The sequence below is a fragment of the Maniola hyperantus genome, chromosome 22 (assembly GCF_902806685.2).
Source record: "Maniola hyperantus chromosome 22, iAphHyp1.2, whole genome shotgun sequence".
Classification (NCBI taxonomy): Eukaryota; Metazoa; Arthropoda; class Insecta; order Lepidoptera; family Nymphalidae; genus Maniola; species Maniola hyperantus.
Window position 1 is genome coordinate 4,645,764 of NC_048557.2, and position 288,358 is coordinate 4,934,121.

Consider the following 288,358-nt stretch of genomic DNA (forward strand, 5'->3'; position numbering starts at 1 on the left):
TAATGCTTTCACTTTTTAGTGACAGCGTTATGCTAAAAATTGACAGCATTAACTAATTAATCAGCTTATAAATCTGTCCTTGTGGGCCGATTCTCTTGTACACAATCTCTAAACTAAACTAAATTAACAGGTCTAAATCTAGTGCTATCCTTTACCGCAAGCAACATTAATAAAGGGATAGCAATAGATTTAGACGTGTCATTTTAGTTTAGTTTAGAGATTGTGTACAATGAAATTAGCCACTTCCAAATCACATAGGTACCTAAGATTTTTAATTTTAGCTCATGTTTATCTCAATTTTGTGTAGTTACTACCTATTTAGACTAGGGACAAAGTAGCGAATATCAGCGCGCACGACGCCGTGCACAAAATTCCGACGCTGAAACATTGAAATATTTCTGCGCCAAACACGTCAAAGAATAACTTCGAGCGCGTTTTCGGTCGCGACATTCCGTTATATCTGTCCGTAGCCTAAGACGGTTGCGGTTCACTAGGCAAACCTCATCATTTTGCGATATAGCTTAATCTGAAGGCAGTGTCACATGATCCTAAAATACTTATTCAGTGTTTGTCGCGAGCTTGCAGCGATCTTGTCTAACAAACGTATAAGCAGTTTAAATTACTGCGCTGTGAGCATTGATTTACCTGTGAGTGATCTATGTGGACTAAGTACCTACCTAACAAATGGATTGATCAATCACTCACAGCTTCGCACCACACTTCGTACCTACCAACAAAGTGGAGTGCGACGGCAGGGTGGCTGTTCCGCCGCACGATTAGTCCGTCGTCCAGAGATCTAAAACTCTTTTTATATGACCATTAAATAACAATGCTACCAATAGGTACCTACATAGATACTTATCACTATTGTTTTCAGTTTAGGTATTTTATTTGTGCAGTTTTATTTTAATGTTCAAAATATAAATTAAACAAAGTAATCTAATACTTACTAGTGTCTATTACTTATAATAGTTATGTCGACAAATGATGCGAGACGAATAATTTGACTGAGTTCGCTTAGCTAGCGAATTATGACTTGAGTCTTTATAGCTGTAGCTACAGGGCTTTCAGGTAAAATGCACTGTTTTACGTGTATGGCTATGTATATGTTTCTGAAGAATTGCAAAAATTTGTGCTGAAGAAAAACTAACATATACTTACCTAATGCGTTAAAAATAAGAGTAAGTAGGTAGGTACTTAAGTAAGTTGACTTTCTTGTACAAAATTAGGGACGACTTTTCGCCATATTGTTTCCGACTTCGCTGTTTGTTTACCTATTTAATGGTATTTTGTTTAACAGCCATACCTACTCAGAGTCGCTTAATCGTTACTTTAGTTAAAACGAGACAGAGCTATAATATCTCTCACATTAATCTGTCTCATTTTAACTCAATCTTAAGTAACGACTAGCGACTCTGAGTGCGGCTGTAAGACTTTTAATTGTGTAATGTGAATAACTGAATTACTGAAAGCTGACTTAGAAAATTAACTTATTACTGAAAGTTAATAATGGTCCTAATTAATAATTATTATTTTGCAGTTTATAATTATTATAATTAAAGGCGGGCTGGGAATGCCCCGCGCTAACCCGGCGCGGGATAGCACAGGCGCTGTGCGGATTTGCGGGCCGTCCCTCTCCACGACTCAGCTCATACCCCGATTGCCATGTCGACCTGTCGCGAACTATACGTATAGTTTCTTGTCTTATGTAAGTATCATACATTGCTCAGAGATAATGAGAGCAAAAATTCCCCGAGTACTTAGTTGAATTTTTATTTTAATTGAAGTTTCGGGCTTACCTACCAAAAGTAAAAAATTCAATCTTAAAATTTAACATTAACGTAACTATAATTGCTTTTCTAAGAGGTAATATTTTGATAATAATCAATTACCTAAACTGACCATAATATTATACTTCATAAAATATTCATTAATTTAAGCCGTATGTTATTTTAGGCGTTGCAACTAAAACGGGAAAATAAAAGGAAAAGAAAAAAAAGAAAATGTTACTATACATAAAAATTATTGTATTCTATCATCAATAACATAGGGTATAGTTACACAAAAAAATAAAATTAGAGGAAAACAAAATTTATACATATCTCTTAACTTAAATATTAAAAAAAAATTAAATATAAAAAAAGAAAACAAATTATACACGCTATCAACACAAGATGTTACTAAAGAGGAAGAAAACAAAAAAAAAAACAGTATTTTACAATTTCCTAGAACAATCGCCTAAAGGTATAAAGACATTACAGTGTTCTTGGATGTCGTGATGTGACAGAATGCGATCGCAGTAAAACATTTTATATGAAGACGTGCACACTTGGCGCAAGATGGACCTTATGCCCAAGAGGCGGGTGGTTCCAAAAAGTCGATCGATCGCGCTGCAGATACAGTTACAAATTACAACACATCACAACACTATAATGTATTCACACCTTAACGCTTCCCGAACCAGCGTTCAAACATAATCTTAAGATTAAAATTTGTTGTTAAGAATTTGGCGTCAATTTTAGGATTCATTTTTGAGATTAGCGTAATAGGTATTTTCGTGGTCCGAAGTTTTTCGAAAAACGACGCGTGCGAAATACATATGTAGTGAGGTAACTTTACAATACAAAGGAACGCATAGGTCCGCGACTTAGGCTGCATTTTTAATCTATGTATCTATTTTAAATTTAAATCATTTATTATTATGTGTATAATAGATATTTTTTCTAAGACATCTTCTCGTATTGCAGATTACAAAGGACACTTGATCGTATTAAAATCTAATACCAAAGCCATAAAATCAGCTTAAATAATAATTAATTAAGCAACAAATCGTTATATTATGTACCGTGACATTAAAACTAAGAACGTTAACAAAAAAAAGAATAATATTCAAAGTACATTTTTGCGAGTTTCCGAACGAGATGCAACTAAAATTTTGACTAATTAAAAATAAATAATAATTCAAATTATACACAACATGTCAAAGTAAAACAAAACGGGCGTACATTCACGGGGACTTGCCATCTATACACGTGGCATAGCTTTTATAGGAGTAAAATGGTAGAAATATCAAATCTTAGTATTTCGTAAAACCACTTCCAATATTTTACGTACACTACGACACGCGACAACACGACTGACGCCACCCAATACAAACGATTCAGATCATCTTGATGCCGTGGTGTCGGGTGTTATCAAGTGTGTTTCTGGTCAACACCCTACAACACTTCTTAACGATACTCATAACATGTGGTGAAGTGTTCCGTAACGTGTTTTAGGAAAAGTTGCAGGTACCCCGCGAATGTAGCTCCAATTTTAAAGTTTAAGTAAACTTCGCTTCGTGCGCAGTACAATAAATTAAACGAATTCATAATAAATAACGAATTAAAAATTAAAATATTAAATAATTTGTGCGAATCGTAAGTACCGATGTTGAATGGAACAGAAAATAAATAAGTGCCGCATAGCATAAACGCATTTAGTTGCATTCAAAAGCAGCCATTAATATAAGTGCGTCTCTTTTACCGACAAAGACATAGCTAAGTTAGAAAAGGACATCATTTAACCTTTACTCTCGCAACCTGACGCGATGCGATCTTCGCTTCGCGTACGGTGTTTATATTCTGGTCTACAATTTGATTAAAAAAGTTACGTTTTGAAACGTAACTTTTTTAATCAAACTGGCCAAAATGACAGATTATTTCACTTTGACGAAAATCACTAGAAACCTTTGCTATGTCCCTATCGGTCTTACAGACGATCCCAGCAAAAGCGGGACAACTCGCAATAAATAAATTTGAGTAGGGAAAAGTCTACGCCGACTTGCGTGCTCACGACAGGTAACTAGCTTACGGTAATTATTTACGGAATTGTTCAAAATCACGCTCTCTCTCTCTTTTTACTCTAAAATATACTAAATCAATCGCTGCAAGCTCTCATAACTCGAATGTTTAAAACATTCACATCAGTAAGGGTGAAGACATACTTTTTAACATACCAAACGAATCAGAGTTCTAATATCAGATTTACACCAAATCACTCAACACGTCCTGTGCTTTTGGTTACAAACGGATTGCGTGTATGTAAGTATGTTTCCACCTTAAATCTTCCAAAAAACACATTTATTGTAATAAAAAAATTCAGGCGTCATCGCTGGACGCCCGACAGAAGCGAAGCTTCTATACATTTTTCGGTTAAAGTAATTCTAACCGGTCCGACCCAAACGTCCATAAAAAAGCTTTGCTCCAATAATTAATTATAATTCCCGTGAAATACTCGCACTATCACGTCAGGCCTCACCTACACAATAATTTCTTATTTTATTTATTTATTATTATTTTCTTGTCCGCTTATCTATAAATATAGTTTACATTATAAATTAAAATATATTGAATGAAACTACACATTTCTTATAACATACTATGTACAAGGCATCTCGCTTCTTATATAACATTACAGGTTTGTGTTTTGTCCATATTGTTTTGTGTTCGCAACCGAGCGCAAACTATGCTGCCAGATGTCGTGACAACACTACACAATTATTTTTTTAGAATAAGACAAAAGTTATAGTAGGTATAAATGAGTGGTAAAAATACTAATAAAAAATAGGGTGACATTTTATTTTAAAAACCATGATTCTTAGCCTGAAAAAATCAAGCACATACATAGTTAAAATAATGCCAACAGTTTACTTTTGCAGCTTCTGTGGTCTCTAAGATCTGTCTAATTTTATAGTCTAAAAATAAAAAAAATTGCTGATAACTTTAAAGTTTATAACTTCAATTCATATTAACTGATATTTTGCTATGAATGTATTTATTGCTTTTTATCATGTACTTTTATTATTACAGCACTGCTGCGCGATTGCGGTAGAATGACAGCTACAATGTCACGATCGCAATCACCTCTGATTGGTAGACGCTCGCTCACTATTGGCTGCAATGCATTGTTGCAACAAGAATAGCACAAATTAAGCCAATCACAACAATTGAGATTGTAATAATGATTCATGGATGTTTTACGAAATCGCCCTTCCGATTTCTTGATAGTGTTGTCACAACATAATATGGCAAAACAAATTACAATCTTACTAAAAACGTCCATACAAAAACCTATCTGGCACTAACATGTATATCATTACAAAATGTATAATATAATATAATAATAATTGTATTTACAATCACAACATAAATTTGATAAACAACCTAGAAGAGAAAAAATATATTTTGGTGTTTTGAATTTTCAAGTTGATGTTCATTTATTTTATATTTTGTAGCACTTTATAGGTCAACAATTTTTACCGAATCCGTTTGAAGTATTGTGGCAGCTCAAAAAACAAAAGTATTGCTGATATTTTTTGTTATTTTCACTCCCTCACTAAAAATGCTGAATTGCTACTGAAATATTATAAAAATTTAGACGTTTGCTGGACGAAAAAACGTCTAAACATGTAAAATTAATATAGGTATTTTATTTTTAAAAAATGGGTATTTTACTTTAATAAAATGGGGTACTTTAATTTTAAGAAATGTTCCAAAATTACAGTTATTAGTTTAAGTTATTTAGGATTATAGATACAGTGTACATCTCGTTTCACCGATAATTTTGGTGACCTATATTTCGTACTAGTAATTTTACTATTGAACATTTATTGCACAATAAAAAAAGTATATGTGTTCGTTTTTACTGAACAAACTTCTGCGTCGTAATGCCCAGTTCTATTTCATACGACTTCGGCTAGTAATAGTTCATGATATTCTTAGGGTGGAAACACATTGGACTGACGCGTCGTTTTTGCGACACTGTCATCCATTGTCATGTCATGCGACATTTGGTGATCGGAATCAGATATTTAATATAAAGACGTGGACCTAGCATCCACATCTATGTTCTGTCGTGGCGCTCTCCGATTTGTCGTTAGTTACGACACGGCACGACATTATAATTCGTTTAGAAATTTACTTAGCGCACGTAAATTGAATCGATTTATTGTCTTCCGGAACTTTAAACTTCACGGAGATCAGTTACTCCATGTTTACAAAACTAAATCCGATCATCACCTCCCAAAAAGTCGATTGATATGTATACAAGAAAAAATGTTTCGGCAAACCTGCCGCTAAGGCATTTTTGCTCGTAATTCATTTATTGATCCAACGAAAAGTGTTCAATTGATTAATACTTGTTCATGATTTATTTTTACAATAACATCAAATTACCCCTAAATCGATCAGAAGAAATATAAACTAATCTATCTATCCCAAACTACGCGTTTCGTTAAAGCGATAGTTAACTGTACCTCTAGAACGAGTTTGTATTATCGAAATCGAAATTCGACATCGTGATTCTCCATTTATCTACAACCAGAGCGTCGTTAGCAAAAACCTAGTGAAATAAAAATCAGATGTGTCCGACTTACGAACAAGGAGGTTGTTAATTTTACTCGGAAGTTATAATAACGAGACTAGGCAAACCATCAAAGTTTTCGAGGTGCAAACTCTTAGTAGAAGTACAGTTTATTGTGAAGAACAACTACATGATCCCTTTAGTGTTGAGATATTACTCGATTGGCCCGCGCGAGTGTGTCGTTACGCATGTACAAACACAATGCTCCCGGTTTATCCATTTAGAAATATTAAAAACAAACAAAACACTTAAGATATGATTATTCTATAACTTATTATATTGGAGAGAAACCCTAGACTCTTGATTCTCTATGACACTAAAATTGTAACTATAGTCCGTAAAAAATTACTACTCCGCGCCATTTTAACTCTATGGGTCAGCTGTCTTTTGACATGAAATTTGACAGAAAGTTGAAATGGCGCGTGAGGAGGCATTTTTTACGCATTACGCGTTATATATAAGTATGCCCGAAATAAGACGTTAAATTTGACACTTTTTCATATCAGAACTGTCAAGTTGGACATCTCTAGTTTGATGTCATAGCGAATCAGAATCCCGTTGGACTCTTTGTGTTCGTCGCTTTGCGACTGAGTATTTACAATTTATACACGTTTTTTGGTCAACATCTTGGGAAGTGAACGTAATGCGAGGGCAATTTCGCCATCATTTTTGGCAGTCGATACTGGGTTTATCCAAAGGTATATATCCGAAATATTGTATCGCTTTTAAAGATTTTTTTTCAAATAACAGATGAATTATATATACATAGGTACAATAACCAACTATTTAACTAAAAAACAAACGATTCCATCTTACAATGGCAACAATCGGAAAAATTAGCATTAAATATTTATTTAAATAATTCGTTAATTAAACGGTAAAATCGATAATTTACGATTTTGAATACCTATTTGTTATTGAAACTAGAATTGAAATTAAATAATTGATAATAATTTAATATCTTATGGGTAGGTAAAAAAGAAATCAAACCAGTAATATGATAAGGTACTTAATTAAATAAAAGTCATCAATCAGCTTTAAAGAAATTAAATCAATCCATTAAGTATAAGAATTTAACAAGGAGCAATATTTATTGTATGTGACCATTTCCTTCACGGATGTACTAGATAAACAGGTATTTTAGTTCGATTCGATAGTATTCGAATAGACTAATATTGGACTAAATATGATATTATTTGAACTGTACACTATTGTCTATTATTATTTGGGGATAAGTTTTGAAAGTCAATAATTTCGTAATCATTTTATATGTAGGTAGTATATTTTAATATCGCGTATAAAAATCTAGCATAAAATTATTACGTGTATTATAAGTCACAGTGATTATATTATTTAGCATGCGCACGCGGTTTTTTCATATTAATATTACAATTACTATTTTTCATGGTATTATTTCATTTAATTAAGTATATAATTCTAGGCTCCAAACCCTTTTGTATGTCTTTTTATATGGACAGCACCTATTGGCTGTTTTTACACTATCACAAACGTTTGTATACCGTTCTCATTTATTGCTTGGGCCTAAGTAATGCGTCACAGTGTAAAAAGAGCCCAAATACTTGTTTTTTTCACTACTATTTTTCGTATATTATACACACATGATATAAATATTACGAACGTAATAACTGCAATAATCAACTTCAAAAATATAATTATATTTCCAAGCATTAATTGTATTAGGTATAGTAAAATGTGTTATATATTAAATCACATCCAACTTGAAACATATAAAAACTAAATACACTTAGAAAACTGTTTTCTTGAAACGTTGCGAGTGCCATCATACCGTTAGTTTATTTCTATATATATATTATAATAATATTATTTAATATATACTGTAAAGCGATATTGTTTGTCCTGTCCGGTCGTCCGACATCCTTCATCCTCATCCCTCTAAAGTCTCATCATATTTAATTGATTGTTACGCATACTCGTATGATATTGTCGCATGTTTTAGTTCTACTACCCTAGTAACAAAACTTCAAAATGGAGTCGTTATGTAGTTTACCATATCGAAAAGCTTATAAGCAACCGCAGCCACAGGCATAATCGATATAATTGTAACTGATTATATATTCAATTTCTTGACACCAAAATATCACTAAAAATGCTAAAAATCATATTTTGATAAGCACATTAAAATCCGCAAAATGTTTTATAAAATATATTTCTAATAATGTAAATTTAATAAAAAACTGTAAAATTTCAAGATCAACTATGACAGATATTTATTTATTATTGCTTTTAATTAAAGTAAAAATATTGTTTGGTTATGCGTAACTGCGATTTGTTTAAATTCAAAGCTATAAGAGCTTCAGTGCAGCGCCATATTATCTCAGGAATTGCCTGACAGAAAAGAATCTGCGCGCCAGAATGTTCTCTGCTAATACATTTTGTACTAGACATCGCAGACTGTCAGAATTTTGCCGGATCGTATGTCCTTTTCTGAAGTTTGTAGAGTGAGTGGGACAGAAAGTTTTCTGACAAACAATTTCTGATAAAATTGAAAAGGTATCTGTATTAGATGTCCGATTTCGTATAACATTTAGCGGTAAGGCATATTTAGTTTTATAAGGTTTTAAGGCATATTGTTTTCATTTTGTGAAAAATTGTTCATGACTATTTTTATAAGACCCAATTTTTATTGAATATGGAAGTAGCGTAACCACTGCGAGAAAAATATTATGTTTAATTATAGTAAAATATTATGCCGAGTAAACAACGTTTTCTAATGAATTCTCTTATCGACTTTTATCTATTGCATCATGTGTTGTTATACTAGCAAGTTTATCCTTTAACGCAAATGAACAATAGGTTTATTATACCTATTCAAGACGAAACTGTTCGTAAAAAAAAATAGAATTAAAATTTTCTGTATACTAAAATAGACCGTTAAAATATTCAATAAAATATTTTTTAAATTACTAAAAGATAAAAAATTAGTTACTATTTAAACATTCACCAATCAAATAGAATATTATATTAATTAATTACATGTTTTCAAAACTAATTTTTATCAACGAAACGATAATTAAAATGAATGTGTGTTTGAATTGAGGGGTTAGTTCAAATGAAATGTGCTTTTTAACGTTATAATTCTTAGGCTAAATTAGTCCGATTTTAAAAACGATAAAATAGTAAAATCCTATAGTATATTTCCGAGTATATTCCGTGGTATAGTATGTATTTGCGAGTCAGTTTCATAAAAGTTTTATGAGAATTACCTACGATACGATTTTAAAGTAATATAATATACCTAAGTATGTTGGTCGCTGAATAATATTTGGACTTGGTATTATTTTGCATAAGAGATCCTGCATTTCATATTATTATTATGATTAACTTCAGCAACTGATGGTGTTTGATGACAAAACATATTAATAGCACTTGCGTATCAATCTATACGACGACGGTTAGGTATACCGTCTAAACTAAGGACTACAATTTTTTCTATCAGAAAGACATAAAACTGCGTATCATCCATCAGACTTGCGTATCGACCATCGTAATTGATCTAATAGTAGACATGCGCATCGATACGATTCAAGTTTATTTTCTATAGTGTACCTATACCTATTTGATTCCAGTTTCTTACCGATACGTCGTATGCACGCATTGATTCGATCAGAATTTCTTATCGATACGTGCGCACCGATTTGATTCGATTCTTGGTCAATACGTGCACATCAACTTGATATAGATTTCATGTCGATAGGTATTGCACAGTCTCTATTGGAACTTTCGTCTCTAGGTATATGTTAACATTTAGTGCGCAAACTTAGATACGCAGCTTTAGGCTGAGATCTATACTTACTTTGACTTTGCTCAGACTTAAGATAGTGAGAGATATATGAAAAATAAATCCGTCTCGTTTTATCTGTCTTAAAACCTGAACAAAGTCAAAGAACGTTTTATAGATCTCAGATTTATTAATTGTCTTATACTGCAGAGTTAATAAATACGCAGAAACAATCTCATATCAATTCATACCACGCTGATCTACGCGTGTGCCAGTCGTCATTTCCGTAACCTAAAGGCCGATCCACACCTGCGCACGCGCATAAACCGTGCATATAACGCGCATAATAAGAACAATAATATGGACATGTTCACGAGTTTTGCGAGCGGTTCGCGTGCATGTTGTACAAGTCACAGCGTGCACATATTCGTGAGGGGTGAGTACAAACATGATATGCGCGTTCGCGACATACACTTGCGCACAGTCGCGTCCATAGATGTTCGATGGGCGTTGTGTGCACGGTTCGTGCGCGTGCGCAGGTGTAGCTCCACCTTTTGTAAATTAACATCAATGTAGGTGTTAACACCTCTTCCGAGCAGGTGCGAAATTACGATCGGAATAATATAATCCTTTTGGAATAATTACTTGCTGATATGCCGATATTAATTAAATTTTATTCTACAATTTCTCAGAATGTCTCAGAATTCTGTGGATAAAATCGCGCGGTGAAAATTCGCAGCGCGGGCTTAGGTACCATGAAACTGTCAAGATTTGCACGAAATTAAAGGGCACTACTTTTGCACGAAAATCGCAAAAAGACAAAAAAGTTATACAATAAGACACTGCGTAAAACGCAGATTTTTTACATATAAAAAAATAGTGTCGTTGCAAAAACTAGTACGAAATTTCGCATCAATTTGGAAGAGGTCTAAAACACAGACTAGTTAAAATCACATTGTCACCTGCCAGTAAATGAGTAAAATCCCTTTGGTCACCAGACCCTGTCACAATCAGTCACTTCCCGTGTCACTGTCCACACAAATACACAAAGTACGTATTATCTCACGCGTGCGGTAACGTGGCTATTACGCGCGCGGTCACTCGCGCGGCGCGTTCTTGAGCAGCGAGATGGCGTGCCGCACGTACTGCACGAGGTGGCGGAACGTTGAGAACAGCGTGAGGGGTCCGCACTTGCGATCCACTGCGATGAAAAGGTCTGGAAGAGAAATGGGTTCATGTTATTGGGATTGTAAAAGTTTTCAGTTTATTAGAATGTTTTATAACAGTGATTCGCTCGTTCCTATCGCTTCTATGAATTGGTGCTGCCACCTGTTTTGTACCTTGTGAACTATGAACTGTCAAGATGCCATACCATAACACAAATTGCCATCCCATCGCGAAAGGTCACGAAGAGATAAGTGGTTCTGTGTCCACTTCTGGATGAGAAAGGCACACCCTCAGAAGGCCCTGCAGTAGACTCAAATAGAATGATGATGATGATGTGGCGGTAGTGGTGGTGGTGGTGGTGCACTCACCCTGGTTGGCGCGCAGGCGGCACAGGCAGTCGGCCTGCTCCCACAGGTCGTGCGCCACGTACAGGAAGGTGTAGTACTTGGTGAGCTGCAGCAGCGCGTTGTGCGCGTGCGCGGGCACGGCGTGCGCCAGGCCGCAGTAGGGCGGCGCGGGCGCGGCGCCGGGCGCGTGCGGCAGCGAGCAGTAGCCCGACGAGCCGGAGCCGGAGCCCGAGCCCACCGAGCCGGCCGGCGACGGCGACGGCGACATCGGCGACGCCGAGCGCGCCGACACGGCCGCCGCGCCACCCGCAACCGCCTCCGCGCATGCCGGCTGCAATACCAATACCGGAACGTTAATTATCATAACACGATTTCTCTAAATATATAAAAGGCAAAGGTGACTGACTGACTGACTGATCTATCAACGCACAGCCCAAACTACTGGACGGATCGGGCTGTAATTTGGCATGCAGATAGCTATTATGACGTAGGCATCCGCTAAGAAAGGATTTTTGAAAATTCAACTCCTAACTGGGTGAAATAGACGTTTGAAATTTGTGTAGTCCACGCGGACGAAGTCGCGAGCATAAGCTAGTGATTTAATAAATCTCAACTTCAGATGATGATGAAACGTTGTGCCAAAATCTTACCACTATTCGTTCCAAGATTTAATTTTCAGAAATCTAAATGAATAGAGCAAACCTTTTGCTGGTATTCCTGAACAATCTTGTTGTACTCTTTCACTTCCCGATTGTACATTTTGAACATCCGCAGATATAAGAGAGCTTGTACACGAAGGCTGTAACAAAAATATTCTGTTACAATTTATTGTAGATCGTTTACGATTTAAATATTACTGATGAGGTATATGATAACTCCTACATCACGTTTTGTGCCGAACTCCATTTTTAACACTCGTCAGTTATAATAAAACAGAGCACCGACATGAAGATATAGTATGACGCGTCTCAAATCCTGAGGATGATTATATACTGACCTGAGGATATCCAGCTTGCTGAATGTGGAATGAGGGGACGCTCGGAACCGCTGCGGCATCGAGTGAATCGATTTGATGTACTCGATAGTCTCGCGGTAGATGGTGAAGGCGCGCTTGGTATCGAGCTCCAGCTCTAGCACTCGGCCCGTTAGAACGAAACAGAGCACCGACTCAAGGTATAGCATGACGCGAGCGAGGGGTTCCTGTTCTCTTTCCGCTGCCGTCCGGAGGCGTTTAGCTTCTGTGAGGTAGTATCTGTGGATTGCAGAAAAAATGAAGATTATTCGAAAAACAGATACGAAAACAGTGAGCTGCAAAGTTAAGTAGTTAGATTACAATATGGTTCTGGTACAAACAAAAAATAAAATAAATAATAATTCAGTATTAAATATTTATGATGATAATGGTGATAAACTTTTATTTTAAGTTTATATCGTGTTCACGTTGCTACGTATTTTGATTTTGTAATTAATTTGCCCTCTAAGTAAGGCCGCTGCGGCGTTAAATTGAACAAGTACTGAATCGAACTAAGTGTAAAACGCATAATCCATACTAATATTATAAATGTGAAAGTGAGTCTGTCTGTCTGTCAGTCTGTCTGCTAGTTTTTCACGGCTCAACCGTTCAAGCGATTTTGACGAAATTTGGTACAGAGGTAGCTTGCAACCCGGGGAAGGACATATATGCTACTTTTATCCCGGAAAATTTAAGAGTTCCCACAGGATTTTTAAAAACCTAAATCCACGCGTACGAAGTCGCGGGCATCAGCTAATTTAAGAATAATGTAGAAAAAGTATTCATAAAATTATGTTAAAAAGCTTGCCTACCGAAAATTAAGATAATGATGTCGATATTTATAATAACGAAAGTATGTAAACTTACTTGTGGTCCCGCTCCTCGTCGGATAGAGCGTCGGCCGGCAGTCGCTCGAAGTACGAGTAGTAGATGGGCGTGCGCTCCCCGCGCCGCTCCAGCACCGAGCCGCCGCCTTCCAGCGACTGTTGGGGCAACCATAGGGTCAATACTCAATACTCCATCAGACATAATGATTATGAATGCGAAAGTGTGTTTGTTTGTTGGTTTATTGGTTTGTCCTTCAATTACGTCGCAATGGAGCAACTCATTGACGTGATTTTTTACATGTGTATAGTCAAAGACCTGGGGAGTAACTTACTACAACTACTTATCTTTACTACTACTAAGGGGGCTACTTTTTATCCCGGAAAACCAAAGAGTTCCCGAGGGATTGTTGATAACCTAAATCCACACGGTCTATAGGTTTTGATTCCCTTGATGGATCTTGACAGACAACGAAGTGATCCTATTATAAGGGTTCTTTTTCCTTTTGAGGTACGGAACCCTAAAAATGAAACTTACATGGTCTGTGGGCGGCGTGGGTGGTGTGGGCGGCGGCGGCTTGGCCCTTCTGGCGGGGCGCTGCAGCAAACGCAGCGTGTCCGGCCGCAGGCGCGACAGCGGGATGCGCACCGTGCACGACGCGCGTCCACGCGACACCCTCTCACCGCCTGGACACATGAACACTTATATTTAAACCTCTCTCTCTCTCTCTCTCTCTCTCTCTCTCCCTCCCTCTCTCCCTCCCTCTCTCTCTCTCTCCCTCTCTCTCTCTCTCTCTCTCTCTCTCTCCCTCCCTCTCTCCCTCCCTCTCTCTCTCTCTCTCTCCCTCCCTCTCTCACTCTCTCTCTTTCTCTCTCTCGCTCGTATTTCTCATTGCTGAGAATCCTGACCCTTTTTCATTAATCTCATGTAATGGGTAGGCGTTTTCTTGGGATAAATAAATCTAAACTCCAAGAAAACCTTTACCTGAAGGTCCTCCGCATACGACTCCACTGAATTACTGTTAATTATAATTTGTTGATTAAACGAACTTATCATAATTATTATATGAGCCGCTTGATTCGGAGATAACAACCATAATCGAGAGATTACCGTGCTCTCCGAAGCAAGGGTGAAACGAAAACGCTAAATAGGACTCCCAAATTCAATCAATATTGTAAATATGTGTCTGCCTGTTTGTCTGTCACGGTCCAGCTGTTTAACTGACTTTGAACGTTTGGTACAGAGATAATCAAGGAGTTTACACAGAATTTTTAAAAAGTAAATCCACGTGGACGAAGTTGCAAGCATCATCTACTTGGTACAGAGACAGCTTGCATACCGAAGAGGGAGCTATTTATTAGCCCAAAATTCAAACACTTCCGCACGAGTACATCGATCATCATCTAGTGACCAAATAAACAAGAAAATATCTCACCATTCGATAAGGTCGCTACGAATCCGACATCGGCCTCGGCCCGGATATATCGTTCTGACGCGATCCTGTCCACCCTTTCCAACGGTAACTTGTCCCCCGGCAACCGCTCTATTGATAACTTGTCATTCGCCAACCGCTCGTGTCCGATTTTTTCACTTGTTAAACGCTCGTGCCCAAGTTTATCAGCCAATATCCGGTCGTGACCGACCTTGTCAATGGATAACCGATCGTGACCAATCTTGTCACTCGATAACCGATCGTGACCGATTTTGTCGTTCGATAACCGATCGTGACCGATCTTGTCACTCAATAATCGATCGTGACCGATCTTGTCAGTCGATAACCGATCGTGACCGATTTTCTCGCTCGGTAACCGCTCGTGCGACAGTTTCTCTATCGAAAGCCGATCGTGCGAGAGTTTGTCACTCGACAACCGTTCGTGAGAAATTTTATCGCTCAATAAGCGATCGTGTGGTAGTTTATCGCTCGACAAGCGGTCGTGTGACAATTTATCGCTCGTGAGCCGATCAAGCTTCTCACTCGGTATCCGCTCGACCGAAAGTTTGTCGTTTTGTATCCGTTCCAGTAGCAATTTATCGCCAGATAGCCGGTCGATGGATTTTCTTTCCGAAGACGAGAGCGACGACCGATCCGACGACCTATCGGACGATAACCGGTCGTTGGACAATCGGTCTTGTAACCGATCGGTGGACAGCCGGTCCGGCGGTAGTCTGTCACTGGACTGTCGGTCTGGAAATCGATCCGTCCGGTCCGGTATCCGGTCGTTTGAGGTTCTTTCTGTTGGTCGTTCGGGTATTCTGTCTGCGGAGCGGCGACGGTCGGGCCTTTCGATGGATACTCTTTCCTGTATCCTCTCGTTAGCTATCCGCTCTGCTTCTCGCTTCCTCGTGAGCGTTTCCGGCTCCTGCGGAGGCGAGACCCGGGCGATGGCCTCCTCATTCCGTCTTTCAGCAGAACGGTCTCTGACCCGACGATCATCATCATCGACACCTGATTCAGGAGCTGTCGCTTCGATGATCGTCACCTGGCCTTTGCCCTTTCCGCCTTTCCCCTTGCCTCCTTTGCCGCCTTTTCCACCGCATTCGTCCTTATTCCTTTGTGTGAACACCTGGAAATAAAATAATTAAATGCATGATTTTGCGGAAAATCATTAATTATTGATCTGTAACATTTGAGGAGTTTACATGTTACTTTGTTTTTGAGCTGCTAACCGCAGAGTAGAATCACGACACTACTTTCAGCCATAAGAACAATGATTAAGTTGTAAATCAGATCTAAAGGAAAACTAGAATAAAATTATCTACCTTGCGGAAGATGTGTGTCTTGGTGCCTTGAAGAGAGTTGTGCTGTGGGGGTTCGGGCTCAGGATCGCTGTCCGGCGCGGGGGAGGGGGGCCTCGGTTTTGGGGGCCTCCCGCGCTTCTTCTTGGGCGGCCTTTCCTCTGGAGTGCGAACTTTAGGAGGTCTGCCGCGCTTTACGCCCGTGCTTTGGGAGCTATTCGGGACAGCTGCCGCCACGGAGGGCGAAGGTTGCGTCCGGACCTGTTTGACGAGAACATCTTTTATTTAATTCAGGTTATTAGAGACATTTCGTTGATATTAGTTGAAAAACACGTAACGGAATCGATTTCTGATTTAAAACTCTTAAATACAAAAGTATTGAAACTATTTAACGGCGATGGAAGAGGTTTTATTTACAACAATAATTGTATAGAATGATATCATGCCTGAGCATCATTGCAAAGACAATCATGAAACTGCAAACGCAACAAATTCCTTCTCATCTGTAGGTGTATAGTAACTAATATGACACGGCATATCAAATGTTTTTTGTCATAGTTGCTATTTCGCTATGAGATGATATTATAGCTAGAGTAAATATTATAAATATATTCGTTTAATTATTGGCACAAGTAATATTTTTATTTATTTACAAAAAAAAGTTTTGATTTGTTTATTTTGGTGTACTTAATCAGTAAATAAACTCGTGTGAGAACTTCCGTGCACCAGTGCCTCTATGCATACACCTAATAATTATATTATATGATATGCTGCAAATTGTATAATTAAATACATGGGTGTCAACCACAGGTGAAAAGGAAAACCCGTGTACTTAATTGTACATATTTGATCCGCCCCTTGAATAACCCCATGGATAGTCAACTGGCGGATCAACAAATTCCTGAAAGGCCGACAACGCATTGGCGGTTCCTCTGGTGCTGCAAATGTACACGGGCTCTTACATGGGCAAATAATCACTTCATCAGGTGACCTGCCTATTCGTTTGCTCCGTTTTAAGGGCCTCCTTGTCGCGGACATGGCCGATCGCCTCCTCGCGCCCGGCGACGGCGACGATGCTTCGGAGTCCGACAACTCGGATATTGTATATAGTGTATTACGAATGGTACAATGAAGTAAAGCCGTCCACTCACCGGGGCCGGTCTAGGGGCCTCTTCGTCGCTAGAGGCCGCCGACATGACGCGGTTGGTCTGCGACCGCCGCCTCCTCGCGCCTGGCGACGGCGACGACGCTTCGGAGTCCGACAACTCGGATATTGTATATAGTGTATTACGAATGGTACAATGAAGTAAAGTCGTCCACTCACCGGGGCCGGTCTAGGGGCCTCTTCGTCGCTAGAGGCCGCCGACATGACGCGGTTGGTCTGCGACCGCCGCCTCCTCGCGCCTGGCGACGGCGACGACGCTTCGGAGTCCGACAACTCGGATATTGTATATAGTGTATTACGAATGGTACAATGAAGTAAAGCCGTTCACTCACCGGGGCCGGTCTAGGGGCCTCTTCGTCGCTAGAGGCCGCCGACATGACGCGGTTGGTCTGCGACCGCCGCCTCCTCGCGCCCGGCGACGGCGACGACGCTTCGGAGTCCGACAACTCGGATATTGTATATAGTGTATTACGAATGGTACAATGAAGTAAAGCCGTTCACTCACCGGGGCCGGTCTAGGGGCCTCTTCGTCGCTAGAGGCCGCCGACATGACGCGGTTGGTCTGCGACCGCCGCCTCCTCGCGCCCGGCGACGGCGACGACGCTTCGGAGTCCGACAACTCGGATATTGTATATAGTGTATTACGAATGGTACAATGAAGTAAAGCCGTTCACTCACCGGGACCGGTCTAGGGGCCTCTTCGTCGCTAGAGGCCGCCGACATGACGCGGTTGGTCTGCGACCGCCGCCTCCTCGCGCCCGGCGACGGCGACGACGCTTCGGAGTCCGACAACTCGGATATTGGACTCTGTAAGAAATACTTGACAGTTTAGACTTTATACAAAGGTACCTCCCACGAAACCCTGCATGTCGCAAAGAACCGATGGAAATGGCGCGACATCCTTCACAAAAGGATCCTCGGTGAAATGGGTCACGACTCTCAGTAATGGGGATCTAGAGTCACAGAGAGACTTCAACCGCATCCTCCTGACCACCTGAGACGATTGTATCATTGATCTTTTGCAACGCTGCACTGGAAGGTGTGGCATACACATCACGCATTGCAAATATATATCAAAGGAATATAATATTATATGGGAGAGGAGTTACCATCACAAGTTTAACCTTGAATCTCAAACCATGGTGCTAGAGGTAAGAAACCTAGCCTAGATCAGATATAGTAAAGGAAACGAATCGCACAACTCGATGTAACGGTTCTCTACACTTATACGTTCTATTTATACCCCTGGGCCCTGCTTTCAATGTACGTAGGTACAAATGCACCAGCAATTCTGTGAAGTGAACTATTTCATAGTAGGTACATACCTACAAGATAAGGCAAGTAAAATAAATATTAGACTAACGTATACATTCTGAATCAAATAATTAGGAAACCCTTAGAATCTAATACCCTAGTTCCTTGAAACATGCTAGTGCTTTTGAAAATATGATAAAAGCATGACGTCTTCATTAATTTTAAGAATAAAGAAATTAAAGTACCTAGGGTATTTGCCAATGTGACAGCCATGGGTGATCATCACACATCACACACTCAGACACTCATATGCATACAATATTTTGTTGAAACAACAATTTCATTCTTATGACAATTCTGGGAAACAACGGAACTATAGAAGTATTAAAAGCAACAAGCATCTTCATCTACCTAATTGCGTTATATGTATTTAGTTGCATCAATGACTAGCATTTCCCTGTGACTTCATCCGCGTGGATTTGTGCTTTAAAGGCATTAGTAGGCATTTCTCAAAATTATTTTTTAATTCATTTGAATTTAGACAAATATCATCGCTACTATTCAATCCATACTAATAATATAAATTCTAAAATGTATCTGAACGTCTATCCACTAGCTTTTCACGGCCCATTCGTTTAACCGATTTCGACGAAATTTGGTATAGCTTGCAACCCGGGAAAGGGCACAGGGTAGGTACTTTTAATACTGGAAAACCAAAGAGTTCCCATGGGATTTTTGATAACCGTAAATGCAGATAGACGAAATTGTAGGCACCGTCTACTTGTTACAGAGGTAGCATCCTGAAAAATTAAAGAATTCCCACGGGATTTATAAAAACCTACATCCACGCGGACGAAGTCGCGAGCATCATTTAGTAAACAAATAAGTTGGTATAAATGTAAAATATCGTACCACACTCGACATAGCCGATATATTCCCATGTATGGCGCCAACGACTCTCCACATGGTATCCTTGAGACTGTAATACTTGTACATTATCTTCATTTTATCCCTTGACGGTAGATCTCTTATACTGTTCTCAAAGTTCATCAAACAATCCCTCAGATTGGACTTAAGTATAGCCAAGTCTATCCATTTCTGATGAATGGACTGGTCTCGATTGACTATGTCATGCATTCGTTTTATGACGAATTGGAAGAGATCGTCATCCATTTTGCTCTAGATTGAGGTCCGATATTTTTCTACAACTTTATGTCACTTACAATAAAATCGTTTCTGATTTCAAAAAGTAGGTACTTGAAATAATTTTAATCCATCATTAATACTAATAGATAGTTCTGTACGGAAGAGATAATACTTCACCCTGGCTTTATTATGGAAACTCAACTAGTTTAGATACAACCAAAATTACAAAAGATTTAATTAAACTCTATTAATATTTTTCTTACAACTTTACTTTGAATGTCACTTCACATACAATAAAATCGTTTCTGATTTACAAAAAAACTTGAACAAAAATTTCAACCCATTAATTAATACGAATAGATAGTGTCTCTTCGTCAACAAATTTATGACCAAAATTACAAAAGATTTAATTTAATTCTATTAAACATATTTTTACACCTTTACTTTGAATATCACTTCACTTCTAATAAGGTTTCTGATTTCAAAAAGTACTTGAACTAATTTTAATCCATTATTAATAACTAATAGATACTAACAGATAGTGTCGTTTCGGAAGAGGTAACTACCTCACCCGGGCTATACCAGGGAAAGTCAACTAGTTTATAACCAAAATTACAAAAGATTGAAAGCACATGACGGATTATTTAAACTCATAATCAAATTGTTATCCAGCCAAACGTCGAAGAACAAATGAATGTCAGGGCACGGACAGGGAGTTACATGGCGACATGAGAATGCTGAATCAGGATCCCATGTAAGGAGAAGTGTTTATCTCGAGAAATCCAACACCTGAGAACTAGCCTCGCTATCAAAGTAACACTGTGCAAAACGATACAAACTATTGTAATAGTTATAACTGTAATTATTATTATCTGTTGAATATTTATTTAAAAAGTCGCGGCGTTGGAGAATTTGCATATCCTATGTTTAGAGATTACAGAATTTCAAAGAAGACTTCTGACTGCCCACGTGTATTGCTTCATTTCTCTTTTGGCTAAATGGCGATACAAGAATTTTTATGGCTCGAGAATCAAGTTCTCAGGGTTTATATTTCTTCTAAATATTATCAGTACCCTTATTATAAATGCGAAAGTGTGTTTGTTTGTCCTTCAATCACGTCGCAACGGTGCAACGGATTGACGTGATTTTTTGCATGTGTATAGATGAAGACCTGGAGTGTGACATAGGCTACCCAGAAAAACAAAGAGTTCCCACGGGATTTTTTTAAAATCTAATTGAACGGGAACGAAGTCGCGGGCATCAGCTAGTACACAAATAAAAGGTGACAGACTGACTGACTGATCTATCGACGCAAAGCTCAAACTACTGGATGGATCGGGCTGGGCATGCAGATAGCTATTATGACGTAGTTATCTGCTAAAAAAGGATTTTTGAAAATTCGACCCCTAAGGGGATAAAACAGTGGTCTGTGTGTAGTTCATACTCCACACGAACGAAGTTTCCGGTGTAAGCTATTTGACATTATAGAGCGTTTGATGACTTTATATCATTATTTTATTATTTACTCGATCTTGTAAGGCCAGCGTAATAACGCTGGCCATACAAGATCGAGTTTACCGTCAAGTTTGCCGACAATATGACAAGTCAACTTATTATGCACACTCATACACACCGTCAAGTTTACTGAACGCCGCGCCACTTCAAGTCCGATGCAAACTTGACGGTAAACTTGATCTTGTATGGCCAGCGTTAGATAAATGAAATTTTCAGCTTACCGGCTTTCCCTTGGCATCAGCAAGGACGTTGCTAAGGTCCGCATGGTCCGGCGGATGCGCTGGCGGGGGGGCGAAGTTCCTCAGGCCCCACGAGCTCAGGCAGGGAGGGACTGTGGGCTGGGGGTTGGGCGGCGTTGGGGCCGAGGGAGGTGCCGGCCCCGAAGTGGACTCCGCTGATGATGATTCCGACTCCGAGTCTGATGGGGATGACTCGCTGCCCGAGCTTGGACTGCCGCCGGAGCCGATTGGTGAAAGGATGCTGTGAAAGAAAACGTTCTTATTAGAGATGAAAATTCATATAAAAACCGGGCAAGTGCGAGTCAGGCTCGCGCAATGAGGGTTCCGTACTACAGTCGTATTTTTTCGACATTTTGCACGATAATTCAAAAACTATGATGCATAAAAATAAATAAAAATCTGTTTTAGAATGTACAGGAAGACCTTTCATATGATACCCCACTTGATATAGTCACCCACTTCAAAAGTTTAAAATACTAATTATTAGTTCATGACCACAATTTAATTTTTTTGTGTGATCTAACCCTAAATTTACGGTTTTCAGATTTTTCCCCAAATGTCAGCTATAAGATCTACCTACCTGCCAAATTTCATGATTCTAGGTCAACGGGAAGTACCCTGTAGGTTTCCAGACAGACAGACAGACAGACAGACAACAAAGTGATCCTATAAGGGTTCCGTTTTTCCTTTTGAAGTACGGAACCCTAAAAATAAGAGAAAATAGAAAAATTTCATATTTGAAAATCGCGCCATACATGCACACCATACTGATTTTTTTAATTCATAGATGTAGGAATTCTAATGATACCCCATACATCTAAATCTGTTGATGCATTCAGAAGTTATCGTGGAATAAAGAAACTCACAAACTTGCATACATGAACCCTGAAAACATTTCTGGGCAGTCGTGTTGTAAAACTGATCAATTAACATGTGGAGCTGGAGATGTCAAGAGCATAATAATATAATTCTTACTTCTTAGTAAAGACAGTATAAGTACAGGGTATAATTAGAACGCTAGCAAAAACTTAGCGCTACTATTATACTACCTAAACATATCCAATACCAATAACCATTTGCCTTATACCTTGTAGTTTTATTGATTTAGTATTTATGTGCACGCAATGTATAGCGTGCAAAACTCGGGGTCAATGCCCCGCCTACGATGCGGAATTGACCCCGCGGCACCTATCTACGCAACGTTCGTTGACATCTAGTGTCAGTCAGAGGTTTTATTTGCAACTAGCTGCCCTGGCGAACTTCGTTCCGCCTAACAGTCGATTCAAATTTCTTAAATTTTTCTCTCCGTAAGAACCATCCTCGTACTTCAAGGAATATTATAAAAAAGGAATTAGCAAAATCGGTTCAGCTGTTCTCGAGATTTGCGATGAGCAACACATTTAGTGATTCATTTTTATATTATTTGCAATACATTGCGAACTTTTAACTAGATTTTTTACAGCACGAAAAGACCTTTCAAAGATAGATCTTAGTATTTTCTACTTGATACCTCTACGCGTCCCTGAGAAAAAGTTAGTAATTGTTTCTTGACAGATAGACAGACTGACAACAAATAAGGGTTCCCTTTTTCCATTATGATGTACGGAACCCTAAAAACAACAGATAACTTGTTTTTATTGATTTTATGTGCTGAAACTTTGTGCGCGAACCCAATCACGCTTGGAATTGCACGGTTATATGGTAGTTTATAGGTAAAAGTTATGGTACAACTTGTTACCTCATATATAGAGAAAGAGCCAGCGAGTGCCAGACCTTCATTATTAAATAAAAGCTGAAAGTTCATCTACGTATTGTGCACATCACAGGGAGGAACGATCAGCGACTATGAAGTTTGGATCATGATGGCTTTGGGAAATAACAAGTGATAAATGTGAAAAAAAAAATACGTCAAAGTATAAAGTCGAATTTTTTATATTTTCTTCAGAATAGTATTAGAAATCACACATGCATTGCCAGACACTTAGTAAGTATCATGGCAACCCGCTTGCCAGACACCCTTAAAGTTTTATAAATTGTAAAAGTCTTTGTCTGTGTCTGGCAATGCTTGACGTGATTTTTAATACTATTCTGAAGAAAATATTATAAAAATTGACTTTATACTTTGACGTGAGATTTTTTACACTTTATTAAAAATGTTATCTCCCAAAGCCACCATGATCCAAACAAACATCCAGACAAACGTTCCTCCCAGTGTTGGGGACAACACGCAGAGAAACCTTTAGCTTTTATAAAATAACGATGGTCTGGAACGCGCTGGCTCTTAGTCCAATAGTTTTTTTAGCTTGCCACAACTTGCCACAACTTTGGCGTTTTTATGGTGCAGTATCGGACTCCTAGATTAAAAAAGTTTCCTACCTTATTGACTCGACTTTCGCTCCCATTTAGTTAACCTACATTTGTGTTCATGTAGTATGTTGTGGTTAAAGGTATGATTCCAAACCACGCTGCACGCAGCAGCGCTGCCGCAGCAGTGCTGTCACCAGCTGTCACAGTCCTGTCGCGGCACTACTAGTCCCCATACAATCTCTATAAGCTTAAATGACATTACATTCCGAGCTAGGCAGCAATGTCGCGGCAGCAATGTAGCGGAACATTGCTGCCTAGCTCGGAATGTAATGTCATAATATAAGCTTATAGATATTGTATGGAGACCAGTAGTGCCGCGACAGGACTGTGACAGCTGGTGATAGCACTGCTGCGGCAGCGCTGCTGCGTGCAGGGTGGTTCGGAATCATACCTTTATGTATAACTACGAGTATGTAAGTTAAGCTAAGGCTTCGTATATAAGGAGTCGTATTAAGAGGTAAGCATAAATAGCATTACGAGTCCCTAAATTCAGACTTTGCAAGAAGTTACAGGGTCTATTGTCAATTAGTACAATTTGAGGAACGATCTTTTCTAAATTGATTTAGTTTTGGGTGACTCGTGTACTAGAATTAATATATCCAGAACTAGCTTATGAGTTATGTCCGCGACTTTGTCCGCTTGGACTACACGAATTCTCTAACCTCTATTTTACCCCTTAGCGGTAAAATTTTTAAAAATCTATTTTAGCGGATGTCTGCGTTATAATAGCTACCTGCAAATTGCATGCCAAATTTCAGCCCCATCCGTCCGGTAGTTTGAGCTGTCCGTGTCCATTGATTGATCACTAAACTTTGTCAGTCAGTCAGTCAGTCACCTTTTCCATATATTTAGAAGATTCCAGAACCACGCACTTTTATCACCGTCAATACACCTGTAGGCCACGGTGCGAGGCGGTACAACGTACGTATTTCTCTACCGCACAATAATTCGGAGTAATGAATGACGTAACAACGAAAGGTCAATGTCGATTGCATTACAGTAGGTTGTACGTGGTACGTAGGTACCTACTAGGTAGGTAGTGATTCGGTACGAGTAGGTGGTACGTATAACCCGCGACAGGTTGAGATGGCAGTTGGGGTATGAGGCGGGGGGACGCCCCGCACCGGGTTAGCGCGGGGGCTGTGCGCCCCCCCCCCCCCCCGATTGACGTCTCGAACTGTCGCGTACTATACGTGGTATGTAGGTAGATAGTGACTCGGTACGCGTGTAGAGTGTAGCTACTGTTATCGTAATGTGCAATGTACGCGTACAATAACAATGCAATACGACCGATTTATTCGTAGGTACTCTTTGAACAGTGCGTGTTGCCAGTGGTGTGATGACATATGGATCCGAGACATGGTCGCTAACTATGGGCCTCATAAGAAAACTCAGAGTCACTCAGCGGGCGATGGAGAGAGCTATGCTTGGAGTTTCTCTACGTGATCGAATCAGAAATGAGGAGATCCGTAGGATGACTAGAGTAACCGACATAGCTCAACGAGTTGCGAAGCTGAAGTGGCAATGAGCAGGGCACATACTTCCGAAAACCGATAGACGTTGGGGTCCCATCCCAAAATCGCTTAACGAGTCTAGAGAAGTTTTCACTTGTAATGCTCTTTGGCATTAAGCTGTAAGCATAGCAAGGATCTGTAATAAAATAAAATAATAGAAATGGAAACTCACGGTTCTAGCCTGGTGGTGGTGGCAGCGACCTCGTCGTCACTCTCCGACAGCCTAAGGTTGTTCACCACGTCCCTGCAATTACAACAAATACACGTATAAAGCCTTTAAATCCTTTAGGGCCAGTTGCGTAATATAAATCAGGCGATTAAAGTTACGTTACAAATAGGCACCGTCAAACTTGGAACGTCAATACAAGCAAAATATTAATGAAGATGATTTCCACTATAAAGATTCAAACAAGTATTGTGACTTTTCGTGACTTCTAGTGGGTTAAATAGATATTTTCGTAAAATTCGTTAGTGCTTGATTATGTTTAAAACTAGAATTATATATCTATATATATAAAAGGAAAAGGTGACTGACTGACTGACTGAATGACTGACTGACTGACTGACTGATCTATCAACGCACAGCTCAAACTACTGGACGGATCGGGCTGAAATTTGGAATGCAGATAGCTATTATGACGTAGGCATCCGCTAAGAAAGGATTTTTGAAAATTGAACTCCTAAGGGGGTGAAATAGGGTTTTGAAATTTTGTAGTCCACGCGGACGAAGTCGCGAGCATAAACTAGTTTTTTAATAAATTAACTTGACAGCAATTTAAAATATAATGTCAAAAACTTGGGTAACTACTTATAAACCTTTTTTTTCATTATTTAAATTCACAAAGCAGTTTTGCCCTTTAACCAAGCAATAAACTTGACCTTATGAAAATTAATTAACCAATTTGAATTAAGTTATGATTAAGTACTTAAAAATTAGTAGGTATTCAAACGTAAAAAATCAACTTACGGCGAGACTGAACTCCTTGAGTTTGATATCCGGTTGTCTAAACCTGAAACAGAAGAAAAAACTAATTTAATATTATGTACACATGTGTTGTGTATGTTGTGTTGTATTTATTACTAGCTTGTGCCCGCGACTTCGTCCGCGTGGACTACACAAATTTTAAACCCTTATTTTACACCCTTAGGTTTTATTTTTAACTATGAGATTTTAACATAAGCTTAATAAAATATGTTATACTGCTAATTGCAAAAATATTAACTTCAAAACTGACAGACTTTCATACAAACTTCAAACCCCTATTTTACCCCTTTAGGGGTTGAATTTTGAAAAATCCTTTCTTAGCGGACGCCTACGTTATAATAGCTATTTGCATGCCGAATTTCAGCGTGATCCGTCCAGTAGTTTGAGCTGTGCGTTGATAGATCAGTCAGTCAGTCAGTCAGTCAGTCAGTCACCGTTTCCTTTTATATATTATATAGATTATGCACAGAATTGTAAGTAATGTACTAGAAATGGCAACTGCTTTATTACAAAGACAGAATTTTCAGCAACTCACTCCTTTATACATGTACTGTACATAATTCGATAGCACGTAAGTAATATAGGTAATTAGGTATACCTCTAGCATCCAAAGCAACGTAAGTAAAACTATAACGCGGCGCAAATACGTTTGTTTTTTTTACTTTAACATGCACTGATGTTTTACGAGACATCTGCCCGGCGACAGGCTCGGCCCGGAGTCACGATCTTTTAACACTTCTATACCTATCCAAAATTCTGTGTACAATACTGTAATACATTATTGGACGGCCATGAACATTTAAAGAAGCTCTGTTTAAAGAGCGGGCTGAAATCGAAAGGTTTTACTGTAGTAGTAGCTCTCCTAGCAAAGGATTTACTCTTAGTTGGAGTTTGGGGAGCAAAGGGGAATAGGTACATCACCGCTTCAGTTACTTTATGCGTTTTAAGTGAAGTTTTCTTATATATAACAATTTTACCAAGTATATAATACTAGATGATGCCCGCGACTTCGTCCGCGTGGATGTAGGTATTTAAAAATCCCGTGGGAGCTCTTTGATTTTCCGGGATAAAAAGTAGCCTAAATCCTTCTCCGTGATGCAAGCTATCGCAGTACCACATTTCGTCAAAATCGGTTGAACAGATGAGCCGTGAAAGGCGAGTAGACAGAGAGACAGACAGACAGACAGCCGGACAGACAGACAGACAGACACACTTTCGCATTTATAATATTAGTATGGAAGTATGGATTACGTACTTAAATACAAAACCCACAAATTGTTATAATAAACTCTAAAGGCCCTAGTCAGCTCTGAACATAGTGACCATGGGTGAACAAACATACATTCTAACCACTAGACCAACACGGCACATATTATCATACATTAGCTTTAAAATCTCTTAAGCGGTAAAATACCTTGGTCACACTCGAAGACTGTTTTCAAATAACATCATGTACCTTACGTACATAGTAAGATTACAAGCGATCTTAGCTGTTATTGTGATCGCCTTAAGGGGTGAATTCGCTTGTGACGCCGCTTATAGTGTGGTATGAGAAAGGGCCGAGTGTTTGTTTAGGCGCTGAGCGGTAATGTAAACAGTCATTGTGCAGTTTCGACTCCCGGCCGATACCCTTTCGACTTTCAAACACGGTCCAAGAACGGTAGCGTGTGTTAAGAACGTAAAAGATATAAAACTCCAACTATGTAATGCCCTGACCGAATTTTGGCCACAGCGGATATTTCAAATAACTTTCGAGTAACTTAGTAGGGTCCTGCGATAGTAGAGAGGTGCGGGAGGGGTGTGTTGACGCGCACCGTTCCACTGACGCAGCAGCCCACTTAGTTATGCCCTATACCTATATAGATACCTAGCCATCAACGCAGAGAAGTATCATATTGCGCAAGTGCGTGCGCAAACAAAGTTTCACTCTATTTTTTCACTTTAACAGTCCTTCGGGACGATATTCCGGACTTTCCCCAATTATGAAAACATAAAATAAACTTCATAGTAAGTATGTACCTATCAGATCGCGATGACTCAAAAATCATGAGAAAAATATTCAATTGGGACAATTTGAGATCTTCTCATGATTTTTCTTTAGAGCCGTTTACCTACTTAATTTTTCCTTTAATAATTTTCTCTGGAAATTCGAGATTCAATCAGCAATCTCTTAGGTCATCTTTTGATTGAAGACGTGTTTTTGACTTGGTTTGTAAAAAAAGTACTTAAGTGCGGAGTTTCTTGCCGGTCTTTCTTAACTGGATCTGCTTTCAGAAGCGCAGTGTAGTCTTTACGTGTCGTAAGACCCAGAAATTGGCTACATTAAACAATTTTGAGGAGGTAAATATGATACGTGGTTTAAGATACCACGTATCGTATTTACCTCCTAGCACAACCTAACGGAATTTAAGAAACATTTTGCACATAAAGAAGAAAACCTATAAAAATATTCATGCCGAAACTGTTCAGGTGAAATATTTTAGGTCAAATTTTGATTATTTTTTTCGTATGAAAAGGTATCGTTCGTATATAGGTAATAAATACTTCAAACAAATTCCCAATAAACCAATTTTCTTAAGGTTCATACCCCCATATAAATATTAAAAGCCTTAGATTATAAGCAAACACCTTTTATTTAGAACGAAACCATTATCTAGTCTTATGCTTTTTACTTAAGAGCAAGAATACACTGTAAGATTAATTCTAACCTATTTGTGCGTGTCGCAACGTTAGGTATAATAGAGATTAGAGACATGATATCATTAATAACATTATTAAACATGAAATAAAGGCCATGACCATGACTCTCAGAGAGGCCTATGTTCAGTAATGGACGCAATTAGAGTGATGATGGTGATGACGATTAACCATGACCAGACGATAATAATATAGGCTAAATTCCAGTCTACAGTTGTCAGCCTACAAACTACATATTATTTCGTCATTTTCTTTAACACTGCAACAGAATCTAACAACTTATCGTCGAAATAATTTACCATTGGTTCGGAATGCTGTTCCTACCGAGAACAACCAGCAAGAAACTCGGCGGTTGCTCTTTTCAATGTTTAATTTACAATAATGTTACGCCATATTGTATTCGAGTCGAGCTGGAGCGAGTCAAATCCACGCTTTTTTACCGTTTACATAATCTTCGATTGTACTAAGTGTAATAACTAATGAGCCTTTTTAGGAGGATAAGTTCTTTTCGGAGTTATGAGCGTTTTAATTAATTAAATCTCACTTGCTTTAACGGTGAAAGAAAACATCGTGAGGAAACCTGCATGCAGTGGCGTGCACAGGGTTTGAAGCCAGGGTAGGCATTAGTTAGGTAGGAACCTGTGGCCCTACCGCGGTTGTTTGACAGCTACAATGTAACGATCGCAATCACCTCTGATTGGTTAATGCTCGCTCACTATTGGCTACAATGCATTGTTGCAACAAGAATGGCACAAATTCAGCCAATCAGAACAATTGAGATTGTAATAATGATTGATGCAGGTTTTAGACAATCGCCCTGCTGTTTAATGGCAGGTCATAATGTAGCATTGAGCTATTACAACTGGGGTAAGCAGTGCATTTATGCCTCTATGACCTGCACGCCACTGCCTGCATGCCTGAGAGTTCTCCATAATGTTCTCAAAGGTGTGTGAAGTCTACCAATCCGCACATGGCCAGCGTGGTAGACTATGGCCAAAACCCTTCTCACTCTGAGAGGAGACCCGTGCTCTGTAGTGAGCCCGCGATGGGTTGATCATGATGAAGTTCTTTTAATAGATTCTTAGATAGACACAGTAATGCACAGTGACATGTAGAGGCGTGCAAGACGACGCAGCGTACCTATCTTAAGAGTAGTTTTATTTCAAGCGACTCGTCGTCAGTGTGGTTCTACGTTGCAGACGCCTCGTGAAACGTAAAGGGGGCACGTAGATAGCAATGACCTAGCTCTCCCGCGGGTCGCCGACCTACGGGATAATGCGTCGCGCCCATTGTACCAACACTTGCCCAAATATTATTAAGCACACTCATTTTCCCGAGGCTTTTAGTGATCAAATCGATATGAGATTGCTTTTAAAAAGTCTTGGTGAAATCACGATTAGATAGGTAAGTAGCTATAGGTAGTTCTATACTTATACCTATACGGCTAGTTCTAATGCTATGCACGACTTGACACCTGCCGCTAACTCCACTCATAAAATATAGTAAACTAGATGGTGCCCGCGACTTCGTGGGCGTGGATTTAGATTTTTTAAAAATCCCGTGGGAACTCTTTGATTTTCCGAGACAAAAAGTAGCCTATGTTCTTCCCCGGGATGCAAGCTATCGCTGTACCTAATTTCGTCAAAATCGGTTGAACGGATGGGCCGTGAAAGGCTAGCAGACAGACAGACAGACAGACAGACAGACAGACACACTATCGCATTTATAATATTAAGTATGGATATTTACCTATTCGTGAACAAGTACGCGACAGGTTGAAATCGCAATCGGGGATGGAACACCACGCACACCCCCACGGCTCCCGGGCTAAACCGGTGCCGGCGAGCGCGGGTGACGTGCGGGTGTGCGGGGCGTCCCCCCACCTCATTGCCCGATGGCCATCTCGAACTATTCGCGGGCTATAGGTAGCTTCTCGCTGAAATGAGTAAAAGGCGCACTATACACGGCCCATACGACCTTGTTACCGCGAAGTGACAATGAAGTTATAGTACGAGTAAAAAACTTCAGGAGGTCAAGCGCCAACTAAGGCCGTCAAACTAAGAAAAACGGGCTATAGTTCGACGGCTGAATCGTACGAAAAGTTCTCATGTTTAAACGAAATAGGTATAAACCTAGTAAAAATACTACATGACAAAATACAATACAAATATTTTTAAGTTATGCGCGTAATAAAATGTATAGAAATAAATACGAGATAGTATGCGACAGGTCGAGATGGCGATCGGGGTATGAGGCGGAGGGACGTCCCGAACACCCGCATGTCACTTGCGCTCCCCCGCACTGGGTAAGCGCTGGGACTGTGCGGGTGTGCGTGGTTTCCCTCCCCGATTGCCATTTCAACCTGTCGCGTACCATACATCTAAAAACCGACCACCGCATTGTTCAAAGCGTTATTTCATTCTAAGAAACATGCAAAGATTAGGATGATAAAATGTCTAGCTGTGGACTGTACCGTTGCGAGAATGCAAATGTGTTGCTCTTTATATTTATACGTATAACTGTTGTAACAGAACAAATAATAAAATGTTCCTACCTACCCATGTGACAATATTGGATTGATTTCTAAAAAATCTATACAACAAAAGTATTTTAATGAAAATTAAACCTTTTAACTCTTAAGGCAGTTCACATCGTCTATAATATTCTTGTCATCCATACTAATATTATAAATGCGAAAGTGTATCTGTCTGTCTGCTAGCCTTTCACGGCTCATCCCTTCAACCGATTTCGACGAAATTTGGTACAGAGATAACTTGTGGAACCGGGGAAGGACATAGGCTACTTTTTATCCCGGAAAACCAAAGAGTTCCTATGGGATTTAAAAAAAACTCAATTCCACGCGTACGAAGTAGCGGGTATCCTCTAAAGGGTAAAGTACTGACAACAGTACTTTACTACCATTACAATCTAGCCTATGAGAGAGGCTAATAATTAATATTTGATACATAACAAATTACAATCAATACTTTCTTCACATTATTCCAATAGCAATACAATAGAGTAGGAATGCTACTAAAACAATTTGAACTAGCGTTAACGGTACCAATGCTACGAATAATGACGCAAAAGAAAACTATGAGAACGTATCAGAATGGCATACATACACATAAGTGGCATAATCACGTCACCCGTAACGCTTGACGGACTGAGATCGTATCATTACGTTACTGAATGACCCCACACCACACACTCTACAATCTATATGCCATAAACAAAAGACTGCACTTAAAGCTTCCAGTTCACATTAGCCAATGCTAACATGGTGAATGCTATAGCGAATTGCGTAAAAATCCTTTGATAAGTGAACTCAAACCAGTTGGCAAGCTGACTATCGCTGGACATCATCATCATCATCATCATCAACCAATAGACGTCCACAGCTGGAGACGCATTGTCTAGGTTAGGGCCTAACCCCTAAAACCTAGACAATGCGTATAATATGCGTATACAAATTAACAGAGACTATCTGGCGACTAAAATATATCCTAAAGGCGACTCGTCAACAATCACTACCCCTATTATAAATGCGAAAGTGTGTTTGTTTGTTGGTTTGTCCTTCAATCACGTCGCAACGGAGCAACGGATCGACGTGATTTTTTGCATGGATATAGTCTAAGACCTGAAAAGGGACATAGGCTAGGTACTTTTATCCCGGAAAATCAAAAAGCTCCGACGGGATTTTTGAAAACGTAAATCCACGCGTACGAAGTTGCGGGCATCAGCTAGTACGAAATAACTTTTACTGTGGCTAGATGCACAAACCACGGAGTAAATGAAAAAATTTACTGAAGTGATGACTTTTTTCATTGCCATTTATTGTTTCAACTAAGCGTACAACAAGATGCAGTTTTACAGTTCATTTGGAGGCAGGGCCTACTGAACAATAAGCAAATTTTACACTGGAAATATTTTTAGTTTTGGAAACAATATTAAAATTTATGACTTTAATAACAACACAAATGTAATGTACAACTTTATGAAAAAATGACAATAAACAAAAAACCTTATTCTTTAAAATGGCAATGGCCCCGATTCTCTAGTCTCTCTCTAAACTAAATTTAGAGTATCTGCATCCTTTTCTTTTTACTAATGCTAAAAAAGGAACGGAACATGACTTTCACATTTAAAGACTCTAAATTTTAGTGCACAATACAAATTTAAACAGTAGGTTCGCGAGTGCGTGCTAAAATCACGGGTTTTACCATCTAAAAATTAAATTTAGAAATGTCAAACTGCTTCTGTCCTTTTCATATTTCAATAGTAAGAAGAGGGTGCGAATACTCTAAAATTAGTTTGTGCTTAGAATCGGTGCCAATATCTATTTAAAAGCGACAAGAACAAAACGTGAGAAAAACAACAAGAACTGAAAACAATCCAAAAAGCATGACCATTTCACGCAAAGGGTAGTGGAAATTTTTAAAAGGGTCGCTATTTTGTCCCTGAGAAAACAACAGAAGCCAAAAAAATACGCTGTTTTTAGATTTCGTAACTTGCAAACTTTCCTTATTATTTGAATGCCAAGACTATGTCAAGAGGCACGTGCAAAAAGAACTTAATTCCTTAAATGAAAACCATATAGAGGTATTGGTTCTAATCAAAAAGGTGTTGTGGAAAGAAACTGTGATTAATTTAAAGACTGAAAGCTATAATATTAAAAGCAGAAAGGTGTCAAGTTGCGCAGGAGAAACGTGAATGGCAACTTCTAGGGTCTGAAACCATGACTCTTTTTGGATCTCTGTTTCAGCGAAGAAGGAAGAACAGCGAGGAAGAAGGGAGAGAAGAAGAAGAATTTAATTGAAATTGGTTTTATATCAATCGAATAAAACTGGTTTTTCTCCTAATGGTCGAGTACAAAATGCGTATTTTGGGGAAACTTCGCGATTTTTTTGTATCGAGCCAAATTGTGCCAATCGTGGTATTTGAAAAAAAACACATGATTTTAAAAATCTACTGATGCAATTGAAAAACACCGCGAAAGAAGAAACATCTGGGGAAATGAGGGAGATATGGCACTTTTCCATTTGCAAGCGAGCATTGAAATTGTGACGTGTTACACGTCGATGACATCACGAACAAAATTTTAAACTCCAGTGAGAGAACTGTTTTAATGCCTCCATTTATGTCTATCCGCGTGAAATGAAAATCATACGTTTTTACCCAAACACGTATGAGCTCCTCCAACTTTAAAACAATGTTAATTGAAAATGAATGAGAGATGGCTCGTCCCTAATTTATACACGACTTGAGGTAATGATAATTCCCAACTCGAACAATTGGGTATTTGACTCCAATTACTTTATTATAAACTAGGATAAAAATAATGACGTTAACTGAAAAAACTAATTAAATCGATCAAATAACAAAAAAGTTATAAGCATTTAAATATTTCTGATTAGACAGAGATAGCGATATAGCATTTTGACGTCACACCTTACTAATGCCATAGTAGCTTCATGCGGTTTCATACAAATTTTCGTGTTGCGAGAAAGGGATAGAAGACCCTCCCACTCCAAAGTTAAAATGCCTGTAACTTTGTAAATCTTTGTTGGATTTTAATATTTTTTTGCAGCGTACGTCATTATTTTTATCCTAGTTTATAATAAAGTAATAATATTTATCAAATTCAAAAGTAGGAAAATACCCAATTACGACAGTTTTGGAAGACTATTACCACTGTCATCAGAGTAGGCACTAAATCTATTTGTATGATGATCGAATATCATTACGTGTCAATTTAATTCTCAAAACAATATTGACATATTTTCTCACAAACTAAAGTAGTTTTCACTCAAAAGATTTTCTCGATTTAATCAGTTTAAGAGCTAGCGCGCACCACGGCAAATTTCCGTACGTTTTTTCCTCACAAAACCTGTGAACTATACAACTACATAGAAGTGCGCGCACTGCGGAATTATTTCCGCACAGGATTTTGATAGATTAAAATTCAAATTTGCGGATTTTAAAACGCACCGCAACTCAGCGCACCGTGGTGCGCGCTAGCTCTTAATCTGACATGTAATAGACGTAAACAATAAAGATTAAATTCAATCGAGGGGCCCCTATCATTTATTATGCTCTAAGTTTAATTGGTGCTAAAGTAAGACAATGCAAAGGGAAATAATAGGAAGTTACATGAAGGATTGTCTACTATTAACCACTGCCCGCCCATCTTGCGCTGACATGATCAAAAGGGCAATTAATAAAACCAGTAGGCCTACGGCTACTGTCTCTTTTTAATTCATTCTATTCAACCAAATCGGAAAAATACAATGGATTGTGATTTGATAGTTTTAGCCTTGGTTTTGATGGTAACAATTGCCCATAGAAAACCATTTAATAATTTAATCTACTTGACTACTACTACTTTACTAATGCTATAAGACATTTGCTTCTTGCCTTTCATGATTCTAGATCAACAGGAAGTACCCTATAGGTTTCGATTCTCTTGGCGGGTCTTGACAGACACGACATACAGACAGTCAGACAGACAGACAGCCTAGTGATCCAATAACGGTTTCTTTTTCCTTTTGAGGTACGGAAACCTAAAAATGCATTTTTACCCCACTACGGCAAATCCAAAAGGAAGGGTTATGATTTTGGCAGTTTATGTATGTATGTATGTTTCATGAAATCATGAATGATGAATTTTATAAAGGGCCTCGATTCGTATGAACATCACTAGGACGTATCAATGGTATTTATCAAATGCTTCCGGAAAGAGGGTGGTAGGTCGCCAAGCGTGTCGGAGTTGGGCTCACAACTCCATGCAAAATAATTACTTTAAGTTGGAAAATTACTGACTAATGTACAGGACTATACACTTGAACGCGGAAGTATCTGGGAACCCATTGCATTATTATACCAAGAATACTCCTAGGGATCCGATCAAATGGAAGGAGTTGGTACTGGGGTGCTCCGGCCTATAGGTGAGAGCAGTACTCCATATGTGGGTGGACTTGCGATTTATTGTTATATTATTCTCTTATAATTACGCATTTTTGTCAGATTACTATGAAAACTATATTTGAAACGCATTATTATGCAATTTATGCAATTTTTTTTTTTATAAAAGTGGCGAGCATACGAGCTGGCGGGTCACCTGATGTTAAGTGATTACCGCCGCCCATGAACATTTGCAGTACCAGAGGAACCACCTATGCGTTGCCGGCCTTTCAGGAATTTGTTGGTCCGCCCCTTGAATAACCCCATGTTGTGATCTAATGGGAACACCGCCGAAAGGAGTTGATTCCACAGTTTGCATGTGCGTGGGAAAAAGGATCTGGCACAACGGGCGGTAGAAGTGCACCAGACACCCAGGTGGTGAGGGTTACACTGTTTGCCGTGGCGTGCGCTGCGGTTGTAGAAAAAGGAGGATGGAATGAGATCAAACAACTCTTCAGAGCACTCCTCATTACAGAGGCGATAGGATAGGTACCGCTTTGCTCTGATGAGCACCCCAAGCTTTTTGGAGGCTAATTTGGCCTTACTTTTCAAATTATCCCAAAATTGGACCTCGCTCGAAATGCGGAAACCAAGAATCCCAATGAATAATATTATTATGCAAAATATTAAAACTAATTATTACGCGTATTATCGACCAAACTGGACGTCTATGTCATTTCCGATGTTAATTAGCGGAATTGATACGTCGAACAAGACAATGCGGCAGTAAATAAAAGTGATAGCGATCTGAGATTCGACGGCGCGTACTCCGGGGACGGTCGACTTCGAGCTTTGTTGCGAGATTTGGATGCTGTTTTGTTTCCTTTTAGATTTTATGTATTCATAAACCTTGCTAATGCTTATTGGTATACATATATACCTACAACTAGCTTATGCTCGCGACTTCGTCCTCGTGGACTACACAAATTTCAAACCCCTATTTCACCCCCTTAGGGGTTAAATTTTCGAAAATCCTTTCTTAGCGGATGCCTACGTCATAATAGCTATCTGCATGTCAAATTTCAGCCCAAACCGTCCAATAGTTTGAGCTGTGCGTTGATAGATCAGTCAGTCAGTTAGTCAGTGAGTCACCTTTTCCTTTTATATATTTAGATTAATTGTTATTATCAAAGTTAACGTACCGCAAATGAATTCCCGCCCGAGCAGCACATCACCACACTCAATGAGCTGCTGAAGCAAAGTTATCGGATTCTGATACCCCGCGTACTCCGAGGCGAGCAATCCCAACATTTTCACATACACTTCACTTAGTTTCACTTTACAAGTGTGTTATTCTTGAACAAAACACTGAAAGTTTTCACTCTTTCATTCATAGTTTAGAATAACATCGAATCAAAATTCGAAATGTTCATGTAAAACGTTAGATTTGGCGCGAAGGTATGGGCAGATGCGCGTGCGACGGTCCGGACGTGACTGCGTCTTCCGAAAGCTATTAAAACAGACAGGTGGTGACAACGAGCCCCTACTTCCCCTTATTCCTCGCACAAGTCCCGCAACCAGTCGGCCGATCCATCGCCCGATTGTGTTCCCAGCCCGCTTTCTTGAACAATCCAATTCAAAGTTTACTTATATTTACGACGACCCTTTTCAAAGAAATGTGGAGTAGTAATACCGTTATATCTCTCTATTCTAATGTTACACGTGTGTTCAAGACATTCGCCTGCAATAATAGTGCGAGCAATAGCGCAAGAACTTTATTGGCTATTTTTCTACAACAGGACATTTCTCTTCATTTATTGTTGGTTTGGTGTGACGTGTCCCGGAATTATCTCCAGTTTTTAATTAATTAAATAAGTGTTTAAGTTCAGTTCCTGTATTTTACTGATCTCTAACAACCATTAAATACATTGGTCAGCTTCGCCCCGGATTGTACCAGAAATTCCAGGTCATGTGTGGTGGTCAATTGGTCATAGGTTATGGATTTGACAATGTGTAAATTTTAGTCAAAGTTAATCTTAAAAAACTGTTAAATTGTGATAGTATGTGCCTAGATTAAATATATTTTAACATTTAACGTTTAGTAGCATGTTAATAATCAAATAGATATAGATTTCACATTGTAACATTGTCTAATTTTACAAACCTAACTGAGATTTTTACAAACTTTGACATTAAACTATTGTATCAATAATTGTTGTTTTAGGTATCTAACTGTGTAAAAATATAAATTGTTTATATAGTTATTACATTATTATTGTATCAAATTCCAGGTTTTGCACTCGTCTCCCAAGAATGGCCGAAATTAATGAGTTAACGAAAAAACGGAGCAGTTATAAAGGTCGGATTACAATTTTTTCTGGTTATTTGAAGTCATTGGAGAATAGCACCGTGTCACCATCTGCAAAGGATATCAGTGAGTTGGAATTACGCATAAACAAGTTAGATTTATTGTACTCTCAATACGATGAAACTCAAACTCGGTTAGAGTGTATCTCGGATAATGTTGACCTGCAGTTGGCAGAACGTGAAGAGTTTGAATGTAGATATTACAAGGCCTTAAGCCACGGACAGGAGATGCTAGCAAATTATAAAAAGTCACAAGTGCCACTTCCTAGCGATGATGGTTCACGCTGTAGTAGACTGAACCCTGTCAAGTTGCCTACCATCCAACTTCCTAAGTTTAGTGGTGCATATAACAATTGGCTGGAGTTTAGAGATACTTTTACCAGTCTAATTCATAATAATGACGACATAGATGACGTCAATAAATTCCATTATTTAAGAACATCATTGGAGGGGTCTGCCGCTGTGGTAATATCATCCATCGAGTTTTCGTCTAGCAACTATAATGTAGCATGGAAACTCATGTGTGATCGGTTTGATAATAAACGTTTGTTAATACAGAACCATGTTGCTGCCTTATTTAATATCGAACCGGTCACACGGGAATCTGCTTCTAATTTGAAGCACATTCTCGACCAATTTAATAAAAATCTCCGTGCTTTGGAGATCTTAGGTGAACCGATTAAGGAATGGAGCACCCTTCTCATTTACATTATCACTCATAAGTTGGACAGTACAACTTATCGTGAATGGGAGGAGTATAAAGGCCGCTTAGACAGCAAAAAACGCATAGAGCTACAGGACTTCCTCGATTTCGTTAGGATGCGTACTAATATACTTGATACAATAGAATGTTCGCGTCAGACACCCCACAACAACTCAAATAATAAACAGTCAAAACTAAAGGCTATGGTGACCACACAAACTAATAATAATTTAAGTTCAAAGGACTTTTGTCCCAAATGCAGCGCCGTGCATAAATTAAGTACCTGCCCTCAATTTTTAGCGTTGAGTAATGAAGAGCGCCTGCAGTTATTACCTACCTTTAAGGTATGTTTTAATTGTTTTTCTAAATCCCATTTTTCAAATAATTGTAAAAAAAATGGGTGTAAAATTTGTAAAAGAAAACACTCAGTTTTAGTCCATGTTACAGATAAGCAGAAGCCAGTTGTGCATAGCGAGAGCCCTGAAAGTGTCAGCGCGACTCCCTCCACCACAAATCCAAATAACTTAGCGTTATCAGCGAGCGTGTCGTCCGCGAGTCTTGAAGTAAACAGTCGCCGCGGGGACGTTATATTATCGACTGCGCTAGTTAAGTTATATGATTCAAACAATCGCGAACATATCGGACGCGCTGTTTTGGATTCTGGTAGCACTTCCAGCCTACTGTCAGAAAAAATGTTTCGTCAGTTAAATCTGCCTTATAATCATATCGATCAATCTGTACTGGGTATTAATAATGCGTCTACGCATATTAATAAAATGTGTCGCTTGCGTTTGAAGTCATTAAATGATACATTTATGACTAATTTAAATTGTTTTGTTTTGCCGTCGTTAACAGACAACGTGCCATGTCGCTCACTCGACATTTCAAACCTCAATATACCTACTGACGTTTGTTTAGCGGATCCTCATTTTCACACACCGGCGTCAGTGGATTTAATATTAGGTGCTGATATTTTTTGGGACATTGTAGGATCGCAAAGAATTAATTTAGGTAATAATAAGCCTACCCTTTGCGAGACTAGGTTAGGGTGGATAATTTCTGGCCCGATGAATAACAGATTTTCCACATCACATCTGCCTAACCATATACAATGTAATTACGTTAACACTTACCCTACCACTGATATACTAAATCAAGATATTCAGGGTCAACTCGCACGTTTTTGGAATTTAGAAGAAGTAAATATTTCCAGTTCATCTAGTTATTCACCGGAACAGAAATTATGTGAGGAGCATTTTATTGAAAATACTACTCGCTTAGAGGACGGTCGTTTTTGCGTGAGAATCCCATTAAAGGAAAATCCTAGTGTTTTAGGCGATTCTTTACATCGAGCCAAACAGTGTTTCTTGTCTTTAGAACGCAGGCTTCTTAAACAACCAAAACTCTATGAAATGTACCGCGAGTTTATGTCCGAATATCAGTCTTTAGGTCACATGTCAGAATGTGAACTTAATTCGGATAGTAATGCACATTTTATCCCACATCACGGCGTGTTGCGTGAGAACAGTGTGACTACTAAATTAAGGGCCGTGTTCAATGCAAGTTCCTCTACCACTAGCACTAATATTAGTCTAAACAGTATTCAGATGGTAGGTCCGACAGTGCAGGACGATTTGTTGTCCATTCTTCTGAGGTTTAGGCAACACAAGTACGTTATTTTAGCCGACGTGGAGAAAATGTATCGGCAGATACTTGTGCATCCTGATGATAGGTATTTACAGCGTATAATATGGCGTGACAACCCTAATCAACCACTTAAGGCATTTGAATTAAATACCGTAACGTATGGTACAGCAAGTGCACCTTTCCTTGCTACCAGATGCCTTAAGCAGCTAGGACTTGAATGTAAGGACAATCAGATCGCTGAAATCATCCTTCACGATTTTTACGTTGACGATCTGTTGAGTGGCGGGGATGATTTAAACGTAGTGCGTAACATTCGTAGTGAAGTAACGGCTACCCTCGCCTCTGCTCGCTTGCCACTGAGAAAGTGGAAGTCTAATGAGCCTCAGTTAGTTTCAGAGTCCACTGAGTCCACGCATGATTTAAATGTAGGGGGTAACGAGTCAAGCAAAACTTTAGGTTTAGGATGGCACCCTGAATCTGATGAGTTGCATTTTCCGATCGGTACTTCGATCACAGTAAAGGGAAGCTCAAAACGTGATGTGCTTTCTGTAATTTCACAGATATTCGATCCATTAGGTCTGGTCTCTCCGGTCGTTATTAAATTAAAAATTATATTGCAAAGCTTATGGTTACAAAACTTGTCGTGGGATGACCCATTGACGCCGGAGATTCAAGAAGCTTGGTGGGAAGTAATTAAAAATCTGCATGTTTTGGCAAATCTACAAGTACCACGTCGCGTATTAATAGATTTGTTCGTGCGAGTAGAGATTCATGCATTTTCCGATGCGTCGGAAAGGGCTTACGGGGCGTGTCTCTACGTCCGTAGCATTGATAGTAGTGGCAGAATCTTAGTGCGGTTATTACTTGCTAAGAGTAGGGTGGCACCCATTAAAGCCACAACTATCCCTAGGCTTGAGCTTTGTGGTGCTCAGGTTGCAGCGAAGCTGTATGAAAAAGTTACTAGCTCACTTAGAGTTAATGCAGCGTGTACTGTTTTTTGGACCGACTCCACTATTGTATTAGGTTGGCTTAAGATGTTGCCGAGTAAGCTACATACATTTGTTCGCAATCGCGTTGGCGATATTTTAGAAAAGACCGGTGATTGCGCATGGCGACACGTTCCTACTAAGCAAAACCCAGCGGATTATGTGTCACGTGGAGTCAGTGTTGACACTATTCAGTCTCTCGATATGTGGTGGTCAGGACCAAGTTTTTTGAAGGAACCTAGCAGTAATTGGCCTTCTACGTCAGTACATTCCGATTCGCTACCTGAAACGCGTACTGAGTTGTCGTGTTTAGTTAAAACGGAAAATTCAACTGAATTTATTAATTTTGACCGTTTTTCAAATTTTAACAGGCTTAGACGTGCAATTGCGTATGTGCTACGTTTTGTTGAAGCATGTAAAGGACGACGTGCTACAACCAATTTTCTCACTGAAACTGAATTAAATAATTCATTAAACGTCATTATTCGCACGTCTCAGAAAGAATCCTTTGCCGAGTATGATATTTTATTGCATAAGAAAAACTTGCCTGCGAAGAGTGCTTTATTAAAATTTAACGTGTTTCTAGATGAGAATAATTTAATGCGGGTTGGCGGTCGTATCAGCAACTCAGAATTTTCGTATGATAAAAAACATCCTTTAATTTTACAGTCCACTCATCGATTCACTCAACTATTATTTAAATACGAACATACGAAACTCATGCACGCTGGGCCACAATTATTGTTGGCTTCGATCAGAGAAGTTTACTGGCCAATCGGTGGCCGTAATTTGGCAAAGGCTACTTATCGTCGTTGCATTCGATGCACACGAATGAAAGGAAGTGTTGTCGCTCCTATTATGGGTGATTTGCCGCGGCGGCGACTTACTCCAGGTGGTTCCCCCTTTGAAACCGTTGGCGTTGACTATGCAGGTCCTATATCTTCCGCAAGTCGTCAAGGACGTGGTTGTCGTATTGTGAAAGTGTACATCGCCATTTTTATATGTTTCACTACCAAGGCTATTCATTTGGAATTGGTAGGTGACTTGACAAGTAATAGCTACATTCTAGCTCTACGTAGACTTGTGGCTCGTCGCGGAAAACCACGCCATCTATATTCTGACAACGGAACTTCATTTATTGGGGCGTACAATGATCTAACCAAGTTTTTGCAACAAAATTCTGACTCACTGTCCAGTGAGCTTTCAAATGAAGGAATTAATTTTCACTTTATTCCGGCGTATTCTCCTCATTTCGGCGGTGTTTGGGAGGCGGGGGTAAAATCCACCAAATTTCATTTATTGCGAGTGCTAGGCAACAGTCATTTAACTTACGAAGAATTGTATACGACTTTAACACAAATTGAGGCAATTTTAAATTCGCGACCACTTACTCCTTTATCTTCGCATCCAGACGACTTGACCCCACTGACCCCTGGCCATTTTTTAATTGGGCGTCCGCTCACAGCTATTCCGACTGAAGATTACCAAGGACGCAAAGCGGACACACATGTGACCAGATACAAAAGAGTTGAGCAACTCCGGCAGCATTTCTGGGCGCGATGGAGCAAGGAGTATGTTTCTGAACTCCAGAAACGTACTAAATGGCAGACACCATACCATACATTGGAACTCAACTCGTTGGTCCTTCTAAAGGAGGATAATCTACCTCCCTTAAAGTGGAAACTGGGAAGAATTGTGGCTCTTTTTCCTGGCCCCGATCAAGTTGCACGAGTGGCTGACGTAAAAACTGCAAGCGGAACTGTGAGAAGATCGTTTTCCCGCATTTGCCCGTTACCAATTTGTGAAGTCAATCAAGGTGGTTGAAGGTGCAGCCTTCAACGCCCGGGGGCATGTTCAAGACATTCGCCTGCAATAATAGTGCGAGCAATAGCGCAAGAACTTTATTGGCTATTTTTCTACAACAGGACATTTCTCTTCATTTATTGTTGGTTTGGTGTGACGTGTCCCGGAATTATCTCCAGTTTTTAATTAATTAAATAAGTGTTTAAGTTCAGTTCCTGTATTTTACTGATCTCTAACAACCATTAAATACAACGTGCTTCTCATCTTACAACGAAGCGATCTACTGAGAAATTGCTTGTTTGATAAAAAAATGCGTCTCTTGTTATATGGGTTATTATATTTCTTATTGTACCCATATTTTGGCAGTTATCTATTTCCATTTTTTCGCCGCGCAGATTTGTACGAATTTGTAAATAATTAAGCATGTACCTACCTACCTACTTATTTAACTATGTTTTTTTTGTTTTATTACAAACTAGCTGAGTCACCCCGGTTTCGCACGGGTGAACTAAATGTAAATACTAGTAGTAAAAGCCGCAATTTAAAGCAAATAGGTACACAGATAAACGCGACGTGCAACTTAGTTATTTATTTTCCTATTAATGTATTTCAGTTTTGCCACTAAAATGATCTTTTCTTAGAAGAAAAAAAAATTACAAATAGGTACTTAGGTATATCAAAGCCATATTAGGTATCAAGCCAACTACAAATTACAATGTCTATGAAAAACGTGATCAATATTGTTAGAGCCCTCTTTACAACCGTAGTAGACAGAGTTATTAAAATCGATGAGTATAAACCATTCACAAATGCAAGTACGACGCTACTCGTAACCTTCAGGCGTTGCACAATGAACTTTATAACATGTTAATTAGGGTTTATACTCGCGTGGACGCACGGTCCGACGCGACTGAGCTTAGGGCGTTGCATAATGAACTTTGTAGCCCGCTAATTAGGAATTATAATCGCTTGTGTACACGGCCCTCTGTGAGGAACGGTCCCTCCCGACGCTATTATTACTCCGCATCCAAACCGTAGGGTTGAATCGCGTTGATTGTTATTCGCACATCAACATGTTTGCGTTGCATCGATTTTCGAGACGCCCGCCGCGTCACGTACGCATAGAATATGTCCTTAAAATACTCAAAACTACATTCAGACTCCAAATCTTCTATCCTAATATTAAAATGAATCACTAAATGTGTTGGTCATCGCAAATCACGAGAACAGCTGAATCGATTTCGCTAATTCTTTTTTCATAATATTCCTTTAAGTACGGGGTTGGTTCTTACGGAGAGAAGAATTTAAAAAAATCCTGAAAAAGAATCGAGTGTTAGGCGGTACGAATTTCGCCGGGGCAGCTAGTTAACAATAATAATAATAATCCGTTCTTTTCTATCCCAAACAAATTTCAACAAAAAGATAAAATCCAAGTAGGTAGGGTAGGTAGGTACCTACATTACTCTGTTCAAAATCCTACTACCTTTTCACCGCAGTAAAATATTTTCAATACCCTCAATACCAACAACAAAGCATTTGTATTATAGTCCAAGAGTTAGTTGTAAAAGTGATAAGTGAAATGAAGAAATGAATTTGATTTGCTAGGTAGGTAAACGACAAAAAGCATTTTGTTAATAAAACGATCATAAGTTCAGACCGAAATTAAAAACTCTTAAGTCACTAACTTAGTGAAAGAACATAGTGGTTAGTGACTAGTCCAGTGTACATAATTCAGTCCATTGTCCGTCTATTTTGTTATTTTAACTCTTTGATTATAAACGAACGCATTGCATTATTAATATAATTGATTTATTTATATTATTATATTATGGTCTGGTATCATTTGTCTAACCATGTGGTAAAAGTACGATTAATTGACGGTTGTGACGATTCACTTATAACGTGCATCATTCCACTTGATTATTTTACGGTCAACTCCGTGACTATAAATAGACGAATGTATATTTTACAAGTAGGTACTATATTATAAGTATTGATTTTTATATTTTAAAACTTATAAGCAGCTGCATATCTACACGCGTGATAAAAAATGCGCCTACATTATTAAGACCGTGAGATAAAATATGTACCGTCGCGCTTACACGTGACAAAAGTGCTACGTTATTGAAGCCGTTGTATGAGGTACAGTCGCGTAAAACGTGGCGACACAGGGCCGTGACGAAGGTACACTCGCGTTGAAAAGTGCAACACTAGCGACGCCATGGGACGTCACGGCGAGACGACGCGCGCGAATGTACTGACCGCACGCTTTCGGCTTTTCGGACGCAACGCACCTCCTGGCTCCGATGCATATGCACTATTCCTATGCATTGGAATAGTGGGGATATGGGGATAAGTTACGACGAAATTTAATAAACAAGGGTTGGTTTGACGATGAATGGGCACTATGCAAATTTATTTGTAGTATCGTAGGGTGTTAGATGAGTAGGTAGAATTCTTAAGACTTTATTAAGGGTCACAACTCACAAAATATATGCGTATTGTTTTAAAAGAATACAAAATCGAATGGAACAAAATATCTATTATTGAATGAGACGGCAGAACAGATTTTCATCAAACATCGATTATACAGGCTTTAAAGAAAAGAAACCGCATTCAAATCGGTCCATTCGTTTGAGCGCTATGGTGACACAGGCAGACAAACAGATACCTACCTACACAAATTCACACATTAAACTTATAATAGGCATTTATTTAAATACTAGCCGATGCCCGCGACTTCGTATGCGTGGATTTAGGTTTTTAAAAATCCTGTGGGAACTCCAAAATTTTCCGGAATAAAAAGTAGCCTATGTTCTTCCCCGGGTTGCAAGCTACCTCTGTACCAAATTTCGTCTAAATCGGTTAAACGGTTGAGCCGTGAAAAGCTACCAGACAGACAGACAGACACACTTTCGCATTTATAATATTATTATATAAAAGGAAAAGGTGACTCACAGACTGACTGACTGATATATCAACGTACAGCTACTGGAAGGATCGGGCTGTTTGGCATGCACATAGCTATTATGACGCAGACATCGACTAAGAAAGTGTTTTTGAAAATCCAAATTTTGATAATGCAGATTTCATGCGTGGCCGTTATTTCGAAAAAGAAAAGAAAATGGCGGACACTGAGGTAGGTCAGGCTCCATACTAAAATAATCAAACCCCTTTGTGTAGTCCATGCGGACGAAGTCGCGGGCATAAGCTAGTGACTATAGTAGAAGACGGAAGCGTCGTCGAGGTGATAAATTCCATACGCATCACATTAATTACAAAGCAAAGAAACCGTTGATACAGCGAACTCGAGCGCGTTGCAATCCAGAGATGGTTTATAAATCCTAATTTTATCTACGCCGCGATTAATGAGCAATTAAAAGCATGTGCATCGGAATATTTCAAGGGAGCGTGCGGTGGCGGCGCGTGCCCGACGTCGGCGTCACACCGACGCGCCGTCTCTACAAGCTATTTTCGTTTCTCCGCCACCAACAAATGCTTAAGTTAAACGATCTACTTTAAAATACAACGATACAACGTACAGTACCTATGATCTAAAGAATAAACTGACTGACTGACATTTCGACGTACAGCCGGGTCTAGAAACTAGAGATTTTTCATGTTGATTTTTCCAAATATATTAGGTACCAAACTTCAGATAGGCACAGCTCACACATTCGCATTTTAAAAAGTGGAATCACAGATTTCACATATACCTACATACCTACGGCCGCGGTGTTGGGTAAACCGACGCCTACGAACAGGCTCAAAACATGGGCACCCGCATGGCGCCCGTTATCAATCTACAGTGCGACAAGGCTCTTTTGACGCGTGGCGAAAATCGGAACTAACGTTGCCGTCAAGTGTCCCCTTTGTTCTTGGTTGAATAGTCTAAGTGTATCATATCTGGTTTATTTAATTATTTAGTTTTTCTAATGGTAAAAGGAATGCATAGGTACCTATATTAAAATTAACTAAATAGGGTTTCAAAATACTTTTCATATCAGCTTTGCAATCAGATTCTTTTGTAAATCAGCGCTATAGAGGGTTCTCTTGAATCTTCATCATTATCATTAAAATCAAATTATTTATTTATTTGCTACTGAAAAAAGGTTCCTTGTAAAAGCTACTTTGGAACTTTTACGCAATTTTGGGTGTGTCATGCAGACCAAAACAAAAAACTATTCCGATTGAAATAGTCTGAGCACATTTCATAGCACGTGTTAGTAGCATATGGAGTGCGGGAGGCCGCGAACGACTTAAGACAGGTGCTCAACAGGTGTGTTTGTAGCAGAGGGTCCGATTGTACGATTTAAAAGACAGACGTACGACGTGACGTCGAGTATACGGCGCGAGACAAAGAGATCTTGAAGAAAACTGATGTTTTATGCGGTCAACTAAATGACACACCATACGAAATAGAGCCTTGTTGTATAGCTTTATGCCCTCAGCTCGCTCTCGTGAAATGTAGAATTGAAAGAATGAATAAACTTTCACAATCGGTTGAAGATGATGATGATACTTCCATACTGGAGATCTACATTTCAATCAGTTTCTAAACCCAGTTGAAGCTGCACACTTGGTATGTCATTCAGTGATTTTCCCTTTTTAAAATTAAATATAGGTGTGCAGATGACGCTGTTACGAGATAGGCAAAAGTTATAACTCAATGTAGCATATTATTACCGCTGCGCTACAAGTTTTTCAATCAACAACGTACTGTGATTTGTGACATAAGGTGCTTGTACTGTTTCTATTTTAGTCCTTGTTCTGTCGTTTTCTATTCCCTCGTGGAGAAGAGGCGATGCATACATCCACTAATACAGTAGTCGGTATTCAGTACCCAATATAGAAACGCATTAACGATCGAAACCAGATAATCGGTTTCACATCGCTCTATTTTCATTTGTTTTCGACTATTTTGGATTTACGGGTAATGTTAGTGGTCAGGCCCATGGTTCATGCAAGCGTAAGTTTAATTGTGTAGGAACGCGATTTGATATCGATTGCATTAACGTAATGTTTTGATATCAATATCTTTGGATTCAATTCCCGAATAGCGATATCCAAAAAAATTAAATAAGGGCTGAACCATTGATATCTGTGGGCTAAACAACCACCAAATCAACATACTCGTAATTGTAAAAGACATTATATCACAAACGCTCAGACAGAGAACTTGAAATTTTATACAAATTCTCTCTATAACTTAGACCCCTAAATATTTTGAGATATTCTAACAGAACCAAGCGGAACCAGACGAAGTTACGGGAACGAGTTAGTCAACCTTTATTGGAGAGTAAATCAGCCTGTCGGCTGCATTGGATATCGCTGGTCGTGACTCAAGTATAGAGCATACTTGAGACGGTTAATAGGAAATTACCCATTTGGATGCCCTACCTAGGCATCGCTGGTTGGATGACGCGTATAAAGACCAGTAGGTAAGCTCTCGGAAAATTTGATTGGTATGAAGTAGCGCAAAAGAAGTTTTGATGCTTCTAGTATCGGGAGTTAAGGTCAACGAAATAAGATACGATGACTGCCAAATTTTTCGTTAGTAGAAGTAACTTTTCAATGGCAAACCTGTCGGTAACAGAAGACGTGGTACTCCAACCAATACCTGCGGGGTGATTCGCTAACTCAGTTTCTAACACTGAATGATAGCCACTGAGATCATTTTTTAATCCGTTGAAGGTTTTCTACGAAAAAATATTTTAATATCACTCAGTGAAGCAGCAATGTAGAACCAACCAACCTCGGTAGCTATCATTTAGTGTTAGACATTGAGTTAGCGAATCACCTAGCTGCACCAGAGTGAACTGGAGTGAGGGAACTCTCGGTTTAACCCTGAATCGACAATATGTCAAATATTTGGCTATGGTGACGTAAAATCAAAGATAAACAGGGCTACTTTAGGGCTACCTGCAAATTTGCCCCTGCCAGTGACGTCGAAGCCTCAACGTTTTGTTAGAAGTTCCTAACTGTCGCAAACTGTGCCTGGAGTCCATTTAGGAAGAACTTAAAAGAGTTGGACTCTCTCGAAACCAAATTAAGGCAGATGTCAAGGCCATGGAAAACTATCGCTACCTAATGTACCACGGAGGACCAAAATAATTTAATGATCACCATCAACTGGTGTATTAAATTTAGATAGGACCATCGATATAAATAAATGACAAGATATGGTCAAGCGAACAAAGTTTTCCACGGTTTTGGAACCAAATAAATCAGCGCCACCTCTTAGATACTAATGAACGACCCGTTTGAAATCCAGACGTCACTGAGTTTGCATTGGTGCTAAAGCACCAATGCAAAACACGCATCAGTCGGTGCCATTTTGGTTGTTCAATAGCCCTGTGCGAAGTAGTGGTGTGCTGATGTACGAAGTATCATATATAAGTCAATGGATAGGACTTTGTTCTGTTAAGTAAAAATAATAATCACCATGATACGTTTTTTTCACGCATCAATAAGCGACGATTGTTGTAAAAAGGCTTCGTTTTCAACATTTTAAACGAAAAGAGATTTTAATCGTTCTTTGTTCGAGCAATTTTTGTTGGCCAAACAATTTATACACAATAAGCGATTCCACATTATCATCGCCGCGTCTGCGGAGGGTCGCTTTACACATGAATGCGCTGAAATCACTACCCCAAAATTAATATCACCCGACGAAATTAAATGACCCGTCCATCCAATACCGCGCGTATGTATTTCACGGAGACACATTGGTTAGTCATGTAAAGTTAAGCTTACAGCGTTTATTAATTTGCTAAATGGCTGCAGGCAATTTTGGTATTACCTACGAATGAAATAGAGGTTATTTGTGCTTGTGGGGTTGAAGCTAACTACTTGCCTGGTAAAGGATACCAACGTGGTGGCTTTTGAAATTGGTTGGTTAGCGTTCCCCCTATAATTGGATAAGTAACACAAACAAGTGAAGATGCTAAACACTTTACATAAATATATCAGTAGGTATCTATACCAACCTAAGTATGGGAAAAATTTAAAACAGAATGACTTACGTACTGCTATGAATTTGTATTGTCATGTAGTAGAAGTGAGTAAAAAAACCGGTCAAGTGCGAGATGCTCACAAACGAAAAGTTCCGTACCATCATTTTTTTGAGATGTAAACATACATACCCTCAAACACCAACATACTTAAAAGAACGGTTTTCCTATCTTGGTGAGAACCATCAGTTCTCCCTCCGCTCCAGCACCGACAATAAGCTTATGACTCCACACAGCTGCACGGTATACTATGGTAACTCTTTCACCACTAACAGTGTCAAGCTCTGGAATACTCTCCCAGCTGAAATACGTCAGGCGAAATCCTTAAACACCTTCAAAAATCGTTTGAAGAACTATTATTTATCTATGTAAACAGAATTATGTAGTATATTATAGAGATATGTATATGGGTATATATATTTATATATATTTGTGTATTATTAGAATGTACTGTGTATGTAGTCTAATTTATAATAATAACTAGGGCCATTTTCGGCTGCTGCACCAACCCGTGCTTTCGTGATTCCTTTCGTCAAAGGTTGCCTGGAAGAGATCGCTTTAGCGATAAGGCCGCCTTTGCATGCTACATCTATTAGAATAAGATCCTGTATTGTGTTTTTTCAATGTTTGCTTTGTGTTGTGTGCAATAAAGTGTCAATAAATAAATAAATAAAAATACATAATTTACTGTGTTCGGATTTTCCCCTTTACTTGTGCTACCTGCCCATTATTCTAGGTCAAAGGGACCATATAGGTACCATTTAGATATAGGTTTTGAATCCGTTGGTAATGATAGACACGACAGACAGACAAAGAAGTGATCCTATAAGGGTTCCTTTTTTCTCTGGAGATATGGAACCCTAAAAACTCTAAAAAAGTCTTCTGCAAGTGAAAACGCGCGTCAGTAGCATCAGATGCGCGGTAAAAATGTATCTACTACGACTTCCACTGACGTAATCAGCATTTCTTCGATGCGACTTATTCAGCCGAATTTTGCGACTGATGTCACAGGCATAGCCTACATTACATACTATATTATAAATGGGAAAGTGTGTCTGTCTATCTGCTAGCTTTTCACGGCCCAACCGTTAAACCGATTTTAATGAAATTTGGCACAGAGGTAGCTTACATACCGGAGAGGGACATAGGCTACTTTTTATTCCAGAAAATTAAAGAGTTTCCACGGGATTTTAAAACATAAATCCACGCGGCCATCTACCTATCTATCAAAAAATGATTAAATCAGTACCCTTGTTATCAGTACCCTTATTTTAAATGCGAAAGTGTGTTTGTTTGTTGGTTAATTGGTTTGTCGGTTTATTGGTTTGTCCTTCAATCACGCCGCAACGGAGCGTCGGATTGACGTGATTTTTTGCAGAGATATAGATAAAGACCTGGAGAGTGACATAGGCTACTTTTATCCCGGAAAATCAAAGAGTTCCTACGGGATTTTTAAAAAACCTAATTCCATGCGGACGAAGTCGCGGGCATCAGCTAGTGAAAAATGAAAATGATCTGGTTTTCAATATTAGGGAATTCGTGGTGTGCAATGTGCATATGATGCAGCTTCGACGGCTCTTGCGGGTGGTCTCGTGGTACATCACCTTAAGGGAATAAAGAAAATAAAACGCGAAAGGTTTATTCAACCAGCCGTGCGTGAGTGTAGGTAATCAAAGAAATTCGAGTAAGACGATGCCTTACAAGTTGGTAAACAAGGCACATTTCGCTTTTTATAAGGTTTCTCGTGATTTAGACAAAGAAGTGGGTAGATACTCTTTACTGGAAAGTACTCAGTGCATACACCTTTACTTCAAACTAGCTTATGCCCGCGACTTCGTTCGTGTGGACTACACAAATTTCGGACGCCTATTTTACCTCCTTAGGGGTTGAATTTTTAAAAATACTTTCTAAGCGGATGTCTACGTCATAATAGCTATCTGCATGCCAAATTTCAGCCCGATCCGTCCAGTAGTTTGAGCTGCGCGTTGATAGATCAGTCAATCCTTTTATATTTTAGAAGAAAAGAAGAAATAGAGAAAGACTTCAAGATCGATTTAGTACCTCAAAAGTTATAAAAAAGCAGTCTAGTAATTGTGCAGATAAAAGTTCCTGAAATTGAAACATCATCATCATCACGATCAACTCATAGCCGGCTCACTATTGAGCACGGGTCTCCTCTCAGAACGAGAAGGGTTTGGCCCACAGACGTCTACCGCGCTGGCCAAGGATTGGCAGATTTCAAATACCTTTGCGAACATTAACAACTACGAGGCATGCAGCTTTTCTCACCATGTTTTCCTACACCGTTAAAACAATTGAGTTACTGTACTGAGTATTCTGAGTTTCACTAATAAAGATTTTCTAAAAAAAAAACAGCAGGGATGTTTGTCGATAAATCCGAGAATCATCGCACAACACTAAGCACATTGGTAAACACATAGTAAGAACATCAGCTACCGCACGCTACAACAAGCGAGAGTTAGCGAAAGTAAGAACATCGATAATTCAGTTTAATCGATTTTAAAACATATCGATATCTTGTTTTGCACTTGTAAACGATCACGACGCCAGCATTGAGGCATAGCTCCACGAAACGGTTAGCCTTAATTAATTTAATTAACGATACGACATATACCGCGGCACGCGATACGAAAAAGAGCCTCCCGATCGAATCACCTGATGACACTGATCTCTAGTCTCTACTCTCTACTACTACAAATACGCTGGACATGCGATTGCCGACCTTATTTTGAAGCAACTTGATTTTCACCATATTGCCGCTCACACAGAAGTGAGCGTCATGTGATCGTACTCGGAACTAAATGTTAGTGATGGTGATGTCCACAAAATGTCAACACGAAGACCATTTGTGATTTGACACAAAGTGTTAAGGTATGGTTCCGAACCACGCTGCACGCAGCAGCGCTGCCGCAACAGTGCTGTCACCAGCTGTCACAGTCCTGTCGCGGCACTACTGGTCCCCATACAATCTCTATAAGCTTATATGACACTAGCTGATCCCGGTGGCTTCGCCCGCGTGTACATAATATAGCCTATGTCACTCAGGAATAATGTAACTTTCTACTGGTGAAAGAATTTTCAAAATCGGTTCAGTAGTTCCAGAGATTACCCCCTACAAACAAACTTAACGACATTACTTCTTTATAATATTAATAGTATAATAGTATAGATTACATTCCGAGCTAGGCAGCAATGTCCGCTACATTGCTGCCGCGACATTTCTGCCTAGCTCGGAATGTAATGTCATATAAGCTTATAGAGATTGTATGGGGACCAGTAGTGCCGTGACAGGACTTGTGACAGCTGGTGACAGCACTGTTGCGGCAGCGCTGCTGCGTGCAGCGTGGTTCAGAATTCTCGGTACGCTCTGTGAGGCGCTTCGAATTGGCACAGAAACTAACAGTAAATTTGTAGGGCCCAACTCTTCCAGCGCACTTCAATAAGTTCATTTTAGTGCCTGATGACAATGGACACGAATAAAATCACTGCGTAGTCGAGATGGTTCCACGCAGTCCCTAATAGGGTTGTTAAAATTCCGTCCGAGGTCAAAAGAAATATACCGCGGGGCTTTAAACTTTAACTTAAATGTAACAACCATTGCTTCAGAGTCCAGCTGGTAAATTCCGGAAATGCTGCATCAATCATTATTATAATGCGTACAGAATGACTACTCACACGCCATTTTAACTTTATGTGCAAATCATGTCATGTCAAACGTACGATTTTAGTCCTTATTTTATAGGTGACCCGTACTTTTGACATGACAGTTGACTCACAGAGTTAAAATGGCGCGTGAGAAGTCATTTTGTACGGACTATACATTATTTGAATTATTGTTTGACGCAAACAACGCATTGTAACCAATTGTGAGCGAGTATCAGCCAATCAGAGGTGATTGCGATCGTCACATTGTATAGATGTCAAACAATGGCGGTAGGCCCTTAGCCCTTAGGATCCCTATCGAGGACTCTATCTATGTGCCCCGCCAATTACCACATCAGCTATGCGACCTGTTGAGCTGTCGGTTACTCTGATTCTTCCCATTTCTGATTTGATCAGCGATAGAGAAACAATCGACTGCTGAGTTTTTTTTTAATAAAAATAAATAAATAAATAAACTTTTATTTCAGGCAAAAGTACACCCATAATTGTGTGTTAGTACAGAAACAATTACTCAACCTATGTTAGTACCTACTTATTAGGTACTAGCTTAAACTTAACAACTAATTCTACTAAGACTAAAACTAATCCTATCTACAATGCCAGTTTTTAAATTTAGACTGGCTCTTTGCTGCAATCAAACCTGCTGGTAAGTGTTGGTATTGGTACAGACTAAATCGGAGCGCGCTTGCATAGACGATGCCCATGCACCCTTGTTTTGAATGATAATTCAATCTAAAGTATCGATATGTCGTACGACATTCAAAGTTAGTTGTGACTTTGTGAGTATATTTTGCCGGACGGTTCGTGGAGTTCCAGCGAAAAGATAGAGAAAAAGCGTACAGTCGTTGTACAGTTTGAACTTTATCTCTCGCAGCAATCCTATCGTGACCACGATTCATGCAACTGGGTCGAAATATCGATCATTCAAAATCATCGTATCACTCGTGGTACGTACCTACACTATTAATGTCGTTAAACCTCGAAATAAGCCTAAAATCATTAGATACCTAAGTGAATCCTTTTGAATCTAAAATCTGAATCCATTAATAACCACCAGAGACAATAGGGTATCTTACGAGACTTTAGAAGCAATTTGGAATCTAATAACAGAAGGAATTGGAATGAGTACACAATATGGATGTAAAGAATTTATCACCTGTCCATAAAGAAGATGAACAACACCATTGCGCAACCGAGATTACTTCACGCATTCTCTAGTTAATGGAATCGTTAAAATTCCGTCCGAGGTCGCACGAAATCTACCGTGGCACTCAAAATTCAAACTTTGAGCTCAAATAGGACGTGGTCGAAAATAGTCCGACTGTGAACCGATGTAGTGGCAAAAATGGACGAAATAATCAGCCCCCAAACCGGAAACTTAAAGTAGGCCGCCTTTCTGGCGCTCGAGCCGGATATTGGTAGGTGAAAATGAACTTTCAATTTGAAACGACATTTTTATTAACAGTTCTTAAACATACTTTGTTCTTGCTCAATATGAACATACTTGTAAAAGTAATTGCTATCTACTGGTGAAACTACCAATGGCTGGCTATGTGCGGATTGGTGGTCAACCAATCCGCACATAGCCAGGGTGGTAGACTAAGGCCAAACCCTTCTTACTCTGAGAGGAGACCCGTGCTCTGCAGTGAGCCGGCGATGGGTTGATTATGATGATGATGATGGTGAAACTATATTATACCCGGCTGAGTTTGTTGTGGGCTCTTCTCAGACCTGGGCGCGTTTGGACCCTAGTAGCTTTAGTTTTAAGTACGCGTAAAAATTATCACCACTAAATTATCATCATCTTCCAAATGCAACAACCGACCATAAAAAGTGTTACCTAGCTATTTTGAACAAAACATTTGACTTTTGACTAAAATGAGGGCAGATTTAGAAGACCCCAAATTAGGTGGACAGACGACATTACTTCAAATGAGTTGCAGGGAGCCCTTGGATGTGGTGTGACTAAACAGGTATTTAAATTGAATTAAATTGGATAAAGAATTAATAGTCATACTCGTAGCTGATATAAGAAAGAAAACGGGTAAGTGACGGGCGCCCTACCACCGATAAACTTCAATTTCGGCCCGTGTAAATAACGCCTTCATTATCCCATCTATTAGTATCCAAAGTTCGAATTCTAGCAAAATGGATCTTAAGGAAACAAATTAAGATCGAATTTTCTCAGTAGATACTCGATGTGATAAGCCATTTTTCCGTGTCAAGGGTGAGTTCGGGGGCGACAGCGTTCGTTGCGGCGAAACGTCTTTAATATTGAAGCTTGGAGAGGTTAAACAAAGGAGAGGCTTTGGTTATGGAATTGCTACGGGAATTTACATTCGACCAGATTCTACAGAGTACCATGCAAGCCTGTAAGGAGTAAGCCACTTGAATTAATTCCCTGAACAAGTTGCCTTCTCCTGGCTAGTTATCACTCTAGTAGGGAAGCTTTATTTCTAAAGGACGCAGCTTTGAGGTAAGCTTTTAGCCAAGAGTTTGGATCTATATAGCTGTAACATTTCTAAACCCTTTTTATAACTGTTGTACATTTTATAGTACTCTACAATACTTTAATGTGTTACATGGTATCAACCTTGTCTATTTAGTTTTGTTTAAGTTTAATTAGTTTCGCTATATCTGCTTAATATTTTATATTGTAAGTGTATTTAATATGTATTTATAGAAGAATGTGCAAGAACTTGTGTACAGTACGCGACAGGTTGAGATGGCAATCGGGGTATGAGGCGGGAGGACGCCCCGCATTATCCCGCACCGGGTTAGCGCAGGGTCTATGCGGGTATGAGGGGCATCCCACCCCGATTACCATCTTGACCAGCTGTCGCGTAATATAATGTTATAACTATTTTTTAAATGTACTAATGAAATAAATGTGATCTCCACAAGTTGCAACTGTCCTTATTGGCTTAATGTTACTGTGAGGATGCATTTCAACTGACACGGAGACGAGCGGACCGGAGCGCAGACGTGTGCTCTTCGACCAATCACATTCTTAAGAAATGACGTGATAAAATTATCATATAATCTAACAATAACCTGATTGGTCAACTAAACACGTCTCAACCCCACTCCGCCGCTATCCAGAATAGTGACTGCCATTGTGATGACCTGCGACGACCGCTGATAAAAAATCTATGACGTAAAATAAAACAAATTGGTCTTAGGTAGGTATAATGTATCAGTAATGGTTCTTGAAATGGTCTAGAACTACATACAATCGTGTCATCAGGAACTTGAAAACAAGGCATACAATCATAGGGCGGCAAGATGAAACAACAGAATGTAGGCGAGCCCGGTATTGAAGATACGCATGTGGGTACTTCCCGTAAGCATTTCTCTTGGCAACGGTAGGCAAGTGATAGTTTACCGTTGAATGCAAGCGCCATTACACACTACCGCAGGCCACGGGTTAGGCTCCAACGAAGATCAAACTAGCGACTTGTCGCACGACAAATCACATCTTTATTTTGTAATTTTTTTTTTAAAGAAAACGACAAGTTTATTATAACTAAGCTTGTGCTAGGAGTATGTACGACAATAGTGCAAGGGGTGGGGTTTGAACCGGCGACCTTCCGGATTTCAGTCCGCTCGCGCTCCTTTGACCGTTGAGCTATCGAGGCTATTGTGGGTAACATTGTATAGAAATATAAGATCTTAGAACCGATGGATGATGGAGTATCAGGCTGAGATCTGTAGAGTGTGCTTGGACTTTGCTCGGACTTAAGCTTCAGTTACAACGAGACAGATTTACGTCAGCGATTTAACGCTGTTTTGTTTTAACATTGATTTAAGTATGTACAAAGTCAAAGTGCGCTATATAGGTCTCAGGCTAAAGGTACAAACTTTTAGCGATGTGCCGCGCGACGCGACGATACGCGTCAGCGCTCCATAATATGCTTCACATAGCAGCGCCGCGTCGCTCAAGTGCGCAGCGAAGTGTAAGTGCGTAGGGCCCCTAGACGACATCAAACGATTCACAGGAAGCTGCTGGATTCAGGCGGCACAAGTGCTACCGTCCAATTACACCCATCAAAATAATCGTTGCAGCAAATGTGTGCAGGAAGACGGGCGGGCGGACAAAAGTCATAAAATAAAAAGTCTCTAGTATGATTTCGACCTTACGCTCTGCCGCAGGCCACATCTCAGGGTCTTAGCGCGCCGACTGCGGAGTGCTTGTGATATGGGATATGGGATATGGGTCTACAACGTATTTCTCACAACCAATTGAATGTTTGTGCCATTTGCAAACGGAATGTTTAAATGATTTCTAATTTCCAATTCACGATTTGCAAAAACTAAGATTGATTTTTATTTTATTTTATTTAGATACAAGTTAGCCCTTGACTGTAATCTCACCTGGTGGTAAGTGATGATGCAGTCTAAAATGGAAGCGGGCTAACCTACATAGAAGGGGTATGGCAGTTTTTATTAAACCCACACGCCATTGGTTTCTACACGGCATCGTACCGGAACGCCAAATCGCTTGGCGTCTCTGCTTTGCCGGTAGGGTGGTAAACTGGTAACTAGCCACGGCCGAAGCCTCCCACCAGACCAAACCAGAAATTTAGAAATTATAAAATTCAGACAACAGCGCTTACCACTGCGTCAGGGAGGTCGTCAAAAGAAAATAGGTCAGGAACTTCTACATACATATATGCTTCGGTACACCGCGCCTAAATCCAACGCATTCCTGCGACTCTTTTGCAAATACCTTCTGTCCCCCGTGCCCAAATAGAGAGTTCTGGCAATGCTTCGCTTTTCAGTGCGAGGTTGCCATTCAAGCGCCTTGGAAACACATTTATATCGGTTCTTTGAATTATACGAGCTGCCCTAAGCAAATCTTTCAACGCAGCGTTCCCAATTAACAGGTACTTCGATTTATTAGCACCATCAAAGCTAATAGTGGCTATTCAGAATGTACACTTTAGCGAATCGTTCCGCGGTGCGAAGCTAAACCATCGATACACTTGAATCATGAATGCAGCGGGGATATAGGTCAGCATTAGGATGCAGCGGGGCTCTGCCAATGGACCGCTCCTAACGCGTTACTCTATACATAGTGTGCACAGTGTATGATGTGCATGTATATTGTATGTACTCTCGATGTATTATTCCCATTCCATCCAGGCCAAACTGGCCGCATAATGTACGTATAATATTTTCTATAGTTTTTCTTAATAACGTATGGAATAGGGACCAAAATAGCAAGAAGAGAATCGAACTAATAAACAAGGCACAATTGGCTGGGCAGCGTGTATCACTCCCAATATCATAAATGTACCTCACTACCGCTATTATAAATGTGAAAGTATGTTTGTTTGTTGGTTTGTCCTTCAATCACGTCGCAACAGAGCAACGGACAGACGGAGCAACGCGTGGATTTAGGTTTTTAACAATCGCGCGGGAATTCTTCGATTAAAAAGTGTCGGGATAAAAAGTAGCCTATGTCACTTTCCCGGTCTTTATCTATACCCATGCAAAAAATCACGTCAATCCGTTGGGCTGTTTGAAGGACAAACCAAAAACCAATAAACCAATAAACCAACAAACAAACACACTTTCACATTTATAATAAGGGTACTGATGACAGATTCGCGCTTTGCCACCTACTCTTACCCGTGGATAGCATCTTCAAGTCATAAGAAACGAAAGTGAAAATCTTAATTCCATAAAATTAACGAGCAAGTAACAAAAATCATTCAGAAGATTTATAATTCCACTTTTCCACAGACCATAAAAACCCTTTACAAACCCTATCCTTTGTTATAACTCCAAAGATTTGCGCAGAAAGTGCGCAGTTGAGCGGCCGTTGGTACCTCTAACCCTTTATAATTTAATTGACGTTGATTTAACTCCCGGTAAACGCTGGCTCTAATTCGAGGGGACTAAAAAACCTTGCCGGTAAAATTCCACTGTGAATAATGGAACATGATTGCTACAATACTATAAATAATATAGCTATGGAGAGAACAGCAGGTGAAATAGATGAATCCGGTAAGCGGCGAATGTTTGCATCTCTCAATAAAAGTTACATAACGTGTCTAAATTGTGTTTTTTTTTAAATTATAGACTAGCGCTTGGCTGCAATCAGATCTGGTGGCAAGTCATGATGCAGTCTAAGATGGAGCGCGCTTGTCTAGAAAATGCCTATTCACTCTTGACTTGAAGGTACCCATATTATAATTGGAGGGGAAAACTGTAGTACCCAATCTGTAAACGAAACTAAAATGACAGGTAAATGAGGTGTAAATATATTGCTATCCCTTTCATAATGCTCTCTGCAGAAAAGGACTAGATTTAGACTTGCTCATTTAAATTCTAGAGATTGTCTAGGACATAATTCCACATTATAATATTATGTTCCATTTTGCCGTAGAGATCTTAGTGCAAAAAAAATCTTAAGAGGTAGGTAAATACTAAATAGGTATTTTGAAATTAAACCATCTTTACTGTAGGTATACCGTAAGATGTTCATTCATTCATTCATTAATGAAATGTTTAAAAAGTGTAGGTACCTACACATAACACGAGTTGCAACAGTTTTAAACTCAAGCTCCAATGTTATGAATTTCATGCTACAAGACTCGCGATTAGACTCTTCAGCGTGTTAGGTGTTAAAATTGGATGCACCAAAACCGTTCTAGGCAAACGACGAATAATTTAAATCTCATTGCCTCTACTCACAAAGGGGACTAGGGATAGAGCAACTATCTCTTGAAAATAGATCTAGGATAAAGGGAGACCACGTTTAAGGCCGCGGCCTCGACGACAGCGAGAGGCGGGGCGGGAGCGACTGCGGGAGCGGGGCGATAACAAATACGCATCATTTTTAGCGCTTGAACTACTGTGAGTGACATCCATTCATTAGTAAATAAATCAGCAACCTTATTATTATAAATGCGAAAGTTTGTTGGTTTGTCCTTCAATCACGTCGCAACGGTGCAACGGATTGACGTGATTTTGCATGGGTATAGATAAAGACTTGGAGAGTGACATAGGCTACTTTTTATCCCGGAAAATCAAAGAGCTCCCAAGGGATTTTTAAAAAAACCTAATCCACGCGGATGAAGCGGCAGGCATCAGCTAGTCAGTCATTGCGCCGCTGCCGCCGCCGCTCCCGCCGCGCCCACCGCTGTCATCGAAGCCGCGGTCTTATCTATTAATCGTTACGGATTACTTAGGGATGCTCAAATCTTTCTATAATAGGTAATTTAAATCTAAGCGCGTTAACTTACAATGCCCAGAGTAATTAATATCTTCACATAATAAATCTAGAATCAGAGTACCGCCTCAGAAATACTAGGGATGCCAAGGTCTAAGTTTTTAGATGATTGAAGTTTGAGGTATGAATTAACGTGGTAAGGTACGCTAGAGTTGTACAACAGTAGTAAACTCCTCACTCATAGACGTACGAGCATACGAGTCTACGCTCACGTACACCAGTGCTAGGGCTGTCAATACTTGATAATCAATTAACTAGATAATACACGCGGCTTTATCCGCGTGGATATTGGTTTTTAAACCCCGCGGAAACTCTTTGATTTTCCGGGATAAAAAGTAGCCTATGTCCTTCTCCACGATGCAAACAATCTCTGTACCGAATTTCATCGCAATCGGTTAAACGGATGGGCCGTGAAAAGTTAGCAGACAGACAGACAAACTTTTGCATTTTATAATATTAGTATGGATTTCATTATCTATACATTAAAAAACTTGGCTATTGGTCCTACTAACTAATCTATCAACGCACAGCCTAAACCGGGGGTAAGAGATTTGAAATTTTGGCAGCAGATTCCTTTTGCGACATCACTAACAAATGATTTTAGTAAATTCTACCTTTAAGGGAAGGTAAGGAACCCTTATGATATAATGGTGATGAAAGTTTCCTTATATATGAACACTCATCATTTTCAAGTTACATCCATGAAAATTGGAATTTGAGGTATTTTGAGATTTTTGATAATATCACCCCAATCTATTGTAAAAATAGCGATTGCATTACATTTTTCAAGATGTAAGATGTTGATAAGGAAGGGTCTGGATGGAAACCTTTCGCATTATTATCTCTTCGTGATCAACGTGATTTTTCCATGCGTATAGTCAAAGACGTGGAGAGTGACATAGGCTACTTTTTATCCCGGGAAATCAATGAGTTCCCACGGGATTTTTAAAACCTAAATCCACGCATACGAAGTCGCGGGCATCAGCTAGTTAAAAATAAATAAATGTCAGTTACAATTTACAAGTAACAACCCTACGTGTAAGCGTGGGAAGGCAGGGGAGGTGGCGTCTACCCCCTCCCATACTCCGTGACGGCGAGCGCGGGTCAATAGATGGCGCCTCACGATTAATATTGGCTTATTGAGAAACGACGAGTATTTACATCGGCGGCTATTGAAACTTGCTACATTGCCGAGCCTTACCTAAATTTATTTACATTTTATGTCACTATAACGTAAAAGTTCCATGTAGCTGGCTAAAATGGATTGGTTTTCTTTTGTGTCCTTCGCACGTAAAGATAAATAAATACATAAATTGTTCCTTATAAATACCTTAATACAAAAAAAAAAATCTAATACATTCGGGAAACTTATAAAAGCTACTTTTTATCCGGGAAAATCAAAAATATTCAACGGGATTTTTAATCAGGGATGGGCTTACTTTTTGTCCCTGAAAGGCGAAGAGTTCCCTAGGGATATTTAAAAACCTAAATCCACGCGGACGACGTGGATATCATCTATCCATACTAATATAATACATGCGAAAGTGTGTCTGTCTGTCTGTCTATCTGCTAGCTTTTCACGGCCCAGCCGTTAAACCGATTTTAATGAAATTTGGTACACAGATAACTTGCATCCAGGGGAAGGACATAGGCTACTTTTTATCGCGGAAAATCAAAGAGTTTCCAGGGGATTTTTAAAAACCTAAATCCACGCGAACGATGTGGACATCATCTAGCCTATTATATCATAAAGTATATGATATAATAGGCTAGATGAAGCCTAGATGAAGGAAAGATGCAAAAATTGAATTACTTACTGTGCAACTTTCTATAAAACATCCGAGAGACAAAGAGGAACAGAGATTGTCAAGTAATGAAATAGGTACTCTAAACTCTAAAGTTTTGTAGTAATGGATTTGTCTTTTGGGATCGCAATTCGATGCATTTTCCGCCGCGCAAAAGGAGCAAATCTCGGTCTAGGAATCCCACTTTCTCTAACTTCTCTATTCTAAACCGGCGCATGCCTTCTCGAATGCGAACTATTTGCAATTGCTCCGATATATCGCAGATCCGAGCTAAAGCGACCTAACTCGAAAACTTAGATATACGGAATAGATATTAAACTTGTATCTGAATAAGAAAACGATAGGTACTTATGTCTGATAATATAAACGATTCCAATTTTAATAGCTAAGTATATTAGTATTACCCTATATATTCAATCATATATATACATAATATTTTTATGGATCTTAAAAAAGCTAGGGATAGTAGGTAGGTATACGCTTATTTAACTACATATATCTAAAGTACGCGACAGGTTGAGGTGGCTATCGGGGTGGAGACGCCCCACAAACCCGCACAGCCCCCGCGCTAATCCGGTGCGGGCGAGTGAGAGTGACATGCAGGTGCAGGTATTTGTTAGTAAAATATCTAAACCAACTTAAATTAGGACAGGCTCGATTTGCCAGCACGTGAATCACACAACAGTGACTCAAGTACCTACTGGCAGTCTAACCTGTCAGCAAATGCCCTCAGGACGCTATTGGAGCTGGACCGGACTCTACGCAATAAGGAAAATGAAAATGAAAATGAAATAAATGGAAAATAAAAATGAACAAAAAAAGAAAATGGAAAAAAATGAAATGAAATATGAAGATTTTGAGTTACGTTACTCTTGTTCTGAAGCGATCATATTATTTACCGGATAAAGGCTTTGTGTGAACGCAGCCTGTATGAACAATGAGGCGACGTGTGAACTGCTGCAATTTGAATATGAAACGTTCGCCCAAGCTATTTATATAAAAGCAAATATTAATAACGCCGACACAGCCCCAGTTATGTGAACAACGTATTACATTAAATTAAGTCGCTGTTTCATTTCACCATTCGCACTGCATTAATTAATAAGTAAATGCAACCAATATCCAAAATAGTACGTTATAAACGCGTATAATTAACTAATGAATGTCGATACTACGAGCTAGTCATACAGCCGTACTCAGAGTCGCTAATCGTTACTTAAGATTGAATTGAAAGAGAGATATAGCTCTGTCTCGTTTTAACTAAGCTGAAGTAACGATTAAGCGACTCTGAGTACGGCTGTTAGATTTATAATATTAGTATGGATTACATCTGTATCTTCGTCTGAACCGATAGTCGTCCATTGCTGAACGTATACCATGAACTTGTAGAAATATTCATAAATTAACTTCATATTCCCTGCGACTCGTTGGATGTCGTCTGCCCACTAAAAGTAAGCTGTCTCTCCAGCAACAAAACAAAAATAAACATAATTTCTTAATTCACAGCGATAAAAGATTAACGAAGTACAAAAATATTAAGACCGTGAATTTAATTAATAAGAATGAGAAAGAACAAATAAATAAACATCAACTAAAGAAAGACTACGAGAAAAAGATTTCAAAAAGGGTCCAATAATTATTCCTTTAAAAGAAACGTAATTAATAAGGTGTTAATTGAAAGAAATGAAGGCTTACACAATAACTATTATATTATTAAATGTCTCAGTAAACAGTGGCGCCAATTCTGTTGTCTAAACTAAATTTAGAGTATCTGCATCCTCATCTTTTTAATATTACTAAAAAAGGACGGACATGAATTTTACATTTAAAGACTCTAAATTTTAGTGCACGCTACAAATTTAAACAATACGTTTGCGACTGGCAGTCACAAGTTTTCACAGCTTTAAATTAAATTTAAAACTCTCAAACTGTATCTGTCCTTTTCGTATTATATTAGTAAGAAGAGGATGCGAATGCTCTAAAATTTAGTTGTGCTCAGAATCAGTACCAGTATGAAGTATCTGTGTAAATCATACGCAGTAAACCTTCAGCGCCGCAGAAACGTAATTATGTTTCCGCCATTGAGGAGGATTAATCATTTGAGTAATTTCACAAAACTGAAAATGCCGTCACAGAAACACTGCCGAAAGTTTGGAGTAGGTAGGTACGTTCAATTGCGAAACATAAACAACAAAGTTAGCCCAATAATAAAAGGGAGAGATAGCTAGTAGATACTTAAAATTCTTTTTAAATTTTCGTATACATAATGCTAGCAAAGTTTTATGCTTCTACAGTTATACGATCTTATTAGCAATCAAACTAGTGTTCCGCCCCGAACTAAGACCTCGCGGTATCCCATAGTTCCCAAAAGATAGATTTCACTATAATGTTAACAGCGCCATCTATTAACATTATTGTGAAGTAATGTTAAAAATACTAATTTAGTATTTGTTGTTCAAGTTCAAGTACCTGTGTACTCGTAACTGAAATTATACACAAGTTTCAGTTTCTAATAAGTAGTAGTTTTTGAAATTATAGCGTCGAATTCAATCTCCATTTTAAGGGCCCCTCTGAAATAAAGCTTTTTATATTTTTTATGCAATATTCGGCTGAAGGCAATCAGTTTACATATCATGTTTAATTTTAAAGTAATTACGATCAGTAATTCAGAAGTTATAAGGCTCTGACGGACGGACGGACGGACAAGTGCAATTTCACTAAAGTAGACTCAGAGACCGAGCGAAAAAAAAATCAATAATGGTTAAGTTCAAAAATCAAAGAATTGGATACAGGTATCGGTCCAGATCGGGATTAGATTAAATTTTATTTTGAACTAGCTGATGCCCGCGACTTCATCCGCGTGGAATTAGATTTTTAAAAATCCCGTGGGGACTCTTTGATTTACCAGGACAAAAAGTAGCCTATGTCACTCTCCAGGTCTTTATCTATAGCCATGGAATCATGGAAAATCACGTTGATCCGTTGCTGCGTTACGACGTGATTGAAGGACAAACCAACATACCAATGAACCAACGAACAAAGACACTTTCGCATTTATAATAAGGGTACTGATATTATAATAGGTTACCAAACCTACCACCGCTATGTTCAGCCATGAAGGAACAACTAGAGAGAGAGAGAGAGAGAGATAATGTGGCCGATTTTCTTGTACACAATCTCAAAATTAAACTAAATTAACAGGTCTAAATCTAGTGCCATCCTTTTCCGCAAGCAACATTATGAAAGGGATAGCAATAGATTTAGGCGTGACATTTTAGTTTAGTTTAGAGATTGTGTACAATAGAATTAGCCACATTAACAATGTAAAATAAATCGGACCAGAAAGAGACTGCAGGTTCCAACCACGCGTGATAATTAAACTAAATGAAGACGAAGCTTGGCCAGCGAGAAGTGAAGAGCTCGCAATAAAATATAACTTTCATTAAAAACTTCTCAATTCAGTGTAATGAAAACGAGAAAATGAGCTCCATTCGCTGCAAGAGTGAATAGTTTGTTTAAACGCAACTCACAGGTTTATTTAATGCGTTTGATTAAAATAAGAACACAGCTTGCCGTTTTTGTTTTACTAGCTTATCCCCGCCACTTCGTCCGCGTGGACTACACAAATTTCAAATTATATTTGACCCCCTTAGGGGTTGAATTTTCAAAAATTCTTTCATAGCGGATGTCTACGTCATAATAGCTACCTGCAAGCCAAATTTAAGTCCGATCCGCCCAGTAGTTTGAACTGTGCGTTGATAGATCAGTCAGTCTGTCAATCAATCAGTCAGCTTTCCCTTTTGTATAATTAAGATTATTGCAATGAACTTTTAAGAAACTTTTACAATTCTACGATGAGATGAAAACTAGTACAATCTGATCTCTAGTAGGTATACTAGGAATGGATCGAATCAAAGGTAATATTGTATAATTACTGAGATACAACAGACGATAATATTACGTTACACGTAAAGATTTAGTTCACAAACCCTTTAACAAACCTTTCACTAAATAATCAAAGGATTACTTACTTAATAAAGACCTAAACCTAAGTAATGCCTCGCTCATGGTAGAGTAAATCACAAGATGGGAACGCCTGCGGTTGCTAACTACGCGTATTAATTAAAACGAAGATGAGGCCTGGCCGAGAACTTCGCAATAAACACAAGTTTCGTTTAAAGCCTTTGAGGAAATTAACAGAGAGAACTGAGCGGGACCATCTTTGGCAGAGAGATCCGGGAGCCGCTTCATTTGTAACTTATAAACAGGATGCCCGATAGAATCAACAAAGTTGGAGTTGAAAATGTTTCATAATAAATGTTTTAATCTTCATTTCTGATGCTTCTGGTAATTATTGAACTTCTTGAAACTTATTAATTTGTCCAACCACTACTCTTGTAGGCAACTATACTCTGTATCGAAATGTAACACCGCGTTTATAGCGGGGTACACAATTAGTAGATACGCATTGTTGCAATTTTTTGTTTACAAGTTTACACCAAAAAAAAACCAGGTTGTGGCAGTAGTTGTGTACAAAAACTTGTAAAAATCATTACTTGACTTTACTCATTTACTATTGGCTATATATTAAAAGGAAAAGCTGTCTGACTGAATAACTGACTGGCTGATCTATCAACGCACAGTTCAAACTACTGCACGGATCGGGCTGTTTGGCTTGCAGATAGCTATTATTACGTAGACATCCGCTAAGAAAAGATTTTTGAAAATTCAACCTCAAAATAGGGGTTTGAAATTTGTGTAGTCCACGCGGACGAATTCGCGAGACCAAGCTAGTTTCTAGATAAAATATATCTGAGTTTAAGTTTATCACTTGAGATATTTTCTTATAACCTATTCGTCGTAAACTAGCATAACAACTTCTTTGTTGCTGTAAATAAGGGTAAAGGATAAATTAATAGGTCTGGCAACTGGCTGTTCTCAGTTCCTTTCCAGTCGTTTGGGCACTTTGTTGATAGATTGATCAATTAGTCGAAGAAGCCTTCTAAGATACTCCCCATCTATTAACTCGCCCTGGCTTCGTTCTAAGTCTAGTGGAATTTTCAAATATCAGTGAAGGGCTTTAATTTCCAAAAATCCTGAAACACGTTCATTTTTAACCGAAAGCCCAAATTCATTTCATGGACATGACTTGAAAAATTACGAGTTTTCATACACACTTTCAAACCCTATTTAATCTCTTTATGGATGATATTTCCAAAAATCGTGCAACAGGTATTTGTTCATTTGTAACCAAAATATTTAATCCTCTTAGGGGTGGAATTTTCAAAAAAGCCTTTCTGAGCGAGTGTTACTTGCTGTCAAATTAAGCTTCTAATCTCAGCGCTTTGGTCTGTGCCACATGTTTGACACAAGAAGTAAAAATGGCGCGTGAGGATTTAAATCCTACGCGTTGTATGTTTAGATTGATACAGTACGGGGCCGAAAGTAATATACACTACATCGGCCTTTAGAATGACATTTCGGCTTTGTAGAGCTTTGTCTCTGTCACTCATACCTATATGACGTTTTGTCAGTTTCAACGACAGGGATAACGCTCTACAAATCTGCTATCTCCCTCTAAAGGTCGATGTTATTTAGTAGATTTATATTAGTAGGTAGGTATAACAGTTAACGTAAAATAACCCAGCGTAATGGCTAAATAAGTTTTTGGTCCACCTGCGCTCCGCGGGATTTCCGCAACGGGTCCGGTTCGCGAACATTAATCGCTCCAATAACTTTGTATCCTTGTCAGGGTCTTCAGGTGAATAGCTTCTGTCGGGATTTTCTATTCAAATGATATAGCCTAATCCGTAAGCTTACCTATAGATTGATATTTATACTAGTAGGTATGTATAGCAGTTAACGTAATAACCCAGCGTAATGGCAAAATAAGTTTTTGGTCCACCTGCGCTCCGCGGGATTTCCGCAACGGGTACTAAAAAGCTCTAGTTAGACACAAAATGTAGTAGCATCGTGTGGCAAGTGGCAACATGATCGCTAAACTGTAGTAGCAGTCAGTAGAGTAGCTCTGAGCGAAATGTCAATTGTTTACGAGGGCCCGGCCTCACTCGCGGCCCTCCATAAATCTCCGCAGCTGACTTATTCATTACGTCGAACGGTTTCGAGGCTCCGATACCATCTATAAAGCGCTTTACTTTGCCGAGTTTCGCTGAGGACAAACTCCATAATTGCCTACATTTTATCATTTCAGCAGGTATTTTTAGGGCAGTCTTGGTAAATAAATTACAATGATTTAAGGTGCGATTTAAATTGTACAGGCGTGGCGTGGACATGGCACAGACACATATCTCCTCCTAATAGACTAACTAGATGATGCCCGCGACATTATACACATGGATACAAATGGTGACAGTCAGGCAGTCAGTCGACTGAACTGACTGACTTACTGACTGACTGACTGATCTATCAACGCACAGCTCAAACTACTGAACGGATCGGGCTGAAAGTTGGCATGCAGATAGCTATTATCCTGAGAAATAGAAGGCATCCTAAGAAAGGGTTTTTGAAATTTTCCGATATAAAAAGTGGCCTATGGTACAAATATAGCTTGTATCTCGGAGTCGACTCCGAGATACAAGCTATATTTGTACCGGATTTTGTCTAAATCGATGAAATGGATGGGCTGTGAAAGTGAAAAACAGACAGGCACAGAGATACCGCCCGCCACGACAAAATGAGTAGTAGGTACTATTGCATTCAGGCTTATGCCTTCGAAGGCAGACTGTGTAATTTGTAAATCTCTGTTTAGAGATAAGCATTTCCAATGTAACTTAATTTATTATTACTTTGTAACTACAATTTTGGTACATGAAAAATAAAAATAAATAAATAAAATAAATAATAATATATTAATTTAGTAGCCTAATTAATCAAAAGAGTGCTTGCTCGGGGTCGGGGTTCGATCCCTATAACAGCGAATAAAATTGTGAATTGCAGTCCTTTGACAGAGTTCAACAGACAGACGTATGATCAGCTAACATAGTTACAAGTTAACGAACAAACGACTCCAATCAATCCAGTGCTAACACATCCCTGTTACAACCGTTTCGACCAAAGGATCCTGGCAGCGAAAAAAGGACAATAGTGATTTTACGCTAAAAACGAACCCGAGGGTGCCTCCACACATATTCGGACCGCTCGTGTACATTCAACATTCGATCTAACATGGCAGTATTTCTGTTGACACAAGATATTTGATTCTTGTTTGGTACAGATCACAATTTCCCTAATACTCTAACTGCCGTACTCAGAGTCGCTTAATCGTTACTTAAGTTTAATTAAAACGAGACAAGCTATATCTCTGACATAAATCTGTCTCGTTTTAACTCAATCTTAAGTAACGATTAGCGACTCTGAGTACGGCAGTAAGTTCATTTATATTATTACTAGATGGTGCCGACGACTTCGTCCGCGTGGAGTTAGGTTTATTAAATGCCATGGGAACTCTTTGATTCTCCGGGATCAAAAGTGGTTTATGTCCTTCCTCGGGATGCCTCTCTCTATGATACCTCTGTACCAAATTTCATCGAAATCGGCTAAACGGATTAGCCGTGAAAAGCTAGCAGACAGGCAGACAGACAGACAGATAGAAAGACGGACAGACAGACAGACATACACACTTTCTCATTATTAATATTAGTATGGATGTACAACGATCGGGTGTAATCTAGTGGACAAGGATGAAGCTGTATGCTTATGCCCGCGACTTCATCCACGTGGACGTGGATTTCGAAAAACCTAAATCACGGGTACGAAGTCGCGGGCATCAGCTAGTTGCCCATAATCTGACTGATACCGACCGTTTTTGCAGTCCTCGATAAACGTTCGATAAATTGATTAACACCATGGTTCGAATACGAGAAGTCAATCTAATTAGCCGGTGTTATTAATTTATCAACACCGGCGTTCAATATGTCATGATAGGGAGGCTGAATTACCTTTTATCCTCACATTTTCGACTAGCTTCTTTACACAACTTTATCCGCGTGAATTCAGGTTTTTAAAGATCCTGTTGGAATTTCTCAAAATCCTTTCTTAGTAGGATCTTACTTCAGAGAAATCCTTCGTCTAAAATATCATGATTCTAGACCAAAAAACTGGAGCAATCTTCGTACGCCTGGATATACGTTTAATCAAAATGCACGGTATTTACAGATACCGTAGGAAGTCTTTAATTTTCCAGAGTTAAGATTAATTAATGCATCTCCGGACTGCAAGGTATCAAGGATAGGCTGTAGAAAGTAATCAGACAGACACACTTTCACATCAGTACCCTTATTATAAATGCGAAAGTGTGTTTGTTTGTTGGTTTATCCTTCAATCACGTCGCAACGGTGCAATGGATTCACGTGATAGTTCCCACGGGATTTTTAAAGAAGCTAATTCCATGCGGACGAAGTCGCGGCCATCAGTTAGTTTACAATAAGTATTAATAGGACATGGATTAAAATGAATATAGATGTAAATATAAAAGTTCGGTTCCTAATAAGTGTAGGTGGACCCTAATTCGTAAATCGGCCCCCGGCGGCGTCGCGTCACATGCAGGTACCAAAGTTATTCCAACCTATTCCAAGTGGCCCTATCTATTCACAGCCATAAAATAAAACCGGTGCAATATTAGAATCGGCAATTTTCAGCGATTCTTTCCGAATTCCACCCGTGAAATGAAGCTTTTTGCCGGCACATACTGCATACCTATTCGATTTGTCATCGGTTGTGTCATATTTTTGCACAAAAGCTTTTGCTAGAACATTAATTGTGAAAGTTAAAAAATATACGTATCTATATACATACTAAACATCAATTGTGACAGTTACCTAGTACGTGACAGGTCGAGATGGCCATCGGGGTATGAGGCGGTGGGACACCCCGCACACCCGCTCGTCACCCGCGCTATTTTAAGTTTCTTTAGTGTTTTTCCTGTTTTTGTGCAATAAAGATTTTCAATCTCAAACCTAATGATTTCGCAAATTTCGTATTTCTGTTGGTCAAAATGCTTCCTCGTTCCTCATTCATACACTTTATCGAGATTTATTCGAGATCCGATTAGATACAAAAAAAAATCAGGGAATCACATTTCCACTGTTGGTGATGTAATCAAAACCTTCACGAAGCCTCGAAAAGGAAAGCCAACCACGCAAATACGACTTTCAAACATCAACTCTAAAAAAAGATAAAACCAAAAATCTAGAACAATCCCGGAGCTAGTTAAGTTTAGTTAGTTAGTTAGTCTCAAAATTCCATTAGCGCTTAACCGCTTAGATATATAATATGTCACATCTGAAACGAGTCTTTTATCCCATCCGAGTACAGGCGAATTTAGTGTTTATTACAAGTAATCACGGCATTCAATCGCTTGCTAAATTGGTTGACGTACTGATAAGCCCGTTGCACAATGTCTCTAGGGTTGTGTTGTGTAAAACCTCTTTAAAATACGTTTAAGTTTTTAACGCTTTAAAAAAATATAAATAGCGAGCAAACGAGCAGGCGGGTCACCTGATGTTAAGTGATTACCGACGCCCATGAATATTTGCAGCACCAGAGCAACTGCCGATGCGTTGCCGGCCTTTCAGGAATTTCTAATTTTTGATTTGACACGTAATTTTAGATCGAAACTGACTAAAGTAAGCTATCAGTATAAACTATAAATTAACTTACCTAATGTACGAAAAATCGAGTTTTGAGCAAAGGAAAAACCTTTAATCAGATCATCCTTACAATAAAATTTAGTAACAATTTTAGCCATAAAATATTTTTAATTTATTCAGAGTCAATGGACTCTTCAATGTAAAACAGTTTCAGCGTCAGCGATTTATTTGACTACATCAAAAATAAAATATTTCTCAGTGATTATTAAATAGAAGGTCTTCCGAAATACGTAAAACCCACGTCCTTATGTAATTAATAACCATTTTAAATCATTGATTAACTAAAAATTACGTCATTATGATGTGACGTCACATTCCAGTATTTCATAGAATATCGCATACTAAGTGCGCGTTTTGGTAAAAAGTTTACATTTAGGGTTTTTACATTTGGTAAAAAGTTACTGATTTGACTAGTTGTTAAATACCGTATTATAACGGCCAAATGAAGTGAGAATGGCCAACCCTGTTCGGCACCCGGTCAAGTCGGGGTGCGTTGTATTCATTATTATTCAGTTAGCGCAGCAAATATTTCTGCGGGCACGTTTGTTTTATGAGTTTATCGCGCGCGACGCGACGTCAGGGCGCGCGGGCCTTATTCTTTTTTTTAATTTATTTAGGGTTCCGTACCTCAATAATAAAAAACACCTTTTCTTTTTTAATCTATTCAGGGTTCCGTACCTCAAAAAAAACAGCTAAGTGCGAGTCTGACTCGCGCATCGAGCGTTCCGTACTCGAGTATTTTTTTGGACAATTTGCACGATAAATCAGAAATGTATAAAATAAATAAAAATCTGTTTTAGAATGTTCATGTAAAGCCCTTTCATAGATACTCTAGGTACTTGGTGGAGTTATTTTACTTTGAAAATTGAAAATACTAACTAGTTTTTTAAGAACACGTTTTAATATTTATATAACCACAAATTCACAGTTTTCGGATTTTTTCCTTTATTGTGCTACCTCCGGACGGACGGACTGACAGACAGACAACGAAGTGATCCTATAACAAATCATTAATTTAGATCCCGAGTCACAACTTACAATAATAATACTAGCTGATCCGCCCCGACTTCGCTTAAATGATTTTTTTGAAAAATCTTTCTTGGCAGGATGATCTCAAGTTTCTACACCCAGTAGTTTAAGCTGTACGCTGCGCTGATGTGTCAGTCAGCGAGTTTCTCTTTTTTGAAGATGTACTTAAAAATGTAACGGTACGGAACCCTCTCAGGGCATGAGTCGTGCTCGTACATGACTCTTTTGTTTTTTTTATTTGTTGCGATTTATGTATTCGCGTCGCCGACAGGTGGCGCTGGCGATCTGTGCTCGCGATACGTGTAAACTGCCTTTCATAATTCATTCTAACTTTTATTTTCTCGCGCACTCGACCGTAACGCAATGTGTTGTTTTTATTATCGGTGTTTTTTGCTGTATTTGTTAAATATTATCGATATGGCTAAAAATTCTGATATTCAGTACGCGTACATTTACCAAGGCGCAACACACACCTGCTGAGTGAGTTGGAGTGTTATTTTTAAAAATCAAACTCTGCTTAATTTACTTTATCATGTGTTTGAAATTGGTAAACATCTCCATCATCCATCATTGAAAGTCGGAGGAGACCTAAGGAAATCTTCTATGAGTCGCCGCCACAGTACCGTTAAAAAGAATAACCTTAAAAATAATAGGCTGACTTAAGAATAGACAAAGAATAGGCTGTCTAGCCGCGCTCCACCTTAGGCTGTTTCATCACCTACTGTCTGATGTGATTGCAATCAAGCGTCAAATCAAAACCCAGGGTTTAGTTAAATTACATATATATAATGTAATACATTATAGCAATCATAATCATTTAGGCATCGAGCGTAAAAATGTAACACAGGCATCAACAAAAGTTTCAAATTCAGTTCAGAAAAGTTTTGCATTAAAAAAGATTTAAAAGTTGCACTTTCGTAGTTTAAGGAAGCCTTCAGCGGTTTCTAAAGTTGGGGAGCTTTAAAGTGGAGATTGGAGAAAGAAAACAATACTAAACTCCGCTCTTTCGCCTACGTTTCTAAAGAATTTTCTGCTTCGAAAGATGCTAAATGGGTTTTGTATCATACAAAATATTAATTGCGATGAAAGATTAATTATTATTTTGTAAATAAAGCTTAGTTAATAAAAAAACCAATTTTAGAACATTTCGGTCGAGTGGTATGTAGGTATGTGAAATTCGAACTAAGTCTTTTTTTAAACAACTTGAAGTATGGTTAAAGTTTATAATATAATAAACACAAAATGAATTAAGCTTAGTTTAAGTTGTTATCAAACAGACCTCGCCTGCGCCTCGGTTCTACTTCTCTGCAGTGTGCGTTGCACTTTAGTCTTAGGGACAAACTGGAATACTCTGCAAAATCAAATGAAATTAGTGAATTCCCACAAGGTGAAGGCCTACCTATGTCCAGTTGACTACACGAAACTAATACCTACTGTAAAACTATTCAAACTTAAAACTATTGAAAAAATACGGTAGCCATGCAATTTATTCCATAATAGAATGCAGGTGAAAAGGTCAATAACAAAACAAAGTAAACTTTTTGAAGAGTTAATAAAAATCAAACGAAATCGCACGAGTGTATTTCTTCGGCCGGCAAACGTTCATTCAAAGTGGAGTCGAAGTTTTTCACGGCGCGGCCGAGGTGGCCAATTAGCCGCGGCTAAATGGACCTTTTGAGTTTTTATCGCCGTATCTTAGGGTTAGGGTTGTCAACCTTACTATGTTATACTTATTCTATTACTTCAATTCAGCAGCATGATAATAAAGCAAGGTATGGATAAGCGTAGTGTGTATAAACCTAAAACAGTATTTCTTAGCACGGCAAACGTCAGTCGAGTCTAAATTTTTCACGGTACGCGGCCACTACGGCCAATTAGGCCGCGGCTGAATGGGCCTTTTAAGTTTTATCTCCGTATCGTAGGTTTAGGGTTGTCAGCCTTGCTACAAGTTATTCTTTCTCACTATGATAATAATAATTAGAGCAAATTACCGATATGTGTATTAGTTTGTATTTCTTAGGACGGCGAACGTTCATTCAAAGTCAAGTCGAGATGGCCAATTAGGCCGTGGCTAAATGGCTTGAGTTAGGGCTGTCGACTGTATTGTATGACCAGGTTGTAAATAATAACATTATAACGAAATTACTTAGGTTGCTTTGGCGCAATATATTGTACTGTACATTTGAATGTAACTAGAAAATCACTTACCGGGTTTGGTTAGGGGTTGTTTGAGATCGTTGCTCGCTAGCTGAGGATTTTCTTGTACCTGTAGAATTTAATATGATTAACCAATAGCTGGTAGTTTTTACGACCTCTTACAAGTGGGAGGTTCCGGCTTCAATTCCTGGCAGGGGCAATTTGGAATTTTATATTTTCTAAATTGTCTCTGGTCTCGTGGGAGCCTTCGGCCGTGGCTATTTACCACCCTACCAGCAAAGCCGTGTCGCCAAGCGATTTAGCGTTCCGGTAAGATACCGTGTAGAAACCGATCAGGGGTAAGTATGGGTTTATTGAAACTGCCATACCCGAGTTAGCCCGCTTCCACCTTAGACTGCATCATTACTTACCATCCGGTGCGATCGCGGTCAAGGGCTAACTTGTATCAGAATTTTAAAAAAAATCTTAGCTTTCTAAGTCCAAGGGTTTGGCGTGGGCGTTTATGAGTCAGTCGATGAGTGAATCAGGACTTTTTTACTACATGAGGTATTTGTACCTTCGAAAACTTTTTGAAATACATATAATATAACCAACATTTAACCAATCATTTTTACGTAAAATAAACTAAATATTTACCCTATTGGTGAAGTGGTTGAAGATGAACTTGTTCTCCAGTTCTTTCCTCGGCGTGGCTGCTATCACCGACAGCGGTGTGGGGAGTGACTTCATTTCCTGGGTGACACAAATGTAATGTTAAACGTTACCTACCAAAGGTTCCAAGTGTCTACCTGATATTATGTAAAGGTCTGATTAGAACTTCATTACTTCAACGTTCTTGGATCGGACTGAAATCCAAAAAGTCGACGATTCAAATCCCACCGGTTTCGTGTAATTTACACGCATTAAGTTGCTAAGTGGTTAACTAAATTTTAACTTAATTTTAAGTGACATAATGCATGTAAACAGTGAACTTAGTAATAAGTTGCAAGTTAAAATTTAGTGTGCAAGTAAACAAGTAGAATAGAATTTTGTCTATTTTTCGAGTTTGACTTTGACTACAGCACGTTTGGACAGGATAAAATAGATAAATATAGTTAAAATAGATAAGATACAAGGAACAATTTCATTGTTAATTTCTTCTGTGACTTCGCTGAGCACATAAAGAATTACAGAGTTTATTATTTCACGCACTTCGCTGTTCATCTCGGAATGAACTTGAGAGCTTTACTAAGTTACTTGTATGGATGCGTGAACACGCTTACTTAAAATGAAGTTAATTACTTGACAACTTAATACGTGTAAATAAGGCTTTATTGTTGTACCTTTAGTGTTGTTGTTGTCTACTCCTAGCACCAGCTTAGGCTTAGTTATAGGGGTAATGAATTGATATGAATTTCATGTACCTAGTAAATAAAATTTTAAGGAGTCTTACCTTTAATATACTTTCTATTGGTGGCTGACTACTGTCGATGGCATTCTGTAAGAAAAAATGCTATTAGTAAAATATTACCAACTCGATTGCATCTTTGCATGACAGATAGGTACCTCAAGAGTTTTATCTGGACAGTAATTAAAACTGCGAGGGTAAAATGGAACGGGTAAAAAGGTTAAGGTTCAAGTCCGAGATGCGCTGCAGACCGCAAACTGCAAGCGGCACCCCTAGTTTCTATGAATCTATATGCAGTTTACGGCCGTGACTGCAGGCCGCAGTGTCGCTGCGCTCGGAATCAATTTCATACAGATTCATATTAACCAGTGGTGTCACTTGCAGTTTGCGGTCTGCAGCCCGTCTTGGACTTGTACCTATAGGTAACTGCAACAAACAACTCCATGCTCAGGTACTACCAGCACGGTTTAACTGTACAGATAAACCTGTGAGGTAAAGCCGGGTATGAGATTATACTTTAAGAAGGTACAGTACGCGGCCGAGAATAATGTATGTACATCAGCCTTTAGAAGGAGATAGCAGATTTGTAGAGCGTTGTCCCTGTCGTTGAGACCGACAAAACGTTATATGGGTATGAGTGACAGAGACAACGCTCTACAAAGCCGAAATGTCATTGTAAAGGCCGATGTTTATTACTTTCGGCGGCGTACTGTATATCTAAATATATAAAAGGAAAAGGTGGGTGACTGACTGACTGACTGACTGACTGATCTATCAACGCACAGCTCAAACTACTGGACCGATTGGGCTGAAATTTGGCATGCAGATAGCTATTATGACGTAGGCATCCGCTAAGAAAGGATTTTTGAAAATTCAACCCCTAAGGGGTGATAAATAGGTATAGGGGTTTAAAGTTTGTGTAGTCCACGCGTACGAAGTCGCGAGCATAAGCTAGTTATGTACATAAATTGAATAAAAACACAAACATAAATAGAGTTGTAACCGCTAAACGGAAATATAAAACCGCGATAAGACGTCGTCACTTGATCATAAAAATTGAACTATTTTGCAGAAAACCGGGGAATAAAACTATTTTTACGGCAACACATTATTACTACTTAGCAAGTCAACCGATTAAGCTTTTATCCGATAGTTCATATGCTGTTGGATTAACTACTCTATCGTTATAGTCCTTCGGTTGTAATTGCCTATACAGTTATACGTTTTTACAGTACATTGATTGTTATAGGGCAAAAAGCTATTTGTTAAGCGATTTTAATAAAACTTAACATACATAAACAAGAACTTAAATTCCAAGTACCTACTGTTCTTAAAATTACGAATAGGTAAACGTTTTGCATGTGTCAATTACACATAATATCGTTTGGGTCCGTTATGACCACTTCTCGGTATGACCACTTCCCGAAACGAAAAAGTAAAAGACTGACTAACTGACTGATTTATCAACGCACAGCTCAAACTACTGGACGGATCGGGCTAAAATTTGGCATGCAGATAGCTATTATAACGATTTTTGAAAATTCAACCCCTAAGGTGGTAAAATGGGGGTTTGAAATTTGTGTAGTCCACACGGACGAAGTCGCGGGCTAGTTGGATTATAAATGCGAAAGATACAGTCTCTCTGTCTATCAGCTAGCTTTTCACTGCGCATCCGATTAACCAATTTTGACGAAAGGTACAGAGATAGCTTGCATCAAGGAGATGGACTTTTGGTCCCGGAAAATCAAAAATTTCCGATGGGAATTTAAAAAAACATTAATCCATTTGGACAAAGGGTTTTGCACAAATAGATACATACTAGCAATATCTTAGTTACAATAAGTATTTTTATAGTATTTATCACGTTGATGGCCACCTTGGCCAAAAATCGGCTTTTGCCATTAAGCAAGTACACATTGTAGAATTTGCTTTTGACTAAATGGCTTGATGTTCAAATTTTGTAGAACACGTTTTTTATTCGGAATAAGCATTATAAATAGCCAGGAGAAAACCTGGCCGAAGAAGAACATCGTGGCTCATGAATGTATACCAATGTTACGAGAAAAGTACCCAATCTCTTTTCCGCGTAGCAGCTTCCAAGGTGCAGATAGCCTATAGCAGATAGGTTGGCAACCTCCGATAGGAGACGGCACTTCAAGAAGTAGAAGAAGACATTTAACTCAATAGTACGTTGTATTACAACTTCTAGAAGCAGCATTGGTCACGCTGCCGTCCCGCGTCATGTCTGACCAGGCCTTTACAGAGTAGGAGCGTGTTACGTGATCAGTAGCTTAGTACACAGTAATATTGTTTGGAAAACATTGTACAAGCAAGTTTCTAGGTCACGGAGGTTGCGCCCGTCTTGAAAACTAATTTTAGGTGACTATAAGTTCGGAAGTTAGCTACGAAATACTGAACCATGCCGTGCGACGCTACTAACGTACTAAATACCTACCATTACAAGTGAGGCTAATGATTTTCTATACTAATACTATAAAGAGGTAGTTAGTTTGTACCTATGTTGCATGGAGTAGGTATTCTCCGGAACTGGGTACTTGACTACATAAAAAATAAATTATTTCTCAGTGGTTATTAAATAAAGGGTCTTCCAAAATACGCAAAATCTACGTCCTTTGTTAGTTTTAAGTGAAACAGCCATTTTAAATTATCGATTAAACTAAAAAAGTACGTCATTATGATGTGACGTCACATTCCAGTATTTATTAGAATATCGCATACTAAGGGCGCGTTTTGATAAAAAGTTACTGATTTGACTAGTTGTCAAATATCGTATTAATGATCCGATTCTGAAAATTCTTGCACCAATAGACCCTCGAGTACTATCACTACCTCCGAATGTGTGTTTATTTGTTCTTAAATCATGCAGCAACGGAGCAAGCATCAGCGTCATTTTTTGCACGAAAATAGTTAAAAATCTGGAGAGTGATACAGGCTACTTTTTATCCGGGAAAAGCAGAGTTCCTATGGGATTTTTCAAACCCTAAATCCATGCGGACGAAGTTACGGACATCATACAATATTTAATAATAATAATAATAATAAATAATTTATTTATTTAGGAAGAATATGTACATTTTACAATAAGTTTAGGTGTAATCATAAACTTTAAAATTTTATCAAGGCCATTGAAAAAAGGCGCCGTATTGAGAACCTCTTTTTGCAAGTCGGTTAGAAAAAAAGATGCTTCTCTCATTTTCCTTACTAATATATTTGGCATTGTCAACGCCCGGCGGAGGCTTTCCCCGGTTTCCCATTAAGATAGGGGGAAAATTCATAGGTGTCTCATGTTTTATTTATCTTTTAAGGCGTCTCGCAGTTATCTAATAAGAAAATAATGTTTCGCCTTTTTTTCTTAAAGTCACCTTGAGTTCGTAATAAATAAGACATTTATTTTATCCGTGACTTTGAGAAACCGTGATTTATGAGTTTTATAACTCCTCTTAGAATTATAATTTACTAGCTGATGCCCGCGACTTCGTACGCGTGGAATTAGATTTTTTTAAAATCCCGTGGGAACTCTTTGATTTTCCGGGATAAAAAGCTTATGTCACTCTCCAGGTCTTTATTTATACCCATGCAAAAAATCACGTCAATCCGTTCCACCGTTGCGATGTGATTGAAGGACAAACCAACAAACGAACAAACCAGCAAACCAACAAACAAACACACTTTCGCATTTATATAAGGGTACGGATAATATAATGATACCTAAACATAACCAATGTTTTGGGTTCGCAAAAACCTTATGGTAATTTACCGGATTAAACAAATTAGGTATATTACTTAACATAATATTTTTATTATACCTACTTTGTTTTGCTTGTTTTACAAAGCATTATTATTAGACATTCACAAAATTGTACAAGTACGAAATTAATATGGTCAACCTGTTTTCCACCGGTAAAAAAATAGCACGCGGGAAGGAAAATCGCTACCCGAAATGCACTTAATAATATCTGTTTTTAATCCATCTCACATCATTGTACTAATCTTATTTCGAGCCACGTTTATCAAAGAGAATTAGTCAACTTTAAAAAGAGCAACCGCCGAGTTTCTTGCTGGTTCTTCTCGGTAAGAAAGGCATTCAGAACCAGTGGTAGATGCATTTGACGATTCAAAAGTACTTGTCAAAGTTTATTTGAATAAAAATATTTCTATTCTATTCTATCAAGAAAAGCAATTTCACAAAGAAAAAACCACATTTATATGATCGCACATGACCTTCATTCAGTGGCTACTCCAAATTCAAGGGACGTCTGATTATAATATAAAAGGTCTTATTTTGAGAACGGTCAGTAGAAGGCGAAAACTGAAATAATACAAGAGATAGAGAAAGAGAATCTCCGAAATGAAAAAGAAATAATGACTAACATAAACTGAAATCAATGGAGACTATGTTTAAGTTAAATATTTACAGAATTTTAGAAATACTTTTTAATGATATTTTTTTATTTTCTAAAAATAAAAACCGACTTCGTTACACAAACACTAAAAATTGAAAAATAATTTAATTTATTACCGAATATATTATGTATACAAGAGTTAATATAGTTCCATTATAATACTTTTTGGTGCCGGTGCCAATTAGCTTTAGCTGCGCGAATCGTCTAGACTTCATATTTTTATGGGACTCCACACTGGCACCTCATTGGCACCGACCCCAAAAAATATTATTATGGAACTATATTAACTCTTGTATACATAATATATTCGGTAATAAATTAAATTATTTTTCAATTTTTAGTGTTTGTGTAACGAAGTCGGTTTTTATTTTTTTTGTAAAAATTTTTATTTCACAATTTTTAGTGGCTCCATGGAATTATGCTATGACTGGTTAAAATCTACTGTTTACTAAGCTATTACACTGATCGCGAGCAATTTACTCTTATCCGTTGAGGAGTTCCAGTATCTATCTTCGAAGATGTTCATCAGATCTTCACCAAATTGAAATGGGACCAACTTTGAAGTATACCCTTTCAAACAAAAAAAGAATTTTCAAAATCGGTCCAGGCGTTTTTGCGTAATCGGGGAACATACATAAAAAAAAAAAAAAAAAAAAAAAAAAAAAAAAAAAAAAAAAAAAAAAAAAAAAAAAAAAGATTCCGACGAATTGAGAACCTCCTCCTTTTTTTGAAGTCGGTTAAAAATCGTCGCTAAGGAGAATTAGAATTTCTCTATTCCTAATCCTGATAGATACTTAGTTTCAGTGTTCGCTGTGACCGCTTACAAAATGACCGTTATCTACCGAACGAATGCAACAACGAAAGGCAGCGAATTGCGAAAGGCGGTGGGTTCGTCATATTATCTGCTAAATATCAATCAATCAATCAATGCGTTCACTGCTGGACATAGGCCTTCCCGAGAGCGCGCCACCACATAGTCCTCCGCCTTCCTCATCCACCCACTTCCCGTTACCTTCTTGCTACAAGATGTGCGACTAAGCCCGTTCCACATTCGCGCAAAAATCGCGGCAGTTTTGCCCACGATTCGTGATATATGCGTGATTCATACGTGACGTGATATTTGCGCGACAAAATCTGTTCTTTTAAATCTAAAGTTGCAAGTTAAAGCGGTCTACTTTACAGATCAAAGCCAACATCGGACGGGGAACACCGCGATGCTCGTACATCAAACCGCAGAGCCATCCACACTATGCACGGCGCAGATCGTCACGGCACAGTTCACGACAGTTACCAACAGTGCGACAAGGCTATCTTGGTGCGTGGCGCAAATCGGAACTAACGTTGCCGTCAAGTGTCCCCTTTGTTCTTGTTTGAATATTCTAAGCCTTTGTTCTCCAACAGCGCCCTCCTGTCAATGTCATTCAAGTGCCAAGAGAGCCTTGTCTTACTGTAGGAAACTTGCAACAAAACGTCGAGGCTTCGACGGCACTGGCAGGCGTCAAATGTTTCTACATTTTACGCTAGGGAGCCTATGAATAGCCTATTTTTCTTTGATTTCACGTCACCCATAGCTTAGGCTATGGGTGACGTGAATTGACATTTCGTCGATTCAGGGTCAAACCGAGATTTTGGGTGATACAATATTAGAGATGTAATAAATTTTATTAAATTTCTGATTCTGTGACAAACAATCTATAGGAGGAGTACTTACTTGAGATTGGACCCCGTTTGGTAACCGTAAGGGAGGCGGTCGGTGTGCGGTTGTGCCCGTAGAGCTGAGCCCCTCACTCTGCGCCAAAAAAACAAGAACATTAAACACCCAGTAGCTTGGAAAGAGTAACTTACTTATAAGCTGAGATCTATAGAGTATGCTTTAACTTTAAACAGACTTTACTACGAGTTAAGCCGCAAACTTATGTTCCTAAAATAAAAATGTCTCATTTTAACTCTAAGTAAAGTCTGCGCAAAGTCAAAGTACGCTTTATAGTCCTTATTCTATTTACATAAATGTATTGTCCATATAGCTGTGATAGTCTAGTGGTTAGGACGTCCGCCTTCTTATCGGAGGTCGGGGGTTCGATCCCGGGCACGCACCTCTAACTTTTCGGAGTTATGTGCGTTTTAAGTAATTAAATATCACTTGCTTTAACGGTGAAGGAAAACATCGTGAGGAAACCCGCATGTCTGAGAGTTTTTCATATCATAATGTTATCAAAGGTGTGTGAAGTCTACTAATCCGCACATGGCCAGCGTGGTAGACTATGGCCAAAACTTTTCTCACTCTGAGAGGAGACCCGTGCTCTGTATTGAGCCGGCGATGAGTTGATCTTGATGATGATTGTTCATAAAAGCCTAGTCCGCCTAATAAGTGATATTTTTATCGTTCACTTTATAAAACGGAAAAATAAATAATTACTTGACAATAATTTGATAAACGGTAAACTAGTTGCAGAATAATATCGGCGAAATTTTTTTCAGTATAGTTCGCGCAAAATAAGTAGATAGTCAACCATCTATTTAACGATTTAGGTCAAGCTGCTTAACTTACATAATCTAGATAATCTTAATATATAAAAGGAAAAGGTGACTGACTGACTGACTGATCTATCAACGCACAGCTCAAACATAGTCATACTGGACGGATCAGGCTGAAATTTTAGACTACGACTAACATTTAGATACTCAAATAAATGCTGTCAAAATCAGAATCAGGAAAGTTGGAACTTTTCATAATAAACGAACATTTTAATTAAAACATGGCAAAGATACCAATATAAGCGTTAAAGCTCCCTCTCTTGTTTACAATGCGAACAAAGTGGCCCGCGGCACGGACTCCACGGCACTGGCTCTCCGTCGAGTTGAGAAACTAACGACTACTGTTGAAAACTTTTGCAATACCTATCTACTTTAAGAATGATATAAAATATGCTCGACAAACAACAAAGGTTTTATATTATTATCGTTGACAGGTTTGTGCTCGATTAAGATTTCTCCAGTGCTCGATTTCGTAAAACCTGCATCAACCATGAATACAGTCTCAATTGTTGTGATTGGCTGAATTCATGCGATTCTTGTTGCAACAATGCATTGTAGCCAATAGTGAGCGAGCGTCAACCAATCAGAGGTGATTGCGATCGTGACATTGTAGCTGTCATTTGTTTCTTACCTATACTATCTATATCCATACTAATATCACAAATATGAGTGTGTTTGTCCTTTCTTCCCGGCCGGCCTGACTAAGCAACCAATCGTTTTGATATTTAGCAGAGGTAGTTGAAAGGACGGAGAGTAACATAGGCTACGTTTAATCCCGGAAAATCTGAGTTCCCATGGGATTTTTCTAAATCCACGAGGACAATGTAGCGGGCATCAGCTAGTAATGTTATAAACAGGAAAAATTTGGTTGTTTGTACTGAACTGGTTTTAATAATTCGTTCACCAGAAAGCTAAAGTATCCAGATAATAATCTTAGGTTTTTACAGAAATAGAAAGTATAGATACCCAACAATTATTGCTACATTCTCTTGCAACAAAAATCATATTACATTTGAATTTTAATTAAATGAGAGCCGAGCAATTCGGCATCCATTGTTATGCAAAGCTCTGATCGGTCTCGATATTCTGTAATAGAATTACCTGACGCCATTAAAACGATTTATTCTCCGACATTAACAAAAGATTTTTTTTCCCAAATCAATTTAGGATTATCTCTTCCGGCCAATTTTCTTGGAACTCTTTATAATAATTTACTTATCTGTAGTACAGAGTAAAGATAATATGATGTTACATACAGAGGTTCCTCGAAGCCGTCTAGTCAGAGCAATCGTGCGGTAAATGCGGGACAAAGGAGCGACCCGAAATGGCCTAACTAACGTAGTTAGGGCCCTATGTTGAAGGGTTATCATGGTTGTCTTTTAACACGAGATGCATGTATGTGGGTGCAATCCACACACAGAGTGATCTTTTTGATATTAGAATGGCCAATTCATTCCTTTCATCATGGAAATGTTGGAAAGTCAATCTATTTGTCATCTATTACTATCGATAGTTTCTAAGCAAGGTTTTGATTAGGATATTTATAATAATAATATTTATTTATTTAAACAACTCAGTACAGTAATCAACTCTCTGGAATCCTGACCCCTAAACTTGGAAATCCCGTGTCTTAGGGGCCAGTGCCTTCCCAAACATAAGATATGGATAGTTAATCATTTACAGCTAGGTAGGATGAACGGATATAATTAAATTAAAGATAGATTGATTAATATTAATTTCGATTTAAATAGTTCGTCTTTAAACAAATTGAATGGTCTACTAAATTAAACTCAATATATCATATCACGACCTCATTACAAGAACACGAAAGCAGGAAGTAAGTTCTGATATCGTGAAAAAATTAAGATTGACACTGAATAATGGGACTTTACCGAAGTTTACAGAATGTAATTCGGCACTTTTATCGCGATAATCGAAAACTGCCTCGATGGACGATAGGTATTAAATGGATAGCGAGGAACCCGACTGACGACGGAAGTTAATTTCAATGCTTCATATTTTCTTAGCTTCCTTGGAGATGACATCTCATTTCAATATGACTAATGTATTTTTGCGGAAAGATCTGAGAGCCCACCATATTATTAAAATTAGCCTATGCCCGCGACTTCGTCCGTGTGGAATTAGATTTTTATAAATTCTGTGGGAACTCTTTGATTCTCCGGGATAACTGGCCAGGTCTTTATCTATACCCACCCATACAAAAAATCACGGCAGTCCGTTGCACCGTTGCGACGTGATTGAAGGACAAACCAACAATCCAACAAACAAACACACTTTCGCATTTATAATAAGGGTACTGATTGTCCGAAGAAAGCCTTATGTGATGAACGACACGGGATCACGATTCACAGCACGCAGCAAAGAAGGAATACGAATTTTAACGTTCAGTACAAAAATAGCTTGTATTTCGGAGACGGACATAGCATAAGCTACGTTTTATCCCGAAAACTCAAAGAGTTCCTACGGGATTTTGAAAAAGCTAAATAAAGTCACGGGGGCAGTATCATCGAGTACTTTATGTTATGAGAACGAAAAAGTTACACTTAATAAAATACCATCCAAAAATCACCATTATCCTCATAATGTTTACAGAAAAGTAATTTAGCATTATCATCTCGTGTTGACAATCCGTGATAGGCGAGTGTGACGAGGGACAAAATGAAACACGGGACGGAGCCCAGGGCCGGATGGCAGGGGTGGGCACTTTCCGGTTTCCTTATTTACTTTGTCCCTACGGGGCTATAGCTAAACATTTCGATTTAAATGTTTGGCTTATTTCACAAATTTCGGTATACTTTCCGACATTAACTAAACCGGAAATCTGATTTATATCCAGTTACAACAATGCTGTAAGGAAACCCAACAGAAGCAAAGCTTTAGCTCATTCGTTTGTGTCACTTCTTTATTTGGCGTACAATACCCGCTGAGCCAAAGTGAACATTAGCTGGCCAGCGCGTATTGTTTGATCGTTCGTTTTACTTTTCCATTTAGATCTAGGTCAGTCAACCCTTAGGTACGTCCGTTAATAAGCTTTGCTTCATAATTGTTATTTGTATTTTTATGTTATTTGTATTTATATGTTAAAAATTAATAGTTTTACCTTATTATAGGCATACGGTCGATGGTGTACTCGACCGTTAGGCGCGTGCGCAGGTTTTTTGAACTCGTTCTCTCGCCTGGATGGGTGACCTGAAACAAGCAAAATAAATATTTCATTTTATTACGCACTACATCATACTAAGATGGTTTAATCACAGAATACTTAATCGTATCTTACAAGTATAGAAAGTTTATTCCGCAAAGACATTCAAATAAATAGCGACTATTGTGGCGACGCAAAAAAGTGCAATTTAGCTTGCACAGCCTTGCGACCTAAAATTTTCATCTGTTTCTCTTATAATACATGCGTAAGTGCTATACAGGGTCGCGCCGCCGTAGGTAAATTTCTACGATCAGGCCTGCTGCTGGTAATTATGGTAGAGTGCCAGCTACAATGTCACGATCGCAATCATCTCTGATTGGTTGATGCTCGCTTACTATTGGCTACAAGGTATTGATACCATAAATTCAGCCAGTCACAATGATTGCGATTGTAATAATGATTGATGCAGGTTTCCCGCAATCGAGCAGCTGGTTGAGCTAAATTTGAATGAATGACTCTCGAATCTTTTTTTGTCTGTCTGCTACCTTTTTGCCCATCGGCCCGTTTACCGTTGTTGATGAAATTTTATACAAATATAGCTTACATTCCATGTACGGCCATGGGCTACTTTTGTAGTTGCCGGTATCATCTAGTATATATAAATGTGATGGACACATAAATGTTGTGAGAGTCAAAACAATTTACAAGTAAGAAAATAATCATACATACATACCCCCATAGTTACATTAAAAAAATCCCTGGCTACGGCCCTGAACGAAACGGTCAATTAACTTTTCAATCCGAACTCCATCTATCACTCTATCCAAATGAAACCCCTGTGTGATAACAAAGCTAATCCGTTCAAACTGTACGTGAAACGTCCCACCAATGGGTACCATAAAACAAAATACGATCGCACGGATCCCGATAGAAAACCATTATGTCAGCAGCGAAAAGCCAACCCTTCCGCCGTGTTCTCGAAATTGAAACTATTTTAACATGCACGTGAGTTTTTGTTGAAAAAAAAAATATGCCACCGCAGTTCGTTTCGCTCGGCCGCCACTTTTCGGGGGGTAAATTAAAACGGGGGGTTTCTCTTTTAAGCGTCTGAAAGTTTTCCCGTGAAATAAGTAAAAAGTGTGACGCTAGTTTGTCTTAATTGCATTCGCTTCTAGATTTTAATAGTGTAAAGTAAAATATCTAAAAATATACAAATTCCTTAGAAAATATAACTTAAAAGCTTTTGGAAGTTTCGATGGCCACTGATAAAATTTTTGGGAAAGACGGACTGCTTCGCCGTAACTAAGACAAGATACACATGCAAAATGTAAGTTTATTTTTCTGGTCTAATAACATATAAACTCTATGGTCCTATCTCTACAAGGCGAATGGCGATACTATCGCGGCGATATTTTGTATCGAATAGTTTGTATCGAATTTTGTCACACGGAGAGACTATCGCTGCGGTTCTTTCGTCCGTGGAGATGACGCCTAAATCAACAGGCGTGACTTCCTGACACATGAATTCACGAAAAACTTTAATGCAACTAAACATTAACAATTAAAGTTGAAAAATCTAAGATAAAGGCTAAAATTTTTCCAACTCCAAGGTAAAAAGAAGATATTTTCCCCAGTGACGCCTAGAAGGCTACGGAAGGCGAGGATTCGACTTGAGGCTGGATTTTATGCATTAATAAAAGCTTAGGTTAGACGGTAGGCTACAAACGGACTTCTTTATTAAACTGAAAGGATGAAACCCTTTAACATTTTATTATACTTTCCTCATTTGATTGTAGTCTTATAGTACGCGACAGGGCGAGATGGCAATCGGGATGGGAACGTCACGCACACCCGCACTGCCCCCGCGCTAATCCAGTGTGGGCGGGCGCGGGCGACGTGCGGGTATGCGGAGCGTCCCCCCGCCTCATACTCCGATTGCCATCTGAACCCGTCACGGTATTTGCCTATACACTCCACTGTCACCCAGGGGGCCTATCGCCATTTGACAACTACAGGTGAAGTGCGTGAGAGGCAAGAAGGCACGGTCACACAAACTAACTTAAGCACCTATAAAAATTGCAAAACAGATTCTATTCTAGGTACCTATTAATCAGAAAAATCTCAGAATTTATATATCTAGTAGTGGACATACTGCTTTGTGAGCAATTTATTCTAGCATTTCACCACGAGTTGCACCGCACAAACGCTGAATTTTTAAAAATTCTATCTTGGTACCTAGATACATCTCTACTCTAGGGCATATAAGATAAACCTATTTTCAGCTAGTTGTAGATTTCGTGTTGGTCTAAATTCATAAGGTGTTAAAGTAGCACCGTCTTATTCCACAGGAAATATTATTGAAAAAATAAAAAAAAACCGGCCAAGTGCGAGTCAGACTCGCGCACCGAGGGTTCCGTAGTGCAGTCGTATTTTTTCGACATTTTGCACAATAAATCAAAAACGGGACGTACCCTATAGGTTTCTGGATAAACAGATAGCCAACAAAGTGATTCTATAAGGGATCCGTATTTCCTTTTGAGGTACGGAATCCTAAAAAGTTAGTTTTAGGATTTTCAATAATTTAGTGAATCTTCTAAGTAAGGCGCTACAACCTAGATCTCATCATTGCTTTTTATTAGGTATGATGATTGTCCTGAAGCGCATGCCTCATCGTCATTATCATTATCAACCGACAGACGTCCACGGCTGGACATAGATCATCTCTTATAGGGACTTCCACACGCCACGCTTCCTGCGCCTCGTTTGATGTCGAGTGTGAGGGGATCTTCCAACGCTGCGCTTTCCGGTGCGAGGTCAACATTCTACCACCTTGAGACAAGTCTATCACACAATATGATAAAGTTAAGTTGAATACATCGATTAAGCACCTTACGACTACGAACGAATACTATAATTTTTTTTTTTCAAATAGCATAAATATAAAGAACGGTTCCATTAATAGACAGAATTATGGCAACACTTAAACAGAAAAGAGGCACGCAGATATGTATGTAATAGCGGCACTGAAAAAGAACCACGATGTTCACTTTTAACACACCGCGTTCGCATTAAGCCTGAAATCGCCTTTATGCGGCTATGTAAAAGCGCCCTAAAGAACTTTATAAAGCTGCGTCCACAACTACACTGGGCAAGCGAGCCTAAAAATAAAGAAATAGATGCAATAAAAAGGTCTATCCCTACTCAAATGCAGTTATTCAATACCAACTCCGTTAATTTTTTTTAGATAGTCGATAGTAACTTTTAATCAATCTTAATTGCAAACATAAATTACTATGCTTTTATTAATTTCATATTAATATCCTCGATAATTTCATATTAAATTAGAACATCGGTGATTGCCTAAAAAGGATTTTAATGCCAAGAATTTTCAGACATGGTGATTAATCAATAATTAATATTTTCATTATAACTAAGCTGCTATTTACTAGTCTGATTATATTTTTCCTTTTATTGGGTTTCCCATTCACTGAACCAGTCTAAATGATTAATTCTACAAATTTTCCAATCAAAAATAGATTTTACGAATTAGAGAGAGCTACGTAAATAATAATTTTCCAATCATCATAATGAATTTGCAAAATCAGAATGGACTCTTACTTTGAATAAAACTCCGTTCAAGAAAAAATTAATGTTTCCATTTTTTGCGTTGATGTAGTCACAGCATAAGAATAGGGGGTGACCACCCTCCCCTAATGGGGGCGGAATCTCGGCTAGGTGTTTCGCTGGTTTATGGAGATTGCAAGCAGGACAAAGTAGTCAGACTTTTATGCCTAGACTTTACCTATAATATCTAGGTACTATACTCGCTACTTTAATCTTGTAATTTGTTTCATATCTGAGCGAATATGAATCTTGAATTTTGCTAAGTTTTTTACGATAGAGTTTATCTGTGTAACTATCCATATTACAAATACGAAAGTGTGTTTGTTTATTGGTTTGAACTTTAAAGAATTATCCTTTAACTAGCTTAATTCAGCGACTTCGTCCGCGTGGACTACACAAATTTCAAACCCCTATTTTACTTCCTAGGTTAAATTTTCAAAAATCCTTTGTTAGCGGACACCTACGTCATAATAGCTATCTGCACGCCAAATTTCAGCCCGATCCGTCCAGTAGTTTGAGCTGTGCGTCGATAGATCAGTCAGTCAATCAGCCTTTCCTTTTATATAAATAGATAACGCTGCAGCGGAGCAATATCACTGATAAGATTAAAGACCTCGAGAGTGACATAATTATCCTGGAAAATCAAAGAGTATCCACGGGATTTTCTAAAACCCAATTCGACGCAACGAAGTCGCGAGCATCAGCGAGTTATATACATATTATAATAATCAATTTGTACAGCACTCGGTGCGGTCGCCTGGGACAATGTGATTTGTTATACAAATTTATTTTGTGCCGAAACTAGCTTAAGCTCGCGACTTCGTTCGCGTGGACTACACAAATTTCAAACCCCTATTACACCCCCTTAGGAGTTGAATTTTCAAAAATCCTTTCTTAGCGGACGCCTACGTCATAATAGCTATCTGCATGCCAAATTTCAGCCCGATCCGTCCAGTAGTTTGAGCTGTGCGTTGATAGATCAGTCAGTCAGTCAGTCAGTCAGTCAGTCAGTCAGTCAGTCAGTCAGTCAATCACCTTTTCCTTTTATATATTTAGATTAATAAACTTGCTTGCGTTTACGATCAGGTAATAAGTTAGCAAAACTCATAGTAATCCCTTGTGTACATCCGCTCCAATTTTGATAAGATAGATTCGTAAAACTTTTTTGGTTTAAAAATTATAAAATACACATGTAACATGAGAAAAATTATAGCATAGGACTTACTTTGGCTGGTAAAAGTAGCCAAGTTACATACGATTCTTAAACGGTCGACCGAACGAATGTTACATTAAAAGGGCAGTCTACGATTAAATCGGGTCCTTCTAAACGATTCTACTAGGTACCTACATTAAAAGGACAAATCTACGGTTAAATCTGTCCTTTCTATACTCAAATAAGACAAAACATGGATTTATACATGAAACTTAGATGAAACGGATACACTGAGCTTATATGTAGATAGTATTTTCTTGTAAATATTAAGAGCCTAGTACACATTGGCACAACGTGTTCGGCCAAAGCATTCGGCGAAGGTCGGCTTACCAACTTTTATTGGTTTTTCACTCTTCATTAACATCAAAGGATCTTGAAGCAATTTGCAAATTGTTTTTAGACTTTGAGCAGCCATACATGGACACTGTAGTTGATCGTTGAATGACGTAAACGGACCACTCGAGTAATGAAAGGAAAATTGTAGTCACTATATACAGTCGCAGCATTCATGAGACATGACTGACCTCTACAAGGCCTCTGTGGTCGCTCTTATACGTTGGCCGGTACATGCGGAACGCATTGGGCCAATGTGAACTGGAGCCATTTTATGCAAAATCTAGATACCCACTTATCGTGCTTTTGATTGCAGATAAATATGGAAGCATTGAAAACATTTATGGTAATGACTAGACGCACGATGGTACGGTACGACGTATCTATCGATTGTTGTGATAGGAAACAATTTATTATGGCATTGTATACAGATTAACAGATGTCATTGTTTATCCGTGTTATAAGTTGTAACATAACCGTACATCTCATATATATTAATTATTATTTATTGACAAAGTAGATTCCTTCGTTACTATTATTACAAAATTTTGTTTGTCTGTTAAATTGAATCCTCCTCCACAAAGCCTCAACTTTATTTTTGGATAGTTGAGTTTGTTGAGTTGACTGAGTTTGTTGTGGGCTCTTTTCAGACCTGGGCGCATTTGGAACTCTCGTAGCTTTAGCTTTAAGTTTGCGTAATAATTATCAACATTATATCTTACAAATCCATTTTTTGTTTGATATAGGAAACTATACCGCCTGTTTTGAAACCATCCAACAGATGTGCCCCAAATCGGTTTCATTATAAAGGCAATAAATAATACGAACATGGTTGTAGACCACTAAAACAATGCATTAGGCACATTGTTTTTTTAACGTAGTAGCACATGCAGGGTATCCGCTAGTTAGGAATATTTCTCGAACCTCCCTGACGACCTCCCTGGCGCAGTGGTGAGCGCTGTGGTCTTAATAGTGGGAGGTCCCGGGTTCGATTCCTGGCAGGGGTTTGGAATTTTATAATTTCTAAATTTCTGTTCTGGTCTGGTGGAAGGCTTCGGCCGTGGCTAGTTACCACCCTACCGGCAAAGCCGTGCCGCCAAGCGATTTAGTGTTCCGGTACGATGAAGTGTAGAATCCAAAGGGGTATGGGTTTAATAAAAACTGCCATACCCCTTCCAGGTTAGCCCGCTATCATCTTAGACTGCATCATCACTTACCACCAGGTGAGATTGCAGTCAAGGGCTAACTTGTATTTGAATTTAAAAAAAAAAAAAAACCTACAACATTAAAATCGCGTAATCATTTATTTTATACGAGTAAGCTTATTAGCTTTAATCCAACTTGTAATATTAGAATAGTTAAGGGTTATTAGGTGCGAAATTACGCGGTCCGTCGGGTTAATTTACTTGCAATTGCACGCGTCTGTGGGTAAACACAGCCGCGCTATTTATCTAATAATGTGCAGTAACAGTGCAGTACATACCGGCATCTGATTACTGGGAAATGTGACCGCTACCCTCGCGTTCCCCTACGGATCTCCTCATTTAAAAGTAAGAAAGAAAAAAAACTTTTTTGTATAATATTGTCACCTACTCGTGTCATATTGTGCTGCACATCACTATACATCACATGTTATACCTTCATTTCTAATTTGATTACCTACGCAAAGAAACTCCAAGCGTATCATGTACTCTCTATATTCATCTATACCTACTAATATTATAAATGCGAAAGTATGTCTGTCTTTCATCTAGCTTTTCACAGCCCATTTGTGTAACCGATTTTGACGGTACAGAGACAATTATCATCCCTCATAAGTATATTATATTATATCAACTTTCCGGTGGATGTCTCGTTTAAAATACTTCAATGCAATATGAAACAATCTTACAAGACTGTAACTGAGACCATGTATGATGTATCAGATAAAAAATTATTATCAGCAAGAGAATTGCACTCCCCGACCAATTACTCATATACGTCGCACATGATTGGTCAATTTCCTTCCTCTATTACCAGCTACTTGCTTACTTGTGCTGCTTAAAGGGACTAACCACACTTGACCGTTAGCAAAAAATAATGTTTTCTCGCCAGGAAAAAGTCCTAGTTGAACTAGTGGTAATTTCAAAACAAACTTATAAACATCATACAATATGAATTGCGATATTAAAACTAAATCTCAAACAATTAAAACATAACTAACAAAAGAAAGGACTTACAGCTCAGTTTTGGTAAATTAACGAGTATTTAGGTACTCGTTATATTTGCGTTTTGTAATGATTTAGGTACGTCGAGTTATTGTTTGTGAGAATTTTATACAAATGTTTCATTTATGAGCCAAAATTTAATTTTTTTATGTGGGTCTAGGTGGTCCTCAGCCGCTTATGAGGAATCTCGTCTGTCTGTTAGCACGTAGTAGTCACTGATCGTCATCGATACGGATAACAGATTTCAATGAAAATACCTGACAGTAAATTCTCTTCTTCCTACACATTCTTTTTTATGACAGTACACTACAATAATGTTCCGTGGAAAAGTATGTGCGAATAAGTGCAGTCATCCCCTAACAAGACAGGATCATAATAGGTATAGGAATGGGCGGCTCATAACTGAATCCCATTCTGCGATCTTACGCCTTACAGCATGATCCCACGGGAAAAAGTCATTATATACCTATGTGATATCTACTAAATAATATGATATTTCATACTAGGAGAAAATGTCATCTTAATCTCAATACTTTTAAAATTGCATACCTACCAAAAAAAATTTTCAAACGCTCATTAAATCTGTCTGAGGAATAAATTCAACGTTTCAACAGTTTTCATTTCGGAAAACCGCCAAAATTTCACAGTTACGTTATCTGACGATAGAAAAAATCATCAGAAAGTAGGAAATTAGCAGTCAGCGATGATTGCTGACAGAAGTGAAAACTTAAAACTATGAAATAACAGTGTTTTTTTGGGATTTTAAAATTATGTAGCATCAAAAATTAAAAAAAATCATAGTTTGTAAACTAAAACCTTAGTTTTTACATATATCGGCACTCCGAGTACTATTGACATTAGCATGTCGCCGACGTGACCTTTTTGAACATCCCAAAATCGCCCAAAGCTCCTAAGTGTTTTCACTGGAAAATTTCAAAATTTCAAAAAAAAATGTAGGGGAAAATCGCAGAGGATTTTCATGTATCGCGCGTCCTAATAATAACGCTTTCAAGCCTCAAGATCATGATATTGTATATTGTATATCACCATCTTTACGAGTTGACGACGATAAAAACCGTGCATGACTTTGTAACTCCTATATCGTTGAATGTGGATCATAAGGTCACGGACTCTGAGCTTCTCATATGTAGCCAATCTGTATGCTCGGTTATGTTCCGTATATGTGGGTGATTTGTATGCATTCCTAGATACCAAGTTAGATAATATTATGTGGCAGACAACACTAAAATACTGTGGTGCAAGGAGTTGAATTTCAAATAGAGTGATAGCGAGTACGAGGACTAAGTCTGAGATGTATAGCTCTATAGAGCTTACCTACTTTGAGTTTTAGTTCAATAACATTGGTATAGTACGCGGCAGAAAATAAAGTACATCGACCTTTACAAGAGGTCTTTTAGGAGGAGTCATTGTCTCTGTGTGTCTCTTCTGTGGTTGAGACCGACAAAAAGTCATATAGGTATGAGTGACAGAGACAACGCTCTACAAAGCCGAAATGTTATTTTAAAGGCCGATGTACATTACTTTCTGCCGCGTAATGTATATCAGCTAGTTTTTATTTTATGCATATTTTTGTCACTCTTGTAAAACTTAACTTTTTTTGTCTGTGCGCCCGTTTGTTATACAACCCTCGATATGTAGCTACCTACTCCAGGTTTCATGATCTAAATTCTATAAATATTTTCAAGTAAGGTACAAAAAGCCTACCAACAGAATTATTGCGTCTATTTTTATGGCTGATTCGGCTCAATGATAAAGCACCTTCAGATAAGAAATTTTATTACACACTAAGTTATGTTCAAAGAGGTTATCTCTTGAGATGTCGCCTACACACATTTTATATCCATAGGTATTTCCCTATTGAGACTTCTTTACTTCGAAATTCATACCTTCTACGTATACTTTATTAATCTTGCTAATATTATAAAAATGTGAAAGTTTGGATGTTTGTTATTCGTTTAACTTATCTACGCCAAAATAATTGAACTGATTTGGCTAAGCAATGGAAATAGCTTATTCTCTGAATTAACTCATAGATAGGTACCTTTAAGTCAAGAGTGAATATCTATCTTCTAGGCAAACGCGTTATATCTTAGGCTGCATCATCACTTGTCAGCGGGTCTGATGACTGATTGCAGCCAAGCGCTAGTCTAATTATTTTTAAAAAGGTTACATCTTATCCCGGGAAATCAAAGAGCTACCACGGGATTTAAAAAACTTAAATTCACTCGGATGAATTATTTAAACCTATAAGTATATTCAAATTCTTATTTATAAAAAAATAAAAATCCCATTAGTCAAAACTTGAACAGAAGTCTCACACACACACTACAATGCGTGCTGGGCGTCTGTGATTTATTATGATAGACACACGCTGCAAAAGGACAAAATGCACATTGCAAATTGCTATATTTCAACAAAATATGGGCCCCACCACGTATTGTGGCGAGACTAGTGCTAAAAAGAAAGTTCATGACACATACCTACTTACTTGCAAAGCGAATTATGAAAGTATTGTTTAACTAATTACGTGTAAAATTTTATGACTACATTACCAACCAGTAAATTAATTAGTTATCAAACAGGCAAAATAATTTTATTTATTTATTAATTACTTCTTTCAAATGCTTGCGAAATACTGCAACGAATTGTAGTATTTACCATGTTTACAAGTTTTCTGAAACCCATTCAAAAGTTATTAGGTAGGTAATTATCGCTATTTTCCTGTTCACTGTGTCATTTATAAATAACATCGGGGGAATGCCCATAGTTTTTATGGTTTAAAGGTTAGTATTTGTTTAAAGTGTATATTTGTTGAAGGTGACTGACTGACTGACTGATCTATCAACGCACAGACAGCTCAAACTGGTGAACGGATTGGGATGTGACATGCAGATATTATGACATGACGTGGTCATCAGATAAGAAAGGATTTTTGAAAATTTTACCTCTAATGAGGTAAAATAGGGATTTGATTTTAACTAAGAAAAACTAGCCTATATTCGTCCCCGGGAAAGCTATCTCTGTACCTGTGTAAAGTAAAAATCGGTTAAACAGGTAAACCGTGAAAAATATTAGTACATAGGTATGGAAGTATAATTGAGTTAGATTTTCCGAGAAAATATTTTCCACTGCTGCATCATAGAAAAGTCAACAGTCATCGTAACACAAAGGCATAATATGAATAGAGTCAAAGTATATTGAAATAAAATTGCACAGGACTAGACTATTCCAACATTTCCCGGCACTCTGCGGGATTGCCTCCCTGCTCGAACAAAGGGCGATTCGCTCTGGAAGTATTGAGTGTATTGGAAATGCATCGGCAGCCGAGAGACCGGCTAGGTAGGTGTATAAATCTCGTGCGAAGTAGCCTGTTGCATGCCGACTGCGAGATTAGATGCAGTGGGAAAGAGATTTTACTGCGGTAGGTAACTAGGTACCTACTCAAATTTTTACACAGTTATTGATTGCTGGTCAGAATTCAAGATGAGGACTGTGCCGTAAAGTGTATAGGTTTCTTTATTCACAACATACATACCTAAGTAAAGATTAGCCCTTGGCTCGGATATCACCTGGTGGTGAGTGATGCAGTTTAAAATGGAATCAGGCTAATCTAGAAGCGATCATTTCTGATCGGTTTCTACGTTGCATTCTCTGGTGACCTTTAAAGACCAGTTTAGAATCCTTTATATGATATCTCAATTACACCTGTCAAGAATAAAATTATATCTCTATCACAAGACGTAGATAAGAAAGATAGATCCGGAAACTCTTAAACATCTCTGATTTTCAAGTATTTTTGGTCAAATATCAACATTACGTGGTAACGATTTTCTTAAATAAAATTACAAAATGACTTATTGTACAATTGTACTTGCAAACATCTTTGTTATAACACATCGTTGTTTTTGCTATCATCATCATCATCATCATGATCAACCCATCGACGGCTTCCTACAGAGCACGGGTCTCTTCTCAGAGAGAGAAGGATTTTGCTCATAGTCTACCACGCTGGCCATTTGTGGATTGGTTGGTTTTTACTATGCTGTACAGTAAATAATATATTACTTCACTTTACTTTTACTTATTATAGAAGGTAACATTTGAGATCAAAAGTGGATGTCTTTCCTAGATTTTAACGATCTGTGTTAATTATTATTTTTATCTTGGGTGCAATTATATTCTATCTCCTCTAAATGACGTTACGTCACGTTAAATCTTAGGTGTAATTTATATATAGCAGTGGCGACTTGGACAACACTCATTGGACAGTTGGACACCTAACCGCCTTGCCAGGTGTTCAAGATTATAATGCAACAAACATCTTACAATCATAAAGCCATCATCTCTTTTGTTCAATAAACAAAAAGCAATCTTTTTCAAGTAGGTACTCAACAGACATAAAAATTCTAAAACGAACGCAAAACCGCAATATAATTTGCAATGCATTAAAAAGCAATCAAGTTGGCACTGAACAGGGTGGCATACGCAGACAATACTGTCCCCTGGCCAATGACTCCAGCACCTGCGGACGTTGACATGCGCACGCGCAATTGCGGTTAAGGTGCGTGCGCACACTAACATACCGCATCAGATTGAAATAAAAGGTAAACTTATTGAAAAATCCTATTACAATGTAATTATTTAAATGATAAGCAAGCTTGGGAATGAGTTGCTTAGCGGCTTTGTGATAGTTCTAATAAATTTAAGTGATTTTGTGAAGTGGTGATAATAAAAAGAATATCCGACTGAGTTTGTTGTGGGCTCTTCTCAGACCTGGGCGCGTTTGGAACCCTCGTAGCTTTAGTTTTAAGTTCGCGTTATAATAATTATCACCACTATATCTTACAAATCCAACAACTGACAATCAAAAAGAGTAATTTATTACCTATTTTGAATAAATTATTTGAATTTTGAATTTGTTTTTTTTTTATTTTGAACTTTTTAATCTATTCGATGTTTACATTGAAATAATGACGTTGGCAATACGCAGTGCCATACGGCGCAGACAATACTGTATCCAGGCCAATGACTGTTTTTAATTTCTCGCGTTGGTTTCTGCGCAAGTGTGTGCAAAACGTTACTAAACACTTTACGATCGATGTTCTGTTTGTCACATTGTTTTTTCCGTGACTTTACGACGTTTTGTTTTATTAATGATCTTGTTCAAAATTGCTATCAACCGCGATGTTTTGACGTGTTTATTGCATGTTTTGTAAAAGAAAAGTTTATGCTACATGTTACAACTGACTTCCATTAGTCTTTACCCCGCTCAATTCTAACATACAATGCCATCTAAATTCTAATTCTGAAGCAGAAAAACTGCTTTGACCTTAAAAGGCACTTCCACCTCCCTTAACTCAAAGTCAAAGCCATGTCAGCGGCCGAAATTAATAAATAATAATAATCAATCTATCTGTAATCTGTCGATTAGTTACTAAGCAACATTGTTGTTTGTCACAAAAGGCCATAAATATAATTTTTGACAAATGACAATGTTGCTAAGTAATTTTTCGAAAAATTAGAGATAGAATTGATTACTAATTTCTGCCTATAAATCATAACTGTTTCATAAAAAATAATCAACGCAAACGGACCTGCTTGACAAACAGAAACTAAAAGTGGACACCGTCATTTTTGATCTAGTTTTAAAATTTCCAAATCTGAACTACGCGGGTTTCACCGGAAGCGAGTTTGAAGTAGGTACGAGTGCGCAGTAAATTTTATGAGTAACTCCGGACAACTTCGTTTGAAAGCGCCGTGACTAAGTCTAACGTTTGCAAGTTAAGCATGAGGCACATTCAATGCGCAGCGGCAGCGTGTCCAACTCGGCTTCTAGTTCAACTTGTAATAAGTATAATGAGCTGTATGTAGAAAGACCAGAATAACGGACATAACTCAAGGGGTTGCAAAGCTAGAGTGATAATGAGCGGGTTAAATAGTTTGCAGAATGATAGACGTTGGGCCCTAAAGTGCTGCAATGGCGACTTCACACCGAAAAGCGCAACATTCACAGAGTCCCCTCTAGGTGCCATAATTCAATCAAATTAATCGCAGCGAGCCGCTGGATTCAAGCTGCGCAAAACCGTGGCGTATGGAAGTCCCGAGAAGAGACCTATGTCCAGCAGCTGACGTCTATCGGTTGAAGACGATAACGTATGAAGGCATTCATAGTTCATACCTACGTCGAAGCGTCTATTGAAGTCGAACTTCCAAAATCGCAACCGGACGTCACTCGTGGCAATTTGACGTGCTTCATACAGTTCCTTGTATTAGGTACAAATCCAACGTGCGTACGCGCGCGCTTAGTATAATTTCCTGCCGCCCTGATGTCGCGCGTTAGTGTGTGTTCAGGCTTAAGTCAAAGTTTGCAAGTTAAGTTATATCAATAGCAAAAGCGTGGCTGCTTTACCAAGGTTGGGTCTCGACTCTGATTCTAACTTAAACCTGGGAATAAAACTAACTCTACAAGTTTAACTCGTATAATTCTTTATTTTAAATAGTAGTTCTTTATGAGTAATTTTTCAATTTATGAAATCTGAGCACGGGTCCCCTCTCAGAATGAGGACGGTTAAGACCATAGTCTACCACGCTGGACAAGTGCGGATTGGCAGACTTCACACAACTTTGAAAACATTATGGAGAACTCTCAGGCATGCCGGTTTCCTTCACCATTAAAGTAAGTGGTATTTAATTGCTTAAAACACACGTAACTCTGAAAGTTAGAGGTATGTGGTTCGAGCCCCCAACCTTCCGAATAAGAGACGTCTTACTAGACTATCGCCGCGCATTCAACAATTACTAAGTATAATTTAAATCCCAATACAAGCACTCATTGATAGCTCCCCTAGTCTCTGTTTTCCAGGCGTATGAATACAGATAGAGGCCGCTGCGGTGTTCGGGTCCGGCTTAATAACCACTGATGGATATATCCCTGTTCCCAGCCGTGGTTTCCCTTTGAATCTGACCTATTTAAGTTAATCGGATTAACTAATAAATGCTTTTCATAACGCTTCATTGTATTTTATATGCTTACTACGGATATTTATGAATTTTCCTACTCTATGTCAGACATGCAATCTTTCGGTTGGAAACCTACGAGAAAGGTCATTATGCACTAAGACGGCTCTCAAGGTCATTACACACTACGGGATATAAATTATTACACTACCTACATTTGAATGTCCATTTAGCTAAATGAGCTAAAAATTGGTAAGTTCGAATGTTGGGAACACCAATCGATCGACCGATAGGGACTTATCACAATTCATTTATATTGGTGTTCCCAACATTCGTACCAAATTCACGCTCTATGCGAATTATCGTAAACTAAGTCTATTTTGACCGGACTATAAAATGTAATTTATATCCCGTAGTGTGAAATGAGCTTAAGGCTTCTTTAAATGCACGATGACATTAAAGGTATGATTCCGAACCACGCTGCACGCAGCAGTGCAGCCGAAACAGTGCTGTCACAAGCTGTCACAGTCCTGTCGCGGCACTACTGGTCCCCATACAATCTATATAAGCTTATATGACATTACATTCCGAGCTAGGCAGCAATGTTCCGCTACAATTACAATCATATCTTAATTAACACTAGTTTTAACTTTTTTTTTTCACGCATTCATTGCTCACGAGGTTTAGTTTTACCGCGTCATACTTTCCACGAAGTAAAATCCACGGTCAAGCATAATACCTGTCACAAATATAGTGGCAAAACAAACCTTAAATGGAATGCGCGGCACGACGCGACGCGTCGGTTTCATTTGGCAAGGCCGCCGGTGTATCTTCATATAAGGAGGTCAATGCAAAAATACCTAGAGGTTTCCCTTCGCCATAAGGATAATGCACAGTCGTAAAAAATCCGTAATACACGTCGAGTATGAGGAGGAAAATCATTTCCTATTATAATCGTATAGCAATTTGAATATAGAGATTATTGTCTTATTATACACCCAGTCTCCAGAGAAAAGAGGAACCTTATAGGATTACTTCGTAGTCTGTATGCCTGTCTGTCTGTCGTGTCGGTCAAGCCCCGTCAAGGGAATCAAAACTTACAGGGTAGGTACTTACCGTTGACCAGCAATCATGTTTGGCAAGAAGCAATAATATCTTTTAACACATATAAAGAAAAAATCCGAAAATCGTGATAACCCGGGATGCAAGCTATGTCTAAATCAAAATCGGTTAAACCGATGGACCGTGAAAATCTAGCAGACAGACAGACACACTTTCGCACTTACCATTATAGCATGGATATTGGTCTATATCGTATTGATTGACAAAGGCATAGCAAAGTCATTCCTTTAACACATAATCTGAGGGATATACTTACACCATTTGATGAAATCATGTACATACGATAGAGCTCTTTAAGTTAACTTCAGCCTATATTCCTCGCACGCAACGCTCGACTCGTTTCCACCACACCTCAGTAACCATACGTAACATCCATCCTTTTATAAAATAACTAGCATATGTGCGCGACTTCATCCGCGTGGACTATACAAATTTCAAACCCCTATTTTACCGCCTTAGGGGTTGAATTTTCAAAAATCCTTTCTTAGCGGATGTCTATGTCATAATAGCTATCTGCATGCCAAATTTCAGTCCGTCCCGATCCGTCCAATAGTTTGAGCTGTGCGTTGATAGATCAGTCACATTTTTCTTTTATATATTTACATATATTAGATTAGATTCCGAAAGAACAAATGATTTTATTACAAACACAGAATGTTGATTCCGTGTTTGATATTGTAACTATAACGTTTGATATAAAAGCTAGAGTGCATAAGACCTCATAAAGCAGTCGATACACTGCAACACTAACTGCAACTATACCTACTGTGTGATAAGACTTGATTAGTGTAGTAAAAATACCTTTGAAATTTTAATGGTCGAACTAGAGAGTCAGTCTCTCCTAGGATAGCCATTTGCCTAGACGAGATGTTTCGCCATTTGACTATAACACGTACACTTAAAGCTTACTATATTATTTAAGTTTTTCTATTATGCAGTGAATCCCAAGGGGTCTATCTAGACTGTAAACGCGCGGCTCGACCGCTTTGTAGGCAGACAGTAATCCTCTACAGTAAATAAGCACAACAATATTACACTCGGTTATTATAAGCTAGCGAGTAATAGTATAGGCCTAGAGACAGCGGTAGCCTTTCCCGTTTAAAGGTCTGTACGCACCTAAGCTGCGCTGCGCGTCGCGGCACAGAGCGTCAAAATACTATTTCTATCATTTTGTATGGCGCATATCGCACTAGAGCGGCGCTGCACAGCGCTTCGCCGCGCGTTGCCGCGCGTCGCGGCTGGGAGAATATTGTGAAGCGCAGCGAAGCGACGCGCGGTGGAGCGACGCTAGTGCGACATACCCAGCGGCGCGGCGCGTCGCTTCAGAATGCGTACGCGCTCGGATAAGATACACGCGCATCGAGTTAAGTATTTAATGTATAGGCGTGATAGACCTCAAAATAAATAACGTAGTTTTAATTTTTGGCACATGACGGGCTCTTAAAAGTATATCCTCAAAATTCCCAACCCCTAGGATGTCGGCTTCCACCCTTTTCCTCTTCAATGTCGCTCATATTGCGACGTTGTTATTCATACGCGATCGGGCATAAAAGTGACGCGCAAGTGACGCGAGCTGCCGCGTACTGCAGTTGTAGTGCGGTAGGTACCGTGAGCGGCCTGAAGTGACGCTTTCTGCAGTCGCAGCTCAGGTGCGTACCAATCCAATATCCACTGCCTATAAGACTTGCAAAAATTAGACACTTGCACATCACTTGCACTGTGTAAACACTCGCAATTAATCAATTTTAGGCTAGTTTTTGCAAGTAAAACTTGCAGAAATTGACGGTGACATGACAATGACTGAAAACAGTTAATTTCTGGTTTTATTACTAGTGGGCCAACTTTGGATATGGGATCCCAACTGAATAGGTTTTAGAACTATTATTATCTACTAATCTATGAGAAAAGTATAGTCTACCTAGAAATGGATAATAGTGCTAAACAATTTTATACAATGCATACTTCCATACTATAATAATATAAATGCGAAAGTGTGTCTGTCTATGTGTCTGTCTGTCTGTTGGACATAGGATACTTTATATCCCGGAAATCAAATAGTCCCCACGGGATTTTTAAAAACCTAAATTCACGCGAACGAAGTCGCGGGCATCACCTAGTATTATATTAAAATATTGGAAAATTAGAGAATTTTTCTATAATATTTTTTCTGTATTCATCACGTAGGGAATCTTACATCCGGCTCTTAATCTTTACATACGGAGGCATGTTTATTGAGTTTGTAATGTAAAACCCAAGTAGGCTTTTCAAAATGGCAACGTAAATTTTACTGCGAAATCTGTATTGACTAAGTACCTACTAAGAGTACGAGTGGTTTGCCGACTTTTTTTCTTTATAATTTGCTTGCGCGTTTTATATTTTTTACAAAAGTTTCGGGTAATTATTTCGACTATGGCATTTTATAATAATTTTTATAGAGACTATAACTTTTTCTAGTTTACGAGTTTTAAGATTAGTAAAGGTAGTAGGTTAGTAGGTATAAGGCCAAAGTCCATCATGCTGGCCAGTGTGGATTGGCAGACTTCACGCAACTTTGTGAACGTTATAGAAAACTCTCAAAAAATCATGCAGGTTTCCCCAGGATATTTTTAGAGTTAGGTAATGAATTTGTGTAGATGTTTGTGATGAAAATGTAGATTTTTAGCAAACAGCTACGGAACCCTACGTTATGCGTTTTCTGACACGCACTTGAACAGTTTTTTTTACATAGAATTCTAATAAATGTCTATAAGTGCATATTTAAACCCACAGAAAAAAGCATAGAGGAGGCACATCCTATTTATTATTTTGCGCAAATAAGAAGATAAAGACTGTTGTTCTTTTGCGCAAATAAAGGCCAGTAAAAGCTAGTTGCATATAAATGTCCGGCGACGTAGTGGCGTAAGGCGGCCAGCTCATAAATATCGCTAGCCGCTAGCCGATGTCGATACGCAAATCTGACTGTTGTTTATGCTCTCACTGTCGTATTGTATTCAAACCTAGTTGGAAATCGAAATCATTTCCCTTTATGAGACGTATTACGAGCTATTGAATAGCAACAACAATTATATTATACCTATATTAGGCGAATGAGTAAATAAAGAATCAAGAACAGAGATGTACCTAGATTGATAGAATAACATAGATAGAAGATTAAAGATATATTCTGCAAAATCCGTTTGATACTTTGATCGATTTGAACCAGTACCCCTATTATAAATGCGAAAGTGTGTTTGTTTGTTGGTTTGATGGATTGTCCTTCAATCACGTCGCAACGGTGCAACGAATTGACGTGGTTTTTTGCACGGGTATAGATATCGACCTGGAGAGTGACATAGGCTTTTTATCCCGGAAAATCTAAGAGTTTCCACGGGATTTTGTATAGGACTACATATCTTGGACTTCAAAGAACGAAGGTTTGATATGTAGGTATAACCGAATACATTTTCGTGGTTATAATAATTCATCAGTGCTTTTGCAGCAGAAATGTCCGGCGACGTATAGTGGCGTACCTTGTAACTCGTCGGCACATAAACATCGCTAGCCGCTAGCCGATGTCGATACGCAAATCGCGTTATTGTTTATGCCCTAGCGTCTTATTGTATTCAAACGCGCCGCATTCCGCCATCGTGTCGAATGTCGGTGCACGTATCTACTACATATCTATCAGGATTTAGCTACTGTTTATCCAGGTTGTATCGTTTATGATAATTTGAATAAAGCGAAAGGTTAGTTTCAACTTTCAATAAATTTTCGTGGTTATATTTATCTACGAGTTACACCTTGTAAACTAGAAAATCAGTGCTTTTGCAGCAGAAAATCATACATAAGTTAATCCTAAAATAAGCTAATCATAAATTAGTTCGTCCATAAAAACATAAATAAGTTCAAGAAAAAAAGTGACTGTCATAATGTAAATACTAGAAATAAAAATAAACTTGTAATTCCCACCTCCAGGCTAAGTAAAGTTAGCAATTCATTTATTGGAAAATCTATAAGTTTTTATAATAAGCTTCCAGAAGACATATTGGAGATGTCTCTCAACAAGTTCAAAGTTTTCATTAAACGTAAACTAATTGAAAAATCCTATTACAATGTAAAGGATTATTTAAGTGATAAGCAAGCTTAGGAATGAGTTGCTTAACGGATTGTGATAGTTCTAATAAGTTTCAATAATTTTGTAAAGTGGTGATAATAAAAAGAATACCCGGCTGAGTTTGTTGTGGGCTCTTCTCAGACCTGGGCGCGTTTGGAACCCTCGTAGCTTTAGTTTTAAGTTTGCGTAATTATCATCACTATATCTTAGAAATCCAACATCTGACCATCAAAAAGCGTTATTAATTACCTATTTTGAATAAATCATTTGACTTTGACTTTGACTTTGAAATGTCCGGCGACGTATAGTGGCGTAACTTGTAAGCCGTCGGCTCGTAAACATCGCTAGCCGCTAGCCAATGTCGATACGCAAATTGCGTTATTGTTTAGGCCCCTAGAATCTTATTGTATTCAAACCATCGATGTTTCAAACGCGCTGCATTCCGCCATCGTGTCGAATGTCGGTGCACGTATCTACTACATGTCTATCAGAATTTAGCTACTGTTTATCCAGGTTGTATCGTTTATGATAATTTGAATAAAGCGAAAGGTTAGTTTCAACTTTCAATACATTTTCGTGGTTATATTTATCTACGAGTTACACATTGTAAACTAGAAAATCAGTGTTTTTGCAGCAGAAATTTCCGGCGACGTATAGTGGCGTAACTTGTAAGCCGTCGGCACATAAATTAAGAATTGAACTACTGTTTATCTAGGTTGTATCGTTTATGATCATTTGAATAAAGGAAAAGGTTAGTTTGAGTGATAATAGATAAGAAGTCGTAGTCCAGGGATACATTAGCCTCATTGCGCACATATTGCGCGACCTTAACCGATGATATTAGGTATACCATAGATGTATGGTACAGGCGTATAAAAATCTGATCCCATTGTAAGTAAGACAGAAGAAGAAAAGGACCCAAAATATGTTGTAGTTTTAAATCTTTTTTTACACCTCCAACAACTTTTATTTAACAATTGGAAGTTTAATAAAAATTAAAAACTGCCATCTTTCGAAAGCCCGCTTCTGTCATACATATTGCATCATCACTTTCCACCAGGTGAGATCGTAGTCAACGACCGATTTGTACTTATCTAAATTTAAAAAAATTATAACAATTGAAACCTACATATATAGTTAAAATGCAAACCCAATACTTATAAAGCTCATTTTAAAGCAATTGTTAGGAGGAGACATGTCGACTTCAAACGGCATTTAATAAAGCCTCAGCCCTCAAGGCGCCTTCATTACATCGAACGTGAGAGACTCATTAAATATTGTACAATGTTCCGTTCAATTGCGCCACAGCATAAAACAGTCAGCCTTCTCTATATTTTTTCCTACTTTATGTCTACATTTGGTAAAGTTAATTATTAGACAAAGAATAGAATTTTCACTTAGATGACTTACTAGTGCAAATAAACGGTAGAGGTTAAGATGTCGGCCTTCTTTGTCGGGGTTCAATCTCGAGCACGCACCTCTTAACTTTTCGCAGTCAAATATCACTCAAATATCACTGAAGGAAAAAATCGTGAGGAAACCTGCATGCCTGAGTGCATGCCTGCCTCTACAATGTGCTCTGCCAAGCGCCAGCGTGGCAGACTACAACCATTCTCATTCTGAGAAGAGACCCGTGCTCAGCAGTGGGCCGGCAATGGGTTGATCATAATGATGAATGCAAAGTTCTAGCACATCTAGTAAGCTTTTTAAATGTGAGATAGGGTTGCGCTTGACGAAAATCATGTCTGAAAAACATAGCAATGATGAGGTCTAGATTGGAGTGGAAGTTGGCCTAGAAGATGCCTATTCACTATTGCTGAAAATTGAGTGTCTATTTTAATCGATTAAATTTCTTAAAGTCTCATTGAAGTAAAATTTTCAAAATTAAATCTTCTATATATAAAAATGAATCGCTAAATGTGTTGCTCATCGCAAAACTCAAGAACAGCTGAACCGATTTCGCTAATTCTTTTTTCATAATGTTCCTTGAAGTACGAGGATGGTTCTTACGGAGAGATTTTTTTTTTAATAATCCTGAAAAAGAATCGACTATTTGGCGGTACGAAGTTCGCCAGGACAGCTAGTTTAATATAAATTTACTTTTGCAAATGTACAATACCAGTTATATAGTAAACCGTACATTTCCCTTGCTGAAGTAGATATACACAGACTTCACTCTTCAGGATACACAGAATCTCATGACGGGGGTCTCTAAGAAATCAAACGTTGACTAGTGGGGTACAGTGCAGACTGCATACTAGACCGAGAACAGTCTCCGACCGCCATGAAGGAAAAAAGGGAGGAACAAATTTAAAAAAAACTAGACTTAAAAGACTGATTGTTGGTAGACTGTGGTCCCGCCGAGGTTCATGAATTAAAACGACACAGAATCGACTCATTAAATATCGTACAAGTTACATTGAGCAGTGGAAATTAAATACCATACAATTCTGACGGTACGAGACGTGAATATTTAAAACAAGAAGTTTTATTTCAAGAGAGACACGTTTCTTAATCAAATACCACTATAATTGTCTGTGTCCTTTATTCTTTTTTTTTACTACGACTTAAGTTTCTATTTTTCATTTGAATGTTTAGTTTATAAAATTACTGTCTGGTAGGTAAAATGATAAAGGTTTTAAGCTTCTGTAAGTACTATGCCTCTTTATTTCTGATTTATTTTATTATAAAGGCACACAAAACAGGTTTCAACTATACACGGGCCAAATACAAAAACAATAGATTAAGAGCGGTAACCCCAACAATACTTAAACTAAACAATTCTATTTTAATGTCACTGCCGTTGGTTTCTAGAGCTCCTAGGGGATTACTTATACATTTATATAGACTGATGTTTTTATTCTATGACAACTTAGTCCTTGAATACGATCGGGTTGGCTGCGATCGATAAGTAATGATGCAGACTAAGATGAAAGCGGATTAACCTGAAATAAGTATGTTCTACGCGGCGGCATAGTCATTTAGACTAGGCGACAAATCTTTTGCCGTAGCATGTCTAGCCACGATTGAAGCCTTCCACCAAATCAGACCATGGTGTATTTAGAAACAAATTACGGGATTAGCGGGATAAATTCCCACGGGATTTACCCACAAAATTGTACCTGTTGGGATCGAACCCAGGGCTTCCTTATTATAAGATCTTCAGCACTCACCACTGCAGCAGGATGGTGTTCAAAAATATTTACTAGTATTTTTTGTCGGATAAAAAGCCATAGTAAAATCTTACGAAGAGGGAGAGATATTATTTGTTCTATATCACGTGCCAACTACAACTTCTACTACAACGATGTATATATTATACTGAAAGCAACTTACAGCAATATGGTAGGCAGTAGTACATGCGGTTATGAAGGAAAGCCTCCAATATAGACAATGATTTCGCATCACGAATATGCGGATGTGTTATTATGAAGATACGTGAGTCGACTACTTGATAGGATTTGTACGCCTATATTTTATTTTTGTTTTTCAGCTCATTCAAATGGTAGACATGTAGATAAACTAAGTAACTAACTGACTAATGTAGGAACTAAATATGAAAGTGGCTCAAAGTCTAACTTGTAAAGTTAAAAATCAGTCTCAAATTCTAAATGCGAAAGTTGTGTTTATTTGTTAAAGACGATGGCGGACAAAGTGAATTTGTTGGTTTATTGGTTTGTCTTTCAATCATGTCGCAACGGAGCAACGGATCGACGTGATTTTTTGCATGGGTAGGTATAGTTAAAGATCTGGAGAGTGATATAGATTACTTTTTATACCGGAGTTCCAACGGGATTTTTAAAAAACTAAATCCACACGGACGAAGTTGCGGGCATGAGATAGTAAGCATATAAAATCCATACTAATATTATAAATGCGAAAGTGTGTATGTCTGTCTGTCTATCTCTTTGCTAGCTTTTCACGGCCCATCCGTTCAACCGATTTTGACGAAATTTAGTACAGCGATAGCTTGCATCTCGGGGAAGGACATAGGCCACTTTTAATGCCGGAAAGTCAAAGAGTTCCCACGGGATTTTAAAACCCTAAATTGACACGTACGAAGTCGCGGGCAAGTCATTAAATACGCCACGTAGTAAACGCCACAAAATGTTAACAAGCTGGACACTAATTACACTGTAGTTTTCGATTACGACATAATTACATGAAGGGGCCTCTTAAGCAACAGAGGTGCGGATGAATGTCAAGGGTGAGAGCGCACCAACGTCTGAAGAAAAATCACGGTAAGTGACGAGAGTGACGTGGGCGACGTGGGCGTAGGTGTAAAGGTCAGTAGAAAAGTGCAATTATTATAACCTAGCTACGCCCGCGACTTCGTCCGCGTGGACTACACAAATTTCAAACCCCTATTTCACCCCTTAGAGGTTGAATTTTTAAAAATCCTTTATTAGCGGATGCCTACGTCATAATAGCTACCTGCATGCCAAATTTCAGCCCGTTGCGTCCTGTAGTTTGAGCTGTGCGTTGATAGATCAGTCAGTCAGTCAGTCAGTCAGTCAGCCAGTCAGCAGTGGCGTGCACAGGGTTTGAAGCCAGGGTAGGCATTAGTTAGGTAGGAACCTGTTTACTGGCAGGTCATAATGAAAAATAATATGGTCATAATGATAAATAGCTTACAACTGGGGTAAGCAGTGCATTTATGCCTCTATGACCTGCACGCTACTGCCAGTCAGTCACCATTTCCTTTTATATATCTAGACTAGCTGATGCCTGCGACTTTGTATGCATGGATTTAGGTTTTTTTTTAAACCCGTGGGAACTCTTTAATTTTCTGTGATAAAAAGTAGCATAATATGTCCATCCCCGGGATGTAAGCTAGCTCTGTACCAAATTCCATCAAAATCAGTAGAACGATTGGGCCGTGAAAATCTAGCAGACAGACAGACAAATAGACAGACAGACACACTTTAGCATTTATAATATTATTATAGTAGAGTCGCTCCGGTGCGTTTTACTCTATACAAACTCATTATAAACTATATTTGACACATATTTGAAGCGTCGACGCGTCGCGTCGCGCAGCGCAGCGTACAGTACGCGGCCGTAAGTAATGTACATCGACCTTTAGAGGAGATAGCAGATTTGTAGAGCGTTGTCCCTGTCACTCATTCCTATATGACAAAACGTCATATAGGAATGATTGACAGAGACAACGCTCTACAAAGCCGAAGTGTGATTCTAAAGGCCGATGTACATTACTTTTGGCCGCATACTGTGAGTGCATTTGAACCATTACGCCTAAAACTAACAAACGTCCATTTCAAAGTGGTTATTGCTGACAAATATACACTTTTAAAACTATAACAATTATACGGTAATGGACTCTCTCCTTTCAACTGGTCCATGGTGGCGAAAATTGGAGTGGAGAATCATAAAAACCGGATCCAATTGACGGCGCGGAAATGTCGTAACGTTATTATCCAATTGAGTTTCATTGAGAACCAGTTGACAAAACGGAAGGCGGACGTTTTGCATTTTTTAAGACTCTTCTTACTAAATGAAAATAGTCAGAACTTTTTGTCATACTTTGGTCGTTCTTTTAAAACACTTATTTACATAATAGAAAGTTTGAACTTAATGGGTGAATAAAAATAATTATAGGTATAGTCCGCCACAGGTTGAGATGGCAATCAGGGTGTGAGGTGGGGGAACGCCCCGCACACCCGCACGTCACAAACATCAACTAACTCAGTTCTTCATAAGCTAAATTATTATCTCCACAATTTAATAAAATCTGGAACACATAATTATTATTACAGGAAAACAGCAAAAAAAGTTCACCTAATAAAATCATAGTTCAAGCAACGTTGGAAATGAATTTTTCATTTCAACCCCCCGGCTCTCCAGTTTGCGTTAACAATTTGTCAAAGCACCGTAGCGTAGGCTTGAAATATGAAGCCTCATAAAAAAGGCTTTGCCTACCTAAAACATTACGTAAGCATACAACTTGGAAATTACTTGCAAAAATCTTGCTTTGTGCTATACAAAGAGATGTCAACTGCTGCACGATATCAAGGCTACGTTTATAGTAAGTGTAAGGGTAAGGTCAGAGTGACGGGCGTCCTGAAGGGCGTGCAATGTGAGGTCACACCAGCTAGAGTGTGTAGTGAAGTATCTAGGCGCCACTGTCATTCAGAGCAGAGCGTGATGTGATGACCAAAATTGAGAAGAACGCTGCACGCCTTACCGTGCCTATAACTTCGACGAAAGCAGGCACTCAGGCCTATCCATTTTCGTCGTTCATAGTGTGCATCACACATAGGCATCCCGAGTGGCGTTTGGTACTGGTGCGAGACATTACACGCTTTCTTGCTAGTCTGACACCCCACAGAACGCGCCGCACTCAGGCTTTAGCCTAAGGAGGCGGGAGTGAGGACAGTGGTTGCGCGGGGCGGGGGACGGGCCCTCAATACAATAGAGCAAGGCCGCGGCGAGACATTAAGTGTGTCATTAAAGCTAGATTTATAAAGCTGCTTCGTGTTATATATTAGTTTGAGCTAGTTAAAAACTCACACAATACGAATTTATATGCATAACATGTAACAAACATAATACTTAATATCTGTAATTTATGTTTGCAACTGTAATAGTAGTTTGTTATGATAACTTTTATTGAGACATAAAATCTCTTCTATTATAGATATGAATTCTTGATGTTTCTATATGAACTGATCAATTAAAAATGTAAACTGATAGACTACAGTATAACTCATAAATTACGAAGCATCGGCAATCAATGATTTGGTTTCTATGTGTAGGTAATGACAACACTTAACTTAACATGAATTTTGTACTTTTAATTTATTTTACTCTAATGCTCAACCTAATAAGTCATACCAATGTGGACTTAATGACGCTCGAAAACCTTATCTGCCAGTCAACCTTAGTTACACTTTTTGTACTTTTTAGAATTTCATTAATATTTTTATTTTAAATTAATCGCTTCCGCTTACTTAAAGTGTGCCCACCCTTGCCCTTAATCCCCCGGGTCGGTCCGCGGCGATATAATGAGACTAAATAAAACAACCGCTTTATAACAGCATGACTTTTTTACACCGAGCTGTTTTTATGCTTGCTAATGCTTTTTTCGGGAAATATTGCTTTTATTTTACACCTACTGCGGTATTTATTAATATTTTATAATTTTCTGAAATTTCGTCTTAAATGTGGTTTCGAGATTTAAATCTTGGAACCACATTAAGACCACATTAAATTTCTTAAAAATGAGTTTGTTTTCACTAAAATAAGGAAAACCTCTCACAATTAATAATTTTGTAAGGAAAAGTTTGTCCATTTTACGGAAACTGCAATAACGTCATATTAACCTAGTAATTAAATAGATTGCATAATACATATATGACTAAAAATCTGTCAAGTGCGAGTTGGACTCGGACGCGAAGGGTTCCGTACCATCGTCCAAGAAATAACACTTTGATTTTTTTTTTCATGGCAGCCATTTTGAAATGCTTATTAGTTGATGTTACACCAGCAATGGAAGTACACATTCTATGATAATTTAAGCTCTCTAACTATTACGGTTGACGAAGACGGTTTTAGACGTAGTATGCGATCACTTTTAGGATTCAGGTCGTATTGAGAAGATAGAGATAAGGCCAGGAACAGAACATCGTGAAGATTATGTAAGCCACACGGACAATGGCGAGCAAAGTTTGCAATTTATGGTTCGATACAGTTAATTAGTTTGCTATAAACTTGGAACAGTGATTATGTAAATAGGTCGGACGCTGATACTAGAAGATCTAAGGTTCACATAACCTCGCGTTTTGAAGTTTCATCGTGACTCGCGTCAACCTATTACCGTTAGTACTACTATACGTATTTCTTTACTTAAGGCAAAAAAAATGTTAAAATATGAAAATCAATACTTTTCACTTCTCACGCCTCAATGCAAAAATTTTTATCCGTATATCTCAAGTTTAAACAAACTAACCAACCAAACCAAGGTGAAGATTATTTATAAGATAGTAAGTAGATACAGTAGGTACGCGGCAAAAAACAATGTACATCGGTCTTTAGAATGACATTTCGGCTTTGAAGAACGTCTCTGTCACTCATACCTATATGACATTTTGTCGGTATCAATGACAGGGACAACGCTCTACAAATCTGCTATCTGCTTCTAAATGTCGATGTACATTACTTTCTGCCGCGTACTTACTGTATTAAGATTCCCTCAAGTTTTTTTCACTATAAGTATATAGCAGCAAAGCAAGCATTTATACTATCGCCAGTTTGTAATCATCGTCGTCAACCGATAGACGTCTAGGTACTGCTATGCTGGATATAGGATTCTTAGGATTTCCACACGCCACAGTCTTGCACCGCCTGAATCCGCCGGCTCCTTGTAAATCGTTTGCTGTAATCTCTCCACCTAATAGTGGTTTCCAACGCTGCGCCTCTTTAGTTAAGCAAAAAATATATATCGACAAGCTGTACAAGTTACAACTATATCGATCGATAGAAACCAACGGTCATACCGTCGTCCGTGGCCCCACCGCACTTAATCCGCGCAGTCCGCCACGATATTATAATGAGAGTAAATAAAACAACCGCTAAAGCAGTTCACGACTTTTTACATTGCGCCCTATTATTGCGTTTTGTAGCGCTTTTCGAGATTTGCAGATTCGTTTTCGCGAAATTGCCTTTAAATTTTACGGGATGACATTTATTGTTTTTGATATCGTCCTAATAGAAAATATAATTTGTATTAAAGAACTAGCTGAGCTGCCCCGGCTTAACTCGGGTGGAATTTCTGAAAATATTTTCTTAGATGGGGGAATACGTCATAGAGAAAACTATCATAACATGTTTCTAGACCCAACAGGTTGAGCTGAAAATTATATCGATAGTCGATAGAAACCAACCGCGCTATACCGTCCTCCGTCACTCCACCGCAGTTAATCCCCACAGTACGCCACGATATAATGAGAGTAAATAAAACAACCGCTAAAGCGCTTCACAACCGCCCCGACTTTTTACATTGCGCCCTATTATTGCGTTTTGTAGCGCTTTTCGAGATTTTCAGATTCGCTTTCGCGAAATTGCCTTTAAATTTTACGGGATGACGTTTATTGTTTTGGATACCGTCGTATATATCTAACCTAATAGAAATAATAAATGTAATAAGCAACGACTTCTATAGACATATTATTGAGTCGCAATTTTAAAGCATAGTCATAGGTGTCGTTTACCTATAGGTGCGTTAACATCGCGGCAGTAAGAACGCGACAGATTAAAAATGGCAATCGGGGAGGGAACGCTCCCCACCCCCGCGCAGCCCCGACGCTAACCCGGTGCGGGCGACGTGTGGGTGTGCAGGGCGTCCCCCCGCCTCATGCCTCGATTGCCATCTCGACCTATCGCGGACTAAAGCGTACGAATTCATCTTCACTTTTTAAAATACATGGGCGTTGAGTATTCTGGCATTTGATAATTGATAATAATGTCGTTGGTAATACAAGTAGGTAATGACTAGCTCAGACACAATTTCTGAAAATCTTTTCTTAGTGGGGTCTACGTTATAGAGAAAGCAATTTCAAGTTTCTAGACCCAACAAGTTGAGCCGTTGACATATCAATCAGTCACTCTCTCCTTTTATAAACGTAGAAAATGTAAGGAAACTTAATGTAGAATTCCAAGAGTTGCCTTAGGCCAAAAGCTAACTAAATATACGATCATAAGTATATTATTAGGCTGACATACATAAATGTTAAAACCTGTTAATAAAAGATTAAAACAAAAAATTATTATTGTATTGTATACCAATAATTTACTTTTGTAATAGTAGTAGCAGAGTGAACTAGAGTGAGGGAACTCTCGGTTTGGTCCTGAATCGATAAATTATGTCAAAAATTAGGCTATGGTGACACAAAATTGTAGAAAAACTAGCTTATGCCCGCGACTTTGTCCGCGTGAACTACACAAATTTCAAATCCCTATTTCACCCCCTTAGGGGTTGAATTTTCAAAAATCCTTTCTTAGCGGATGCTGTCCGATGCGTCCTGTAGTTTGAGCTGTGCGTTGATAGATCAATCAGTCAGTCAGTCAGTCACCTTTTCCTTTTCTATAGGTACACATATAGAAAAAAAACCGGCCAAGTGCGAGTCAGGCTCGCGCAATGAGGGTTCCGTACTACAGTCGTATTCTTTCGACATTTTGCACGACAATTCAAAAACTATGATGCATAAAAATAAATAAAAATCTGTTTTAGAATGTACAGGTGAAGACCTTTCATATGATACCCCACTTGATATAGTCATTCACTTCGAAAGTTGAAAATACTAATTATTAGTTCATGACCACAATAGGCTACTTGACAATTTTTTTAAGTTGGTCTTAAATGGTTAATATTTGTCCTATTATATCAAAAAAATTAACACTATATTTTTTTGCGCCCTAAAAACCGTAAAACTTTAATTTAAAAAAATATTTTTCTTAGACAGGTGAAAACACTGTCGGCCATGTTTGGCCGATAGATAACCACAGGGTTATACTGTTGTTTACAAATGGATGACGTCAGAGCACAGATAATCTATCGGCCAAACATGGCCGACAGTGTTTTCACCTGTCTAAGAAAAATATTTTTTTAAATTAAAGTTTTACGGTTTTTAGGGCGCAAAAAAATATAGTGTTAATTTTTTTGATATAATAGGACAAATATTAACCATTTAAGACCAACTTAAAAAAATTGTCAAGTAGCCTATTTAATTTTTTTTTTGTGTGATCTAACCCTAAATTCACGGTTTTCAGATTTTTCCCCAAATGTCAGCTATAAGATCTACCTACCTGCCAAATTTCATGATTCTAGGTCAACGGGAAGTACCCTGTAGGTTTCTTGACAGACAGACAACAAAGTGATCCTAAAAGGGTTCCGTTTTTCCTTTTGAGGTACGGAACCCTAATAGGGCTACATTCGGACTACCTGCGTCAAATGTACTAACATTTGACGTCTGCCAGTGACGTCGAAGCCTGGACGTGTTGTTAGAAGTTTCCTAATTGTCGTGAACTGTAGTTGTAGGTAGTTAGTACGTGTAAAATCATTTTCCTTCCATCGTTAATCACGCAATTATTTACAAAATAAGCAAGACTGTGATGTGTCAGTAAAGTCGCGCCAACACTAACACCATTGGGGACATCACTATTCACTATCAAGTGACATGGCAATTATTTGTGGGCGCGCATCGCATGTTTTTGCGTGAAAGTCTCGGTACAAGTTTTTTAATGTCATTGGCGGCGCTCTTATCGGGTTGTTTTCAGGGTTCTCAAAATGATGACTCCACCCAGCAAATGCTAAGTGGAGTCCATTTTGGTACCACACACCACGCATCTTATTTTGAGTGATTTTTTTTTTTAAATTTTATGTGTACTTTCTGTGGCACCAAATAAACGCTTTTTCTATCTAAAATATGTAAGTGGATAGCTATCTAAAAACCTACAGACTAGGTAGTGTAATGTCAACAAGCTCCTAGACGTTTTAAGATATTTTTATTCGTCGTCAGTGAATAGTAAAGTAGGGCACTGAAAACTAAAGTAATAACTTTCAGACGCTAACAGACAGATGTCTGAGTGTATTTACATTTAATTTAGATCATCTGGGAATAACATCTGAAACTTTAGACGTCTAAAATCCATTTAATGTCACCCGTTGGTGAAGTATTATATTTTCCCGCGTCATAATCGAATTAGTTCAATCGTAAAGTTTTGTACAATTGTTAGCGACCCTTTTAATACAATATCATCCTTGTTATTTCAATTTGGGAACAGATTACCAAATCGGTCAAGTGCAAGTCCGACTCGCACACAAAACGCATCCGAGTAGGTACCTACCTATGCATCGGAGTGTCGACTAACTAATCTAACACTGGAATTCATAGTCAAGATAGGGGCTTCCAAACGGAAACGTTTAAGTACGGAAACCAGTCCAGTGAGAAGAAAGAAAGAAGGGGGCTTCTTTAGGGCACCATTCCGACGATATGTGTCATATTCATAATACAATATGTCGTCTGAATGATCCCCTAAAAAGCTCTTATCTTGTACCAAAGTATGCAAATCAGAATGGTTAAATGTGGGTGTTTTTTTAATCTATAAGGGCTTATTAGTTTTCCTTAGTTCACCTAAAAGGTATTACAAGTAGCTTCTCGCTGAAATGCATAAAAGTCGCACTACACGCAGCCCATTAGTGCGAACTGATAATGAAATCATACGATACGAGTGAAAAACCTAACTTCAGAAGTTCTAAACCGACAAGATTTCTGCGCTTTGTTTATCTTTTAAGCAAGTAACGAAAAAACAGACTATATATCTATACATCGATGTTTTCAATAACACGTTTAACAATACAAATGTTACAAATTCATCCAAAAAAATATTTACAGGCGGTGTATTCGACGGGGAACATATTTCTGCTCGCCGGTACGGCATCCAATAATCCTCTCATCCCTCGATGGATCGATCCAGTAAGCTGATTTGTAAAGTATTCCGTCATGTTAAACTTTTAATTCCATCCAACCGAGACGAAATTAAACCTGTTGGAGAATATCCGGGATAATATTTATTATTTAACTTTGTGCGAAATTAAAAACAGAAAGCATTTTGTTTTTTTCACACCATTTATATTACAACTGTTTGCCCGAAATTATGATAAAGTTCTGATTAGGCGTCGATTTCACACATAGAGTTACAAAGTACTAAAATAGGTGGGTATATCTAATAGAATATAATAAATAAGAAATATTTTTAATTCACTTAAACATTTACAAGTAAATTTTGAATAGTCAAATGCATCTATCTACCACTGGTTTGGAATGCCTTTGAAAGGTCTTTGGTTCCTCTGCCTAGGGTCAAGAGTTCTGAGTTCAAAGTACTACAAACTACTGCGCCTTGCAACGACTAAGTATGAAGTACCGATCATTATCTTTCACTAAGTCGTCGACGTCGAACGTATTATAATGGCCGTAGGAGTATATTCAAGGTCTGTAAGGAACAGATGCGTCCTCTATCACGAACCATTTATTATCGCAGACTGAACACAGTGCATGTAATGAATGTACGCGGCGAGGTCGTTAACGGAATTAGCCACTGCACACTGCACGCACGTAGGGTTGACACTTGCCAGATTACTACTTAAAGTACGAATTTCTTGTTTTATTGAGGTGAAAACTTTTTTAGGCTGGTTGGGTGATATTAGTACCAACGGGAAAAATCTTTAAGATCGCGTCACCGACATGCTAATGTTAAAGTGATAGATGTAAAAACTAAACTAATGTTTATGGCTTTCATTAACAAATCATAAAATTTTATTATTGAATTTTGATATTAAAATTAATTTGAAAATCCAAAAAAATCCACGGTTTTACAATGTTTTAAGTTTTCAGTTCACTGCCTGCCAATTTTCTATCCACACACAATTTTTACAACCGTTTCTAGCGTGTGTTAGTGTTAGTGGTGTCGTAGGTATTATGCATGACAATTGCAATAAAAAAGACTTTGTTTATTGAACAATGTGAAAATAGAGAACTTGTCCTCTATTTTGACACCATGTGGTAGCCCTACTCGTATATTACGTTTGGGTCGACTGCAGCTAATCAAACGTGCAATTGTAAAGGTACCTATAGGGTGAGGTTATTTGTATAACAATAAATTGGTGAAATAAATTCTAAGGTGTGCGTTTTATTTATAACTAGTTTTTACCCGCAATTTGATTTGCATGGATTTAGGTTTAAAAAATCTCATGGGATCAACAAGAACCTATGTTCGTCTTCAAAATATTATAAGCAATCTCTAATTGCCTTCCAAATTAAGATGTGAAAAGTAAAAGCAGTTTAAATTATTTTAAATACATCAAAAGGCACGGTTCACTTGCTGCCAGTGACGAAATTTGTGATATGTATGTTCACTCAGTAGGCATATACTCAGGTACGCAGGTTCGAATCCTGCCGGTTCCGCAATTTTTAATATTGTATTTAAAATTATTAAGAAATTTCCTTGAAGTGTAGGTAAAAACACTATCATTAAAATTATAAAAATATAGTAAAAGGAGTTTAATCGCAAGCTGCAAATAAGTCCGGTTAAACAATAGACAGGAAAAGCAAGTAGCTCGAAAGAGCTAATAGATCTTGAATAGGCAAGTGGCTTACGTACACATAGTCACATTCGTGTTTTCAATTAAAACGCACTAAACTCTACCAATCTCCGCGAAGCACTACAGTAGCGACGAGGGAAGGTCGTTAACGGAATCAGGCACCGAACACTGCACACCACAGTTTAGCCAACTTACAGTCAGGGAACTACCACAATGATTGCGGGCGACTGTTATAGCGATGTCGGTGTTGAAACTTTAAATAATTCAAAATACACTTAAAGTCTCATCATCATGAACGACCCGTAGCCACTACAGAAGACGGGTCTCCTCTCAGTATAAGAGGAGACCTTTGGCTATAGTCGACCACGCTGGCCAAGTACGGATTGCCAAACTTCACACACCTTCGAGAACACCGTGGAGAACTCAGGCATGCAGGTTTTCTCACGATGTTTTCCTTCACCGTTAAAGCGAGTGATATCTAATTTCTTAAAACGCACATAAATCCGAAAAGTTAAAGGTGCGTGCGCGGGATCGAATCCCCGACCTCCTGAATAGGAGGCGGACGTTGTAACAACTAGGCTATCATTGTTTCCTTAAAGTCTGCGCTACCCTAAATAGCAGCTACACTTTTTTTCTAAACTTCGTTGTGTAATCTTTTCTGACGAGTAGAACCGCTTAGAAGAAAGTTTCACTCAAATGTAGAAAAAAATTGTAGGTACCATCGCATTTGAACGCAACGCATCGATATTTAAGAAGAGTCTGTTCTTTTTATTCATATTAATTAATTAATCATTGTACAACTGTATGTTTGTTAAACCATGTTACACCCACAATGTCCAATCGCAAATATCGGACTATCTCACTAAAATTTGAGCTATTTTATTTATCCGTCAATTGTACACGGATGTGATTGTTATTTGCGCTAACTATCCGATGAAATCGTTGTTGCTGCGTTTACTTATTTTACCTTTGGTGTGTGTTGTACTATGTTGATTGATAGGACAATGTTTTAATAGGTAATTAATGCTGACCGCTCATTTATCACGAAGCGGCGTATTTTCTTTCTTAATTCACAAACCAACCATCAGTTCATCACTATAATCAACCCATCGCCGGCTCCCTACAGAGCACGGATCTCCTCTCAGAGAGAACGGTTTTGGCCATAGTCATGTGCGTATTGGTAGACTTCACACACCTTTGAGAACATTATGGGGAACTCTCAGGCATGCAGGTTTCCACGATGTTTTCCTTCACCGTTAAAGCAAGTCATATTTAATTACTTAAAACGTACATAACTCCGAAAACTTAGAGGTGCGTGCCCGGGATCGAACCTCCGACCTCCGATTATAAGGCGGACGTTCTAACCACTAGGCTATCACAGCTTATTTTACCTTTGGTGTGTGTTATACTGTGTTGAACGATAGGACAATGTTTTACTAGGTAATTGATGCTGATCGAACATTTCTTATCACGGAGCGCCGTATTTTCTTTCTTAAAGCAAAAAAGATTCCGACGAATTGAGAACCTCCTCCTTTTTTTGAAGTCGGTTAAAAACCAACTATCAGAAACCGAAACGATGTTATTAGTTTTAATTCAATAATAGATATTTTTTGGTTTGTTTCAGGCTGATGTTTCAATTGCCAAATGTTTACTACAGGAATTTTGACATATTGACAGTTTTTGTATTGGAAATCTTTCTAAATATCAAACGACCTGCACGGTGCACCCGTACGTAGTCGAAATTCCACGGATACGTACGAAGCGATTTGCTTCCACATTTCTGATTCGAACCGCTAAGATTTGGAACACCCTTCCAGCATCAGTTTTCCCCTCCAATTATAATATGGGTACCTTCAAGTCAAGAGTGAATAGGCATCTTCTAGGCAAGCGCGCTCCATCTTAGGCTGTATCATCACTTGCCACCAAGTCTGATTGCAGCCAAGCGCTAGTCTATAAATTAAAAAAATACGAATTTAAAGTTTTTTGGCAACTTATAATTTGGCCTTTATGGTGACATAAACGTAGACCGTACATCGATTCTTCTTGTAGTTCAGTAAATATATTATTTCGCTCTAATCCTATAAAAGTTAAGTAAAACAAGCCACTTAAGTCTGATAAACGAAAGTACTTCTGCTTGTTATCGTCATACAAACGTTATACTTAGAGCTTAGGGTTATCACTGGTTAATCTTAATAAAATTATAGTAAAAACAAATTATTGTGCATTGTAAAAAACTAAAAATACGGGTGTTTTACTTCACTACGTCATTCGGTTATTATTAAATACTTTTAGTAAAGTAAAGCCGGGTAGGCTTTACTCACGTGTTTAGTCAACGTTAGCCCGATTAGTTTCGAGCCCATACGGGGTCCTTTTTCAAAGGGAGTCAGTTCGCGCACGATGCGCGAGTAAAGCCGGGTGTGAGATATGTATAATGCATTCTAATCATTCAAGAGTTCTGAATTAAATAATTGCAGGTAAGTGTCAACCCTAGTCGACACTCTTAGCTCTATTGTTTCACCCCCATTAATTGTTTACATGAGTTAGGTACGTGCAAAAACCGGCGTTTACCGATAACGGGCAAACAATGCGACATGCACATTACTTTCACGAGGAAAACTTCATTTTGTACTGCAACATGTGTAATTATGCACTAACTAACTGCGACAGTACCTACCACTGAGACTTATAATTATATTATACGAATAACAAGGTAATAAAAGCGGTTGATGTGAAAAAAAATAGGCCAAGTACGAGTCAGACTCGCGCACCGAGGGTTCCGTACTCGGGTATTTTTTTCGACATTATGCACGATAAATCAAAACTAGTACGCATAAAAATAAATAAAAATATGTTTAAGAATGTACAAATAAAGCCCTTCCATATGATAGCCCACTTGGTACCTATAGTTATCTTACTTTGAAAATTAAGACTAACTATAAGACCTACCTACATCTGCGAAATTTCATGATTCTAGGTGAACGGGAAGTACCCTTTGGGTTTTCTTGACAGACACAATAGACGGACAGACATACAGAGAGACAAACAGACAGATAGACAGATAACGAAACGATCATCAATCGAACGATCAACGACGGGGGCTGTGCGGGTGTCCCCACCCTTATTGCCACCTCGACCTGTCGCGTACTATAATATAGGTACCTTTTCTTAGTTGAAGAGGAAAAGGAATAGTAGTGTTAAAAATATATATGCGCAATATATTAAAATTCCGAGTACTAAAGTTATAAATGCGGACGGGCACAGATATACAGCTTGCATCATAAAGATAGGTTACTATTTATCCCACAAAATTAAAGAGTTCCCGCGGGATTAAAAATCTATTAGTAGGTATATCCACGTGGACGAAGTCACGAGCATCTAGTTTAATATAGTATAAAATCGAAAATTAGGTCGCACAAAAGCGAAGCGACACTCAATAGTCAATAACTGCAAACTTCTACCTAAATCTCTAAAATACTGTTTGAATTTCTCACCCAGCGTTTGAAACCCAGTCTCAATTTGCTCTCGCCTTTAAATCCTCTTCAACCTACATATACATAGTTGCCTGGTAGAGATCGCTTCACAGCGATAAGGCCGCTTATTGTATGTTCTTCTTTTATATGTTACTTTTTGTGTCTTTTCTTTTTGGTGTACAATAAAGAATATTAAACTAAACTGAAAAAAATCCTAAATATTGCAATGCAATATTTTAATCGACCAAAATTATGGTTCAATCTTTCACACTCACGTTTACGCTTCGCTTCGGTTCGCTTATACGGTTAGCCTATGTCACTCACCAAGTCTTTATCGATACCCATGCAAAAAATAACGTCAATCCGTTGCACCTTTGCGACGCGACTGACGTACAAACCAAAAAACCAACAAACAAACACACTTCGCATTTATAATATGGGTACTGATTATAAAGCCGGGACTTCGAAAAGCAATGCGAAATTTGATGATGGCGTGTCCCTATCTAAATACCATACGTATTCCGAAAATTCCGTAAATATCCGAACATTTCAGTCGACCGAAATGATCGACCAATCGTTCATTCACATGCTCTATTTATTTCAAAGAAGCGACCCGCCCCGGCTTCGCATGGGTGCAATGTAGATACTAATGTGGTGTCATTGGGGTGTCATTGCCTCGGAAACTCAAATGAGAGGATTTTGTCCGACCTAATTCACATTATTTCAATTTCTCTAGGGATCTCAAATTTTTTGAGAATTAAACTTTAGCTATAAACCTTTGTCTTGAATCACTCTATATGTTGATGAAAACCGCATTAAAATCCGTTGCGTAGTTTAAAAGATCTACGCGTTCATACATAGGTACATACAGACAGCGGGAAGCGACTTTATTTTATACTATGTAGAAATAAAGCTCGACAAACTGGGTTGTTTATTTGCCTCTAATCTATAGAATAAACGAATCTATTCTATTAATCTATACTAATATTATAAATGCGAAAGTGTGTTTGTTTCTTTGTTCGTCCTTCCTTCACACCCTAACTAAGAAACCAATCGACTTGATTTTTGGCATAGAAATTGTTGAAAGGACGGAGAGTAACGTAGACTACTTTTTATCCCGGAAAATCAAAGAGTCCACTAGGTGGACAGACGACATCAAACCTGCCATCAAAAATTAAACCTGCCGCAACTGCGGTAGATATAAATAGGAAATACGCGTTTTGTATATTACTTTTTTTTCTATCATTAGTATATATACTCCTCAAGCGATAAACAAACGGTATATAATGTATAGGTTATTCATATTCGTGTATTCATCGTATCGTATTATAGAGAGAAAGAGCGAGCGCGTGCCAGACCTTCGTTATTTTATAAAGGCTAGAAGTTTCTCTGCATTATAGTCCCTAACACAGGGAGGAACAATCAGCGACTATGAAGTATGGATCATGGTGGCTTTAAATTAAAGTTTAACAATTTATTAAAACTTAAGGGTATCTGACAGAGGATTGCCAGCAAACTAATTGTCTGGCATTACATGATGTGGTTTCTAATACTCTTTGGAAGAAAATAAAAAAAAAATAGACTTTATACTTTGACGTAAAATTTTTTACACTTATATTATCTGTTATCTCGAAAAGCCACCATGATCCAAACTTCATAGTCACTGATCGTTCCTCCCCGTGTTGGGGACTAAACGCAGAGAGACTTTCACCGTTTATAAAACAACGAAGGTCTGGCACGCGCTGGCTCTTAGTCCATTATACAAATGGCACAATTCACAACACATTGAGTTGTATCGGGTGCTTGCTATAAATAATTCAACGCGTAGCCGCTAGTGTCTCTCGATGATCTACGTCCTTTGATAAATGTGTCGATAAATCTATAATGTATCGATATCGATGCGCTATTTTTATACTAATTTTTGTTTTCTTTTCAGATGCGGTAGAAATTACTTAGTTTTGAAAACTTACGTTCTCTAAATTCACTCCTATCAGGTCTGATCCGATGACTTTTTGTTTATTTTTCATTATTAGGGTGCCTGTTCACTGAGCGGAGCAGGGCAGAAAATATTCAGTTCAGATCCGCTGGTCGATTGAGGAAAACCTGCATCAATCATTATTACAGTCGCAATTTTTATGGTGGTTTTGTTGTTGCCTTCGTCAACTAATCAGAGATGATTACGATGGTGACATTGTAGCTATCAATTTACCGTAACCAGATTATTGATAGATGACAAGATCATAATTTTATCCCTCATTTCTTAATAATCTGATAGGTTGACACACGTTTCCGCTTCTCTCCGCTTAAGTGGACTAGCACTAAACTTATTATTGTATATTCCACCATAACGTGAGACGTGACATGTGTGGGAAATCATATTAACCTGAGGCCCGGTTTCCACCTAAGCAGAACGGAGAGGAGGTCAGAGGAGGTAATATGTGTCAATGTCAAACAAATCAGATTTTTAAAACATGACATGAAAATTTTTTCACGTCATCTATTAAGAATCTGACTGGTGGTTGAACACAAAATCTCTCCGCTCCGCTTAGGCATAGGTGGAAACCGGGCCTGATTAATCTATTGAATATGTCGCTCCACTCCGCTCTGTTCAGTGGAAACGCACCCTTAAGGTAAGCTACTTTCATAGTTGTATGATTTGTACCAAAGTAATATAACTTAGTGACAAAATAGTTATTCACCATTCTATTGTTTGAATACGTAGGTTGATTTCAATTAAATTGATTCAGAACTTCGAAACACCTTCCGAATCCGACCGTTTTCGTGAGTCCTTTGATGAGGCCTGAATTATACATGCAAAACGGATGAGCGCCGGTCCCGAGCACTGATTGTGGGAACGTAAGCTAATGTGTACGGTTCATTCGCTATTGTTCGCACGTAGCATTGTCTCTAATGGCTAATTTAAGTTAGCCCCATTTCTTTCACACGTGTGACTTTATTTTATTACTATTATTTTATTACACACACACATATTATTTGATTATTTTCTATAACTATAGCATATGCTTGCGACCAGTGGCGTGCACAGGATTTGAAGCCAGGGTAGGCATTAGTTAGGTAGGAACCTGTTTACTGGCAGGTCATAATGAAAAATATGCATTGAACTATTACAACTGGGATAATCAGTGCATTTGTGCCCGTGTGGACCCAAATCCCTATTTTACCCCTTTAGGGTTGTGTTTCCAAAAATCTTTCCTAGCGGATGTCTACGACGTAATAAATATCTATGAAGTTTGGATCATGGTGGCTTTGGGAGAAAACAGGTAATAAAGGTGTAAAAATCTTACGTCAAAGTATAAAGTCATCCCTCCCTGTGCTGGGGACAATACGCAGAGAAACTTTCAAACACTAACAAAATAACGAAGGTCTGGCACTCGCTGGCTCTCTCTCTATTGACTGTCGTTGGCTGTTGGGACTGCGAGTGTCCGAGTGTTTGTAACAGGGACTTGAGTCGACGCATTGAATCATTTATCGCACAGCCACGGTTGGCTATGATTCTATTGTATAGGCTGTAGCGTCAGTAAATGATTTAGGCATAAATATATGCGAAAGATTTTATCTTTAAACTAGCTTATCCTCGCGACTTCGCCCGCGTGGACTACACAAATTTCAAACCCCTATTTCACCCCTATGTAAAAAAGGAGGTGATAGCGTAGTGGTTAAGACGTCGGTCTTCTATTCGGAAGTTCGGGGGTTCGATCCCGGACACGCACCTCTAACTTTTCAGAGTTAATGTGCGTGTTTAAGCAATTATATCACTCGTTTTGATGGTGAAGGAAAATAGCGTGAGGAAACCTGCATACCTGAAAGTTCTCTATAGTGTTCTCAAAAGGTGTGTGAAGTCCACTAATCCACACTGGAAAGTGTGGCTATGGCGTAAGGCTTTCTCATCCTGAGAGAAGACCCATGCTCAGTAGAGAGACGGTTGATCATAATGAGTTTAAACGGAACGGAAACTCTGAAAAGGTAACAGATAGACAGACAGGCATACTTTCACTTTTATAATATTATATAGATGGTGTAGTTTTATTGGAGGGCAATCACAATTAAAAATATTGAAAAATTGATACAAATTACAAACCAATTAAAAACAAAAATAACTTCAAGAGCACGAGGCTCGAATTGGCGCTGTTGCAATTTGGGGTAAAATGTTGTTATTGCTTTTATATTAATTTATGGCATGCCAGCCGAGATAAGAATGTGTTGCTTATAGCCTTAATCGTTTCATAACAAGTTTCGTATACCAAATTTTAACACTGAAGAATGTAGACGCTAGCAATTTTAATTAATATAATTACTTTTAAAAATAAACAAGACACAAAATTTATTTATGGATTTTTACTTAAGTTTATAGTTAGTGTGTTCTTTGAATTTCACTAGCGTCTCACTCTCACTAAACACTACACCACAGAATATAGAAAAGACGGAATTACAATAATAATTAATCATTACCCATATTATAAATGCGAAAATGTGATAGATTTTTGGTTTGTCCTTCCATCACGTCGCAACGGAGAAACGGATTGACGTGATTTTTTGCATGGATATATGTAGTTAAAGACCTGGACAGTGACTAGACTACTTTTTATTCCAGAAAATCAAAGAGATCCCACGGGATATTTAAAAACCTAAATCCACGCGGACGAAGTCTCAAGCATTAGCTAGTGACTTAATATTTAAAAGACGTAAAAATGTACAATAAATTACAGCGAAAATGACATAGCATCAGTTGACATGTCATTGAGACAAATATTGTGGACTGTGGTTGACTGATTACTAAATAATGTTACACCTTTTTGTTTGTGTTACAATGTTACACAAAATGCTACATACGAATTTATCATGTTGACACTGCGTCCGTGTGTCATCGACGTGACAACCCGTTGCCGACAACACAATCATTTATTATTCACCCAAGTTATCCCAAAAATTTTAGCTCGAACTTTCAGTAGTTTTATTTTTATTTTTATAATCAGTACCCTCATTATAAATGCGAAAGTGTGTTTGTTTGTTGGTTTGTCCTTCAATCACGTCACAACGGTGCAACTAATAGTAGTACTATTAACAATCATAAATCTAAGAAAACGCCTGGTACAAATTGCAATATAGTGCAGAATTACTGCACATATTTTATTATTAGGGCGCGTTACACTACAAGCCACTTACATCATCTTTAAGTTACTGGCAAAAACAATAATATTGCTTCACAAAGATCTTAAAGATAAAATTAATTACCTAGTATTACGTATACTGTCGAATTTATACCTAATAGTTTAGATATTACAATTTTTGACAAATAGCGTGACAAAATAAACTTTAAAAAAATATTGTAATTATTTAAAATAAAATTAATTAAAAATGTTTCACTTCATCACAAAAATCACTTTCAAAAAAATCGAAACACGCATCATCGACACGTGACAATGTGTTCTTTACCCAGAATTGTATAGTAGGACGGTTACATCGCACTTTAGTCGATACTCGCTTTTTCTCGCGATTTCGTTCGCGTAATTTATAACCTATAATGTATGACGGATTATCAGTTCTACCCCTCTTCTAGCCCTTACATCCAAACTTATACCTCTTTATAATATTAGTGTAGATAGGCCGTACGAGAAAAGTCACGTAATTTCCCGTTCCAAGTTAATTCGCCTGCAGAATTCGCGTCTGCTTTTAAATCGTACGATATTTTCTGTTGCTGCGTAACATAAAAGTTTATTGGTATTGTTTTTGACTGAATAAACTTTTATAACCTTAGGTGAGTACCTCTTCCTGCGCCGTATTGCTTATTGTTTTATTTTCAGATACAAGTTAGCCATTGACTGCAATCTCACCTGATGGTAAGTGACGATGCAGTCTAAGGTGGGAGCGGGCTAACCTGGAAGGAGTATGGCAGTTTTTACTAAATACACCCATACACCTTTGGTTTCTAGTTTTTACACGGCATCGTACCGGAACGCTGAATCGCTTTGCGTTACCACCCTACCGGCAAAGCCGCGTGGCTTTGCCGGTAGGGTGGTAACTAGCCACGGCCTAAGCATTTTTTTAAATTTTTATGGCGGCATTTTGCAATAGAAATAAGAACATATTCTGTGATCAACTCTCTACCTATTAAGGTTCACGAGATACAGCCCGCTGACAGACGGACGGACGGACGGACGGACAGCGGAGGCTTAATGATTGGGTCCACCCTTCGGGTACGGAATTCATAAATGAAACGACAATAATAAATGAAACGGAACAAAAATATCACGTTTAGCGTCACAATTTTCGTCAAACTTGACATTTCTTGATTGAATTGCCATAACAATAAGGGCCCAAGAAACAATATACAAAACAAAATCAAAAAAGTCATACACCCTAACAAATATTTCAAATGAGCCATTACGCAAATAGGGTTCGCGAGACGGGGGCCAAAAAAATATACACGTTTTTTTTTTGTTTCAGTTCAGGTGAAAAATTTAAGATTTCTGAAGCATCTCGCGGCCGCCTATCAAATAACTCAGCCTTTGTTATGGTAATGCCGCCCGGAATTACCCCCTCTGTGTGTAATCTCGGGGATATAAAAAGTTTCCAACGCTGCATAAAGAGCTTTTATATCCGACTGTACCTTGAGTTCTGCTCGCTTATTATAAGCAATGCTATATTCTGTTTTGTTTCGTTTTTCTGCATCACAATAAATTAATTAAAGTATTAAAATCAAATACATAGTATTCTTTGGGTGTGACGTTTTTGTTTTGTCACGCTCAAAAGTGAACCGCAACAAAATATAATAATATAAGCACGAGTATGAACGGGGAATATATTATTTTTTTACATATTTTTGCGATGTCACAACAATAAACGAACGTGACCTTACCTATATTATGAACAAGGTGTAAAAACTATAATAATAATGGTGTAATAATATACCTAAACAACAAAAAATAACTGTTAGATCGTCACAAAGCAAACACTTAGTAGCCACCTTTTCAGAAAAATGTGTTTTAAGTTTTACTTTTAATTAAGCCTATATGGTTAAGGCATAACTTATCCGAAGAAATTGTGCCTAAATGACAAATAAATGAAAATGACAAGTAATAAAGATAGAAATAAACAGGCATTCTGAACCAGTGGTAGATGCATCCGACTATTCGAAAGTACTTGTAAAAGTTTATTTGAATAAAAAAGATTTTTATTTTATTTATTATTTAATTATTTAACAACGTCTGTGTGTCCCAATCCTGGAAAGTTACATATTAGCCGTCTCTTAAATATTAATAGGTACTCAATTTCATACAAATCCTAAAATAAGACTGCACGTCTCACTTGTCCACCGGATCATCCCCAGGAGAGACACTGTACGACAAACATTCGCTAAGTTTACGACGATCGGTATGACATTGAAATACATAAGGTAAGACCTTATTCTATCAATCAAGAGCTAAATAAAACTGTAAGGATTCAGGTACCAATCTCACAGCAAACATATCTCAAACATTACGCAAATAAGATTTTCTCGTATGACAGGCCCAAAAATATACCTACGATATGTTTATTTCAGGTGAAAAATTGAAGATTCCCGAAGCATACAGGGGCGGAGTGTCAAATAACTCGGCTTTTGTCATGGTAATGGCGGACTTACCGCCTGAGTATAATCTCGAGGTGTATAAAAATTCAAACGCGACATTAAGCACTTTTATGTTGGACTGTACATTAAATCTTCACTCAACTAATAATTAAGAAGCAGTATAATGAAATGTGTTTGAATTGTTAACTTTTGTATTTATTTCATTAAGTAGACCTCATTTAAGATGTTATTAGATGTACGATTCCGATGCCCAGTTAAAATTGTGAACGAATTTCGTAGTTTTTTTCCGAAAATCCTCTTTTACTTAATGTTTGTGAACGAATTTCGTAGTTTTTTTCCGAAAATCCTCTTTTACTTAATGTAGGTAATGAGGCCGATTCTCTTGTACACAATCTCTAAACTAAACTAAACTAACAGGTCTAAATCTAGTGCTATCCTTTTCCGCAAGCAACATTATGAAAGGGATGGCAATAGATTTAGACGTGTCATTTTAGTTTAGTTTAGAGATTGTGTACAACGGAATTAGCCACAATATAAGTTTAGCTCGTTTTTAAAAACATACTAAAGTACAGTTATTTCTTGTCAAGATGATAAAGAACAATGAAGAAATCTAATTGTTTCTCGAATTTTGTATATCATTAAAATTAATTAATTAAGCTGCCTACTTTAATCAAATAACATTTCCAACATCATATCACTACCCAATGTACTTAATATTATAAAAAGTTTGTAAGTTTGTTTGTAGGAAGTAAGTAATATCTGGAACTATTGAACCGATTTCGAAAATTTACAATTATTGTCTTTTGGCGGTTTTTTGTCTCATTTTTGTTTACTTATTAAAAACTATCTCTTTATTTTACAATGATTAAAACAACGTTAAAACTCCTTAATTCTCCTAGGTTCTACACTAGACAAGAGCGCAACTTCGAGACTTTCAACTCTGCCTAAGTTGCTACGAAATTAAATCGAATTTCTCCTTGAACAAGTTGGGGAATCTTTGAACCCTTTGAGAGAATGTCCGTCGCGAATGATCAAACGGATTTAAAGACATGTAGCTACTGTATAGAGGATTAGTGAACACAATTTAATTACGAGATTATTGCTGACAGCAATATATTGAGTTGCTCTCACAGATACAACCACGTATACAAGCCCGATAGCCCTTTAGCTTTAATAATAAAAAAGGTATGCGGATTATTAGAAGTTCACATCCACGGATGCGGATGCGAATGCGAATGTCTGAATTAATGTTCCGCATTTGCGGATGCGGATGCGAATATCCGTAACACCTCTGTTGAGTAGGTACCATTGTACAATTTTTGATTGGTCAGTTGACGAACGAAGAAATTAACTAGCAATCACGCCTTTCTGACCCGCCTTTAGCACTTTTGCAGGTTGTTACTCGTCGCAAATATGAATCCGCATCTGCAAAAACTCCGCATTAATTGATGCGTATAACTGCATAAATGCGAATGTTCCGCATTTGCGGATGCGAATATCCGTAACACCCCTCATCCAGATGAGTGAGTGCCGTGTCCCAAACGACTGTGCACATCTATCTGTCGCGGCTTACGGACACGTCTGATAGTTTGTTTCCGCCTTCAGTTGCTAAGGCAGTTACTTACAGCCTACAGGGAAGTCTACCTTAACATCGCACGTTCTGTTTGTTTTAGCCTTTGGATTTCGCATGACTTCACATTGAGATAATAATTATTACATAGTAAGTCGTGAGTGGTTGTTTACATAGGACGTCGCATTAATATCTATCAAATTAGATTACATAGCGAACTTTAGCCCTGCCATATATTAATCAGTAAACTACTAAAACAGCTTGATGACTAGAGGGGTTATATTAACTATCGGTTAATTTAAAGTTATGATAGCCCAAGAGACAACAGGATATAAAACATATATTATATATAGTAAAATAGTTTTGTTTTCTCCGGCCCGTGTACGTTTATACAAGTGGAAAGATAGAACATAAAACTTTAGTCTATGCTGTTTGTTTATGAGTCAAAGGGAACCGTAAAACTAGATAGAGCTTATTTTGATCCTAGGTTTTGTATGCAACTTTGACCACGTGGATTAATTTTTTTTTAAATCCCGCATTTATTAACTGACATTCCGAACCAGGCAGTGGTAGATCAGACTACCTTGATGATTTGACAGAACTTATTTCTTCTTACTTATTCATAGAACCCCTTGTTTTTTAAATAGGTAAGGAAAACTTAAGATCCTTCCTTGCATAGTCCTGCCTCTACATGCCTGCGATAGTCCTATCAAAATCGGTACATTCGTGTTGAAGATTATTTCGGACAAATAGACAGACTTATTATGATCGTTTATGCCTATATCTAAGACTAGCTTATGGCCGCGATTTCGTTCAAGAGGACTACATAAATTTCAAACCCCTATTCAAACCTTACACTGACAAATATCAAAGAAAGTTCGTGAGCACGCTTTCAACTTGCGAATTCTGCTAAATTTGACCCTGGACTGACAAAATAGCTCTGTCCATCATTTTCTAGCAAGCAAGAAAGCACGCTGTTCCAAAAGAATCAATACTGCAATTTTTCGCCAAACAAGATAATTTTTTTTGGCAAGTTATCAAGAACGAAATCGGCGGAAGTATAGAATGATAGTACAGGTAAATCGGTACCCTTATGATAAAAGCGAAAGTGTGTTTGTTTGTTGGTTTGTCCTTCAATCACGCCGCAAAGAAGCAACAGATTGACGTGGTTTTTAGCATGGGTATAGTCAAAGACCTGGAAAGTGACATCAGGTACTTTTTATCCCGGAAAATTAAAGAGTTCCCACGGGATTTTTACAAACCTAAATCCACGCGAACGAAGTTGCGGGCATCAGCTAGTCTTAAATATATAAAAGGAAAAGGTGACTGACAGACTGAGTGACTGACTGACTGACTGATCTATCAACGCATAGCTCAAACTACTGGACCGATCGAACTGAAATTTCGCATGCGGATAGCTATTATGACGTAGGCATCCGCTAAGAAAAGATTTCTGAAAATACAACCCCTAGGGGGTGAAATAGGGGTTTGAAATTTGTGTAGTCCACGCGGACGAAGTCGCAAGCATAAACTAGTGGAGAGACATTTTTAAAACGTAGACCTCCTTGACACCATGAACACATTCAAATGAAGTTATCATATCAGTTATCATGCACGGACTAGCAAAAATCCAATTTATGGCATTGAAATCAATTTATAGTACAACTGTATTCAATTTATGACATTATTACTTGAACTACTACGATACGATAAGTACGATTTATAGTATTTTTACCTAATTTAAAATAATAAGTCTTTATGTATTTATTAAATTGATTTTATTGTTAAAACATATCAAGTTTGATTTCTACATGCTCGTAAGCACTAGATGACTTCTCTGGGCACAAACTGATTCCAAGTCTGGCTGAGATCTATGACTTTGCTCAGATTTAAGTTCCTGGTAAAGCGAGACAGATTTATGCCAGCAGTAGGTATAACGCTGTCTCGTTTTAGCAGTGTCTTAATTCTGAGCAAAATCAATGAGCGTTCTACAGATCTCAGCCTATGTACTGAGCCTTAGGGGTCTCCTAAGATTGTACATAGGTTCAGATCTATAGAACGCTCATTGACTCTGCTCAGACTTAAGAGACTGCTAATACCTTGTATATAGTAACGTTCACACGTCGTGTCTGCCCCGGCCTTAAATAGGTACCAGCGAAGTCGAGGTGAGCATTAAAAGCATTAAAATGGATTTATTGTGCAGTTTCCATTATTTTAGCACTTTATACAGCCAATGATCCGTGCGAAGCGTGATTTGAGATAAGCTGAGCTCACACCGCGGTTATTAACAAGCCGTATAAGGGATGATTTATGCTAGACCGGGCCGGGCCCGAGCCGCGCCACGTCCGGCACGCAGACGATCCACGGGTTACAATTTTAGCATAGATGTATGAAGAAAAGCAACACGGATGAAGCTCGGATGACTCGGACACGGTACGGTCTGATGTGAGTTGTGACCTAATAATTCTCAATCTTATGCCTCAGACGCGGTCTGAGGCACGGCTCGGGCCCGAAACGGTCTAGCATAAATCATTCTTAATGTGATAATGACGTCATTTCTGATGTTATACTACTCTGAAGTCTGAAAGTTCTATTTTAAAGTTATTAAAGAAGGACGGATAATTTCCAAAATACCTTCTAACAGTCAACTGTGCGAAGAACGTTCAATCGCTGCTTCTGGCTGCCGAAAAGCGATTATTCGATTATTGCGTTAATACTCTTACACAACTAAACTATGTACTTCGCCTTACTCGATTGATGTTTGAGTGTTAAAGTATTAGATCATTATAAAATGCGTGTTATTTAACTGACCTTTTGCGATTGGGCCATCGATTTATTTGTTACATCTCGGCATTAGATCGGTACCTACCTACCATAGAATAATGCCCGATTTCTCTTACTCAATTCAAATCACTGGATAACCATTTCCGCTGTCAACTTCAACGAAAGATCATGTTTGATCGCGTTTCGGCAACGACAATAAAATAAAATGTTGTTTAGTAAATGGACTAAGAGACAGCGCGTGCCAGACCTTCGTTGTTTTATAAAAGCTGAAAGTTTCGCTGCCTATTGTCCCCAACATGGGGAGGACCGATCAGCGACTATGAAATTTAGAACATTGTGGCTTTGGGAGATAACAGATAATAACGGTGTAAAAATCTTATTTCAAAGAATACCTAAAGACTAGTTTTGTTATATTTTCTTGGGAATAGTATTAGAAATTACATCATTCATTGCCAGACACTAAGTATGGTAAGACACCTTTAAACATTAACAATTTTTTTAAACTAAGGGCGTTGATCGTTCCTATCTGTGTTGGAGACAATACGCAGAGAAACTTTCAGCTTTTATAAAACAATGAAGGTCCTGGCACACACTGGCTCTGTCTCTAGAATGTATGATTAATCAAAATGATTTGGACTTTAATTAACTAATGCGTTGTTGACGGCTCGAGGGTATCGCAACGCAATTTGAAAATGATCAACGATTATTCGGTCGATTAACTAATAATATGACCAATGACCTCAGACCCGCCGGCCGGTGAAACCCATGAATATTTTGACTCCTAATCCATTATGTTTATATATTAAATCTAATAGTAAAAAAAAAAAGATTCCGACGAATTGAGAACCTCCTCCTTTTTTTGAAGTCGGTTAAAGATCAAAGAATGGTAACCTAGTACTGGAAAGCGCAGCGTTAAAGACCCTCACTAGGTGGACAGACGACATCAAACGAGTCACATTGCTTGCCACCAGGTCTGATGGCAGCCAAGCGCTGGTCTATAATATTAAAAAAAAAACATGGAGCCGCTGGATCAGGCGGCGCAAAACCATGCGGAAATCTCTACAAGAGACCTATGTCCAGAAGTAGACGTCTATCGGTTGACGATGAACATGATGAATGCAAAAATCAATTGATATCTACAAGGTAGTGAACTTATTCCTTGTTTGCTACAAAATATGCGATATTAGAAAATCACAGGACATTAATTAAACATCAACACCACCGTTCCACAAACGTCAAAAACCGTTGTCGTTATGAAAAATGGGCCCTGACCTTTAACTTGCGCAATGGGTGAATTATAATATAAGCTACAGTACGCGGCAGAAAGTAATGTACATCGGCCTTTCAAATGACATTTTGGCTTTGAAGAGCGTTGTCTCTGTCACTCCTACCTATATGACGATTTGTCGGTCTCAAAGAGAGAGATAATGCTCTACAAATCTGCTATCTCTTTCTAAAGGTCGATGTACATTACTTTCTGCCTCGTACTGTATGTCGGTTAATCCGGTTCTTCTACGGGTCTCTTTCTTTCTGATTTGAGCACGCAGAGAGATTTCGAGCATAGCTCTCGCCCGTCGCGCCGGCCGTGACTCTGCACACTACGTTACAGTGCGACAAGGCTCTCTTGGCACTTGAAAGACATTGACAGGGGGCGCTGTTGGAGAACAAAGGCTTAGAATATTCAAACAAGAACAAAGGGGACACTTGACGGCAACGTTAGTTCCGATTTGCGCCACGCGCCAAGATAGCCTTGTCTCACTGTTTTTGTAAAGTTAAAGCTATGTACTCACAGGGTGCGGGGCTGGCGGGTTCTGCGCAGATGCCGATCGACTTGCTGGGGTCCTCGATCAGCGTCTGCGCGAGCCGGTAGTCGCCTAGCTTCGTCTGGATCTGCTGGCTCACGCGATCCCTGTCACCTGACACCTGGAACCAACATATAGCATTACTTAAAGTGGCGTGCAGGCCAGGGTAGGCATTAGTTAGGTAGGAACCTGTTTACTGGCAGGTTATAATGAAAAATAAGCATTAAGCTATTACAACTGGGGTAAGCAGTGCATTTATGCCTCTATGACCTGCACGCCACTAGTTTAGTAAGAGTTAACTACTTCCGTAGATAGGAGGGCACAACATAACATAGTCTAAATGACTAAAATATCAACTGACAGTTGTAATAACTTGACATTTTGTGTAAAAAAAGATTTGAAAATTCCGAAAAAAGGGTGGATCTGCTAATTTTAAATAAGGTAGTGGGTAATACAAATTGTATTACTCTTAATATTATAAATGCGAAAATGTGTTTTGTTGGTGTGTGGGTTTACCCATCAATTACGTCACAACGGAGCAACGGATTGATGTGGTTTTTGACAAGGGTATAGTTAAAGACCATAGGGCGATTGTCTAAAACCTGCATCAATCATTATTACAATCTCAATTGTTCTGATTGGCTGAATGTGCCATTCTTGTTGCAACAATGCATTGTAGCCAATAATAGTGAGCGAGCATTAACCAATCAGAGATGATTGCGATCGTGACATTGTAGCTGTCAAACAACCGCGGTAGGGCCACTGGAGAGTGACATATGATAGTGATACTTTGAAATAACGTCCTTAAACTATACCATACTATGCAAATATGAATAAACTTGTTTTCTTTCTTTCAACTATGTACAATCTGTTTTTACAATATAGCGCACTGATGTTTCACCCGCGGCCGCGATTATATTATCTGCGCGGTAACTAGCCGGTCTGTACATACCACCGTTCCATAATGAGCAGAAATAAATACCACACCATACGTAAAACTTTACGACTTTACTTTGTAATAAGAGCCAGATCTTGATAAAATCGTCAGCACGGGAAAAGCGTGAGAACTTTAAATCACGGGTCTATACTCCATAGTCCATACCTACCTTAAATGAAAGTTGAATGTTTACCATAGAGACAACAAAAAGGCACTTCCGACCCTATCATTTTATACTATGTACTTTTGGATGACAATGGTGCAAACACACCTTGAAAGCAAGAGGTTCCGATTTTCGTTTCCGTTCGATTTCCGGTTAGTGCAATTTGGTAAACGGCCTCCAAAATTGGTTCAATAAATGATTCTATCCATGGGATGGGAAAGGTCCAAGGATTTTTATGTGGCGTTGGCGCTAATTTTGTTCGAGAAAAATTACACACATTCACGCACCCGCACGCGCGCGCTGTTTGACACGATTAACTTATCTATACCTATTGCGTAGGCGCGGCGTGACGTATTATAGTACATTTTTAATATACAAACAAGCAAGCGGGTCACCTAATGTTAAGTGATTACCGCCGCCCATAAACCTTAACTACTTATTGAAGAATATAACTTAAAAATAACGCCATGTTGAAATTTAGAAGGAACACCGGGCCAAAGAAAGTGTGTTTCACAGTTTGCATGTGCGTGGAAAAAAATATCTGGCACAACGGGCGGTCGTAGTTTACCGGGCACCCAGGGGGTGTGTACCTACCGTATACCGCGAATGTTAGTGTGCAAAAGGCGTTAGTAACGGAATTTCTTTTCAAATTGTCTCGTCAGTCTCGTCGTCTGTCAGCGGGCTGTATCTCATGAACCGTAATCGGTAGAGAGTTGAAATTTTCACAGAGTGTGTATTTCTATCGCCGCTATATTAACAAATAATAAAAAATCCGAAATGGTGGCCATGTAAATAGTTTTGTACGTACGGAACCCTTAATATGTACCTACGATTCCGCCTCGCTCTTGACTGGTTTATGCATTTGCAGTGACATTGAGGCGGTTTATTTAGGCCGCAATCCCGCACGTCGATGGGCGAGCGGCTCGCGGCCTTGCAGTATGTAACGTGTGAATTTTATGTATTTTAATGTGTTACAATACATTACATAGTGTAATAAGAAGCCTTGAAACAAATTTACACAGCTACATATTTTCCCCGCACTCTACTCTACCTTAGGAACGACGATTTCCTACTGAGTGTAGTGGACTTAGGCGGCAACTTAACGTTTCATTTACTTTGAACATTGGTTTTCTTTTACTTTAGTTGAAATAAGTCAGTTGTTGAAACAAGTCGCAAAATCAAGTACAGTAGCCGGCAGGAAATATTGTACATCGACCTTTAGGAAGAGATTTCGGCTTCGTAAAGCGTTGTCTTTGGTACTCATAACTATGTGACGTTTTGTCGGTCTCAATGACAGAGACAACGCTCTGCGAAACCGCTATCTTGTTCTAAAGGACGATCTACAATATTTCCTGCCGGATACCTTGAACTCTACATAAAAATGAAATGAAATGAAAACTTTATAAAAACTATGTCGGTTTACAATTTTGTGTCAGGAACCCTGAAGTAAGTTTAATAAACCTGTGTCCCAGGTCCCAGGGTCCTACATGTACCTAGTAAAACAATGAAAATGAAATATATTTTGTTTTAGTGTATAATGAACCTACGTTAGGAACCGAATGATAGCCTAGTAGTTAAGAGTCGGGCCTTCTATACGGGGGATATGGGGTTCGACCCCGGCTACACACTACACACCTCTAATTTTTTGGAGTTACATGCGTGTTAAGCTATAATTTGCTTAAACGATGAAAAACAAACAAACATCGAGAGGAAACCTGAGAGTATTACATTGTGTTTTGCAAAGGTGTGTGAAGTCTGTCAATCCGCACTTGGTCACTGTGGTGGAATATGGCCTAAAATAATTTCGAGAAAAGTAACAAAATTAGTAAAAATAAAAAAAATACCAGTTTAAACATTACATTTCAAATGTTATGGCGCTGCTCTAAGTAAAAACAAACACACAGAAGACCCATCTGTAGTATGACTATTTCCGGTATTACATTTTAAACGTTTGTTTACACAAAAAGTCACACTCGAAATTATTTTGGCACTGTAGCTATGTAAACACTTCCGTCGTAAATACGATAAATTGCCAGAGAACTTCAAAATAATACATGTAATTCATTTTATAACGTGTCGTCAGTCTGTAATCACAGGAAACGTTTTCACTAAGTGTTTATTGTAATCATCAATTATAGCCCGAGATCTGGTGGGAATGTATTTTATGGACTAACCTGACAAATGCCACCGACTAAACTAGCAAAAAAAATTGTCAAGGAAACCTATAGGGCAGTTCCCGTTGACCTATAATCATGAAATTTGGCACGTAGCTAGGTCTTATAGCATAAGAAAAATCCAAAAATCGTGAATTTGTGGTTACACCAATTAAAAACAAAAGTTCATGAACAAAATAATTAGTATTTTCAAAGTAAGATAACTATATCAAGTGGAGTATCATATGAAAGGGATTTACTTGTACTACAGGTTTTTATTTATTGTTAGGTATGCATAACAGTTTTTGATTTATCGTGCAAAATGTCGAAAAAATACTACTGTAGGACGGAACCCTCGGTACGCGAGTCTGATTCGCACTTAGCGGGTTTTTGAAACTAGATTTATTTATTAATATGTATTTTTAGTCAATTAAATTCTAAATTGCATCTAATAAATAACATTTATACTTTTTAAAACTTGTCTAGCAAATACAATAAAAATAAATGTGTAATGTGAAAGTATTATACATATATAGCCAATAGAAATCGCGTGGCTTCAAATTATTACAATATTTTAAAGTTTCAATTTACTATTTCTAGATTCCCATTAGCTCTTGTACTTTATATTGAGTGTATATTGTATTGTAATCAGTGAAATTATTACAACTGATTATTTTTTACAGTTTTTGTCTAATTAATGGGAGGCTTCGGCCCTAGCTACTCGTAGTTACCACCCTACCGGCAAAGCCGTGCCCACGGGATTTATAAAACCTAAATCCACGCGGACGAAGTCGCGGGCATCATCTAGTAATATATAATACTACTAGCTTTTGCTCGCGGCTTCGCCCGCGTGGCCTACAGGAAACAAATGGCATTTTTTTTTCAGAAACAAACATTATAACATCAGGACGCGCACCCTGAACAGCACCGAATAACACATATAACCTTCCAACCCCCATTTCATCCCTTTAGGGGGGGATTTTCTCATAGTCGTTTCTTAGCTGACCTCAAGAAAAAACCTACTTTCCAAATTTTATAAAAAAAATTATAAAAATTTTAAATTAAAAGTTAATAATATCAATAATTAAAACTTTCCCATACAAACTTTCACCCCCTATTTTACCACCCTCGTGGGCGAATTTTCCAAAAATCCTGAAACACGTATTTCTTCATTTGTGACCGAGAACCCAAATACCAATTTTCATGCAAATAACTTGAAAAATGACGGACTTTCATACAAACTTCCATCCCCCATTTAACCCACTTAAGGGTGGAATTTCGAAAAATCCTTTCTTAGTGGTTACCTACACTTTACAAAGAATAGACCCTTCAAATTTCATGTCTTTAGGACCAGCGGTTTAGGCTGTGCGTTGATATATATGTCAGTCAGTCAGTCAGGACTTTGAATTTTATATATATATAGATGCAGTCTACGAGATGAAAAGTTGACACCACGAACTAATGCGCGGACGAATAGACGCCTCCCTTTACTTTTATCGTACTACCAAAGAAATATATACTTAGATAACCTAAAAGCCTGCCTAGGTACAGAGCAGCGGCCATTTTACGTGAAATAAACAGCGGTATTGCACTGTGCACATTCTAACAGAGTATGTTAAAGGTTCGTACGCACCTGAGCGGCGCGGCGCGGCGCTTCAGTGAGCTTCACGTCGCGGCACAGAGCTTCAAAATATCATTTCTATCATTTTGTATGGCGCATATCGCACTAGAGCGGCGCGGCGCGGCGCTTCACCGCGCGTTGCCGCGCGGCACGGCTGGAGAGAATATTTTGAAGCGCACCGAAGCGACGCGCAGTGCAGTGACGCTAGTGCGACATACCCAGCGGCGCGGCGCGGCGCTTCAGTATGCGTACGTCGCTCGAATAAGATACACGCGCATCTTGTTAGGTATTTAAAGTACAGGCAAGAATCGGCAAGATAGACCTCAAAATAAATAACGTAGGTTTAATTTTTGACACATGACGTGTTCCTCATGCTCTTAGAAGTATATCCTCAAAGGTCCCAACCCCTAGGATGTCGGCTTCCCCCCTTCCCAGTGTCTAAATGTATAAATGTCTCTCCGAGCGTTATGAGAAAACATCAATGGTAAAAATAATCCTGATTAAATAACTATAATATATTATGTACATATTATACCTACCTACTTCATCTAGGTAGAATTAATAGTTTCGGAAATATGCCTACCTATTGTTGTACTTGTGTTTATATTATACTAGCTTATGCCCGCGACGTCGTCCGCGTGGACTACACAAATCTCGAACCCCTATTTTACCCCCTTAGGGGTTGAATTTTCATAAATCCCTTTTTAGCGGATGTCTACGTCATATTAGCTAGTTAGCTAGCCAGCATGCCAAATTTCAGCCCGATCCGTCAAGTAGTTTGAGCTGTGCGTTGATAGATCAGTCAGTCAGTCACCTTTTTCTTTTATATAGGTATTTAGATATAATATGTACCTGTGTTTACCTGCCTATTTTATATATTCTATTGCACATAAAACAAAGACATTTTGCGAAAATGCTTTTTCTAATGTAATTTCCACAGAACCTAAGGGACTAGCTGATGCCCGCAACTTCGTTCGCGTAGATGTAGGTTTTTTAAAAATCCCGTGGAAACTTTTTGATTTTCGGTATAAAACTAGCCTATGTGTAGGTACACATAGGCTACTTTTATCCTACAGGGTATAATCTATCTCAGGTATATAGGTACTAGTAGGTAATTCCCGGAAATGTGCTCACCTATAGAAAAATCTAAATCCACGCGGACGAAGTCGCAGGCATCATCTAGTTGCATTTTTTTTTAGATTTTTAATCCCGTGTGAACTCTTTGATTTTCCGGGATAAAAAGTTGCCTACCTCTGTCAATTCCCGGAATGCAAGCTACCTCTGGTCCAAACTTCATATAAATGGGCCTTTAACAATCCTGTGGAAATTCTTTCATTTTCCAGGATAAAAAGTAGCCTGTCCTTCCCCGGGATGTAATTCAACTTTGTACCAAATTTCATCAAATTCGGTTAAGCTGTTGAGCCGTGAAAAGCTAGTAGATAGACAGACAAATACACTTTTGCGTTGATAATAATATAAGTATGGATATGCATAAATATTTTTTTATAATTTCCATAAAAACTATCATCATCATCATCAACCGATAGATATGTCCACTGCTGGACATAGGTTTCTTGTAGGATTATATTACCGACCTGTGTGGTATACCTATTGTTTCTAATGTAATTTCCACAAAAACTATTAGGCAATAGCATAAAGAATTTTGTCTTCGACATTCTGAAGTAAATGTGAAATGGTACAGAGTCATTAAGAAGGCGAGGAAACAAAATGTGATATCCTTCTTGATATCGTGACTTTGGTATGTCAGCAATCCATTTCTTCTTCTTTTTTAGGGTTCCGTACCTCAAAAGGAAAAACGGAACTCTTATAGGATCACTTTGTTGTCTGTCTGTCTGTCTGTCTGTCTGTCTGTCTGTCTGTCTGTCTATCTGTCTGTCTGTCTGTCTGTCTGTCTGTCTGTCTGTCTGTCTGTCCGTCTGTCTGTCAAGAAACCTACAGGGTACTTCCCGTTGACCTAGAATCATGAAATTTGGCAGGTAGGTAGATCTTATAGCTGACATTTGGGGAAAAATCTGAAAACCGTGAATTTAGGGTTAGATCACACAAAAAAAATTAAATTGTGGTCATGAACTAATAATTAGTATTTTCAACTTTCGAAGTGAGTGACTATACCAAGTGGGGTATCATATGAAAGGTCTTCACCTGTACATTTTAAAACAGATTTTTATTTATTTTTATGCATCATAGTTTTTGAATTATCGAAATCATACGACTGTAGTACGGAACCCTCATTGCGCGAGCCTGACTCGCACTTGGCCGGTTTTTTCTCTTCGATAATTCGTTCTTCTTCTGCACAACAAAGAAATAATAATCAAATCCTCTTCACTGTCGCTCATCTTGCGACGTTGTTGCTCGTACGCGAACGGGTATAAAAGTGACGCGCAAGTGACGCGAGGTGCCGCGTACTGAAGCTGTAGTGCGATAGGCACCGTCGAGCGGCCTGAGGTGACGCGTTCTGCAGTCGGACTGAAGCGCCGCGCCGCGCCGCTCAGGTGCGTACGAACCTTAAGAGTCATTACATGTTATTGAAAATGTTCATAAGCGGGCGCTGATTGTAACTAATGCGGTTGATTCCTCACCACCGCGAAAATAGAATATTATTCATGCGCTAATACTGACTGTCTACTATAGGTAAGTACTCAGCCATATTCCCGTCATTCCATATAATGTGAGTCACGCTGGGATAATAAGTGATGATTTTTGATTGATTTTTTCTCTCTTTATTTGGAAGCTTAGTCACTTAGTGACTATGTCGCTTCGTAAGGTAAACAATTAACACAAAATCACCAAAATCTTACCCTCTTAAAATCTTAAAATAATTTTTAACTAGCTTATATAATAACTTGGCCTGATCACTCGCAGGGAAAGAAAGAAAGGTAACACAATTAAAAATATTTAAATTAGAATCCAAAATATTACACAAACTTAACCTGAATGATTCATTCCGAACACACTCCAGCAACACATGGTATATATCTTCAATTACTCCACATGTGGAGCAATTGAAGATATATATATATATATATAATAAGTGATGATACATATTCTTAACTAGCTGATGCCCGCTACTTCGTACGCGTGGAATTAGATTTTTTAAAAATCTTGTGGGAACTCTTTGATTTTCCGGGATAAAAAGTAGCATATGTCACTCACCAGGTCTTTATCTATACCCATGCAAAAAATCACGTCAATCCGTTGCACCGTTGCGACGTGATTGAAGGACAAACCAACAAACAAACACACTTTCGCATTTATATAAGGGTACGGATTTTCTTTGACTTTTGATATTCATAAAACTAACGATCTTTATGTACTAGAAACTAGGTGGGTCATTCCGATCATTCTCATTCACGCATCCCTAGCTCGTATCCATAGTTCGCACTCTTACAACGAGTAAGTTAACAAGCCGAAACTTAACAAATTAAAAACGTGACGTCCAGTCAAAAATGAATTAAAAAACCGGCCAAGTGCGAGTCAGGCTCGCGCACCGAGGGTTCCGTAGTACAATCGTATTTTTTCGACATTTTGCACGATAAATCAAAAACTATGATTCATAAAAATAAATAAAAATCTGTTTTAGAATCCACAGGTGAAGCCCTTTCATATGATACCCCATATAGTTATCTTACTTTGATAATTGAAAATACTAATGATTAGTTCATGACCACAATTTAATTTTTTTTGTGTGATGTGACCACAAATTCACGGTTTTCAGATTTTTCCCCTAAAGCCAGCTATAAGACCTACCTACCTGCTAAATTTCATGATTCTAGGTCAACGGGAAGTACCCTGTAGGTTTCTTGACAGACCGACAGACAGACAGACAGACAGACAGACAACAAAGTGATCCTATAAGGGTTCCGTTTTTCCTTTTGAGGTACGGAACCCTAAAAACATAAAATTTTACATTTGAAATGGCACCGTACTGCCGCCATACCTATAGATTTTTTTAAATTATAGCCGATTGGTGGTACAAAGAAGCTCATATACGTACATGCATGAACCCGAAGACATTACATTCTTTTTTTGGGCAGCCATGTAAAAACACTGCACTAGGAGAGCTAAGCTAAGCTACGAAAATCCTATTGTTCCTATTGGTTGATACCATGTAATATACCCCTCGCTACGCAGCCTAGCACGTCTCTGCTGGAAGGCCAGCCTTAAACTGTTAATAGCATCAGAATTGAGGAAGGGCCTGTTACTCCAAGGCTGATCGTGTTTACGTTAGTTTTGTCACCTACCCATACAAACTATAAGTAAGAATATCGTATTTAGAACGTTGGGCACACGACTCGATATAAATATAGTTCCGCCCACTCACTAATAACAGAGCGGTTATAACAAGATGCTCCCTGTCTCTCATGGTAGTCTAATAATTCGATCTTAGAAAATCCTAATAATTAATTAGTATAAACATACCAGAAGTGAAGTTAAATATTAACCACGACACACAGTGGCTTATCGAGAGTTTTGCCTTTCATAATAACCTTACTGCAATATTAACTTGATTAGGGCACAATTGCTATTGAAACCACTCAATCAGAAATGCGACCTAAACAAAAAAGCATTTAATAGTCGAATGAGTCTGAGGTTGAACACAGACTGCCTTAAGAATCATCAAACTCTCGCTTGTATACCAATCGATTCAAGATGGTGATGCAACACATCACGTGACTTCTGTCAGAGATAATCAATTATTATAAGTGCGCTAACATTAAGTAAAGTCAAAGGTTATAGTCTCTACATTATATAACTTGTAGTTTTTTTTTAATCGGATCTCTCTTATTCTGCATCGCATTTATCATTGCTAAGAGTCGTAAACCCTTACCATCTAAATATATATAAAAAAGAATTTTCAAAATCGGTCCAGGCGTCTTCGATTTATTTCGCATACAAAAAAAAAGATTCCGACGAATTGAGAACCTCCTCCTTTTCTGAAGTCGGTTAAAAAGGAAAAGCTAACTGACTGATCTATCAACGCACAGCTCAAACTACAGAACGGATCAAACTACTGAAAGGCATACAGATCTCAGATATCTATTACGACGAAGACATCCGCTAAGTAAGGATTATTGAAAATTCAACACCTAAAGGAGTAAAATAGGGATTTGAATTTTGTCTAGTCCACACGGACGAAGTCGCGGGCATAAGCTTGTTAGTCCTATAATGGCAGACGTTTACAAAAAATGTAATATAAATGTAATCAGTGATTTACTAACGAACATTTATATAAGCATGCAAATTAAAATGAACAAAGAACAATCTAATTTGTATAGAAGACAACAAGCGCATTATTTCATCAAAAATCCTGCTTCATACTAATTAGCGAGCGCATAAGGAACTACAGTAATGAATTATTGCAATGTTAATTTTGATAAGTTTTGTAAATTTTTGTTATTATACAGCAACTTAATTACCGGTTCACACTATTCAAGTCGCAAAATCAAGTACATATTTTTTTCGTAAGTTCTTTCCAGTGCAGACAAGAAAGAATGACGTAGCGCATGACTCGTGAATAATGCCTACTGATAGGTATGGATTCTGAACAATGGTTCAGGATTTGTTCTAAGGCAATCTAACTCTAGATAATTTCAGTTGCGCTTTTTTGGGCAACTGGTTGCTCGATTAGATTTATAGTCCTTACCTATATACCGAATTTACCCAATTTACCGAAATTAAACCCCTATTCACATTGTTCCAGTGGTAATTCTGGATTAGATCTAAGAGTTTCTAGACGGTTGCCCCATTTGATTTCTAATCATTACTCATAACATCCTGGAGGCTGACATAGACTAGATATTTTTAATCACTGAAATCAAAGAGTTCCCAAAGGATTTAAAAAAACCCTAAATGCAAGCGGACGAAGTCGCAGGCATCGTCTAGTCTGAAGACTTATAAATGCAGAAAAAGTGGTAGGTACATCGATATAAATGACAAGATTATGGTCAAGCAAACAAAATTATTCACGGTTTAGGAACCAAATAAATCAGCACCACCTCTTAGATACTAATGAACGACCCGTTTGGAATCCAGACGTCATTGAGGTTGCATTGGTGCATTAGCACCAATGTGTCGGTGCCATTTTGTTTGTTTAATAACCCTGTCCATACGAAGTAATAAGTCAATGGGTATGTATTATGGTATGATTGTCTGGGTGCACTCTCAAAGGAGTCATTTAAAAAAAATTACATCTGCAAAAATATATTTTACGATGAGTTGTGGGGCATTGTCTCCGCACCGTGGAATTATTCTTTGTGCTCGGAACGTGACGTTTTATTGTTGCCATCACTCTCTACTCATGAACTGGCCCGTGTTTCATTTCCACTAAGATATTTAGGTGTAGTGGCAAACAAAGGATGAGTATAATAAACAATGACGATATGAAGGAAACCATTTTCCACGAAACAGCGTGCGGATAGTATCCAGTGAAGTGTATTATACATTTTAGTACCTACTTACCTATAGAAGATCAGTATTATACCTACGTTTAGAAGCGGTGATACCCTATAGTATAGTGGAACAGTATTACCTATAGAAGCGATGATAGCCTATAATATAGTGGTACAGTACGTTTTTTTTTAAATTCATTATAGGCGCAAAATTAAAAGTAGGAAAATGCCCAATTTAAACTAGCCACGAGGGGTTCCTCGCCGACGCTGTAAACATGTCAATATTCCATAACATGCAATAGAAATTGATAGCTTGATGACAAGCAGTTAGTCATTACTCATTTTCGCGGAAGTGTTACGACAGTTTCATTGGCGTGCCACACTTATGGACTAAGAGCCCGTGAGGGCCAGAGCTTCGTTATTTTATAAAAGCTGAAAGTTTATCTGCGCATTATCCCCAACATAGGGAAGAACTATCAGCGATCATGTAGTTTGAAAATAGTTCATAGTGGCTTTGTCAGATAACAGGTAACAAAAACGTACCTATAGTATCTATGTATGAAATCTTTCATCAAAGTATGAAGTAATTTTTTTTAATATTTTCTTCGAACGGGATTTTCTATTGCTTATATATTATATTGCTTATAAATACTTAGTATCGTGGCAACCCCCTGCTAGACACCCAAGACATAGCTGACGAAACAACTTTCAGCTTTTATAAAATAACGAAGGTCTGGTCCTCACAGGTTATTTCTCTAAGCATTTGCATGCAATACAGCACGGTACAGTTTAGATTCTTGGGGTTAGAGCGCGAAGAATAAGTATGGGGAATAATACAAATACAATATACCATTGTAGTGTTGTACGGGCGTCTAGACGGCCTCATTACAACCACCCCTTCGCTCCACCCCTCCACCGCACCCCCTCCACATGCCCTCGCCGTTGCGCAGAAAAATATTCTTTGATAATATTATAATCCTATTGTCTTACTGCTTTTATTTGGGGGGAGTTTCGACTGCGCGCCGTTATGTATGATTGCGGTGACTGATGGTCTTATTATTTCTCGGGCATTTATCTTTATCATCATCATGATCAACCCATCACCGGCTCACTACAGAGCACGGGTTTCCTCTCAGAGAGCAGGGTTTTGGCCATAGTCTACCACGCTGGCCATGTGCGGATTGGTAGACTTCACACACCTGAGAACATTATGGAGACCTCTCAGGCATGCAGGTTTCCACGATGTTTTCCTTCACCGTCAAAGCAAGTGATATTTAATTACTTAAAACGCACATATCACCGAAAAGTTAGAGGTGCGTGCCCGGGATCGAACGTCCGACCTCCGATTAGAAGGCGGACATCCTAACCACTTGGCTATCACAGCTTAATCCTATATATATCCTATCAAAGAGAAAATAAGAATACTTTACCCTCAGTAAAACATAACTACTCGTATGGTAAAACTCTCTTCGTTCTCAGAGTCAACTCAGAAGTCAAATTACAGACTTGGCTAAAGCGAAGTGCAAAGAGCAAATAAATTTGTTAACAAGAATTTATACGATCAATAAAGTAGAAAGTATTTTCTACAATGTTGTTGCTCTTTTATTACTTATCAGAAGTGTGGCAATTCGTGTTATTAATGTCCGTCCCAGCAGAGAGATCTTTGCCAAATTAGTTAAAATATTATACGTACGTAAGTTCTTGCATTTCACGAAGGCCACTGACTCATACTTGTGTTTAAGTCGTATCGGTATACGTAAGGTACACAAAATGTGTGCGTTTGACAGCTTCGTATGGACAGGGCTATTGAACAAACAAAATGGCACCCACTCAGTGGTGCTTTAGCACCAATGCAACCTCAGTGACGTCTGGATTTCAAACGGTTCGTTCATTAGTATCTAAAAGGCGGCGCTGATTTATTTGGTTATAAACCGGGAAAAATTTTGTTCCCTTGACCATATCTTGTCATTTATATCGATGCCGACGGCATTATATTATATTGTACTTACATACATTATTATTGATCAAAGACATTCTAAGATTGCATGTTACCATTCAAATAGAGATTATGAAGATTTGCTTTAGAACGCTTTATTGTTAATTCAAGTGTAGAATGTCTGGCAAATCAGTGTAAGTACTAACTAAACGAGCTAAGCCGTAAGCTTGAGCCTAGCACCTAACATAAAATTCAACTCAAGGCGCGCCGTAACATCTTGTATATCTTCACTGATATAAATAAATAGATACACAGTTTAAACTTAATTATATTCTAAGATCCTTTAAAATATTTGTTGGTCAGGTATTGATTTTTAAATGAACATAAATATAACGCCTTCATCATTGCCTTATATAGCTATAACAGGTACGTACCGCCTTCTTATTAGAACTTGGTTGGAAACGCTAGCGTATCTTGATATCGTCATCATTGAGAAACAATCTAGATTTCTAAAAGTATTTTATCCTTCCAGAAAAAAAAACAGGATAATGTAACATCTTGTCACTTTTAATGTTACTATTATAGTACGAGACAGGTCGAGATGGCAATCGGGGTATGAGGCGAGGAGACACCCGGCACACCCGCACGTCACCCGCGCTCGCGCGCGCCAAGTAGCGCGGGGGCTGTGCGGGTGTGCGGGGCGTACTATACCTATGTTCGAACTAAATTGTGTAGTTTAAATTACTTGTATTACGACACTAGGTGTGAGGACCGTGGAGGTAGGGTAAGTAATAAATACACTAACAACACAAACAGCTTAAAGTTAGGCTTGTCCAAACAATTTTTCCATGACAAGACGCATTTTAATAAAGAGAAGTGCCTATCTCAAAATTCGTATATCAAGGTGCACGTTACGATATGGAGTTGCGAATGGTTGTCGTATCTTAAACGTTAGAATCCCTACGCCTGCGATAGCTGCGCAGTTTCGGGTTACCCGTTACCGCGATGCTCATCATATTGTTGTTTACGACTTACTCTTTGTTCATCCTTTATGTCCATTAAGATATTTTTATACAGGCTCTGTCAGATTAGTGCTCAGTCAGAGTGCTCTGAGGAGATGTTTGACTTTATTCCAACTTCCTTTTTCTACAACCGCACCGCACGCCACCGTAAGCAATTTCACCCTCACCACCTGGGTGTCTGGCGCACTTTGACGTGCTTTGACCGCCCGTTGTGCCAGATCCTTTTTTCCACGCACATGTAAACTGTGGAACCACCTCCCTTCGCCAATGTTCCCACAAAATAACAGCATAGGGTTATTCAAGGGGCGGATCAACAACTTCCTGAAAGGCAGGCAACGCATTGGCAGTTTCTCTGGTGCTGCAAATGTTCATGGGCGGCGGTAATCATTTAACATCAGGGCCTACTCGTTTGCTCGCTATTTTTATTTTACAAAAAAATAGTTAAAAATTATATTGGATATTGTTGGGTCCAACGTCTTAACTAATGGATATACTAATACATACTCTGCAATACATCATCGCTCTCTTGTAGGAATTTCTCAAACATACCCCGATTGCCATCTCGAACTGTTGCGGACTATACCTACCTATTGTCGGGTTTATGCACTTTTTGACACTTTCGAGCGTGCTCCTAAAAACGGCGACCCGTAACCAGGGTTGGAATTTCCACACTACAGATTTGTGCCGCTTGTATCCAGTGGCTCCCGTAATTTATCATATGTTCTCATTTCAGCGATTTTATTGTAGCAAACGCTAATTTTCTTCATTACATGCCTGGTATTGAGTAAAGCAAGCCTGCCGCTTAAAGGTCCACACGCATAAGCGCGGCGCTGCGCTATACTATATACTATTATACTTTATGCTATATAATTACTATAATATTATAAATGCAAAATTGTGTCTGTCTGTCTGCTAGCCTTTCACAGCCCAACGGTTCAACCGATTTTGATGAAATTTGGTACAGAGGTAGCCATCATCCCGGGGAAGGACATAGGCTACTTTTTATCCTGGAAAATTTAAGTTCCCGCAGGTTTTTTAGAAACTTAAATCCACGCGGACGAAGTCGCGGGCATCATCTAGTTACTCATATAAACCATACTTGTCGCGTGTCATTAAATTGCATTGGGACCTTAAGTTACCAGTGGTTCCAGTGTACGTACGTAGGAGCCAATAAAAGCATAATTTGTGTCTCAAACTCTATATCGATGATTTAAAAGACAAATAAAATAAGGAGTATTTCAGCGGTGCCCGTTGTCGGCGTCACACTCCGTGCCCCACTCGGCCGGCCGTTGACTCCGCCATTTATCGCAGTCGCGCTAAAACATGTGGACGACTTTACTCGCACTATTGACATATTTATGGCGTGGAGCTTCGCGCGGACGCGAGCCCGCTTTGCGTATTCACACGTACCAACATCAAATTACGTTCCAACACCTAACCTGTTTAGGCACACGATATCCCACCAAGACCCCACGCAACGCAACGAGTGTATTTTATTCGTAGCCTGACTCATAAACACACATCCCGAACCCTTGGATCTGGGGCCCTGAAAATTTGGACAAAAGTTCCTTTTATAATGTAGACAAGGAATACGGCCAGTTGTTATATTAAACTTTAACATGTTAATTGAAAGCTTCAAATCAAATGACAAGTTATAGATAGACAAAGACTACGCACTTCAAATCTATTAATTTTATAAAATCAATATCAGAGGTTGGGGTGATTTACCATTTATTTATTGTTCTTTAGTTAGTCAATGCCATTAGGTTATTTCGTCTTTTTTTGTGACAAATAGTAGGTTCTGATAGCGGCACTAACATCGTGCATCACTTAAATTGGAACGTAAGTTAGAGTTGGCACGTGTGTAAATGCCATGAGTCGTAGGAGCTCGCGGACACTCGACGCTATGGCGTGTTGGGATGGTTCTTTTGAATAAATTAAACCTACTCGTTATGTTTGTGTTGTTGGCTCGTCTATTTTTATTGTTTGTTTATAACGTCGGGTTAACTTTGCCGCAGGAATTGTACGATAGCATACCATATTTTATACGCAATCCTATTGCTTATAAAATATGGTTTATTTCTTTTTCTGGTTGTTGGAGCCTTTTGTTTTGTGTTTTATGGATTCCATCACTTTAGTTAACAACTGTCAAGTCATAGGTATTATATTAATGAAATATTCATTTTTCTCTCAAAAATGGGTTTGGAGATCTGAATTTATATAAATGTAGCGTTTAAGATCGAATAAATTTTAGTTTCAAGGAACTTTGGTGCAAGGTTTTCTTCGTCATTAAAGATAATGATAACACTGCTTTTTATTTAGCAAAGTTTTTTTTTTACCAAAACAATATGTATTGAAATAAGATTATGAACAAAAGATTAACAAAAATATCTGATAGGCTACTGAGGCATGGCTCTTTAAACAATACGATCAAAAGGGCTGTTGCCATAGTAGACATTCCTGCGCTCATTGAGCCGGCAGGGATTAGTCGGGATGATGGCAAGAGACCTGATGGATTGACGCTAGTTCCAAGGGAACGGGGACAGGCGCTAACGTGCGTTGACACATTGGCCCCGTGTCATATCAGGGAGACAGAATCAAGATCGGGAGCCACTACAGAAATGGCTGAAAACGGCAAGCGATGCATGTGTGCCACAAAAATTCGATAAGAGATTATCGAATTTTTGTTCCGTTTGCCGTGGAGACCCTGGGGCCATGGAGTCTTAGTGCTAAAAAAAATTACGAGAAATTTCACCGAGATTAATAACCTCATCTGGTGACAGATTGTCTAGATAAGGCTACCTTTAAGTTTAATAATTGTAATATTTTAGCGTTTAAACTATCGTGAGTGATTTCCATGATACATATATCACACACAGTTAACTCACGTGTTAAGTCGACGTTAGCCCGACTAGTTTCTAACGTCGACTTAACACTGAGTAAAGCTGGTGTGTGATACAAGTTTTATTGTAATATTTTCAACAAAAAACCAATTAAACAAATGGGAATACGTAGGTACTACGAGCGTAAACCTCGGAAATGATCCGAATGGCCTTGCCAAGGTGATACTCGAAACTGGTATCTCGTACCTTCGCAGCGAGATAAAAAAAACTTGTATTGACGTCGATAATTCCTATCAAGTGAACATTTAAGTATTCATCATCATCATCATGATCAACCCATCACCGGCTCACTACAAAGCACAGGTCTCCTCTCAGAGTGAGAAGGGTTTTGGCCATAGTCTACCACGCTGGCCATGTGCGGATTGGTAGACTTCACACACCTTTGAGAACATTATGAAGAACACTCAGGCATGCAGGTTTCCTCACGATATTATCCTTCACCGTTAAAGCAAGTGATATTTAATTAAAACGCACATAACTCCGAAAAGTTAGAGGTACGTGCCCGGTATCGAACCCCCGACCTCCGATTAGAAGGCGGACGTCCTAACCACTAGGCTATCACAGCTTAAGCAATAGGTAGTAAGATTTAATTACTGAAACCTAACCGCAATCGTTTTTTGGGCTTGGCGTAAAAAGTTGTGCAATATAAACTTTTGTACTCAAAACTACTGACGATGATGAATAATGATCTATCTTATGATTTATCTTAAATTATTATCTTAACCTTCCTGCAATGGCAATCTGGCGAATCCTTGTGGCTAAGTTTATGCATACTTAATTATAATACTTTTATCTTGCCTATCGCGAAACAAGTTTGTTATGCACCAGCATTTTAAAATTTCTGGTCACAATAATTTACATATTGACATTAAATGGCATATCACACAAAAGCAATGGTGCCAACTTGACAGCAGGGGACAACTTATAGTGAACGGCCTGTAAAAGATGAGATTCTGGTCGCGTCACAGACACCTCTACTACTATGCTGGCTTTACTTACAGCCAATCGACTATTTATCGTTGTGCTAACATTTGTCCCCTCTGTGACGAAAAATATCTCGCAAATATCATCGACATAGACATATGTTTTTAATGGCTTGTTAAACGCGGAGATGTTCAAGATTCTGCAAACGCAACGTGTGGCAACGGAACCGGTTGCATTAAAGACTCAATATGTATGCAACTAGAACATCCATTTGATTAAAGGCTGATACAAACAACGCGCGAGGGAAACTGCATGGCCTTAGCCCTTGCCTACGATCTCACCTGGTGATACGTGATAATGAAGCGGGCTAAGCGATGATTTATGCCAACACGTGGTGGGCACGAGCCGTGCATCGTAGATGCTAACTCGGAAGGGATAGCTTTAAACCCATACCCCTTATCGATTTCTACGTATCGTAATGCTAAATAGCTTGGCATGACACGGTTTTGCCGGTAGAGTGGTAAATAGCCACGGTAGAAGTCTCCCACGACACCAGACTGGAGACAACTTAGAAATCATAAAATTCTAAATACCACTCCGCCAGGGAAATCGTCAAGAGCCAGCGCTCCAGAAACCTTGCGAAACTAGAATCGCTGGTACTGAATTTTTATCTTTAAGTCGTAGACATTTTGATCCATTTTATAAACGTTGGTAAGATTATCTCATACTAACCACACAATGCCTTGTAATTACAACTTCTACGTGCCACGTTGGACACGGTATCGCCACGCGTTGTGTTTGTGTCAGCCTTAAGAAACTATCGACTTTATCGGACTCTATTTAGAAAGACGTTTTAAGTGGTTACCTAAAGTGTTTTAGTTGGAAAACATGCAAATTTTTAAATAGTACAGACTTTTTTATAGCGTTGATAGATGACACTTTTACGGATGTTAGGTACTATTGCTTGTTGACAAATTATGATATTAGGTAAGAAGCGATTCAGGTCAATCGTCCGATGGCAGTCGCTCCGTGCAAAAACTTGTAGCCTGCCAAATGAAATGCCGAGACAAAGAAAGGCCCCTTTATTAATTGCTGAAATTTCTGACCATCTTTTCTTAAGTTCTACGTTACAGAGAGAACCTATATCATCATCATCATCAACCGACAGACGTCCACTGCTGAACATAGGTCTCTTGTAGGGAATTCCACACGTCACGGTCTTGCGCCGCCTGAATCCAGCGGCTCCCTGCGACTCGTCTAATATCTACTGTCGTCCGTCCACTGGAACCTACATATAAAATCTCAAATTTCTAGAACCAGGGGTTTCAGTGATGTCAGTTGGATGACTAGATTTAGGACTAAATACTAGGTATGTTAGATGTCAGGAGAAGGTGAGTCGTTTTCCTCTTGTCTAACGATGACAAAAAATGCCACTGTGATGATTCGAACTTAAGGATTCGTATATATCATGATAATAATTACTACCCATAACTACGTCCGTGTGGATTTGGGTTTTATTAAAATTCCCGCGCGAATTTTTAATTTTCCGGAAATAGCCAAGTACCAAATATAAGTACCAAATTTTGTCAAAATCGGTCAAGCAGATGTGGCATGACAATATAGCAGACAGATAGACACACTTTTTAGGAGTAGGATTATTTTGGCAGTAACGAAAATAACACAAAATTATAATAATGATAAATATATTATGTACTAATTTTTTTTGCCTTAAAAAATTAAAAAAAAAAATCGTAAATTCTACTAAAAGAAGCTTAAAATTTAAAATGATAATAAGTAATAACAAATAATTAAATACGAAACTAATTTAAAAAATCTACTTTTTTGTCTCGGAACCTTCAAAGTGTGAGCATCAAGATTCAACAAGGATGTGGAATTCACTTTGATAAGACGTGGTTGGATTTTAATTACTCTTGTATGTTTAGGTATTTTTGCTCGCAGGATTGCGATGCAACGCGAATTGGGTCGTGGCAGCCAGCTGTAAAGGTCTGGCTACACAAAGCGCGTGATGGCAGCGCGACGGTCTCTCAAAAATAGCTTCCTTGAAGTTGTAGTATTTATAGAACTATACTAGCTGATGCCCCTGACTTCATTCGCGTAAATTTAGGTTCTCAAAAATCCCGTGGAAACTCTTTGATTTTCCGGAATAAAATTTCCCTTTACTACACTATAATATTTCCCGCGCAGATGGCTAATCTTTGTGAAGACAGAAGCGCCACTAAATCAGCAACACGGTAGAATTACTGAATGCATAAATAGGAAAGATTTGTTTCTTTTTAATCGATAAACTCTGAAACTACTGAACCAATTTTAAAAACTCTTTCATCATTAGAAAACTGTTTTATCCGGAAGTAACATAGGCAGGAATTTGATGCACTATAATATCATGAACATAGTACATCAAATTACACCGGAGCTAAGCCGGGCGGATCAACTAGTTTATGATACAACAAAGAGGAACTAGAGCAAGTATGTTCGTACTGTTCTCTGTATTAAACGTTATAAGAGTCGCGTTGAACACGTTGCAGTCACGCGTTGTGTCTGCCCGAGCCGACCGCGTTTAAAACGTTATTATATCTCCACTTTGTTCCTTCGCAGTAATTTTAACCACATTGCGGGTTTACGAGTTATTCTAATTAGTTTTAATTTTCAGCTTCAAAGCTAGAAATGGATGATGGTAGAAACACATTTCACCCCGCATTCCGTGCGCATTCAAAATATCAAACAGCACGCCACGCCACACGACCAATCCAAACTAATATTATAAATGCGTTGTCTGTCTACTAACTTTTCACGGCCCATCCATTTACCAGTAACCTAAGTCCTTCTCATTCCGAGAGGAGACCTGAGGGTCTAACATGCGCCCCACGTGAAAATTTTGTCTACGGATTTTCTCGTGTTCATTCATAGAGATAAGACGAGTAAATGCGTAGACAACATTTTCTCGTGGGGCGCGTGTTAGGCGTGCTGAGCTCAATAGCGGGTTGGCGATGTACTGATGGCTTGTAAAAGCAGTACCAGACTACAAAATCTGATAGATAAAACACAGTCGACCAATAAAACAGGACAAGGAGTGGCAAGGAGGAAATGTGTTTCAAGTTCCAACCACAAAGGAAATCCCACAAAGAATTACTCGTAACAACATAGCCGGCTGAGCTTGCCGGCAGTGATAATAGATCTGACAAAATGTAAACACGACATTGCTAAGCGAAACACTCTCGTTATCACCTCGGTAAATATTGGCCAAGTAGTCAAGTAAATCATTTGGCAACAATTTCCTCCGCGATCCGACGGAACGTAAGCGTAATTACCGACGACGTCAAAGCGTCTGTGGCCTCGAACTCGCTTAGCGTTCACTCGACCGGAACCTCGGAACGAGACTGTGATCTCCGTCACGAAGAACAACAGAAATTATTGGTTCGACAAACGCGTTAAAATGACAGCTACAGTACGCGCAGAAAATAATGCACATCGACCTTTAGAAGGAGATAGCAGATTTGTAGAGCGTTGTCTCTGTCGTTGAGACCGACAAAACGTCGTATAGACCGTATGAGTGACAGAGAATATGCTCTACAAAGCAGAAATGTTATTATAAAGGCCGATGTGATGTACATTACTTTCTGCCGCGTACTGTACAGTGTGACAATCGCAATCACCTCTCATTGGTTGACGCTCGCTCGCTATTGGCTACAATGCATAGTTGCAACAAGAATACCATTAATTCAACCAATCACAACGATTGCGATTGTAATAATTGATGCAGGTTTTCGGGTATCTCGACAGAGCTTTGTCTTGTGTCGCTTGTATCCAGCGGTTCCCAGCAACTCAAAGGAACTCGACTGTTTACCTAGTGGGGAAAGCTGGGAGCCACTCCCAATACCACTTGGGGTCTCAATGTGAAGGAATGGCGACCCCGCAATGGATCACTATATTATTTGACCTCTCAATCGATGGCTAGACGAGTGACGATAGCAAACGTCATCCGGGAACAGCTGTACAAACTTACAAAGTAGGATGAACAAAAGTAGAAAAGTGACATCAAAAGTCTCAAGTGTGTACTCGGACTTATTCGGTCTTATTAAAGTAAATGTGCAGTAGCTATCGAGGCAATCTTTGTTTGTCGGTGCAAGGCACGTGGACGTTTCATAAAGCTACACACTGTATACTTGGGGTCCTTGCAGACGCGCCCCAAACCAGAACCACGCAGCGACAAAAATGTCGCTGAGCACAAAATTGTACGAAAGCGCGTTTTAAACACGTACGACTATTTCCATTCGCGTTCAACGGCTGACCGACGCAATCGACAGCTGACTACTTGTAAGTGGTACTTAGTAAGTTTTTTTAAAATTTATTTATAGACTAGCGCTTGGCTGCAATTAGACCTGGTGGCAAGTGATGATGCAGCCTAAGATGGAGCGCGCTTGCCTAGAAGTTTAACGCACCTACAACGACTAAGGGTCTTTTCGATCGACGTTATATCAATTGGGGTTCGGGCCCGAGGCTGGACCTTCTTGCCCGAGCGTTTCCTCATAAGCATCACCTTGTTACCTGAATGCTTTTATTTTTTGTCTGGAAGGCCGAGGTCTCTTCCAAGAACAATCTTTATATTCTCAGTAAATTCAACGCAACTTCAGGCAGCTGAGCAAGACCATTCACTACAGACGACTAGATGGCGACATTTTTGTCGTTGTGTGTTTGTGGTGTGGTCCGTCTAAATAGACTCTTACCAAGCACTGTCACGCGATTTGAAACGATTGTTACAAGAATATAAATTTCTTAGAAATTACATGCGCTAAGGAAAGAATATTTAAAGTTACGTGATTTACGCGTAAAATGGTTACAAATAGACATAAAACGTGTATAACCTCAATTACTATATCTAGTAAGAGTTTCATTAGCTCAGAAATTCTCACTCGGTACCAACACATACTTACTTAACTATGTTCATCAGAGACTCGTGTAACGTATTCCACGTGCCAAATAACCTATAATGATTTAAATTAGCAATTTAACGGTACAATACATTACACAAATAACAGCAGATTGAATGAGGGGTCGAAACCAATCTCCAACTTTGAACATGTATTTAGGATACGAGCATACAAAATGACACAAAAGCGAAAGTAATTTTTTTGATTATTGCCATCATTACTCATTGGTCAAGAATAAAACGATGTACACAAAGAGATGTTAAAGTTTACTAGAGCGTGCAATGTTACACAAAAGCACCAACCGTACTGGTGTGCGCAAGGACATCAGCTATAGTTTTGTTAATCAGTATCTTGGCACTAGACTTGCTTTTACTCTGTCTATCAATCCATACTACATACTAATATTATAAAATTTTAGTATTAAGACTGAAATGTAAAATAACGCTGTTTGTAACGCTGTTGATTACAAATGAATGAATAAAATTCATTCATTCTCACAATAGCTTAAACGCCAAAATGAATAAATAAAATTAAATTTAGTACAGAGTTAGCTTACATCCCGGAGAAGGACATAGGCTACTTTATCCCGGAAAATTAAAGAGTTCCCACCAGATTTTAAAAAACCTTAATCCTCGCGGACGAAGTCGCGGGCATCATCTAGTAATAATATATAATAGGAATAAATTATTACTAGATGATGCCCGCTGTTGCCGAATGTTGACTTGTAATTATGTGTAGGTATGTTAACCTGAAATAAATCAATTTTATTTAATTTATTTATTATTATAAACAGAATTCATCCAACACATATTAACAGAAAGTATTTAAAATCGAACTTAATCAGCGCCTTAAATGTCTCGTGCCAATGCAACGTGCATTGACAGTAATGTTAAACGTAATAAAGATGGCGTATGTATCATCATCATAGTTATATTATTTCCAATCTTCTTCTTCTTCTCACTTTGTAATCACCAATAAAAATATCCTCATATTTTTTAGAGCTTGATGTACGAAGATTGCTCCTCTAATCTCTACGTCTCTATGGATGTACAAATTAGTAAATGCCATAACATTAGCTGACTAGAGATTGTATTAGCACTACAAAATTGTACAGAACTGGTTTTGAGAGATGCATATTCAAGATAATATTAAGTGGCAATGATTTAAAAGGTTGCAGTTGTGTTTTAATTAATATACGACTAGGTATTGTGTAGATATCTATGCAATCTTGTGCATCCTTTAATTAGTTCCTGTCTAGGCACTATCTAGATATAAAAAAATATCCATGTATTTTGTTTCGATTTATTTATTCCAATTTTTTGCGGTTCCAAGTTTGCGATGCGGACCAATCTAACTCGCAAAGCGAGAAACTCAAACAAAAAAACGCGACGATGAAATGGGCAATAGCTCATTGAGTGAATGAATGAATGAATATTTATTTACTGGCTCGCGACTTCGTCCGCGTGGACTACAAAAATTTAAAACCCCTATTTTGTCCCCGTTGGGGTTTAAATTTTTTTAAATCCTTTCTTAGCGGATGCCTACGTCATAATAGCTGCCAAATTTCAGCCCGATCCGTCCAGTATTTTGAGCTGTATGATGATACGTCAGTCAGTCAGTCACCTTTTCCTTTTATATATTAAGATTACTTCTTTTTATTTTTCTTTATTTCAAATTCTTACATTTGATTTCATTGGCTGGCCATTTATGAGTTAGCGAGATTTTGGAAGAAATTAGAGTTACTTAGAACTTTCTGTGAACCGCTGAAATATGAAAACTGTATTGTAAGCAAGTTTAAGGCCAAAGTATGGAAGCTATCTCTGTTCGTCAAAATCCGTTGAACGGATGGGCAGTGAAAGGCTATCAGATAGACAGACAGACACACTTTGGCATTTATAATATTAGTATTGTAACACAGGGTGGCGATTCCACGTGGAAAGCGGGATCCGGACGGCCAAGATAAAACAACGTTGCGTGACAACACGTTTATTTCGCGTTAAAAGTTACAACTTACAAGTCGTGTCCCTAACCTTCGTCCCACGCAGTGGAAGCGAGAGGTCGGAAGCGCGACTGTACTGTGCGAAAGTCGTGTCCCGTGCGCCCGTCCCACGAGGTGGAAGCGAGTACTGGAAGCGCGACTGTAGGAGAAGTCGATTCACGATAGCCGCGTCCCGAACAAACGTCCCACGCAGTGGAAGCGCAGTCGGAAGCACGACACCGATTACTCGAGAACTCGGATCGCATGACAAATGTTGGCTGTGGCGGAGACCCTATACTAAGGCCGGTCGATCTTACTAGCGCAATGCGTTTGTGGCCAACCTACAGCCAACGCCATCTAGTAGCAACTTAGCGAGTTAGGTGGAGTAGGCGCGATCCATAACTTGCCTAGCGCCATCTGGTTATTGCTTGTGTTACAGTATGGATTATTAGTTACTCAATTTGGTAGTAATAGACCCATTTAATTTCCTAACACCTATAAATACTAGTTCAACAATTGCTTTGTTATTATTAATTGACGCTAATTAATCATTCTGCCAGTAGTTAATCTGTTTCTAGTAGATATATACAAGTAACATTTACGGATGTTGTTGCCAAATAGAGAATCCGGTTTCGATACGGTGCATTCAAACGGGCCATAACTATAACCGTGGAAAAATTATTATTGCCGCGCAAAAAATTGTGAAAACGCGTAGTACCATTTCGACGTACGACAATTATTTGCAGTCAATTTATATTATAATAGACTAGCTTATACTCGCGACTTCGTCCGCGTGTACTACACAAATTTCAAACCCATATTTCACTGCCTTAGGGGTTGAATTTTCAAAAATCCTTTCTTAGCGGATGCCTAGTCATAATAGCTATCTGCATGCCAAATTTCAGCCCGATCCGTCCAGTAGTTTGAGCTGTGATGATAGATCAGTCAGTCAGTCAGCCAGTCACCCTTTACTTTTACATATTTAGAGGACCTCAGTCAATGCCATTGTTAATGCAGATGAAATTACTTAGTTGCACATAACAACGCGATTGGTTGCGTTTGTGGTCGCTATGTCGTTGTTGTTTGGTGCGTTACTCGAACGCAAGCTGCCAACCACATCGTGATACCTTTCTTAATAATAAATACAATCTGTGACTGCGGCAGGGCAGCACAACTTCATGGAGCTGCAGGGAGAGCATTTCCTCACGATCACTCCCTTCGTAGCTATATAATTGCCTCTGTTATGTGGTCCGTCTAAATGGACCCTTAGTCAGCACCAGCCGGGCGATCTCTTAAATTTTATTGCTTTATATTTATATTTCTAGGTCAAGTAATGCAGATATACAAATTGCATTCGTTTAAAATAAATATTCATTTTATCAAATTTTGATTGGATTTTTCATTAGTATTACAAATCTTTGATCAAGATCTAGGCAATGGTGTCTGAAAATCGACATTTTAGTCGAGAGAGAGAGAGAGAGCCACTAAAATTCTGTGTCTCACGCGAATCGATTCGTTGAACAAATTGGTTGAAAAAGACCAGATTTGTGGAAAGAAACTTATGGATTTTGCACCACGGTAACGCACCAGATCAAAAGGCTATCATTGTAAACGAATTTCTGGCCAAAAACTCAATTTTATCGAACTGGCACCGTATTCCACTGACATGGCTCCGGACAACTTTTTCCTTTTTCCAAAACTGAAATTACCACTTCGAGGCATCCATTTTCAGTCGATAGATGACGTAAAAGAAAATTCGCGGCGAGTACTGAAGTCGATTCCAAAAAATACGGATAAAAAATGATTTCATGACTGGGTTATTCGTTGGCGTAATAGTGTGTTACTTAGAAAGGGTAGGCGCCTTTGAAGGGGATACAATAAAGTTGGATGAATATCCAACACGTGTAGTGTTTCATCAAACAATTCCCGGTACTTTCTTGACATGGTTATAGTATTTAGGTCACTAAATAGGAAACACCCAGTTTAACGAAACGAACACGTGCAAGCTCTTAAAAGTTACGATTGCCGTGAATGGCAGTCTTCTAGAGGTCAAGGTCTTCTTAGCAGTGGCGTGCAGGTCATAGAGGCATACATGCACTGCTTACCCCAGTTGTAACAGATCAATGCATACTTTCATTGTAACCTGCTAGTATACAGGTTCCTACCAACTAATGCATACCCTGACTTCAAACTCTGTGCACGCCACTGCTTCTTAGGATCTTATTTGAATCAGGGAATGAAGTAAGGTGACTCACCCTAAAAGGCGCAGGGAAGAGCGACGAGGCGTCGGGCTCGGCGGGGCGCGCGTTGGACATCTGGTGGGCCCGCGCCTGCCGCTCGCGCTCGCGATCACGCTCGCGCTCGCGGTCACGCGCCTCGCGCGGCTCGGCGGCGCGCGCGTCGTGGCCGTCGCGCGGCTCGCGCCCCGACCACGTGCCCCCCGCGCCGCCGCCGCCCCCGCCCCCGCCCCGGTCCCACTTGTCGTACCTGAAACAACACGATGCTTTATTAAAAACTATACTTACACACTAATACTGAATATTATAAATACGATAAAATAATGTCATAAATTATAAGTGTGTCTTTCTGTCTGCCTGCTAGCTTTTCACGGCCCATCCATTTAACCGATTCTGATTTTTTTTTATATATCAGGCTTTTACATTTATGTATGTCAGCCTGACGAAATTTGTTGTCTAGCTTGCATGCCAGGGATGGACATAGACTACTTTTTGTCCCGGAAAATCAAAGAGTTCTCATGAGTTTAAGAGTCAAAGACTCTGCTCCACTCCAATCCGTCTGTATGCGTCGGCCCTTAAGGCATGCAGGAGTTTGCCGATTGCTGTACCACGGCCCACAAGTAGGTATAAAATACATTACTTATATGATTTTTTACTTCATTAAAATATGATGTTTACATTTTATTTTCTCCATTAAAAGTGAAAATATTATGATCACAATAAACTTTTTGATTACGTCCAACTTCCAAGGTCTTCAAATTAAAAAAAAACGCATGTATACAAAAGGACAATTAGGTAGGTATTACGTTATCATAAACATACCAATAAGATAAAAGCCCAAAAGCGATATGTTTGTGTTTCTTATCTAGTTGTTGCGAGTGCCGCGCGTCAGTTATATAGGGCTGCCAATGATGGGTAACAGCCGTACTCAGAGACGCTTTATCGATACTTAAGTTTAGTTAAAACGAGACAGAGCTATATCTCTCACTCGCAATATATCTGTCTCGTTTTAACTCAATATTAAGTAACGATTAGTGACTCTGAGTGTCAGAGTCTTTCTCCTTCTCAGTCTTTGTCCCATTTGTTCTACAGAAGTTGACGTCATCGGACAAAATGAGACATATTTCATCCTAATTTGTTCCATGGAACAACTGAGATTTTTCTTTCTTTAATTATTGTTCGTAATAATAATTAAAGAAAGAAAACCAAAGTAAACAAACTTTTCTTTTTTAGTGGTGGAATGTCATCAGGCTCATTTTTAGGATTCCGTACCCGAGGGGTACCAACGGGACCCTAAAAATAATCCTGATTACATTCCGCCAAGAAAGAAGAAAAGTTTTTAAGACGTCAGTGAAAAGCAAGCTCGAGGTGAAATGCTAGCATGTAGTTCTATGGAACAAAGTGGGATAAAACTGTCTCATCTTGTCCGATGACGTCAAGTTCTATGGAACAAATGGGATTACCCCCAATGATGCCACTGCCACAGTTCACGAACGTTCTAACAAAACGGCTTCACGTCACTGATAGGCGGCAAATGTAAGTATATTAGAGGCAGGTAGCCCTATTTTTCTATGAGTTCACGTCACCATAGCATAGCCACATATCATAGATTTGACACATCGTCGATTAGGATCAAACCGAAAGGATGAGCTAGCTCAGCCTAGTTCACTCTGATTAGGTCGCGAATTGAACATCGCCACCCGCTAATATAATGAGTGTTCAATATCATGTTAATGTAATATTCATAAGGAGAGTACGGCATAATTTATGTAAACAATATACTGTGTTTATAGTTTTTGGTTTGTTGGTAATTGTTAAATCAAGTATACATATAACCTTCAGTTTGTACCTACTTACGATCCATATTCCATATCAATAAAATAATTTAATCCGTGGTTCCTTTCTTAGTGAGGTCAAGGTTATAGAAGGAACCTACATACAAAATATATATTGGCCTGGCCAGGGCGCGTTTGGAACCCTCGTAGCTTTAGTTTTAAGTTCGCGTAAAAATTATCACCACTATATCATCATCTTACAAATGCAAACCGACTATCAAAAAGCGTATTTTTTTACCTACTTTGAATAAACGAATTGACTTTTGACTTGTATTTATTTACTTTACCTGCTGTTAAATCGTTTAAAAACCTAAGATTTTTCTAAAATCGATAAAATATATCAGAAAAAAATAATAGGCAGCCCTAGTCCATATCGTTTATTTGCCTTGGACATTGTTTCGCTCGGTAGATATTAACCCGTTTCCTCCTGATGGGTGGTCTAAGTAAGTACGGACTACGGAACCATTCCAGAGTTCAACAGCCACATTCACGTATTGCTTGGAGGCAGTGTGTTGAAAAAGTGCATACTTAAATGATCCGCATGGCGCCAGCGCGGTTGTTTCCGAGCAATTCGTTAAAACAAACTTCTTTGAAGTTTATTAATTTTTCTTTTACGCTCCAAATACTAGTAGGTATCTACTATCTAGTAGGTAATAGTTGTTGCTTGTTTATTTTAAACTGTGGTAAAGTTTTTAAAATGAACTCAACAAGATAATGGATTTAGGCTGAGGATTTAGGATTTTCAGTTTCAAATGTCACTGACAAACAACGGGCATTGTAGCTATGTATTATATACTAGCCGATCCCCGCGACTTTGCCCGCGTGGATTTAGGTTTTTAAAGATCCCGTATAGCCTATGTCACTCAGGAATAATGTAGCTTTCTACTGGTGAAAGAATTTTTAAAATCGGTTCAGTAGTTCCAAAGATTACCCCCTACAAACAAACTTAACGACATTACCTCTTTATATAATAGTATAGAGTATAGATATAGTATATCTAGTATAGAAGAATTTAAATCAGTCAAACAGTAGTTCTGTTATGCACGAATCGCCTGCATCTCGACTAACGACTAATGGTCATCACTCATCGGTCGCGTATTGTGCGATAACGGAGTAGAGTGACCTAAATCCGGACTACACGAGCCCGACAGTCGACACTACAATCTATACCACGGACAAGGAATAGCTAGATGCCGCATGTTCATTAAATAGTACGATAACGATACGATATCGTCACGTGAGTCATTAACCGACTTCAAAAAAAGGAGGAGGTTATCAATTCGTCGGAATCTTTTTTTTTTTTTTTTTATGTATATTCCCCGATTACTCGATTACGCCTGGACCGATTTTGAATATTCTTTTTTTGTTTGAAAGGGTATACTTCAAAGTTGGTCCCATTTAAATTTGGTGAAGATCTGATGAACATCTTCGAAGATAGATACTGGAACTCCTCAACGGATATGAGTAAATTGCTCGCGATCAGTGTAATAGCTTAGTAAACAGTAGATTTTTAACCAGTCATAGCATAATTCCATGGGGCCACTAAAAATTGTGAAATAAAATTTTTTTACAAAAAAAATGAAAACCGACTTCGATACACAAACACTAAAAATTGAAAAATAATTTAATTTATTACCGAATATATTATGTATACAAGAGTTAATATAGTTCCATAATAATGTTTTTTGGGGTCGGTGCCAATGAGGTGCCATTGTGGAGTCTCATAAAAATATGAAGTCTAGACGATTCGCGCAGCTGAAGCTAATTGGCACCGGCACCAAAAAATATTATTATGGAACTATATTAACTCTTGTATACATAATATATTCGGTAATAAATTAAATTATTTTTCAATTTTTAGTGTTTGTGTATCGAAGTCGGTTTTTATTTTTTTTGTAAAATTTTTTTATTTAGTGATCATAACTCGCAATCACAAGTGTCAGGCAAAACGTATGTAAAACAACTTCGACGGGAGAGACAATAAATTTTTATTATTTGCCCGGCTAGTGTTGCCCACTCTTTGGTGTTGTCAGCATTACATATTATGTATTAATATTAATGGTGTTGTGGTTAAAATAAGGCTGTGCCTAGACAAAGATAGAATAGGCGTATGGCTCCGAGCACGCAGGACTTACGGCTTGCGGTATCTAGCTACTCAAAGTCCGTGGTCTACAGGCTATACGTTCACTGTACAGTGTACAGGTGGAATATAGGTACTCAGCGTTTCACTGTTGTGGGTGATCCATTAAACTTTTAGTTAGGTGACCGCTGAGATTGAAACCGCAATATTCCCTATATTTTATAACACCCTTAATAGCAGTCGAGCCGTTAGTTAACTTTATTGAAATATCATAGCTCCACAGCGCTGGAAGAAATGTCCAAATCGGAAGCATCAAATACGCTCTTAGTTCTTATAGTCTAAGACTGAATCTAGAGAGCGTACTTTGCCTTCGGTCAGACTTACATCTAAAGATACAAATAAAACGAGACAGATTTATGTTTCTGACATAAATCTATTTCCATTAACTCAAGTAAAGTCTGAGCAGAGTCAAAATACGCACTCCAGATTTCAACACAAGTCTTCCTTGGTCTATACAGCCCCTCGGTTTGCTATCTAGCACTTTTCGGGCTCTTTAACCTTTCATACCTATTTTGTTCATCGCATTTTTGATAATTTAATTATTAATGGTTTTGATAATATTCGGCTCCTTAAAAGGTTTCTTTAGAAATAAATTTGTCTAATACAAACCTACACTCACCCTTCTAATTCTGAGACGATAACCGTGCTTAGTAGTAGGCCGGCTATAGGTTGATCATAATGATGATCATAAAGATAGAAATAATACATTTTACAATTTCAATCAAGATCAATTTATTCCTATCTCGACGGTATAACATCATTGTTGTGAGTCGTAACTCGTAAAGTCCTCCTTTAAAGGTTGCAGTTAACATCTACTTTTCTATTGATAATATTTCTTTTGACCATAATGAGATTAGCTCCCACGCAATATAAGTTCTCCTCTTCTATAGTGTTGTAATTTAAACATAATTATTACTTAAGTAGATATTTGATTCTGAGCGCAACTAAAATTTAGAGTATTCGCATTTCTTTCTTAACAATGTAACAAGAAAAGGACAGACAAACCCAATTTAATTTAGAACTGTCAAACCTCGTAACTTTAGCTGCCAGTCACGAGCCTACTGTTGACTTGTAGCGTGCGCTAAAATTTAAAATTCATGTTCCGCCCCTTTTTAGCAATATTAAAAAGAAAAGATGCAGATACCTACTCTAAATTTAGTTTAGACAAAAACAAGATAATCGACGCCCTATCTATAAACGTTTCCTTATTAAATGTAATCGTTTGCAGAACGGCCGGCAAACAACTAATACACTCCAATACGGCGAGCATACAGGCCATTAGTCTAATAGTGTCGATCCCATCGCCGTGATAAGTACGACGATAATCGATATAACTCACGTATCCTGCAATTCGTTTGAAAGCAACATTGCAGATCTGTCTACCAATTCATTAAAACTTCCCTTACCTTCGTTTAGCAAATATTATATTTGCCTGTAGCAACTCTTCAAAGCAATATCGCCAAATTGTGTGTTGTGTGTTGTGTGTGTGTGTTGTGTGTGTTGTGTGTGTTGTGTGTCAAAGTGAGCCTCAATAGCACAACCGGTAAAGGAGTGGACTGAAAACCGAAAGGTCGACGTGACGGTTCAAACCCCGCCCGTTGCACTATTGTCGTACCTACTTCTAGCACAAGCCTGACGCTTACTTGGAGAGGAAAGGGGAATATTAGTCATTTAACATGGCTTATACCTATTCTTAAAAAAAAAAAAAAAAAAAAAACTAGTAAATAAAGCCGTTTTTTTTTTTGGTAAACCCCGCACTAAATTTCCGATCCAATTTTAATCTTTTTTTAGGTTAAGGTTACTGACCATAAAATCACAAAATGCTGACAGATCCACGTGGAGCTTCGATCGCAATCTTGCAGGAAACTTTTTGGCCGATATCTCGAAAACTATCCACTTTCATATCACAAAAATTTAAAATGTGTTCATGAACAAATAATTAGTATTTTCAACTTTTGAAGTAAAATAACTATACCAACTATATCATATAAAAGTGCTTTTCCTGTATATTCTAAAAAAGATTTTTATTTATTTTTATGCATAATAGTTTTTGATTTATCATGAAAAATTACGAAAAATTACGACTGTAGTACGGAGCCCTCACTGTGCGAGTCTGACTCGGACTTGGCCGGTTTTTTTACTTTTCAGAGTTACTTGCGTTTTATGCAGTTAAATATCACTTCCTTTAAGGGTGAAGGAAACATTATGAGGAAACCTGTATGCCCGAGTATTCTCCAGAATGTTCTCAAATATGTATGAAGTCTGCTAATCCGCAATTGGCCAGCCTGGTAGACTGTGGCCAAACCCTTCGTTCTAAGAAGAGATCCGTGCTCAATAGTGGGCAATAATAAAATATTTTCATGTTACAGGTTGCTTTTATTAAATCTAAATCAACATAATAAATAAACCATTTACATCAGCATAATATAATGCAAGTCTGTGTTCTAAGAATTTGTTTTTAAAGATTAAAAAACTCAATTATTATTAGTCGGATGAATCCGAATGTACCTCATTTTTAATACAAACAAATTCTACATTTTCAGCCTCTACGATTTTACAGAAATCATTATCAGTCTTAGATGTAGATGGTAAATTTTCAGAAAATTGAATAAATTGTTCAGAAACCGATGTATCCGATACATCTATTTTGTATTCTAATTGTTCCATGTACGAATCAGCCTCGAATTCTTGTTCGTCCTCAAATTCTACCTCTTCAAAAATATATGTTTCAGTGTCATCGTTTTCTTGGTCATTATTCTCTGAATTTTCGTCTTCAAATTGTATTGTACGACGTTGAATTGGATGAACAAATGGTAAAATCTGAAGATCTAGTTGTCCTTCGCACTGAGCCGAATATTGCTTAGTTGAAGGTAGAATTCTATTCTCTACCGACTGTGATGTACTTGGAAATTCTCTTTGATTACTATATGTCGCATTATCGGCGTTAACTTGGTCATTGATTTTTATCATAAATGAATTCGATGCGTGTGAATCAGGTATGGGTGAATTTGGATATTCAATACTAATCTTCAGATTTTCAGTTTCAGTATCTGTGATAATACTGCAGTCTTCTTGTTTTCTCTTTTTTGAAGTTTTCCCTTTCTTCGGTATTAATTCTTGGTGTAGTTTAGAGTCTGTCTTTGCTTTCTCTTTTATCTCTTTTGTTTGATTTCTTTTTAGTTGGTCTTTCAAATATTCGTTAAGTGCGTGTTTGCTTTGGTGTGCTCTAACCCGGTTTACGGCATTAGTTATATCTTGCGTACGTTTGCCAGTGGCTAGGGCGGTTCGTTCTTTGCAATTGTGTAGAGGTTTTAAATTGCACTTATCCGAGTTACACATTTTCATGAAAACATATTCGTCTTTAAAGTATAAATAAATTCTGTTAAGCATAGCGTCGACCTAAAAAAAAAACAAATATTTAATAAAATACTTTGTATATTGAATTGGACCTAATCATTGCCAATTATTATTGTAAATGCGAGAGCATGTTTGTTTGTTAGCTTGTCCTTCAGTCCCGCCGTAGCGGAGTAACTGATCGACATGATTTTTTTTAGAATATATTTAAAGATCTAGAGAGAGTGACAAAAGGTACCTACTTTTTATCATAGAAAATCAAAAAGTTCCACGGGATTTAAAAAAAACCTATATCCATGCGGACGAAGTCGCGGGTATCATCTAGTTAGTAAGTAGGTAGGTGTATTATAGCACAAGTAAAGGAATAAATCCGAAAACCGTGAATTTGTGGCTACATCACAAAAAATATATTAAAATATATTCACAAGAAGATAATTCACTTCACACATAGATGGCGCTATGGTTATTAACTTGTAGTGTTGCACATAAAAATGTTAAAATAGTCTGTACTGTTGGTACGGAACCCTTCGTGTGCGAGTCTGACTCGCAATTGACAGATTTTTCACATTAACCAGAGGGCACGGCCGCAATCGCGAAATATAATTAAGTTACAAAGTATCAAACTGTAACTTAGTAGTAATCAGTATTCAATATTCACGTCGACACTTACACAAGCGACATCTACATTCTACATAAACACACACATCTACGTAAAAACGCCGCGCATACAGAAAATCTATAATCTACAAAACAAAAACACAAAATCTGTGGCCAAAATACCATACCGTTTGTTGTATATGATGTTTCTCCATGTCTCCTGTTATAATATTTCTCCGTACTTAAAAATCCAACTATTTGAAGCTCCACTTTAAATCAATATTAAATAAAATTATAACTTCAATTTCTGACTCAAGCGACAGTCTGCTCGAAACTGAAATGGCAAATGGCGGACCGCGATACCGAGAGTCGAGTTCGAGATCCGAACCTCAACGCAAGTATGATGCATGTGTGCGTAAAACAACTATACCTACACAAACCTATCGGCTTGACTCACTCGCCGCCCGCCCCGCCCGCTGGCCCCGCTCTAATCGTGAATAGCATTGTAGGGTTCCGTAGTCGAATACTTTTAACTAAACCGGTTCCGTACCGAATACTTTTACGTTCAACTTTATAACTCAGGGGTTTTTTTTAAATTTATTTTTCTATTCAGATACAAGTTAGCACTTGACTGCAATCTCACCTGGTGGTAAGTGATGATGCGGTCTAAGATGATAGCGGGCTTACCTGGAAGGGGTATGGCAGTTTTTATTAAACCCATACCCCTTTGGTTTCTACACGGCATCGTACCGGAACGCTAAATCGCTTGGCGGCACGGCTTTGCCGGTAGGGTGATAACTAGCCACGGCCGAAGCCTCCCACCAGACCAGACCAGAAATTTAGAAATTATAAAATTCCAAACCCCTGCCAGGAATCGAACCCGGGACCTCCCACTATTAAGACCACAGCGCTCACCACTGCGCCAGGGAGGTTCAGCAAAACAAAAGTTTTCACGTTCTGTATACATGATAACAAAAATTATGACCCTCTTCTTAGACAACTAGATTTCTAAGCTACTAGATTGGGCCTGCGCTTTCATCCGCGTGGATTTAGGTTTTATCTTTAAATCTCGTTGGATTATTTCAAAATACTATCTTAGTAGGCGGTTGATCAATGATGTCAATCAGTTTCTTCTTTTATATGTATATATCAATAATAATCAATAAATCATGTATAGGAAAAATCTAATTTCATCTTTAAAGATATCTATTAATACCTCAGTGATAAGGCGGCTTTGCAGTCTGGCATTATTGACCTTTTTCTTGTTTGTTTGTGTGAGTACTATTTATTATACCTAATAACTGTACTTATTTAATTTTACAAAGGAACCCTGAATATTTCAGAAATAAAAGGTGGCCTAGATCATTTATTGTAAAATTAATTACTTATTTGATTAAGATAAAAAGAATAAGTAAAATGGTGAAAAACTTTTAGTAACTAGCTCGAAACACGAGTATGTATATCCTGCCATAATTATCCAGATGTTTCTAGGGAGTTCCAGTGCCCAAATTCAGAGTAAAAAAATAACTGAAAAATTCAAACCAATCAGACAGTAAGTAGGCGAAAATTCAGTTATCAATATCGACATAATGACAACATAAGAACAAGTCAAACTACTTAACAAAAAGCTTTTCAAACTTAAAAACGTGTATGAGCGGATTATTCTATCGTTCAAATAAGATAGTTATTTCAAAATCACAGACAAACGTTTCAATTTTATTTATATTGATAAATGATTATTAAAACAAAATATAATGAGTGTCATGTTCTATATCACTTTTTGACGATGAAGCATATATGACATTTTCATTAGGCAACAAAATGTTGATGTTAATTTCATTTTCAAAATCAATTTCGTTGGAGATTTTTTTTTGTTTATCGTTTGTCTCCTGCTTGATATCTTGTCTTTCTTGTAAAACATTTGATGTATCTTCTTCAATGTCTGAAATATCTTCTTTGATGTCTAGTGTTTCTTGTTTGATGTCAAGTATTTCTTGTTCAATACATGGTACTTCTTGTTTAATGCCTGGTGTTTCTTGTTCAATGTCTGAAATATCTTCTTCGATGTCTAGTGTTTCTTGTTTGATGTCAAGTATTTCTTGTTCAATACATGGTACTTCTTGTTTAATGCCTGGTGTTTTTTGTTCAATGTCTGAAATATCTTCTTCGATGTCTAGTGTTTCTTGTTTGATGTCAAGTATTTCTTGTTCAATACATGGTACTTCTTGATTAATGCCTGGTGTTTCTTGTTCAATGTCTGAAATATCTTCTTCGATGTCTAGTGTTTCTTGTTTGATGTCAAGTATTTCTTGTTCAATACATGATACTGCTTGTTTAATGACTGGTGTTTCTTGTGCAATGTCTAATGGTTGTTGTTTAATGACAAAAACATTATTTAAACAAGCTTGTTTTGTTGCGCTTTCTCCACCTGAAGAATCTGAAATAGGTTTGTTTTTTATTACATTTACGACGGCAAGAGCAACCTTCTTTCTTTTTCGTTTCTTTTTATCATTTGGCTCTCGGTCAGTTCCCTTTATTTGTTTCGCTTTTTTGTTTGATTGTGATGATAGTCGAAGAGCATACTGCGAGAGTGTGCGAGATACGTAACTAGTCGACACACCCGTTGCACGAGCAGTACGGGTTATCGAAGCAGCGAGAGGTGATATTGTGCAATTGTCTATATTATGTAATTTAATAAATCGATATTCGTCACGGAGAAACTGATGAACTCTGATGATCATTTGCTTTTTCTGTAAAAGAAAGAAATAACAGAAATATGAAAAAAAATGTTAAAATGACGTATTGTATTATTGCTTGTGTAACCTAGCCAACCTAAAACATTGTTAGGTTGGCTTTCCACCGGATCAGAAAGTTTCATATTATCTGGTGGACGCACACCCTAATATTATTTAAGGCTGTGAGTACACAATTCTGATTCGGCTTCATAAACCAATTATTATTTTATCTCTTCCGTAAAATAAATTGAATTAGTTACCAAAGAGGGAGGTGCTTCTGTTTTTTTCTCAATTTCGTTATTTTCCGGTTCCATTTTAATTGAACTTTATGAATAGAACACGGTCAGCTGGGAACACTAAAAGCAGTTACTTGTGGCTCGAACAACAGTTGGTTAGCGACTGAGAGTGAGACTGCACGACTCTGTTGTACCGATCAATGCCGAGCACGCACACACACATAAGATTTACTAACACCAATATAAGCGTTTGAACACAACGACAGATGACCTCGCTCACCTCAATATCGAACACGCACACAAGCGTGTAAGTATTTACATCGCGCTGCACACACAGATCATGGAATTGCAAATTGTGTATATGACGTGTTTGTCACACACGCATCACATCTACATTCTACACACATAGCTAAGCACTTGGAGTCGGCACGCGTCAAATGGATTTTTTCTGTGGTTCCGTTGATCGACTAATTTTGGACTTTTTTATGTTGTGGCAGTTGACTTGCTGATACATCTTTCTGTATAGTAGGTACCTACGTGATAGGTCGAGATGGCAATGGAGGGAACGCCTCGCACAACCGTAGGTACACTGTACAGCTCCCGTGCTAACTCGGTGCGGGTGCGCGGGTGACGTGCACCCGCACGTCTCTCCCGCCTCATACACCGATTGCCATTTCAACCTGTTGCGAACTCTGAAGGATAGATTCAGTGTCAAAGCAACACTAGCGATCAATCGCGATATTTTGTCAGCAGTTTCCTATCGGACCTATCCTCTGCTTCCTGTCAAGTAGTTTGTAAACATGAACGTATCATAGCTAAGTTTGTAAACATGAATGTATCATAGCTAAGTTTGTAAACATGAATGTATCATAGCTTAGTTTGTATACACGAATGTATCATAGCTAAGTTTGTAAACATGAATGTATCATAGCTGAGCTAACATACAGTTGATAAATGTACGGCGAACGGTCTACTAGCACAAAGGAACAGTGGTAAATCAGTAGATAGGTATTCAGCATAAATCAGAGATCGTGGTTGTCATAATCTGAACTTCTCTATTTTAGTTCAAAGTCGAGTAATGTTTCCTAAGATTAAGTATAATATTATTATAGGAAGTAGCTATTCTAACATCTAGGACAAACACGAATCTTTAACTCAAACTCAACACTTGCGACATCTACACTAATATTATAAAGAGGAAAACTTTGTTTGTTTGTTTGTTTGTTTGTTTGTTTGTTTGTACTGAATAGGCTCAAAAACTACTGGACCGATTTTAAAAATTCTTTCACCATTCGAAAGCTACATTATCCACGAGTAACATAGGCTATATTTTATTTTGGAAAAAAATAGGGTTCCGTAAGATATTTGGGTTTTTCGGACACAAGGTGTAAAAAATCAACCAGAAAAGTTACTTATTTTGCGTACGCTGCCTAAACTATAAAAGATAGAACCATAAAATGTTCTAATTAATTGTAGATCTTATAAATATCTACAAAAAAGTCCGCGACACACTATACCCATCTATGTCGAGTGAGGCACAGCAACCATTTTTTTATTTAAAAATCTTGAAATTTTTTTGGACTACATTTAAACGCGTTTATTTTACTCATGCTATTAATCCTTATCAAAATAAATGATTTCATCACTAAGAACAGTTTATGGAGATAATATTTGGTCTGTGAATGATTAAAATTGGACGTTTGGTTTTGAAGTTATGGCGAAATTAAAATATTACGATTTCTGCTGCACGGCCCGTTGTATTATATAAAGAGGTAATGTCGTTAAGTTTGTTTGTAGGGGGTAATCTTTAGAACTACTGAACCGATTTTAAAAATTCTTTCACCAGTAGAAAGCTACTACAGGGATCTTTAAAAACCTAAATCTACGCGGGCGAAGCCGCGGGGATCAGCTAGTACGATATATTTATGTTTGTTTAAAATCTAAATATATAAAAAGAAAAAAGCTGACTGACTGACTGACTGATCTGTCAACGCACAGCTCAAACTACGGACGGATCGTGCCGAAATTTGACATGCACATAGCTATTATAAGTCTCGAGCAGAAGCTAATATACTTATAAAATAAGAATGAATTTTTACTTCAAAGTCGAGTAATTATATTATGAAGTTCTTATTTAATAGAAACTGCAGTATTCACCAGGATAAACACTTCTTTGATTTTTTTTAAACTCATAGGCGTTGCCCGACTATACGATTGCTACACTGTGACAGCAGTTACCTTACCGCTTTATTAAACTATAGTATCACTTGTTCAAACGATACGATCAATGTATAGCCAATAGGCAATCAATCCCAATATTTTGTCCGTGTATAATCGGAAGTTATTGAATACGTTCACACGATTGCTGGTTCACCCAGAGCATGTATAAAGCGGCGAGCATCAAAAGCGTCGATGTATAACGTGACAAAAGGCAATCAATCGGGGTGTTTTGTCAGCTTTTTCCTATTACCGGCCACTACAATCAGGTTGATTGATAACGCCCGCCGCATTCGCGGAATTTATCAATGCGGTATTAAATAATTTTGCCGCTATCAATGTTATTAGCCCGCTCTTATTAAATGCTGTTCAAAATAGTCACATACTAGATGTAGGAATAATTAAAACATAATAAGGAATAAAAAATGTAATAATACGAGGGAAGCCATGTTCATGTTCATAACAAATTAACGCGAGTTTATATTACTTACTCGTAAATTTTATTAAAAACCGGTCAAGTGAAAGTCGGACTCGCACAAGAAGGGTTCCGTACCGTCGTATTTTGGCCTTTTTTATGTGCAACACTGCAAGTTAATGACAACAGCGTCATCTATAAGTAATAAGTATGAATGTGATTTTGTAAATTAATATTTTCATGAACACATTTTCATTTTTTTTTGTGATTCTAGTTTTTTTGACAGCCACGACAGATAAACGGACAGACAAACAACAAAATGATCCTATAACGGCTAATTTTTCCTTTTGAGGTACGGAACCCTAAAAACTTACCTTCCGTACCTGAAAAGGAAAAAAGTAGCCGTTCCTCGTAGCTTCGTATCCAGTTGATCAACCTTACGCCAAGCAGTATCGACATGAGGCAAACTAAGGCTGCTCAATAGGGAAGTTTCGGTACGTACTACGTACCATTTATATTTCGAAGACTAGCTTATGCTCGTCCGCGTGGACCACACGAATTTCAAACCCCTATTTTACCCCCTTAGGGGTTGAATTTTCAAAAATCCTTTCTTAGCGGATGCCTACGTCAAAATAGCTGCATGCCAAATTTCAGCCCGATCCGTCCAGTAGTTTGAGCTGTGCGTTGATAGATAATAATAATAATAATAATAAAAATATATTTATTTAAGAAAAAATATTTACAGGTTACACAAATTCAGGTATAATCATAAACTCGAAGATTGAGTTTTTCCGTATACCGAAGCCGTTAACATTAGGTATCTACACGTCACACATATCTTATTAAAAGCTAAATAACAATACTTATAACTAACAACATTGAACCAAATGTAGGATATTTTAAAAACGCAATTCATCAGTCAGTCAGTCAGTCACCTTTTTCTTTTATTATATTTAAAGATTCGGACTGAGGCTGTGGCCACGGCTGAGATCTGTATAGGTACTTTAAATTTGCTAAGTCTTAAGACTGAGTTCAAACAAGACAGATTTATACCTGAGTATTTCTACATACATCTGTCTCGTTTTACTTTTAACACTATCTTAAGTCTGAGAAGTTAAATAAATAAATAAATAAATAATCTTTTATTTCAGACCAGAAGAGTGCGCTGCTCTATACATCTCAGCCTGATATCTATAGAGCGTACTTGGACTTTGCTCAGACTTTACAAAGAGTTAAACTCGTATTTATGTCAAAGACATAGCTCTAGCTCGTCTTAATTATGAATAACGTCTGGGCAAAGTCAAAATACGCTCTATAGTATGTAATCTTAGCCTAAAGCTCCTTTGACCGCAACACAATATGCCCCACTATACATCGATGCCCATAACTAACTACATCTAGTTATCACTTATGTTGAGGCAACTTCTCGACTGTCGAAAAGAAACAACGCGCTGAACCTACATGAATATATGAACCAGTAGGTACAATACGTCATATGTATTATCTTTAATTATGTTTTTATTGAAGAACCCTCATCAATCAAGATAATACTCGTAGTTAATCGGATAAGCAATTTTTATTATAATTCAAGTAGTTTTTGTGGCGACAGACTAATTATGTACTTAATATATACTAGCTTATGCTCGCAACTTCGTCCGCGTGGACTACACAAATTTCAAACCCATATTTTACCCCCCTAGGGGTTGAATTTTCAAAAATCCTTTCTTAGCGGATGCCTACGTCATAATAGCTATCTGCATGCCAAATTTCAGCCCGATCCGTCCAGTAGTTTGAGCTGTGCGTTGATAGATCAGTCAGTCAGTCAGTCAGTCAGTCAGTCAGTCAGTCAGTCACCTTTTCATTTTATATATTTAGATTTTGCTGAGCCTCAATCAGGGTTAGAAAAAACAGCATTTTTGTCTGAAATAAGTTTAAACAAATGTTTCATACCTTTTTTTTTAAAAAAAAACATGTTAAAACACATTTGTTTAAAACAATGCTTACCCTGACCTCTATCTGATATTTTTAGTTTTAGCTACAATTTTTTTTAAATATTTATGGTATAAATTAAATAGTTACTTAATACAATAAGTATCACGTCACGATAGCAAAAAATATATCATTCTTTAGTGTAAATTAACTTGTCTTGTCACACATAAGGTAGGTAGATAACCTACCCTAAAAAAACTTGCGTCATTCGACTATTGATAAATGAAACGAAAAAATAACCTGTAGGTGATATTGACATTAAAACAGCCCGACCTCTCATGAACGCGCGCGGTACCAAGAAGTCCTTAAAAAACCGGCCAAGTGCGAGTCAGGCTCGCGCAATGAGGGTTCCGTACTACAGTCGTATTTTTTCGACATTTTGCACGATAATTCAAAAACTATGATGGATAAAAATAAATAAAAATCTGTTTTAGAATGTACAGGTGAAGACCTTTCATATGATACCCCACTTGATATAGTCACTCACTTCGAAAGTTGAAAATACTAATTATTAGTTCATGACCACAATTTAATTTTTTTGTGTGATCTAACCCTAAATTCACGGTTTTCAGATTTTTCCCCAAATGTCAGCTATAAGATCTACCTACCTGCCAAATTTCATGATTCTAGGTCAACGGGTCCCTGTAGGTTTCTTGACAGACAGACGGACAGACAGACAGACAGACAGACAGACAGACAGACAGACAGACAGACAGACAGACAGACAGACAGACAACAAAGTGATCCTATAAGGGTTCCGTTTTTCCTTTTGAGGTACGGAACCCTAAAAAAAGTGCCTACAAAAGGTAAGGTAATGTATATTAAAACCACAGATAAACTACGTTAACTCATAAAATTACTGTACACAAATGTTTATTTTTTAGGGTTTCGTACCTCAAAAGGAAAAACGGAACCCTTATAGGAGCACTTTGATGCCCGTCTGTCCGTAGTGTCTGTCAAGAAACCTATAAGGAACTTCCCTATTGACCTAGAATTATAAAATTTAGTAGGTAGGTAGGTCTATAGCAAAATTCGAGTGCCCATATGTCCAGAATTATCTCATTTTAAACGCATTATAAGCACAGCTTGGCAGATTCTGCTAACTTCACTCACAAATTCGTTGTTACTAAAATTTTAAGTAAGCCGAAGTTAGCAGGAGAATTCTACCTGTGACTATGAGTTTCAATATGGTACTATTCACCACAACTGTAGTATGGTGAACTACCAGAGTGCTCTGGTTAGTTCACCCTGGTAAAATATTTCTTACCTACAAAATATGTCTAGTCCAGCCTGGTACTACTTACAAAACATTTTAAGTAAAATTACAAATCTAAGTTAACACAAAGTTAACATGTAAATCAGCGGCCAAATCCAGCAGCAGGAGAATTCTACCTGCTTATTATTAGAGTTTGAATAGGGTACTAGTTCACCACAACTGCGTGTGCGGTGTGGTGAACTACCAGAGTGAACTGGCTAGTTCACCCTTATAATACTTACAGCCTGGTAATACTTATAAAACATTTTTATTTCTTAAGTAGTAAAAATTAAAATGTTAGTTAACACAAAGTAACGTTTAAATCTGCGGCCAAATCATAATTACAAATTAATTTCCCACTCAAAGTAACATTGCAAACGTTAAAAGCTTCACGTTTAACGTACCTATATTCTTTATCAATCCCCTCGCGTACTCCTAAAGTCACCCTCTTCAGGTCATCGACCGTAATTCAAGAGGCTAGAGGGTGTCACATAATGCGCTCCCTTCGAAATAAATATAAACAACTAAACTATCTGTTAATCTTTTTGTTATACACAATTACCTCTACAGAATATGATGTACTACAAAACAAAGTCACCAAGAGTTGGTTTGTGTAATCGCTTATAACTTCCAAACTGTTTAGGGTCCTGTAGTAAAACTGGGAAAACTATAATTTCGTTCAGCCCATCTGTCCGTCTGTATTTATGTCACAGCCATTTTAACAACATACAATAAGAGCTGTAAGTTGAAAATCACAGTTATGCAAATCTGTTATCGAAAAAGAGTTATTGTCTATAATATATATCTGTCTCGTTTTAATTATATGTAATGTCTGAGCAGAGTCAAAGTATGATCTACAGATCTTATAGTATGTATTAGTCCTACCTAGGTCCTCCGGAATAAAGCTCGCGGGCAAAGTTGCAGGGCATCACCTTGTTCTGAATACATAAACTGTTTACAGCATCCAAAAATAATATAGTAACTGGCTATAGGGGTATTAACATTAAGCTAAACTCATAAAGGGACGTTACTTCAATTCTTTAGACTAAAGCAACCGCGAATTGAAATCTTGCTTTCAATTTTTCAATAATCCCCTCTTTTGTGTTCAATATCAGATCTCCGATATGATATTATCTCGAAATGGTAACAATTTAATTTAGATTTTGCACAAAAATAGACGCTATCAAAAATTGTATCGACACAATGTTGAAGTTTTTTTATGTAATAGAGAGTAACAAGTAGATAAAGTTATTTCTATTCTTACTTTTTTATTACTAAGTATTGTTTAAGTAGCAAAAATCAGAAGAGAATGGGACTATATATTTACTAGAACAAAATTGTTATGCTGAGTCGAATAAAACGATTTAAATATAAATAATTCAAATTCATTTTTTTCAGCTGGCCTAACATGAATACTGGACGGCTATCTTAAATATATAAAAGGAAAAGGTGACTGACTGACTGACTGATCTATCAACGCACAGCTCAAACTATTGGCATGCAGATAGCTATTAAGACGTAGGCATCCGCTAAGATAGGACTTTTGAAAATTCAACCCCTAAAGGGGTGAAATAGGGATTTGAAATTTGTGTAGTCCACGCGGACGAAGTCGCGAGCATAAGCTAGTCTACAATAAGATGACCACCATCGCTACAGAAAGGCAGACACTTTGTAACTAATGACAAAAAGTTAGGCACAGTTGTGGACGACCTCCAACCCGCTACACTGCCGACCTTAAGAAGGTAACGGGAAGTGGATGGATGTGTGAGTGGGTGGACGACAAAAAGTCATAAAGTCATATGTCATGAGTGACAGACAATGCTCTACGAAGCCAAAATGTCATTCTATAAAAGGAAAAGGTGACTGACTGACTGACTGACTGACTGACTGATCTATCAACGCACAGCTCAAACCACTGGACGGATCGGGCTGAAATTTGGCATGCAGATAGCTTTTATGACGTAGGCATCCGCTAAGAAAGGATTTTAGAAAATTCAACCCCTAAGGGGGTGAAAAAGAGGTTTGAAATTTGTGTAGTCCACGCGGACGAAGTCGCGAGCATAAGCTATCTAAATATATAAAAGGAAAAGGTGACTGACTGACTGACTGACTGACTGATCTATTAGCGCACAGCTCAAACTACTGGACGGATCGGGCTGAAATTTGGCATGCAGATAGCTATTATGACGTAGGCATCCGCTTAGAAAGGATTTTTGAAAATTTATCCCCTAAAGGGGTGAAATAGGGGTGAGAAATTTGTGTAGTCCACGCGAACGAAGTCGCGAGCATAAGCTAGTGTCATTCTAAAAGCCGATGTACATTACTTTCGGCCGCGTACTGTAAGAAATTTTTAGAGTTCCGTTTCGCATAATGGAAAAACGCAGCCTATATTGCTGTCCGTATGCCCGTTGTCGCCTGTTGCAGAGTACTTTTACCCAGAATCAACTTGAGATTGATACTGATTCCAAAAGATGGAGTCTATCGTCCGAAAGGAAACCAAGCCATGAGTCGGAAGGCGCACCATGTGTTCCTGGTGCACCTCAAACGGTGTGTAGGGACTCCATTAGTCCCCGAGGAGGATCCCCAGCAGGCGCCGCTCTGGCTGGGTTGCGTAGCCCAGCCGCCAGGTGATGCGTCGAACACCGTTGGGTTATACTTATAGTCGGTAAGAGTCCGACATAACCTCCGTGCTTTAATTCCCAAAAATATAAGTCAATCAATGATTTGAATTTGTGAGTTAAATTATTTACCTACCTAACTACGTAACAAGCTTATATTTGCGGTCAATATCACACAATATTTATTGCCTTGTAAAGTACGGAAACCTCGGTGCGTAAGTCTGAATCGCACTTTGCCGATTTTTTCATAAATACATTTATTTTGATTAAAACTCAAAATGTCTGCACTTGTACATAAAATTTATATAAAAAAAGCAATCTCGTAATTGGCGAAATACTGAATCCGTAGCGGCCTTTTCATTTATCTTTCGATAAAAAATAAATTTAGTATGATACGAGAGCATCGATGCTCAGTGCTCCTGACTACTGACTCGGTCGTTGACTCCTATATATCTGTATTTTCGAGGACGTGAATTTTTTCGGACCGATAATTTAATAGACGCAATGTCACTCGATAGCAACACGATGCCGTATAGAGCAAGCAGTAGCAAGAAAAATGCAATAAATAAATGAATGCGTGCGTAAATAGGGGTTTGAAATTCGTCCGCGTGGACTACACAAATTTCATACCCCTATTTCACCACCTTAGGGGTCGAATTTTCAAATATCCTTTCTGAGCGGACGCCTACGTCATAATAGCTGTGCATGCCAAATTTCAGCCTGATCCGTCAAGTAGTTTGAGCTGTGCGTTGATAGATCAGTTAGTCAGTCAGACAGTCAGTCACCTTTTCCTTTTATATATTTAGATACGAGAAAAAGCGGATCATTGAGTGATTTTTCTCGTTGCGTCGTGCGGTCAGTCGTTATTTTTCGGCTCATGTTGTGCAGTACTCTAGAACGTGACACCTTTCTGATTACAATAATAGCCCACACGTAATTTCCAAGGAAAATTCTACACGCTAAAAACATTTTAGACATGATACGCAAATCAATTAATCAACGTTTACCAATTTAGAGGCATTATTGATTCGCGGGAAAAACACGATTGCGCGGCATGATCACAATCGAGTACGAAGTTAAAGGTCACGATCGAAACCTTTGAATTGCGATACATCGAAATAAACTTCCCACTTCCGACACCGCGGGTGACAATATTTGCGTGGGGGACCGCTGGGGATCAATGACCGCGCCGAGAAGCCTACATTAGCTTATATGCGTCCATTAGAGTTAGATCATTGTTCACGACAGTTAAGGAACTTGTAACAAAACGTCAAGGCTTCGACGTTACTAGCAGCCGTCAAAATACCTATGTTACCTATTATAGTACACGACAGGTCGAGATGGCAATCAAGGTGGGGACGCCTCGCACACCCGCACAGCTCCCGCGTTATTCAGCAGCGGGGGCGTGCGGGTGTCCGGTGAACAAATATTTGGATAATTCTGTACCTACTCCACCATTCATCAGTCATCAATCTGTATGGAATTATCTGACCAATCTACCCAAGTCTTTAAACAGATATCTCCAATTTGTTCAATCGCAACAGATACCGACGAAGTTATAAATTCGATCTAAACAGGTGTTGAACTAACCATTAATTTAAAATGTAGGTACACCGGATTTGGATAGGCATCGTAAATTTAGTATATTAATAAGAGAAACGGAGGCTTATTCAGCTTCAAGTTAATAAGAGGCAATAAAATTGTGAGTTGTAAAGTAGTACCATAAGATAAGTTTAAGCTAATAAATAAACTAACGAGTAAGTTCGTAACAAAAATTTTATCGTGCAAATCTTAAGCATACGACGACGACTTTGACGAGTTTATTCTATACTAACTGATCCCCGGCTTCGCTTGAGTAGAATTTCGGAAAATCGTTTTTAGCGGTGGTGTACGTTATATCGGATAGTCAGTTTTTCCTTTGAACTTTACAGATGGATGTATGCAGTTATTCGTGACATCTCTTATGTTAAATTATGCTGCTTTAAAATCCACACAAGAAGTTAACGTGGATCGCGATTATATTTTATGCTATTTACATAATAAATATAACAATAATACACTTTGAAGTTATACTAGTTGCGTATCAGACAGTGCAAATATTCTCCGGTAAATATAAGGTAGTAGCAATAACAGTGTAAGAAATCAATAGAAGTAGCTGAAAACGACTTTAGAGAACCACAAACAAATGTCGAGAGAGCAGCTGAAGCTATTAAATCAGAGCGTTATCTTGACGTACGAGTATGAGTTACAATTAAGCTAGAAGCCGAGAGACAGACGAATGTAGCAGCGCGAGGGATAATAAGTAATAAAGATAATGCATCGCATCGTGAAATGGAGAAAAAAGACGTAGCAAAAACGACCGAGGCAGACACAAACCCGGCTCGGAGGATTCAAATAACCGATGAGTAAAATGACCGTGGAGAAGCAGACCTACTATTTATCAGTCGTCAAAAAAGCACCCCGATCTAGTGATCGTTTGAAGCCTGGAGATCGCTAGGTGGCGATAAAGCCGACAAATTGTACCTGCCTATATTTTTGCTTTGTACGTGCTTTTCTGTTTTTGTGGTGTAGTTAAGTATATTCACACATTCATTCATTGTGAAGACATAAGCTTGGAACTACTAAGTATTTTTAAATAAACATTTATCTATGGTATCATAAGAGCTGCGCCATATACGAAAAATAGTAATGTTTTTAACAGACAATAAAAGCGGGTCCAGCACCTATTCTCTGAATTATAAAAAATAGAGTTGTTTACCAGTAGGTGAAAATCTAAATCAAGTACAATCTATTATGCAGGACATTGCTGCTCTAGTGATACTAAAACTCTCTAAAAATACCCGTGGAATAACGCAATGCGTTTCAAGAAATCAACCTTCATAACCTGCTTAATTACTTAACGATAGCCTCAGATCGGATACTATCGCGTGAGCCACTACTTGTTTTACTCGATTTTGTATTGGCTCTACACATGAACAACGACTCGCGATTGCGTTGTTCGGCTTCCGCCTTGCTTGCGGAAACATTTGCGTCAGTATAGACGCTTGTGCGAATGATCTTCCTATGTTTCAATGGAAATTAAATAGCAATAGTTTAGCGCCCTGCAACATGGAGAAATGGCACAATATCTTAGAGGAAGTGATATCTCGTGGGGGCCACGATCCTCAAAACTAAGGAACCGATGCGAGAAGAAAGTTTGAACAGCCACTCAGTTGCACGGGCAGCGACATGGTCGTCTTAGCAAAAAATCAAGAATGCGGTGGTTGGTCGCTTCAGCAATCCATTAGTATCTCAAGCCAGCCTAACCTCCACTAATTTATAACACTCATTTATCAACCGTCTACGGTTTTGAAAGTCCACTCTAATCACCTTATTCAATTAACAAAGCGACTGGAATAATTAATTTTTGGCGTGCATGACTACTTCCTGAATAAGGTAAATGTCTGATTACATTTTTAAGTTAACCCGTTTTAAAGGTTATATACTCGTAAGTTATAAGTTTTCTGTAACGAACTTTACAGACCGTAAAAGGCAGAATAGATGCAAAAGTAGGTCACAACAATTTACAATTTAGGGTTAACGAGGATCGTCTGTTATTCGTGATAATAACCGAGAGATTTTAGAGATTTATCGTTACTGTGGAGGCACGGAATGTGAAGTAACAAATGGTGCAGTATGTCATAAATCCACATTCCAATCAAGCAAAGAGGTTAAACAAAACAAGCCGCAAAGATTTAAAAAAATACTTAATTAACAATGGAACCTAGAATATTAAAAACCTTAAGACAGTTCAAGTATTTGTCTGATACTATCGTATAATTGTATCAAAGCAACGTCAGCATTTCAACACAAGTGTGGATTGAATATAGATGACCTAATTAATAAGATCGCAAAGTTAGTGTAATTTATAACATAAAGTGATACGTCAAAAGCACAGTCCAATCCTGTCCGCAGTAATTAATGATCTCCAACTGGATGTAATATATTATTGTTTGTAAAATAGTTATCCATTACGCAGATTATAGTGAGCTTTTGTTTCCCGTTCAAATTTAAACGCGGACGTTAAAGGAATTAATGATTATAAATGTGTCTACGGGAAAGGCTGCTATTATAAGGAAATATAATAACGCCATCCGTCCCGTAGTTATCACGTTAAACAGGCGACTTTTCGCAATTTTTTGCTCTTCTTTCTTTGAAATATGATCACTGTAAACAATTCTAGCGCCACCGCTCGCAAATTTTTTGCTCGCTTCTTGGCACGATGTTTTCTACGATCCATTAACACAATTCAACCTTATGACTATTAGTTGTAAGGATGAAAATTATTATTATCGACGCCAGCTGGTTCGCCCGGATGCATTAATTCCAGTCGTTTTATAATCAGTTTAGCGTCGTTATTGGTTAAATTGCACGTTTTGTTTGGTCATTGCCGTGTATGGGCGGACGCTGGATCTTCCAATAGCTTCTAATTTACATTAAATATTAATGCCCGTATGTAAGCTGAATTTAGTATTGATACTCAATACGTTGATGTCTTTTTGTTTACATACCTATTGAGTGATTTGATTTACAGTGGTATATTATGTTAATGAGAAAATTAACATGACTATGAAGAAATCTATTAGTTAATTAAAATGAAATGTCGTTTTAAGATCAAGGTTTGTCTATCCTTGAATATAGGTTAGTATTTGGGACATTTGGAGTTTTGGTAAAACACGTTATGTCGTTTGCCAGTCACGCAATTTCGATGGATAATCCAATCCACCTTCGAGTAATTCCTTCATGGAATCATCCTCACTTCAATTACAATAATTACTAGTATCAATAACAATTAGTGGAAGGTTTCCAAGAAAACAATATGTAATAGATAAGAAATTCTTACTGATACACCTGCTAAGTGCTCCCCAACAGATGATATTGTTGTTTTGTTCAAGTTAATTACTGTCCTTTATATCTTTAGGTGTAGTGAACATCCAATTATCCGTGTAATTTGACATCCATATAGATGAATATGTACAGTTTACATGCCGATGACTCAGTAGGCCGTTAAGATAACTTTATTCTAAAGGTCATGGCTTGAGTGCTTCAACGTTTTATAAACTGTTTTCCAAGTAAGTAAATAAAGACTAGGTCAACATTTTATTTTTATCAATATGGGGCAATTGTTACTCATCTTTATTCCAAAAAATTCAGAACCTTGATAGATCAACGGTTAAAGGAGCAGACTGAAATTCGAAAGTTCGCCGGTTCAAACACTACCCGTACATCGATGCACCCGTCGCACTATTTTCTTACGGCGTACCTACTACAACTATTCTAACACAAACTTTACGCTTAGTTGGAGGGGAAAGAGAGTCATCATGATAAACATGATCATGATAATATTCTTTAAAATAATATTATTATTAAAACATATTTACTGATAAACGTTTATAAGGTAAAATCACAACCACTGTTTACGTAGTATCAAGTTACAAATCGCAGTAAGAAGGTTGACTCTAGCTACCAATTCAGCTTATTGGATTAGGTTTGAGCTGGGAACACGTATAAAAACGCTATCGGCACGTACTCGTCGCTGAATATTACAGTACTATCAAGTATAACTACACCTAGTTAATTTGAATAGTCGTGGTTGATAATACCTGAATCTACAACTACTATGATCATATTCAATAAATTAAACAAATAAGCTATTAGCTAAAAGAACATACAAGCTGTTTTCAATCATAGAGGGTTATTGATTATTGACAGATATCTACAACGCATATTGTTCAATTTAAATAAGCAAATATAATCGGTTTCTATAAACAAAACAACACAGTGTAAACACAATAACGCAAACAGCGAAACTACTCCTGTCGTAAGACAATGTCGACAAAACGAAAAGCGTCATACATTACCTACGCTGCGGCGACTAAATCATTAATAGATGTTAAATAATAATTACGACTGACGTTGTTTGTACTAAATGTTTAGAACTCGGCAGTTTACTGGTTGTTATGGGTTGCAAAATAGCATACCGAAACTTAAATTCGAATATAAACTGACATTATTCAGTGGTAAACACGAGATTTGCAGTGGAGCGTAAAACCCAAATGATTAATTCGACCTCTTAATCAAAAAAGTAATTTAAATAATTAGCAAACCCTTAGGACAATAAAAGTACACAGAATAAAATATTCAGTGATCAACCGAACAAGAAAATAAATAAAATAAGATAGAAAGACCCTTTTAATATAAGTTATAACTATATTACGATGGTAAGTCAAGTTAAAGAACAGCAAGAAAGGAGCTAAGAATAATAAGAAAACTGGGAACATAAGCTAAGTCAAAGAATAGAAGATAACTGTCCAAAAGGGCTGTCTCATAATAATTGTTTTCGTTGTTTTATTAAAGGACGCCACTAAAGTGAGCCAGGCGTTTATGTGCCGTAAAATATGATATAACCGGGTATTGTTTTGTTTTATACACCTAAAACCTTTCTTCAGTGAAAAGGCAGAATAATAGAATTTAAGGACTAGGACCGTATTTTATAATAGCTATACAGTGTAATTAATAAACTTACTATGTAACTACAAATAACTTTTGCCGATATCTCTGCATTGTAGTTATTATAATATTCCCACCAAACTTTCCACGCACATTAACTTCAAAGCTTCTCATGGAATTTAGTAAAATAGTTAGTTTGGACTCATTGGGCCTTTAAGTTGGAAAAAAATCTAAACTTGTATCTTATAATACTTACTAAGAACAATAATAACAAAATCAATTCTAGAAACTTGAGTCTTTGCAAATAAGTTCTCTTTACAGCTCACACCTGCACTAAGAAGGGATTTAAATAAATTTAATCAGGATTTTTAAAAAACATATATCCACATTATGTCACGGGGAAACGCAAGTAGATATACACGACAGAAATACAAAAGTAGACTTACCCAACGCCCCCGTTCAAGGTGGTGACCACGCCCGGCCTCTCATAGCACATATGCATGTTACGTGCTATCGCACCGTCTATCCTAGCACACTTGTTACCACTGAACGAAATCTTGAAAAAGTTTCTGAATACACAATCACAAAACTATATCCAACTTTGAGCACTTTTCGCATAATCTTAGTATCAGTCACTCTAATCTACTCCACGTACGAACATTTTTCTCGGGATGGTATAATTCATCAACCGAAACACAATCCGTTTATACGAGTGTACCTACCGTGGAATAAAAAGGTTAGATGCGGTGTTTTAAATCGATGTAAGCCAATCAGTTAACGGTTAATATTCATGTCATGCTTCGCTTTATCGCTGGAGTCGAATTATACTCATATCGATTTCGATTAAACACTCTACATCTAAAGTAAAACCCGACGGCTTTTATATCCCATTAAACTTGCCAAAACTTCTAAAATTCAGCCAAAATTAATTATCAATTTGGACTTGTAGAGTAATTTAATTTGAATTGGGCAACTTTGAAAGAAAATACTTATTTAAAAAATCATAATTTTCCTCCTCATGTTCTCTCGCAAACGAAGAGCCATTTTACGAGTTTGTTGAAATATTATCAACCGGCGGCCATATTGCGGCGTCATCATCTGTAACGTCACGGATAAAGGAAATAACGTGAAATATTCGCCCGCACATGTTTCACGTGACGCGAATTGCTACGATCTACGATGCGAATATTGCTATGGTTACCGAATATTTCAACTCGATTGCAACAGATTGATGGTCACTATCATTGGGAATGGCACCTTTTTGCACACGCATACGCTTTTTTAAACCTTTTCATTTTTAAATGCTCTTTTTAACGATTACCCGCATTTAACGTTTGCAAATACCATAATAATTACAACTCAAGCTTATGTTAACAGTAATAAAAACAAGCTATTTATTTTAAAAATTTACTCTTGATTTTAAGGTTTTTCGACTTAATTGGCCTGACTGAATGGAAGACCGTGCCTTGACGCAATGAACATAAAGCATATCTGATGCAACATCATAAAAAATTTACTTAATCAGGAAATCACTTAAAAATTTAAAACCTGAATTCAGCCTGATATGAAATTGATGATGATAATAAAGTATAAGTTGTCTCTACAAAGCTGGTTATGATAGCGGATTATGAGGGTAAAAATAGGGTAAAAGAATGGAAACGAGGTTCCAAAAAGATAAGTCGTAATCCTAATTTAAGGCACAATGATTGTGCTCGGATTTTCGGAGCAGTCGATGATTAATTGCCAAGTTCGCGCGCGAATTCTTTTTGCCTTATTTAAGGAAATTCGTCAGTCTCTATTCTAATGAAAATTGCTTCTTTACATTCGTATTACAATTCACAATTAGTATCTAACTGTAACTGAACTTCGGAATTTTGTTTGCGGTATTGAACTTTAATTATTTATTTATGAGAAGCGTAATCAATTGAATTGTTTTGTGCAGGAAATATCAATAATAAATAACTACTCTAGCAATTTTTGCAAAGAGTTAGAGAAATGTAGAGTCTACATGAAAAGAGTAAGAGTATAAGATTGTTACTGATTTGTACAGACAACAGAGCCCAATCCACACTATCCATACCTACTAATATTATAAATTCGAAAGTGTGTGTCTGTCCGTCGGTCTGCTAGCTTTTTACAGCCCAACAGTTCAACCGATTTTAACGAAATTTTGTACAAAGATAGCTTGCATTCCGGGGAAGGACATAGGCTACTTCATCATTATCCATGAAAATCAAAGAGTTCCTACGGGATTTTCCCGAAAAACCTAAATCCACGCGGACGAAGTCGCGGACATCATCTAGTTTACAATAAAACTCTGTCAGAGGCGAGTGAAGGCGATAGATTCTATGTTAAATATTAAGTGCGCATTCAATTTGCCCAACAATAAGGTATGAAAAGGCCATTTTCTTCTTTGTCCTAGCGTATTCCAGGTACATATTAAATCAGGGTCAGCTTATTATTCCAAACGTATTTGACGAGCAGCAATTATTTCACAAACGATTGCCACTGGATCTTCTTGCTCGCTGAAGTTCAAAAATTTTTACAACGCGTATAATTTCATCCTCACGCGCCAATTTAACTTTTTGTGTCAATTTTCATGTCAACAAAAGTACGATTGTATTTTAGCGTTAAACTACCGTGAGTGATTTCCATTATAAATAATATCTATCCCGGCTGTACTCACGTGTCTAGTCGACGTTAGCCCGACTAGTTTCGAACCCATCCGGGGTCCTTTTTCAAAGGAGTCAGTTCGCGCACGCGCGCACGTGAGTACAACCGGCATAGATATTATTTATAGTACGATTGTAGTCCTTTTTTTAAAGGTGAACCGTACTTTTGACATGAAAGTTGACCCAGAGTTAAAATCCTTCATTGGGTTACTGATCATTTGTAATTCAGATATTTAACAGAAGAATACTCTCTCGCGACTAGGAAATTAATGATCAAATTAGGATTTCTAAAATTTGGCCACACATTACCGATTTGGATCAATATTAGAAACGTGATCCAGTGATACACTGTCAGGCTATATCAACCCTTGAAAAGGCCAATGCCTATAAACCTTAAGGATTACACACGGGGTAAATAGAATGTGGTGTTTTTCGCAAGGGTCATGACGAACCATTACGCGGGTGTTTTCGCGAGTGATTGATCGCTGTTGGTCGTCGAAATACATTTTACGGGGTTGCGTACAAAGAGTAAATGCGTAGTTCATCTGGAGGCGTATCCTAGTTAATTTAATAGATTTTGCTCTAGCGCTAATGCGAGGCATTGTCATTCACATTCTGAGAGTGCTCAGTTACTGTGAGCCGGTGATGGGTTGATCATTATCATGATGATGAATGCATAAGCTGCATTGCTTCTTTGTATAAACGACTGTCACACCACCTATTGTGTCATCGCTGATGTTAGAAATTCTCCCGCAAATTCCAACATCAACTGTTCAAAGTTTCAACTCAATCGGATGAATGGCATAGGAAGGATAACAAACGTGATACAGCGGGACAAACAAAGAAACATACATTTTTATACACACAGACAACTGTGATGTGATAAGTGCAAATATTAATGAATTGTTTAATTTAGAAACAGATTCAGAAAAAATTGTGGAGCCAGTACTTAGTACCCTTATTCTTTACTGAATTCAAATCGATATTATGCGTGGTTTAGGATGTAAAATTTAACGGTCCCTGTATCAGACATATTTTGCAACTCAAGATTACGCAGAGAATCAGGATTCAAAATCCGACTGTTAATTAATATTAGACGAATATTAACCCCGGTTAGCTACCAGAAATAAGCTAGACGAAAGTTAAATTAAAATAGATGAGTAACTACAGAAACGATTACGTCTACAATTGATAAATACAACAATCATGAACATTTCAAGTCTGGAGAGTATATTCAAATTAATGCGGGTGTAAACAAGTCGTAATTAAAAATCTCAGTCAAGGTTGATACAATACTCGGTGTATACGAGGAAACTTCTATTGGAGCCAAATCTCGTTGTGCCACATTTCAAATACATTAACCCACTTTAAACCGAGGTCACGCTGATCGCCTTGTCACTTGATTTGACGATACCATCTTGTTTAGATCTACTATCTGTTGTCAGTACATTTGTTATTATTGAGAGAACTTTTCCACGACGGAGCCCATATTTGTTATGACAATCAAATCATTTTATTCTGAAGACTGCAATTTGTGACATAAAACTAGACAATTGATGAAGATTTGATATGAAAATTAATATCTAAAATGTTACTACGAATCATAGTAACATCATAGATACTAATCAAGGTCCTGGAGGTTAAAACAGCTTGAGATTCTACAGTTATTATCGAAAAAACCGGTCAAGTGCGAGTCAGACTCGCGCACCGAGGGTTCCCGTACTAGTCGTATTTTTTCGAGATTTTGCACGATAAATCAAAAACTATTACCCATAAAATCTGTTTTGGAATATACCTACAGGTAAAGCCCTTTCATATGATTCCCAACTTGGTATAGTAATCTTAGTTTGAAAGTTGAAAATATTAATTATTTGTTAATGAACACATTTTTTTTGGGTGTGATTGTGATGTAATCACAAATTCACGGTTTCCGGATTTTTCCCCGTACGTATGCTGTAAGACCTACCTCTACCTGCCAAATTTCTGATTCTAGGTCAACGGGAAGTACCCTACAGGTTTCTTAACAGACACGACAGACAAACAACGAAGTGATTCTATAAGGGTTCCTTTTTTCCTTTTAAGGTACGGAACCTTCAAAATTAATATCTAAAATGTACGAATCGTAGTAGCGTCATAGATACTAATTCAGCTCCTGGAGGTTAAAAACAGCTTGAGGTTCCTAAGGTTATTATCAAAAACTCTCAGAAATAATAATAATCGTTAAAAGATAAACCCACAAAACTCAATTCAAAGAAATAGGAACGTGAGACCTAAAAGGTCTTTGCCTTTGTACAGTAAATATTTACAACAATCTAATTATCTACATTAAAATCAAATAAAGAGACAATTAAATCAGAAATTTATTAACTGATGACCTTTTCAATAAGTTACGCAATCTTGATAACGAGTTCTTTGTGTGGCAAAAACCATTCCTTGAATTTGTCGCAAAAAGTCATTTGGTTGGAAGCAAACCCATTATTGACACTTTTTGTCCAAATCACAATCATAGAGCTTACTTCATAGCTAAGTAATTCAATTCAGATAGTTACCATTACTCAAACACGATTCTCATTTCGCTTTTATTATCATAATAATAATGTTTTCCTTAAGTCAGAACGTACCTACCTACCTATTGTAATTAGACTTGAGCAATTTTAATATTGTATACAAACATAAATATAATAGATTTGTCTTATTCATTGTAAAAAGTTAATTTGGTGTTAACTAGAGAAGCATTTTCATTTTCTATATAAACAATGTAAATTAAGTGATTGTCCGGAATGGCAGACAATGAAAAATAATCTGTATTGTCAATACTTTCTCTATTCATCGTTGTTTGTATGAGAAGGTGCATGCTAGGCACCTTGTTATGCGTTGAAGTTTTATTAGTTTTCTGTTTCATAATCTTAATTTGCATTGGCAAGACGGTCATAAACTTGAGATGACTAAGAATTAATATTATCCGTAATAGGATGTAACCTATATGTTTTGAGGTAATAAAAATTAATTTATTGCATCAAGTGACCAATCAGCGATGAAAAAGTTTCCCAGTTCCAGCGATCAAGCGCGTCATGCATGAGTCAACATCATGGACACCGCATCCATCCGCACGTTCTTACAAACAACGCCACGGAGCACTACTCCATACAACAATCCAACACTGCAATCCAAGTGTTCCGAGTCACAGATTTCACTGCGACGGCGAGTCGGGCGCGTTGACAACACGCGCGCATTCCGATTCACGTCACGTTTGCCCGCGTCCGTGCGAATACCCGCCAAAAGTGAGGTGATCACTCAGTGGAATGGGGGGGAGGCACCTCAGACGTCCAAACGGCATGCGACGTAGTGCGCGACTGCCGATCGAGGCGGGGCGGGTGCGACGTACGCCACTCGCAGGTTATCGTGAGCCGACTACACAGATAATGATGTCAAAAGTGGATCGGACTAATGCTCTCTATTATGTTGTAAACGTTCCAAATAATCCGGTGTTGCAGCGTCAGCCTCGCTCGCTTCCTTAAGCATTCAAGCCGATCGTTCAACGGGAATGACACGGCGTTATCTTGATAATCAAATCAATTACGATAACTTGTAGCACTCTATTTATTATTTTCTTCTATAGTCGCTTTAATTACGTTCCCATTGTCCAATACTTAAATAAGAAGTGCAGTAATATAATCCTCGCAACTTTGGGGGGGTTATGGTGGTGTAGGAAGACCAAGATGTTCCCCCAATAATCAGAAGCCAGGCTCCAGCACTCAATCGGTTTAATTAGCACTATTAAAACTATTACAGACGTACTTGCTAATTTAAAATTACGTGCATGCGTTTTCGCGCGCTAGACAGACGTGGACACAGGGACGGTATTGGAAGCCACTAGGCAGGCCCTCGGCCGCAGCGCGCCGCGGCTCGGGGCCGCGGCGCGGTGCGGCGGGGGCAGGCGCAAGTCGCCTGACCGGTTCCCCGATCAGCTGGCACGCGTGTGTGCGTTGCGTCAATGGCTGATAATATGCACACAGATGCCGCGCGGCAAAACTAATATTAGGTATCTAAATTATCTTATTAAATATGTACAATTGATTTTTATTTATATGTAATGTAGCCCACATATCACCCTCCTCCAGAGACCGTCAAGGGCGATAGAAGTCTGTAAATTTTACTTGACGGCCGGAGCGAGTGACTTTGGGAGCTACGTCGGGTAGGTATGTATGTGTGCTGGCGGGCAGAGAGGCCGGTGTAGGTAGATTGTAAGGAGTTGTTACCTTATTTCCTGACTCTTTTTCGTCCGCTAGTATATATGCCGGCTTGAGTCGGTCGATGGAAACGGTGGTGATTTTACCTTTTATGAGAAGGGTGAATGCTTTATTTCCTCGTTCTACGACCTTGTGTGGACCCGTATAGGCTGGCTGAAGAGGGCAACGCGAAGCGTCTTCACGAACGAAGACGTATTCGGCAGTCGCCAGATCTTTAAAAATAAATACCTTTTGTTTGTTGTGGCGGGAAGCGGGGACTGGCTTGATTCTTTCGGCGAATGATTTAATGCGCGCTGTGAAACTCGTTATATCAGTTGTACAGGGTGTGCTGGAATCGAAAAATTCGCCGGGAAGTCTGAGCGGCTCACCGTACAGCAACTCGGCGGAAGAGGTTTGTAAGTCCTCTTTAAAAGCACTTCGAATGCCGAGCAGAACGAGGGGCAAAACCTCCGTCCAGTTGTGGTCGGCATGGCAGGTGATGGATGCTTTGAGCTGCCTATGGAATCGCTCGATTAGTCCGTTACACGCTGGGTGGTAGGCCGTTGTGCGTTTGTGTTGAAATCCGATGGTTTTGGCGAGATATTGGAACAGTGCACTGTGAAATTGGGATCCTCGATCTGAAACCACGGTCGTCATTACGCCAAATCTGGATATCCAACCGGAGATTAACGCTTTGGCCACCGTTTCTGCAGTGATATCCGGGATAGGCATCACTTCCGGCCACCGTGTGAAACGATCTATGGCCGTCAAGCAGTACCTATTTCCCTGTGAAATTGGAAGAGGACCGATGAGGTCGATGTGGACCTGCTGAAAACGTGCGCGAGGTAGGTCGAAAGTACCTAATGGTGCAGATACATGTCGACTGACTTTAGAACGCTGGCAGGCTAAACAAGTTCGACTCCACTCGCGACAGTCTTTTCTCACTCCGGGCCATACAAACCTTTCGGCTACCAGCTTTGCGGTCGCGGAGGGTCCGGGGTGGCTTAGCGAGTGTAAGCTAGTAAAAACTTGAATGCGAAATTCCTTTGTGACGAATGGCCTGGGTGTCGGTGTACTTACATCGCAGTACAAAGGTATACGACTTCCAGAAAAATCCATCTTTTTGAGACGAAGGGAAGAATCGTCCGAGAGAAGATAATGAGCCAACTCTGGATCATTATCTTGAGCCTTTGCCAGATCAGTGAGACAGATTGGAGCGTCCAGTTTTTCGACGCGAGATAAGGTGTCGGCTACGACATTGTCTTTGCCGGAAATATGCCTTATATCGGTCGTGAACTGGGAAATGTAGTCCAACTGTCGGAACTGTCTAGGCGAACAGTTTTGCTTCCTTTCGTGAAAGGCGAAAGTGATTGGTTTGTGGTCTGTGTAGACCGTAAAGTGTCTAGCTTCGACCATGTGCCGGAAGTACTTTATGCCCTCGTAGATCGCGAGAAGTTCGCGATCATACGGTGAGTACTTTTGTTGGCTGGGGCTGAGCTTTCGACTAAAAAATGCCAGAGGTTGCCACACGTTACCTTTCAGCTGCTGTAAAACGGCTCCCATAGCCACGTCCGATGCATCCGTGACCAATGCGAGCGTGGCTTGGTGATCCGGATGGGCAAGTAGGGCTGCCTTGGAGAGGCCTTCTTTAGTTGCCATGAATGCGGTTATAGCTTCGCCGGTGAGGTCGATGGGTGTGGATCCCTTGACAGCCCCCATGAGAAGAGCGTTAAGAGGCGCTTGTATCTGGGCGGCGTTGGGCATGAATCGCCTATAAAAGTTGGCCATGCCCAGGAAGCGTCGGAGTGCTTTAACGTCCTTGGGTGGGGGGAAGTCGCGTATTGCTTGTATCTTCGTATCCAGTGGTTTGGTTCCGTTCTCCGAAATTTTATAACCTAAGAAGGATACCTCGGGAGCTCCAAATACACACTTAGATACGTTGATTATCATCCCGTAGTCTCGAAGTCTAGCGAACACAATACGTAGATGATTTTCGTGTTCAGCCTCGTCTCTGCTAAAAATAAGAAAATCATCTAAGTAACAGTAGACGAAGTCTAGACCGCGCATCATTTCGTCGACGAACCTTTGGAACGTTTGGCCGGCATTACGAAGGCCAAACGTCATGAAGGGGAATTCGAACATACCGAATGGCGTAGTGATGGCTGTCTTGGGTATGTCTTCCGGGCAGACAGGTATCTGGTTGTAGGCTTTCACGAGATCGATGGTACTGAAAATCCTGCAACCTGCAATATTATGTGCAAAATCGTGAATGTGACGTATTGGGTACCTGTCTGGTATGGTCCGGGCGTTAAGTTGTCGGTAGTCGCCGCAGGGACGCCATCCGTTGTCTTTTTTCGGCGCGAGGTGCAGTGGAGACGACCACGGACTTTCGGAAGGCCTCGCTGTACCGTTGGCTAGCATCGCCTCGAACTCCGCCTTTGCTACCTTCAGTTTGTCCGGGGCGAGACGTCTGGGGGGGCACGTGACGGGGGGACCAGGTGTCGTCCGTATGTGATGTTGAGTGTTGTGTGGTATAGTGCGATGTGTACCAGCTGGTCGAGTAATATCCGGATAATCACGGGATAATACAGTGTGATACCGTGATTCTCCGGTGAGCACCTTAACAGATAAAACATTACAATTTAAAGCTATGGATGCTGTACTGGTAACAGAAGTTAAATTATCTATTAATTTCTTATTCTTACAATCTACAACTATACTATAATATATTAAAAAGTCCACTCCTATGATTGGCTTTGTCACGTCCGCCACTACGAAACGCCACGGGTAGGTACGTCTAAGTCCAATGTCCAGATTGATATATGCGAACCCGTACGTGTCTATTGTTGAACCGTTAGCCGCGACGAGTGTGTAGCCGGTGGGTGCACGGCGCTCCTTGAGTTTGGACCGAGGGAAGACGCAGAGGTCACTTCCAGTGTCCACGAGAAACTGCATCTTCGTACTGCGGTCGGTAACAAAGAGGCGACCTGGGGAGGTTGGGCAATCGTCCGTCGCCATCAGCGACTGCCCATGGCGTTTTCCGCTTTTTTAAAATCGCACGGCTTCGAGCATCGCCGAGCCTCCGCTCCGAACCGGTGGTGGTAGTAGCATACCGGATATCTCTTGTAGCTGGAGTTGGAGCGGTCCCTCTGTCGCGGCGGTGTTCGGCGGCGCTCGTGTGATCTGGAACGGCTGGCGGAACAGCATGATCCCCGGGTATGGTCTGAAGTCGTAGGTCCACGAGTGTGCTCGTCGAGTCTGGTGGACAGGCGCTCGACCATTTTCTTGAGCTCGGCGATCTCGCTGGCGATGTTGCTCGTAGCGGTGTAACTCGTCGAAGCCGCCGCCACGTTGCACGGCGTGACGATGTCGTGCACATGGTCGGCTAAGTCGGCGAGCTGTTCTAGTGAGAGTGTCGGCTGCGAGGCGACTAACGTCTGTATGTTGCTAGGTAAACGTTGACTCCAAATGCTCTTAATAAAATCCGCCGGAACAGCCGGTCCTGCAAGGTCCTGAAGGTGTCTCAGGAATTGTGATGGCTTCCTGTCCCCCAGCTCCTCGTGGGTCAGCAGCTGCTTGACCTTTTTTTCATGGGACGCTGAGAGACGGCGTATTAATTCCGTTTTTATTTTATTGTAACGGTGGCGCTCCGGAGGGTTAACGATTAGCTCTTTGACTGCCTTGGCATGTACGAGGTCCAAATTTGTAAGTACATGTGTGAATTTGGTCGCGTCGTCTCGTATGCCGTAGTTTTCGAATTGGCCCTCCAAAAGAGCGAACCAAATTTCTGGTTCCTCGGGCGAGAAAGGTGGAACTCTAACCTTAAATCGACGGTTCTCGATCGGTGCCGCGTCGTCCACTTTTGGCGGTGTGGGGCGTGCCTTCTTAGCTAACCGCGTGGTTACATTCGACTCGCCCTGCCGTTCGTCGCTGCTGCTGGAGCTCATCCTGTCGTATTCAGCATGGGTCACCAGTTTGGGGGGGTTATGGTGGTGTAGGAAGACCAAGATGTTCCCCCAATAATCAGAAGCCAGGCTCCAGCACTCAATCGGTTTAATTAGCACTATTAAAACTATTACAGACGTACTTGCTAATTTAAAATTACGTGCATGCGTTTTCGCGCGCTAGACAGACGTGGACACAGGGACGGTATTGGAAGCCACTAGGCAGGCCCTCGGCCGCAGCGCGCCGCGGCTCGGGGCCGCGGCGCGGTGCGGCGGGGGCAGGCGCAAGTCGCCTGACCGGTTCCCCGATCAGCTGGCACGCGTGTGTGCGTTGCGTCAATGGCTGATAATATGCACACAGATGCCGCGCGGCAAAACTAATATTAGGTATCTAAATTATCTTATTAAATATGTACAATTGATTTTTATTTATATGTAATGTAGCCCACACAACGCAAATTAAAATATATCAAAGGCACCGATAATGTGACTGACTCGATCCGCAAGAAAAGTGTACCAACAAAGAAGAAGGTATCGCTCCTTGAAATGTGGCAGGCGCCGCTTTTGGAGACCGACAGTAATTTTGATGTCCCATGGCCATTTAGGACAAACAAAAGTTAACCTTAACACAAGAAACTTATGACTGCGAATGCGATCACAATTCTGTGAACCCACTCTTTCTCGATTAAATCGAAAATTGTTGTTACTTTAACGATTCTTTTACTATGTACTCTATCGTAACAGTATTGGAGTTGCTTAAGCATTGTCCGTTTTGTGGCGAATGGCACGTTTTGTGTTCTTAAATAATATTGGCCTAAGTGTTTCTTTCAAAATCGACCGTATCCTGAAGCAGTAAGATTTCGTTTCCTTTCCTGTGGAAATCTGTTGCCACGTATTTCCATTTACCAAGACGTTGTGTGGCTCTCAGTATTTTGGTCGGATTAAGAAGCGTTTTTCGTTTGATGAATGTATCAGTTCGCTGGTTATTTCGCGGCAAGCTTTATAAAAGAGCCGTGACGTGTTGCGTGGAAAAGTACGTTTTTTGCGCTCATTGAGTTACAGTAGGTATTAAACATCATTAACCAGAATAACCGACATAGCTCAACGGGTTGCGAAGCTGAAGTGTCACTGGGCAGGATACATAGTTTGAAAAACTGATATAGGTACGTTGGTGTCGCGAACTTCTAGAATGGCGAACTCGGACCGGAAAGCGCAGCGTTGAAAGACGCCCTTTAGGTGGACAGCATGGATGGTGGACAGATATCATCAAGCGAGTCGCAGGGAAGTGTGGAAGTCCCTACAAGAGACTCATTTCGTGCAGTGGACGTCTATCGATTAATAATGGTGATGATGATAAACATCATTAGGTAGAGTAGTACGACTACTGAGTAACCTCTGCTAAAGTCGTACACAATCTAAGTTGCAATGGACAAACATCAAAGCATTTAGGTAATTCATTAACACTGACTGCGGGGCGTAGCTCATGTTTATTACACTAAATTCTGTATGAAACATGGCAGTTAAAATAAACTCCGACGCCAATTAGCATACGTGTACTGCTAGCTAAACTGTTGAATTGCGCTAGTAACAAGGTTCTATTAAAAAGTTCTGTTACCATAGAAGTAGGTATATAAGTAGAAGGTATTTTAATTTCTAGGAAGGAAAAACTTTCAGTAAACAAGAACGTTAGGTGGTTCATTTTCTCACCGGGTTGTTTTACATAAATCAATGATTTCTTTGAAGACCAAATTACCTTAGGTCGAGATGGCAATCGGGGAGGGGACGCCCCGCGTCATGCCCCGAATGCCATCTCGACCTGTCGCGTACTATAGAAAGTTGAAGACGACGCAGTAGCATACCTTTCCTACGTAAGTTTTACTTAGAAAAGGGACAAACAAACACAACTTTTGTTTGTGATGCCGCCGTATTTACACGTTGAGGATATCCCTGATAAGTAAAAACCGGTCAAGTGCGAGTCGGATTCATATTCGAAGGGTTTCATATAATCATACAAGATTACGTTCTTTTTAATTTTTATGATATTTACATGGTCATTTTAAATTTTTTATTATTTTTGTTATAGCGGCAATAGAAATACACACTTTGTGAAAATTTCAACTCTATCGATTCATACCGTTCATGAGATACAGTCTGACTGACAGATAGAAAAACGGACAGACGGACAGCGGAAGCAGAGTCCCGTTGGCACCCTTCAAGTATGGAACCCTAACGATGAACGTGCCTTGTGACACGTCGCATGGCCTTGTGAAAGAATCCCATAATATTGGTCATTAAATGAATTCCACATAGATAAGTAATAATATGTGGTGACCCAAATTTCATGACAAGTGGAGCGGTTGGTTGGCCGGAGCGGAAATAGGCGGATGATCCCGAGGGAGCGCTGAGGGGAAATTTAGGGCCAACGGGGGACGAAGTCGAGCGCATTCGCTAGCTTCATTTCACTATTCGTTATAGATTAAACGACATTGATCAGGGTGAGAGGAATTAAATGATAATTGTAGGCACGCTCTATAGGTGCAATTTTGAGCAAGGTCAAATTTAAAAGTCGGCAAGTGCGAAATACATGTAGGTACGATTATTACGGGCGCTACAGTAATAATTTTTGGTGTCATAAACTATGCCATCAGGTGTCTAAACTAAAATGATGTTGTTATGCACTTAATTATTATTATCAAAGTGGTACATGAAGATGTAAACTAACAGGTTCGCTGATCATGTTTGCTGAATACATCTAAATTCTAAAGAATGGATGAGACAAATTTAGAATATATGTAAACAAGCTTACCTAATATAGGCAGAGCGGTTACAAACTGCAACCGATCCGAGTCCGTGAAAAACGTTCCTTTTTGTTTTGTATGGTAGCTTATGACATATTATGTCGTACATAATCGCTGGTATACTCACGGATGACGGATAGAACTCGGATGACGGAAGTGCAGTGCGTAATCGCCGCAAGGCAGAAAAAGAGGTAGGTATACCTAGAGAAAAAGCTGTTCAGCTCGTTAAAATTTTTCTATCTCTATCCCCGCACTAGGTGGACAGACGACATCAAACGAGTCACAGGAAGCCGCTGGACTCAGCGGCGCGGCGGCGCGGTGGCGCAAGTGCGTAGCGTGAGGAATCCCTATATAAGAGACAGACCTATGTCTAGCAGTGATAGTGATGATAATGGTCAATACCTATAGAAAAAGCTGTTCTGGGTAGAAAGGACAATAACTATCATATAATCACAGAACAATGTTCAGCAGCGGGAAAATAAAAGGTATGTGTTCCTACAACATCCCGACCTTTTTCTAAAACCGTTGCAGAAAAGCTTTTGTTGAATGAATCTTTTTATTCAACGTCACCCTTCTGCGACGCAGGTGCAAGTGATATTAAAGCAAGATTTCGGAATTTCTCACGGGATTAACTTGAGACGTACCGGACCCTTTTTTCAATTAAGTAATTTTTATTTATTGTAATGCAATAGCTCTACGGTTTCATTTTTCATTTGTAAATTACTGCATGATTTTATTGTTACATTTTGCTCGGTTTCAGGAATTAAATCCAATCTGCCACTGAACCAATCTCATTTCCAATCCACTAACTAAATTAAATCAATGTTGCTTAACCAATGCTTCTAAAATGAAATCACTCTAAAATCACTATGCCTACAAGTATAATATATTTATTCATTTTATTTTGTTTGACATTAATTTGTCTGTATTTTCTAGAAAACTCGTAACATTAAGCTGAAGAGAGTTTCTAATTGGTAATTTGGCAAATTAAAAAATACTGATAAACCATTGGCATAATTTACCATAATAGCGGTAATTAATTGATCCCTATGACAATAATATGGTCCATCTAGCAAATTCGGCCAAACCGATTTAACACGGAGTGCCGCAATTAATTATATTCAGTTGAGCGAAGTAATCCCATTTCCCGGGAACAACCTGGCCCAGCTCCCGGATTTCTGGCTTAAATTTGCACATGGACAGCTCATTATGGAATTACGAACAACAAAAACTGATGTTCATGAATTTATGCTATTTAGCAAAAAAATACACTTAGAATGCAAGAAAAATATTGGGCAAAATGATTTTAATATTTATCTTGTCATCTTATACATACAGTGACATACAGTGTTGTATCACATGTTTTTCGTCACTACTGCCCCCTGATATGTAACTCCCTTTATATATGTATTGTCGTCTGTCTGTACTGTCGTCTGTCTGGGACTGTCAGTGTCCCAGTGAGGTCAAACAAGTGGGTTGGTTTGTTTGTTGGTAAACCTAGGAGGTGGGATTTTTCTATCACCCGATTTATTAATCCTTTTCAAAATAATCTCTAAAGGCAAAAAAATCTTCTGAACTATTAATTAGTTAAGGATTGGAGTTTTAATACTTAACAGAAGCATTATTTTTAAGATTACCTTCGGAGAAAACGACATATTGATTTAGATATATTATTAATTTTAGGAAAAAATTAAAGTGGTATGAGTAACATCTTTTATTAAAACTTGCGTAGCTGCTCTAAACGAATAACGTTTGCGCAGCTACGCAAAACTTTTCTATACCCTTTCGAATTCACCTCTGGCCCCGTTTGATTCACATAAATGAAACGATCAATCTTTTAAAAGTCTGTCCTTACGTCGACGTAGCGTTCCGAACGATGTTTATTTACAAAGGGAATAAAATCGACGTTTCGACAATCTCGTGACCCCAGCAATTTGTGGAGAATCAGCAGATTTTCTGCGGTGGGGAATCATTTCGTAACCCTTTCACTCTTGAGTTTTATTTGACGAATGGCACATTATACGAGTGCTTTAATAAATATTCTTATACCATCTGTTAGGTTTTAACTTTTTTTGCAAGATGTAATTTTTTAAATTGTTGATATTATCAATGGTCCCTACATAGTTTTTTTGTTTCATAATCATTTATTCGCTAAGTCATTTAGTACTTTATCTGTTCTCATAAATGTGTATTAAATTGACTTACAACATAAACTTTATAACTAAATCCTTGTAGGTAGAACGTTTATTTCACATTTAATGAGAGTTCACGGCATCATAATAATAATTTACTTATAAGTAAAATTATTTGAAATGAAAATCTGATAGGTACAGAAAAAAACTAGATGTATCAACAATAATAATTGTCAACTCAAAATGACAGTGGAACACAATAGCTTTTAACTGCAGCCTAAAAATACACAAAACGAAGCGCATTTTCATTGCAGACCGTGTATATTTACGAACGACCCACGGGATATGTAAAACGATAGATGTGAAGATGATCCTTAGCGTTTTGAATATAAAGGTGATAATGCTGCAGAAACAAATTGCAATAGACTACATGTGTAGCCCACCGTGCCATGAACAAAGACATCTGAAACAGAGCCTGTGTTTATTGAGAACGCGAAATACAACATACAGTATGATTGGACGTATACAAGATACACGATTCCGCACAATATTAAATATTCTGCTCAGATTAATAACGTCGATGTTTTCCAATAAAAAAATAAACCAAAACAATATGAAATCCTCATTATAAGTAAAAATATAACCAAAATTACAACAGAAAAAATCTACAACAAGATACATTTGCTTCGACATACGAGGCTGACGCCGAAAAATCCGATTAAGTTTAACAAACTGAACAGCTATCTCTAGAATATGACTTACCTAAATATCCTCAAAACAAAACTATAAGTAAGCACGAAATAATAAAAGCCAGTGATTTGAAAATATACATTTCGCGTACATTTTTACAGTCATTAAATATACTACAGAACTGTAAACAAAGCATTTCCTTCCTATATTTACCTACATGTTAATATAGTAGAAAATATTTCCTATGTACTTGAAATGTAAATGAAAAAAAAAATTCTGTCTATGATTTCGAAATTACTTACTTTTATTTAAGCTCTCGTGGTTATTTACAAGTCATCATCCCTGAACATATTATATAATTTCTTTTTGTTTATATTCTAGTCATGCGAATCTTAGAACAGATTTTGTTAGGGCTTTGCCAGACAGGATCGTGCAAGGAGTAATCTAGACTACTTACTCATTTCATCCATGAGAAAATTAAGAGTTACTAAGAATCTCAAAAACCTAAATCCACGGCAACAAAGTCGCGAGTTAAAGCGTATTATATAGCAGAAAAGAGAACCCTAAACTCTCCACGCCGCGCCGTGCAGCCAGACGGAAAAATACGACGTCGTTCGGATACGATTGTTTCTCTATTCGAAACGTAAAATGCAAAGTATGAAATAATTACGGCGGTGAGAGCGCACGACACGTCCCCCGCCTCCTCCCCACCCCTTATCACCCCCTAGACGAATCAGGGATGGCACACCATTAGAACAAAAAATTGGTTACGGCATTTAGTAATTGAGGAAACCGCAATATGATTATTATTTATCAAAATTTGGGCTGAAATCACTAACAATTTCGCGATCGCTAACTACGAGTGTACTGGCATTTATTTTGTAAACTGTGATTCAGTGTGTGTTTATCTTATTCTTGTATTATTACTGTAAAAACACTGAAGTCTCAATTTTCAGTCACTGTTTTCATTTTCGCTAAATAATATATTCTCTAAGTAGGTATCTGTGCATTTTTCGTAATATATTTTTTCACACAAAATAGGTAGTCACTAAGTTGTGTGTAAATGATAAGGTCAGGTCGCCCTTTCTGTTTAAGTGTATCTTGTATTTTTATTCTTTGTAATATTGAGTTAGTAATAAAGATGTATAAATAAAATAAAATAAGTTGATCTTGTTCAGTACTTCATGGTACATGGTACTGGTCATACTTTAACATTTATTTTCAATGAAAGACACGTATACGTGTAAAGGTTCGCCATCCCTACCCTAGACGCTGCAGCGAAATTTGACCTCAAATGTGACAAAAAAGGGACTTGTTGCTTTATCACTGCCATATTTTCGGACTACGAAAGGTTAATAAATGGGTGACAACATTTTTGCGCACTTACCCACTTTTTTCGTTAGGCGCCCACATAATTTAGCGTACCTTATCTTTTTTTGGGTTTTTATAAACGCTTTGTTGAATTACTAGATCTATTTTATGAAGAAGAATCAATAAAATGATCATTAAATAAGCATACCTATATTATTATGGTGCTACGTGCTGCGGACGGCCATGGTCCGTAATTACTTCATTAGGTGTCCCACCTGCTTACTTGTTTGCGAACTAGTTGACTCGCGCGGCTTTGCACGAGTGGCACGAGTGGACTCATCTATACAGTAGACTTACTGTGTGATAGAGTAAACCTACTTGCGGAAATGACGTAAAAGGTCCTACGTGATCATGAAAAGTGAAAACAACATCAAAATCCTTCAAGCAGTTTGCGTTTGCAAAATGCACAACTAAAAGCCGATTGTGTTATACTATGTATCGATACAAAAATATACAGTTAAGTATACAAAGTCATAGATAAACGTGACTCAGTTTTTTTTACGTTACAATAACAAAGCTCAAAGCGAGCAAACAATGTATCGGCCAATTTAGCAATTTATAAATAAACTTTTTCAACCAGTGGTTAATAGAGTACTTTATGAAGACAAAATATTTTGTATAAATAAATTCCACGTATAGCGACAGGTTAAGATGACAATTGGAGAGGAACGCCTCGCAAAACCGCACAGTCCCTGCGCTAACTCGGTGCAGGCGATGTGCGGGTGTGCGGAGCATCCTCCCGCCTCATACCTATTGCCATCTCGATGTGTCGCGGAGGTATCAAAACAAAATTTCCAACCAATGCTTTTGGTCAGCTTCCAATCCCAATAAATAGCAAGAAAACATCCGATACGACTTCGCAAGCGAGCGAGAGTTTTTAAACATACACATTTTAAATACATATATAACGAATCTGTGTAAAACGAGGAATTGAGTGAAATACGGCGCGTTCACCAGTATTTGAGCATTTTCAACGGGCAATATTTTATCTCAGTCAGAAGGCAGCTCGTCTCAAGTCGGTTCCGTTGCCATACATAATAAACAACATGCACTTTCAGTATATAGGTCAACTGCACGTTGGGCTGAAGGCAGATCGCTGCGAATATATTAGACTTTCTCTGAGGCGTGTTTACAATTTTCCCAGAATAATGGGGGCCCTGCAGCACGTTTCAATGACACAGTAATGAAAGAATTTTTGATTAGTTACCAGTCCCTCATTAGTGTGTGAGTTTTCTTCTCTATTTTTTTGCTGTCTGTAATAAGGATGTAGAGATGAGAACTGGCAAGAGTAACGATTCAAATTACGCCTAGCTTGTTTTCAATGACATTCGGACTAATATTACAATTGCGAAAGTTTGTCAGTTTGTCCATTTGATTGTTTCCATTTTACAACTGAATCATTGAACTGATTTTTATGACATTTGGAGACATCCAAGGTACATCAAATCATCATACGTCATATCAAATAAACACATAAAAAGTCGCGGACACCAGCTAGTCTCTATTTATAAAAATGAATCGCTGAATGTGTTGCTGATCGCAAATCTCGAGAACAGCTGAACCGATTTCGCTAGTTCTTTTTTAATTTATTCCTTGAAGTACGGGGATGGTTCTTACGGAGAGAAAAATTTAAAAAAATTCCTGAAAAAGAATCGACTGTTAGACGGTACGAAGTTCGCCGGGGCAGCTAGTCATTTATAAATGTGTTGTATTCAAAACTGCTTTGAAAGGTGACTAACCTACCTCTAGAAATATAAAATTGTTCAGTCGGCCGATATGAATAAGGAGTGGAAAGTTTTTCGCAGCGTTGACAAAATATAGTGTGTGACCGCGACATTGAGTACCTGAGTCTTTATTAAGCATTTTATTTAAATGCATTGCACATTTCACCAATGCCATTGGCAAGCGTTTTGCATAATTTGAATCGTTGCATTTCCTTGATGTCTGATTGTGATTGCCATTTCCTTATGTGGCAATGAAAATATTACATGAGGGTGGAATTCATTGAAATTTCTTTTATTGTATACTAGCTGATGCCCGCGACTTCGTAAGCGTGGATTTAGGTTTTTAAAAATCCCATGGGAACTCTTTGATTTTCTGGGATAAAAAGTATATAACTATAACCAGGTCAATACTCATGCAAAAAAATCACGTCAATCCGTTGCTCTGTTGCGACGTGATTGAAGGACAAACCAATAAAACAACAAACAAACACACTTTCGCATTTATAATAATTAATATGTGTACCTACGTGTAGCGATAACATGGGTAGTGACTAGCGACCCGCCCGAATTCGCACGAGTAGCTTATTACAATTTACATAGGGATCTCTAATTTTTTTGAAAATAAAAGTTAATGTCACTTAGGAATAATACCTATAGCTTTCTACTGGTGAAAGAAATTCCGTAGTTCCAGAGATTACTTCTTACAAACAAACTTATACATAAATTTTACCTCTTTATAATACTACTAGCTGATCCCCGCGGCTTCGCCCGCGTGTATATAATATAGCCTATGTCACTCAGGAATAATGTAGCTTTCTATTGGTGAAAGAATTTTCAAAATCGGTTCAGTAGTTCCAGAGATTACCCCCTACAAACAAACTTAACGACATTTACCTCTTTATAATATTAGTATAGATAAAGTAATAAGTAGGTATACAAGTATAGGTAAATAAAATGCTTAATAAAGACTCAGGTACTCAATGTCGCGGTCACACACCATATTTTGTCAACGCTGCGCAAATCTTTCCACTTCTTCATATCGGCCGACTGAACAATTTTATATTTCTAGAGGTAGGTTAGTAACCTTACAACGCAGTTTACATTTATAAATGACTAGCTGATCCCCGCGACTTCGCCCGCGTGTATATAATATAGCCTATGTCACTCAGGAATAATGTAGCTTTCTATTGGTGAAAGAATTTTCAAAATCGGTGCAGTAGTTCCAGAGATTACCCCCTACAAACAAACTTAACGACATTACCTCTTTATAATATTAGTATAGACTAGCTGGTGCCCGTGACTTCGTATGCGTGGATTTAAGTTTTTAAAAATCCCGAGGGAACTCTTTGATTTTCCGGGATAAAAAGTAGCCTATGTCACTCTCTAGGTCTTTAACTATACCCATGCAAAAAATCACGTCGATCGGTTGCTCCGTTGCGACGTGACCGAAGGACAAACCAACGAGCCAACAAACCTATAAACCAACAAACAATCACACTAACGCATTTATAATATGGGTAGTGACTAGCGACTCGCCCGATCTCTATTTTTTTTTTGAAAATAAAATATAGCCTAGGTATGTCACTTAGGAATAATATAGCTTTCTACTGGAGAAAGAATTTTCAAAATCGTTTTAGTAGTTCCAGAGATTACTTCTTACAAACAAACTTATAAACTTTACCTCTTTATAATAATACTAGCTGATCCCCGCGGCTTCGCCCGCGTAGATTTAGGTTTTTAAAGATCCCGTATAGCCTATGTCACCGTCCAGAGATTACCCCCTACAAACAAACTTAACGACATTACCTCTTTATATAATAGTATAGAAGATATAGATATAGATTAGTATAGAAGTATTGATAGCTAAAATGCTTAATAAAGATTTAAGTACTCAATGTCGCGGAAACACACCATATTTTGTCAATGTGGCGCAAAACTTTCCACTTGTTATTCATATCGGCCGACTGAACAATTTTATATTTCTGGAGGTAGGTTAGTAACCTTTCAACGCTTGTAATACGACAACACAAATGATGAATAAGAATTGTTAAAGGCTTGACTAGTCATCAATTTAATTTCACACATAAACACAACGTTCACAAAAAATGGAGAGACGAATTATTTTAAATACCCATATTATGAAAAATGGGAAAGTGCGTTTGCTTGTCGGTTTGCCCTTCACTAACACCACAGCCGAGCAACGGACCAATGTGATATAAAAATATATATATATACTGGCGATTTAGATTTTTAGATGATGCCCGCTACTTCGTCCGCGTGGATTTAGGTTTATAAAAATAACGTGGGAACTTTTTGATTGTCTGGGATAAAAAGAAGCATTTATATTATGTCCGGCCTCGGAATGTAAGCTATCTCTGTACCAAATTTCGTTAAAATTGATTCAACAGTTGGGCCGTGAAAAGCTAGCAGACAGACAGACAGACCCATTTTCACATTTATAATATTAGTATGGAAGTATGGATTTGTTCATGTACTTACTTAAGAAAAATTAAAACAATGAAGAGACGTGCACAAAAGACAATTATCTATCTCTACTGGAGAGATTTCTTCCATGTGGAAAAGTGTGAAAATATTAATTAGCAATATTGTTAACACATTTTCGGTTTATTTGTAGCCACTGAAAAATTACGACTGGGGAACTCAACAGATTACACGTTGAAATATTTACTCACATTTTTCGATAAAATACGTTAATAACTTATATGTCTAAAATACTGTACAATATTTCCTCGGTAAATAAAATTTTTTCAATAAGGCCAAAAATATTCATCGTTGATGACACTTTGAGCATATTTCACCGCGACAAAAACTGACTACATAAACGATATCAATTTTTCTAGAACCTACCTAGCAGCCACGGACAACTAGCCATTAGAGGCTTTGCCTATAAATTCTCCAACTTTTTCTGGCAGATAATAATAGGCAACGATCAATCTTTTCAGATTTGGGGCTCCGATCTACTTTTAAAAGATTTTCTCTAAGCATTATGTTATTCGAATAGATGATTTAATGACATTTTATTCGAGTTTCGATAATATACTTACGGTGCTTTTGTCCGCGACTGCATGGAATTAGGGTCTTAAAAATCCCGTGTAGGCTAGATCACTTCTTGTATAAGCCTCTTTCGCCTGTGAAAGTCCTTCCCTTCCTCTTAGAATTTCCTAAAACCCTCAAATACATATTTCTTTATTTTTAGTCGAAAGCCCAAATACCAATTTTTATCATAAGTCCATCATTTCTCAAGCTATACTTAGCTTGAGAAATGATGGACGTTCATACAAACTTTCATCCCCTATTTAACTCCGTTGAATGTGGAATTTCCGAAAAGCGTTTTCCTTCCTTTTGAAGTGAAGGGTTATACCAGTTTGCATCACAAACCGCCATGTTGCAACTTCAGATTGGAGCACTTGTTTTGCACGCACTGTACAAATCGTACACTCATACGAGCATTTAGTGTGATGTGTAGTGCTTTGTGTACGTCCCAACTCCCAGCCTTGGCCCTTGACAAGCTATCATTGCCAAGGTTCACCGATGCTGACGCTAAGCGATTACGTAACTATTATTGTTGACAATCCTCTAACAGCAGTAGGTAGATAAACTGACCTCTACTTATACACGTGCGCTGGATCTGTGATTCCGACCTGTTTTTAAAGCAACTAGATTTTCGACATTTTGGCATTGATAGCAGCAGTGAGCTTCATGTGATGTGAGCGTACTTGGTACTAAATGTTAGTGTTAAGACATGTCAATATAGAGTCAACACGAAGACTATTTGGCATAAAGCGTCAATTTCAAATCCCGGTGCGTTCGGTGGGACATTTCGAATCGACACAAAAAATAATTGTTTGTATGGAACACCTCTTCCAGCGTACTTGTTGTATAATGTATATGGCCATTTCTGTGACAGTACGCGATACTAAGGCTTGAGCTGCAAAGGTTGGACACGTGTTTACGTAAACAATTTTTACTACCGTTTAATAGATAATTATATGCAAAGTCGATTGTATAACTCGCATAACCATGACTCTTATAACATTTTAAATAGAGGTTGTAATTCAATGGACATAATTTACACTCCGACAGGAGACCTCACATTTAATAACTGTGTATAAAAACCTAATTATCACACAATGACTAGTGTCAAAGAAACATGGTTGAAAATATATCCATATGGAAATGAATTCAAAAATTATAACCCAATTCCGGGACTCATTTTTTATTTACCTTTGTTTTATTTACCACGATGTCGAGTTATCGAGAGGGATAATAATTGTGGCACGAAGAATTATCTGATGGCCGCTATGGCAGACGTATATTTTGGAATGGAGATCGCGTACCGGCGAGCGCAGTAAGGGACAACCTGTATCTTCTGAACTTACAAACTTAAGAAGGTGGCGTGTTGTAAAGTAGCACGCTCTGAGGAAGACCTATGTACCCTGCTGTAGTGAACGCAAACAGACTGATTGATATAAACGTTATTAATTGAGGTACAAAATCATTTAAAAAAAGATGTGTCTATAAATAAGAGCAAGAGCTACAAATACAAGGCGTCATGATTGGCCACAGCTTTTGTAGTAAATTACCACGAGTGGTCGCCCTATTGTCAGCTCAAACCCGTGGATGATATAATTAATAATTTAATGAGCGTAATGAAACAGGTCGGGTTATATCGGCGCGCGATGCATACTCGATGCATATTTCAGCGATTTAATATTAACATAGTAAAACCCTGAACAGACACAACGCGTGACGGAAGCAACGCTTGATGGAATCACACCGGATCGGCATTATCGCAATAAGCTAAGCTGATTCGTAGCTCCGTGTTACAGCACAGCACAACAAAGCAAGGAAAGCACAAGTGCTCAAAACAAAAATCTAAATATGTATTTTATTTCAGATTGGCTACATGGCTCTTAAAATTGTATGACATATCAACTCTACCACCGCGCCGGTTTGGATAACAGATTTTATTGAAGAAAAAAAAACAGCAAGAAACTCAGGAGTTACTTTTTTCTTAAGGCAACGTGTTACATGGTTCGCAGTGTGAACTCTCCGTTCCGTGTGTTACAACTTTTAGGAACTGCGTTGCACACGTTGTTGTTTCGGGTAACTCGCGCTATCGTCGTCGCTTGTTATGTCTAGCCAATTCTTTACGAAAAAGACGCGCGACGTCGTGAAATTGATGGCGAACGAAACGGTTTTGTTAAATAATTTAGTGAAAGCTTCTTTGTTTTGTCTTTTTTGTTTGTTTAGTGTTTCGTTATGAATAAGAAAAAACCTCCGATATAGGTCAACTTATTCCTTGTAATATTACTAGCAATTGTGGCATTTATATTCAATAGGAAATGAGGGGACAATAATTCCAATTACAACTATACTTAGAAGCCAGTGTTTTATTTTTCATTGGTAGCGTTTACTCATGGAAATGTGACAAACGGATGTAAACCTCAGGGTAATCTGAAAAAGAAACATGTCCACTTAACTTTAACAGACCCTAGCCTGGATAATATTTTACGGGAAGGCGCTAGTGGGGGAAGGCGCTTATGGAATTGTAACTGAAGTCTAACCCTCGTAGTTTGATAGCTACGGTGTGAGATCAGCTCTAATTGGCTAACACTCTTTCGCTATTGGCTAAAATCCATTGTCGCAGGAAGAATACCATAAATCAAATCACAACAATTGAGACTGTAGTCATGATTGATGCCAGTTTTCCGTAATCTCAGGCTTGGGGATCTAACCGTCGCATCGATAGGCCTTCAGGCTATCGGTTACGAAGATGTAACGAATAGCGATGATCATGACGCAAAGTCGTAAACACCTCTGATTGGCTGACACTCTCACTATTGGCTAAAATGCACTGTCGCATTAACAATACCATATATTCAACCAATCATAACAAATTCGATCGAAGCAATATAATATTGACTAGCTTAGGTATATGCTCGCAACTTCGTCCGCGTGGACTACACAAATTTCACCCCCTTAGGGGAAGAATTTTCAAAAATCCTTTCTAAGCGGATGCCTACGTCATAATAGCTATCTATCTGCATGCCAAATTTCAATCCGATCCGTCCAGTAGTTTGACCTGTGTGTTGATAGATCAGTCAGTCAGTCAGTCAGTCAGTCAGTCACCTTTTCCTTTTATATATTTAAGATTTCACATTTTGAGCTAAGAGTGTTGACCAAAACCAAGCTACAATCACGGATGTAGGTATCTTTATCAAAAATTGATAAAAAAATCTGGATAAACAAAACAGTTCTATTACAATATGACGTGGAATAATATCTAGTTATCGAGACAGTAGCGGTTGAGGCTTTCTACAATGTTGATCGCCTTGACGGTGTCACGTGCAAACTATTGATAGCTAGGCTACCTCTACCCCTCTACCCAGCGGACCAACTACAACGAACTTGTTTTTGTTACGATATCAAAATGTAAGATATGCTTAATCCATACTGTCCATACTAATATTATATATATGCGAAAGTGTCTCTGTCTGTCTGTTTGTCTGTCACTCCGTCTGTCTGTCTGTCTGTCTTCTAGCTTTTCATGGCCCAAAAGTTGAACCGATTTTGATAAAATTTGGTAGAGGGTTAGCTTACATCACGGTGCCGGACATAGGCTACTTTTTATTCCGGAAAATCAAAGAGTTCCCACAGGAAGTCGCGGGCATCATCTATTATAATATAATGTATACGCGACAGGTCCAAATGGCAATCGGGGTGGGAACGCCCCGCACACCCGCACAGCCCCCACGATAACCCGGTGCGGGCGAGGACGGGTGGCGTGCGGGTCTGCGGGGCGTCCACCCGCCTCATACCCCGATTGCTAGCTCGTCCTATAATTTTAACATTGATTACATCCACAGGTAAACGGCACAAATAGAATAAGTAGTTTGTCCTGTTTTTGTTCAAAAACCTCGTCGGTCGCTGAACTTTGTGTCACGTCAATATGACGTCATTTAGTCTTGGACGTCATATTATTACTGCTGTAGGCCTTACATCTTTTGAGGTAACAATATCTACAGTGAACTTTCAATCTTAAGGCAGTAAGCGAAACCGTGCCCTAGCGGTTCAGGCGTCGGGCGCGAAACTCAAAAGACGCAGGTTCGAATCCTGCCGGTTCCGCAATTTTTGATAGGTATGTATTTAAAATTATTTAGAAATTTCCTTGAAGTGTAGGTAAAAACACTCATAAAAATTATAAAAATATTAGTTATAATTATGTTACCATCATTATTATGTGAGAGAAGTAATCAGAAGGTGTCAAACTATGCCTGTTAGCACTTAAATAAGGTTACTAAGCCGTAAACCCCGTTGTCGATTATGCTAATTTATATAATGTCTGCGCGTGCGATAGTTTTTATACCTAACGGCAAGATTGATACCAATTTATTTTTATTGTTGGCAATAGTGAAATCTATTTTAAGAATACTAGAATAGCTCTTTAGTCGTGTGTGTATTTTGTATTGGAAATTCCTAGCTGTTAACACAATATTATGAACTATGATGATGATGATGCCCGCGACTTCGTCCGCGTGGATTTAGGCTTTTAAAAATCCCGCGGGAACTCTTTTCTTTTCTTCGAATTGCACTTAACTGGTTTTGAGGGAACCCTCAAAGAACTACGTGTATGTATCTGTCTGTCAAAGTAGTGCGAAGTATGCAAATCCGCACTACTTTGACAGATAGATACATACACGTAGTTCTTTGAGGGTTCCCTCAAAACCAGTTAAGTGCAATTCGAACACCCATACGAAGGGTTCCGTATACCATTGTACAAGAAATAACATTTTTTTTGTGATGTAACTAAAAATTCACGGTTTTTGGATTTTTTCTCCTACTTGTGCTATAAGACATTGCTACCTGCCAAATTTCATGATTCTGTAGAAGTCAACGGGAAGTACCCTATAGGTATTTTTTTTTCTCTCTCTTTATTTCAACCAAATAATAATTGTACATTTTTCCCTTTATTGATTCCCTTGACAACGTCGTGATCCTATAAGCGTTCCGTTTGTCATTCATACGTACGGAATCCTAAAAATGAGAAATAAATCCTCAATTTACCGAACGCTCAGTATTTAACTGTATCCAAAGGGTAGTGAAATCGGATTAGAATCCCAAGGTAGTTGATAAATCCGCCCTCTCTCCAACATGTAGGCTAATATGCTTGTGTGGGTTTAATGTGCCCCTTACCAGGGAGAAATGAATGGATATTTATACGTAAGTAATTTGTAAATGTTTTGTTTCAAATCGTATTTGCCGTAGCCATACTAGTTGTTGAAAACTTTGGTGGTCAGATTTCTTAAAGGTAGTAGGAACCTATTTTGTAAAAACTGTATAATACCCTAATTTAATGATTTTAAGCTCCCTCCCGCGCTAACCCGGTGCGGGATAGCGCAGGTGATGTGCTGATGTGCAGGGCGTCCCCCCCGCCTCATACCCCGATTGCCATGTCGACTTGTCGCGTACTATACCTACCTATTTAACTCGAGTGAGTGGACCATTTGTTTTTATCGACTCTCACTTTTCACGTACCGTGTAGCGGTAACAGACGGACAGACTTTGTTTAAGGTACTACGGAACCCCAATGATCAATTAAAACTACGGTTCGAAACTAAGAGTACATACTCTTACTACTACATTACTCAAGACTGAATAAATTAATTTAAATAGTCTCTAGAGCCTGGTGTTTGTCATTCAGTTTTGCCACATGAGTAGATGTGGTTTTGCTAACTGTACTGACACGAAATCAAATTATAACACCAAGCCAGGTAATTGAACAAAAATACCTTCTCACGGGTGAAACGGTATCGACGCACGCGCAATTTCGACTAAGGTCATCACAATATCTGTCTCTTTTAAACAAATAGTTTTGCGACCTTGGAAGAGAAAGACAACCGTATAGATATGCAAATAGAACGGACAATAAAAAGCAGATCATCTGATTTGGATCGTTTGTGCTCTGCGTCCTTTCTGTTTCCGAGAATTAGTTACGGTCTAAAATAGGGGTCTCGAAAAATTTATGTTTAGCTAGTATGTATCCGAACCATGAGTGTATCTTTGTGTATTCTTCTAATCTTTAATGTGTGTTTAATCTTTACAATTGTGCATTGTAAGGTCTACATCTCCTGAGGATGCTCCAGTGTCGGGGCGAAAAGTGCGTCGATTGTGTTTGGGGTTTGTGTGGTGCTGCGTGGTGGTGGTGCGTATTGCTTGCCTGGTGGCTGCTTCTTCCTGCATGTTTAGCAGTGGGAGGGCGGGCGGTGCATTTTGCATGCTGCATGTTGCACCTTACAGATTCGACCTGTTTCAGCGGATTACAGCGTATTAAGCTTTTGGTTCATTGTATATCTTTGTGTATGAAAACTCACCCTGGAGTTAGCTGGAAATTCAATAGGTGTAACCGTGTAATTTATCACCAGCCCTATAAAGCCTATAGTGGATCATTTAATAGTAATTAATCAGCGGTTTGTTATACAAATTGAAATTCGTTAATAGAACATACAAGAAATTAAGAAGTATGTTTTCATTTATGTACTTATGTACTTATACACCTGGAGTTACGTTGATTTTAAGTTGATAGTTATAAAATGGCGCGGCGTTTACAGAAAACGGAAAAGTAATAAATACCCGGTAATCGTACAAATACAAATTTCTTTATTGCGAATCTGGGTAAACAGTGGAGAGTGGAGATGTAACAAAATACAAAAACAAAAAGGTACAGCCAATTTCTGCCTATTAGCATGCAATATACTGTTATGATATACCTAACAACGTACCTATCATAAACAGTGGGTGCTCCGATGATGGTCGCGCGTAAATTGTGAACTCTCAGGCATGCAGGTTTCCTCGCGATTGCTTTCCTTCACCATTGAAGCAAATGATATTTAATTGAAACCTTAACCCTTATTTAACTCCGAAACTGCCCGGTATGAACCTCGGATCTCCAGACTAGAATGGCAACGTATTACAGTCACTAGGCTATTACCGCTTTTTGTGATTGATTAGATGCAGCACCGTTTTTTCGGTCGCTCTGAGCCTTCCCATTGTTCGCCGCGACTCTGGCGATGACAACAATGGCGCGGCGTTTACAGAAAACGGGAAAGTAATAAATAGCCAGTAATCGTAAACAGTGGATGCTCGGATGATGGCCGCTCGTAAATTGTAAAGGCAGAAGGGCGAAACGTGTCAAGTATAATGTAAATGGCAATGATATTATAATGTATTGAAAAAAATAGATATATATGATAAAAACGGTCAAGTGCGAGTCCGATTCGCACACGAAGGGTTCCGTAATCCGTACCATCGTACAAAAAATAACAATTTTCAAGTTTTTTGTGATGTAAGCAAAAATTCACGGTTTTCGGATTTTTCCCTTTACTTGTGAAGTTGTGCTGTACCTACCTACGTACCTGCCAAATTTCATAATTCTAGATCAACGGGAAGTACGCCAACTAACCTCCGCCTTTTGTCCCTCTGCCTATCAGTGGGCTTTATCTAATGCACCGGGTAGGTAGGTTAGGTAGATTTCAATTTTTTACAGAGTGTGTACTATTGCCGCTATAATAACAAATTATGTATAATAAAAAAGCAAGATGGCAAATTACAAAATGGACGCCATGCGAATTAAAAAACATTTAAAAGTACATAGCGTTTATATTATCTAAAAAAAAAACTTGTAAGTACGATGGCACGGAACTCTTTGTGTGCGAGTCCAACTCGCACTTGACCGGTTTTTATCTTCAGTCACTCATCACCGTACACAAATTATTTACGCCATGTAATGTGAACGTCCCTAACATGTCTATGGTATAAAATATATCATTGGTAAATGGTGAAATGGTATGCGCTTGGCAACAGTGTTTTAAATGCTAATGAGTACCATTTTTATATTGGGTATCGGTAGGGTCAGGTCAGGTTTGCGGACGTTTGAATTAAACGGAAGTACCTACCTAGTACCTACTTACAGCTGTGATAGCCTAGTGGTTAGGACGTCCGCCTACTAATCGGAGGTCGGGGGTTCGATCCCGGGCACGCACCACTAACTTTTCGGAGTTATGTGCGTTTTAATTAGTTAAATATCACTTGCTTTAACGGTGAAGGAAAACATCGTGATGAAACCTGCATGCCTGAGAGTTGTCCATAATGTTCTCAAAGGTGTGTGAAGTCTACCAATCCGCACATGGCCAGCGTGGTAGACTATGGCCAAAACCATTCTCACTCTGAGAGGAGACCCGCGCTATGTAGTGAGCCGGTGATGGGTTGATCATGATGATGATGATGACCTACTTACAGATTCTTAAATGTGAGGGTTGATGTGACCTAGCCGCTGAACCAATGACTTCCAAAAACTGACCGGTTTTCTCACAAAAAAAACTATTCTCTGAACCAGTCACAATTTGGCCAATTTATATGTAAATATTTTTCAATTTTGAAACGATCGTGTCAGTTAATCTAAATTGACCATTTATATATAGGTATGTGAGTTATGTGACACGAGAAGCTATAGCCAAAGAAATACCTACCTTTTCGAGATACATTACAGAGCCGAATTCCCATTTTTGAGACACTTCAAATTTTTTAGTTTTCCTCATTGAAATTAAATAAAATGACATTATTTATTTCATGAAGGTAAGAAACCTAAATCCACGCGGACGAAGTCGCGGGCATCATCTAGTAGTCTATAAGAAGTGATAGAGCCAAGAGGAAAATTTCAAACCTTGTCAAAAGCATCCTAAAAGCAATTCTTATAAATTTACAGCACAGACTTACAAATTAAACCTAAATTAGAAGAATAGAGTGGTAAATAAATTAGTTTACATTTACACCGCCCGGTGTTTACATTGTACCTACCTTCCCGGTTCATGGCCATTCGACGAGGTGATGGCGCAACTTCTACACGTCTCTTTCTTTCTTGCTATTTGTATAATATGAGTCATTTGCGCCGTCCCTTTCGCACGGTGATTTATAGTCTAGGAGTTACATCGCTATCGCTACTTGTAGATGAACTGCGCGCTTGGCTATCAGAATTAAGACGCTATAAAATAATTATTGGTTTTCTTCACAAGTTATAAATTATACTGTTTATGAAAGTAACTACAATGAATACAGATCAGTTGGTTGTTATTATAGGTACCGCACGCGAATATAGGTAATGTTGTGACCTATAATACAAATAACAACTAAAAATATAAAATTAAGATGTAGGATATAGGATATACGGAATTACGGATGTCTATTACACTGAAATTATTACCTCCTAAAGCTCACGGAAACACCCATTTTGAAAATTTTTGTCTGTCAGTTTGTCCGGGCTAATCTTCGAAACGACTGAATCTATTTTAACGGAATGTACCTATTGCTAAGTCCTATCAAAATCGGTACAGTCTCAGAAAAAAGACTACCTACGCAAAGCCTACTTTTATACAGCGAAAAAAGAAATTCCGAGTTCGCTTCATCATCATCATGATCAACCCATCGCCGGCTCACTATAGAACACGGGTCTCCTCTCAGTGTGAGAAGAGTTTTGCCATAGTCTACCACGCTGGCCATGTGCGGATTGGTAGACTTCAGAACATTATGGAGAACTCTCAGGCATGCAGGTTTCCTCACAATGTTTTCCTTCACCGTTAAAGCAAGATATTTAATTACTTGAAACGCACATAACTCTGATAAGTTAGAGGTGCGTGCCCGGGATCGAACCTCCGACCTCCGATTAGAAGGCGGACGTCCTAATTACTAGGCTATCACAGCTTATTAGTTCGCTTCATACTGGTTTAATAAAATCCTAAATCTACGCAGACGACGAGCAAAATTAGTTATTTAACTTCATAAACAGATAAGCAGCGTCACTACCTACCTATTTCGTTTATTGTTTACATTTCGCGAAAACAACCTCAGTACAAAAAACCGGCCAAGTGCGAGTCAGGCTCGCGCAATGAGGGCTCCGTACTACAGTAGCATTTTTTCGACATTTTGCACGATAATTCAAAAACAATTATGCATAAAAATAAATAAAAATCTGTTTTAGAATGTACAGGTGAAGACCTTTCATATCATACCCCACTTGATATAGTTATCTTACCTCGATTTTCGAGGTAAGATAACTATGAAAATACTAATTATTGGTTCATAACCACATTTTAAGTTTTTTGTGTGATGTAACCCTAAATTCACGGTTTTCAGAACTTTCCCTTATGTCTGCAATAAGACCTACCTACCTGCTAAATTTCTTGATTCTAAGTCAACGGGAAGTAGGTACCCTGTAGGTTTCTTGACAGACAGACGGACAGACAGACAGACAGTCAACAAAGTGATCCTATAAGGGTTCCGTTTTTCCTTTTGAGGTACGGAACCCTAAAAAAGTGTACGTACACACATTACAGCGTGTAATGCGCTAGTAATTAAAATAGAAATTAGAAAATGACGTACTTTCACGTAATTGATGGAGTGCGAGTGGATAGGCGAAACTAATTATGCTGAGTGCAACAGACTCGGCAGCATTATGTGAACCGAGCACGCTCCTCTCGTACCTACGCTCACTTGTACATGTGTGTACATACACTGTCTTTAAACTCGTTAACTCGCTTTTAAATAGAGTCTGGGGAAAAAAGAATGATTTACATTTTTTGGTCAACATTTGGCTGCGAATGTCCAACTGAGGTCTGAGACCCAATCCGATAGATTCTGGCTTCAATTTTATAAGTCAATGATTTTTTAAATCTGTATCTAAATCTATAAAAGGAAAAGGTGACTGATCTATTAACGCACAGGTCTCTACTGGACGGATCGGGCTGAAATTTGGCATTGCTATTATGACGTAGGCATCCGCTGAGAAAGGATTTTTGAAAATTCAACCCCTAAGAGGGTGAAAGAGGGGTTTGAACTTTGTGTAGTGTTGAATAAGCTAGTATTATATAAAATTCAAAGTCGTGACTCACTGGCTGACGTATAATATAGGTATCAACACACAGCCTAAACCGCTGGTCCTAGAAACAAGAAATTTGGAGGGTGTGATCTTTGTAAAAAGTAGGCATCTACTAAGAAAGGATTTTTCGAAATTCCACCCCTAAGAGGGTTAAATGGGGGTTTGAAATTTATGAAGTCCACGCGAACGAAGTCTCTAGCATAAGCTAGTTACAAGTATGTATTTCGCCCCTTATTGGGTGCAAGTAGGTACCTACTTATAAATTGAATGTACTACTTATTGTTATAGTTTCCAAAGAATGGATATTTGTGTATTTTAATCTAGGTAATTGGATGTTTGTGAACAATAAATTAAAAAAAACTTAATCTAAAATTCAGTCTCCAATTTTGATATTTATAAAAGTAAGTAAAAAAATATTTACATACCTACTCTATATAAATTTAAAAAATAGATAGTTGCAAGGTCTCTCATATTATTGAGTTATATTATAATATGAGAATTTCATAGAATTGACTTATATAGCTCCTATATATATTAGGTACAAATGGCTCCGTTTATATGTCGATTTAACTATTTGTTTTATCGCAATTCCTCTTTCCGCTTCTATGAAACTAGGTGAGTACATATTTGTATAGATAATGCTATTTACGGATTCTATTCGTTCTGCGTACAACTATACCGTAATTAGGATAGGGCATGGCATGTGTGATATTATATCACTATTCATATTATAAATGCGAAAGTGTGTTTGTTGTTGGTTTGGACAAACAAACACACATTCGAAATTTGATTCCAAAACACAGTTTCGTTTGTGATTGGTTGGCGACTCAAAATGGTTAACACGCACTGATATTTTTGTCTCTGAACACTTGTAACTTTGACATACTAGACGTTCTAAGAGACTAGACATTGTCAGCCGGAACCATACATAATACAAAAGTATTAACAATCGTGCATAATACAAAAATATATTTTTTGAAAACTTACCGGCTCGACTCCAGCATCATTTTGGGCGGCCTGAAAAGAATAAAAATTAAATTAAAACACCAAAAAAATAATAAAACATTAATAAATTAAAAGAAAAGTTTTAAGAACCAAAGTATTAAATTAAATAAAAACAAATACTTAGAGTTAAAAAATAATTAAAATAAAAATAATAAAATTTAAATAACTTAGGTTAGAAGTAACACAAAGAGGTACATAACATATTAGGAGTAGAAGAACTAGTGTAATATCAGAAGGCTCCTCTCTTCTACAATAATACCAGCGAAGATAGTAACTAGCTGCCCCGGCGAACTTCGTACCGCCTAACAATCGATTCTTCTTCAGGTTTTTTTTAAAAAAATTCTCTCCGTAAGAACCATCCCCGTACTTCAAGGAATATTATGAAAAAATAATTAGCGAAATCGGTTCAGCTGATCTCGAGATTTGCGATCAGCAACACATTCAGCGATTCATTTTTATATATAGAGATAATATGTTCTGAAATAGTATTCCGGACGCGACCGGAGAGAGAGATCATGCGCAGGACCGACGGCTTTACGTGCTCTCTGGGGCATGGGGATGACACAACGCCAACTTCCTTACTCCGGGCTAGTACTGGGCATTTCTTAACAGAAAACTCCAATACTTAACTGACCCGGGCCAAAAATAGTATCGATTAATACCCAATAGTCGAATAGCCGCTACATCCAGTCGAAGATTATCGTGATTGCTTTCGTGTCTATCCAATACGAGATTCCATTCCAGTTTTCTATATTAATAACGGATTTGCAGCCTATATCTCATTTTGTTCTCTGCTCTTCGATAGTGGCCTTGCATTGTTTTGATAGGTTTTTGCTCTTAAATGGTTTTTAATGTACATGGAATGACATTTTTTGTTAAAATGTTTTATTGCATATTATCTACTAATTTATTTACGATTTTATACATTTTTGTCTGGCTGTCCGCACCTAAGGATTTTTGAAAATTTAACCCCTAAGAGGGTGAAATAGGGGTTTGAAATTTGTCTAGTCCACGCGAACGAAGTCGCGAGCATAAGCTAGTATTAATGAAAATGTATTTCTCCGCATATCACACGTAGGAGATATTACAACTGTATGAAAAATGAAAATACACTATGCAAATATAGTTTCAGAAAGATACCTAATAAGAAGTCACAACTAAATATTTAAATCCAACTGTCAGAACAGAACACAGTAATCAGGATGCCTAATCTTGTGGTTGTAACTTCGTAGCCAATATCCACCATTGGGTATTAATCGTCGTGCCCGGGGAATATATTTATCGTGTTATTTTGCCCCCGGGGGATATTTCGCTCTGGCCGATACCTCCGATACAAAGAAACAATTACCGCGGAAGATAAACGGTTTAATTCCATGTTGTTTTCTAAATCGCTCACAGCACACTTCGTTCATGCATTTTTCCACGATTAAAAATTTAAATTAAACTTGAAAACAGTCTACACTAATATTATAAATACGAAAGTGTGTCTGTCTGTCTGCTAGCTTTTCACGGCCCTTCCTTTCCACCGATTTTAACGAAATTTGGTACAGACATAGCTTGCATCCCGGGGAAGGAAATAGACTACTTTTTATCCCGGAAAATCAAAGAGTTCCCACGGGATTTTTGAAAACGTAAATCCACGCGGACGAAGTCGCGGGCATCATCTAGTCTTTGATATTATAAAGAAAGAATGCGATTTAATGCAAATAGTGGAGTTTTCAACATGGGGATATTCAAGGGCCGCGGTTCAACAAATCGCTAAAAAGCCGGCAACGCATTGGCGATTCCTCTGATGCTGCAAATGTTCATGGACAGCGGTAATCACAGTCTTGCTTGCTCGTTTGCTCGCCATTTATTGTATCTTTTTTAAGCTATTTTATACGTTGAGATGGCGATCGGGGAGGGAACACCCCGCACACCCGTACAGCCCTGCGTGAGCCCGGTGCGGGCAAGCGCGGGTGACGCGCGGGTGTGCGTCTCATACCCCAATTGCCATCTCAACCTGTCGCGGACTATAGGTATATATCTATACTAATATTATAAACAGGTAATGTCGTTAAGTTTGTTTGTAGGGGGTAATCTCTGGAACTACTGAACTGATTTTGAAAATTCTTTTCTTACCAATAGAAAGCTACATTATTCCTGAGTGACATAGGCTATATTATATACACGCGGGCGAAGCCGCGGGGATCAGCTAGTAGCCTATAAAGCCTTATTTACTGAAAACAATTCGCTTTAATATTTAAACAACACTCGGAACGCACTTTCGATAAGCCTTTTTTGTGCCAGAAGTGTCATCGAAAGTGCGTTCAGTCAAGCGCAAAACTTGTCATTGGTAACACAAAAACACCTACTCTAGATTACGTAAACTGTTAAACGAGATGTTGCAAGAAATCCGCAGTGGAAACGTATCTAGTGGATAGTAGATAGGTAAGTGATGTTAATCGTAGAGGTTTATCCGTGCGAAGCCGCAAACTGAGAGAAGGTCTGTTTATAAATCATACCAGATAACTACATGAAAGGGTATCTACTGAAACAAAAACTAGCGAAAGTAACTAACTATTTGGAAGACACTTTTTAAGAGGGTATTTTATAAAAATCGATGATGCAGCTAAAGATGGGGGCTATTAAGCGTACTTCCTTGGAAAAATGTTTGTCATTACCTATACTTCATCTTTTATGCGACTAGCTGGTCTACTAGTTAGCTGGACTACAGGAAAACGGAAGTCGACAGTAGAGTCCAGGCTTTAACCAGAAGTTGCTTATTATTCTTAAGCAGTTTGATTGGTTACACGGTTTTACAGGAAGCGTTTGCTAGTGTTGCACCTATCAAATTACATGAAACATGTTGGATATTATAACCAAATGTTGGGACGACTTGCCTCCGCTATTACAGGATATAAATAAGAGCAAATTATTATTACACATATATTACTTAAACAACCTTTTCATCTCTTTATCACACAGTCCCTCTTTATTGTCCTAGCATGTTCCCTAAACTAAACGCACAATCTCTATTTTAAACGAGTCTTTTCAATACGTTTGGTAATACAAGACACAGCATAATACATAGCTTAGCTCCAAAAACTAAACGCTTTTGAGACAGAGCGATTGACAGTAGGTAGTGTTATTAGTTATTACAAAGTACCTACCACATTAGTTCCTAGTCTGTTATCACAGCTGCACGTTATCAAGACCACGCCAAGGTCCCGCAGGTCATCGCTACGAATCTAATTACGTTGCTTTCCATGGCCGCGCCTCTTATCACGCTTATCAGCCCCTTATCACCGACTCGAGTTTTCGCAACTCCGCGATACACAATCGTTGTGAATTTGTTTGAATTAGTTAGGTACAAATATAATCAACTGTAACCTAGAAAGATACAATGAATCAATATTATTTATTCAGCGGTAAGTATTTATTACTACTTCACATGGAAACAGTTCTATTTATTTATGATTGATAACACTTCGAAGGTAAAGTATATTTTTTAATTTATTTATTTATCAGCTAAGACTACTGCGAATGTATTGCCCAGTTGTTGTGGGCTAACTGCATATACCTATGTGAAGATACTTTATTTTTAGGGTACATAAAGGGTAAAACAGGACCCTATTACTAAGACTCCGCTGTCCGTCCGACTGTCACCAGGCTGTATCTCATGAACCGTGATAGTTTAGACAGTTGAAATTTTCACAGATGATGTATTTCTCTTGCCGCTATAACAACAAATACTAAAAAACAGGATAAAATAAATATTTAAGGGGGCTCCCATACAACAAACGTGATTTTTGTGCTCGTTTTCATAGATTCGTGCGAGTTCGACTCGCACTTGGTCAGTTTTTTAATACATTTCATAGCTTACGTTGACTAAATACGTGAGTACAGCTGGAAGAACCTATATTTATAATATATTTCCTTGCGATTTTCTACAGTTTTCTCAAAGATATAATATACCTAGTATCTATTGAGAATATTGATTGAGAATCTTATAGTTTTTAAGCTTGTAGTCTTTAAGTTCAATTTAAAATTCTGTAAAGACGTGAAAAGTTGTCAAAAAGTATATTAATTGTCGTTTGTGTAGTTTTATAATTTTAATGATACACAATTCTCATTAAACAGTAGAGTTTAACTTTACTAGCAGGACATTTTTTACTAAATCATTATTTATGTATAAAAAATAATTGTACATTACATGAAAAGCTATTCGTATCATAGGACACAATTTTCTTACAACAAAACAAAGCATTACATAAATGTCGGTAAAGAAATTTGAGCAAAAAATATAAAAACAATAAAAAAATCTGCACAGTTCAATAGTAACGACCGATGGACAGTTCAACAGAATCGAAATAAGACGCAATATTCCAATTTAAACGACTTTGCATGCATGTTTCTAAATTTGCAGCATTTTAAAAATTTCGTCTACGAAAACAGAGCAGTTGGACGCCGCGAATGAAATATCTCTTTCGCAAATCGCTCCGACATTTTTATGAACAGTCTGGCGCAATTGTAAAACTATAACACATCAACCGGTATCGGAATTCAGTCGGCACCCAAAAAGGAAAATAACAGAAAAGATAGATCGAAGTATCCACAAAAGGCAGCTTAATCCTCTTTTGCTACGTTTGCATTGCTTATTTGCAAATTATAGACAATGCAAACTTAGTTCGATACATTAACAGAAAACGGTAAAATAGAGTTTTCAACATGTTTTTCTGTAAATGTTACAAGGCAAACTCACGGTAATAGATCAATGTTACGAATACTGGAAAGTGTTTTAAAAGTTCTTAAGGTACGCTTTATACGGGCAATTGAAATTCCGCAATTCCAGGCAACTTAGTCAGTTATGACGTTTCAAATCCCAATAGTCAAGTATGAAGCAATTTACTCATTTCAGATTGCTCCATTTATTGCTCCAGATCGATACATTATACGTTATGCCGAGCAACAATTAGTTAAAAATGCCTATGTAAGCGCACCATAACGTGATCTTACGGCGGTTACGCACTCATCCGATCCGAGTCCGTGAAAATGCGTTCCTTTTTGTTTTGTATGGGAGCTTATGACATATGTCGTAGATAATCGCTGGTATTTTCACGCATGATGGATAGAACTCGGATAAGTGCAGTGCGTAATCGCCGGGTTTATTTGACAAGTTCTGGCACTCCATACAGCAAATATCAAGAAACAGCAACTTAAGAGATGGCCTTAAAAATTAATTAACTTTTCCTTATTTGGTCGTAAAATATATAACGATCGCGATTGTCGATAACAATACGATCAGTGAATTTCGGATGACAGCGCGAGAGCGACAGTTTGATTTCACGAAACAACTATAAGCCTTTGACCGCAAACTGTTATTCCATTCCGCAGTCCACTCCCGACTAGTTGTGAGTGACGAATTTGTTTCATTCGGACTTTTCACTGCAGTGAAATTAAGGATCGACAAGTTTTAAGCTATGACGGGAGAGTCGTTTCGTCGTCTCAACCGAATATGCATTATTACAATTTACAACAACTATCAACTCTTCAAGTCGAGTTCTATTTTATTGTGGTGGTTTATCAGTATAATCATCAGTACTATCATCTGTCTTCGGTTTTCTAGCGTTCTGGTTACAACCTGACGACGAGAAACTCGACGAGTTTATTGTTGTTAACTGTACCTACTTGATGATAAACCGACGGTGTGTCGGCAGCTCGACTTGATTTTTTGTGGGAATTCCTATACTTCAAGGTTTAGAAGAAATGACGGCGCAGCCGATAGAGTTCCACAGCTGGACTAGAGTCTAGACGGGTCTACTACAGCTATGTCTAGGGTCAAAATTTCTGTGCCGCTTGTGTCAAGCGACCCCTTGCAACTCATTTGAATGTAGACTGTTCACTATAAGTCAGGGCTACAGCCTAGATCTTTAAAAAAAGGTATAATATCTCTATATATAAAAATTAATCGCTAAATGTGTTGCTAAACGCAAATCTCGAACAGCTGAACCCATTTCGGACGACGACGGAGAGAAAAATTTAAAAAATTGTAAGTATTAAAAAATAATAATTATAGAATCGACTGTTAGGCGGTACGAAGTTCGCCGGGTTAGCTAGTCGTTAATAAAAAAACTGATGTAAGGCGTTCATGAAAGTATTTTGTAATAAATAATAATCTATCGACCGTATTTCCTAAGTGCTTTTCGAGCCAATCAGCTGGATCTTAGACTATATTTTTAATAGAGTTAGTATTAGACAAACAAACTCAAGCTTTATTTATAGATTATTATTTATAGACAAATTCTTTACAAAAGCTCTCTACTTTCTAATATTTTTTGTTAGTCATATAACTCTACCAACACTTTTCTTGTTTAAATGAAGCTTTTGTTCCGACATTCAAACATTCACATCTATACTAATTAGTACCCTTATTTTAAATGCGAAAGTGTGTTTATTTGTTGGTTTATTGGTTTGTTAGTTTGTTGGTTTGTCCTTCAATCACATCGCAACGGTGCAACGGATTTACGTGATTTTTTCATGGCTATAGATAAAGACCTGGAGAGTGACATAGGCTACTTTTTATCCCGGAAAATCAAAGAGTTCCCACGGGATTTTTAAAAATCTAATTCCACGCGGACGAAGTCGCGGGCATCAGCTGGTATGTATTATAAAGTGGTAAAGTTTGTAAGTTTGTTTGAAGAAAGTAATCTCTGTGAATTACTGTACCGAATTAGAAAATTCTTTCATCAGTAGAAAGCTGCATTATTCCTGAGTAACTAGGCTATATTTTCAAAAAAATAAGAGATCCCTACGAAAATTATATTAAGGTACCCGTGCGAAGTCGGGGCGGGTCGCTAGTTTATAATAAGTAGAACTAGATAATGCCCACGACTTCATCCGCGTGGATGTATGGTTAAGATTTTTACGGGATAAAACCTGACCTTTGTGTTAATTTAAGGTATAATCTGTCCCCATTCTAAACAAATCTATCCAGTAGTTTTGCGTGAAAGAGTAACAAACATACACACACATACAAAAATTCGCCTTTATAATATTATTCTAAATAGTGTGATTATTAGGATAAGTAGATGTAAATACAGCAGATTAATTATACTCACACATAAAAAGAAAAGAAATCTAAAAATCTACTTGTTTGAGATAAGATAAGATAAGTTTATTAATTGCAAATTGTATGTACATAGGGTCTTAAAAATATAAAAGTCCAATTACAATCTGACATCAATGGCGCGCAATTTTACAATAGTGTCAGTTACACATTTAGTTACGATTAACATACTAAAAAAAAAAAAAGATTAAAATATGAATTTAATAGTAAGTATGTTCGTGAACATTAATATTATTTTTTGATATTATTACTAAAACAGAAACAACATCTTTTATCAACGGTCAAAGCAAAAGAATTTATAATGGCAAAACCACGCCGGCACGGTGTTGAAAATAATGGAGATTTAGAATGGGCAAAAGAAATTCAGATAAAGGATGGCGCAGTTTCGTTTGGAATACAAAACGCGGTGACAAGAAACGTCCGCTCTAAAGAAAGAATGGTTACTTCCTACCTTTTTTGCGCTGCATCTTTTAAGATAATAGTTGTTACGGGAACGACAATTAAAACAACAAACACAACCAACTATAAAATATTATGAGCACCAGGTAATTTTGGTTTCAAGGTAGCTATTAAAAATATGCTCTATTGAAAAGAGCTTTGCAATCTATTAACATTTAGAGCTCATTTTAATCTCAGTTCTGAATGAAGATTTTTTATTAAAAGAAGAAGTTAAGAAAGGAATTAAGTTATTATTTTTAAAATAACAGTATAATACAAAGAACTTCTTGTTCTTCTTATGAAATTAATTTAGAGGAAAAATCTTACTTATCTGCAATATAAATATTTCGATATATTATATCTTACATACCTATAAAATCTGGGTGATGACTATAGATTTTGCATAAGATATATTTTTAACTATTATACTAGTAACTACAGTTGCATACAGGTTTTCTCTTTAAAGTATAGGCCGCCAATGAAAGGAGTTTCAATTGGTTTCAATCCATATCTACTAATATTATAAATGCGAAAGTGTGTGTCTGCTAGCATTTTACGGCCCATCCACTGGCATCTCAGTGGTGGATCTTATGGAAACAGCCAACAGGCTACTCTTTGTACCGGAAAATCAAAGAGTTCTCGAAGAAGTTTTTACCTATTTTACTACCTATCTGTTTAACCTATTTTGAGGCAAATTGGTACAGAGATTAGCTTGCATCCCGGAGACTGACATAGGTTACTTTTTCCCGGAAAACAAAGCGTTCCTACGGGATTTTAAATCGCAGCGAAGACGTGGGCATCATCTAGTCTATCTAAATATATAAAAAGAAAAGGTGACTGACTGACTGACTGATCTATCAACGCACAGCTCAAACTACTGGACGGATCGGGTTGAAATTAGGCATGCAGACAGCTATTATGACGTTGCCATCCGCTAAGAAAGGATATTTGAAAATTCAACCCCTAAGGGGGTGAAATAGGGGTTTGAGAAGTCGCCAGCATAAGCTAGTTCCATATAAAACAAAGTCTGTACCTACCACTTTTTAGTAATCGGCATTAAACCGTATAATTTAAGTTTGATGAATTAGCAGGAGGACGGGAAACTATCAATTTAGTAACAAATAAAAAAGGGGCCGTTTAATATCGCCCATTTTCGAGAGATGTTCGACCTTCTTTGAAACGCCGACAATGAAGGTATTTCGCAAGGCCAATGTAAAAGGATGTAACGCATAAAGGACATGTTATTTTCTAAATTTAAAATGCGTGCTCATGGTTAGAGGTTTGGAATAATATCCTGTTTAACAAGGTCGTTTGTAAACAAATAAATGCTAACTTTACTCAAAACAAAACACGTCATAATAGTTTGTTATGTATTGGAATAGATAAAAAAGTTATCTTTTTTGTGGTATTACCTACTCACAAAAGCGATGATAGCCTAGTGGTTAAAATGTCAGCCTCCGACTAGGTGGTTCCAGGGTTAAATCCCGGGCACGCACCTCTAACTTTTCGAAGCTATGTGCGTTTTAATCAATTAAATATAATTTGCCGTGAGGGAAACGTCCGCGTCGTGAGGAAACCTGCATATCTGGTTTCTCCATAATGATTTCAAAGGTGTGTGAACAAGTAATCTTTCTCATTGTGAGAGGAGATCAGTGTTCAGTAGTGAGCCGGCGATGGGTTGATAGAGATGATGATGATGATGAAAGAAATGTCGAGGTGAAAAGAAAGATTACATCGCACCACGCAGCCATCATCTTCACCTATAAAACTAAAATACCTATAAAATCGGTTCACGACGCGGCCGCGTCTCTGCAAAATCTAGCATGTCCTGTTAATGGCACTTTACAACTAGAACTAATCTTTATTACTTTTAAGACTTAGCAGTTAGCGTTTATCGTTTTAAACTTTATGCAGCAACAGTTCTAAGGGGAATTAACATTAATGTTTGCAATAATTATGTTTAAGAGTTTATTTATTCGATGCGATGGAAATTTTTCTTAGGAATGGATCGATGATATACGAGTAGGTACTCGTACCCACAGACACATTTATCCACAGTGAATTAGAGTGAGGGAACTCTCGGTTCGATCCTAGGTCAACGATATGTCAAATATTAGACTATGGTGATGTAAAATCAAAGAAAAATAGGGCTGCTTTAGGGCTACTTGCGTCAAATGTGCTAATATTCTCCCCTCGCCCGCCAGTGACAGTCGCACGCACGTCACCCGTGTTATCCGGGTTAACGCGGGGACTGTACGGGTATGCGGGGCGTCCCCACCCCGATTGCCATCTCGAACTGTCGCGTACTAGGTACAAGTACATAACATGGAGGAGAAATCTGGTACATAATATCCATCATGCCATGTAAAGTGGAGTAAATTCTCCGTGAATCCGGGTGCATTCCAATTTGGACATAACGAAGGAGATCAAATTCAGTTTACTTTGGAACTAATCTAGCTCTAGAAAGAATGCGTCGCTTGGACTCTGAGCCTCTGAGCCTAGGACGTATTAATCTAAATATATAAAAGGAAAAGGTGACTGACTGACTGACTGATCTATCAACGCACAGCTCAAACTACTGGATGGATCGGGCTGAAAATTTGGCATGTAGATAGTGGCTATTTGACGTAGGCATCCGCTAAGAAAGGATTTTTGAAAATTCAACCCCTAAGGGGATTGAAACTTGTGTAGTCCACGCGGACGAAGTCGCGAGCATAAGCTAGTTTATAACTAAACTAGGATCTATACAAATGCCTATCAGATTTGACAGGTTATGATTATTATAAAAAAAATTGGAGTGGAACAAAATGCAAAAGTTAGAACGAACTAAAAGATATTTTTACATGTAATGAAACTACTTTAAAAAAATGTCGCATCCCGCGCGGAGAAACTCAATTAAAAATAAAATTAAAATCTCTCTAAGAGCACTTAAGTGTTAAGATGCAGCTAATGAAAACATAGCCGGGTTCCGTAGATGCGAAATAGAGATGCATCAGCTCATTAGCCGAACCGGAGTGCAGCTAAGGGGGGCAAGTGGTGCTAGAGAAAAGGGGTGATTTTTGAGAACCACAACAAGGCTAGGGTGCCTCCATAAAAGACGTCATTTTAAATTTTAAAGTTATAATCATTATACTTCCAAGTTTGGCAGGGAAATTAGCGAACCCTAAAAACAGTAACTAGAAATAGGTCTAACACACAATCAACAAGAAAGTGAAAATCAGAATGCCTGTGGCAAAATCTTTAAGCTAGTTACAAATATGTAGGTCACGTAACACGCGGATAATTTATATCCCTGTTATTATCTGTTCAGATCATCTCCGAACACAGTTCCGTGGTGGTAACTTCGCTCTCAGTTGGGTATCTTTTACCCCGAATAAACGAAAACCTAAGAAGAACCAAGCGGACGAACTCGCGGGCAAGATCTTTAAGCTAGTTACAAATAGGTCACGTAATACGCGGATAATTTATATCCCTGTTATTATCCATTTAGATCATCTCCGAACACAGTTCCGTGGTGGTAACCTCGCTCTCAGTTGGGTATCTTTTATCCCGAATAAACGAAAACCTAAGAAGAACTTAAACCAAGCGGACAAAGACGCGGGCAAAATCTTTAAGCTAGTTACAAATAGGTCACGTAATACGCGGATAATTTATATCCCTGTTATTATGCGTTCAGATAATCTCCGAACAGTTTCGTGCGTGGTAACTCCGCTCTCAATAGAATATCAACTATAAATTGGCCTTTCGCTAACATGCTAACAAAGTAAACCTGTTCGATGCTCATAAATCACATTTAGATTAGGGTGCGTACAGAATTTATACTCTCCATATTCCAGTCTTGTTATTTTGAGTTATTTCTAAACATTGGAATAAAATTGTAAAAGATTTTTGGGACAATATCTCAACTTTATGTAAAGACAGCCGCCCTGTCTTTTGCTTGGAAGCACTTTTTTTTAAATTCAGATACAAGTTAGCCTTTGACTGCAATCTCAACTGGTGGTAAGTGATAATGCAGTCTAAGATGGAAGCGGGCTAACCTGGAAGAGATGTGGCAGTTATTATTAAATCCACACCCATTTGGTTTCTCTACACAGCTTCGTACCGGAACGCTTAATCGCTTGGCGGCACGGCTTTGCCGGTAGGGTAGTAACTAGCCACGGCTGAAGCCTCCCACCAGACCAGACCAGAAATTTAGACTTTCCCAAAAAAACGGTCAGGTGAGAATCAGACTCGCACACGATGGATTCCGTACTATCGTAAACGGTACACAAGTACAACAACACTCTAATTTTATTTTATTTACATAGCCGGCCATTTTGAAACTTTTTTAGTTATTTGTTTGTATTATTTGTTAGTATGGCGGCAATAAGTACAGACTGTGAAAAATTCAACTCTCCCTATTACGGTTCATGAGAAACCGCTGACAGACAGACGGACGGACAGCGGAGGCTTAGTAATAATAGAGTCCCGTTGATAACAATTCTTTAAAACTATAGATAATTATTAGACAGTCGAGTCGTTAGGACACGCGAAGGGAACTGACGTCTCATAATGATTTCACATGTAACTATAGTACGCGACAGGTCGAGATGGCAATCGGAGTGGGGACGTCCCGCACACCCGCACAGCCCCCGCGCTATCCTGGTACGGGATAGCGCGGGTGTGCGAAGCGTCCTCCTGCTTCATAAGTCATACCCCGATTGCCATTTCAACCTGTCGCCGACTATATACCTACATAGTTTACCAACATTTTTACTATTATATTGTCGTGTACTTGTGGTTTCATAATTAATTAGTACAGTCGACGTGCTAACCTCAAGCGACTCGACTCTCTCTTTCTATGGGGGCCAAGCGAAGCGTGTCGAACGTCGAACGAGAGCCGTAGTTTATACACGAGCGTCATCGAGATAGGTAATTCCTTCAAGAGTTCTCAAGAGCACCCTTTTCAAACATTTTCTATGAAATCTTTATTTGTTACCAGTTGACCCGTCCCGCTGATAAGAATAGTTTGTACTGAGTACTTTACAACAACGACGTTTTGGTCTATTTTACTTTGATTGAGGTAGTAGTGTTTCTACACTCGAAAATCTATCACCGTTATCAAGTTGGGTAAATTCTTCTAGAGTCTAGATTCTAGACAAGTACAAGTATTATACATATCTAATATAAGTAATAGATGTTGCACGTAATTTCGTCCGCGTGGATTTAGGTTCTCAAAAATCACATTGTAATGTTTTAAAAGTATAATAATTATGAAAAGTAATGGATGATGCCGACGAATTCGTTGTTTTTAAAAACCCCGTAAGAACTCTTGGATATAAAGTGGCCTGTCACACTCCAGGTCCTCAACGATACCCATACAAAAATCAAGTCGATCCGTATCTCTGTTGCCCTGTTGCGGCGTGATAAAATGACAAACTAACAAACCAACAAACAAACACACATTCGTATTTATATTTTTTTAAATTTTTTAAAAGCGGAGCTAAGTTTATCATGCTGACTAGTATTCCCCTTTCCCTCCAACTAAGCGTAAAGCTTGTGCTAGGAGCAGGTACGACAATAGTGGGGTTTGAACCGGCGAACTTTCGGATTTCAGTCCGTTCCTTTAACCGTTGAGCTATCGAGCCTCCAAGGCTAGATCCTATAGATGTATGTGTTTGTCTCTTAATGTCGCTCTTTCGTTCGTCACAAACGGTAGGTACTAAAGAAGTCTTTACTCCAAAAATTTGTAGGTAAGTACTCTACTACTGATGGAATTAATTGGAGGTATGTACCAAACCTACGTACCTAGTGTTCATTATCAGTGTACGGTGAGCTGTAACAGAAACAGGATAGATCCGATTGCAGCTTGTAATGATCTTGTGGGGCTTTCCGCTTGCCAACCGTGTCAACTAGTATTACACGTGTAATAACTACGATTTCATTGATACAGTATACTTAAAGCGAACAGAACAACTGTTATTGAGAAGCTTTATTATATAGTCATCGATTACAGGTTTTGCGCTTGGTTACAAATCATGACGCTTTTTTTTTAAATTCAGATACAAGTTAGCCCTTGACTGCAATCTCACCTGGTGGTAAGTGATGATGCAGTCTAAGATGACAGCGGGCTAACCTGGAAGGGGTATGGCAGTTTTTATTAAACCCATACCCCATGTAGGCTTATACAAATGTTATCGCACTTATAATTTATTATCTTTGACAGAAGTCACGTGACCCGTTGCGTCAACATTTTGTGTCAAAAGTATAAAATATATGAGCGGTTGATCAATTTTAAGGCAGTCTTCGTTCAGACGCAGATTCATTCGACTATTAAATGCTTTGCGTTTAGGTCATTTTAATTGATTGGTTGTAGTAGTAATTTTGTGCCCTGATCAGGTTAATGTTTTAGTTAGGTTAGTATAAAGAGTAAAACCTCTCGGTAAGCTCTTCGCGTGTGACCAATGTCTGCGCGCAAGTTTAAAGGAGAGGACAGTCCAATAACCAATCCAAAAATAGCTTATAATGCTCTGCTTTTCTGTCTCACTTGTTAACTCACTTCTGGTACCCCTTTACAAAGTTTGCATTAGCTTTATAGCCTAAGAGCCAGCGAGTGCCAGACGTAAAATAACGAAGGTCTGGCACGCGCTGGCTCTTTCTCTATTACCTATAGCGTCAAATATTTTGTTTTTATCACCACAAATTTTAAATGGGAAAGTGTGTTTGTTTGTTGGTATGTCGGTTTGTCCTTCAATCACGCCGCAACGGAGCAACGCATCGATGTGATTTTTGAGTCGCAAGTTTTACCCAATTTTGACGACATAGCTTGTATCCCGAAGACGGACAATGGACATAGACTACTTTACTTTTACCACACGAGTAGATATAGATTACTCATGTGCTTTTACTTTTATTCCGGAATATCAAAACTTCCCGTGGGATTTATAAAATCCATACTAATATTATTAATGCGCAAGTGTGTCTGTCTGTCTATCTGTCTGTAGCTTTTCACGGCCCAACAGTTTAACCGATTTTGATTATATTTGGTACGGAGTTAGCTTACATCCCGGAGAAGGACAAAAGCTACTTTTTTATCCCGGAAAATTAAAGGGTTCCCACGGGATTAAAAAACCTAAATCCATGCAGACGAAGTCGCAGGCATCATCGAGTACTTATATACATGCATGAAATCATGGGTATCATCTAGTGCAGTACATTTCTAGAAGTTAGCTCTTCTATTTATCAATATTAAAGTTTTGACAACAATATCCCAAAGTGGCCCGTTGTAGGGCGTTACCGGTAAATCGGGTTTTTGTATACCGGTAAAACGGGACCGCTTTTATCAGCTGTTTGTCGCGACCTTGTTTATCATTATTATATGAACACTGCATTTCAATGCAAGTGATTTTTTTTTTAAATATTATAGACCAGCGCTTGGCTGCAATCAGACCTGTTGGCAAGTGATGATGTAGCCTAAGATGGAGCGCGCTTGCCTAGAAGATGCCTATTATATTCTATTCTACTAATAAGGGTGAAAGCACATGTTGTAAGCTATGAAAATCTATTGAAACAAATACATAGATGTAATTAAAAAAATCCTCTTTATTCCCTATCCCATGGCAATTTCAAAAAATCAGGATTTATTCCTTGTTTGATTTTACGGAATAAAGAGTAAACTATGTATTAATTTAGGATATAAGCTATCTCCATTCCAAATTTCAGCCAAATCGGTTTAGCCATTGAAGGGTTGAAGGTGAAGTAATATATTTTATAGAATAGAGTACAATTTTTAAAAAAAAGATTAAAAAAAATCTATTAACTATTACAAAATCAATTGTATTGTATAAAACGGGTAGGTACATATCACGATTAATAAGCTAAGAAAGGATTTTTGAAAAAACAACCCCTAAGGGGGCAAAATAGGGGTTCAAAGTTTGTGTAGTCCGTGCGGACGAAGTCGCGAGCATTAGCTAGTACAATAATATAAATATTGTAATATAGCCCGTGATCGCTATAGGTATAGGTGAAGCTGGCATCGCGCCAGCTCACAATGGCCTAGTCTAGAGAACTCGATATTTTATAAAGTTTTACGTGCGAGCATTTATTTAATTGACAGTTATATTTTTTTTCAAAAACTTTAAACTTTAAGAAGATTCATCATCATCATGATCGCTCTCTTCCCGGTTCACTACAGAGCACGGGTCTCCTCTCAGACTGAGAAGGGTTTTGGCCATAGTCTACCACGCTGGCCAAATACAAAAATTCGTAAGATGTGTAAATGCAACGACAGAGGATGAACTGGACCTTGGTAAAAAAAAACGCTAGCCGTGTGCGGATTGGTAGAATTCACACACCTTTGAGAACATTTTGGAAAACTCTCAGGCATGCAGGTTTCCTCAAGATGTTTTCTTTCACCGTTAAAGCGAGTGATATTTAATTTCTTCTAACGCACATGACTCCGAAAAGTTAGAGGTGCGTGCCCGGGATCGAACCCCCGACCTCCGACTAAAAGGCGGACGTCCTAACCACTAGGCTATCACAGCTTACTCTTACTAAAGAAGATTTAGAAGCACTAAAAATCCGAAAGCGCTGAATAACTTGGGTGGTAACTGGTAACTAGGCCGCAACTGAAACCTCCCACCAAGCAAAATAATATTATATAAATACACAATTTACAATATCGGTCTATGATAAAAAACCTAATCATCCAACCATAACATCTTACGGTGAAATTAGTTTTCAAGCACCAATGAGCGCTCGATGGTATCTCATAGCTACCGTGACCGTTCTCATCATCAAATCAAAATCATCTAATAAACCAGTTTTATTGTGGCTTATTGATGTTTTCTTAACACTGAACGGAATTCGGATCTAGCGTGTGAACTAAGGCTTCGTGAGAGAATAGATCGCTTAGTACGAGTTTGGACATCTCGATAACGTAGAGATTTCGATTCGAACATCTAAACACTTAATAAAATCCAAGCAAAACAAGTAGTCTTATCTGAAAACGCAATATGGCGGTTTTCGCAATTACCCTGATGAATATATAAAAGGAAAAGGTACACAGGCAGGCACAGCTCAAACTATGGACGGATCGGGCTGAAATTTGACACGCAGATAGCTATTATGACGTAGGCATACGCTAAGAAAGGATTTTTGAAAATTCAACCCCTAAAGGGATGAAATATGGGTTTGAAATTTTCGTATTCCACACGGACGAAGTCGCGAGCATAAGCTAGTAAAAATAAAATTTAAGCCCGGCTGAGATCTGTTTTGGTGCAATGCTCTATCATACGCCTCGTATTTAGATTGGACTACCTCTTTGGCGCGCACTATAAACGTCTGAGTAATAGTAAGCCCGCACTGCAATATTTCACCGCGCGATTTTCCCCCAATGGACCCAAAGAACGTTGTCACAATTCACGACAGTTAGGTTGTACATTGAAACAAAACGTCGAAACTTTGAAGTCCCTGGCAGGCGTCAATTGTTCCTACATTTGACGCTAGGTAGCCTATGAATATTTTTCTTTGATTTCACGTCACCCATACCCTAATATTTGACATATCGTCGATTCAGGATCAAACCGAGAGTTCCCTCACACTAGTTCATTCTATCGTTGTTTTGAAGTCGACTATTAGTTTATTACATACAATCGATTTTTATCTGCCAAAGTTCTGCTTAGAATGGAAGAACTCGAACCTTACTAGTAAAACGTCAATTTTTCTTTGATTTATACAGTTTATAGAGAATTATAGAGTTCATAGACTTTAGTGTTACAATTTTCGAAATCTATCAACGTTTTCGAGATGTGTGAAACTCATTGTAAGTCTACTGATAATAGGTAAATGTGATCAAATCTCTCACGAAGTTCTAACTTCTAAACTTTCTCGATAAGGCTCTGCTTATATATTATGTAAGTGTCGGCTTATTATTCTAAGCCAATTTGATAAGTTGTAATCAGGATTTACATTTATGTAGGTAGATATATTATTAACGAGACCGATTTTTTGGTAGACCTAATAATCCACCCGGCTTCGCTCGAATTCGAAATTTTGATAATTGGTGGGGGGGGGTGAAATTTCCAAACATCCTGAATTTACTTAATGCCCAAATACCAATTTTCATGTATCAACTTGAAAAAGCGGGACTTTTGTTGAAACTTTCATCTCCTAGAGCGTACCCTTAAAGGTTGAATTTGAAAAAATGCTTCCTTTTAGTGAGTGGAAGAAACCTAGGTACTTTTTATTTCAAGTTAGGTTGGTCCGTTGATAAATCAGTCTGTAATTTTTTAGTGTATAGATACGTAGATACTCTTTTAAATAAGTAAATAGTTATGTTGATATTAATTAAAATTCTGGTTATTACAAGCCTGTTGTTCGATGTTATCATAAATAAATAATTGGATAGTAAATATAAGAAGTATCTCAAACTAAAGTAGTCGTCTCCATTAATGATCGTTGTAGGTGAATTTGGCGTGGCGCCAGCTCCTGCATTGCCCTAGTCTTGAACGCTCGATAATTTTCATAGCCTGTGGACGCTCAGCATAAGAAACGGTGATTGATAAAATTGATCGCACACCGCTGCTATAGCCGCGCGCGTCAACCTCCTGCACATGAAAAGCGCGAGTCAAAAAAAAATTTGATTTACCACTCGAGTTAAGGGACTTGCAATCACTGAGACGAGGCGGGGAGGGGTGAATGCGTACCGACATTGGAGCGGCACCGCTCAGTTGTTTTTTATTAACAGACTGTCCAACGCTGCTACGGCGCCGCTGCGACATAGCAACATTGCGGCGCCGCGCCGCACCGCTCTTTTGCCCGCTGATACGTTGTAATCTTTGCGGTGCGGCGCCGCAACGCATCGTGTGCCCCCAGCCTTAGTGTGCAATAAACCGTTTTAAACAAAATTAGACGGACACACTTCGCATTTATCCAACTATTATATCAGTCTGGATAAAATATTAAAAAAATATAATAGTACCCCTGTATAGCGTTTTGTCTCGTTTGGCTTCCTGCAATACGATTTACGACATTGTATATTTAAGCCTTTCTTATGTACATACTTTTGCTTTCATTTTGGTCCAAAGAGCGCCTTTGCCTCAGATTCTTTAGTGATATCTCACAATAGAGGCCCAAGCCGAACACTTTACTTTTCCGCTCCAAAACTCAACTCTGAATAACAACTTCAATATAATATAAAAGTTACAATCAAAGTACTTATCTCTACTTGCAAGCGTCTATACAGACATGAGAGTCTGTAGTCTGTACTGACCTTATAAAAGGTAGGTCATTCGTTTGTCTAACAAGGTCAATGTTTTAAAAAACCTTACTTAATCTATACTAATATGTATTATAAGGAGGTAAAGTTTGTAAGTTTGTTTGTAGGAACTAGGAAGTAATCTCTGGAACTACTGAACCGATTTTGATAATTCTTTCACCAGTAGAAAGCTACATTATTCCCGAGCGACAGGCTATATTTTATTTTTAAGTACCCGTGCAAAGCTGTCGCTAGTCTAAATATATAAAAGGAAAAGGTGACTGACTGACTTCCCGATTTATCAACGCACAGCTCAAACTACTGGACGGATCCGGCTGAAATTTGGCATGCAGACAGCTATTATGACGTAGACATTATATAATTGGATTTTTGAAAATACAACCCCTAAGGGGGTAAAATAGCGATTTGAAATTTGTGTAATCCACGCGGACAAAATCTCGGGAATAAGCTAGTCTTGTATATTGCTGTCGCCTTATTGGTTAGAACGAGAACATAAAGGCAACCTGGCGAATCAGAATCTTGAAGACGAATTCTGAGCTTCGTTGTATTCTATGCGACCGGAAACACTACTAGACCTAATATAGAAAGAAGAAAGAAGAAAGAATAAAGAAATGCATTTATTTGTTGTTGGTGTCACAGATAAAAACTAAGTACCTACAAATGTAACATTTTCATCTGTGACACCACAACAAATACTTGTACAGCTCAGCATAATGTCTTGCATCATATGCGTTAACACACATAAGATGAAGGACGCTGATTTGCCGTTGTGACCCGGTGTTCAATATGGGTACAACTAGAGCAATACTAGAGCTAATATAGGTACAACTTTAATTGCCTTTTCCTATTTGAAATAACAAAAACAATGTTTTTCCACGTGCAGTGCGAGCTTGTGAAGTCGGTCATTATAATCACCTCTAGCGACGAGGCACGAGGCAAATAACTGTCAGCGAGGTAAGAAACTAATACCAATCAAAATGCAAATTCCAAGTCCCACTGTGTTACATTTTACATTTATTTACTGTTCGATAATATAATATGTACAATACCAGATCTATTGTAGCGTTGTGGATTAGGCCAGCGCGTGCCAGACCTTCGTTATTTTATAAAACTGAAAGTTGATCTGCTTTTTGTCCCCAGCACTGGGAGGAACTACAAACTTGGGCGTCTGGCAGGGGGTAACCACGACATTAATCGTCTGACAATGCATGATATGATTTCTGATACTATTCCGAAGAAAATAAAATAAGACTCGCTATTCGCTTAAACACTGATCATAATACCATTTAGGTATTAATGCAGATGTTTCAGGTAGTAGGGGAGCTATCACAAGTCAATTAGCGGTTCAGCCGCTAAGCGTGACCTAGATTGTAGTCTCGGTGTTACGACGAGATGTTGCGCTCCAAATTACAAGTAATCATAGTATTTGCTAGTTTCGTAACTGGCACACGGGTATTTAGCTTATATTTTACAATAAATGCTAACAATTTAACTGTTTTTTTTGTTTTTGAGATATTTTATTTAAAAACGCCATGCTCTTGTATTCTTTCTGTAACCACACTACTTTCTCTCTCTATCTCTCTCTCCCTCTGTCTATATATCTCTCTAATAGTATAAGATTAGATTAGATTTATTTATTTGCTTTCATGTACGTTAATTGATGGTAAGTGCGTAAAATGGATTTTTATTAAAATAATATGTTGTACCCGAAAAATCAACAACATTTACTTGTGTTAGTTATTAGTTAGATTATTTTATTCATTAATTTACAATAGTATAACCCATTTTAAACAACGTTTAATTTTCCCAATTATTTGAGAACTTCACTGGAGCTTAGGAGCTTAAGAGAAAAACTTCTCGTTTTCACAAAGGAGTGCATTTTCAAATGGAGAGTGCAATTAAACAAAGTTTTAAGTCAACTTGGAAACCGTCGTTTAACTGTTTTCCAGATATTATCAGAAACTAACAAACAGATTTCGTTTTAAAAGACTTTAATTGTATTTTGGCTTTATGGGTTCGTTAATAAAGTATCGTATCGTGTGTCAATTCAATTTACACATCATTTCATTATCATCATCTCGTCATGGTGGGTGTGGGTGCCCAACAAGTCACAGCCAATTGTGTAACAGTGTGACTCGGTGGGAATCCATTAAATTTTTATCCCAACGAGTCACAGCCACAGCTACAGTTTTTATTTATTTATTCAGACACAAGTTAGCCCTTTACTGCAATCTCACCTGGTTGTAAGTGACGATGCAGTCTAAGAAGGAAGCGGGCTAACCTGGAAGGGGCATGGCAGTTTTTAATTAACCCATACATACCCCTTTGGTTTCTACACGGCATCGTATCAGAACGCTAAACCGCTTAACGGCACGGCTTTGCCAGTAGGTTGGTAACTAGCCACTAAGAAGCCGATGGCATATGGCAGGGCAGTCGAATTTGGACTCGTTTGCATGGGGACTTTCCAATTTATTATTTTTGGTGCAGTGAATTTTAATAAAAAACTTTTCTTTAAAAAAGTTCTTTTTTACATTTTATATTTTACTCACACTGTTGTCATGCCGTTGAAAACGAATCGCACAATATTTTTATTCATGAGGTGTAGTTACGCTATTGAATTCACAATCAGGTGCATATTAATAAGGCACTTACCTTCGTTCATGAATAGGTGTATTTATGACCTTGCGAGCTGACAGCTCAAGGTCACAGTTCGGTTAACCGCTGTCTTGAATTACCAATAAGCTACATGACTTGCTAAATGATAATCCCGTGTATATTGTTTAAATATATACGAGAAAATAAAATCAATGCATAGTACTGCTCCATTAGTAGGTACCAGAAATGAAAAATGAGACGTCGACTGCTGGACATAGATCTTTTGTAGGGACTTCCACACGCCACGGTCTTGCGCCGCCTGAATCCAGCGGCTCCCTGCGACTCATCTGATGTCTTCCGTCCACCTAGTGGAGGGTCTTCCAACACTGCGTCTTCCGGTGCAAGGTCGCCATTCCAGCACCTTGGGACCCGATCGTCTATCGGTTTTACGAACTATGTGCCCTGCCCATTGACACTTCAGCATCACAACCCGTTGAACTATGTCGGTTACTCTACTTCTCCTACGGATCTCCTCATTTCTGATTTGACCACGTAGAGAAGCTCCAAGCCTAGCTCTCTCCATCGCCCGCTGAGTGACTCTGAGCTTTCTTGTGAGGCCCAAATTCCACCTGCTGGACCATTACTAGTGTTATATAGATAGATCTAGGCCAAACTATCAGGGGTTATAATATAAACCTAAAAAGAGAAATACAGAACCTAACATAACTTCTAAAAACATTCAGTTGTTTTGAAATCTAAAACTGTTTTTTACGATATTGTTACAGCCTGCGGTCAAAAATTCGGTTCAGAATTTATCGATAACAGTAAATACTGTGCGTGCAATATGAATAAACTAAACTCTATTTTATTTTTCAATGATCTATTGTTCTCTTTTACACTGTAATAGTCAATTATTCTATTATTAACCTAACGGTAGGTGTTTTCTTGGAATAATAAAGTAGTGGGCTGATTGGCTTCCAGATCCTTCCACGTACGACTCAAATAAGAATAAGATTCTAATTTCTAACTATTAGCTAATTCATTGCACGAAACTGATTACGTAGTACTGGTTTCGTAGACGGCCGAAGGGTTCTGAGATGTTACTGATAATAACCGGGACCTGTACGACGCGACAGGTTGAGATGGCAATCCGGATGGGATCACCCCGCACACCCGCACAGCCCCCGCGCTGATCAGGCGCGGGATAGCGCGGGTGTACGGGGTGGTCCCCCGCCTCATACCCCGATTGCCATCTCGACCTCTCGTGGACTACATCATGAAAAATCTAAAGAGCCAAAATCGGCAAACTTATACCCATCCACTTTCATATTGACTTAGGTCAACGTTGCTTAGTGCAAACTAAATATAAAATACAAAAGTACTGACTCAATGGCTGACTCATTAACGCCCAGCCAAAAATATTGGGCCTATAAAAATGAAATTTTGCAAAGAGGTTCCCTTTATAATGTAGGCTAGGAATAAGATCAGATTATTCGAAATTCCTACGTGATAGGAAATAAAGAGAATTTGTATGTACGCCGAGCGAAACTGCGGTCGGTCGCTAGTATCTCAATAATGTGATTCATCGAAGTACTTAATTTATCAAACATGCACACGTTTGCGCTTCGCTCTACTCGTCTCTATAGTAGAGATGCCTTAGTCGAGACGCAGCCTAATCATGAAAACATGTAGGTATGTATATTCTTTATTGCACCACAAAACACAAATGACAGGTTACTAAAAAGAAATTTTAAAAATATGTAAGTTTATCTCGATATTACCCAGGAGTTGACAGCCTTTGTCGCAGTTGCTCGCAGGGCTCCGTTGACGCGCAAGCCGATGTTGTTGTGATCAACACTACCTACTCATTTACAGTGGTGAAAATGTAGTAATTTCTGTTAAGCTGTCATGAAATCTCAGTACTGTATCTCGCAGTAATGTGATTAGATTATTGAGAGATGACGTGATAAATTAATTATCATAATCATATCTCAATAATCTGATTAATCGTTGCACACGTTTGCGCTTCGCTCTACTAGTATAGTAGAAACGCATCCTAATCGTGGAAATATGTCAGTTTATCTCGATATTACCAAGTCGTTGACAGGCTTTGTCGCGGTTGCTCGCATGGCTCCCTTGACGCGCACGCGACGTCACTAGTTTTGATCAACACTGGGTACCTTCTCATTTACATACATTGTTGAAAATGTAGTAATTTCTGTTTAGCTATCATGAAAATCTCAGTACTGTAATATCCCGCAGTAATGTGCGTAATCGCTGACAGGCTTTGTCGCAGCAACTCCCTTGACGTTGAAGTTGGGTTGATTACGCTCGTTTAGTGACGGTTTTCCTGTTTAATTAAATTATTTGTTGTTGTGTACCTATTACGGAATTTTAAAGTTTGAAAGATACATTTAAGGTTTCTTCTTCGACTTCGTAGCGGCACGTTTGTAGTATTTTAAATCCTGAAAGTTGCAAGAAACAATTAACTACGGTTTCTTCTTCGTTTATTTTTAAAAATTTAAATAGGCAGTTAGTCTTTGTGAGCGGATTAAAACCCAAAAGGTGTGTACCGTGTACACTAGTTAGCCTACTCATTACTACTGTTAGTCGTACTCCTAGCTTACGTTAAAGTGGTGGGAAAGGATATTAGTAAACTTAAATCTAAATTTAAAAAAAACGTTACATAAATTAACCTAACTAAATTCATTAACTCATCGAAACCAACAGCGAGGCAGATACCCAAAATGACATCTTTGGATGACCAAATTACGTGGTGTACCGGGATCTTAGCTCCCCGGTACACCACGTAATTTCTACAAAAAGCACTCTATCCCCCGGGCCCCACGGTACTAATTAAATTAGTTATGTACGACATGCTAAATAATATATTTAAAAAGTAATAAAGGTTTATTAGTGATAACTGATAAATAATTACCGTAACATTGTTAGAACACATGAAAAGTAAGAAAATAATATTCGAAACATTAAGGAAACGTTAATTGGCAATATGTTACATTTATAGTCAAGCTAGTTTCAAGAGGTGTATGAGTCACCCAAAATATATTTTATTCCCAATCTCTGAGTCATCTGCATTCAACAGTGAACATTGAACAACCAGGCTAATTCACTAAGAAACCCAGTAATTTAGCTGGCAATTATAAAGATGCGATGCTTTAGCGGTCGCTGTGGGATTCACAGTAATTATGGTTTAACATTGCACGCTTCATTCCTTGCTTTAGGTATGCTATCCAGATTACATCACTGCCATGTTTATCTGTTAAGTTTCATCATAGACTGTGGTCTGTGAATCTTTAAGTACACTTTACTTTATTTTATACTAACGACCCGCCCCGGCTTCGCATGGGTGCAATGTAGATACTAATGTGGTGTCAGTACTTGCTAATAATGTAGCTTTCTATAGGTGAAAGAATTTTTAAAATCAGTCTAGTAGTTTTTGAGTTTATCCTACTTTTTTCTTATAATATTTGTTAATTTTCGATGGAAGCTTGATTTCTTCCAACATTTTGTACAAATATCGTCATATTTCAACAAATTAACACAAACCAATATTAAACTATACCTATAAACCTTCCTCTTGAATCACTCTATCTATTGGTGAAAACAGCATTAAAATCCGTTGCGTAGTTTAAAAGATCTACGCGTTCATACATACAGACATCGGGAAGCGACTTTATTTTATACTATGTAAACAAGGATTCCTTGATAATAATATGAAAGAGCTTCTTATAAGCATTGATTGATATTTTTACAAACATACAAAGGCTATCTCATAAGTACCTACGACATCACCCAAATTCCTTTCCGCTTCTGTAGGCTGTCTGTCCTTCGGGTCTCTACATTCATGAATTTTATTTTAATAAATATTTCAAAATATCTTCCAAATTAACTATTCGTGATCTTGAAGCTTTCGCAAGGTGGAGTTGAAACATTAAATCACTTTTGACGTTCGCCAAACAGAATTCGATACAAAGGTCAAGGTCGAGGTTGCAAAACTGGACCCTTATTGTTGTAACATTTAAATCGTACCTACGTATGACCTGTACCTATATGCCAATTATGCTTATTCCGTTAGTCCATCCTAAAACAGCCACCTTAGGATTTAAGGATTTTACACTGTGTCCGTCTATCTACCCCGGACTAATAAACACAAATTCTGTTATTTGTACAAACAACAACAAACAATAACAAGTATACCCCAGGAGTGGTTGATTCAGGGTGGATAAACGGAACAAAACGATAGTTTGTTCTTAAGAGTTTTGAGTTTAAAATACTAACAAAGAATCAAATTTTGTTGTCGGGGTGGACGCGCGTTTCCAAGTATACACTCTAGAGTGGCTGATTTAGGGTGGATAAACGGAATAAGACGTCAGTTCTTAAGAGATCTGAGTTTAAAACAGTTGACTTCTGACGGACGGAGAGACGTGTAGCCTACTTGCAGCGCATATAATCACAATCAGTCGATTGCACTGAGTAAGCAACGTTGACCCAAACCGGTATTACGGATGGAGATCGACTTGGGAGGTCCGAATTAGGCCTTTTCGTTTTCTCTGTGTCTCGGAAAACACATAAAGCCATCGGTCCCGGTTATCATCAGACGGCAAACCTATACGATTTCAAATCACTCTGTCAAATCGTATGAGGAAGCATGAGGCAGCCCACCGCACTATTATCCCAACAAAACTCCCACCTATCACTATCACTAGCAGAAAGGGGATACGACCTTCATCAATGAGGTTTTTTTTTTAAAGGATATTAGTCATGCTAATCATGAATAATATTCCCGTTTCCCCTCCAACTAAGCGGAAAGCTTGTGCTAGGAGTGGGTACGACAACAGTGCAACGGGTGGGGTTTGAACTGCCGACCTTTCGGATTTCAGTCCGCGCCTTAACCATTGAGCTATTGAGGCTCTAGGAATACGAAGCATAAGAGAGAGAAAGGGTCAGAAGTCAGAACTCAGAATTAACGAGTGTGTTAATAAGCGCAACGATAGCGGGGACAATCCGAGGCGTTCTGTCGGCTGTCGGCGACGATGTTTCAAGATAAGGCAATTCGCTGAACGCTCCCGTGCTCCGTTCCCACGCGGCCACGCACGGGGCGCGGCCTCACTGCAAGCGACTTTATAGTTTTTATTTATTTTTATTCAGATACAAGCTAGCCCTGGACTGCAATCTCACCTGGTGGTAAGCGATGATGCAGACTAAGATGGTAGCGGGTTAACCTGGAAGGGGTATGGCAGTTTTTATTAAACCCATACCCCTTTGGTTTCTACACGGCATCGTACCGGAACGCTAAATAGCTAGGCGGCACGGCTTTGCCAGTAGGGTGGTAACTAGCCACGGCCGAAGCCTCCCACCAGACCAGACCAGAAATTTCGAAATTATAAAATTCCAAACCCCCGCCAGGAATCGAACCCGGGACCTCCCACTAATAAGACCATAGAGCTTACCACTGCGCCAAGGAGTTACTAATTTACCCATGCAAACTTACATTAAACTAGCTTAAGCCTGCGACTTCGTCCGAATACACAAATTTTAAACCCCAATTTTAACCTCTTAGGGGTTAAATTTTGAAAATCCTTTTTTAGCGAATTTTACTTCATAACAGCTATTTGCATGCCAAATTTCAGCCCGATTCGTCCAGTAGTTTGAGCTGTGCGTTGATAGACCAGTCAGTCAGTCAGCTTTTCCTTTTATATACGAGTAGGAATATAGAACATAGATAAACTATTATTAAAAACCTTTTTTTAGGAGGGAATTTCCAAAAATCTAAAGAGGGCCTCAATAGTTCAATGGTTAAAGAAGGGACTGAATTCCGAAAGGTTGGCGATTCAAACCCTACCTACTGCAATATTGTCCTACCTACTCCTAGCACAATCTTTACGCTTAGTTGGAGGGGGAAGGGATAAGTCAAATATAAATTACTCGAAACTGTAAGAATATTCGAGTATTTTCTCTTTATTTTGTTGGTTAAGATTTCAAAAATAATTTATTATGTAAATTAATAATAATGCACTAATTGTTACTTCAGTTTACGTCTTGTTTTATACTTTTTGGTATTTACGCAGTCAAGTTGTTGTTTTTTAATTACTTTTTTTATAAAAGTTTTATTTTTATGTAGTGATTAGTGGCATACCGCGGTACTCAGAGTAATCGCTAATCGCTACTTAAGATTGAGTTAAACGAGACAGATTTATGTGAGAGATAATAGCTCTGTCTCGTTTTAACTAAACTTAAGTAACGATTAAGCGACTCTGAGTACGGCAGTTAAACAATAAACTCAAAGGGGAGAGACCACCTGGAATGGCCTTTAACACGTTATTGAATATTTATTTTGCCTTCCGGAACCCAGTGAGGCATGCCAAGCAAAAAAATGAAGGCTCTACACCCGGTTGCACAAAAAATCTCCTAGGCATATTTTCTCATCGTTATAGTATCCATACTATATCCCATCCATATTATAAATGCGAAAGTGTGTCTGTCTGCTAGCTTTTCACAGCCCATTCGTTTAACCTATTACGACGTTTGATACATTTTTTTTTTTAATTTATAGACTAGCGCTTGGCTGCAATCAGACCTGGTGGCAAGTGATGATATAAGATGCCTAGAAGATGCCTATTCACTCTTGACTTGAAGGTTATATATACCTATATTATAATTGGAGGGGAAAACTGATGCTGGAAGGGTGTTCCAAATCTTAGCGGTTCGAATTAGGAATGAGGAGGCATCTCGCTTGCCATCCCGCGGAAGGACATATACTATTTTTTGTCCCGGAAAATTAAATTTCCCACCGGATTTTTAAGACCTAAATAAAAGATAGCTTACATCCCGGAAACGAATAACTTTTTATATCGGAATTTTAAAAACCGATACTTACGAGGACAAAGTCGCGGGCATCATCTAGTAAAAAATACTACTTAAATAAAACAGCGTGTTAAATGATTAATATTATAACGATGCCATACAATTAAATGTAACGACAACACGGACAAGCCATTTCACTCACTGCGATTCGTTCGTTCCCACGCGCAGTTTTGCATAAGAGATTGTATAGTCCGCGCCAGTTAAATAGTCGTTCTTGAAGTTAACGCGTAGCAATAGCATTTTTAGGTGTCAGTGGAGCGTTACGTACGGGGGAGCGCAGTACACCAGCCAGCGCCCCGCCCCGCCTCCCATTTTCGCCACCTGCATTAGTGTGAGTGCTACATCCGTACACAATTCCTACAGTTAGTAGCCCCGTACAGTCCCCGCGCTAGCCCGGTGCAAGCAAGCGCAGGTGACGTGCGGATGTGCAGGGCGTCCCCCCGCCTCATATCCCGATTGCCATCTCAACCTGTCGCGGAATTGGTTCCCACGCGCAATTTTGCATTCGTAAAAGAGATTGTACTTTCTTCTTACATGAATTTGAAATAAGTTGAAGTCTCGAAGTTTCGTTGCAGTTTCGCGAGAAGTTTAAAACTAAGATCTTTTCAAAACAGAATGATATCTAGAATAAACATTTCGAGAAGTGGAAAACTTGAACACTTTCTTTTTAGGGTTCCGTACCTTCAAAAGGAAAAGCGGAATCCTTATAGGATCACTTTGTTGTCTGTCTGTTTGTCAAGAAACCTATAGGGTAGGTACTACCCGTTGACCTAGAATCATGAAAGGCAGGTAGATATGTCTTATAGCACACGTAAGGGGAAAAATCAGAAAAAACGTGTATTTGTGTAAAAAAAAATGTCTTCATGAACAACTAATAAGTATTTTCAACTTTCTAAGTAATTTAAATATGCCAAGTGGGGGTATCATAAAATAGGGATTTACCTGTACATTCTAAAACAGATTTTTATTTATTTTTATGCATTATAGTTCTTGATTTATCGTGCAAAATGTCAAAAAAATACGACAGTACTACGGAACCCTCAGTGCGCAAGTGTGACTCGCAATTGGCTTTTTTGGTTAATTAGGTGGACCGTACAAAGCTAGCAGACCAACAATCAGACACACTTTCGCATTAAAATGTTAACATGATGGATTTATGTACTTAGTTTACGCTTTTAAATAAAGTAGCACGAACACTAGCGCCACGCGTTTTCACGATTGTCAAGCCATTTCTTGTTACAAGCTTTGCCTCTACCATTAAAATTACAAATCTTGAATTTAAATTGTTTGCTATAATAACCGTAATACGTTCATTTAGTTACTTTATTAAGTACGTGAGAGAGTTTACTTATAAAACAGTCATAATGCCGGTTACAGGTCTACAAAAATTATACCTACATCTAATAAAGTTTGGCCTGCTATTACCTAACCGTAGGTTTCTTTTATTTGAGGAATTGCATAACTAAACTATTTGCTCTAACTTTTTGACAAAGACCGATTTCTAGTTAAGTTTTAACTTTATGAAAACTAGCCAGTTATTTTGTTCATTCGATTCTTTGTTTCTCTTCTTTCCCAGGTCTTTATCATTCCAAAAGTCCATTTAAAAACATCTCTTCAAAAATAAGTTCCTTAAATGCATTCCAATAATAATAACTAATTAATTAATAATCAAACAAGCCTCATTAATGCTAATCTAGTAGTAAGTATAACTAATGCATGTTTATTAACTTAAAATACTTTTATAAACAATCTTAGATTTTAAATACCAGGGAGATATAGGCCAGCAAGAGTTAACGGGACCTTTCAAGTGCGCGGAGGGCGGGGGTAACGTCGCGGTCCTCGACCTGGGACAATGCGTGAACCGCCTTGACCCGCGAACACACGCCAACCTCCTAATGTCCGCTACTATCCTGGTACTCCAACCCGATTCCTCCCGAAATAGGACGATGAACCCCCGAGATTGAGGACCTGTTAAGTGCCCTTCTTAACGAGCCAATATCGAAGACGTTTATCAAAATAGGTAGACGTACTTCTCTCTTTTACAGTGCCGATATGGACAAGATTTGACTTACGCAATAATTTGTTATTTATTCATCATAGTCATAGAAAATATAGGTAAATCCAGGTCATTTGTGTTTTTAAATTACACATGTTATTAACTAAATTAACATGTGCCAAGTTTCCTATTGAAAATAATTAGGTCGGTTATATGACATAGGCAAACACAGAGCTTAACAGAAATAGAGTTCCAATTTAATTTTGGAACTGGTTTAAACAACTAATTAACTAATTCGATAATAACGTTATAGCACATTTGTACACGACTAAGATTATTAATTATCAACACACCTTTCCACATAGATAGATTATCAAAATTAGCGTTTTTAGGGTTCCGTACCTCAAAAGGAAAAACGGAACCCTTATAGGATCACTTTGTTGTCTGTCTGTCTGTCTGTCGGTCTGTCAAGAAACCTACAGGGTACTTCCCGTTGACCTAGAATCATGAAATTTGGCAGGTAGGTAGGTCTTATAGCAGACATTAGGGGGAAAATCTGAAAACCGCGAATTTGTGATTACATCACACAAAAAAAAAAATTGTGGTCATGAACTAATAATTAGTAGGTATTTTCAATTTTCGAAGTAAGATAACTAGATATCAAGTGGGGTATCATATGAAAGGTCTTCACCTGTGCATTCTAAAACAGATTTTAATTTATTTTTATGCATCATAGTTTTTGAATTATCGTGCAAAATGTCGAAAAAATTCGACTGTAGTACGGAACCCTCGTTGCGCGAGCCTGACTCGCACTTGGCCGGTTTTTTATCAGAGCACACGGCGAATTATTTTTATCATCCACTGAACCTGGTTAGGTTTGGCGTCACTAACCGAGTTCTGAGTGAACGACCTGCCAACCTTGGTATTATGCCCCGACCACCCAAATTCGTTTCGCCTTTGAATTCGCTTATACAAGAGTATTAAATTTTGCAAAACTGTCTTAACGCGTCCCAGTTTAAAATTTTAATAGTCGAATAGTTTATTTTACTGTGAAATTAGAGTGTTACTGCTAAAAATTATTATAATATAGATTTATTGTGTGAGTTCATCTGTATATACCTATATAAAAGGAAAATCTGATTGACAGTTTTTTTTTTTAATTCAGATACAAGTTAGCCCTTGACTGCAATCTCACCTGGTGGTAAGTGGTGATGCAGTCTAAGATGATAGAGCGGGCTAACCTGGAAGAGGTATGGCAGTTTTTATTAAACCCACTGACTGGTCTATCAACGCACAGCTCAAACTACTGGACGGATCGGGCTGAAATTTGGCATGCAGATAGCTATTAGGAGTTAGGACGTAGACATTCGCTAAGAAAGGATTTTCGAAAATCAACCCCCCTAAGGCGGTAAAACAGGGGTTTGAAATATATATAGTATTATTATAAAATTACTAGATGATGCCTGCGACTTCGCATGGATATAGATTATAGGTTTTTTTTAATCCCGTGGAAACTCTTTTGATTTTCCGGGATAAAAAGTAGATTGTCTCTCTCCCTGGGGCGTACGCTAACTTTGTACCAAATTTTATCAAAATCGGTTAAACTGTTAGGCCGTGAAAAGCTAGCAGACAGACAGATCGACAAACAGACACTTTCGCATTTATAATATTAGTAAGTATGGATGATAGATACATAGAATTTAATTAATAAATTAATTAAAGGTTGCCTGGTAGAGATTGCTGTGAGCAATAAGGCCGCCTTTGCATACAATTATTTTTTTAGTTTTAGTTTCTGTAATAGTTGTAATATTTATGTGTTATTAATGTAATATTTTTTGTGTGCAATAAAGTATTTCTATCTATCTATCTATACATAGAATTAACTTAGTAAATTATACCTACCTACATACTTTGTCTACACTCTAACGCTCTAACAAATAAATCTAGAATAGCGGTGGAATAGTTATACTCTGTTTTGTCTTTCTCTGTCATCAGTAATTTGACATTTGAAGGAAAAAGACAAAACATAGTATAACTATTCCACCGCTATTCCAGGTTTATTTGTTAGAGGGTTAGTCTAAAGTAATAATTTAACTGCGTAGACGTGAGTAAGGTAAATTATAACTTACCTATTACCTAATTACTGCATGTACTTAAACAACCTACCAATTAAAGTGATCATATATTAGGTAACATTATTTTGTCTGCGCCTGTTATATAAGCTGTAGAATTTTTTTTAAAAGCAATTCTGGCTTTTAGGTTACGACAAGTTTTTTTACTAGCGTGTCTACGGAACCCTACTTATACGCGTTTAGACACGCACTTGTGAAGTTTTAAAATTATTTATTTACCAAAAGTCAGTCGTCTTGTGTCTTGGTATAAGTTTAATAAAAACTGTCATACCGCTTCCAGGTTATCCCGCTTTTATCTTAGACTGCATCACATTACCACCAGGTGAGATTGCAGTCAAGGGCTAACTTATATGTCGGAGAACAGGAGGATGGCTGATAATTATTATTCATCTTTAGCCGACATCAGAAGGTAGTAATTAATAAGTAGGTACTTTAATCCATGTTCTTTACAAATAGTTCTCAGTAACGTATCGCACATGGAAACCATCAACGTAACACAACCAGATCACCCTAACCTAACCCTACCTATGGTCGCCTCCAACCACCCCTCACAGCGACCCCTCACCTCACTCTAAACTAGCTAACCTAAGCTAAACACTACATCGTGTGATTAGGGCGCAATTGCTATTGCAACCTCTCAATCAAGTCACGACCTACTCCGTTATCTAATCATCTCAAGGTAATCAATCACAACTTCATGAACGCTCTTAAAAGGATCATTGCATCGACTCTCTTACGATCTAAACCAGATCTTATAATTGACTTCTCATTACTAATTCAGAATATCGCAATAGCTCTACCTTCTCCACTCTGTGCACATCTGCATACAGAACACCATAGCATCGTGCGCCACACGCGCCACGACTACTATCCACCCAAATAAGCGATCACAACAGAAACCAGGTAGAATGTAAGCTATTCGATCTCATGGGCAACTCATTGTCTAATCCATTTCAACATTACACGAGAGTCATCAATGATTCTTTACCAACCGGGTTATACGATTCTAAAGCGGGTACCTACTATCAAAGTTAACTTCAAGTTACTATCGCACTAAACTATCACTTCAAACTAATCATTATCTCAACTGCCGGTATATCTCCAATTACACTATAAATCACTAGCGTCTGCAGAAATAACCTTAACGGATGTCCTTATAATAATCTATCCACTGAGCCAAACGTTAACTCACGAATTACTCTAATATTCACCAATAATTAGTATTCCATATTCGTCAAACAACTACGCGAACATTATTAATAGTGCTTTGCAGACAAAGTCACCGGATGGCACTAGATGTTACGATTTAACACAATGTACATTAGCATCGAACAATTACTGTTCTAACTATATCACAATCACCGAATTAAATATCACGATTAAGAAACTACCTACCTATCTCAAAGAATAATAATTAGCTAAGCTATAATCTGATACTTAATTAATTTAATGCGAGAGAAAATTGTGAACAACAACAAAATGCGTGCGTGTCAAAATCCAACTCTGACAACTAAAATAAAGATGGCTACCTTCCGTAGAGTAAAGCTCATACGTTTCTTTTCACGGAGTGTACATACAGTAAGAACTCTTTCAATATCGACCCTCCAATATATATATCTAAATTTAAAAAAAAGTAAGTCTGTCTTCTTTCAAAATTAAAAATAGGGTTCACACCTCGCACGCGACGCTTTATCGGCGCGACGTCGTCGTGTGCCCACACTCGACCCTGATGTTACCCTTAGCACGAGTTTACCCACCTCGCCAGTCGACCATGGTGACAAAAGAATTTTTGAGTACCGAACGAGATACTGTAACGTCGGACTAACTTGTGTTATACAAGACCGCGTTCATCCACAAGTACATAATAATATAAAACCATCGTCTGTAACGGAGGCTTTGTGAAATGAAATCTTCCATACGGGGTTCCTAGTTTGGAAATCAGAGCAGGGTAAAAGAAAGAAAGTGTCCCAGAATTGCTTTTATAAAATTGTTTCATCTACTTATTATAAAAGGATAAACTGACTGGCTGACATGTCGACATACAGCTTAAGCTACTGGGTCTAAAACTTGAGGTTTTGTAGTATGTAGATCAATCCACGCAAAACTTAGTTATCTTATTAAAATCGGTACTCGGTTGTACAGAATAAAACTTACAAACACTTTACACTTTCGGCTTTAGGTCCATTGCACTGACGTTAAAGAATTTAGCTAATGGAAATCGACCAATCGCTATCGAGATATGCAAACTTACACTAAGGGTACTCTGAGGTAACAGCCGAACCGACCGGATGTCACATCCGGCCCGTCAGTACCGTTATCAGAACGCGTGGACTTGTCGCTTACGTGTATAGTACGCGACAGATTAAAATGGCAATCGGGGAGGCAACACCCCGCACATACGCACAGCCCGTGCGCTAATCCAGTGCGGGCGAGCGCGGGTGACGTACGGGCGTGCGTGGCGTCCCCCCACCTCATACCCCGATTGCCACCTCGGCTTGTCGCGGACTATAGTGATGATGCGAGGACACGGCACGGCCAATCATCGGATGGTTCCGTTCCGTTATTGGAAAGACACCTTAATACGTGCAAACTATAATGTTGGTCAATAAAAGTGTACGGCTGTAGGTCATGGCAATATAGTGCTGGATTATTAAGCAGTTTATAGGTCATGCAAGGAAGATACCTATATAATATAGTACATGGCAGAAAGTAATGTACATCGACTTTTAGTAGGAGATTTGTAGAGCATTGTCTCTGTTGTTGAGATCGACAACACGTCATATAGGTATGAGTGACAGAGACAACGCTCTACAAAGCCGAAATGTCATTCTAAAGGCCGATGTACATTACTTTCTCCCGCGTACTGCACTTTTTTTGGAAATCACTTGGCTGCAATGAGACCTGCTGGCAAGTGATAATGTAACCTAAGATGCAGCGCGCTTACCTAGAACTAGTGTGTCTGCCTGTCTGTCTGTTAGCTTTTCACGATTCTAATACCGATTTTGACAAAATTTGGTTCGGGAATAGCTTACATCCCGGGGACGAATATAGGCTTATTTTTATCCCGGAAAATCAAAATAGGATTTTTAAAAACCAATATCGAACACAGTCGCAGGCATCATCTAGTACCTAGAGTATGCAGTAAAGAGATATTGACTGATTGAGATTTTATTTATTTATTCAGATACAAGTTAGCCCTTCACTGCAATCTCACCTAGTGGTAAGTGATAATGCAGTCTAAGATAGAAACGGGCTAACCTGGAAGATATCAACGTATGATATACCAATTCCTACTTACTAACATTGTGTCTGTCTGTTACCTTATCACGGCTCAACCCTAGAAACGATCTTGACAAAAATATGGCACGGAGGCAGCTTGCATTCCCGAGACAGCCACAGGACCTACTTTTTGTCCCCGGCAAAACAAAGGGTTCCCACGGTATTTAAAGCCTAAATCCACGCAGTCGCGGGCAAGAGATTGCTTCCATTGTCTTTGTAAAAACATCAACAATACATGAAATCGTGGTTAGTTTAATTTTTAGGATTCCGCACCTCAAAAGGAAAAACGGAACCCTTATAGGATCACTTTGTTGCCTGTCTGTCTGTCGGTCTGTCAAGAAACCTTCAGGGTACTTCCCGTTGACCTAGAATCATGAAATTTGGCAGGTAGGTAGGTCTTATAGCAGATTAGGGGAAAAAATCTGAAAACCGTGAATTTGTAGTTACATCACAGAAAAATAATTAAATTGTGGTCATGAACTAATAATTAGCATTTTCAATTATCAAAGTAAGATACTATATCAAGTGGGGTATCATATGAAAGGTCTTTACCTGTGCATTTTAAAACAGATTTTTATTTATTTTTATGTATCATAGTTTTTGAATTATCGTGCAAAATGTCGAAAAAATACGACTGTAGTACAGAACCCTCGTTGCGCGAGCCTGACTCGCCCTTGGCCGTTTTTTCCTTTTGAGGTACGGAACCCTAAAAATTGTGGTTAGTTTAATTTTTAACAAGTATCGTGCAATTGCAGCCGTGGCAGTGTGCTGCCAAGAAACTTGCAAGAATTGTCATAACATAAATTTATTGCCGGTTCCATTGGCGTAATACAAAATGGAGTGGATGTTATGTTATGGCTTAAAATCTGCTCTCACTGATTTATGACGCGATTTGGACAAATGTTTATAGTTGTTGGTCTTTTTAAACCGGTACCATAATTCTTAGACTAGATGTTGAAGATTGCAACAGCCATTGGCTCGAGACATCGAAACAGCTCGCTAGGAACATTACTTTTGCCAGACTAGCGCTCACGCCGGGCAACTTTTATCTATTTTTTACATTTACGAGATTAAAAGCTAATAGCTCGATACAATCGCTACTATTGCGAGACCTACGCTCGCGGTGGTCATTTTTTTTGCCATTTTTTATGTACCTACAATGTTTAAAATCTACTTTGCGGGACCTCTTCCCAGACTATGCTGTGTAATGTAATATTATTTTGTTACCATAGTAGAAATCTATTTAAATTATATATCGAATCAAAGATAAGAGAAAAACCTGTATGAACACTCGTTTTCGATACTTACTTATTAGATGCATGCTTAGATACTAAATAGAACTTATTGTACATACCTACTTGTAAGATGCTAGATAGGACATAAGAAATAATGTAAATTCTTTCATTTTAAGACTAATTTTATATACTTACTCATTGGGCAAACAGCCACCCCCTTTTAAAAATGTATAGAGGCATCGCCATCTCCTTTCATAATTAACATAAGCATTTTTATTAAAATACTACCAAAACTGTGTAACACTTACTCTCCCATAGCTGTAAGTTACCGCTTCAATTGTTAAGATTAGACTGGGAGCCATATTTACCCCCACCACACAAATTTGCTTTGTATGATTTTTTCAATAAAGAGTTTCGGAATTTCGAACGCCTCCGACCGAATAAAAGCGGGCACTTTCAGTGCTCGACACGCACTTCCACTCTACGGCTCGAGGCGAGCGGACTTCCGTCCGCCTAACAAGAAAAAGGTGTTTTACTTCACCCCTCCCCGCTGTGGTCTCTGATCAACCGATCCACCACACTAGACTTTACTGGAATTTAGCGGTCAGTTACATATTTCACAGAAAGGACCAGTCCAGTGCGTTCGTTGATTTTTAGGGTTCCGTACCTCAGGAAAAACGGAACCCTTATAGGATCACTTTGTTGTCTGTCTGTGTGCCAGTCTGTCTACCTGTTTGCCTCATTGAATCATGAAATTTGGCAGGTAGGTAGGTCTTATAGCAGACATTAGGGGGAAAATCTGAAAACCGTGAATTTGTGGTTACATCACACAAAAAAAAAAATGGTGTTCATGAACTAATAATTAGTATTTTCAATTATCAAAGTAAGATAACTATATCAAATGGAGTCTCGGTCGTTTAGACCGACAAAGCGTCATATGAGGGACAAAGACAACGCTCTACAAAGATGAAATGTCATTCTAAAGGCCGATGTTCATCACTTTCGGCCGCGTAGTCTATTTCAGGGTTTTTGAAAACTATACCCCCACGCCGATTTTGTAAATTTCACCCGAGCGAAGCCGGGGCGGGTCAGGTAGTTAGAGATACAAAAGCTACTTAACTTACCGTAGGAAATCGATTGAGACGGGTATAGGTTATGGAAATAACCTGACACAAGCTGGCAAGACGTTAGCCAACAATCTCACAAGTTCTCACGCTGCACCTATACAATATGTATGGCCTTGACAATGTAAACACTATCGACCTATGGAGACAAGCGGGCAACGAGCAACGAGACTGAATACGTACATGACATAAGTATTTATGAATTTAAGCCTTAAACCATACACAACGCGCAGTAGAAACTAAACAATAGGTCGACACAATACGATTGGTAATAAGGAATTGCACAGTAAAAAGACCTACCTGTGTAGCAGGTGACTTATCGATCTTTACAGTGGTATGAAGTGAGGTGCAACGGTATCTATGCTAGGGTAAGATAGCTTTTGTTTCCCGTGCGGTACGAACAAATAGTTTACCAATGGACAGACACAACCTCTTCACTATAGTCGTTAGACGAAAGCTTAAATCATCGCCAAATAGTTTTTATATTCGACTAATCTTTTGTCTTACGATTTTTTTTAATTTTTTATTCAGATACTAGTTAGTTCTTGACTGCAATCTCACCTCGTGGTAAGTGATGATGCAATCTAAGATGGAAGCGGGCTAACCTGGAAGGAGTATGGCAGTTTATAATAAACACATACCCCTTTGGTTTCTACACAGCATCGTACCAGAACGCTAAATCGCTTGGCGGCACGGCTTTGCCGGTATGGTGGTAACTAGCCACGGCCAAAACATCGAATGGCGAGCTCTTTGTATTACAGTTGACAGGTACCCTACGGCTGCGTTTCCACTGAACTACTACGGAGCGCAGATATGTTCAATAGATCAATCATGTACTGTTACATGACGTGATAACTTTTTTATCAGCTCTGAGCAATCTGATTGGTCAAAAACACGGTCTCCACTTCGCTTCAGTGGAAACGCACCTTAAGAGAGGAGTTGGACGCGTTGCAGTCGCGCGTCTTGTTTGTTTCAGCCCTTATCAATTTCCCACGTCCTCATGCTCATTATAAACCCGTCAATGCCCCATTAGACCGCGCCGCTCCGTTATCGATAAGAAGTGTTACTTCCCTGGCGATACAGTAACAAGGTGTTAGTAATAAATTACAGGAATTGTTTCTAGGCTAAGGACAGGATGGGATGGCAGGCTGTATTTATTGCGTTCTAGGTTGAGCAATTACGTAGCATTTTTATTTTATTTTTTTATTGAATGGTTAACTAGCGATTTTAACATAAACCTTACTAACTATAATAAATGCATAGATTTTTCTATCATGCACAACTATGTTAAATCATTTTAAAGTAAACACTGGCAAGCATGTACCTATTAAGTATTCCATATGGAATTTTCATTTTGTATTAGTGACCAAGCTTGCGGGGAAAACCTTGAAGAGGCTCGCCAAACACCGTCGGCGAGTCGCCCACGACCGCCGCCTACCCCCTTGAGAAGAGCTTTTGGGCGATAGACACGCGGAGTCTGTCGTCCGGAAAGAAACCAGTCCTCGAGTCGGTAGGTCATTCGCGGCCTTCCGAAGGAGCTGAACACCGACCACATAAAGACAGACCTCCTTTCCCAGGAGCTGCCAGTACTAGAGGTTCACAGGATGTACCATCCTAGAACCAAAGCCCCCTACGAGATGGTGCTCGTAACCCTCGAACTTACCCCCGCGGGTAAGAAAATCAATAACATCACATCGGTGTGTCGCCTCACGGGTCTTAAAATAGAGCCCCCCCGTAACCGCGGCAGGATGGGCCAGTGCCATCGCTGCCAGATGTACGGCCATTCCGCAAGGAATTGTTTCGCCCACCCCAGGTGCGTTAAGTGCCTAGGGGACCACGGCACCTCCGACTGCCCCAGGAAGCAACCTACCGAGGAACCCCCGAGCTGTGTTCTTTGCAGGTCTCAAGGGCACACCGCGAATTATCGCGGATGCCCTAAAGCCCCCAAGGAGCAAAAGCGAAGGGTCAAACCGGCCGGCCGCAAACCTGCTGCAGCTCCCCAACCCGCCCAGAAATTCGTCCCTGCGCCGGCTCCGGCCACCAACGCATGGGAAAAACCCCTTCCCAGGGCTAACCCCCCTGCGCCAAAGCCCGCCCAACCAGCCCCGGCCAAGCCCGCCCAACCAGCCCCGGCCAAGCCCGCCCAACCAGCCCCGGCCAAGGCTTCCGCGTCTACGCCTAAGCCCCAGCCCCAGCCAGAGCAACCGCTCCATACATCCGCAGCGGCAAACGCTGCGGATAATCTCAAATTAATAGAAACCGTCCTCGCCTCTATTGACATAGTGGAGATGGAAATTTTCGCCCGGACCTTCAGGGAAGATCCCAAAACAGCTATTACCCAACACTTGGGTCTACTCATCTCCATAAACAACCTTAAAAACCTATAATGGATAGTACAACCAAAGGTAGATTAAAACCTCACTCCTTAGTGGTCGCGTTTTACAACGCGAACGGCCTTATCGACCAAATGGACGAAGTCCGCGAGTTTGTATGTGCACATCAAACCGACATTCTCCTAGTGCAAGAGACCTTCTTGAAACCTAGTAGAAGTAATCCCAGAATTGCTAATTTTAATATAGTCAGAAACGACAGGGCCACTGCTAAGGGTGGCACTGCTATATACTACAGAAGGGCTCTTCACTGCACTCCTCTCGATCCTCCACAACTAACCAATATGGAAGCGTCCATATGTCAGGTGAGTATGACTGGCCATCCGTCGGTCATACTAGCATCCGTCTATCTCTCTCCCTCGAAAGATCTGTTAGAAAGTGACATCCGCGCACTTCTCTCATTAGGAGACTCCGTTATCGTGGCCGGAGACCTTAACGCCAAACATCAAAGTTGGAATTGCCGCTCCCCGAACTCACGAGGACGCCAACTCGAAAGACTGACGCACCGCCCCGATCTTAACTTCATAGTTATAGCCCCTGACACACCGACTCGTTATCCAATGACCGACAATTCAACAGACAGACCGGACATACTCGATATAGCTCTTCTAAAGAACATCGCCCTTCAGGTGAGTCCTTTGGAGGTGCTGTCCGAGCTAGGTTCAGACCACCGTCCCGTCCTAATGCGGCTAGGACCCCCGCCCACCGCGGCCCCCCCGACCAAAACAGTCATTGACTTCAAGAAGCTCTCAGAGCATCTTAAGTCTATAGACTCAGTGCACATCTCTCAAATTCCTGACATTATAGGTAGTCTAGATGAAGCGCATGCAGCCTCACTGCACCTCACTAATCATATCCGCGATGCTCTAAGCGCCTGCTCCCGACAGATGCCGAACGGTTTCACCCGTCGACAGTTGCCGGACGACGCCAGAGAGCTCATCACCATCAAAAACGCAAAACGTAGAGCCCATGACGCATGTCCTAACGCCGACAACCGGAGAGAACTCTGGAGAGCCCAGAGGGAGGTAAAGGCTCGCCTTGCCGAACTCCGCGACGAACAATGGGACAGGAAGCTGAGTAAGCTCAAGCCATCGCATGTAGCCTACTACAGCCTGGCGAGAGCTCTCAAAGCCGACCCTGTCTCGGCCACTCCTCCGCTTTTACGTCCCAATCAACCGCCCGCCTTTGAAGATGTCGATAAGGCCGAATGCTTGGCCGATAGCTTAGAAGCCCAATGCTCCCCGAGCACCATCTCTGTAGACAAGTCCCATATAGAACTAGTCGAAAACAAACTAGCATCTATCTTCTCTTCCGCCCCAGGTGGCGATCCAATCCTCCCGACGAATAGCGGCGAAGTTCGTCAAATTATCAAAGAATTTCACGCCAAAAAAGCCCCAGGCCCCGACTCTATTAATAACAAAACTCTAAAGTTACTCCCCGACGTATTAATCAACCTCCTGGTTGTCATTTTCAACACCCTCATGGCGGGATGCTCCTTCCCCGACAGGTGGAAAGAAGCTACCGTTATAGGCATCCCCAAGCCAGGGAAACCTAGGAACCTCCCTACTAGCTACCGCCCCATTAGTTTGCTCAACACCCTTGGCAAGGTGTATGAGAAAGTCATCCTCAATCGACTTAGGTCCGTCGTAGAGGAGAAAAACCTCCTCAACGACGAGCAATTTGGCTTTCGAACCAGACACTCATGTGTTCATCAAGTGCACCGCCTCACGGAGCACATCCTTCTCGGTTTCAACCGATTCAAAACGAGAGGTATCCCAACGGGAGCCCTCTTCTTCGATGTAGCCAAAGCCTTCGACAAGGTGTGGCACGCCGGCTTGATCTACAAGCTTTACCATCTAGGCGTGCCCGAAAGACTCGTACGTTTACTACGAGAATTTCTCACCAATCGAACTTTCCGCTACCGTCTGGATGGAACCCTATCCTCCCCAAGACCTCTTCGAGCAGGAGTCCCTCAGGGCTCCCTGCTCTCGCCACTTTTGTACGCGCTGTACACCAGCGACATTCCCAGATCCCCTCATGTTCATATAGCCCAGTTCGCGGATGACACCGCTCTATACAGCTCCGACTTAAACTACCGGAACGTTAAAGCTCGACTCCAAAAGGCAGTCAGTAGCCTAGGCCACTGGTTCCGCCTTTGGAGGATAGAGGTTAACCCGGAGAAAAGCGCAGCAGTGCTCTTTCAAAAGTCCAAAAGGAAATCACAATACAAACTTCGACAGACTGAAATAACTCTTTACGACCGCCCCATTCCCTGGCAAACTAATACCAAGTACTTGGGTGTAACCTTTGATGACAAGATGAGCTTCGCCGCGCACATTCGTAGAGTCCGCAAGAACGCAGCGTATGTGCTCTCCCGTCTTTACCCCATGATTTGCGCAAAGAGCAAAATGTCACTTCGACATAAAGTCACGCTATACAAAACGTGCATCCGCCCAATAATGTCTTATGCCTGTGTTGCATTTGCACACCTGCCGCCCTCCTCTCTCAAACCTCTCCAAGTCCTACAGAATAAGTTTATGCGTACGGCCACTGGCTCCCCGTGGTACATGCGCAACGTGGACCTCCACAGAGACCTCCAACTCCCGACAATAGCTCATTACTTTAAACAGCTTTCCAAAAATTATTTTGAGAAAGCCATTAGACACCCCAACCCCCTAATAGTTGAGGCAGCGACTTACACCCCTGACCGAAACGACCCCCCAGATAAAAGACGCCCTAAGCACGTCCTTAACGACCCCGACGATCAAATCATGACCGACAATGCACCCTATCTCGTAGGGCTACACAATTCAACCTCATCACAGCGTCTTCGCCGGCGAAGACGAGGTCCCCGATTTCTAACGTCACCCGGACGTGGGCTCACGCCACGGCCTCGGGGGCGTACGGACTAACCAACAAAACCGACAACTCCACCCATCCCAACGTCATCCTAAGCCGTGGTCCGAGCCTCACAGGAGGCGCCCTTAGGAGGACGTTGCCCCCCGACCTCTCGAATTATTTCTTCGAGCCCTAGGGCTCACCCCCAGGCGGAGCTTCGCGCTCGCCAACCCCCCCGGTGACGCTGTAGCGGCCAATAGGGCCTACGCAGCATAGTCAATCCGAAACAACTGCTCGACACGCACTTCCACTCTACGGCTCGAGGCGAGCGGACTTCCGTCCGCCTAACAAGAAAAAGGTGTTTTACTTCACCCCTCCCCGCTGTGGTCTCTGATCAACCGATCCACCACAGTGCATGGTCCATCGAGCGCCGGATAATAAGAAGCTGGCAACAACAATCAACATCGAGCCGTCAAGAAGTCAACGTCACCAGAAGTCTGCCTAGCTGAGAAAAGGAATCCATCACGAGCTGCGGTGCATTGAAGTGGACTCCGAAGAGTGCCGCCGAAGACGCAACAAGTGAGAAGATCGTTTCGTCGACTACAGACTCGAAGGCCGACAAGCAGAGGAAGAGGAATCCAACACGCTGCGGGTGCATTGAAGTGGGCTCCGAAGAGCACCGCCGAAGACCGCAACCGTGGGAAGATCGCTTCGCTCCGCAAGACCTTCACAGTTCGAAGTACAAGAAAAGGTATCGACCCATCGCTGCGGGTGCATTGACGTGGGGCTCCGACGAGTTCCGCTGAAGACCGCGAAGCCTGTTGGGGAGGTCGTTTCTTTACAGCGAACACCCTAAGCGGTTTTACCGCGCTTTTCTGTCTGCCACCTAACGGTGCCAAACGGCAGACAGTTAAGTCAACGCCTCACGGCGGGAGCAGTATACCGGACGATACTGCCAGCTTGCCTTCATTGGCTGTTAGTCTGGAACAGTCCGACCGCGCCAGTACGGTGCACGTGAGTTGGTGGCCTCCTGGAGGGCCCGCACTAGGGTAGTCGAGCGTTCCTCTCGCTACCTGCGCACACCAACCGCGTGTTACTCTCTGCTGGGCGGTTCCTACCCCTACCCACTCCTCACTTTCCATCCCTGGGAGAGCGTGTTCCTCGGGACCACTCGAACAGGTCTGATAGGGCCGATAGGGAGGTAGGGAACGTAGGGACGTAGGGAACGTAGGGAAAAGAAGACCAAAGATGAGCCACGTCGAAACAAGGAGCAAGAAGGCCAAGAAGGACTCATCCGAGGAAGAATCAACACAAACTAACAGTACGGACGTTACTGGCAACACAAAAAGCACGGAAGACTCCGACCGAACCGCCAGTACCGACCAAACGGAAAACACAGAAGAAACTATAACTATGGAAAAGAAACAATCTAGAAGAAAAGCTGGTTCACGCACCTCTGTAAGCAGACGCGCCGAACTACAAGCTAGCATACAAGCCCAGGAAAAAAGACTAGAGGCAGCAAAAATCGAGGCCGAGCTAGCCCAAAAAAGACTAGAGCTAGCACAACTAGCAGACAGCTCTGACCAAGAGGAAGACCCAGAACAGATCGAGAGAGTAAACAATTGGGTCAACAAAAACCCAACGACCCCTCGCGAGAACGATGCCGGAATAGAAAACCTAATGAAAGCCTTCCAACAACACAAAATAGAAGTCGCACCTAGAAAACCACCAACCTACATGAGCGACCTTCCATACTTCGACGGGGATCCCATCAACTGGATCCCATTTAGCAAACATTTCACCAGCACAGCATCACACTTCATGGACATAGAGAATATAGCTAGAATAAGAAGAGCCCTCAAAGGACAAGCCAAAGAAGCAGTGAAGTCACTCTTATATACGAGTTCAACACCAGACAACATTCTGAAGGAACTGGAAAGACGATTCGGACAACCAACATACATCATAAAGGGACTACTAGCTGAACTACACAAGCTACCTAAAATGACGGAAGACCTGAGAGGTATAGGAGCCTTCGCCAGCGCAGTATTTAATGCAGTGGACACCATCAAACAACTAGACCGAACAGAATATCTATATGCCACCGAAATAGCCGACAAAATCATCGACAAGATGAATACGCTAGTCAGATTCAGATGGCAGGAGTTTAGAGCAGACAGAAAGAGAGAGCCTACCCTCAGCCTGCTCTCCGAATTCTTAACCAAAATGTCGAACGACTTCGACGAACCTGGCCCAAGCTATTCAAGATCAAAACCAGAAAACAACAAACGCCCATTCCGAAAGGCGAAAGTCAACGTCGTCCAAATAGAAAGTGAGTCAGAGCAGTCGGACGACGATTACGACAGCGAATTCGAAGAAGAAATGAAGATAGTGCTAGCCGCCTGCGCAATCGACGAAGAAAAGTGCCTCTTGTGCGAACAGGCACACGACATAACAAAATGTAACTCCTTTCTGAGAGAACCCGTGAAAGATAGATGGGAGACGGTGAAACGATTAAAAATGTGTTTTAGATGCTTAAAAACAAACCACAGGCATCTATCATGCAAAGTGAAACAATGCGCAAAAGAAGGTTGCAGCCGGAAACACCACGAGCTTCTTCACCAGGAAAGAAAACTGGAAACAAATAAAATTGTATCAGTGAACCACATAGGCACATCACGAGCCTTTCTCAAAATCGTACCAGTAGAACTGCACGGACCTAAAGGGTCGACGCGAGTGACAGCCCTACTCGACGAAGGGTCCACAGTCACCCTACTATTAGAAGAAGTCGCCTCACAAATAGGAGCCACAGGCCCCAAAGGAAGCCTACAAATCGAAGGCATCAGTGGCCACCAGATAAGGACCGAACAATCTTCACAATGTAAATTAAGAATAAGAGGCTTGTGCTCAAGGAATTACGAAAACCTGCAAGCCCACACCATTAACCAGCTGAATCTGAGACCTCAATCTGTAACGAAAAAAGACATCGAAGACTGCCCTCACCTCAGAGATATAGAAGACCAACTCATATACGACGGCTCGCCACCCACGCTACTAATCGGCCAAGACAACTGGCACCTAATAGTAACACGGGACCTCAAGGCAGGCGATCCAACGAAACCAGTGGCATCGCTAACCAGCCTGGGTTGGATCCTACACGGGCTCAAGACGGAAACGCCCAAACCAGTGCTTTTCACAAATCACACCTTTGAAAAAAAAACTGAGGATATAGACGAACTAATCAAATCTCACTTCAGTCTGGACTCGTTGGGAATAACACCCAAAAAACCAACAAACGATCCCGAAGAACGAGCACTAGCAATACTTGAAAAAACAACTCGAAGATTGCCCGAAGGCAGATTTGAATGTGGACTGTTGTGGAAAACAGACAACGAATCCATGCCATTGAACCGCCGAAGCGCACTGCGCCGACTAAACGGCATAGAAAACAAGTTTAAAAAGAACCCAGAATTCAAAATAGACTACAGCAAACAGATTACAAACCTTTTGGCAAACGGATACGCAGAACCAGCTGCCACAACACCAACATCACCGCGAACCTGGTACCTACCCCATTTCGCTGTAATACACCCGCAAAAGGGAAAATTAAGGGTTGTATTTGATGCCGCCGAAAAGACAAACGGAAAGAGCCTGAACGACGCCCTACTGGCCGGACCCGACCTACTTCAATCCCTGTTCGGAGTCTTATTAAGGTTCAGGCAAGGACCCACGGCTGTAGCAGCCGATATAAAGGAAATGTTCCTGCGAATAATAATTCGCGAAGAAGACAGAGACAGCCTACGCTTTCTTTGGCGAGAGACCGAAAGCGAGGAACCAAAAGAGTACCGAATGAAATCCCTGATATTCGGAGCAACATCGTCGCCTTGCTCAGCGATCTACGTAAAAAACCGGAACGCAGAAGACTTTAAATCAAAACATCCAAAAGCAGTGAACGCAATACAAAGGTGTCATTACATGGATGACTATCTACAAAGCTTCGCAACCCCCGAAGAAGCTTTGGAAACGAGCCGCGAAGTGGACAAAATTCACAAAAGCGGTGGATTTGAGCTGAGAGGTTGGACATCGAACCACCCAGACGCAATCAAAGACCTAGAGACTGACCAACCAGAGCACAAACATATTGGCGATCATGACAAATACGGAAAAACTCTAGGAATGATATGGCAAATAAACAACGACGCCTTGAAATTCACCCTAAATCTCCGCAACACGCCGGAAGATGTGATACACGGTTTACGGCCGCCTACGAAGCGAGAAGTAGCAAGCGCCGTCATGTCGGTATTCGATCCTTTGGGCCTAGCCACTCCGGTCCTCATCCAAGGAAAAACGCTTATACAACACCTATGGCGCACGGGTATAAGCTGGGACGACCCCATACCCGAAGACATGATAAAACCGTGGACAAAATGGGTAAACACCCTAGAATGCTTAGAAGACCTGAACATACCACGATGCACACATTCCCAAGACGAGGGGGAGCTACACACTTTCGTAGACGCCAGCGAAAATGTTTACGCAGCTGCAACATACTGGAGAACGATCGAACAAGGCAAAGTCGTCGTCAAACTCATAGCGGCGAAAGCAAAAGTCGCCCCGCTCAAGCCAACTTCGATACCGCGACTAGAACTCCAAGCCGCACTGCTGGGCTGCCGCCTAGCCTCGAGCATTCAAAACGAAATGGATAACTCCGTCAAAAGGAGATATTTCTGGTCAGACTCACGTACGGTGCTAGCATGGATCAAATCTGACCCACGCACTTTCAAAACGTTCGTCGCGCACCGACTAGCCGAAATAGAAGATCTCACTAAAACCAACGAATGGAGATATGTACCTACGAAACATAACGTAGCCGACGATGCCACCAGAAACCCACCTAAAGACTTCAATGTCGATCACAGATGGTTCAACGGACCCGAATTCCTGAAATACGATTCCGAAGAATGGCCACAAGATAAAAGCGACCGTTCCTTATTACCTACGGGCGAAGAAAAAGTACAAACAGTCGCAACAATACATCACAACGAAATGCCGATACTTGATGTAAAAAGGTTTTCATCATGGACACGATACCTACGAGCCACAGCCCGCTTCTTGCAAAGCGTCGACCGCTTTAAAGCACTTACCAAGAAAACCGAGAGCACCGCCGCTACGAAGCGCATCACGAAAGACAAAAGCTGGAAACCTCATAAAGATAAGACGAAGCGACAAAATCCACCGACCAATCAAACTCAAAACAAACCGGCAACCCCGCATAGAATAAAGCTAACACACGATTACATCGAAAAGGCCGAGAACCTGATAATCCGAGCCATCCAAAACGAAAGTTTCAAGACTGAACTCAAAACTCTGCAAGAAAATAAACGCCTCAATAAAACATCACGCCTTGGAAGACTCACCACCGTCATAGAAAATGACATACTGCATCTGCAAACTCGTCTTTCTGCTGCTAAAGACATAGCGATCTCCTACAAAAAACCTATTATACTTGACGGGAAACACCCAATCGCTCGACTAATAGTGAAACACTACCACCAGCAGTACAACCATGGCAACCACTACACCGTGATGAACGAGATACGCCAAAAATTCTACGTGACATCTTTGCGAAACACTGTGAAATTAATAGCAAGAGAATGCCAATGGTGTAAAACTCACAAAGCTATCCCTGCTGCAGCACCAGTTGGAGACTTACCAATAGAACGACTGAAACAGAAACAGCATCCGTTCACGTGTACAGCTGTAGACTATTTCGGTCCGATAACCATTACTATCGGAAGAAAGACCGATAAACGATGGGTGGCACTATATACATGCCTAACGACGCGCGCCGTGCACCTGGAAATCGCAACATCATTGTCAACCGACAACATGATACTCACCCTGAGACGCATGATAGCACGCCGAGGGACGCCAAGAGTCATATACAGTGATAACGGAACCAACTTCATTGGAGCCGATAAAGAACTTAGATACGAATTCAACAAAATGATAGAAAAAACAGAAGAAAAAGGAATTCAATGGAAATTCATACCTCCTGGAGCCCCCCACATGGGCGGAGCATGGGAAAGACTAGTGCGATCAGTAAAGACTGCATTAACTGCAACTCTGAATACTCGACACCCAAAAGAAGAAATACTGCATACGCTGTTGTTGGAAGCAGAACATCTCATAAACTCGAGACCAATAACAGACCTCTCGCTAGATCCAGATGAGCAAGAAAGCTTGACCCCCAACCACTTCCTTATCGGGCGATCAAGCGGCTCTCATCGCATGGGCGATTTTACCGACAGCGAACTTGTTGGGCTGACTACCTGGAAGACAGTACAAAGGCTTACCGACCACTTTTGGAAACGCTGGCTTCTAGAATATCTACCTACCATAACTCCAAAATATAACAATGGCAAAGGTGGATTCATCAACCCATCCATTGGAGACATTGTCATCATCATAGACAATTCTCTTCCCCGTGGTACTTGGCCAAAAGGCGAGATCGTGAAGACTTATCCCGGTCCAGACGGAGTAATCCGAATAGTAGACGTCCGTACTGTTGCCGGAATACTGAAGAGATCAACTTCCCGCCTGGTGAAAATCACACAATCTTCTTCCGCAAATAATGGTGCTCCAGATTCCATCTTCGCACGAGGGGGAGACTGTTGAAGATTGCAACAGCCATTGGCTCGAGACATCGAAACAGCTCGCTAGGAACATTACTTTTGCCAGACTAGCGCTCACGCCGGGCAACTTTTATCTATTTTTTACATTTACGAGATTAAAAGCTAATAGCTCGATACAATCGCTACTATTGCGAGACCTACGCTCGCGGTGGTCATTTTTTTTGCCATTTTTTATGTACCTACAATGTTTAAAATCTACTTTGCGGGACCTCTTCCCAGACTATGCTGTGTAATGTAATATTATTTTGTTACCATAGTAGAAATCTATTTAAATTATATATCGAATCAAAGATAAGAGAAAAACCTGTATGAACACTCGTTTTCGATACTTACTTATTAGATGCATGCTTAGATACTAAATAGAACTTATTGTACATACCTACTTGTAAGATGCTAGATAGGACATAAGAAATAATGTAAATTCTTTCATTTTAAGACTAATTTTATATACTTACTCATTGGGCAAACAGCCACCCCCTTTTAAAAATGTATAGAGGCATCGCCATCTCCTTTCATAATTAACATAAGCATTTTTATTAAAATACTACCAAAACTGTGTAACACTTACTCTCCCATAGCTGTAAGTTACCGCTTCAATTGTTAAGATTAGACTGGGAGCCATATTTACCCCCACCACACAAATTTGCTTTGTATGATTTTTTCAATAAAGAGTTTCGGAATTTCGAACGCCTCCGACCGAATAAAAGCGGGCACTTTCAGTGCTCGACACGCACTTCCACTCTACGGCTCGAGGCGAGCGGACTTCCGTCCGCCTAACAAGAAAAAGGTGTTTTACTTCACCCCTCCCCGCTGTGGTCTCTGATCAACCGATCCACCACACTAGACTTTACTGGAATTTAGCGGTCAGTTACATATTTCACAGAAAGGACCAGTCCAGTGCGTTCGTTGATTTTTAGGGTTCCGTACCTCAGGAAAAACGGAACCCTTATAGGATCACTTTGTTGTCTGTCTGTGTGCCAGTCTGTCTACCTGTTTGCCTCATTGAATCATGAAATTTGGCAGGTAGGTAGGTCTTATAGCAGACATTAGGGGGAAAATCTGAAAACCGTGAATTTGTGGTTACATCACACAAAAAAAAAAATGGTGTTCATGAACTAATAATTAGTATTTTCAATTATCAAAGTAAGATAACTATATCAAATGGAGTCTCGGTCGTTTAGACCGACAAAGCGTCATATGAGGGACAAAGACAACGCTCTACAAAGATGAAATGTCATTCTAAAGGCCGATGTTCATCACTTTCGGCCGCGTAGTCTATTTCAGGGTTTTTGAAAACTATACCCCCACGCCGATTTTGTAAATTTCACCCGAGCGAAGCCGGGGCGGGTCAGGTAGTTAGAGATACAAAAGCTACTTAACTTACCGTAGGAAATCGATTGAGACGGGTATAGGTTATGGAAATAACCTGACACAAGCTGGCAAGACGTTAGCCAACAATCTCACAAGTTCTCACGCTGCACCTATACAATATGTATGGCCTTGACAATGTAAACACTATCGACCTATGGAGACAAGCGGGCAACGAGCAACGAGACTGAATACGTACATGACATAAGTATTTATGAATTTAAGCCTTAAACCATACACAACGCGCAGTAGAAACTAAACAATAGGTCGACACAATACGATTGGTAATAAGGAATTGCACAGTAAAAAGACCTACCTGTGTAGCAGGTGACTTATCGATCTTTACAGTGGTATGAAGTGAGGTGCAACGGTATCTATGCTAGGGTAAGATAGCTTTTGTTTCCCGTGCGGTACGAACAAATAGTTTACCAATGGACAGACACAACCTCTTCACTATAGTCGTTAGACGAAAGCTTAAATCATCGCCAAATAGTTTTTATATTCGACTAATCTTTTGTCTTACGATTTTTTTTAATTTTTTATTCAGATACTAGTTAGTTCTTGACTGCAATCTCACCTCGTGGTAAGTGATGATGCAATCTAAGATGGAAGCGGGCTAACCTGGAAGGAGTATGGCAGTTTATAATAAACACATACCCCTTTGGTTTCTACACAGCATCGTACCAGAACGCTAAATCGCTTGGCGGCACGGCTTTGCCGGTATGGTGGTAACTAGCCACGGCCAAAACATCGAATGGCGAGCTCTTTGTATTACAGTTGACAGGTACCCTACGGCTGCGTTTCCACTGAACTACTACGGAGCGCAGATATGTTCAATAGATCAATCATGTACTGTTACATGACGTGATAACTTTTTTATCAGCTCTGAGCAATCTGATTGGTCAAAAACACGGTCTCCACTTCGCTTCAGTGGAAACGCACCTTAAGAGAGGAGTTGGACGCGTTGCAGTCGCGCGTCTTGTTTGTTTCAGCCCTTATCAATTTCCCACGTCCTCATGCTCATTATAAACCCGTCAATGCCCCATTAGACCGCGCCGCTCCGTTATCGATAAGAAGTGTTACTTCCCTGGCGATACAGTAACAAGGTGTTAGTAATAAATTACAGGAATTGTTTCTAGGCTAAGGACAGGATGGGATGGCAGGCTGTATTTATTGCGTTCTAGGTTGAGCAATTACGTAGCATTTTTATTTTATTTTTTTATTGAATGGTTAACTAGCGATTTTAACATAAACCTTACTAACTATAATAAATGCATAGATTTTTCTATCATGCACAACTATGTTAAATCATTTTAAAGTAAACACTGGCAAGCATGTACCTATTAAGTATTCCATATGGAATTTTCATTTTGTATTAGTGACCAAGCTTGCGGGGAAAACCTTGAAGAGGCTCGCCAAACACCGTCGGCGAGTCGCCCACGACCGCCGCCTACCCCCTTGAGAAGAGCTTTTGGGCGATAGACACGCGGAGTCTGTCGTCCGGAAAGAAACCAGTCCTCGAGTCGGTAGGCGCACCTTCGTGTTCAGACGGTGTGTAGGAACTGTATTGGGTTTCGCGAATGGCCCCGTAGCCCAGCCACCAGGCGATGCGTGGATCATCGTGGGGTTTTAGTCGGTAAGAGTCCGACATAACCTCCGTGCCTCCCCGGGCGCGGATGGTATCCATGAGGATTTCCCCACGGAAAAAAAGGCTCGCCCAACACCGGGAAGAATGGCCGATGTCCAACAATGGATAAATAAGGGCTAACAAAGAAGAAGAAGACCACTCGCGGACGGGCTCCCGTGGAAATTTCGAAAAATCCCGTTTTATTCTGTTCTACATTGTAAAGGGAACCTCTATGTAAAACAGCTTTCTAGATCAAGGGTTTGGGCTGGGCGTTGATGAGTCAGTCAGTAAGTTAGTCAAGCCTTTTCCGTATCCAAGGGTGCCACAAAACGGGACCCCATTACTAATGCCCAATCTCACCAACGTCCCATAAGATTTAAGGGACCCATAAGCATATATAGGGGCCAGTTAGGGGACTCTTTTCGTTTCACCAGTTTTAAAGAGTCCCTTACTGACTAAACGGTCCCCTATATTTAGGAGATGGATAGTTGGTCCCGTAAACCTTCACATAACTAAAAGTGACTTCAAGAAGACAAGATGGACACTGATTTATTTGATTTTATTGATAACCTAGACACGGTAGATACAATATTTGATATAAATCGTAGTCGAAGACCTAAAATATATAGAAAACGACCAAACTATTTTAACTATTTTGATGAAATAGATTTTTTTCGAAGATTTAGGTTATCCAAATCAACGACGTTATATTTGTTGGAAAAAATTGAACATCTTTTGGAATTTCCTGATAATAGGTGAGTTTTTAATATAATCAATTTTATATAAACAATTTTAATGCACCTAGGATACTAATCTGGGTTTTATTATGTTACTGGCTGCCATATTATTAAGTGTAGTGAAATATTAAAACCTTCTACCTAGTGTAGGTACACACTTACCTAAAAGCTACGAAATAAAAGCATAAAAGGTTAGGTAGGTAGTTTATTTCCCACTTAACGGTAAATTTTGAAGGGAAATTGATTGAGTCTGTTTGGTGCTAACCGACATTACCTAGGTACCCTGTTACCCTGGCCATACCTCTATCTAGGCACACTTTACTAATAATGTAGGATTTGTGCCTCACTTTACAAAATTGTACTTGTTTATATTTTTTACAGGAACAATTCCATACCACCCATAAATCAATTATTAATAGCTTTAAGATATTACGCCACAGGGAATCACTTGCTTGCTGTGGCAGATATGGGTGGTACTAGTTTGGCTACATCCAGCCGGATAGTAAAGAGAGTGTCTCGAGCAATCGTATCCCTACGTCGGGAATTCATCGTATTTCCTGATACAAATGGAGAACAAGACAGAGTCAAGCTAGAGTTCTATGGTATTGCTAGATTCCCTAACGTACTCGGGTGTATTGATTGTACACATGTCAAAATTCAGTCACCAGGTAAATTCCTCATTTTGATCAAACTTTCTTTCACTAGAAAGTTCATTTCTCTAAAAAGTCTATAAAGTTATTATTTATATCTTTAGGTGGAGATGATGCAGAATTATTCAGGAATAGAAAAGGCTATATGTCCATAAACGTACAAACAATTGCATCAGCAAAGTTGTTGGTGCAGGATGTTGTTGCACGCTGGCCAGGCTCAACACATGACTCAGCGATTTACCAGAACAGTAACATTTATAGAAAATTTGAAAGAGGAGAGTATGGAGATGCCTATTTACTTGGAGATAGTGGCTATCCCTTAAAGGTAAAATAAGAAATAACTAAAATAAATTCATTCAGTAGACCTGGAGATATTAACTTACTTACATTATACAGCTCAAAAAATTACAGACAGGCAGACAACAATTAAAAAAAAGTGTTATGGGCTCCAAGAAAGGAAAACTTCTTGATTTTAATTTTTTTTAGTACAACCAATATAACCAATGTTTACCAACTTTACAGTTTTAACAAGTATAGATAGCGTAGGTAAAATTAATAAAAAGATTATGCATAGTAAAGAATATTTAATTAATGGAAAAGTATATTATTCAATTAGGTATTTTCAGGACCATTTGCAGGCATTCCAAATATATTACCAACGTTGTAGGTATGACCTGGAATAGAAAAGAAATATTTTACATCAAGCTTACATTTATCATGATCAACCCATCGCCGGCTCACTACAGAGCACGGGTCTCCTTTCAGAGTGAGAAGGGTTTTGGCCAAATGCCATATAAAAATCCCGTGGGAACTCTTTGATTTTCCGGGATAAAAAATAGCCTATGTCCTTCCTCGGGATGCAAGCTATTTCGGTACCAAATTTTGTCAAAATCGGTTGATCGGATGGGCCGTGAAAGGCTAGCAGACAGACAGACAGACACCACTTTCGCATTTTTAATATTAGTATGGAAGTATGGATAATACCTAACAAATATTTTTATTTTCAGCCTCATCTCTTGACACCATATCTAAATCCTACAACAAGTGGAGATCGAAAATATAATGAGGCCCATATTAAAACCAGAAATGTGGTGGAAAGGCAATATGGTGTGTTAAAACGACGGTTTCCTGTACTTGCAGTTGGAATTCGTTTAGCTTTAAGCAATGCTATTAATGTTATAATAGCTTGCTGTATCTTGCATAATATATGCATATTAAAAAATGAGCAACAGCCTGTGAATAATGATGATGTTCCAGATCTGGCGGCGCTAATTACTAGGGGGCAAATAAACATGCCACTTTCTGACAGGGCATCATCAACATATGGATCACGCAGAAATCAAATGACTCAATATTTTGCAAACTTATGAATGAATATTTATGTAAAATGCATATTTTTGTTATTTCACCATTAAATAAAATACATACGTTTTAGTTGGTCGCATATTTCCGTTTTGATTTCTAATTCCCTTCTAGCTGTCTCCAACTGCAGCTGGTACAAATCTCTTTTAAATTGTAATTCTTCTTCTAAAATTTTTATTTTTAAATCTTCCGCAATAGCCTTTCTAGAATTTAATTCTTTGAAGCCTCCACATAATGTATAAAGAGCTTCAGCTTTGTCATTATTTTCTTTTAGGACTGGTCGTCGCCTTTTCCATACAGGTGTGGATTTCAACACTTGAGACAATGATGGTGTTGTAGCAATCTCATCAACATCATGATTCCCAACACTGCCTTCCTTTATTTCTATATTTTCCATATTGCTTGTACTGCACTAAAATTGTAACAAAACAGCATAAGTATATATTCATATTGTGGGTCGACTCCCATACAAAACAGACCCAGATACTGTGACAATTGTAGCCCCTAGGCTCTAGAGGTACCGTATCTTTATTATGATATATAGAGGTAAGAAACTTTATACTAATTTGACATTAAGTGAAAGACTTCTGTATTGAAAATTGTCCCATTTTTGTCCATCACATCCCTCCATCAAATGACTGATAGTAAAGAAATTATCAAAACTTGCTTGTATCTAAATATATAAAAGGAAAAGGTGACTGACTGACTGACTGACTGACTGATCTATCAACGCACAGCTCAAACTACTGGACGGATCGGGCTGAAATTTGGCATGCAGATAGCTTTTATGACGCAGGCATCCGCTAAGAAAGGGTTTTTGAAAATTCGACCCCTAAGGGGGAGAAATAGGGGTTTGAAATTTATATAGTCCACGCGGACGAAGTCGCGAGCATAAGCTAGTATATCATTCAATACTAGCTGATGCCCGCGACTTTGTATGCGACTAGGTGTTTAAAAATTCTGTGGGAATTCTTTGAATTTCCATAATGCATAAAATCAGATCAAACTGTTACTCTGTTTTGGTGCGAGTGTAGGACAAACCAACAAACAAGCACTTATAATATTATGGGTAGTGATAACAAGGTTTGCCCTGATTACTACTTCAGCGGTTTCAACTATTTGTTGATAGATCAGACAGTTTCTCCTTTAAATATACATAATAGTTACTAGAGAATCTTCAAACACTTACATTTTCATCCTGATATATTAAAACTTCCATCATTTCATCACCAAGTATTGGTAATGAACTGGATTCAGATTGGATTGGATTAGATGAACTTTGTTGGTCGGCATCTGAGTCTTGGACACCAGCTATGCCTGTACATCCTCGGCCCATCAAGTCACTCACTTGCTCCAGTATTGGGTCAGCGTTAAAAGATGATGGGCCGCCTCCTGTGCCAGTGTAACTGCTTCTGCTACGTGATTTGTAGAGCTTTGCATCAGTCTTCATTTTCTCCCAGACTCTCATAAGGGATTCTTTACTTCTGAAATGTTAGTGATAGGCTATTATTAAAGGCAATTCAGTATAACTATCAATACTATCTACTATAATATTAAGAAGTAAAGTTTGTAATTTTGTTTTTAGGATGTAATCTCTGGAACTACTGAACCGATTTTGAAAATTCTTTCATCAGTAGAAAGCTACATTATTCCTAAGTGACATAGGCTATATATTAATTACAAAAAATGAGAGATCCCAACTAAAATTGTAATAAGATATTCGTGTGAAGCCGGAGCGGTTCGCTAGTAGTAGATAAAGAGGTTAATGTATTGAGAAGATAGATAGATACTTCTCAATCAAGTAAGTAAAATAAAAACTTTATTACACACATTACATACGAAATTGCTAATGTCTTGTAAGCAAGGTTTATGTTTATCAATAACCGTGAATGGAAAGCTGGAAGCAATCTCTATTTAGAGATAAGCATTTCCAATGTAACTTAATTTATTACTACTATGTAACTACAATTTCGGTACATAAAAATAATAATAAAATAAATAAATAAAATAACTTACCTAGCCGTGCTCCCTGTGGAATTAAATTGTGTACACAAATTAACCCACGCTTCATTCTTCGCTTGATTTGTTGTGCCATCCGTCTTTTTATTTAAGATAATATCTTTAAAAACATCCAAAAGCTTTACTAATCTATCTTTTTCATCAAATGTGAAATTTTGGGATCGCTTTCTTTTATCGGCCATAATAATAATAAAATAAAAACTTTGAAAACTGATAGGTATTTAGAGCAGGAATTTATGAGTTAGAAATGAAATAACTTAAATGTGTTCGTAACTCAGTGAGTATAGCAGTGAGAATATATTTACAACTTAAAAGGTAAGGTTTATATATCCAAATTGCACAAGAACGTTAGGAGTAGGGCGTGGGACTCCAGGTACATTTGGTCCACAAAAATAACTCAAAACTAAACCGTTACTGATTAACAATAAATTGGAAAGCTTAAGTACTACCTAGTACGTACTTACTATAAAATGTTATAATGGAAATCCTAACTAACTTAAGTAAACAATTTGCAATAACTTGCGCAAAGCACCAGACATCATAAACGGGCAGTTTCGTCCTCTAACGGGATAGTCCCTAACGGTAGATACGGTACAGGTACCTAGCTAACTAAAAAGGTAAAGTTTGCGTTTTATTTATTGGGGAATTATTATTTATTAATTATGTATTTCACAAAATGAAATCACGAAATCACCTAAACCAAGTCAAACCACAGATTAAACAGAGTGTCAAATACAGTGACTTGTCAAACATAGACTTAAAGTAAGGTGTTTTTATTATATATTCACATAAAATGATAATATGTTTCGGTCAAAATACAAAAGAAATATTTCTTCGTTAAAATAAAACATAAATACGTATTTTTTGTATAAAAATAAATCATTTCCGATAAAACCGGTAACTACAACTTTGTATCAAGCACTATCGTCGTAAAAAATCTGTCACATATGGAGGAGTCCCATAGTTAGGGGCCTGTTGCGTTCGTGAAAACAAATTTTAGTTAAGGGTTGGTTTAGGGGACCTTTTAGCTTAGCGGTCATTTAACTATGTGTTTGTTTAGGGGATGTTCGTGAAATTGGGCATAAGCCTCCGCTGTCTGGAAAAAAAATACCACATCGATAATAAAAACGAAAGTTGAAACACGGGTTGCTGCTATAATGGTCACATGTTGTGTATTCCAGAATATAGATAAATTATTCGAGTTTTTATGGCTAATGCTACGTGTAATTCCATTGTTAGGTATAGTACGCGACAGGTTGAAATGGCAGTCGGGGAGGGAACACCCCGCACAACCGCACAACCACTGCGCTAGCCCGGTGCGGGCGAGCACGAGTGACGTGCGGGTGTGCGTGGCGTCCCCCCGCCTCATATCCCATTGCCATCTCGACCTGTCGCGGACTATACGTGCCTACTTTTTAAATTGCGGACTTAGACCTAACGACGGAAATCGAACCCACGAACCCCTTCTTTTTTCGCCAGAATTTACATTAATTTATTTTAGTACACTGGAAATAATATTTTAACTTTTAATTACACACAAGTTCTAACACGAAACCTTTCAAATCAAGCGTCTCAGTACAAACGAGTGGGGTCCACCGTTATTGTTATCGAGACGGGGTCAAATTACAACATCTGCCAATACAGTCCGCCACGCATACACTTAGCCATAAATCATACTCACTAACATAACCTTTATGACTATTGTAATAAGGGTTAGGTAAGTGCGGCCAGCTGTACGTGACTCAGCTGTGGGATATGGGCTGTTTCATTGCGGAGTAAAGCAATTTATGCAATGAGCCAAGTTTACTATAATATTTTCTGATTAAAGTTTTTACATGGTGTGTGCTAAGTCACGACTGTTTATTTTATTTTACAACCTATTGCTAGTGGATGATTCGTCTATGTACGTTAAACTGTAAAAATTAAGTTTCTTTCAGATAAAGAAAAATTAGAATTAGAAACACTGACATACAAATTTTTTGACAAAGTAGGTAGTACATTCTTTATAAAACTAATAGATTAGATATGTATGTGATGCCCGCGACTTCGTCCGCGTGGATTTAGGTTTTTAAAATCCCGTGGGAACTCTTCCATTTTCAGAGATAAAAGTAGCCTAGGTATGTCCTTCCCCGTGGTGCAAGCTATTACTGTACAAAATTTCATCAAAATCGGTTGAACAGATGGGCCGTCAAAAGCTAGCAGAACAGACAGACAGACACACACAGACACACTTTACGATGATTACGCTTTGAAGTCGTACGGTTCAGTAAACTTACCTACTTTAAAAAAAATTACAAGTTTTCTTAGTAGATAAATGTGCCTACTTAATATTTTCTAAACACTTTAAATTATTCCTTAATTTATGGACGCCAGCGAACGTCAATGTAAGTGCCTATCGATATCGGAATGATAACAAAATATATATTTAATCCGAGAAATATCACGTTTGATTTACACAAGGCCTAGATAAAATTCTTATAAAACTAAACTAGGAATCTTACCTTTACAAAAATGTTGTTATTTTAAGAAAATTATAAGTTTAGATTAACTATAGTTACCTACTAGTGACCCTACTTCATCCAACCAGGCAACAGAGACCCAAAAATCTACGCGGACGAAGCTGCGAGCATCATCTAATGTAAATATGCACAAAATTATTTATTTATGAAATTTGTGTAGTCCGCGTGGACTACACAAATTTCAAACCCCTATTCCACCCCCATAGAGTTTGAATTTTCAAAAATCTTTTCTTAGCGGATGCCTACGTCATTATAACTATCTGCATGCCAAATTTCAGCCCGATCCGTCCAGTAGTTTAAGCTGTGCGTTGATAGATCAGTCAGTCAGTCAGTCACCTTTTCCTTTTATATATTTAGACTAGCTTATGCCCGCGACATCGTCCGCGTGGAGTACACAAATTTCAAACCCCTATTTAACCCACTTAGGGGTTGAATTTTCAAAAATCCTTTCTTAGCGGATGCCTACGTCATGATAGCTATCTGCATGCCAAATTTCAGCCCGATCCGTCCCGTGGTTTGAGCTGTGCGTTGATAGATCAGTCAGTCAGTCAGTCAGTCAGTCAGTCAGTCACCTTTTCCTTTTATATATTTAAGATGATAAGAAAATAACCTTACATTTATATGTGCACTACAAACTGTCTGGTTGGTAAGTACTGGAACTAACTTCAACTAAGTTAACTAACTAACTAAGAGTCAAAGCGCACTAGTATACTATTATATTATATTCTGACACCAAACTAAATCGAAAACTATTTAGCATTTATAACTGTACCAAACAGAAATTATCGTTTAATGCTCACATTCCCGGGATAGCGACAGGACCTATTAGCGGTGAAACAAACAATAAAAGAAAGGGGGGAGTTAGGTAATGACTGGATTACCGGGTGCTGCTGCCCCGTGTCACGTGGGGTCGCCATATGTCAGGATTTCCCGGAAGTGTCTCACTCTTATTACGGTCAGATAGGGTCACCAATTTTTAGGGTTCCGTACCTCAACTCACTTTGTTGTCTATCTGTCTGTCGGTCTGTCAAGAAACCTAAAGGGTATTTCCCGTTGACCTAGAATCATGAAATTTGGCAGGTAGGGTCTTATAGTAGACATTCGGGAAAAAATCTGAAAACCGTGAATTTGTGGTTACACCCCCACAGGTGTTGAATTTTCAAAAATCCTTACTTAGCGGATACCTACGTCATAATAGCTATCTGCATTTTTGAAAATTTTAGCCCGATCCGTCCAGTACTTTGAGCTGTGCGTTGATAGATCAATCAGTCAGTCAGACAGTCAATCACCTTTTCCTTTTATTCGTATCTAAGATGTGTACCTATGTCCTATACTCTCCACTTACAGTCAGACTGCATTAATTAATTCCTGTATTGTAAACGTAAAGCTTTTCCGCGCCAATCCAGCCGTGTGACAAAAACTTTCGCACGGTTCACACCAAAAGTGGAACGATCAGAGTCGGACCGGAATATACATCGTAAGTGTATGTGCTCTATATACAGGATAAAAACAAGACCACTTTTTAAGGTAATGAGATTAATCATACTTCCGGCGCTTTTACAGTGAAATTCAAAAAACATCTTTTAAATATGAAAAAGTTACAGATTTAGTCAAAATTAATTTAATTTATTTATTTTACCAAATTTTACTTTCTCATCTACACCTTGCGAGCTATCCTATTTTATTTTATTTTTTCTTTACAATTTTCCTATTCTTACAATTTACAACATCTATTTAAATGTTTTATTTCTTATTTCTTCTTTTATGCTCTAAATCACTTTAAATTTAAAAACTTTAAACACTAAGTATTTCATTCTATTTATCAATTTACTCGCCAACTTTACATATTCTATGCCACTGACGTTTGGGTGATATAAAAGGCGGTCAACCCACCACCACCCATGGCCCCACCAACCTCGCGGTTATA

At 38.8% G+C, this 288,358-nt stretch overlaps 8 protein-coding genes across 10 annotated transcripts; 3 read left to right on the top strand and 5 right to left on the bottom strand.

Annotated features, from left to right (window-relative positions):
* Positions 1 to 2,006: 2,006 nt before the first annotated feature.
* Positions 2,007 to 197,677, bottom strand: LOC138403926 (AF4/FMR2 family member lilli-like). Of its 3 annotated transcripts, none has more exons than XM_069506172.1 (21): positions 197,453 to 197,677; positions 192,108 to 192,379; positions 165,800 to 166,031; positions 138,537 to 138,669; positions 87,604 to 87,692; positions 83,659 to 83,736; positions 77,569 to 77,613; positions 76,773 to 76,868; positions 76,188 to 76,245; positions 26,417 to 26,459; positions 25,622 to 25,693; positions 21,551 to 21,809; positions 18,093 to 18,221; positions 16,274 to 16,510; positions 14,949 to 16,077; positions 14,051 to 14,199; positions 13,556 to 13,671; positions 12,674 to 12,928; positions 12,379 to 12,475; positions 11,698 to 12,007; positions 2,007 to 11,378 (listed from the first exon to the last, which is right to left on the bottom strand). In XM_069506172.1, exons 2-21 carry the CDS (start codon positions 192,161 to 192,163, stop codon positions 11,260 to 11,262), a joined length of 3,702 nt encoding a protein of 1,233 aa, XP_069362273.1. In that variant the 5' UTR covers positions 192,164 to 192,379; positions 197,453 to 197,677; the 3' UTR covers positions 2,007 to 11,259. The 3 variants fall into 3 exon arrangements, with proteins under 3 accessions (XP_069362273.1, XP_069362274.1, XP_069362275.1); XM_069506173.1 differs by having other exon boundaries at positions 197,445 to 197,677; XM_069506174.1 differs by lacking the exons at positions 76,188 to 76,245; positions 76,773 to 76,868; positions 77,569 to 77,613; ... (4 more) ...; positions 192,108 to 192,379; positions 197,453 to 197,677 and adding an exon at positions 37,237 to 37,624.
* Positions 37,906 to 43,659, top strand: LOC138403913 (uncharacterized). The gene is made up of 2 exons (XM_069506084.1): positions 37,906 to 38,468; positions 39,552 to 43,659. The coding sequence occupies exons 1-2, from the start codon at positions 38,348 to 38,350 to the stop codon at positions 43,559 to 43,561; spliced, it is 4,131 nt and encodes a 1,376-aa protein (XP_069362185.1). The 5' UTR covers positions 37,906 to 38,347; the 3' UTR covers positions 43,562 to 43,659.
* On the bottom strand, positions 172,125 to 174,045 carry LOC138403899 (uncharacterized). Its single transcript, XM_069506027.1, has 2 exons — positions 173,896 to 174,045; positions 172,125 to 173,155 (listed from the first exon to the last, which is right to left on the bottom strand). Exons 1-2 carry the CDS (start codon positions 173,920 to 173,922, stop codon positions 172,241 to 172,243), a joined length of 942 nt encoding a protein of 313 aa, XP_069362128.1. The 5' UTR covers positions 173,923 to 174,045; the 3' UTR covers positions 172,125 to 172,240.
* Positions 175,072 to 176,936, bottom strand: LOC138403900 (uncharacterized protein PF3D7_1120000-like). Its single transcript, XM_069506028.1, has 2 exons — positions 176,703 to 176,936; positions 175,072 to 176,457 (listed from the first exon to the last, which is right to left on the bottom strand). The coding sequence occupies exons 1-2, from the start codon at positions 176,754 to 176,756 to the stop codon at positions 175,447 to 175,449; spliced, it is 1,065 nt and encodes a 354-aa protein (XP_069362129.1). The 5' UTR covers positions 176,757 to 176,936; the 3' UTR covers positions 175,072 to 175,446.
* Positions 197,678 to 201,579: 3,902 nt separating the features above from the next.
* LOC117992702 (uncharacterized) lies at positions 201,580 to 202,509 on the bottom strand. Its single transcript, XM_034980412.1, has one exon. It carries the CDS (start codon positions 202,507 to 202,509, stop codon positions 201,580 to 201,582), a length of 930 nt encoding a protein of 309 aa, XP_034836303.1.
* Positions 202,510 to 270,702: 68,193 nt separating this feature from the next.
* On the top strand, positions 270,703 to 276,132 carry LOC117992703 (uncharacterized). The gene has a single exon (XM_034980413.1). The coding sequence runs from the start codon at positions 270,703 to 270,705 to the stop codon at positions 276,130 to 276,132; it is 5,430 nt and encodes a 1,809-aa protein (XP_034836304.1).
* A 3,358-nt stretch (positions 276,133 to 279,490) lies between these two features.
* LOC117992704 (putative nuclease HARBI1) lies at positions 279,491 to 281,975 on the top strand. Its single transcript, XM_034980414.2, has 4 exons — positions 279,491 to 279,899; positions 280,263 to 280,549; positions 280,636 to 280,856; positions 281,539 to 281,975. Exons 1-4 carry the CDS (start codon positions 279,682 to 279,684, stop codon positions 281,899 to 281,901), a joined length of 1,089 nt encoding a protein of 362 aa, XP_034836305.2. The 5' UTR covers positions 279,491 to 279,681; the 3' UTR covers positions 281,902 to 281,975.
* LOC138403936 (myb/SANT-like DNA-binding domain-containing protein 4) lies at positions 281,096 to 284,384 on the bottom strand. Its single transcript, XM_069506288.1, has 4 exons — positions 283,910 to 284,384; positions 283,083 to 283,377; positions 281,960 to 282,305; positions 281,096 to 281,205 (listed from the first exon to the last, which is right to left on the bottom strand). Exons 1-4 carry the CDS (start codon positions 284,092 to 284,094, stop codon positions 281,144 to 281,146), a joined length of 888 nt encoding a protein of 295 aa, XP_069362389.1. The 5' UTR covers positions 284,095 to 284,384; the 3' UTR covers positions 281,096 to 281,143.
* Between the last annotated feature and the right edge of the window lie 3,974 nt (positions 284,385 to 288,358).

Coding starts and splice junctions, on each gene's coding strand:
- LOC138403913 (XM_069506084.1), top strand. CDS start 38,348: ATGGCCGAAATTAATGAGTTAACGAAAAAACGGAGCAGTTATAAAGGT. Junction 38,469..39,551: donor ACCATCTGCAAAGGATATCA/GTGAGTTGGAAT, acceptor TCCATGTTACAG/ATAAGCAGAAGCCAGTTGTG.
- LOC117992702 (XM_034980412.1), bottom strand. CDS start 202,509: ATGAGCTCCAGCAGCAGCGACGAACGGCAGGGCGAGTCGAATGTAACC.
- LOC138403936 (XM_069506288.1), bottom strand. CDS start 284,094: ATGGCCGATAAAAGAAAGCGATCCCAAAATTTCACATTTGATGAAAAA. Junction 283,378..283,909: donor TCCACAGGGAGCACGGCTAG/GTAAGTTATTTT, acceptor CTAACATTTCAG/AAGTAAAGAATCCCTTATGA. Junction 282,306..283,082: donor TAATATATCAGGATGAAAAT/GTAAGTGTTTGA, acceptor TTACAATTTTAG/TGCAGTACAAGCAATATGGA.
- LOC117992704 (XM_034980414.2), top strand. CDS start 279,682: ATGGACACTGATTTATTTGATTTTATTGATAACCTAGACACGGTAGAT. Junction 280,550..280,635: donor TGTCAAAATTCAGTCACCAG/GTAAATTCCTCA, acceptor TTATATCTTTAG/GTGGAGATGATGCAGAATTA. Junction 280,857..281,538: donor ATAGTGGCTATCCCTTAAAG/GTAAAATAAGAA, acceptor TTTTATTTTCAG/CCTCATCTCTTGACACCATA.
- LOC138403899 (XM_069506027.1), bottom strand. CDS start 173,922: ATGGAGAAACATCATATACAACAAACG. Junction 173,156..173,895: donor AACATCATATACAACAAACG/GTATGGTATTTT, acceptor TTTTTTTTTTAG/GTCGACGCTATGCTTAACAG.
- LOC138403900 (XM_069506028.1), bottom strand. CDS start 176,756: ATGGAACCGGAAAATAACGAAATTGAGAAAAAAACAGAAGCACCTCCC. Junction 176,458..176,702: donor CAGAAGCACCTCCCTCTTTG/GTAACTAATTCA, acceptor TTTCTTTTACAG/AAAAAGCAAATGATCATCAG.
- LOC117992703 (XM_034980413.1), top strand. CDS start 270,703: ATGAGCCACGTCGAAACAAGGAGCAAGAAGGCCAAGAAGGACTCATCC.
- LOC138403926 (XM_069506172.1), bottom strand. CDS start 192,163: ATGCATATGTGCTATGAGAGGCCGGGCGTGGTCACCACCTTGAACGGG. Junction 14,200..14,948: donor CGTAGCGACCTTATCGAATG/GTGAGATATTTT, acceptor TCATGTGTCCAG/GCGGTGAGAGGGTGTCGCGT. Junction 12,476..12,673: donor AGCAAGCTGGATATCCTCAG/GTCAGTATATAA, acceptor TTTTTGTTACAG/CCTTCGTGTACAAGCTCTCT.